The following is a 288,358-nucleotide window of genomic DNA, read 5'->3' as shown; positions in this document are numbered from 1 at the left end:
GGAGTGCTCATTTTACTGCTAAACCTCAGGAGCCCTTGCGTGCTTCCATACTGTCACCTGGGACTCTGCCACCCCCACGTGGACAGCCTGCAGTAGCTCCTGGAGGGTGAGACCACCTGAAGGAGAGCTCCGTTGCCCGAACTGGGGCTCAAGGTATGTGAGAGCGCCCATCCTCCTACAGCCCTGTGAGTGAGGCCAGCAAAACACAGGAAAACCACCAGGATGAGCCCAGTCTCAGTCATTCACCTGCAGACTCAAGAGCTAAATAAATGGTTGTTGCTATTTTAAGCCACGGCAGTTGGGTAGGGTTGTTTTGCAAACACAGGTTGTTAAGAGTATTTTTAAAGGTTGGTTAAGAGGATAGAAGAGGCTTACATTGTATCTTCTCCAGTTCCCAGAAAGAGCTAATTCTATACTAATAAATTAGTAATTAGTCAATTTAAAGCTGATCCTATATAATAAAAGGCTAATATGCAAATCGACCGAATGACAGATTGACCGGTTGTTATAATGCACACTGACCACCAGGGGGCAGACGCTTAATGCAGGAGCTGCCCCCTGGTGGTCAGTGCGCTCCCACAGGGGGAGTGCCACTCAGCCAGAAGCTGGCTCATGGCTAAGAGCCTAGCAGTGGTGGTGGGAGCCTCTCCTGCCTCCATGGCAGTGCTAAGGATGTCCAACTGCCACAGGAAGTGGGCCTAAGCCATCAGCCGGACATCCTCTGAGGGCTCCCGGACTACAAGAGGGTGCAGGCTGGGCTGAGGGACCCTCCCCGCCTCCCTGAGTGCATGAGTTTCATGCACCAGGCCTCTGGTGTTAATTATAAAAGCAAATGAACTTAAGGCACCCTTTTTAAAATATATATATATATTTTATTGATTTTTTACAGAGAGGAAGGGAGAGGGATAGAGAGTTAGAAACATCGATCAGCCGCCTCCTAGTACATGCCCTTGTACATGCCCTTGACCAGAATTGAACCCGGGACCCTTTAGTCCACAGGCCGACACTCTATCCACTGAGCCAAACCGGTTAGGGCAAGGCACCCTTTTTTGAATTGTCCTCTTCTAAGCATGAGTCTTACTAGATGCTCATAAAAAGAGGGACATGGTGGTGAAATAATTTCAAACAAGGGTGCACACTATATTCTGCTATTGGAGCTTCACAACGGACATTAACACATAATGTCTCTAAGAAGTTGTTAATTCAATGACTTGAAACCTAGCAAATACTCAACAAGTGCTCAAGTACTCATCACCTTTATCATGCTCATCCTCATCCTTATTAATTTCTGGCTACATACTAAATCTGCAAGCTCAGGTCCTTGAGACCTTACACTAATTCATTTACCTCTCAGAGTCTTCCAGTTAGGCAACTGTTAATCTTAGTACAGATTAAAAAAATAATTTAAAAATAATCTCATAACGTTACTAAAACTTTTGATTCTTTACTTTGGGGTATTAACATATAAAAAAAAAGAATCTCAGAACCAAGATGGCGGCATAGGTTAACGCAGGAGTTTGCTGCTTTGAACAACTACTTCAAAAGTGAAACCAAAAAACGAAAGGGACATCACCCAGAACCACAGGAACGCTGGCTGAGTGGAAGTCCTACAACTAGGAGGAAAGAGAAACGCACACGGACACTCAGAGGAGGCGCAGTGCTGAAGTCAAATTCTGAGGTGCGGAGTGCGCGGAGTGCGCGGAGCGGGCTGGCGGCGGAGGGCGCGGTTGTTGTTTTCAATCGGGAGGGAGTCGCAGACTCTGAGCACCAGATCCGGGCAAGTCTTTAGGGACCCACACTCAAACGGGAGAAGCGGGACTGTCTGGTTCGGTCAGAGTGCAGCTTTCTCTCCGAGCTTTGCAGCGGGTGCTGGGACTCAGAGAGGCAGAGCCCCTGGGGACAGGACTGAGAGCCTCCATAACTGCTCTCTCCGGCCCACCCTGTTGATCCTGTGGGACCCGCCCCGCCCAAGCCCTGCACACAGGCATTTGCCGGATAGCCTCAGGCAAAGGCTAGATTAGCACCTCCCTAGAGGACAGAAGTTCTCTCACTGCTGACACAGCTGATTCTCATAGCCACTTGGCCTGGAGGTCAAACCCTCCCTGGAATTAGCTACAACAATCAAGATTTAACTATAAGACTGCGAACAAAGACCACTAGGGGGTGCACCTAGGAAGCATAACAAAATGCGGAGACAAAGAAACAGGACAAAATTGTCAAAGGAAGAAATAGAGTTCAGAACCACACTTTTAAGGTCTCTCAAGAACTGTTTAGAAGCTGCCGATAAACTTAATGAGATCTACACGAAAACTAATAAGACCCTCGATCTTATATTGGGGAACCAACTAGAAACTAAGCATACACGGACTGAAATAACGAATATTATACAGACGCCCGACAGCAGACCAGAGGAGCGCAAGAATCAAGTCAATGATTTGAAATGCGAGGAAGCAAAAAACATCCAACCGGAAAAGCAAAATGAAAAAAGAATCGAAAAATGCGAGGATAGTGTAAGGAGCCTCTGGGACAGCTTCAAGCGTACCAACATCAGAATTATAGGGGTGCCAGAAGATGAGAGAGACCAAGATATTGAAAACCTATTTGAAGAAATAATGACAGAAAACTTCCCCCACCTGGTGAAAGAAATGGACTTACAGGTCCAAGAAGCGCGGAGAACCCCAAACAAAAGGAATCCAAAGAGGACCACACCAAGGCACATCATCATTAAAATGCCAAGAGCAAAAGATAAAGAGAGAATCTTAAAAACAGCAAGAGAAAGAAACTCAGTTACCTACAAGGGAATACCCATACGACTGTCAGCTGATTTCTCAACAGAAACTTTGCAGGCCAGAAGGGAGTGGCAAGAAATATTCAAAGTGATGAATACCAAGAACCTACAACCAAGATTACTTTATCCAGCAAAGCTATCATTCAGAATTGAAGGTCAGATAAAGAGCTTCACAGATAAGGAAAAGCTAAAGGAGTTCATCACCACCAAACCAGGATTATATGAAATGCTGAAAGGTATCCTTTAAGAAGAGGAAGAGGAAGAAAAAGGTAAAGATACAAATTATGAACAACAAATATGCATCTATCAACAAGTGAATCTAAGAATCAAGTGAATAAATAATCTGATGAACAGAATGAACTGTTGATTATAATAGAATCAGGGACATAGAAAGGGAATGGACTGACTATTCTTGGGGGGGGGAAAGGGGTGTGGGAGATGTGGGAAGAGACTGGACAAAAATCGTGCACCTATGGATGATAGTGGGTGGGGAGTGAGGGCGGAGGGTGGGTTGGGAACTGGGAGGAGGGGAGTTATGGGGGGGGAAAAAAGAGGAACAAATGTAATAATCTGAACAATAAAGATTTAATTTAAAAAAAAAAAAATAAAAATAAAAAAAAGAATCTTTATCAGCATGGTACAAGTTATCTACACAACACCAATTTCTCAAAAGTGAGTTCTAAGTAAGTATATACAATTCCTATCAGTAGTCTATGCAGACAGAGTTTTGGGAAACACTATGGAATTCACTACCCTGAGGTGATGATGGCTCAATGGAAAATGTCACAGGTGAAATGTTCTTTGCTCCTTTAAAGACTGAGCAAGTAAAAGACAGAACAGCCCTAGCCAGTATGGCTCAGTGGACAGAGCGTCAGCCTACAGACTGAAGGGTCCCTGGTTGATTCCGGTCAAGGGCACATGCCCAGGTTGCAGGTTTGGCCCCCAGTAGGGGGCCTGCAGGAGGCAGTTGATCAGTGATTCTCTCTCATCAATGATGTTTCTAGCTCTCTCTCCCTTCCTCTCTGAAATCAATAAAAATATATTTTTAAAAAAAGATCAAAGTTAGTTATCTTACTTCCTACCGAAGAAATGCAGAACTCTGGGAAGTCCCCTAGAAAACCCGGCTGAGATGGATGATACTGACCTTGCACTGTAATAATGAATCCCCACAGGACAAAGAAAGGAGAGCCCTTTCTCAGGGTTCAACTTCATCTATAAAAGCAGTGACCTTCCCTGAAACACAGGATCACAAAAATAGCTTTTATCTCATGTCTCCTCATTAGCATTTCGCATCCATTGAATTCCTCCGTTTTGGCATTTGATTCTCATTGATTATTCAGGGTTTGTGTTTTTTTTCTGCTTTTTTATTTGGTAATCAATGGTTATAGGTCCATAAATTTTTATTTTATAGTCATTTTCCTACTTGCCTAAGCACTAAAAGCATTTGGTAGTCTTTACTGGTCAACAGAAAAAAGAAATGTCCCAGATTTTAGTGTTTACATGCTTCTCCTGCCTAAGTTTCAAGAGCTTGGAATGCAGCCAACAATAGATCTGGATAATAACAATTCAACCTATTTAGATATAATCTCCAATCAATACTAGTCATAGGGAATGCGGAACAAATTTATTCTACTCATTCCTCTCCAGCCTGATTCTAGCGAATATCTTTTCTTTCGCGTGGGCCGCCGTAAGAAAGGACCACAGACGGGGTGGCTTAAACAACAGGCATGTATTCCCTCGGTTCTGCCGGCTGGACGTGCCAACTGAAACTCTCGGCAGGGTTAGCGTCTCTGAGGCCTTGCTCCTCGACTTATAAATTATCGCCCTTTTTCTGTGCCTCCGTATGCTCTCCCCTCCGCACTGTCTGAACCTGAATGTCCTCTTCTCATAAGGACGCCGGCCACAGTGGAGTAAGACCTGCTTGAGTTACCTCTGTAACGGCCTCATCTTCAAATACGGTCACATCCGGAGGTGCTGGGGGTTAGGACTTGAATGTAAGTCAGCACATAACAGCTTCCTTCTTGGTCCTCCTCCTTAGCCATCTCCTGTGGCTGCTCTGTTCTCTCTCTCTCACACGGGGGGAATAAAGCTTGAGAACAATGCTAGGAGCACAGTAAGGACTCGGTGAGTATCAGCGGATACCAGCATAAGCCATCCATTACTACGTTCTGGGTCTGTGAAATGAGGGGAATGGTGCGATCATGGAGGGTGGAGGATGAACTGGGGGGATGACGCAAAGGCTGCTAAACACAAGTCTAGTCGAAAGCAGAGCGGTTAGGAGGACGGGTTCTAGAGTCCGATAAAAATGCAGCCCTGCCGCATGTAATCCAAGTACCGTTATTCATGCTTTCCCTCTTATATTCCTCATGAGGTCGTTGAAAGGATTAAATGAGATAATACAGGCGAGCACCATGGAGATCCTTGGCACACTGCAGTTACGGGACAACCAAGAGCTGTTACCACGGCTGCCCACCTTCAGGATGGGAAGAGCTTGCTGTAGTCCCATGTAACTCTCGCGTGTCCTTTATTTGGCCCAAGGCAGTTAATTTATTCAACCAAACACTGTACGTCTTATTGTCATTGAAAATGATTAGCCAAAGACAGAGCCCCTTTTTAGTTAGATAAGGGAAGGATGGATGACGCTACAAATACACTGTTTGCTGGGAGTTCCTAGGCTTAAGGCTCCGTCCTTAAGCTTTGTAGCCTATTTCTTAGGCCATGCACACAATTTCTGAAAGTCCAGCAAATAACCCTGCGAGGAAAAGCAATTGACCCAAGATTCACTCACAAAATAACAAATTAGTTCCTAAAAAATGTTTCCAAATAACTCCATATATTAGATAGCAGAAAAGCTTTTTATGAAATAATTTAGTTTTCAGAATGTTGTATCTATTGAAAAAATATATATATTTATAATTTTATTTTAAAAATATCTTAATGATTATATCCATGGTCAATTTAAATAATATGGATAATATACACTTTCTAAATATTACGAATTTTATTTTATAATAAAATTCCCTTTAAAAAGCATCTTGGATCTCCTTTATTCTGTTTTATGGTATAGAGGGACAAAAGGAAAAAAATATTTCTGAGCTATTATAAAGCTACTATTAAGAGAACCATCAAGCTTTAGCTGGTTTGGCTCAGTAGACAGAGCATCAGCCTGCAGACTGAAGGGTCCCAGGTTCAATTCTAGTCAAGGGGACATGCCTGGGCTGTGGGGTTCATCTCTAGTAGGTGGCATGCAGGAGGCAGCCAATCAATGATTCTCTCTCATCATTGATGTTTCTGTCTCTCTCTCCCTCTCCCTTCCTCTCTGAAATAAAATAAAATTTTATATATATATATATATATATATATATATATATATATATATATATATGTGTGTGTGTATATATACATATATTATTTTTATTTATTTATTTTTTTTTAAGAGTACCATCAAAATGAAGAGAAGGCCCTGGCTGATGTGACTCACTTGGTTGGAGTGCTGTCCTATGTACCAGAAGGTGCCAATTCAATTCCCAGGCAGGGCACATACCTGGCTTGTGGGTTTGACCCCCAAGTCGGGTGCATAAGGGAGGCAATCAATCAATGTCTCTCTTTCACATTGATGTTTCTCTCTCTCTCTTCCTTCCTCCCTCTCTCTCTAAAATCAATATAAATACATGGAGAGAAGTACACCTACATATATATGTTGGATGTTTTATTTGCCTCTAGATTTCTATACACTATAATGCCATTTGCTTTTACCTAACTTGTATTAAATTGAAATGATATTTATGATAAAGTAAAGCTCACTCTAAAGGCAATACAATAGTTCTCAGAAATGTGCAATCATTCCTTTTCATTGTGCTTGGACACCTTTAACAAGCTTCAATCTGCAGTTTACTCATCTCTTCACTAGTAGAGACTTTGGGGAATGAATGAAAATAATTGTGTATCTAATGAAAGAAAAAATGGGCAGGAGGTATTGAACTATCATGTTTTATTTACTCAGTTCAATTCACAATTCCCTTTACCAAATATTCTCTATACAAATGAGGGGGATTGGGATGCTTACCCAGCCAATTTACTATTAATTTCTTCTCAACTCTGCTTAGCGTAAGTAGAGATCTGTCATATATTATTCCACATCCTTAGCCGCCCAAGAACAACATACGAAGTATGCAGCCCAGCCGGTGGCTCAGTGGTTGAGTGTCAACATGTGAACAAGGAGGTCATCGTTCAATTCCTGGTCAGGGCACATGCCCAGGCTTCGGGCTCGATCCCTGGTGTAGGACATGCAGGAGGCAGCCAATCAATGATTCTTGCTCATTACTGATGTTTCTATCTCTCTCTCACTCTCCCTTCCTCTTTGAAAAAACAAATAAAAAAAATTGTTTTAAGTATACAATGAAAGGAATGGCTCCAAAGTTATATGTTCAAGTTATATCTCTATCAGAATCTTGGTTATTTCCATAAAATTTTGGTGTGTCTTTTCTGAAGGTAAACAGAAGTATGAACGGGCCCTTAAATCCAGGCTCTCTGTCATCATACCTATTTAAATGCATTTTACTGAATATAGCAATGTCAGCAGGTTATCTTGTAAAGGATACAATTATGCATTCTACTTACTGAATTATTAATGATATTTAATTTCTCCAACATTCACTTTTGACTTAAGGTTCATAAGCAGAAATGTATTTGCAAATTCACAAAAACGAAAATGGAAGAATTGGCCAACACTCTTCAATGTCTGTGTCCAACTACTGACCTACTCTCTAAGGGACTATTTCAAACCAAGTATGTTGTTCAGAAACTCTTTGGGAAATGAGTAGAGTAGCCTTGAGTTTTTAATCTGAGTAGCAAAGAAAAAACGGTGTTTTTAGGATACCAAAAAGCACAGCAAAGTCCTTTCAAGTGCAAACATCTACGTTTGTGACATGCCCTTGCCACCCCATCTCTCACTGGAAAGACTAATCCGAATTTTATGTCCTTGGCTCCAATGTATACCCCTCAAAGGAATAGTAGAGTGCTGTCTCCAGGTAGCCAAAGGCGACCCTTTCATTTCCAGCACTGGAGTTGGTTCAACTAAAGAAATAAAAAATAAGATGAGCACAGTTTTAAAAAGACAAATAATCTGACATACCAATAAACAATAGAACCACCTCTTGAAAATGTGGATTTTCCATACAAATCTTAGTGTTCGTGTGACTTTATTTAGCTTCTCTATTCCTCAAGTGTATGTGGGAAACATTTCTTCTGTTCACTAAGAGGGAAGTCACTAATTAAAGCCAAACAGGGGGGATTCATTGTAACATACAGGGGCTCAAAGAGTCAAAAGAAGAGAGAATAGTCCGGCCTCAGAAAGCTGGTACCGGGTCGCTTTGACCATTTCCCCGGAAGAGCCCAGACCACCCTGGCGAGCCCTAGCATAACAATACTGAGCTGCAGTCTCCTCGTGCCCTTGTGTGTCCCTCTTTAAAATTCATAGGAGAGCCCTGGCTGGTTTGGCTCAGTGGATAGAGCATTGGCCTGAAGGGTCCCAAGTTAGATTCTGGTCAAGGGCACATGCCCAGCTGCGGGCTCCATCTGCAGTAGGGGGCATACAGGAGGCAGCCGACCAATGAGTTTCATCATTGATGTTTCTATCTCTCTCTCTCTCCCTCTTCCTTCCTCTCTGAAATTAATAGAAATATTTTTTAAAATAATAAAGGAAAGAGAATCATATGAGAAGTTATTGCCCTTGCTCGGGCCATGAGGATAGCCCTGTGGTAAGGTCAGCGCTGAGGCGTGGGAACAGAAAGGAGGAAAGGGACAGAGAGGGGAATGACGTGTGTGCAGGACAGCACAGATGGTCTGGGAGGAGGCAGAGTGGTTCTTCCAAGGAAAGAGTTCAAGGGCACATGCCCGAGCTGCAGGCTGGAGCCCCAGTCTGCTTTCCCTGGAAGGGGAGAGGAGATGCTGGGTGGACCCCACTCCCTCACAAAAAAAGGGGAAAATGTAAGTAAACTACCCGCACGGTGACAAGAGCATTGCTAGTACAGTACTGAGTAAACACTAGCCCTAATGATACTCGGACATATTCTACATGATGAGTGGGCCTAGAACAAACCAAAGAAACTCAAGAATACATTTGATCTGGAAAATGTGCCCCTTTTTGCCCGCACCTCCAAATAGTCTTCTCAACATTTCCACCTTGATTTTCTTTTTTAAGTTTATGTTGTGATTCTTGAAAAACACTATCATTTTCTTCAACCCTAATTAGAAATGAGAGGCAAGGACTCCCTTCTGAGCTGGGTCAAAGGTCGATGGAAATGTGTTCAATGTCGTTTTGATCTTGGGCGCACACACTGCACAGAACCCTGCTGGCATCTCCCCACTGGCAGAGGTGACTCAGAGTTCACCCCCAAGTCAGTCAGCATTTTCCTGCTCGCGTCCTCCAGCCTCACCAAAGGCCCTGGTCGCGGGCGGGGGAGGGAGTATTACCTGGACATTTGCATTTTGACAAAAGTAAGAATCATGAGGAAAATCTGACCTTAGAATTCCAACAGCTCTTCTCCATGGACAGGATCTGACAGGTGAAGAGCGTGTCCCATCTGGGAGCCTAGGGACTTCCTAGGGGAAAAGACAGTGACATAGTCAAGACCCTGCCCTAATACAGGCCACTCTCCTTGGCCACAGGGCCACTGTGAGATTAGGATCCTCCCAAGTCATTCTGAGCTTTTACTCCACCAGCCCCTCTCTTCCTCATTCCCCGAGTTCCGCCGCTGCAAGACAGCACACGCGCACATTATTCAACTTCAATTCTGCTCCCAGACTGTTCTGGGTAATGCCTTTGTGTTTGCTCCCTGGTATTTTATTGTTTCCTTCCTTCCTTTTTTCCTTCTTTCCTTCCTTCCTTTTTTTTTTTAACTAGGCACAGAAAAAAACGCTATGTAAAACCCAGATTTAATTAGGATGCAGAGAGTGCACGGAAGTCACGTGAGGAGCCGAGATGTATAGTTTTGACAGGAGTCAGTCACTAACTAGCTGTGGGATGAGAACAAATCTCTTAAACTTTGGGAGCTTCCATCTTCTTCTTTCTACATCAGAAGATTGTTTACAACAACAATCTGCTCATGTGCCCTCCCCCCCGCCAGTCCCGTGCCAAGCAGTGCATCAGAATGCCCTGCATGGCCTGGGTGGCAGGGCGGTCCTTTAAAACGAGGCAAGTCCCTGTTACCTTGCCAAGGCCTATAAGGCCCCTCTGTCCTCTCCTCTGAAGGGCCCCTTCACTAGTCACCACCCTCGAGGTAACGGATGGCGTGTGTTGCTTTCTTCCAGGGCATTTGGGGCAGAGTCTTGGCTGGGAGCCAGGGGTCTGGACCATCTCAAAAGTCCCATCCAGCTCTGACACCAATTCTCAGTAGGTCTGAGGCGGCCTCATTCTTTTCATCTCTCAGGATAAATCAAGTCAGAGCACTCCAAGAGGAGACTGTGTGCCAGGGACACATAATTAGGCTACTGTACTGAGGGGTGTCGCTTCTAGAGGGGAAATGAATGATAAATAGTGCAGGACCGGAACAACCCCTTAAAACTGGTTTCTTCACATGGCTGTCTGCTCTTCTCTTTCTTCTCTCCTCTGTGGCCAATATAGTGGGAGCCCTCCTGCTTTGGGAAAGTGAAGTGGGACCAAGGAAAGGCACAAAAATGAAGTCAAGGGTTAGGCCTCTTTGTCAGTTCTTAACGAAATGGATTATTACACTGAACCCACGGGATAACACAGCTCAGAAGGGTGGGGGCCCAGCCAGGGACTAAAATTCAGGAGAATACAGGATTATGCATCTATCCGGCATGCATTTTCTGCATGCATTGTCTGGGTACCTAAGGAACCAACACGCCAACAGCTAAACTGTTGGATGTGTCAAGAATTGAGCATCCTAAATATTCTAAGAATACAACTTAAAAATGGAATGTGAGCTGGTCCTGATTTTTAACTGCCGGAATCATGACTGGTTAAAAGTGAAATATTTTTAAACCAGCCAGTGTAGCTCAGTGGTTGAGCATGAATCCATGAACCAACCAGGAGGTCACCAGTTTGATTCCTGGTCAGGGCACATGCCCTGGTTGCAGGCTGGATCCTCAGTAGGGGGAGTGCAGGAGGCAGCCGATTGATGTTTTTATCTCTATCCCTCTTCCTTCCTCTCTCTCTAAAAAAATCAATAAAATCATATTTTAAAAGAAAAAAGTAGGATTTCCTTTTGAGAAAGGGAACTTATTTGACATAAAATAGTTGAAGCTTTGCAAGTTGGTGAGACTCCAGATTTTAACCTTGGCACAAAACTAAGAACAGCAAAGTATTTAGTCCTTCCTTTTGGAAACAGACTTGATAATGTTAAGCCAAGGGTTTACCTTGTTTTTGTTATTTCTTTCCTTAATTGATTTTTATTTGAGTATGTGGTGTTGTCTTGTATCTGATAGTACAACAGGTACATGAGCACAGAAATTTCCATTTTTCCTCAGAGTAGCTTACACATTTCCAACATTTAAAGCCAAGTTATGATTCAGTAACAAAAACATATTTGAAAAAATCTATCTTTTTTTTCTATTCCCCAAAATGTCACGCTTTCCAGTGATTACGTGGTGCTCGCCAATAAATGATGCCTGGCCTCTGTACTGAAGACACTGGGATTAAAGTAAGGAAGGGACACTCACTATTCGTCCATTTCTCAGCGTGGAGGGAAGGATGCGGTAGGTGATAACTATGTCATGCACTGAGCAATTTGTGGACAAGAGATATTTGGTTACAATTTAATTCATCATTGTCCACATTAGAATGTATAAGTCTGACATTCAAAATCAACCGTCAGTGGTTGAAACCAAGCCATAAACATCTAGTAGTATATTCTGAAGCAAATTCTGCTGGTAGGTTCTTGAAGCAAAGGGCATTCGGCTGATCACAGCATTATTGTAAAATATACTGAATTTCACTAAAGCCTTTTTCTCTTAAATTCACTTTTGAGCTCAAACTAAGCAAGATAAATTGTATACCCACAGGTGGTTTGCTGGTAAAATTATTAGGGAATGAAAACTAGAGGTTCGCTTGCCGTAACCTCGGCAAGCTTGACCAGAGCTTCACTAGTCCTGACTCTGAAATTAGCTTTGCAGCGTGACATGTTGCTGCCACTCAGGACTGGCCCAGTACATCTCCTGTATGGACATTTGGACAGAAGAACAAGCAATTAGATCATCTCAGGTGGGTGTGTGATGCTCTTCTTAATTTGTTAAGGTTTTCAGCTACAAATAATGTTAAATAGTAGTTTATAAGTTGATCCCAAATTTTGATATCTTATAATACTCTATCTCATTTTGATGTAGAGGCAGTATTGCATCTATAGAGTGGTTATTAGGGAATTGGGTCAAATAAGAATTATCTGGAGATTTTTTAAAGCACACAAATACTCATACTCCTGATTCTACCCTCCATTCCAATTTTCCAACTCTCTCCACCCCAGTTATGTGCAATTTGAAAAAAATTGATCTGAAATTTTTGTTGCACAGTACCTTTCAATATCACAAATTACAGAGATTGCTGGGTGAGGCTTTATGCTGCCAACTTGGAGTTGAAATAACATGGAGTTTCTCACTCAGCAAAAATAACAGGAAAAGTAAATTTTTTTTGTCCCCAACTACAGATGAGAAGATTAGAGGATGCAGGGTATGAAAAGTCAGGATTGCTGTATTCCAGCAGCTAAGAAGAGTGGCTGCCCAAGCTGCCCATATCTTTACTTATCATACACATCCTTTAATAGAACTGGATTCTTTGTTTTTTGTGAAACAAATAGAGAGAGAGAGAGAGCACTTATTATATGAAGAACACTGCTAATTACTCTATTCCATTCCGAGGAGCTCCACAGGTAATGCTCGAATTGTTTTCATTAGTCATGTGAAGAAACCCAGTCATGGAGAGCTTGAGTGAGTTTTTTGTCCAAGTGCCCAGCACTGAGAGGCTGTGGAAATGGCCGGTCTCACCCAGGGCCTGGATTCTAAAGCACAGCACCACCCTTCCACCAGCAAACAGATGAATGAACAGGCCTGTCCCCACTGTCAGCGCCCACATTTTGAACATGTAGTTTTTCTGTGGTTAATTATTGTCCCAGGACCTCTCTCTCTCCTCCCTGCTGCTCCTCTGCCTCTACTTCTCTCCATCGCTACAGGATTTTACAACTTCCTCCATCTCCACGGTGTGCAAGATACCAAACAGGAAAACCAACTGGGATGATTCTGCAGTATAAAAGGTGCATCACACACACATATGGGACGCTTCGTTGAGTTTAAATTTCAGATAAACAATGGATACCATATTTGTTTTGTTTTGTTTTGTTTTTGCGAAACAAATATGCACCAAATACTGCATGGGCACACTTATCCTAAAAAATGATGTGTTGCTGACTGAATTTCCAGTTTAACTGAGTATTCTGTACTTTAACTGGCGATCCTAACCTAAATGTTTAGTGACGCTTTTAAAAATTTCAACCATGAAATTGCCTTTTGTCATAATTCTGGACGTGAAAAGAAAGGAATCATTTACCCACTCCGCAAGGGCTGAACATCCTATCCTATTTATTCGTAGCCCACACATTTAGCATAGATAGTTTATAGATATTTTGAACCAAAGCAATGGCTACCTTTAAAGTCTTCGCCCATATGTACATCAACATACCCATTTGGTAGCTAGAGATAGACACGTGAGCATAACAAATGTCAGGAAAACCCAGCGGTATATTCTTTTAAGATTAAAGACACTCTCCCTCATTCACTCAACGGTGTTTCATGATGCCTCTACCGTGTGGTGGGCTCTGTTAGGCACTAGGGATACAAAGAGAATCTCCCAGATCCATGGACGGCAAACTGCGGCTCGCGAGCCACATGCGGCTCTTTGGCCCCTTGAGTGTGGCTCTTCCTAACCTTAGCAGTACCCTAATTAAGTTAATAACAATGTACCTACCTATATAGTTTAAGTTTAAAAAATTTGGCTCTCAAAAGAAATTTCAATCGTTGTACTGTTGATATTTGGCTCTGTTGACTAATGAGTTTGCCGACCACTCATCTAGATTCTAGAAGAGTCTCAACTGGGCTGACTGGGCACTTCAAGTCTCTGCCACGTATCTGTTCCATGCCAGTAGCTACCTCAGGAATGTCCTCATGGAGATGAGAGAAACACAAGAAAGAGCAAGGCCTCTCGAGTTGTAGACTTAGAAGCACTACACTTGCACTTCTGCTTCTTTCTATTACCCAAAGCCAGGCACACGGTCAAGTCCAGAGACAGAGGATGAGGACACTTCGAAGTTAAATGCCCAAGGGTGTGGATGCAGAGAGGGTTAGAGATCATTCAACCCATCAGCAAGACCTATCAATTCTACCTTAGAAATACTTTCCACACCTGTCCACTACTCCTTCTATCTTATTGCTACCACCACTTCCGTTCACCGTGATCTCTCTTACCTATCACCACCTGACTGCTCTGTCCAAACCTTTCTTGTCCATTCCTTCTCAGACCATTCTCAATGCAGCAATGAGAATCAACTTAAAAAGAAAACCTGCTCTGACCGCTCATTTAATTAATTCTGCCAAATAGTTTCCTATTGTTCTCAGGATAAAGGTGAAAATCCTGACTAAGGCCTGAATTGTTTTCAATTGAGGGGTTATTTTAAAGCAAATAGGTAAACCTGGTGAAAGGGAGAAAGAGAGTGAAGAGGGAGTGTGAGAAAGAGAGGCTTTGTAATGACTTCATGTGAGGACAGCCTGGCACCACTGTCTCAAACCTCATCTCCTTCCATCCTTTCTCTCACTTTATGGTTGGAACACATCATAATTCCCCAGCTTGTACACTATTTCAAGCCTCTGGGGTCTTCCTTGGACTGCTCTGTGTCCAAGTAGAGAAGTAGAGTTCTTTATCCCTCCTTTTGGTACGGCTTGAAAACCCTCTGCCTTATGCCCTAAAAAAAAAAAAGAGAGAGAGGAGAAGAGTGTAGATTGGTTTGGCTCAGTGGATAGCGCGTCGGCCTACAGACTGAAGGGCCCCAGGTTTGATTCCAGTCAAGGGCAGAGGATGACTACTTTTTGGAGTTTAAAGTCTAGAACAGATAGACATTAATAACCTCACAAATACAAACTTCTCCAAATAGTTTTTTTATAAATGCCCTGTTTATGGTGTTAACAGAAGCTAAGAGTCAGGGAAGGGTTCTTATTTGCGTTGCTGTCTTAGGTATGAGCCTGAGTTAACCAAATGAGCAGAGTAGGAAGAAGAATCCTCCTGGCAGTGGAAAAGCATATGCGGAACTCTGGGGGTTGAGGGAGCAAAGGACTTGAGAAACTGAAAGGCTACGAATCAGGCTGGAGTGTCCATAGCGCTGCCTTTGGGGGGAACCAGAACATGGTCAGGCACATCTTCAGCTAAGAAGGAGGGAGCTCCAACCATGGCTGGGGATGGAGAAGGGCAAGACTATTTGGAGGCCGCGTTACATGCAGGAGAAATGAAATCAGAGAAGGAGACGCTCAGAGGTGAGAAGCCGTCCTGGAACAGGAGGAGGCCAAGGAGAAAGGTGTTGAAGATTAGCTTGTAAATGAAGTGAGGGCATTAGAGACCTGCTTTTTTTGATGCCAGTTACAAAATCCAGGAGCTTAACAGGGTCCTGTGGGACCCTGTGGGATTAAACAAGCCTTTGAAAGGCCCATCATGAAGGAGAGGGGACAAGCAAATTCCTGCCAGTCCCATTGTCCTGTATAATGAAAGCACCGGCTTTTCCTCCTCCACCCCAGAGCCTGAAGGCCACATTGGCTAGTTCGTCAACACATGACTACTTCTATGGCAATGAAGAGAATGACGAGCTCCGTTCCCATTTTCATGAAGTTTATGGAGAAGTGGGAGAGACTCTCAATGAAATAATCACAAATGTGATCAGTGTGATGAATAAATGGTCCAGTTAGCTATATTTCTGATAGTCTGAGAAGTCAGTGGTTGGTGGTGGTTGCCTTGGGGACATTTAAAATAAGACCTAAAGAATGAGAGAGGACTAGGTGGTGAATAGTGGTTGGTAGGGTGGGCTAGGACGATTGAATGTGGGAAATAATGTGCACAGAGCCTGTGATGGGAGATACTATAAACAGTACAAGGAATGGACATAGGGTGTGTGTGGCTACAGAGAAGAGGTCCATTGAGAGAATAAACCAAACAGATCACCAAGGTTTGGACTATGTGGGGTTTTCAGCCATGGTCCAGTGAGTCACTCTCTCCCAAGGGAAACAGGTGAATATAAAGAGATTTACACCAGAAAATGGCAACAGCTGAACATTTTAATTCTCTTGGGTGCTGTATCTCGGAGGAGCACAGGGCAGGAATTCTTGTTCCAACCAGAGTCTGGGTCTCACTTTGAGGGAAAGTACCCAATAGCTATGAGAAGAAAGAAAGTACACAGGTGACAAACTAACCTAGCTATGTGACTCTGAGCAAGTCATGGCCCCCTTCAGAACCCCACCTCCTCCTCTAGCCACCAAGAATTTGGGCCCAACACTTTGTAAGAATGTGTTGAATCTTTGGAGAGAAATAGACTCACTTTCCAGCCATGAGCTTTGTCTAGAGGGGAGCTATGATTTTTCCCCTATAAAAGGTCTCTTGAAATACAAGAACCTCATTTAAAAGTGAGATCTTGCTGTAGATGGATATGTTCCAGCATTAGATGAGAAGGGGAATAAAACCACATCCATTTAGAACCTGACAGAGGACCAGGGAGAAGAAAACCCTCTTGGTCTAAGACAGGACTAAATTGGGTTCTGTTTCAAGTTGCCATTGAGTTTCTGAGTTCTTTAGAAGGAAGATAAAACAACCTAAAAAAAGAATGATGTGTATAACGGATTAATTTCCAGAGCATTCACAGGTGCCATTTATGTTGAAAGTCTTCCTTCCTGAATTGTGTTCAATTTTCAATTGAGGGGTTATGTTAAAGCAAATAGATAAACATGGTTTTTGAGCCTGAGTCTGAGATACGACTGTTAGATTGGCTTTTTGGAGAAGAAACTTAAGAGGATGAGGTCAGAGGAATGGGATGGAAAACATACACACGGTGCAACCTCTTCACTAAGTTAGGCAACCCGCTCTCTGGAAAAGGACTATTAAGCCAAGACAGTCTTCAAGACCGAGGCCGACCAGAGATGCCTTTTAGTCCACAGGGAGTTCTCCTGTGATTCTTTCAGAGTTTGAGAAGGCTTCTCAGGAGCTAGGCACACATCACCTCATTCCCTGTCTCTTCTCCCCCATATTGGAAACATGGAAAAAATGACATATTCTCCTTTTCTCTCTCCTCATGTAGGGATTTCACAAGTGAACTACAGGGGCCTGTAGAGTTCTTTCTCTCAGTGGTCAACAAGAGGCAAATGTGAGGGCTTCAACCTCAACAAGTGGTTTGAGTTGAATCTCCCAGAAAAAAGAAGGTGATTGAAACCTTCTACTTTAGGCCCTAAAAAAGGAGAGGAGAAGAGTGCAGATTGGTTTGGCTCAGTGGTAGAGCTTCGGGCTGGGGATTGAAGGACCTGAGGTTCGAATGCAGCCGAGAGAGAGAGAGAGAGAGAGAGAGAGAGAGAGAGAGAGAGAGAGAGAGGAGGGGGAGCGCCGCTGGGGAGGAGGGGGAAAAGGAGGCGCAAAGGAGGTGCTGGTCTCCGCTGGATGAGCTCCTCAGGTCTCAAGGCTGGAAATGTCATGTGGAAGCCAACGTGTCCGAATTTATGTCTCCGGCCTGGAACTCCCACATGACCTCTGGGCTTGTTCATCTGACCCCTGCTTGACATCTTCCATCTTCACTTGGATGTTTAATCGACATTTTAAAACTTATCGTGTGTGTGTGAGTGTGTGTGAGTGTGTGTGTGTGTGAGTGTGAGTGTGAGTGTGAGTGTGCGCGCGCGCGTGTGTGTGTGTGAGTGTGTGTGAGTGTGTGTGAGTGAGTGTGAGTGTGTCTGTGTGTGAGTGTGAGTGTGTGTGTGAGTGTGAGAGTGTGTGTGTGAGTGTGAGTGTGTGTGTGAGTGTGTGTGTGTGAGAGTGTGAGAGTGTGTGTGTGAGTGTGTGAATGTGTGTGTGAGTGTGTGAGTGTGAGTGTGAGTGTGTGTGAGTGTGTGAGTGTGAGTGTGAGTGTGTGTGAGTGAGTGTGAGTGTGTGTGTGTGTGAGTGTGAGTGTGTGTGTGTGAGTGTGAGGGTGTGTGTGTGTGTGTGAGAGTGTGAGAGTGTGAGTGTGAGAGTGTGTGTGTGAGTGTGTGAATGTGTGTGTGAGTGTGTGAGTGTGAGTGTGAGTGTGTGTGTGTGAGTGTGTGAGTGTGAGTGTGTGTGTGTGTGAGTGTGTGAGTGTGAGAGTGTGTGTGTGTGTGTGTGTGTGTGTGTGTGTGTGTCCCTTGGGAGAGATGAGCAGCAAGGTGACACGCCCGCCAGCTGCAGAGCCACATCAGGTCCCTGCAGGGAGGCTGGGTGTTTCTCACAGGCTTCCTGATGGCTCTGCTCTTTGTGAAGTTGAGCCACAAGGAAATAAACGAGCAACACGTCCCAAGGATAAGGCACCTACTGTGGGAGAAGATGGCATCGCTAGTGCAGTGCTGTCATATGACAAGTCCTGAGGATCTGAGCCAATGAGCATCACTACGGACTCCTGGGTAGATAGACACGGGGAAAGGACACAGAGTCTAGGACTGTGCCTGCGGCGATGAGGAACTGGGTAAGAATGATCACTGCTCTTCTTTTTACACGCATTGTGCATGAGAGACACTTCAACATTCTTCAGATGCAGTAACTCTAATTATTATAAGAACTCTAAGAATAGTCAATATACTAGGTACTAAGGAGGTATTACGGTGGATTTAAAGTCAATGCAATCATCCAATTTTATAGACAAATAAGCTAAGTCACAAAGAGGTTAAACAACTTGCCCTGGATCAGACTTCTTTGTATCTATGCAATACATGCACATTAAGATTGCTTGACCCCTGTTTTCAGAAATGTCGAATGCAGAAAACAAAGGTCAGTTACCTGGACGCCTCCGGGTTTTTGGAAAGGAGCGGGTTTTTGGAAGGGAGCGGGTTTTTGGAGGGGAGCAGGCCAGCTTAGGAGTACCCTAATTAAGTTAATAACAATGTACCTACCTATATAGTTTAAGTTTAAAAAATTTGGCTCTCAAAAGAAATTTTAATCGTTGTACTGTTGATATTTGGCTCTGTTGACTAATGAGTTTTCCGACCACTGTCCCAGATTAATGAAAGCTAAAGCAAAGAGAGAAAAGATTAGCTAATCTACAGGACAATTTCCAATCCTCTCATCTTTATTTATTTTACACACCCTTTAATAGAACTTGATTCTTTGGTTTTTGTGAAACAAATATGCCTTAGCAGGTTGTTTGGGAGAACACATGATTAATTTTCTTGTTGGCCTCTGCTAGAGTCACGCAGATGTTGGACTATTAACCACTCACTGCCTGTTAGGGGAGTTTGGAGTGAAGTTAGCAAGCAAGCTTTTCCTAGTCTTTACTTCATTGCACACAGACCTGAGCCATAGAGTGGGTATAGCAAGATTTTGACTTCTCCACAGCCAGAGATCACTTATTATAACAAATAATACTTAAAGTTTGGTTATCACTAGATAGACTGATAATCTTAACAATGAGAAAATTCATGATTTGAAAACATCTGTTAGAAAAAAAATATAGCAGTGTTTTGTAAGGAATCGTCTTATTAGCAACTTTATGTTTACAAAATAGCTAGAATTTTCTATTAAAAAACAAAAAAAGACAAAAGTAGTTTTAAATATAACCCACTTATTATTTTCCTGGGAAGCACTAAGTGTAATAAGGTCTGTAACTCGGATTTCTACTTCTAGTTTATGGCACATTTGTGCAACATCACTCTATGAAAACCGAATCCTTCTTGATTGCCTGGAACATCTCTGGTTAATTAAAGAACAAAAGCTCCTAACAGCTGCTTTTCATGGAGTTCAAGAAGCACCTATCAGATTCTCTGGAGCAGCCAAAGCTCCTGAGGCGATGGCCTGAAATGCGGAGGGAAGTTAGTGTCCACAGGGGAAGCTCGGACGGAGCTGTCCAGCACCACGCACAGCGCTTGGCACGTGGGATAAGACTGGGCAATGGGTCCTGAGTGAACAGTGTGACTCCGTGAGAGGGCTCATGGATACGCGTCAGCCGTGGATAAACGGAAATGCCACAGGAGGGAAAAAGCGGGGCGAGGTGTGCTCAGAATATCTATGAGAACGGACCAAGATTCGCCATTTGGGGCCTGGAAGATCTGGACCCACAATCTGTACCCAGTGGAAGATCTGTACCCAGGAGGAAAGAAAAAACCTTTCGAAGGACACAGAATGCTCTGTTGCCGTCCTGAGATCTCTCACAATTAATCTTCTACCCTCATTTTTTAAATATTTTTATTGACTTCAGAAAGGGAGGGAGAGGGAGAGAGAGAGAGAGAAAGAGAGAAATATCAACAATGAGAGATAATCATTGACCGGCTGCCCCCTGCACGCCCCCTACTGGGGATTGAGCCTGAAACCCGGGCATGTGCCCTGACCAAGAATTGAACCATGACCTCTTGGTTCATATGTGGACGCTCAACCACTGAGCCACGCTGGCCAGGCCACCCTCATTTTCTAACAAATTAGCAACTCTACTTCTGGTTATTTATCAAAACACACACAAAACAACACAAAACCTAACACTAAAATGAGAAGACATATACATCCATATGTTTATTGCAGCATTATTTCACTGAATATTAATAGATTATTTGCATACTTTGATCAATATTTAATCAATATTTCCCATTATTTGTCATGTCTTTATCTCACAATAATTTTAAAGCTGGTTGTAAAAACAATTCCATTTTTCAATATAATAAATGGAGGTACAGAAAACAGAAATGAGACTACAACATATATGTCAGGCACAACTCTTGACATCTAAATATATCTTATAGTTTAATACAGCAACCAAGAAAGTTAGGAATTAAATCCACTTTCAGTGTGAAGAAACTTAGTTCCCAAAACACTATATAACTTCCCCAAGTAACACAATGAGAAATTGCATTTGGGAATGATTAAAAAATCACAACCCAAATTAAATGACTCACTGCAGTTCCAAGCTGGGCAGGTACTGTTTTGTTTTGGGTTTTCTTGTTGTTTGTTTTGTTCGGCATCTACTCTTCACCAGGCACTTACCTTACATTTCTGACTCCCAAACCCTGTGAAAGCAAATCTGAGGAATACGTCATGAATCAATTCACTTAACGAAAGCGCCATGGGAGTACACATCTGGGAGAAGGCCCAATATTTTGAGGTCAAAGGCCGGACCCTTTCCAGGGTCTTTGACGTTGGGATTTCAGTTCTGCACCATTGCTAAGTGACAGAGGGTAGGGAGGCTCCAAAGAGGGCGATAAAACTGAAGGACATCAAACTGCTTATTCCTTCACACCCGACGCTGCTGAGCCCCTTGCGGATGTGTATAGGTCTGCCCTCCCTCCTTGTAGGAACTTCTCTCTAGGTAAATGCATTTCCTTGATTGAACCCAGTACTCTGCTTATCCCATTTCTTCCTCTTACCTGCCAGAGCAAGGAAGAAAAACATCTTCTCTTCCCATCCCTCTGTGAGCATGGCCGGGAGTTCGGGCCAATGGGGAGCAGGTGATTAAGAGCAAGGCAGGTGGGCCTATGGTCCGGCCATTTGGATAATGACTCACTGCCCCTTCAGGAGGGATCGACCAAACCAATTTCATAGGAACCGTTGCCCTTTGCCACTTCTGTCTGGCTGGGGTCAGTCAATTCCAATGAAATCGTTTCAGTTCATCTTCCCCGCGTAGCCTGTAGCCTGTAGCCTGCGTGGTTGCCTGATGTGGGTTTTGCCAGGGCCACCCCTGGAGTTTTCAGAGGGGCTGGGCTGTCAAGCCAAACTGCCTGAAGCAGCTTGCCGGGCAGGGTTCCTGGAGGCAGAGGTGAACCTGGGAATGGATTTCCACTTCCTCAGCCAGCATTCCGGCCTCGCTCCCTGCCTTTTTCTCTAATAAGATCGTTTTTTAGCTAATTACTGGATTAGAAAAACCTGAGACGGAGTGAAACCCTGCCTGATGGCAACAAGGTCAAAGGGCGAGAACAGGATGCACTTGTGGGCTGATCGTCCTGAAGGACGCAGTCTTCCTGGAAAGCCTGCTCTTCCCCAGCAATAGGCCTGCGGAGCGATCGCCGCAGAGATTAAAGGCTTCAGAGGCGCACACAGAACAATCATCAGATCAGACTGTGAAGGCGTGAGACAGATAAACCCAAGGAGAAAGCTTCGGGGAAGCCGATAAGCATCCTCGGAGGGAAAATGTCAGCGAAGCGATTTCATTCTGGAGGCGTTTATTTATTTTTTTCCTCTGGAAGAGGGAAGACACAGATAGGAACAGACAATGCCTGTTCACCCTAAAAAGATAGAGGAGCCCTGGCTGGTTTGGTTCAGTGGATAGAGCGTCGGCCTGCGGACTGAAGGGTCCCAGGTTCGATTCCGGTCAGGGGCATGTACCTTGGTTGAGGGCACATCCCCAGTAGGGAGTGTGCAGGAGGCAGCTGGTCGATGTTTCTAACTCTCTATCCCTCTCCCTTCCTCTCTGTAAAAAATCAATAAAACATATTTTAAAAAAAGAGAGAGGAGCCCCATCGAAGGTCCCACGGACTCTGGCCCCTGGGAATGTGGGGCTCACTTGACATCTAACCCTGTGCCCAGGGAGCCAGCTCTGATCTCACTGAAAAAGTGGGGGGGAGAAGCACCCATCAGTCAGACAGGAAGGAACTGAAAGCACAAGCACATTGGAAGTGAGGGGCAGGCGGGGGAAAGCTCGGGTCCAAAGCTGGGCTGTGTGAGCAGCAGAGGGAGCGCTGGTCTCCAGAGCGCCTCGCCCAGGTCCAGGAGGGCCCAGGGTTAAGGAGAAGGCGAAGCTAAGCTTTCTGCTCAGTGTCCCCCTGAGGCGGAGCCGCCCTGCGCTGGGCCTCCCGGCAACTCCCCTCCCGCGAGCCGCCTGGCCTGCGTGGGGAAGACAGAATGATTCCCGATGTGGATAAAGGTTGGCTTTCTGCCTCGACCTCAACACTTGCTTTCAAAGCTGCTCAGAGTCACTGATGTGATTTTTTAACAGCATTATTGAGATGTAAGTTATATCTCATGAAACTCACCCATAATCTGGCGATTCAGTGATGGCTGGTAAGTTAGGGCTGTGGCGCCATCGCCCCCATATTCTCTCTCTGTCTTTGGCCTTCTGCAGGTTGAACCATCTGCCCAGGCGTGTTTTATTCGGTATTTATCTTGCTTGATCTTCTCCAAGGCTCCTGGATTTGTGGTTTCCTCTCTGCCCTTAATATTAAAAAGTTCTCGGCTATGATGCCTTCAGATATTTCTCCCACTCCCCCCTCTCCTTCTTCAGACCTTCCGATCATGCCTCTGGCACTCCTGTTGCAAACGTCCGGTCTTGCATGTCCTGCTTCGGTTTTGCGTTTTTTGTTTGCCCTTTTCTTTCCTCTTTGCATGTCAGTTTAGAAAGTTTCTGCTGACCTCCCTTCAAGCTCACTGGTTCTGTTCTCGGCTGTGGCAGGTTTATTGATGAGCCCTGGGAGGCCTCAGTCCTGCTGCTATGTTATGTATTTCTAGAATTCCTTTTTGACTCTTCCTTAAAGTTTCCATCTCTTCCATTACCCATTGGTTCATTCATACTGTCTTCTTTTCCCCATTACAGACTTTCACATGTTGATAGTAGTTATTATAAATTTCCTATCTAGGAATTGCAACATGTGTCATATTTCAGTCTGATTCTGGTTGCCTTGTCTCTTCAGATTCTTTTTTTGTTTTGGGTTGTTTTTGTTTGTTTGTTTGTTTGTTTTTTGCCTTTTGATATGCCTTGTCCTATTTTTTGTTTTAAAGCAAGGCCTGTTGTTTTGGGTAATACAAGTTGGAGATAAATAGGCCTCCAGTATGAGGATTTATGGCAACTGACGGTAATATAGGCTATGTCTAATGTTTGCTGTAGTAATAATTCCAGAGGCTTCAAATTCCTGTCCTGTCCCTGCATTTGTCCCAACCTCTTACCTTTGGGCTTCCCTGAGTCCTCCTTCTCCAAAGGAGTGTGTGCCTTGCAGCTCTTGTTGGTTGCCATCCACATTACAGTACTGGCGTGAGGGAGGGAAAAGATTCCGTAGTCTTATGAGTAAACCTCAGACTTTTAGTGACCCTTTACCTCGGTGCTGTGATCTTCCCAAGTATTTCTTCAGCTCTATGGCTTCCTTCCCCGTCTCCTGTTGCCTTTTCCAGCACACCTGCCTTTAGTATGGGCCAAGTCTTGGCCATGGCTGTTTTTCCCTGTTAGCAAGAAGGAAGGCGAGAGGGGGCTGGTGTGGGGGAATGAGCGTTTCCCAGCAGGAGTAATCTCCTCTGGATCATCAGCCTTTCTTCTGGAGAAGGTTCTGGACATATTTCACAGTGATGACTGTACTAGTCCGCTCCGGCTGCTGTAACGAAACACCAAGCCTGGGTGGCTTCCACCATAGAGATTGTAGCTCACAGCTCTGGCGGCTGCGAGGCCCCAAATCCACGCCCGCAGGCCCAGTTCCCCAGGGAGTGCCCCTTCCCGCCTTGCGGCTGGCCGCCTTCCTGTTGAGTCCTCAGGTGGCAGAGAGAGGGGAAGCTCCCCGGTGTCTCCCATAAGGGCACTCATCCCGTCAGGGCGCCTCACTCCTCACGCGTCTAAACCCAATCACTTCCCAAACGCTGAGGCTGAAACATAAATTGGGGTGGGAACAATTTACAGCAGTTACTGAGCCCCTCCTCCTGTCAGAAACAGGAGGCCATGTTCTCAGATCCTTACCAGGGCAAAGAACTCTTAAAAACTGACGGACGAAGGATCAAGATCCTCATAGAACACTCTGGAAAAAGCTGTAAATACATCTCCCCCCCACCCACCCCCCCACACACACAGTCCTGAGGCATATGGGAAAACATTCTAATTAAACCATAAGGATCTATGCAGATTAAAACCATACCAAATGCAATGTACAATCTGGGACTGGAACCTGGAACAGAGAAGACCTCGCTGGTGGGAGAAATGGTGAGGTTTGCAAAGGTCTGTACGTAATAGTATTTTCCAATGTTAGTTTCTGGCTTTGATAATAGAGCTATGGAAGATGGTAAATTTAGGGGCTACTAGGTAAAGGATATACAAGACAGGAACTCCCTGTAGTATTTTTGAAATATTTCAGTAAGCCTAAAATCATTTCTAAAAAAAAATTATATATATATGTGTGTATATACACACACACACACACACACACACACACACACACATATATATATATATATATATATATATATATATATATATATATATGGGCACAACATTTTTGATAACACTATTAAAATCAGGAGGAAATGACAATCATAAGATATAGTCTAGTGGTAACATCTGAGGGGGACAGACAAGAAACTGGTTGGGGAGGAGACTGTGTTCATGTTAATGTTACTGTTCTTTGAACCGGTATAAATACATACGTGTTCATTATTACATGATTATACCTTTTATGTATTGGATAGTTTTTAGAACAAATGCAATATACTTAATACATTAAAATATGTGAAATTCTAGTAGAAACACAGTTTACATTAGAAACTGGCTTTTTATAGCAATTTTATTGCATTGCATTCAATCAGAATACTCTGGGAAAGGCCCTTTGAAGTTACAACTTAAAGTGCTAGGTTTGCGTACACCTCCACCTGTAGGTCCCTAATGTGAGCTGGCTTGCGTTTGAGGATAGTAGCACCTTGCTAATAATGCGGTTTAGTTCTGAGTGTGTCATCGATGGAGAAAGGGGGGCAGTTGGAATATGTGCCTTTGGGTATAATTTGAAGAAGAGCAAGTGGAAGAGAGCACGGATTGGCACATATTGAGAAAAATCCCCCTGCGGAGAGTCCCAGGGTACCCAATTAAGATAAAATTAAATCATGTAAATATTGATCCAGTGAAATTTTCCAGGGGAAACTCTTACTATCAGTCAGATTTCTTTACATCCAATAACAAGGCGCTGTAGAAAAGCCAGAAACGTTAAACAGATGTGTTCTCACTGAGGGGACAGCAATGATAGGCAACACATGTTACCATATTGTTATTACTTGCAATGGTTATTGGCTTGTAGTTTTGCTTATTAAGAACAATTACATTTAAAATGTCAGATTCTTTTCCTGGTGTTTAACACTAGCATAGTTAAAGCGCTACCCTCATGGAGCCAACAGTTTTGCTTGAATAAGAGGCATACAATATAGGCAATTTACACAGAGCTAAAGGCATTCAATGTGCCGTGAGGACTATAATGGCATGTGGGCTGTGGATGTCCTTAGAAAGTGTCTATTAGTGATTTCATTGTTCAAAGGAATCAGTTGTACTTTTATTACTGATTGAAATCACTTTCTGTTGTAGGAAAATATGTATTTCATCCCGCAAGTGTGTTTGAATGAATGCAAGCCTGAATTTCCTTAGTAAGATTTTTTTCCTTAAGGATGTCATTTCCAAAAGCAAAAATCTGCATGAAAAATTTTGCAATAAAGCAAACTCGAAAAATGATTCCTCTGCATGCAAGGTACAGGCAGCAATCAATCTGCTTAACATTGTCTTCATTGTAGGTGATTATTCTACGTTGTTAGCCGCCATCTGATGTGTCTGATCTTCACAGTAGCTATTTATTCAAGTCTGCCAACATGTCCGTAAGCATTCAGATCCAGCAAAGTGGTCACCTTTCCAGGTCACAGTGACCATGGATGCTGACCCTTGACCAAAACGCTTCTGGAGTTGCTTCTTAGGAATTGCTCTGAGTTTACAGCAATTCAGGAAAATCCTCAATAGTGAATTTTAACCCCTTGACAATGCATTCAATTTTTGAAAAGGAAGTTATATGGAGTTCGGTGTAGTGAATAAAATGGGCAATGAATCTGGTTAATAGAATTCTGGGCTAAAAATGAGGCATAATTACAAGTGACTGCTAGTGCTCCAAAGACATAGCAAAAGGATTGCGCACAAATGGGACCTTCCTTAAAATGAGCATATGAAGTTCCAAAGAACCTATTTTTCAGAACAATATTCACTTTTCTGCCTTCGTTATGGGATTGCAGTGCAGCACTGGGCCCAGCTGGGGCTGCAGTGTAACACTGGGGACTGTCTGGAACTACAGTGTGACACGGAGCACTGGCTGGGGCTACAGTGTGACACTGGGCACTGGCTAGGGCTACAGTGTAACACTGGGCACTGGCTGGGGCTGCAGTGCAGCACTGGGCACTGGCTGGGGCTACAGTGTAACACTGGGCACTGGCTGGGGCTTCAGTGCAGCACTGGGCACTGGCTAAGGCTGCAGTGTGACACTGGGTACTGGCTGGGGCTTCAGTGCAGCACTGGGCACTGGCTGGGGCTGCAGTGTAACACTGGGCACTGGCTGGGGCTGCAGTGTGACACTGGGCACTGGCTGGTGCTACAGTGCAGCACTGGCTGGGGCTACAGGGTAACACTGGGCACTGGCTGGGGCTTCAGTGCAGCACTGAGCACTGGCTGGGGCTACAGGGTAACACTGGGCACTGGCTGGGGCTGCAGTGTGACACTGAGCACTGGCTGGGGCTGCAGTGCAGCATTGGGGACCGGCTGGGGCTACAGTGTGACACTGAGCACTGGCTGGGGCTACAGTGTAACACTGGGCACTGGCTGGGGCTGCAGTGCAGCACTGGGCACTGGCTGGGGCTGCAGTCCTGGATGCTGGAGGGGAGGAGCAGATTCTAGGACAAGCCTTTCTGTCCCTGCTGGGCTGGGCCTCTTCCCTACAAGTCACTCCAGCACCATCTCCATGGACTACCCCGCAGGTCCCATCTCTTCTGGACGCGGTGCAGCGGAGAACATGGAGCTGCCCTCCCTCCCTCCCTCCACGGAGCCGCTGTCTAGAGGGAAGCTAGAAATCAGGGCTGTTTCAGACAATGAGGGTCACCATCTCCCCACACCTATCGATTCATCGAAGTTTGATTGAAGTGAAATGGAAAGCAGGTTCACTGCAGGAGGACACGCCGCTGAGACTGGGGAGCGAGCGAGACACCGTCACCCAGAGAAGCTCACCGCAGGCCTCAGCTTCCTGAGCGAACTTCCTCTTCTCTCCTCACTGCCCCTGCCCTCTCCCGCTCCCCCTTGTCCTGCCCCTGCCCTCTCCCGCTCCCCCCTGTCCTGCCCCTGCCCCTCCATCCCCGGCCCCTCTCCCCCTGTCCTACCCGCTGCCCCTCCATCCCCAGGCCCCTCTCCCCCTGTCCTGCCCCTGCCCCTCCATCCCCGGCCCCTCTCCCCCTGTCCTACCCGCTGCCCCTCCATCCCCGGCCCCTCTCCCCCTGTCCTGCCTGCTGCCCCTCCATCCCCGGCCCCTCTCCCCCTGTCCTACCCGCTGCCCCTCCATCCCCAGGCCCCTCTCCCCCTGTCCTGCCCCTGCCCCTCCATCCCCGGCCCCTCTCCCCCTGTCCTGCCTGCTGCCCCTCCATCCCGGGCCCCTCTCCCCCTATCCTACCCGCTGCCCCTCCATCCCCAGGCCCCTCTCCCCCTGTCCTGCCCCTGCCCCTCCATCCCCAGGCCCCTCTCCCCCTGTCCTGCCCCTCCATCCCCAGGCCCCTCTCCCCCTGTCCTGCCTGCTGCCCCTCCATCCCGGGCCCCTCTCCCCCTATCCTACCCGCTGCCCCTCCATCCCCAGGCCCCTCTCCCCCTGTCCTGCCCCTGCCCCTCCATCCCCGGCCCCTCTCCCCCTGTCCTGCCTGCTGCCCCTCCATCCCGGGCCCCTCTCCCCCTATCCTACCCGCTGCCCCTCCATCCCCAGGCCCCTCTCCCCCTGTCCTGCCCCTCCATCCCCAGGCCCCTCTCCCCCTGTCCTGCCCCTCCATCCCCAGGCCCCTCTCCCCCTGTCCTGCCTGCTGCCCCTCCATCCCGGGCCCCTCTCCCCCTATCCTACCCGCTGCCCCTCCATCCCCAGGCCCCTCTCCCCCTGTCCTGCCCCTGCCCCTCCATCCCCAGGCCCCTCTCCCCCTGTCCTGCCCCTCCATCCCCGGCCCCTCTCCCCCTGTCCTGCCCCTCCATCCCGGGCCCCTCTCCCCCTGTCCTGCCCCTGCCCCTCCATCCCCGGCCCCTCTCCCCCTGTCCTACCCGCTGCCCCTCCATCCCCAGGCCCCTCTCCCCCTGTCCTGCCCCTGCCCCTCCATCCCCGGCCCCTCTCCCCCTGTCCTGCCCCTGCCCCTCCATCCCCGGCCCCTCTCCCCCTGTCCTGCCTGCTGCCCCTCCATCCCTGGCCCCTCTCCCCCTGTCCTGCCCCTGCCCCTCCATCCCCGGCCCCTCTCCCCCTGTCCTGCCCCTGCCCCTCCATCCCGGGCCCCTCTCCCCCTGTCCTGCCCTGCCTCTCCATCCCCAGGCCCCTCTCCCCCTGTCCTGCCCCTCCATCCCCGGCCCCTCTCCCCCTGTCCTGCCTGCTGCCCCTCCATCCCGGGCCCCTCTCCCCCTGTCCTGCCCCTGCCCCTCCATCCCGGGCCCCTCTCCCCCTGTCCTGCCCCTGCCCCTCCATCCCCAGGCCCCTCTCCCCCTGTCCTGCCTGTTGCCCCTCCATCCCTGGCCCCTCTCCCCCTGTCCTGCCTGCTGCCCCTCCATCCCTGGCCCCCCTCCCCCTGTCCTACCTGCTGCCCCTCCATCCCTGGGCCCTTCTCACCCTGCCCTGCCTACTGAGGGCAAGGGCAGCTGTAATCAGTCAGACCCTGACTGATTCTCTCCCTCTCCTCCTCACTCTTTGCTAAGGTAACAACAAGGCTGGTTTCTCTCTATTAGCCTTTCCTCTTCTTCCTCCTTACTTTCCAGGCTCACAGTCAAGAGCTTAGGCGCAGGCATAGAATCCCAGCCTCACTCCTGAGTAGCCTCATGACCCAGCTCCAGACCTGGTAAGAGGATTGAATGGGTGTGTGCAGAAAGCCTGGAGCTGGTGCTAGGCCAGGGCAGGCTCTCACTGAATGCTGGTCAGCATTGTCATTAACTCTTTCATTTCACTGTGCTGGGCGCACACAGCTTCCCTGTGCCCCCAGCCCTGCGCAGTCCCCTCCCTGCAGGTACTCAAGGCCCTCCCCCTTTGGCTGGCACTCAGGCCTGTGGGGAGGAGGGCTGAGAAATGCCTGTCACCTTCCAAGACTTTTATCTGGAACAGCCTTTATCTCTCTCCTGTGGGGATTCCCCGGGCGGGCGCTTTGTCCTCTATTTCAGAGCTGATTTTGCCTCCCTTTTGTGCTACATTTGCTTCTATAGGGGGGTAGAGTTGCCCTATTTACCAGAGTAGCTGTCACCATGGTAACTTGGTATTTTGATACAGGCATGAGACAATTCTGAAGGAAAAATGGGCCCCTTATTTTTCAACTTTGGCGTGTAGATGTATGGGAATCAAAATACTTGCCCAGCGCTATAGAGCTGGTTCAAATGTCAAAGCAAAGAAACAAGTGTTGTGGGTATTTTAAATAAGGATTGGGCAACCCCAGCACGCTATCCATTGAACAGAACATTCTCACAATTAATTTCTGGCAGGCAGCGTGGCATATACTTCGGTGAACTCATTCTCTGAATGAAAAAATTGGTACCCATGGTCAAACAAAGAGTGGCTGTGTTCACCCAAATTGCAAAAGGAATTGTGGAAATGTCAGTTGGAGTTTCCAGGATATTTTGATTGTTTATTGAGAGAGAACAAGACCGAGAATGGGAAAGCCGGCCTGTCCTTAATGGTCCGAGGAACACGGTGGCTGTGTGTACCGCTCATGCCATGTATGGAAGGAGGGGAGGGCTGGCCTTGATGACTGAATGCCTACTGTGTTCCAGGCTCCCTACTATGGCTGCTACAGGAGGTGAATGCTCTGTCACTCATGCCTTTGGCCCTCTTCCCTTGGTGAGGAAACAGATAACCACAGTACAACGCGGTGCGTCACGTTAGCTCTGTAAAGAGACCTACAGCATGCTGTCAGAAAAGACAAGCAGAGGAGGAGGCCTCATCGAGATGAATTTTGAACTAGATTTTGAAGGGTGGCCGCCTGGCGAAGTGAGAGGAAACAGACTTCGTCTCGGTTAGATGCTCGTGACACTGCTCTAGAGTCTCTCTCCAGAACATGAGCTTCCTTTGTGCCTCCCACCAGATGGGGCAGCCATAACCTCCACCTGGCACAGGCCCATCTCCTAGGTGTTCCTAAGGCCATGCTTGCAGACAGACCGCTGTGAAGTCCCGTGCTGAACTGGTTTAGTTCGCCCAGGGGCCACCATTTTTCTCTTCTTGCTCATTTTGTTTCATCCCTCTGAAATCTCCCTGTTCACCATAGCTCCTCCTCTATCCGCCATGGCTGCCCCTCTTCCCAGCTCCCCCTCTATCCGCCATGGCTGCCCCCTCTTCCCAGCTCCCCCTCTATCCGCCCCCATGGCTGCCCCCTCTTCCCAGCTCCCCCTCTATCCCCCAGGGCTGCCCCCTCTTCCCAACTCCCCCTCTATCCGCCCCCATGGCTGCCCCCTCTTCCCAGCTCCCCCTCTATCCGCCATGGCTGCCCCCTCTTCCCAGCTCCCCCTCTATCCGCCCCCATGGCTGCCCCCTCTTCCCAGCTCCCCCTCTATCCCCCAGGGCTGCCCCCTCTTCCCAGCTCCCCCTCTATCCGCCCCCATGGCTGCCCCCTCTTCCCAGCTCCCCCTCTATCCGCCCCCATGGCTGCCCCCTCTTCCCAGCTCCCCCTCTATCCGCCCCCATGGCTGCCCCCTCTTCCCAGCTCCCCCTCTATCCGCCCCCATGGCTGCCCCCTCTTCCCAGCTCCCCCTCTATCCGCCCCCATGGCTGCCCCCTCTTCCCAGCTCCCCCTCTATCCGCCATGGCTGCCCCCTCTTCCCAGCTCCCCCTCTATCCGCCCCCATGGCTGCCCCCTCTTCCCAGCTCCCCCTCTATCCGCCCCCATGGCTGCCCCCTCTTCCCAGCTCCCCCTCTATCCGCCCCCATGGCTGCCCCCTCTTCCCAGCTCCCCCTCTATCCGCCATGGCTGCTCCCTCTTCCCAGCTCCTCCTCTATCCGCCATGGCTGCCCCCTCTTCCCAGCTCCTCCTCTATCCGCCATGGCTGCTCCCTCTTCCCAGCTCCTCCTCTATCCGCCATGGCTGCCCCCTCTTCCCAGCTCCCCCTCTATCCGCCATGGCTGCCCCCTCTTCCCAGCTCCCCCTCTATCCGCCCCCATGGCTGCCCCCTCTTCCCAGCTCCCCCTCTATCCGCCCCCATGGCTGCTCCCTCTTCCCAGCTCCCCCTCTATCCCCCATGGCTGCCCCCTCTTCCCAGCTCCCCCTCTATCCGCCCCCATGGCTGCCCCCTCTTCCCAGCTCCCCCTCTATCCCCCATGGCTGCCCCCTCTTCCCAGCTCCTCCTCTATCCGCCCCCATGGCTGCCCCCTCTTCCCAGCTCCCCCTCTATCCGCCATGGCTGCCCCCTCTTCCCAGCTCCCCCTCTATCCGCCATGGCTGCCCCCTCTTCCCAGCTCCCCCTCTATCCGCCATGGCTGCTCCCTCTTCCCAGCTCCCCCTCTATCCGCCATGGCTGCTCCCTCTTCCCAACCTTTGTATGTCCTCCTCTTCTATTTTTGTGAAAGAATCTTCTTTAAGTGCTTGCTTGGTAGAATTCACAGGTGAAGGCATCTAGAGAGGATATGTTCCATGAAGGAATGATTTCAATCACGAATTCCATTTCCTTAATTGATAAAGGGGCAGTGCTTTTCTCGTTCATCTTGTGTCAGTTTTTATAAGTAAGGTTTTCAAATCATTTGCCTCTTTCATCCAAATTGTCAAGTATGATTCATAAAATGTATCGCAGGGTTCTCTTCTTATCCTTTTATGTTTGCAAAATCTGTATTGGTATTACCGTCATACTGATTAATTTTATGTGTCACTTGGCTGGGCCACAGGTACCCAGAAATTTGGTCCAGCATTGCTAGTATTCTGGGTGTTTCTGTAAGACTGTTTTGGATGAGGTTAGAACTAAAATTAATGTACTCTGAGTACAGCAGATTGGACTTCATAATGTCAGTGCGACCACAGCCAATTGGTTGAAGGCCTAAAGAGAATAGTACTAGCTCCCCCAGAGCAAGAGAGAATTCTCCAGAAGATGACCTTAGGACTTTACCTGCAGCACCAGCTCTTCTTCCCTCTACAGCAGGTGGCCTTTGGACAAGATGTGGAACAGGGACGCCCCTGCTCTTCAGCCTGCTGGCCCACCCTGCAGACTTCGTACTGGCCAATCCTGGCAAATATCCCCTCACCTACATCACAGCAGTGAGCTTTCATTTTGTACATTTGCCTGTCACTGATACTTAGCGAGAGGTATAGGGCATGCTGAGGCCAAGTGCTGCTTGTGGGGGAGATTTTAGGAAAGTCTCAGGCATGAGCCAAGGCAGCCCATTCGTACGGAAAAATCTACTGGAAACAGCGTGGGTGGGCTCCCAATTGAATGGGATCTCAGGGAACCACCTGAATAGTGATGGCCAGGTTGATGGAAACTCAGACATGCCAGCTCTGTGGGGAAGGGCTTAGAAAAAAAAAACACCAATGGCCTTGGCCAGCTTTTCTGTCTTGAAGAATGGCCCCTCCCCTCCTCTGCCCCGAGTCCTCACCCTGATGCCAAACAATCCAGTTCCTCCTGGTATGTCCCTGGTTCCCTTAGAGCTACTGCCCCAGCGCTGGCGCTCAGAGAGAGCCAGTCTAACTAATTAATTCTGTGTGCAGGCCCTTTAAGAGGAACACCTGGGACTCCAGCAGTCCTCTGTTTCACTCAATCTCAATCCCCATGGGTTTTTAGTAGTACAGCCAGAAGTTATGGGGACTTCTCTCCTTGGCATTGGAACCCTGGGCTGTGGGGGCCGGGTGTGGGGCGGGGACCCCTCACGCCTCAGGGGGGACCTCTGAAGCCGAGATCCCCCCCCCCATTTTGAGCCACGCTCCAAGGGTGTGGGACCAGCCCGTTGTGTTTTGCTCCTCCACCGATCTCCACGTGGCTTCTTCTATGTAACCTTAGTTGCATGATTTCTGTTCAACCAGCTTTTAGGTGGTTGAATTAAAATTATTTTGAATTAAAATTATTTTCTGGGGAAAAGTTACTCTCATTCACCTATGAATTTTTGGAAACTTTAATTTCTGTTTTTATTATATTTTTGAAGATTATAGCCCAGGGGTGGGCAAACTTTTTGACTCGAGGGCCACAATGGGTTCTTAAACTGGACCGGAGGGCTGGAACAAAAGCATGGATGGAGTGTTTGTGTGAACTAATATAAATTCAAAGTAAACATCATTACATAAAAGGGTACGGTCTTTTTTTTTTTTAGTTTTATTCATTTCAAACGGGCCGGATCTGGCCCGCGGGCCGTAGTTTGCCCACGGCTGTTATAGACCATGCAATAAATATTTTGACTTCTGAATTCAAGAGTGGTGGTTTGTTCATGTTTATATTTAAAACAAATAAAGTGATCCAATGAGACAAGGTAAGTAGATTGGTTGATACCTCACACAAATGACTGAAACCTCATGTAACTAGAAAATTCAAAGAAATGGAATGGCTTGTTCCGTAAACACTAAGTAATGGAGGCACACTTATATTTTAATATCTTCAACATTCCTTAAAGGCTACTTATTATGTATATGTGTGATGATCAATCATTGCTAAGTTCATTATTTGATGGGGCAACATGGTTTAGAAATCATTACAAACAGAAATCCTAACCTTTGGAACTGGGGATTGAGAAAGATACAGAGAGCGTTAAAAGATGCTATCAATTCTTAGAATTTTGCTTCAGGAAATTACATTTCAGCGGCTCACGTATTGTTATTTTTATAAACAAAAAGAAATGGTTATTGCTGGTGTAATTATGGGATGCACTTCAGAGACAGATTGTTACAGGGGGAAGAAGGCACTACATCAATCAGAACTTTAGCACCGGGCCAATTTGACATGTTGTTTCAAGAGCACCTAGGGGCCTGGCGCCTTCCCGCGCGTGAGGAACTTCCATTGCTGCTCAGAATGTTTTCTCACTGAGGCATCTCAGCGAAGGAAGCCATCTTCCTTTGATTGGTTGCCATCTCCATGCTTCGGAGCGGGTGCCAGCTCTTTGAAGAGTGAAGTGAAAGTACTGGCTACGTGTGTACTGACTCTCTTCATAACAAGATGGCGAGCTGCTCAAGAGGATTCATTACTGAGGCTTCCGGTCCAGAGGGCAGAGGCGGTAGATGCGGTCCTCACGTCTTCCCACAACCACGTCAAAATTACAGCTACACTGCAGAACAACCATCATTCAGAACCACCTAAAAGCTGGTTGAACAGAAATCATGCAACTAAGGTTACATAGAAGAAGCCACGTGGAGATCGGTGGAGGAGCAAAACACAACGGGCTGGTCCCACACCCTTGGAGCGTGGCTCAAAATCTGGTGTGGGGGAGGTTATCTCGGCTGCAGAGGTCCCCCCTGAGGCGTGAGGGGTCCCCGCCCCACACCCGGCCCCCACAGCCCAGGGTTCCAATGCCAAGGAGAGAAGTCCCCATAACTTCTGGCTGTACTACTAAAAACCCATGGGGATTGAGATTGAATTAAAATTATTGGCTCTCTCTGTAAATAACTGGGTAATTTAGAGTTTAGTAATCTTATTTTAAGTGGTGACGATAAAAATGCAACTAGGAAGTTGGCTCTGGCTTCCTTAGCGAACAGAATAAGTCTTCGCTGAATCATCGATCCCCCTTTATACGTATTCATACCCTTGCTGGAGCCTGAAAACTCAGAGGTACAAAGCAAAGGCCTTTCAAGGCTTCTGAGACGCGATTGGGAAACAGGGTAAAGGCCATGCCCTTTGGCAATGTGCTGTCTTCGAGTCTCTTCTTCTCATTGCCCGTGCTATCTCCATGCAGTGCCTCTGTCTCCAGGTCGGCACCAGCTCCTCCCCCCGCTCCCCCTCCCCGCTCCCCCCCTCCCCCGCTCCCCAAAGAACCAGAATCAAATTCATGTTTCATTTTAATCTGCTTATTCTAAGAAATCAGTGCAACCGACCCAGTGAAGAGGGACGCGTGTGTGTTTAGGCGAACTGTCCACAGCACAGATAGCTGTACCTCTTTAAATAGCGGATTTAGCTGCGGGTTGTTGGATAAGAGAAGCCACGTTTACTGGCCACACTTTCAGTGTCTCTGTGATCGGTGATGGATATTATGCACAGAAAGAAACTGCTTCAGGGACATTTATTTTTCCTTTGGTTAGAAATTCTTAGGCCGAACTCTTTGGGGATTACAAGCCAGTGAGCCCTCCTTCTATCTCCTGGATACCTCCTGGTTACCAGTTATATTTCTTAGGACTTTTGGGGTTTAGGTTAAAGAAAATCATTTTAAATGAGTCAAGCTGAGGACAGGCGTTCTGGTTCCGGGTCTGTTTTGGAGCCACAGGCGGAAGTGGGGACGGTGCTAAAGAATGTGTGAGAGGTGCCAGCCGGCCTGGCTCAGTGGCTGAGCATCGACCTAGGAACCAGGAGGTAACCGTTCCATTCCCGGGCAGGGCACAGGCCCGGGTTGTGGGCTGGATCCCAGTGCTGGGCGTGCAGGAGGCGGCCGATCAGTGATCTCTCTCATTGATGTTCCTATCTCTCCCTCTCCCTTCCTCTCTGAAATCAGCACAAATGTGTTAAGAAAAGAAAGCATGTGTGAGAGGAGGCCCTGGCCTCCTGCCCCGGGGCCCTGCTCCCCCTCCCTGTCGCTGTGCGGTTGCGGGTTAGCGCCCAGTGCAAGCAGTTCCCTCCGTTTCCCAATGTGCCTGTGCCAGTGGCGGCTGTGAATGAGCCCACGTGTACATTCTCCTCATTGAGAAGTGGGCAAGGTGGCCCCGAAGGCTTGCTTGCAGTGAATGACGTGTTTTTGGAGGCCAACTGGCATGAGCCCCTCCATTCTGGTCTGAGACTGAACGGTGCACCAACACAGCTGCCCTGCAATAAAGCCCCACCAGGCGGAGGGCTGTGAGGGCAACAAAAGGTGCTGGATGTTAACCCTCAAATTACTCATGGGGAGTTCTGACTTTCGAGGGGGGTCGATCATTAAACTATGAGGCCCACGGATATTTCATATTTATCAGTGGCCAATCAGGTACCATTCACATCAATCTCGAGCTTTATTTAAGGGAAAGCTAGAACTGGCTGTTGTTTGCAAACATGCCTACTGAGTCCTGCTCTCATTGTCCAGAGATATTAACACTATTGGCCCCTTTGGAATCATATTTTATAGCAAATTACGTAATATAGTTCCTCTTTTTCTCTTTTAGAAATACATAGCTCTAGATGGTACTATTGCTATAAATGCAAGCACATAAATTCATATGTGGTTGTAGCCCTAAAATATTAATTGTCAATGCTGACACTTCTCTGATGTAATGTGGCTCATGCTCATTCGCTCGAAAGACAGGGATGATAAATTAATTGTTGAGATCATGGTGTTGAGGACGCCAAGGTCAAAGGTGCAAGCTCTGTGTGGGCCCGGATTTTTGTAGAGAGAAAATGAAAAGCCCGCATCGTAAACCTCATCTATTTTTCTTATTAACAAAACCTTTAAATGGGAAAGCAACAGGTGACAATGTTAAAGAAACTTCTTACACAAAAATGCATTTTCTTCTGTATCTAATATCAATTTTATATAAAGGGAGTATTAATGTTTAATCAAAAATATATCTTTGTCAGGAGTAAATCCAGCAAATTCAGATCCTCTGGCCTTTATGGAAATAGATCCTCTAAACCTTTAATTTTTAATCTAAAACATGGGCAAATGCATTGTGAACTAATAATTGTTTAATCATTACTGTGACCCAAATATATCATTATATAGATTTCTGAAATCTATAGCATTTCCTGAACATTATAATTTTGATACAATAACTGTTTATCTAATTGGATTTTCTTAATTTCAGTTCTTAAGTTGGAGAAAAAGAGAGGGAGAGAGAAATATATATTCTTAGAAGCAAAGGTCTGTCTGGGGGTCCAGCACAGTGCCCTCCGCTTTGAGAATTCTAGTCAATGTTGGATGCCCAGAGTCACCAGGTTTTGAAGCTGGGTGGTGGCTCGAAAGCAAGCTGGAAGCGTCTGGGATTTACCCAGCATGGCATGCGCATCAGTGCACATTTATCAGAAACTTGCAGGTATTCTTAACAAAGCCTTTCAAAACTCTGGTAAGAGCCCTAGCCGGTTGCTCAGTGGATAGAGTGTCAGCCTGGGAACTGAAAGGTCCCAGGTTCAATTCCGGCCAAGGGCACATGCCTGGGTTATGGGATCAATCCCCAGTGGGGACTTGCAGGAGGCAGCCAATCCATGATTCTCTCTCATCATGGATGTTTCTATCTCTCTCTCCCTCTTCCTTCCTCTCTGAAATCAATAAAAATACATTTAAATTCTGGTGAGAATTTACCAGAACTGTTCACTTCATGGCCACCCTGCATTCGCCGGTGCCCATAGCTGCAGGGAGCTTTGATTGGAGAGTTCGGCCTGTTTGGCATCCATGTGAGAGTTGCATTGAGATCAAGTAAATGAAAGAGAAAGCGGATATTGTCAGCTACTATGCACAACTATTCCTCACACAATTATGAAAGGCTGGGACAATGGCCTTTGCCCTTTCATTTTAATAAACACAAGGTAAGATACAATATACCCCAAAGATTGTGGTTCCTCTCTACAGACCATGTCAGACACCATCCACCAGGTCCGCTAACACACAAGCACACGCAGTGTCAGGTCTGCCCACTTCCATCCAAGCCAGGTCTGCTTTCGGCTGCCGTCTCGGTCTCCGGCCATTAAGCAGCCAGGGGCTGCGGCAGGGGCCTGCCATCGCCTCTGCCATGACTCTGAGCACAGCCTGAGTGCCACTGGTGCTTCGATGTACAGATTTCCTTTCAAGCAAGGGAAGGCTCCATTACCGCGACGGGAAGACATAGGTTTCTTTCCTGCCGGGAGTGGTCTGTTGTCAGTTTGAAACTGTTGGGTTTTCTTTCAGGGCCCTTTGCAGTTAGCGTGATATCGCTTTCTCACCCTACAAACCAGTTGTTTTCTAACCCAGCATCTCCCTTAAAGGGCCACACCACCATTTCCATAACGCAGTTATCACATCAGACATAATCACATGGAGTGCTGAGCCATCTATTAACATTAAAATAGTCACACAGATGTGCATTCTTTGCCTATTGACCACAGGACTATATGAGAACCATTTTATTTTATTCTAATGCAATTGACTTAATTTCCATATTTATCCTATATAATAAAAGCCCAGCAACCGAAAGGCGGAACGACCAGAATGACCGGTTGACCAGTCGCTATGATGCGCACTGACCACCAGGGAGCAGATGCTCAACACAGAAGCTGCCCCCTGGTGGTCAGTGTGCTCCCACAGAGGGAGCGCCGCTTGGCTGAATGGGATGAGTGGTGCTCCCACAGCGGCCGATCCCCACATGTCCCGCCCCCCAACAGTGCAGGAATCTGTGCACGGGGCCTCTAGTTGAGATATAATTGACATATAACTACTGTGAAAGTTTCTTACACCACTAGCTTTGTCTCTTAAGCATAAAAAACATTTTTTAAAATTCCTATTTAAAGTATTAAATTTAACATAACCCATTCAAGGAGCCCTCCCTAGGACCTGAACTCTTTGATTTATCTGGATGACTGTATCATCCTGCTGTACTAGAAATCCAACCATAATATTGGCAGAAAAGAGATCACCCAGGGAAGGTCAGGTATTTTTAGTTTTATGGTTTTAATTTCACTTCTCCTTGACCACGGAAAGCTGAGCTGGAGTTACAGACTCAGTTCATAGGCTCATTCATAATGAACAACTGCTGTGATAATCACCAGCCAAGGTTAAAAGATCAAAATTAATATTTATATACATTTATGTGACACAAAAACCTCTCAGATACCTATCCCTTTTGCCTCTCAGAGTAGTCTTTTAAATTAAATCCATGACACTCATTAGTATGCCCAGCGTACAGGAGGGTGCCAATGCTGACACGGTGTGGCTCATACGTGGGCACGGCATTCGTCACTGGCAATGAATTCTGGGATAGTAATGCAGGACCTCCAGCCCCTAAAACCTTCTCCTTTCACTAAACTACACAGCATTCCTGCTTCCAGGAACCTGGCTACCTACCAACTCCTTCTAATAAGTAGAACAAACTATCCCTCACTCATGCTTGCATAAATTACATATTTTTCTTTCCTATCTCCTTTATCTTTTTATTCTGTCTGGCCTGGAAAAAAGCTTGAGATCGGAAGCTGATATTAAATTTACTAAAAGTAATAAAACAGTCTTGGCCTCGTCCGTAATTTCTCAGACCCTTTATTTCTTGGGCTCCCTCTCTTGCTCATTCGGTTTTACACTAGGACCTGCTGAGTTTCCCTCCATTCTCCTCCACACCCCCAGAGCAAGCACGCAGGCCCTTCCACCTGGGAGCTAGTTGCAGGGAGTCATCAAAAGAACTGCACCTTTAGGTAACTCCTGGGTTTGAGTGTCCTTAAGATCTCCATTACTTATATTTCAATCTGCCATTTCCCTTTGTACCAACATTACTGTTGAAACTTTATTATTTCCGCAAAACATTGGAAACATACAGTATGACAAAAAAAAACAAAGCAAAATCTCCAAACGTTCCTATGTTTTTTAGGGAGAAAATGGAGGGGGTGGCTTATATAACAGTGCAAATAAATTGAAAATGAATATCAAATGCCCCTGCTATTAATCTTTTCCCCGAAGCTATTTAATCATATTTTTTCTCGTCTTTACCTCTATTCTCTTCTGCACCCCTCCCTCCCGCGCCACACCTGTGTCCGTGCATTTCCAATACGGTATTCTTTACTCACCCTGGTTTCTGTACTCAGTTTCAATAATGAGAAGCTGTCTTCCTGAACAAAGCTTTCCCTGTAAGAGGAATTCTCATACCCGGGGGTTTAATGTTGTGTTCCCTGCAGCACTGAGTAAAATGTTGTTTCCAAAATTAAAAAAAAAAAAAAAAATCATGAGCACTGGCTATGGTGTGCCTCTCGGAACCCTCTTGAGAACTGAAGGGTGTGCTTCCCCAGTTGCTGAGGGACCTGTTGGCAGACAGCCCCCTGACAGTCCCCTTGCACATTGCCTCCCATGAAGGGGTCCCCTCGCCCAAGATCAAACCCTTTCTAGGGTGGCATGTGTCCAAGGACTGGTCTACACGGGCTATATAGATGCGGCCCCCTCGCCTCCATGTGACAAGAGCCAGCAGGGCCAGCTGAGCTCTTCCTTGAAACTGCATGGCAGCCGCCCTCTCCTTCAGCCTGATCCGGCTTCTTCCACTTTTCCTCCCTAAGCGTGGGCTCCAACCGCCCTCCCCATGCCTGTTCCGTGTGCCAAGCATCTTGCATCTGCTTCCATGGGAACCCTTCCTGGGACATGGTCTCAGTGTCCTCCATGTGACTCCCTGCGTCCTCCGTCACTCAGGATCCCAACAGGGCCTTAGGCAAAGCCTCACTGGTCTTTGCGCGGGTGACTCTCCATCCCGGGGTCACTGCTCAGACTGTGGCCTTGGGGATCCTGGGGTGGGAGCTAGGCATCAGTCTTGTTTTATTTTATTTATTTTTTATTGATTTCAGAGAGGAAGGGAGAGGGAGAAAGAGATAGAAACATCCATGATGAGAGAGAATCATCAATCGGCTGCCTCCTGCACGCCCCACCCTGGGAATCGAGCCCCCCACCAGGGCCTGTGCCCTGACCAGGAATCAAACCAGGACCTCCTGGTTCACAGGTCACTGCTCAACCACTGAGCCATGCCGGCCAGGCAGGCATCAGTATTTTTAAAGACCCCCAGGGATTCTAATGTGTAAGTAAGTTTGGAAAACACTGGCCCATGGCTCCACCACCCTTTATCAAGTCTCTCTACCTCCCTGGCCGTATTTCCTTATTAAAAGAACACCTGCTATCTCTTTGATATTCTGGTGTTTGATTTGGGGACTAGTTGTATTTACCTGAGTAGCCATGCTCTTTCCCACCCTGAGACTAATGAGGGACTTCGGTCTCCTCACGCAGATGACAGCTCCCCATGCCTCAGGACCTCCAGGATTTATTTCTGTATCGCATTTCTTCCTTGAGAACTAGGGTGTCATGTTTGAATTGTGGTTTGAAAAGGGAAGAGTCACTTAACGTAGAAACAAGAAAAGACAGTACCTGTTCAAGGACAAGAAATTGTTTGGTCACGTCATTTATTTTACATTTAAAAAATTTTTAAAAAATTGATTTCAGAGAGAAGGAGAGAGAAATAGAAACATCCAACATGAGAGAGAATTATTAATGATTGGCTGCCTCCTGCACACCTCCTACCGGGGATTGAGCTTGCAACCCTTTGACTCTACATGAAGAAGTCATAGTTACAACAAATTATTTGAGAAAATAAAAATCAAGAAAACAAGGAAAAGGACAAGCGAATAGCGCTGTCTTCCTCTTGTTTCTGGGCTCGGTCATCAGGACCAGGAGAGAGATGTGTTTGAGGCTTCGGTCTAAGCAGTAACTGTTTGATGACAAACGTGCCATTCCGTTTTCCAACTTATCAATTGACTATTTGAAACCTAACATCCAGACAGCCCGTACAGCGTATAAAATGTCCTCATGTCAGTTAACTCATTTACAGTCTTCAGTTGTGCTGAGTGATTTAATAAACTGGGTGATAGTGGCACTAAGTTCCTGTAAAGAATGTAATCATAATTAACAAAAAGCAATCTGATATATTTGCGTCTCCGCCCTGTACATCCTGCTATGAAAGTTTAATGTTCCATGGTGACCTAATTTTGGAAAGACTCCGATGCGTGCAGTCAAAGGCTTTCAGAGGAATGGGGCTATTAAGAAGGGAAATGTTAGAAGGCGGGTTTAGAATGAGGTGAGCCGACCGAAAATGGATGATTCCCCTCACAGAGCTGAGGGATGAAGTCTGCCTTTTTTCACGCCCACATCCACAGGGAAGGTCTCCGCAGCAATCAGGTTTGATCTCTCTGGGATCTATCATTTCCAGGCGGCTCCGTCAAGCTTTAGGCTGCCCGTAGTTCTGACTTTCCGGGGTACACTTGGATGTTCTTGCGGAGGTGACTTAAGGGGGCCACGTGGACAGGAGCCGAAGCATTCTGGCCGTCGGGGCCACGTGGACAGGAGCCACGTGGACAGGAGCCACGTGGACAGGAGCCACGTGGACAGGAGCCACGTGGACAGGAGCTGAAGCATTCTGGCCATTGGGGCCTGGAATCTCACGCTATTTTACTGCAGTAAGCCGGACCATGAGGCCTCAGTACCATGTATGAAACACATTTAATCCTGCTTGCAGGCCTGGCTGGAGTTTAAAACAGAGAGTGCAGAAAATGAACACTAAGATTCTCTTCAACTTAAAGAGATACAGTCTCCTATCAAGGTAGGTGTACCCCATGAAAGGGCCAAAAGCACAGGTATTCTAGAATGTAAATTCCTATGCAAGTCCCGATGAAACCTGGTCAATCATCTTTGAAAAGGTAAGGCGCACACTGACACAGTGAAAAGGTTGTTTCAGCCCTAGCCGGTTTGACTCAGTGGATAGAGCGTCAGCCTGTGGACTGAAGGGTCCCAGGTTTGATTCCAGTCAAGGGCACATGCCTGGGTTGCAGCTCCATCCCTAGCGGGGGGTGTGCAGGAAGCAGCCGATCGGTGAGTCTCTCTCATCATTGATGTTTCTGTCTCTCTCTCTCCCTTCCTCTCGGAAGTCAATACAAATATTTTAAAAAATAAAGTTGAGAGCGAAAACAATTTTTTTCTTTTCTCAAGTACAGGGATACGTCGTCTTATTGCGCTTCACTTTATCGCGGTCCACAGGGGTTACTTTTTTTTTTTTTTTTTTTTACAAATTGAAGGCAAGATCTTCAACCAGCAAAAGACTGTGACTTGCTTATTGCGACAGATGCTTTATGTACGGTGGCCTGGACCCAGACCTGCAATCCCGCCCAGATCAGCCCGTGTCAGAGGACAGGGGAGGGAGGGAAATAGGTCCGCGCCTCACTCACTAGCCCCCATCCAGGGTGTGCTGAGCGTGCCCATCCCAGGCACTGTCCTCACACAGCCCTGTCCCTCCCCTGCCTCACAGACAAGGGCACCCCAGCACCAGAGGCATGTGCCAGGGCCTGCCCCGCGAGAGCAGAAGCAGGATGTGCATGTGGGAAGATCATGCCTCTCTGTGCCTGCCGCCTCCTGGGACAGTCCCGGGGAAAGGCGTTTGTCCCCCAGGCACCCGCGGTCGGTGCAAGCTCCGCGGCCACAGGCCGGCCATGTGGGGTCAAGCAGCAGAATGAGACTCATCTTCCCCAGCGGAGAAGACAGGAGTGCCCCAGCAGCCCGAACCGCCCCCAGAGCCTGGGCATGTTACCTCGATCTCCACAATGGCTCAGCTCACAACTCGCCAGTGAACCGGTGTGGCCAGCGAGGCAGGCGGCCGGGCGCAGTGGAAAGAGGCTGCAGATGCTGAGCGCGGGTGCTCCGCCGGTGCCAGGCCTGGGCCGCAGGGCGAGGCAGGAGGGGGCTGGATGCGCCGGGCGGTGTGGGCGAGGGGGGGGGAGGGGGCTTAGTGACCACGGGAAACCACTGCCCGGCGCGGGGCTCAGGGGTAGAGCATCGGCCGATGAACCAGGAGGTCGCGGTTCCGTTCCTGATGGGGGCACATGCCGGGGCTGCGGGCTCCATCCTGGAGCCTCTGATTTCCTCCCCGCCCCCCCCCCCCCGCCCATGAATCTCACTGAAGTGCCCGGTGTATCATAGGGAATGTAGGTTTCCTTGTAAAATATTTGATTTATTTTTTAAATGACGGTTGAAATAACTTACAATTTTAACTTAGGCCTAAGTTACTTAGACTTGACTGTCTTGACATCCCATAATGGCAGCCCTACCTGGCACAGCCTAAGAAGAATGCCAGTGGGCGATGGAGCCCCTTGCCCTCCTCCCTCAGCCCCTGGCTCTCACCCTGCGCCCGACAGAGCCCCGGGAGCTCAGAGCCAGAGAGCCAAGCCGGCTAAGTCCTGGCTCAGCCGCCCACTGGTGAGTGTCGGTGGACTGGCCACGGCACTCCTGCTACGCCCCGCCAGCTAACGGGCCTGGGGAAATAAAGTGACCTTCACGCCTTCCTACACACTTCCCAGCTCACAGGCTCTGATGGTAGGGCGGCCTCGTTACCCAGAGCGCCCAGGTGGCTCCCACACAGCCCAGCACCGCGTGCCCGCCGGGACCCACCCAGCAGCTGTCCGATGCTTCTTGATCTTACCACCGTGGACGTGTGGGAAAGGGATGTCTATTGGAAATGACAAGCAGTGATGACACAGGGCACTTCCCTCTACAGATTAAATGAGCTAATATGCCAAGTGAGCAGAGCAGTGTCTGTGCACAGAAAACTCCGTATGATTGAAATCTATCCATGTTGAATGTGTGTGTGTAGGGGATAGGGGGGTCTGGGGGGAGGAGGGTTACTTGAACCCAGTGACAGTTTGAGTTCAATACAGTCTATACGGCCATGGTTTCTCCAAACACAGAAGTCAACTTCAGCTGAGAGTTCATTTGGGGCCTGGGGTCAGTGTGTATCAGTTCAAAGCGCAGAGGTCCTGGAGCTGCGGTGAGAGCTGAGGAGAAGGTGCGAAAAGCCTGGGGCCACGGGAAGAACTTCCTCTCAGTCAGTGGTTGCTGATGCCTTTATTGATACTTAAAAGGTCAAGATGTGCCGGGGTCCAGCCCCAGCGGGCCAGGGGCTCCCAAAGGTGAAGAATGATTACACGGAGACAGTGTTCATAGCTCTCTAGCTCTCTTTAGTCTCCGTGGATCTTCCTGTGCCTGGCTGCGGGCACAGAGAGAGATCCCCGCAAACTGAGCCTTTATTTTTATAGTCAGAGGTAAACAGGTAGTGGTTACCAAAGTTACACTGTGCTTGTGAGTTTCACTTGTTTTTGTTCTTGTTCTTGCTGCACTTCCCTCAACCCATTAGCTTCCCAGATAAGATCTAGGGAGTGTCATAAGGTTAAGCCTAATTATGCTAAGGGGACGGGCCCTCTAAGCTGGGACATGTTTGTGACTTTGCCAACAGGTCAGTCCGAGGCTTAACCGTATATCGGCTCCCCGCAAAGATGCAGTTAAAACAGGAAGATTTAAAAAAAAAAATCTAATGAAAGAAAAACTTTATTAAAATACAGTCTCAAGTACCCCCAAATCTAGAAACCATTAAACTAAATCAGGAAATATTCTCAGCCAATCCAGTCCTAGTTCTGCTCTGATCCCAAATGTTAGTTAGTACAATAAATGTCTTAAATATATACAATCAAAAACTCTATTAGAGTAAAACCCAGCAAACTCTAAAATTGTACAATGCAAACAATCTTTCCCACAAAATAGAAACTGATAAATAAACTGTTACTGATAAGTGTTTATGTGTTAACCTACAAGATAAAGGCATTCTTGAACTCGAGGTTACTTATGCAAAGTGTGCTACTGGCAGAGAAAGGTCAAGAAACAAATTACTGTAGAAGCTGCCTGGCATCACTTAGTAATTAAATTCACCAGGCATCCCTCCTAAACATATAAGGACTTTTAAAAATTATTCTTGTGGTTGACACATTCAAACTTAAGAACTGAACAAATGAATCCACTATAATAAATACACATTAGAGTAATAAAATAGCCCCGAATATCTGTCTACCACCATGCCTCTGCCTGTTTCAAGATATATCTATTCCACCTCTCCTCACCCTCTAAGAGTAGAAACTTAAAATAATCAGTATCATAATTCTTTTTTTTTAAATTTTAAAAATTGGTTTCAGAGAGGAAGGAAGATGAAGAGAGAGAGAGAAACATTAATGATGAGAATCATTGATTGGCTGCCTCCTGCAGGCCCCACACTAGGGATTGAGCCCTGACTGGGAATTGAACCATGGCCTCCTGGTTAGGTCAAAGCTCAACTACTGAGCCACGCTAGTCAGGCCAGATCATAATTCTTATGTGGACTTACATTTTGTTAAAACGTTCATAAAGGGTAAATATATTCTCAGACTTTGAGTTGTGCCTACAGTCAGCACAATCATTTGTTGTAAGAGGAAGGAAATCCAAATTCGTTTAACTCTACAAATAATCTCCCCCAAACTCATGTCAGCTGCTGCGGCCTCATCTCTTTCTATCCACTGAGCTCTGGCTAGACTGGCACCTGAGCTTTTATTGTCAACTTTCCAGATGCGCCAAGGACTACTCCCAGAGCTCCTCACAGCCATGGGAAAACTGGACTTGCTGCAGCAGGAAAAGAGGGAAGAACGGTTTTGCTGCTTTCCCCCTCAAAATGCCTCACTGATGTTTTCCCGGGAAGCATGGGTTTTGTTGCTTCCTTCTTGTAGTAATATAACAGGGATTTCATATTTGTACAATCTATCATCTCATACATCACAAAAAGTGACCGTTCTAGACGGTATGAATCTTTGAGGTCGTCCAGTTTCTCCTCTGACTATAAAAATGATACATTTATGATCCCAACGAGGAAGAACTGCAGTGAGTTCTAGACGGACAACTGCCAAGCTACGAGGGGAAGATGGGAGAGCAGAGACCTGCCTTCACCTGCCGGTGGCCTGGCCATGCCTCGGAGGAAGCTAACACCGCATATCCTCGCACCCCCGGTGCAGAGGTCACCTCTAGAAATCGTGATGGAGGCAAATGACCGCAAGGACAGTGGGCGGCAAACGCCAAGTCCTCATCCGGGCTGCTGTTTCGGCCGATCCCGTGTCATCCTGCTTTTTTGAAAATGACAGAGAAATAAAAAGAGCAGACTTACACGCTCTTCACCAAGGTGTAAAAAGCAAATTCACTTTCAAAATCCTTAACAATAAAGCGAGGGGCCAAGCTGCATCAGGCAAATGCTACCCTCCTCTCCTCACCCCCCCAAAATAGTAAGACAGGTATTGCTGCATAAATAGGACTGTCAGACACAGTGGAATTTAGAGCGCAAAGCACTGAGAGTTGGCGAGCAAGGTACTTCCCATCGACAACGGCGACAACCCACACGGGAGGACAGCACCGTTCTCAGCATGTGCTGCCGTGGCCTGCAAGTCCACAAACCCACCAGCTGCCGGGAAATGTCCGTAAACCTCGCACAGACACCGGTCCATCAAAAACAAGTAAAACACTAGCTAGTTCAAAAAGCAACAGGCTTAGAAAAATGTGAGCCCTCTCATCAAGGGAATACATCTGCTAGATCAGCGATTTCCAACCTTCCCCGGCTCACGGCATAAACTACACTTTTACTAAAATTCTGAAGCACACCCCAAAATATGCTTTCTACCCCATCTGACAGAAAGGGTATGCTTTTGATTCATTCACACCGGATGGCTATGTTGTGTTGGCTGTGGTCATTTTTCATTTGGAAATCGAAGGAAAAAGAGGTCATTGCTCCAACAAGTAGTCAGGGATTGCATGTTTTAAAAATTCTTGCAGCTCACCAGTCGAAAATCACTGCGCTAGATCAATAAACCACAAAGCTAGTTGTTTTAATAGAACAACAGACACTTTAAACTACTCAGCTGAAGGAAAAAAAAGTAAAAGGAGAAAAGGAACCAATTTCCAAGCGAAATAAAGAGCTAAATAAATGTAAAAGAATAAAAGAACAGAAAACACAGGTTTTTAAAATACTGAATGCTACTTTCTATGAACGCATTTTTTAAAAAGCTAGATCAAAGAGACAATTTTTTTAAGATGTAAAATGTGAAAGTTGGAAAAAACAACCACAATGGCTTTTACACTAATTCCTACTAGGGAAAAACATATCCCACAATAGTAAAATTATGGAATTCCAACAATTTTCATGATTAGATAATCCACTTTATATAAACAATTCCAGAGCAAGCGAAAAACATCAGTCTTCCTAATTCTTTGAGGACAGCATAAGTCTCAGGCTAAAACTGAGCAAGAATAGTGGGGGGGGGGGGGGGGAACAAACGGAAAAGGGAATGAAGATCACATAAGATTTTAAATTCCTATGTAAAACAGCAGCAAATCAAATACACCAGATGCCCATTAAAATAACATAATGACCACGGATGGTTTATTACAAAAAGTTTTATTTAATATTAGGAAATCTAATTGCAAAATTCACTATATTAGTGGGTTAATATATTATCATCTCTGTAGATGAAGGAATTTTATAAAATGCAACATCAAATCTCAAAGTAAGCAACAAATACCATGAAAACATCTATACCTACATTAAATATTATATAAATGATGAAATGTACAAAACCTTTATAAGATGGCCCAAAACAATACCATTCTTATGATCCACATGAGGGATGCGATGATAGGTGAAACCATAAACTTTTCACAACTCAATACCATTTCCAATAAAATTTGTTATGGAACTTGAAAAAAATGTTCCTAAAATGCATGCACAAAATAAAATTTTGAAAATGAATACAGCAAATGTAATGAAAGAACAGTGGGTTGAATGGTTTGTCAGAACTGATATTCAAATATAACAATCTAGTATTGTGCAGGAATTAAATAAAAATAATCAATGGAACAGAATAAATGATCTAGAAACAAATATTTATATGGGAACTGCTCCTATGACTAATGTTGCATTTCAGGTGATTGGGTTAAGTTTGGACTTTTTAAACAAGTGGTCTTTGGTGAATAGACCATGTATCTGGAAATTTTTATGAGTTAGATTTCTACCGGATACAAACAATTTCCAAGCGAATTAAAGAGCTAAGTAAATGTAAAATAATAAAAGAACAGAAAACAATATAGGATAATTAGCTTATAAGTTGGAGCTGGGAAGATCTAAAAAATCTAGAGTTGAAAATACTGACAGAGAAACCCTCTTCAAACAAAAATTTCAGTGAGACCAAAACACCATAGATGAATTTACAGGATTAGTGAATGACCAAGGGGAAAAATGCATATAACAAGTTCTTACTAATTAATTGGAAAAAACAAGTAATTCAATAGGGAAATTAAAAGACAATTTAAAGAAACACAAATAGCTAATAAACAAGAAAAAAATCACCAATCCATCCCATTAGCGATCAGGAAAGCCGTAATTAGCATGAGGTAGCTTTTGTTGTCCATCTTATTGGCAAAACGTTTAAACCCGTGCAAGGTCCAAGCCTGTGCAGGAGGAGGGTCAATGGATTTTTGTGTCGTGCTGATAGGAGTGTCAATCGGTGCGGTCTTTAACTAGCGCACTTTGGCCATATTTCATCAACATTCAAAATGCATCTACATCTATCCTGGAGAAGGACCCATTGCACCGAGACCCAGCACTGTGTGATGCGTTTTATTGGCAATGTTGCGGAAGAGGTCCCCGTGACTGGGGACGACCTGGCAAGACATGGCTCTGGATGGGACCCATAAACCACACTCAGAAATAGTTTCCAAGGTTTTAGTTTGCCACATCGTTACGTTCACTTCACAGAGGACTTGAAACTAGTACCGTGGCCTGAGTCACAGGCTCCCTGGTGAGATTGTCTTACATTCTGTGGTTTCTGTTTTGAGCTGCACACAATCCTCTTGCCAAGGCAGGAAGCTGCGGGCTTCTAGAAAGCCCCATCTTATTTGAGCGAAAGGGCACTTTGGGAAGGAACAAGGAGACACTATAATTTCAGCCATATTTAATTCACTTCTCTCCATTCTTTAACCTAGCGAGCCCATCTCCACCATCTCATTGAGAGAAATATCCCCAGGCCAAGACACAGATGTGAACTGTCCCATTGTTTCACGTGGTGAAAAAAAATGTGAAACTACTTAAAAAAATGGTTAAATTAACTATGTTCATATTAAAGAATACTACATAGCAATTAAAAATGATATATACATATTTATACTAATATGGAAAAATATCCAAGACACATGCTTAGTGAAAAGGGCAAGTTACAGAAAATATATCACATGCAATCCCATTTTCATGAAAACATAGTCTTTATAGGAATCTATAGATATAAAAGCCCAGTGCCTGGAACGGTAGAATGACTGACCGGAACAGCGGGAACTACTGGTCACTACGACGCGCACTGCGGCGGCCAAGCGGCCGGATCTGGCCCAGTTGGCCACCCCCCCAACCACCCATGGCCCCTCCCCCCACCCCCTCCCTCAATAGGCCTCCATCTCCAGCCAGGCCAAGGGACCCCACCCGTGAACAAATTCATGCATGGGGCCTCTAGTGTGGGAATAAAAATGCTTATTAAAAAAATTAGAAATTACACATCAGACGGCTAACAACAATTCCTCCAATAGCAGGGCAGGACCTTTCAATTTTTACTGGTTCCTGTTTTGTTTTTTTGAAAAGTGTTTTCACAAGGAAATAGATTTATGTATTACTTCTGCAAATAATGGTAAGTTTTGAAAAATAATGTTTACATTTACTGATTTTATATAGAATGATTATTATTAATGCTCAAAGTTTATGCATATATGAGATGTAGTCTGTGACGGCACAGTAACTATCAGAAAATTATGAGAAGACTGTTTCCTAAGGGAGGAAAATTTTAAATATTGCAAAATTTGAAATAAAAATCTGTAATAGTGTCATCAGTAAATAAATAAAATAAAAATACAGCTCAGTTTTCATTTGGGTGTACAGCAACACAGAGGCACCGTCTAAGAATACATTTAGGAAAGACTATTTCAATTAGTAAATTTAGTAAGTTTCATTATGGAAATTCCCAGAGGCAAGCTCTGGCATTTAATTATTACAAAAATAACACAAAAGGACTGGAGTTCATTAGAGGAGGTATACTATATAGATGTTTCTCAGACTGTACAGCAGAATCATATATGGTATAATAAGGATCATGAAGCAAATAGAAAGATACAGTGAGAATTCCTTCATCTCTTAAAATTCACTATGAATCACAGTAACATACAGAAACCATTTCACAATAGTTAGTAAGATCATTTCCATTTTCTTTCTGTGACTATATCAGGCTAATACTATATTGTACACTTGAAATTTTCTTAGCAAGTAAATCTTAAGTGTTGTCAGCACACAACCACACCCAAACAGCCACACAAAGATAACTATGTGAGGTGATGCATGTCTTAACTTGATTGTGGAAATTATTTTATAATGTACACATACATCAAATCATCACATTGCACACAAACACATGCTACATATATATGAATACACACACACACACACACACTTTTATATGTCAATTATACCTCAATAAAACTGGAAAAAAAATGGTCATGTTGTTGCAGAAGACCAAGAAAAACCAAGCAACGCCCAGAGAAATGGAGCTACACCATTTATTCACCAGTGGGCCCAGAGGGAGACGTCTCCCAAACTTCTGAGCAAAAACATGGAGGAAGCTTTCCCTATGTATATCCTTCTACCCCTTTGTCTCCCAAATAAGGGTTTTTCCGGACCTTCCGTTAGATGACTAGCCTACAAGGTCAGACAGCCAAGTTTATCTTCCCTATTATTCAAGCAGCTAGAAAGCCAAGTTAATTTACAGAACAAGGGCCCGTCTAAAAAGCAGAGAACTTCAAACAGTAGTTTGACAAAACAGGGGTCACTGTGCTTTAGGGTGAGCGTACAGTTTGGTTCTTCTTCTCTAGGAAGGCTCTACATGTTGGGAATCAGCCTTCTCACCGTCAACGAATGGAAGTCCGTCAGACCCACGTCCATTTCCCTCAGTGCATGCACCGTGGCCCCAGTGAACTGCGCAGAATTCCAGGTCTGCAGGCCAGTCCCGTCCCTGTTCACCGCGGTTTTCCTTTTGCGGTTGCACGAAGGAGAGAGGCCCGTCCGAGTCAGTGGAACCATGAGCCGGAGCAGAAGGGAATTAAAGCGCAGGTGACAGGAGGGACTGCACAAGCTCTGCCGTTACGGACGGACTGTGGACCCGCCAGGCCCGTCTGCTCCTGCATCCCTCGGTGCTCGTCTCCTGTGGGAACGGGAAGATCCACATGGACCTCCTGCTGCTCCGGGCCTGGCTGCCCGCTAAGGGTTCAAGGGTGAAAAGCGCAAGAACAAACAAATACCAACCTTTGTACTGTTGTTCTCAACGCCCCTCCAGGACTTAGGACTTTTGTATCATTCAAAGCAGCTCGAGTGGAAAAAAAAAGTTCAAACCAGGCACCAGATCCAAAATTAGCATTTTATTCAGAACGCTGGGGTGTTCATGTGTATTCTGGTACACAATACAGAGGCGAAGCTGTTGTCAGAAGTCTCTCCAGTTTGAAAGCTTTTCCCCCCATTTTTTTTTTTCTTCTTAAAAACACACACTTAGCAGTGCCGCCCGTGCCAGGCCACCCCTTTCCTTTCTTCTTCTTTTTTTTTTTTTTGGTACAAATTATGTAAAACATTTGTGCTAAGAACGTTTCTCCCTCCCCAAACAAAAACGAACAAAAAAATTAAAAAAAATTAAAAAATTAAAAATTGAGTATTCTAACTACAGCTCAACAATCGAATCAAATGTCACTTTGTTTGTAAATACTTTACCATAACGAAAGATATAAACATGCAAAAACCTGAATCCATTGTCCAAATAATACATACACATGTTCTGCAGTTTCTCCACTTCTCCATAGACTATGCCGATAAAACATTATGTACACATACCATTTTTACAGTGAAGTGAAAAAAAACAACACAGTAAATTAAAAAAAAAAAGTGTACATGGATTAAGACCCAATGTGTCTAACATTCTAGTTTATGAAAAAATTCAAATGGTGCTACAAATTGGTGATATGAAAACTCCCTTTATCTGCAACCAGCTGCATAAGTTTTAAGATTTTAGTGGAAAAAAAAAATCTAAAGTCTAAAACTAGAAGTAATGTACATTTTCCCAACCTCATGGTCTCATCCCCCAAGATCATAAAAATTGCTCCATGAGTTTTTGTTTGCTTGTTTCCTTCGCAATTTTAATAAAAGCAAATGCAATGTAACCAAAGCGTGCTGAAGCGTATCATGGTTTAACTTACTGCTCCCACCACAAAATAGTTTGTCTTTTACTTCTCATTTCAGAAATCAGTACCATTAAAGCCTTAAACATAAAACTAATTCCAATCTGAAAAAGGTACAAAAAGGCACATAAAATCCCAGTGCTTCTGTACTGTAAAATTCAAGTGTAACTGAGCTCCGTGTTCCTCCAAACAGCATCGGACACTGATATTCCCTCGGAGCCCACATGGGTTTGCAGCCTGTGCCCACGCCTCCAGCAAGCACGGTGCTAGTCGACTACACGTGAAAGCCTAGCTTCTGAATGCTTTTTGGGAATATCAGTTGAAATGGTCTGCACTTGTCCGGTTACCAAGTTCACCCTGAAGTTCAGTCGTCGCCGCCCCCGTACATGTCCGCCAGCTTCTTGAAGCGGGGCCCCCAGTCGTTCAGGTAGTCATAGTCCTGCTCGCCCCCGCTGCTGGACGAGTTGAGCGAGCTCAGGGACCCGGCGGTGGAGCCGCTGCCTTCGTAGTCAAAGACCAAGAGGGAGTCGTAGGGCGGGGCCGTGGGGTCATTGTCCGCAGCTTTCAGGCCCTGGGGTTTGGGAGGAGAGAGAAGGGACAAGGAGGGGGTTACGACGGGCAAATCCACATGCAGGACCTCCGGGCTCCAGGGGACCCAGGGCTTGTCTGCCATGTCCACCTGCGGACCAAGACCTTTCCAACCCTGGACACCGGCCGGGGTTGTCACAATGTCTCAAAATTAAACGCGCTAAGCGAAATAAGCCAGGAAGAGAAGGGGGAGGATCCCAGGATGGCACTCAGTTGTTGAATCTAAAGAACAAAACAAGCCCTAACCGGCTGGCTCAGTGGATAGAGCCTCGGCCCGCGAACCGAAGGGTCCCAGGTTCGATTCCGGTCAAGGATTCCGGCCAAGGGCATGTACCTCGGTTGTGGGCACATCCCCAGTAGGGGGTGTGCAGGAGGCAGCTGATCGATGTTGCTAACTCTCTATTGCTCTCCCTTCCTCTCTGCAAAAAATCAATAAAATATATTTTTTAAAAAAAGAAAACAAGCCAATGAACAAAATATATCCAGAGACACAGAACCATGCAACAGACTGAGGAATCTCAGAGGGAAGGGAGTGTAGGTAGGTGGGTGGGAAGAGATCAACCGAAGAACTTGTCTGCCTATATGCATAACCCATGGACACAGACAATGAAGGGTGATGCAGGCCGGGGGGGGGGGGGGGGCAGGCTAGCGTCAATGGGAGAAAAAAAGGGCATCTGTATCACCTCCACAATAAAGATATATTTTAAAAAATTAGGCAAAAACTAACTTCTGTTGCTCCTCCATCAAGAAAGAACCCCTAGGGAGTCAGGTCAGCAAAGCCGAGACATACAACGGGAGGTGGTTAACTGGAGAAAGTGCAGGCAAAAGTCATCAGGATGCTGACCAAAAAAAAAAAGAAAAAAGAAAAAAAACTCAGACTAGCACCGAGAACTAGGAGTTCCGGGAGGAAGTGGCATTGCATTTGACCTGGAAGGATATCAAAGGAAGAATGAAGACGAGGCCCGACAGGATTATAATATAAGGCAACTCCCCCATTAAGCCATTTGTGACCTTACCAAAGCGTGAAGTGTGAGATTAACTGATACACTGTGATCAGGTATTATTATCTTTTAAGGATACAGTGACTTTAACAAACTACTTCAACCCATAAAAAATACGGTGAGATGGCATTTTCTTCATCTTATTTATAGAATAAACTACATGGTAATTCTGTGAAGACTGGGAACCACAAGCTATCATTTTTCTCCAAATTCATGACTTCTTTCCTCGGTGATTCAGGAGGCCCTCCCCGCAGGCGGAGCCCCTGTCACAGACCACAGGCCTCTGAGCGGAGCCAGGGTCACTTCCCCACCGACCGCAGGCTCGGCTGGGGGCTGGTGTTGGCCAATGAGTGTGGGCAGCTGTGTAGAGCAGATTCTATATATTTTTTATATATTCTCACTGGAGGACATATTTCCGTTGATTTTTTCTTTTTTTTAGAGAGAGAAAAAGGGGGAGGGGAAGAGCGAGAGAAACATCAATGTGACAGAGAAATGTTAATCTGTTGCCTCCGCATGCGCCCCAACCTTTCCTATCCTGCCCTGGACACTCTAACCACTGAGCCACACCCGCCAGGTCTAGGGACGCTCTTCAGCGTTCCAGCTAACTCGTCTCCACTAGGCTCCTCTCCTTCCTCCTCAGCCAGGAGGATGGCCTGCGTGAAGTTTCCCTTTTGCCTCCTGGGATGCAGGAGACATCAGGGCCTGGGCCACTGTGGGCCTGCAGTTACCATGTGATTTGAGAAAGGAGTAAGCCTTTGTTATTCTAAGTCCACGACACTTTAAAGTTGTGAGCTATTGTAGCCTTAGATAGTAGTAGCCAAAAAATGCATCTCTATTATTTTTTTTCTATTTTTTTACATCTTTATTATTTTTGGACTTGTTTATTCAAATCAAGACACATTTCTTCTTTTTTTAAGTATATGTGTATTGATTTTAGAGAGGAAGGGAGAGGGAGAGAGGGATAGAAACATTAATGATGAGAGAGACCCATTGATCGGCTGGCTGCCTCCTGCATGCCCTACACTGAGGATCGAGCCCTCAACCTGGGCACGTGCCCTGGCCGGGAATCGAACCCTGACCTGGTTCATAGGTGGATGCTCAACCGCTGAGGCTGGCTGGGCTGAACTACCTGCTCCCCGTAGTCCCAGGTGCCTCTGTGAGATTAAGAGCTGAGGCTGGGGCTGAGGTCTTGCTGAGTGAGTGCCTATCTGCTCTGACCCTGTGCTGTGCCTTCACAGGGACCACACAAACGCACATTCCTCAGCGCAGGAGCCAGCGGGAGGGAGGCCCGAGGACAGAGGTCGGCTGGGTCCCTCCCTCTGTCTCCTGTCACCTCCTCCCTGGCAACAGCACACGCCTCTCTCACTGGTCTCCTGCTCCCCGGACTGTCCCTGCTTCTACGGGCTTCTCTCTCAGATGTTAGTGATGTCCCTCTCCCTGGCCCAACCCTCTGATTGCTCTCCATCACCTATGGCCGTTTTTACCAGAGAGAGGAGGGTTTCCCTGGGGACATGGACGATGACTTTTAATTAGTGCATGAGCCCTTAAAATAATTCCCCTTAATAAAAAATTAAGTCAAAACCGATTAAAAAGTTTAAGTAACCAACAGAGTTCGCCGACATGGGGAAAACTGGAAGTCCTTCCTCAAAGGCCTGATGTCTGCGGGACCCGGAGGGTAAGGTCTCCAGAGGGGCCTTCAGTGACCCAGACTGGCCACCACCTTGTCTGCCTGGGGAATGCTCTGCTCCGCTCCGGCGACCACAGCTGACTTCGTCACCCACCCCTCACACCCACACGCCCTGTGCTTCTGTGCCTCATGCTGTGGGCTTGCTCGTCGTCGTCTCCTGGCAGCTGAAATGTGAGTCCCTTTGCTTGAAATATTTTTTCATCTGATTAATATCCATCCTCCCATTCACCCATCCATCCTTTGAAGCCCGTTAAAATGTCTGCCACTTCTGTATGGCCGACCCTCCTCCCCCCCATGACTGGGAGTCACTCCCAGGGTCTCTTTTGTCCCCCGAGCTTCTCCTGCCACCTGTCGGTTGTACTTGACGGCACCCCTTCTCCGCAGCGGCTGTCTGCATTCACCCCAGGACCTGCCCCAGAGCCCGGCGTCCAGCGGGCGCCAGGAGGGAACTGGAGCCGCTGTCCTGGGCGTATTCATCTCAGCGCCCTGTGCATATGTGTCCTCGCTCCTTCCAGCGCGAGGGCGGCGGTGTAAATGCGCATGTGGACCTGAGGGTACACCACGCTCACAATACGCGGGATTCTGCGATTAGCGACACCAGCAGCACTAAGGCCCTTTCTGGGAATTCCACTTTACTTAAAGAGATTTTTTTAAAAAGGAGAGGTTTGTATGTGTTCTGTTTATAAGGGGAAGACAGTAGAAAGGTAATTTGCAACGATAATGATATAATGCTGAGAATCACGAAGAGAATTTCTTATTGGACAGGCACTATGCCAAGCGCTTTTATGATGATTACCTCATTTAAGACTCACTGCCGTCTTAAAAGGAAGCTCTATCATTAGCCTCATTTTCTACGAAGCAGACTGGGCATCCAACAGGTTTCGCCAAGGATCCTGACAAGGTAACAGAGCTATTAGGTGAGGCAACTGGGTTTGAACCCGAACGCCCGACTCCTGTAAGAGTGGGCAGAGATATTTTAAAGAGAATGGATTGGAATTAATCCGTAGGGACAAAAGCAAGTTTTCAACTTCCATAGTTTTAAGCAAGTTATTCTAGAAGCACCTTCCATATGTTTTTAAATGATAACGATCAAACGTCGGTCTTTTCACAGAAGGACGCCCCGGTTTTTGTACGTCTGAGATAAAGAAACACACGGGATTAGTAGAATCATTGAAGGTATGCTAATACCTGCGGTTGGGCTGAGATTAAATAAATGTGTTTCAACTTATCAGCCTCTGAAGGTCATGTTTAAAAACTTCAAAATGGAATGAAATGCTGTTGCTGAAATTAAAAATTGTGTGATTTGTTTTCCTCTTCCTACCAGACGGGAAATGTTACCGTTTTTGAGAGTTGAGGCAACATTCATTCATCATATAAACAAACAAACAAACAATAGAATGTCCTCATGAGTTTACCTACTCCTCACATCTATAAACACCCCAATTCTAATCACCACTGCATTGTTCTTCCTTTGGGACACTGGGTGCTATGCTGAATCAAACAGACCCGGAGATACAGAAAGCTGTTGACATCTCAAATGTATTTCTAACTTGTGCTCCAGCTCTTCCTAGCTACCGTCAGCTACTGGAAACCGTGGCCTGGATTTATCTGTCTGTCTGGCTACAGGAAGATACCAAGCACGTCTTGACAAGCGTCCCCGACGGAAGGATCTATGCGGTGTGTTGGTGTGTTGGAATGTTATTTCTGACTTAGGCCTTTGGACAGTTTCATACTCTGATTTTCCCACAGAACCGACTGTCACCTCCCTGGACCCTCTATTGCAGGGGTTCTCAACCTGTGGGTCGCGACCCCTTTGGGGGTCGAACGACCCTTTCACAGGGGTTGCCTAAGACCATCGGAAAACACATATATAATTATATATTGTTTTTGTGATTAATCACTATGCTTTCATTATGTTCCATTTGTAACAATGAAAATACATCCTGCATATCAGATATTTACATGACGATTCATAACAGTAGCAACATTGCAGTGATGAAGTAGCCATGAAAATAATTTTATGGTTGGGGGTCACCACAACACGAGGAGCTGTATGAAAGGGTCGTGGCGTTAGGAAGGTTGAGAACCACTGCTCTATTGCGTTGTCCTGAGACTGTCACCTCCTTAGACTTTCTTCCTGGTCAAAGGTAGGCCTTTTCTGGGTTGATATTCTTCGGTTCCCCTTTCTCTTGCACATTTTCTATCTTATAATCATATTCAATGTCTTCGCTTCAGTAGTCATTTGGGGAGTGAGCCTTTCAACCATCGACGTACTCAGCAAACCCATGTGGCCCAAGACCAGGCCCTTCCCGACCCAGGGATGTGCACACCCCCCCGCCCCCCGGACCGAGGGGGGCTCCGAGGGAGGCAGAGGGAACCTCGTGCCAGGAGTCCTAGAGGAGAGGGGTCCTGAGTGGGGTGGAGGCCCCTGAACGCCCCCTAGCCAGCCCGCAGAGCAAGCCCCTGGGAAGCGAGGGCAGACTTGTAGACGGAGGAGTTGCCGGTTCTCCGGGCTGTGGCTTCCATCTACGTTCCCGTCACTTCTACCGCAAATCAGCCTGCCACCTCTTGGCAGGCGCCAGCACATATGCTCAGAAAGCAGCATGCATTTTAGAAACGGACAGTAAGAAAAACGTGTAAAGACAGATACATATTCTAAATGTGTTTCAAAGCATTTTTTTTCCCCCTCAAACAGTAAGTGCATCTAAAAGCCTAAGGTGGACCGCGCAGTAAATGTAATATACGCCTATGTCCAGGACGCCCAGGAAATGATCTTATCGGCTCCAGACTGCAGGTGGCACATGCCTGGAACGCAGTCCCCTCTGTAACACACCAGGACCCGCCCTGGTCTTGGAGATACTGAGTGGGACGGGGCGGCTGCAGACCCAGTCCTGCCGTACAGTCACAGTCAGTATCCGTATGTGTCGCTCCTGCACTCACAATAAAAACTCAAAAGGAGGACGGCAGCCTAACGACAGACATGATCGAATGAAGCAGCATACGTCATGCTAATTCCAGACGGAAGTAAGAAACGTCGCCGAACTCCTGGTCAGTAATGACCTGCAAGAACGCCGGAAGAATTCCGACAGTGGAAATCGTATCTGTCATATTCAACAGAGAATCGGCTGCCTCTTACAGGCGCTCTTAAAACTCCTCAACCAGACAAGCATTTAGATCACTTCCGTAAGATTTAATTTAGCTGCTCTTCCTACTGACCTCATTGGATGCAACTCTCTGGTCACGGGGAGGCACTGGATTCTCATCATTTGTGGATTTAAAGGGTGCAGAGTGGGGAAAATGAAAGTGAACTATTGTTACATTCATCAGTGCTAACAGATGAAATGAGAACACGCTTTTTAAAATTGTTAAGTCTATTGCTTATCATCTCAGGAAACAGCCTATACCGATACTATACAGGGTGTCCCCAAAATGTCCACGCTGTCACGGCAGAGCCCGACCGTGAAAGTGAAGTGTATGTTAGTCAGCACTGCCCTTATAATGAATTACTCAGAGTGCCTGCACATGTTTCTCTGGGACACCCTATGGGTGACGGCATTTCCAAGGCGGGATGTTAACTGATCAATCCCTTTGGGGCTGATCAAAGCACCGCCATCTATTTTCCGTTCCTGCAGACGCATTTGCTAACCCACACAGATAAACTGCAGAAAAACAAGCGTGAACCACATCGCTGCTTCCCAAGCGATCGGTAGTCTCCCTGGAACCAACCATTAGCATAAAGCAAACGCTCTTATAGAGAGAGGGAGCGTCCGTACCTCGTTGATGAAATCCCCGATGTCCCCGGGGTGCGGGGCCGCGGAGCGCACGGGGTACTGGGGCTCGGCGTGAATGGGCCTCTCGTCCAGCCGCCGGATGCCCACGGGCTTGGTGGCGTCGGGCTCCACGGTGTCGGGCTGCTGCAGCTGGCTCAGGTCGTAGTCCTGCGGAGACAAGGCCAAGGCCGGGGAGATGCGTGAGGATGGCCACAGACGGCGTGTGTGTGTGTGTGTGTGTGTGTGTGTGTGTGTGTGGAAACACGTCCCCAGGAGGCAGGGGCGTGAGTGCGTGTAACACAGCGGCAGCGTGGCCGCCGGGGACTCCTGTGATGATGAGCTATTTCCCTCCCACCCTCTGCGTTTCGCATCCCCCAGCCTGTGCTCCATCTGTCCCCCTGGCGCCCCTCGTCAGTTCCCCACGGGAAAGGGTGACACAAGGCCCCGCTACAAACTCACGGGGAAATACAGTTGCCCCAAAGCAGCAAAGGCGATAGCGAAACAGTGATGAGCTCAGGACACACTGCCCTCAAACAGGTCACCTTCGCACATTGAATGTTTTCAGTTGGAGGAATTTTTTAAAATGACAGAAACATGAAGGTCCTGTGGCCTTCTCCCCTTGCCCCCGATTTCCCTGGAAACAGGAGTTTCCCTAAAACTCCCACATGGAGGGTCCCCTGCTGGGACCAGGAGGAGGGAGGACATGCTTTTATCCCCAGGGAATTCAGTCACAGATCTTCTGAGTCGCTTCTCCCCGTTTATCTTCCCAGTCGATTCCCACCACTTACTCCAGACAGCCCAGCCCCTCTGCCTTGTCTAAAAGCTTCCCACTCTGCTCACGCCTCTGGGTTCTCATTCCCTGTGCAGTCTCCCAGGTCCGGGCAAAAAATGTCACCACTGTGTGTAGGCTGGTCTTCTGCTCATCTTCCTTCGCTCGTTTAACCTTCAGACCCGGCCAAGGACCCTAAGAGGGTGGAGGGAAACTTTTTTCTCTATTGTGATGCTTATAAAAATGGTTGTAAACCGATGCAGGTATGGTCCCTTTTCCTTAAAGGAGGGTATGAGGTCCTGCTGGTTTCAAGGCCAGGCTTTATTTCTCCGGCCCTTCCTGGTCTGGAGTCCGCAGGCTCTGGTTTGTGGGCCCGTCTGACCCATTTCCTGTTTTTCTAAGACTGGCTTTTCTATCGTTAAAGGGCCCTTTAACACAACACCAACAACACAGAAGCATACGCCTCAGAGACTATACAGTATGTGGCCTGCAGCCCTTACTGCACGCGCGTCCCGGACAAGGGCTGCCACCTCTGGCCCCCGTGGGATCTCAGAAAGCGGCCTGACCCTGGACCCCTTGGGGACAGGCCAGCCCAGCTGGTGGGGATGCTCTGGGCAGGACTGGCCCTCAGCGCCGCGTCCAGCTTTCACACCCACCAGTGGGGCCCGAGTGTCAAGAAACTGACTATTCTGTGAACATGCATCAGGATCGCAGGTGTGGGCAGATGCTCCGTAGATTTAAAACCCCCAAGTTCTAGCGCCATAACGGGCCACATCCCCAGCTGAACGGGAATCTCCAAATGAATGCTGATATTTACGTTTCTGATGCTCTTTATCACGCAGGCTTCGTCTCTGTCGACAACCAAGTGAACCGAGCCGCCTGCAGCTGCGGACAGTGGCGTGGATTTATTCAAGGCTTGGGTATTTGCCCCGTCCTGGGGCTGCCTAGGCACTTTATGTGTGTTTGCTCATTTAACGCCCTGAACAGCGCGGTTAAGCTATATTGTTTCCACTCGAGAGTCCAGGAGGCTGAGTCTCAAGCAGCCCAAGTGACTGATCCCAGGTCCCAGAGCCACTGAGACTCAGAGACAGACAGACGGACTCCATAGGGATCAGACCTCAAAGCCACATCCCTTGCCTGGCTGCGAGGCGGGGCATCTCTGCACCCGGAGGGGGTGTGTGGAGGGACAGGAGCGTGAGGAATGACTGGAATCACACCAGGGATGCCAGGAGAAAGGTCACAGGCATTCAGACCCTCCAGTGCCAGGCACCCCACCAGCCCCTTGATAAGTGCTGCTCACCAACACCTTGTAACAAACCCATCAAGAGTGTTTTATCAGCGTCTTTTTTTTTAGAGGAAGAGGCAGACCAGAGGGGTTGAGTAACTTGCCCAAGGTCACACAGCAAGTCCGCGATCAGGATGGGAATCAAAGCCAGATGTGCCTGACTTCCAAACGCTAACCTCAAACTTCACTCTGTCGCCTGGGCCCACTGCCCTGCACAGCAGCTTCCCAGAGCCTCAGCCGAGCTAACCTAACAGGGGGAGGAGCGAGGAGAGGCCACCCCAGAGGAGAGCATGGGCCATAGGGGAGGGGCGGCAGGTGCAGGGAGTAGGACAGGCTAGCCCGCATGTGAACTTGATAGATGAAAAAACGCAGGCTCAGAGGGGGGAAACCGGCTTTGGCTTTGAACCCTGAGCAATACGTGGGCTGGTAGGAAGGAGAATCCGCAGCACAAGCGAAGGCATGGGGTGCTGTCTTCTCTTGTCCGGACAGAGGACCTCATGTCACCCATACAGGACCTGAGTGAAAACATCCTGATCTTACACCCACGGGCTCCACTGAAACTTCTGCAGAATTCGTGAGTTATTTATAGACTATCTCAAAGGCATACAATGGCATAGATGCGAAAGCCTTTGTTATGGTAAAATATTGTACAAATCACAGAGCGACTGACTTGGAGAGCGGTGAACGCTCAGACCTCAGGAAGCAGGTGTTCCCGGGGGACCGCGAATCGCATAACCACCCCGTGTAGCAGGGGGGTGAACGGTGCATCCCGTGCCGTCTGATGACCACCAAAGCTTTTGTAAAAAGGGGGAACAGGCCAGAGGGATAACGAGGAGAGCTAGTAAGTATTTTTATGCTGAGGACTAAAATGCCTTATGATGAGCCGGAGTAACAGGACACTAAGGCACTGAGCCTTAGGTGTAAGCAGGTCTTTTCCCCGGGGGTGGACTCCTGGCAAGTCTGCAGTCATGACCTGGCCATTCAGGTGAGCACAGACCCTGCCGTGGCGACCGGAGGGCACACAAGCACGTGGGCTCTGCGAGGCACATCGCACCTGGAAGACCCTGTCTCCCTCGATCCTCAGAGAGCTCCCTCTACAAAGGTCACAGGCACAAATGCACTGTGATTGGTCAGCCGTGTTTTACAACTTTTCTAGTCAGCTGCCAACATTTCATCCGAAAATAGGAAGATCTGGCAAAACAGAGCTTGAACCCTGACGTGACGCGTTACAGCTGATGGCAGCTGCCTCCTGCGGCCACGGACAGCGCCTCCACGGCCACCTGGCCTGCGAGTGCGTACACCACGCAACGCGCTCATCTGCAGGCTGTGTCTCTCCCCCCGAGCCTCTTCCTCTTCCTCCGACTTTACGACCCAGAGAGCAGACACAGGCTTAGAAAGCTCTGTAGTCCCGCCCAGTCTTTTCCACCATCGCCACGTCAGAGTCCTAGAAAGGGTTCATTTATTATTTTATTCTTTTTTCCCCCAAAGATATATTTTTGATTTCAGAGAGGAAGGGGGGAGAGATAAAAACATCCATGATGAGAAAGAATCATTGATCAGCTGCCTCCTATACACCCCCTGCTGGGGATCGAGCCTGCGACCTGGGCCTGTGCCCTGACTGGGAATCAACCATGACCTCCTGGTTCATAGGTTGATGCTCAACCACTGAGCCACACTAGCCGGGCCTTCTTTGTTTCCTTAAATCTTTATTGTTGAAAGGGTTCACTGAGAAATGTGTTGAATAAAGTCTCCGACACATTTCATGCCCGGAGTTCAGAAGAGCAGCCTAATTCAAGAAATGCCTCTGGGGTCACATGGTCCGCCATGGCCAAGCGCACAGTGGGGAGGGCTGGAGAGACCCTGGGTGCCATGGTGAGTTCACCGTAATGACCGAGGTGTGTCCCGCTCCTCAGTTACCCTGGCATCTGCAGGAAGCTGGAAACTGGGTTAAAACATACGTTTCTCTATGATGAGAAAGATTTCACTCACTTGTGGAATCTAATGAACCAAATAAACTGATGCACAAAAACAGACCTACAGACATGGAAGCATGAACAGACTACTGAACCTCAGAGGGAAGGCTGGGGAGGGTGGGTGGGAAGAGATCAACCAATGAACGTGACTGCACATATGCATGACCCATGGACACAGACAATGGGGTGGTGAGGCGGGGGTGGGGGGAACAAGTGGGGGGGGGACGAGAGCGGGCTGGAAGAGGTCAATGGGGGGAAAATGGGGACCTATGTAAAACTTTCAACAAGAAAAAATTTTAAAAAAGTTTCTCTAATGGTTTCTCCTTGTCTATGGCAAATACAGGATATAAAAATCTGCTGGTGGTGGGAGGCGGGTGGGGTGTGCTCAGGGTGCAGAAATGGGCTTGCTGTGTGCTCGATGGCAGAGGTCCTGACCCAGGGTCCCATTTTAAGCCTTTGATAAGGGGTCGCTCTATGCAAACCTAAATTACACAGCTTTACCAGCCTGCGCCGCTTTCCTCACACAAATTACAACACGTAGGATGAGAATTAGAAAGAGAATTACAGACTTCAGAACATGCGCCAGATCTCTGGCTTCCTGGCCTTCCTTCTGAAGATTATAAAGAAGAAACCACCAACCAGAAACCTTTTTTTTTTTTGGTCCCTAAAACTCTCGGGAGAAAGTAGAGCTGGAAAATTCTCCTGCGTTCACCTTCACGACGTGAACTTCCCAAAGAAATGCACTAATTTTCACACAACGGCCAAGGGAAGCCTTGTTCTAATGTTTGGAACATGTGCCATTTGCACCGGCCACTGGAGACAGGCATGGGAGAGGGTTTGTAAAAGATTCGCGTTGCAAGTAGCGAGAAACACCTTTCCTCCCACCTCTGATCGAAAATGTCTGAAGGATGATACCGTTTCGGGCGAGTTATGAAGAAGTTAGCAGCTAAGACTCTGGCCCCGGCTGTTCCTGTACCTGCCACCGCCTTGCAGTGATTTATGACTGGCTCAGGAAAATGACACCACGAGTCTAGCTGCAGGCATCTGGCTACGTTAGATAAGATATAAAATAAAATGCTGCAATGGCAGAAACTGAAATTCCGGAATCCCGGGCAAAACTTTCAGAACGCTGCACTGTGGGTAAATCTATGGAACTGTGCGGCGAAGTCTGCTCCAGAGAGGCGGTGGAAACTCATTTATGGCTCCACAGGGGTTCGGGGGTGCCTCCCGGTGCCCGATGCCATTTTCAGCGCCGAGAGCGAAGGAAGGAACCGCGTGTGTTTCCCATGGCACCCGCCGCCCTGCAGGAGCTACGCCAGGGACCCTCGGTGCCCCTCGGACACGGCCACCCTGAGCAGCACGGTCCCAACTGCACAGCCCACTTCCATGCGGCCGTTTCCAGTCAATGCCACCAATGTGCCCTCTTCCCTCTAACTTTCTCAGTAACAGATTTTCCTTCTCTAGCCCCTTCACTGCAAGAACACCGTACAGCATACATACGACATACAAAATATGTGCTAGCCCATCTTTTACATTAACCACAAGGCGTCCGGCCCACAGTAGACTATCAGGGGTTAAGTGCCGGGAGAGGAAAAGGTTATGGCAGATTTTCCACTCTGCAGGGGGATGGGCGTCCCTCACCATCCCCTCCCCACCCAACCCCCCGCGTGGTTCATGGGTCAATGGTGCTCCAAGCACAAATTCCTTCCAAGTGGGTGTTGTTCCATGTCATTGATTCCAGCAGCTCTGAGAGGCTAATGACTGGCCCCGGGTCCCGGGCTCAGGGAAGCGGTGTGGAAAGAGGAGACAGACCAGAGAAGCAAAAAACATGAAAAAAAACAAACACAAAAGCTGCTTCTTGTAGCCAAGGCTGTTGAGTAGTGCACCCACTAGTTTGCTGAGGGAGGAAATGGGAGGCCTTTAGTGCCAGAAGGGGAGTTAGAGGGGAGACCACGCTCACTGGGCCCAGCACGCTGGTCAGTGGGTGAAACAAACCCCACTGCTTTTTAGTTGGGAAGATCTCCACCCCCCCCCCCCCCGCCCCCCGGAGGGCAGGGAGAGGGCATGCAGAGCTCCTGGTCCCTCTTGGGCCTCGGTGGTGGGAGCCAGAGCTGAAACGCATCTGCTGGCCAGCTCTGCTGCCTCGGGCCAGGGCTGGGACAAGGGGCGCTTTTTCTGTGATTGCAGCAAAGGCAAACGGCTTTATAATTCGCATTCGGATAAGGGAAACCTGTTTCCTGTCTCCAGACAAGTGGGAAGAAATGAAAGCACGGATATGACAGTAAATGCACAACATTCTGAAGCGAAAGACAGTTCGTTACCTGGGGAAAAGCTGACTACGGCACAAGCAAGAAACCCTGCAGACACAGAAAGGAAGGGGAGGCTGGGAAGAGCATATCATCTCCCCCTCCATCGCTCCTGGCATGGAAATAATTGAATAAAACAGTGATAAGATGTCAACACACGATCACAGGACTGCTGACAAGTAATGCAAAAACCCCTGTGAGCTTTTATGTAAATTACATTCCCACCCGACTTCCTTCCCCCGAGAAACACAGTTAGGATGGTGACGACCTGCACAGGTGAAATGAGGTGAAAAACTAGACTCTATGGGTTAGGAAAGCCCCCCAAACCAAAGGTTTGCTGAAAACAGTTCTGGTTTGAAGAGTAAACCTACTAGAGGTAAGACAACTGGGACTGCGTATACAGATGAAGGTTTTGCACACGGCGTGTTGGTGTCGGGGGGTGGGCAGTTTCTCACAGCCTGCAGGGACACTGGCCGAGTCCCCATTGGACACAGGCCTTGTTTCTGCTCCCACAACTCCGTTTTTAAGGCTGCCCTATCCGTCACAGGGGAAACATTTTCAGAATCAGGGATGAGCTGCGGGTTCATTCTTTGGTGCAAAATTATGGCTCGGCTTCAGAAATTGGCACTGTTGAAAGGTTATTACAACTTACTTCCGACCGTACAATTCTGACATGTTCTCTTGGAAAGATGCAATTCAATTCAATTTCATGCAACAGATACTTTCTGAAGAGTCTCTTGCGTCATGGATCTGGTTACTGACCTCATAGAGCTTTTCGTCTAATGTTTTTTACAAGGACACACCGAAGATTATTATGCTGAGTGAAATAAGCCAGTCAGAGAAAGACAAGTATCACAGGATCTCACTTCCATGTGGAATCTAATCAACAAAATAATGGATGAACTAAATAGATCCAGAGGTACAGAAGCATGGAACAGATTGACGGGTCCCTAGCTGGGGAGGGAAAGGGGGACGGGAAGAGATTAACCAAAGATCTTACATGCATAGCCCATGGACACAGACAATAGTGCGGTGAAGGCCTTGGGGGGGGGGCAATGGGGGGAAAAGGAGGGACATCTGTAATGTTCTCAATGATAAAGATAAAAATAATGAAAACAAAATAACGAATAAACTCTGACAAAGGCTATGGAGGGTGGAGGGCTGAGGAGCTGTGAGGCTCTGCTGAAGGAGTGGGGGTGGGGCTGGAGCAAAGGGCTTCAGAAGGATGCTCTTCCTGAAACCTGACCCGTAGCCAAAGCTTGTCCTGCAGTTAGGAGAGCCCTGTAAGGATGAGCCCATTTCTTAGACTCTTCCCCGGCGACAAACACGTAGCCTTCTAGTTGCACCTTCAGTTCCACATTCTCTCCCCAAGTTCCCCGTCCGCCTCAGCAGAAACTGAAACATCACCCTGCAGACAAGGCCGGTCCTTCCATGGTAGCATGACCTGTCACTCTATCTTGGAGGAAACCTACAAATAAGTGATAAGGAAGTGGCAATGTCTGTTTGGAAATATGGTGACCGAGCATCAAAATCCTTCACTAGGGTTGTGTCACATCTTAACACCTTACTTGGAATTTCCTAAAAAGTTATCTACACTAATAAAAAAGATGCAAATTGACCGTACCTTTGCAATGCCCACTAGCCAATCAGGAGTGAGTACGCAAATTAACCCAACAAAGCTGGCCGGTTAATTTGCATACGCAGGCGCCGAGTGGCTGGGGGCGGGGCGCAGGCATTTCGCACACCCCAGCCGCTCTGGGCCTCTGGGCAGCGTGGGAAGGCGGAAAGGCAGGTCCCGGCCAGAGCAAAGGCTGTGCCGGCAGCCAGGGAAAGGATGGCCCATTCTTGCACGAATCTTTGTGCATTGGGCCTCTAGAGAGAGAGAGTGTGTGTGTGTGTGTGTGTGTGTGTGTGTGTATTTGTGTTTTCTATAAATTCTCAAATAAACTCAACACAGAAAAGAAAGCAGTGTGGTGATTCACATCTGAACTCGGAGCACTTTAACTCAAACCCGGCTCCACCACACCACACTGGGTGACCTTGGGCAGATGACTGACTGAAATCTCCTGTGCTGACCTCCAGAGGATGCAACCTTTGGAGAAAAATGGCAACTGAACCCGCGAATGGAGTAAGTCCGCAGCAAGGCTCGGCACACTTCTCCTATGTCCAATACAACCCTGTTCATCAAACCAGGCGGCTGGTGGACTTGGCCAAGTGGCAGAACTCTGGCACTTTTTTTTCGCTCCCCCCAACCCAACTTACTGCTAACATACTTGGCATTCAAATCTCTATTACTTCATTCCTGGAATACTGATTCGTCCCTATTCTTCTAACTCTGAACGTAGTAAACATAGGATGCGTCAGGAGGAATAAGTATTTAAATGATAAAGTACTGTGCTCATGCACATGAAGTGACAGGGAGAGGCAATGAGGAGCCATGTGCCCATTCAATGCACTGAATGCAGAGCAGGGCACAGGAAGGGGAATGCTCAGAATCTACGCTGTCTCAGGCCCCAAGGTGCCCCTGGCCCTGTGTTGTGAGAACAAAGGAGATGACCACGTGCTAACCCAACCCCTGGCGGCCCTGGCCTCCTGTGCAGTCACTGTCCCTCCTTCAGTAGCTAACAGGGACTCCTGTTTGCAGGTGGGGGTGGAAAGAGGAGTAACCTGGGGACATAATTAACAAACAGTGTGCTTCGGCCAACAATTCGACTGTGGAAGTGGCCTCCACCGAGACACCCAGCTTCAGCCACCTGCCAGCCAGTCTGCTGACACAGCAGAATGATTCTGTAAAACAATTATTTCAGAGAATCAAATATGGTGACACTGCGCAGCTCTGTTCTCTGCTGAGGAGGAGAGACCGGGGGCCTGGCTGCTCACAGTGGGGCAGGCAGTCCACAGTTGACCCCAGGCCGAGTGACCTTGAGTCAGGGAGTGGCGGATGGGCCTCAAGGATTTTCTGTTATCTGCACCCCCTCCCTCTGTCTCGGCATCCAGCCTGGATGTCAGGTTTTAGTTCCAGCTGCCCAGATTGTATGCCTGGCTCTTTTAATAAAATAACTTGGCTGCTCAGACCGCTCCTCCAGATTTTAGCGCTAGGAATGTCTAAATGTGCTCCCTTTTGCAAACCGCCTTTAACCAATTAACTGGGTCTTACCCTTTACTTGTTCTTAAGCCAGATTGTTAGTGGTCATCTAACCAGCTGTGGCCCAGCCCTGCCTGCCTGCGCCAGGCCAGCAAGACCGAGGGAAACACGCCCCCTGACCCCGGGCCAGGGCAGCAGAGCGCGGCCTCTCCGGTCAGGCGGGCCTGGTGTGAAAACGGAACTAATCGCAGTACCTGCTGCACAGGCTGCTGGGAAGATGGTGAGAGACACGCAGACTCGGAATGCGGCCCCATGCCTGGCACAGAGCACGTCATGGATGCCAGCGCTGATGAATGTGGCCACCGTTTCCTGAAGACTTGAGGCCTCTCAGAGTGAAAGGGAAGCTGTCAGGGTGTGCTGGTTCCATTGAGCCTCTGCACAAACATGCAAACTCAGAGATCCAGGGGGAGGGCCCAACGCACACAGGGGCTGGAGTGCCTGCCAGGGGCAAGCCGGCCCACATGCCATGTCCTGGGCCCACGGCTGCTAAGAGAGAATATCTTCAAAAAAACCTAATAAAAAGCAGGAACCCTATTCTGCTGCTGAAAAGCTCCATGCTCCCTGCTGCCCAGAAACAGGCTTCTCACAGGGAGCCTGTCCATTTATAGAAACTAGAACCCAGTCCATTTCCCAAAACTGCCCTTCCCGGGACTGACCACCACTCTAACATTTACAGCAATAATGTCCTACTTAGAAGACAGAGAAGCATTTGGAATAAATTCACTTTGAAAGTAAGAATATTAGTCCTAACCGGTTTGGCTCAGTGGATAGAGCGTCGGCCTGCGGACTGAAGGGTCCCAGGTTCGATTACGGTCAAGGGCATGTACCTTGGTTGCGGGCACATCCCCAGTAGGGGGTGTGCAGGAGGCAGCTGATCGATGTTTCTCTCTCTCATTGATGTTTCTAACTCTCTATACTTCTCCCTTCCTCTCTGTAAAAAATAAAGTATATTAAAAAAAAGAATGTATAAGATAGTAAAACCTTTAAAAAAAAGAAAGTAAGAATATTAAATAAACGTGTGTGTGTTTCCTTTGGGAAAAATGATAAATAATAAAATCTACGAAACTTTGAAAAAACTCTTGACGCATTCAGTTGGCAAATTTATCCCGAGAGATAGATTGGAAAACTCCCGCCGGAAAAGAGCACGGAAGGGGCCCAGGACAGACAAACAGGCCGAGTAGCACAGGGAGTCAGCAAGCCCACCCGCAGCCTCACACTCACAGCCGCGGCTTCGGGTCGATGCCGCCGCCAGGCCATGGAGAGGGGGTGTCTTCTTGGTAAACGCTGGGCACCAGGGAGGGAGGAAACGAAAAAGAGCCCGGGCCCGCCTCCTGCCCAGCGAATCCTCCTTCACGGCAGCACAGATGCCGCAGGGACACAGGGCTCCGAGACGAACATGAGGAGGCTTACGTGAATGAAAACAAAGGAACCGGCAAGCCTTTTCCAGGAGAAAGAAGACCCACAACGCTTTGCTGCCTGGAAGGATGTGAGAGGAAGGAGGAAGGAATCCCGCAGCTCGGGGAAGGGCCCACGGTCTGCCGTGGGAAGGAGGAAGCCTGCATCGGGTCAGAACCAGGCCCGGGACGCTCAGGAGGATGCTGCCGCGGGCGGTGCTGGTTCTGACCCAAGTTCAGGAAGTGGCCACGGAGATGGAGGTGAGAGAGTGGATTTCATGAGGCAGAACCCTGGAGTAGCATTACTGCCTGCGTATTTCCTCCTGCGACTATGGGGCAAACACTGGAATGCATAAAAGACCCGTTATGTAATTTTGTCTCCATTTCCTATCACGAGAACTGCAAGTAGAAATCGTAACAGAGGATCAGAAATAGATCTTTAATCGAGACTAAAATGCCATCAAAGAACCAAAAGCTACAAGAAGACACCACAGGAAGATGAGTACTAAATAAAGAAATTAGCCACAGCGAACAATATAAAGAAACATTCCAGAAAAATCGTCAAACTATCAGGAAAGTGGGCAGAAAGCAGCCTATTCACGCCCAAGAGTTTATCTTGGAGCGAAGAAAACCTCAGAGGTCAGGAAGAGAAGAGGCTGAGGGTTTATGATGATAATTTGACTAAATCGTTGCCACAGATACGTTTTACCATCTGATCTCAAGCATCAATCTAAGTGCATAAAGTCAATGAAGGAAGGAAGTCTTTCCTAAAATAACTGCAACCATCAACCTTCATTAAACAATTTCCTAAAGGGATGGAGTGGGGGAGGGAAGGACCCAGATCAGGTGACATCAGGTGCCCTGGTCCAGATGAGCGGAGGCTGAGAAACCTTGTGTTCTTGCCCCCCAGCCTCCAGTTCTATGCAGCACCCAGTTATGACCGGTGCCCTTCCACTTAGTACTATTTTCTTAAAATATATTTTTACTGATTTCAGAGAAGAAGGGAAAGGGAGAGAGAGAGATAGAAACATCAATGATGAGAGATTCATTGATCAGGCTGCCTCCTGCACGCCCCCTACTGGAGACCGAGTCCTCAACCCGGGCATGTGCTCTGGCCAGGAATGGAATTGTTGACCTCCTGGTCAACCCTCAACCACTGAGCCACGCCGGCTGGCACTTATTCCTATTTTCACAGAAGCTTCATTGAGTTGGGTGTAAGTTTATGCGGAGAAAATTACGAAGAATGACACGAAACATAAAATACCAGTGGAAGATTTATGAAATAATGTGATTGACGTAGTTTTTGCTAACCTTGAACATGGCTCAGCAAAGTGAAAGGCTAGATTAATCAAGGAGGATGCCAAACATGTATTTGAATATCCAAAGGCAGTTCTAAGCAAGAAACTCCGGGTACAGTCACAGGGCCACTTTAATTAGTCAGTATCCACAGCAGCTCTACACACAGGCCAGGCCTCCGACAGACCCTAAACCCTCTTCTAAAGGAGAAAGAGGCGCGGAGTGTGGGCCGGGCCGGGCAGCGGGACATGAGCCGGGCTGGTGGGGCCGGGCCACACCCTGGCCACCCCTCCCTGCAACCTGCCACACACGCACCATGGAGCACGCCCACCGGAGGCCAACGATTAAATGCGGCGGTGGGAGTGCACCTGCTTCATGAAACAGAAAGTGATTATTTATTTCCTCAGAGAAGTACAGAAGGGAAGAGACAATATGTCCATGGAAATTTGCTTTTATTCAAGCTCACGGTCCTATCTCGAATGCCTACATGTGCGCCTAAGTCAGAGCACATCTCAATTTACCGATAATCCAAGACCAAGAATTCTGGGCTCTTGTTTCTGACTATGCCCTTGATAGACGCATTAGTAAGTGAGCAGGACATAGTTATCAGGTGCATCTGATAAGCATGATTTCTCGCAGACTGCATTCATGTCACCCAGGTCACTTTCAGAAGCACCACCTCCGAGTAGTCAGTTTCCGCTGTCACACAGGACAGGCCTGGGATGGAGGCCTGCATCTACCACTTCCCGGTTGTGTGAGTTCACAGAATTCAAACAGCCTTCGGCTCTGTTCTCTACCACGGGAATGGGGACACCCACACGCAACATCACAGGTTTTAAAATAGCACAAGATTTAGGGGATAACATTTAATGCACGCAGAGGGATGCCTGGTATGGAGAACAGACCCCGTAAACGTTAGCTAGTAGGATATCTAAAGTGCCGCCTCCGAGCAGACGGAGTTCTGTGTTGTGCCTGCTGGTCACTCTCGTCCTTCAACAAGAACACTCTTCCCTGTGTGCACAGCGCTGCAGGCGCTCACGTGACGTTACAGCCAGATGGGAACTTCAACGTTTATTGAGCAACAGTAAGCTAGGTACCATTCAGACACGACGGACATAAAGATGAACTGGACAATGTCTCCAACTTCAAATATTTCTCAAGAATATAAGGCTCTTGAGGGGAGACATCTGTGGGCTCTGCCCCCCTCTGTGTCCCCAATGATTGTAATGGCACCTGGAATGTCGAATTTGCTTGGAAAATATGTGTAAAATGAACAGTCTAGTGCTTTCTCTTCTATATTTATATATGTATATACAGATACACACACACACACACACACACACACGGTGTCCCCAGAAATGTATACACACTTTAACAGCCAACAGCTCAATTTTGAAAATCAAATGCATTTTAATAAACACTGCTTTTATAATTACTCACAGTGTATGTATTCATTTTTGGGACACCCTATAAATATCTAAACCCCAAAATAAGAAACTACTTTTACTTAATATTTTGAATATCCAATGAAGAAAAACTATCAATAAAATTACTTTATTAGTACAAATATAACTAGAATCGGGCTGCAACCCAGGCTTCTTAAAACAATGTTAATGATTTTCTTGCGAAATAAATATGACACTGGACACTTTGAAAAAGAACTCCAGAAGCATGCATGCAGCACGTGTAGGGAAAGTTCACCGAGTGGTTAATAATGTGACAACAGAAACATCCGGTGCCATTACCTCACCGCATGCCTTACCATTTGTCCTATTATTTAGAACAGCGGTTCTCAACCTGTGGGTCGCGACCCCTTTGGGGGGGTCGAACGACCCTTTCACAGGGGTCACCTAAGACCATCGGAAAACACATCTATAATTACATACTGTTTTTGTGATTAATCACTATGCTTTCATTATGTTCAATGTGTAACAATGAAAATACATTGTGCATATCAGACATTTACATGATGATTCATAACAGTAGCAACGTTACAGTGATGAAGTAGCCACGAACCTAATTTTATGGTTGGGGGTCACCACAACATGAGGAACTGTATGTATTAAAGGGTCTCAGCCTTAGGAAGGTTGAGAACCACTGATTTAGAGCACACGATCATCGACTTTCATTTCAAAGATTGAGGATAGGGCTTACCTGGTCTTCTTCGCCTCCGCCCTCCTCGTCGTACTTCAGGATATTATCTCTGACGTCATCCTCTGGGTCAATCAGGAGCTGCTTGGCCTGGCGCTCCTTGTCCCGGCGCTTCATCCACACCACGAACATCAGGACGAGGACTGACGGGGGGAGAAGAGGGAAAGGCGGAACACCGTCATGTCTGACACTCCGTCCACCAGCCAGTCTGCCACCCGCGACGGACACTTCTGTGCATGGAAAGCTTGCAATACGCCGTCTTCTTTACGGGCTTTTTCTGGCCTCACATTAGGAGACAAGGTCAAAGCAGGAAGGACCCTGCCTCTGGGTTCAGAGTGTGAAGACCTGGGTCCCACACCCGGTGCCCCGTGAACTCACGGGGCGAATGCCTGTGCTCAGTCCCATGGCCTAGGCCTGGGGCCGATGACCACTGCCATCTTTTACTTTGGCTTCCTGGAGGACACTAATCTTAATAAAATGATGTGTGCCCGGCCGGCGTGGCTCAGTGGTTGAGCGTCGCCTTATGAACCAGGAGGTCACAGTTCGATTCCTAGTCAGGGCACATGCCCAAGGTTGCTGGCTCGATCCCCAGTGTGGGATGTGCAGGAGGCAGCTGATCAATAATTCTCTCTCATCATTGATGCTTCTATCTCTCTCTCCCTCTCCCTTTTTCTCTGACATCAATAAAAATGTATTTTAAAATAAAAAATAAAGTGGTTTGCAAACTCGAAAACAGTGCAGAGCAGAAAGTTAGACTGTCACTTGTTATTTAACATTCAAGGTGCCGGTCACTACACTCCCCACACCCCAGAGAAGTGCTTGCCACGTGGACCTGGGGCAGCAGTCGGACCTCAAGGGGGTCCAAAGGCTGGTGCTTTCTTACTGGGCCACAGGTCTCAGCGAGGGAGGCGAGGGCATCGGCCTGGCACGGAAATAACCTTAGGCTTTCCCCCGTCACACTCTGGGCCAGGCTTAGACGCACCCATTGGCCAGGGGGCTGGTGTTAAAATCAGCCCTGACTCATTTCCTCCCCATGCTCTCGTCACTTCTTCCCGCCACGATCCAGCACAGCCAAGTCTTTCTCGAAGAGGCCGGCGTATACCCCACGCTGCGGCCGAAATCGCCACGCACCCCTCAGTGACATCTAGGAATGCGTTCTCTCTCTCAAATCGGGAGATGGGCTCACGCCCGAGCGGAAGATTGAATGGCCCCTATCTGAGCACATCTTTACTATTGCCCATGAAGGTGAAGAGCCTCCCTCTAAAGCCAGACGCATGACCTCCTCTGCCAGTTCCAGGGCTGACTCCAGCGAGTGGGTGGCGAGGAGAGCACGCAGGTTCCCAACTGCAGGCAAACGAGCCTCCACCAGGAGGTGAGAACCGCTCAGGCTCCTACGGTAACTGTGCAGAATACAGGGACAGGGTTCTAGACGACCAGGACCTTGCAGACGGCGAAACGTACAGAAACGGCCAACATTTTCAAGAAAGCGATTGGTGCACAGCATCGTCCCACAATCCACGACGACCTGCTGCCACGCGACAAGAATGCGCGGGCCCAGGCACGTCATCCCTCCCTTTAACCTGCAAGCGCAGAGGTGGTTCCCAAAGTCCTTTCCAGGGGTTCATTCCTTGCGCTCCGCTGAACCAAGGATTGGGAAGTACCTTAAAAGGAGCTATAGCACTTAACCTGGACGTGCTCTAAAGACAGAGAACTCCCTGAGCTGTGTCATCACGTCTGTCATCAAACGTGCCACCCGAAGTACGATTTCTCACTATTTTACGAGGCCCTTCAGAAAGAAAGCCCTTTATCCCCGCAGGGCCAGAGCAGGCTGCTGACTGCGTCATACCAAGGAAAGGAAAGCAATATACTTATTTCCCTAAATCACCAAGTGCCGGCCATAAATTCACACTCAAATCATAAGGTAAGTGCTCGAACTAAGGACTAACATTTTTCTATATAAAAAAAGGAGTCTGCCACAGCTCTCAAGCATTGGCATCAGAAAACGGCAACAGCCTGGCCGGCGTGGCTCAGTGGTTGAGCGTCGACCTATGAACCAGGAGGTCCCGGTTCAATTCCTGGTCAGGGCACAGGCCCGGGTTGTGGGCTCGATCCCCAGTAGGGGGCGTGCAGGAGGCAGCCGATCAATGATTCTCTCTCATCACTGATGCTTCTATCTCCCTCGCCCTCTCCTTTTCTCTCTGAAATCAATGAAAATATATTTAAAAAGAAGAAAGAAACGGCAGCAGGGCCTGGAAGAGGCGCCCTAGCTGGACTGGCCGCCAACACGCCAGAGCCGGACGGAGCCGGGGTGCCTCTCCTTGCAGAGGGGCCTGGCTGTCCGCGCTGTGACCGCAGAGAAAACGCTCGGGGTGGGCGGGAGCCGTGAGGCTCCTTGGAGAGGCAACATCAACATGTCACTTCGCTCAACATCCTAGAAGCCAAAAGAGCTAAAATGAGAATCTGGGAGCCAAGCGAGTCCTCACTGAGCAGGATGATGATGCAGAGCAGGATGGCGACGATGGCCCCAGTGCCCAGCCCGGCGCCCACGATGCGGTCCACGTCCGTGCAGTCGCCGTTGGAGTCGCACTGGCACACCTTCACGCGGAGCACGGAGCTGTTCGACTTGGGAGGGTTCCCCGAGTCGGTGATGATGATGGGGACGTCGTAGATCCCCGCCTCAAGGAATTTTATCTTCAGATTAAGCTGAGCGAAATCACCTGCGTTAAACAAATGCCGAGGGAGAGTGACTACCTGAGACGATGATGACAGACGCCTAACATCTTCCAGAAGGTCCGTCCTCCCTGATGGTTAGAGCAGCGGTTCTCAACCTGTGGGCCGCGACCCCTTTGGGGGTCGAACGACCCTTTCACCGAGGTCGCCTAAGACCATCGGAAAACACATCTATAATCACATATTGTTTTTGTGATTCATCACTATGCTTCAATTATGTTCAATTTGTAACAATGACATTGGGGGTCACCACCACATGAGGGACTGTATTAAAGGGTCGCGGCATTAGTAAGGTTGAGAACCACAGGTACAGAGGCAGCAGATCACAGCATGCTGCACGGGGAAGGCTTGCTGGCTTGAAGGGCTTTGCTGTCTTAAGCTTGCAGTCACTTTAAATATTTATAATATTTAATGAGGAGATTATAAAGCACCTAACATGACCTTATCGTACCAGGTCTCCAACTCTCTCCAGTGCACGTGCATTCGAACAATTAACCGGTTCTTACCATTGAGCCGCGTGATGGTCCAGTTCCTCTTAATGTTCACGGGAGACAGAGGCAGATCAAAAGCAAAGGGCCCGGCGTTGGGGTCAATGTCATAGTCCAGGGCCGTGATGTTGATGGCGTTGGGGGCCGGCGTCTCGCACGTCTCCGCCTCCTGAGGCAGCACTTGCGGGGCGTTGTCGTTGATGTCCAGCAGGTAGATCTGCAGCGTGCCCGTCCCGCTCATGGGCGGGATTCCTTAAAGAAAGGCACGCACACACCGATGCCAAGCAGTTCCGTCAACACCAGGTTCACAGAGGTCCCTTTCATCTTATACATTAAAAACGCGCTATCTGTTCACCTCAACTGTTTAAAATCTAGCAAAAACCCAAGAAAGAAAGACTATACAAAAGGTTCTAAAACCAATACACTAAAGCTCACATACTCAATTAGCCCAATGAATGCACCAAATTAAGTTTCCTAGCTCATGGCAGGCTAGAGGAAGAGAATGAGAAAGAGGAAAAATGCCAAAGACAGACAGACAGACGGATGGCAGCAGAAACATGCAGAGACCACCCCAGAAACCACGGTGTCCGGGCCAGGGAGGGCGGACTCCACCTGCAGTGACAAGGTGTCGACGGGCAGCAGGGCAGAAACCCCACAGGGCAGAAACCACGTGAGGCCACCAGGGAGGGTGTGGACATCACGAAGCACCCGGGGTGTGTCACAAATACCCCCGTGGAAATGGAACGCGGAGGTGGGGCCTGAGAGTTTTCTAGACAATTGGGTTTCGTAGAAAACCCCACGTCCTGAGCACACATTCATGATGCGCTCTCCTCTCTCTGACAACATGCAGGACGACATGGTGACTGGACTTAAGTACGTACCATTGTCGGAAGCAAGGAAGGTGGCGTTGTATATGTTGTTCTTCACGTGGGGGGATTCTCTGTCCAGCACGGCAATTGTCGTTATCTGCCCGTTCACAGGATCTATCCTTAGCCAGTTGGCAGGATCGGACAATTTTGTGTATCTACAAAAGGAAAGGGCAACACATTCAATTATTTTTATACATGAAACTGAGGGGGGGGGGAAAGTGTATTTTGCTGGGTTAGTTCCAAATGCAACCAGCTAATCAGCTTGCATTTTGCAGGCAATGGCTGGAAAGCCATGGTTAACACGGGAAGTGTTTCTGAGACAGTGGCTCCGGAGGCCTGGAAAGGCTGTCTCCGGGCAGGCAGGCAGGAAACAGCAGGTGTAGGTATCCGAGCGGAACATCAAGGAGCTCGGTCTCTGTACTGTGGGCTCTGGTGGGACTGATGATCTCATTTTAACCTCCTAGTTCAGAACTACACTCCTCAAGGGAAGTGCCGCAGCCTGAGTCTGTAGGCAGCAGACCATCTCCACCAGCACCTGACCATCTGAAATTCCTTCTCTTTTAGGGGGAGTGTGGCGGGGTGGGGGGGGGGGGAGTTTCTTAAGCTCAGAGGACCAATATACAAATTGCAAAAAATACCCTACACATTTCGAGATATAAAAAGTTGTAGGATTCAATACAGCAATGGCTTAGCTATGTATGCTGATTCTCAATGTATAGCGAGATGGAGACCACACACAGTTATCTGTTAGCAGCAGTTCCACAAGAAGTTAAGTAAAATAGGAGCTGATTTAAAAAATTATTGTCGCCAGCAATGAATGGCTGTGTGGGTGTGCTCGGCCCACCATCACTGGCCTCACCATGAAGGACACACCTGTTGCTGCTGAAGTTGGGAATCTCTACAGCAGTGGTTCTCAACCTTGGCTACACATGAGAATCACCTGGGAATCCTTTTAAAATCCTGATCTCTGGGCTTCATCCTCTGGAAATTCTGTTTCTTTGTTACTAATGCTGTGGCCTCACCCCATCACAAAGAAACAGAATTTCCGGAGGATGAGGCCCAGAAATCAGGATTTTAAAAAAGATTCCCGGGTGATTCTAATGTGCAGCCAAGGTTGAGAACCACTGCTCTCCAGATACATGGTGTAAGTCCTACACATACTGTCCAGGTGAAGGATGGAAACAATGAGTTTCCTCCCTGATGTATGGAGGAGAGACAAATGTTATGAGCTTCCGAGTGTCACCCGTTTGCTTACAGTGGCAGCTTTCTGTGATTTTGGAATGAAAGCACCAGCTAAACTATTAGTAAACTAGAGGCCCAAGGTGCAAAATTCATGCAAGGGGCTCGGCCTTCACAGCCCCAGCTTCATCCAGAAGCTCATCCAGAAGGACATCTGGAAGGTCGTTCGGCTGCCCAGTCTAATTAGCATATTATGCTTTTATTATTATAGACTAGAGGCCCGGTGCATGAAATTCAGGCACAGGAGTGGTCCCTCAGCCCGGCCTGCACCCTCTCCAATCTGGGACCCTTCAGGGGATGTCCGACTGCCCACAGGGATCGGGCCTAAACCGGCAGTCAGATCTCTCTCTCGCAATCTGGGACCGCTGGCTCCTAACCACTCACCTGCCTGCCTGCCTGATCACCCCTAACTACCTCTGCCTGCCGGCCTGATGCCCCTAACTGCTCCCCTGACGGCCTGATAGCCCCTAATTGCCTCTGCCTGTCGACCTGATAGCCCCTAACCTCCTCTGCCTGCCAGCCTCATCTCCCCCTAACTGCTCCCCTGCCTGCCTGATCGCCCCCTAACTACTCCCCTGCCGGCCTGATTGCTCCTAACTGCCTCTGCCTCGGTCCCCGCCCCTGCCACCGTGGCTTTGTCCAAAAGATGTCCGAAGATGTCTGGTCTAATTAGCATATTACCCTTTTATTAGTATAGATCAGTGATGGCAAACCTATGACACACGTGTCAGAGGTGACACGCAAACTCATTTTTTTGGTTGATTTTTGTTAAATGGCATTTAAATATATAAAATAAATATCAAAAATATAAGTCTTTGTGTTACTATGGTTGCAAATATCAAAAAATTTCTATATGTGACACGGCACCAGAGTTAAGTTAGGGTTTTTCAAAATGCTGACACACCGAGCTCAAAAGGTTTGCCATCACTGGTCTAGGTATTTTAAAAAGGAAAGGAACAAGAGAACATTTTCTTCCAATAAGACTGGAATTGATCCATTCTTATGTTTCCAATGCACTGTATTCACCAATCTACTGAGAAAACTTCATCGCAGAATTAAAAATACTCTTGTAATGAGTCGTTGTGGTTCCAGGGGAAATTTCTGACTCAAGTGACCCCTTTTACGCAGAGCCCAGCACACACTGGAAATGGTAAGAACAGCGTCAATGGCGTCGGGTACCTAATGCTCTGCTGCATGTACCGATCCGGGTCCTGAGCGGTAAACGTTGTCAGCATGGTCCCGGCATGAAGGCCTTCTTCTTGGCGAATGATCTTGGGATTTGGGACAAAATAAGGGTTTTCATTCACATCAATGACGGTCACGGACACGGTTGCTGTCGACTGAGGTGGGTGCTGAATGCCCTTGGCTAATGGCACTTGATTTTCCGCAGCAACAGTGAGGACAAACATCCTGTTTGTCTCAAAGTCGATTGGCTAGGAGGAAAAAAAAAAGGGGGAAACCATGATTTGGTGGGAAATAATAAATTCATTCTGTAGTGTATCCTTCTATCAATGCCTTTCCCCAAACATTCCTTTTTCATTCGCTCTGCTGCAGCTGCTTCTCGGATTTCTGGTAAACATGCGTTCGCATGGCCAGTGATGGAAACAGTGTTCACCATTTAGCTGAGATGTTTGTAAGTCTTGGGTCCTTCAAAGATTGATGGTCCCAAAATAACACACGTTACTAGTGTAATGACTGAATTATTCAGCTACATCTAAAGACTTGATTATTTTTAAAAACAGTACGGTTGCTCAAAAATACTCTGTACACAGATCACCTGAGATGGTCCGGGTTGTCCTCAAACTCTGGTGGAAAGACTGTCTGTCCCTCTGCAGGGAGCTTTGTCTGGTTTGCGATAAAGAAAAATCAACCGTACCCAGAAAATTTTCATTTTTCATGAAGCTAAACTCGCTCCATTGGGAAGTTCAATCGTACTCTGATATATACATTTTAAAGTATATGCACATTTACACTTAAAAAATTATAACGCTTATAAGCAGAAAAGTGTTTTTTGGTTTTCTTTTTCTTGCTTAGCAAACAAAAACTCTGGTTGTTTTCCAGGAGAATTGTGGGTATTTTCCTGATCTGTGAAAACCCAAATCTCAGAACAGCACTCTAGAGAGAGGCAATGCCCACGTAACCCTCTGTGTAAATATTAACTTCCGGAGCTCCGTGAACCCTCCTGCCAACAGGAAAGTCGCCAGGAGTCCAGGGACCAGCCTGGACTTCGATTCCTACTTCTGACCACCTGCCAGTGGGGCGCAGGCAGGCAGACATCTCTCTCGCCCGGCTGCAGGGCAACATGGACAGAGTTAGGGAGCTTCGTGCTCCTCTAAGAATGGTCCAGGGCGAAGCTGGAGTGAAGACCAGCGTATTAGCACGAACCGCACCCGCTTCTCAGGGTGGACCGCCTCCAACTCTTCACAAACACAGCTTTTCTGAACTCCCCATTCAACCTCCAGTTCTCAACGAGGGTAAGCAAGACAGCAGAGAAGCCAGCGAGACAGAGAGAATTCCTCTGAGCGATTTCCTGAGCCGCGTGGAACACCCCTGGCCTGACACGCCCTGGGGCTCCGGCTCGCACAGTGTGAGCGCTCCCGGGCATGGCGCTTCCTTACCCCTCAGAACGGCGCTGGGGCCCCGGTGGGTGCTGGTACCGTTCCCACTTTCTGCTTGGAGTCTGAGGCTTGCAGGTAAGAACTCGCCATGGTCACACCTCACCCAGGGCAGAACTGGGGCCAGAACGCAGACAGTTACATTCTGGGCCCGTGCTGGGGATCACTACCGTGTGATCACAGACGTCCAGCCCCAGCTCCTGGGGGAAACGCCCGTTCTGCTCGCACAGGGGAAACCCCTGGCGGCTGACACGCCACCGGGACGGCCAACGCTGGGGCTTTCCTTACACGTCAGGAGTCGTGGGCTAGGAGGCCGGAGCTGCTCGCTTCTCCGGGTGGGCACATGGAAGACGTTCCACTTCAAGAGCTTTTGCATTGATTGGCGCTGCCTGGTTATGACACTTGGAGTTAATATCCCTTTACCTCCAGCACCTGGGATTTTTTTTTTGGGGGGGGGGGGCAGCCAATTATAGATCAGAAGAACCAATTTCTTCGAGCCTTGAAAACAGCATTTAAAAACGGCAACGCAACTTCAAAACCTTTCGAAAGCGTGAGCCTCTTCTTGCCGGCTCACCCCACTTTACTTCTGTGGTATTTCCTGGCTTGTCCCCTGAGCCTGGACCTAGTAGCACCTGGAGGCATGAGAACAGGGTGTGGGGCCCCGTTCCTCATCGCCGCCCACGGGACCCAAACTTCGGGCCGCCACATGTCACTCTCGCAGCCACACTCGCGGCAACACGGCTGGGGCGGTCCTGCCTCCGGATGAACACCGCCCACTCATTTAAGAACAACCAGGCTCCAGAGATGATGTGACAAAACCTACTCTGGCCTCAACAACAACTACAAAACAACATGCGGCCCCTCCAAGCGCATCCATCCCAGCCTTAGCGATGCTGGAAGGGAAGGCACAAGACTGAGTAACAAACGGGGATCCTGGCCACCGGAGCGGCCGTGGGCCCGCGGCCCGAGCTCCCCGCTCACCTTCACCACGGTGACCAGGCCGTCGTTGCTGTTGGGGTCGGTCTGAATGGCGAAGCGGCCGGTGGGGTCCCCGCCGCTGATTCTGTACACGGCGTTCCAGGACGGCGTGTGCGGCTGGTCCTTGTCGGTCACGGTCAGGTTGGCGACGATGACATCCACCCTGTTCTCGGGGACTTCGCCATAGAACTGCCGGGAAGACAGGCTCAGTGAGAGGAGCGGAGGGGCCAGGCCGGACAGCGTGTCTCCGGGACCACAGTCAGACCGGCTGTGAGGACCACCATCCTGACCGCCGGGCCCATCCGATCTCTATCATCCCCACTCAACGTGACACAGGCAATCACAACACCTACGTCCGACTTTAAAAATAACAGGATGTGAGCCAGCAGTCAGTTTTATTTTCTGAGGGACATCACAGTTTCATGAATATTAAAATGAGCACCCATTGGGTGTTGGGGTGATGGGCAGGAACTGGGAGGACAGGATGAGTCTGAGGGACCCACTTTTCCACTAGAGACGACCACTAATGCGGATGAAGTCGTAAACATCGGTCATGTCACCCGTGTACCTGAACACATGCGTAAGTGTTTTGCTTTAACAGCACAGTTTTTGGGGGGAGCGTGCCTCCGAGGCAGCATATTTTAACAACCTAATCAGCGGACTCAGCGACCAAAAGAGAAAAAGTGACTTTGGTGCCACATTGGAAACCTGGTTCAGGGGCAGGAAATGTTGGAGTCAGTAGCCAGTCTACAATGAGGCTGAGCAAGTCCCACCTCTACAAACACTCGTGTCACTCAAGATGCCGCCTCCCAGGGGCGCCCGCGGGGCCCAGAGTCTGTGAAGCACTTACAGACATGGCCGTGAACTCGGGGGGGTTGTCGTTGACGTCGGTCACCGTGATGACGGCCGTGGCCGTGTTGGAGAGGCCGTAGGTGGGGCTGCCTTCCGTGTCGGTGGCCTGGATGATTAACGTGTACTGGTGCACTTTCTAAAAGGAGACAGAGGTCACATAAATAAAACCAGCTCTTCAAGAAGACACGACAGTTGTTCTGTAAATGGCTCTTCACGCCGCACGACTAGCACCGCATCATTCATTCCGAGGAACACACCGAGAGGCCCCGATGGAGTCGCTTTAACTGGCCAAGCGCAGGTCTGGTCTCTGTCCGGAGAGACTGAACCGTGCGTTTCACCTCTGCTCGTGGGAAGGGGTATTGAACTCACAGCTAAGCAGACACCGCCAGCCGGGCTCTGCCTTCCCTTCTCCTCGGAACTTCTCAACGTCCAAGTGCACTGTGATTGGCCCTCAAGTCCACGGGTCTCATTTATTTCATCACATGTTAATTTCTACCCAGTTTAGGGGACTAGAGACAATAAAGACTCTTGAGAGGGAGAAGAAAACCTATGTAATTCACAAAGTATATACGTGTTCCTTTTATATATTACTAGAGGCCCGGTGCATGAAATTCACGCACAGGAGGGGGGGGGTCCCTCAGCCCGGCCTGCACCCTCTCCAATCTGGGACCCCTTGGGGGATGTCCGACTGCCAGTTTAAATTGGCAGTCGGACATCCCTCCCGCAATCCGGAAACGCTGGCTCCTAACCGCTTGCCTGCTTGCCTGATTGCCCCAACCCCTCTGCCTGCCTGCCTGATCGCCCCTAACTGCTGCCTGCTGGCCTGATTGCCCCTAACCGCCTATGCCTTGGCCTCGCCACTGTGGCTTTGTCCAGAAGGATGTCCAGAAGACATCCAGTCTATCCGGTCTAATTAGCATATTACCCTTTTATTAGTATAGATATTTTTATTTAGGTGGGATTGCTGAGTCAAAAAGTAGGCATATCAATAAATTTGACACATACTTACAAACTGGCCACTGAAATATTACCCTCATCAACTGTGTTCAAACCAACTCCTCAACCCCTTGCCAAACTGGGATATTTTCCATCTTTAATGGAAAATATGATGAATCTGATGAATCAACAACGGTACCTCATTTTACTGAGCAAGTTGATCCTACGTACATTCACAATCACTACATATGCTTACATGTTTGTGGGCATGTTTTCTTGTATGTATTCATTCTATTATAACAGGGTTGATGCAATATTTTCTCCTATTCCAATTCATACTTGTTATTCTCAACTATAGGGTGTCCCCCCAAAAATGTATACACACACTTTGAATAATTATAAAGGCAGTCATGTAATTGGTGAGGTGTTAAGTTTACTTAATCGATAATACCTCACTATAATGCTTATGCAAGCTAAGATATTTCTCAATATTTAATAATTATTAATTGAATGTATTTTAATAACTTAACAATGATTACAATAAATTACATTTTCAAAACTCAGCTATCAGTTATTTAAGCGTGCATACATTTCTTGGGAATACTTTGTATAGAGAATGATTACATTCTTAAATGAAGGCAAAACCTAATTAAAGGATTTTTGTTTATATTCTTAGTCCTGGAACACAGTAGGTATCTCATATATGTATACTTGACATGTTTCTCTTTGGACATAATACTCATTGTGCCCAGAGACCTACAGCGGATATGACTACATTTACACACAGGCGATTATTATCAAATGGGCATCGCTGCTTTCAAATTCTGCTGGAATTTGTAGAGGGCAGCCCAACTCAGCTGTGTTGACCGGAGAGAAAATGCAGAGCTTGTCTGAGAAGTCTGTAGCACTAGCTGGCAAATTCACATTAGGAAAATCTAACCCAAACGAGTATCTCAAATCATGGGAAATCTCTGTGGAAATTGGCGCAGATAAAAATATAGGCTGTTTTCATAAATGTTGAGACATTCTGCACAACAGAACTCACTTCTTCAAACCCAAATAAACCGCCACTGCAAAGTGCAGCTCTCCCTGATTCTAAATATAACCCACAGTATGAATGGCCACACTTGGGGGTGTCTGGAGCGTGGCCAGGACAGCACACCCTGCAGCTTCCGATTCAGCTGTGAGTGGGAAGGGCAGGGAATAGCGAAGAGCAGGAGGGCAAGCCAACCTCACACATGCACCTCTAAGTCTCTGTCTACCCAAATGTCATTCGCTAACAGTTATTTCAGTTTCTATTTTGTCTTCCTAAAAAATAAAAATCGTACTTTCTAAAATTAAAAAAAGAAAGGGATAGTGCTGGTTGAGCCATTTTAAGTTTTAACTCATAACACCTCCCATAATGCTGATGCAAGCGAGGATTCTCAATGACTCCCTTTCCCAATCAAGAGCACCCTTCCAGCATGATGCTTCATGGTTAGGAGAGACGTCTGTAGGTGCTCAGGTCAGCCTCCCCGCCAGAAAGAGTGAAAACAGAAATTCCATGTTAGCTCTGTTTGCAGAAACTGATGAACATTTAAAAAAAATATTTTTTTAAATGGAGCTTTTATTTTTTTTTAAAAAAAAAAGATAAACTGACACAGATATTATATGGAGACACAGTTCTTTGTTACTGTCTACTCTACAAAGATCTTTAAAATTACATACGCATGTTATATGCAATTACCCATGTAGCTGAAACAATGGGATCAGGAGCTAAGACTTGGAACTTCCTATTGCTTCAAGGGAGTCTTGAAATCTCTGAGTTATAAAAGGACACTGTTATTTCTAAAACACAGTGTCTCTTCAAACCAAGAAATGGCTTGGAAAACAATGTCACCCCCCATTTCAGACGCCTGGCTGGGAAAATGCTCTTTCATTCGGTAAGGAAGGCACTACTGGGTGTGTTCCAACACCCACGCTGCTCAGAGCGCCTGGCCTGACTCGGTCACTGGGCGTCTGGCCCTGTTTGACTGACATTTCGATGCCCTAAGGGTCTGACTTCCCACTCTCAGAGTCCCCCCCTGACCGAGGGGACTCTGCTTAGAAACTCTTCCTGTATGCTGAGCGAAATCAGCCAGCCAGAGAAAGACAACTATCACAGGATCTCACATATGTGGGATCTAATGAACAAAATGAACTGACAAGCAAAACAGATCCAGAGACAGGGAAGCATGGAACAGACCATCAAATCTCAGAGGGGGTGGGTGAGACGAGATTAACCAAAGAACTTATCCATAATAATAAAAGCATAATATGCTAATTAGACTGGACATCCTTCCAGAAGACCTTCCGGACAAAGCCGGGGCTGTGAGGGAAGCCCGGGTCCCTGGAGCCAGAGGAAGCCGGTGCCGGCAGCCGGGGGGAAGGAAGGGCTGCTCCTGCACGGATTTCGTGCACCGGGCCTCTAGCATGCAGAGATGCATAACCCATGGACAAGGCAAGAGTGCTGCGATGAAGGCCTGGGAGGGAGCGGGAGTGGGGAGAAGGGGCTCAATGGTGAGGAAAAAGGGGGGCATCTGGAACACTTTTAACAATAAATTAAAAAACAACAACACACATTTCCTCCCTCCCCATTCTAGAAGGGATGAGCTCATGCACCTGCCGGCCATCCTGCCTTCTCTGTCTTACCTACCTTGCCAAGGCTAGCACCGCTCACCTGCTGACCCCACACCTTGAGCTTTTTGCGTTTGTTTTCAAATGCTTATCGTGATTCCAGGCCACTGCACGTAGGCCCCTGCATTCGGCGTTTCTTTCTGCCTAAACTGGTGGTTCTCAGCTGACACGATTCTGTCCTCCCCACCCCCGTCCAGGGGACCTCCTGGGACATTTCTGATGATCAAAACTAAGGGGTGTTACTGACATTTAATGGATAGGCAGTCTAGAGCAGTGATGGCGAACCTTTTGAGCTCGGCGTGTCAGCATTTTGAAAAACCCTAACTTAACTCTGGTAACGTGTCACATATAGAAATTTTTTGATATTTGCAACCATAGTAAAACAAAGACTTATATTTTGATATTTATTTTATATATTTAAATGCCATTCAACAAAGAAAAATCAACCAAAAAAATGAGTTCGCGTGTCACCTCTGACACGCGTGTCATAGGTTCGCCATCACTGGTCTAGAGAGGCTGCTAAACATCCCGGGCCCCTAACGAAGATCTAGCCAGCCTGTATGTCAACAGGGCCAAGGGTGAGAAACCCTGGCCCAGCACAGCACACCCTTGCCTTCACTCTGAGCCTGACCGAAAGGAAGCTTAAGTCACCTCAGGGATGATGTCTGAAGTCCTTGGCTACTCGGACACACCTCTGTCATTACTTCCGTTTCTCTGGCTGTCAGCACCACAGGCCTGCCCTCCTGCTGCACACACACACTCACTCCTTCCTGGGCCCTCGCTTTGTCAGTGTGTGTCCTTGGCTTACACCATGCCCCACAGAGCACTCCCAGCGGTACATATACTTTTTATTTCTTTTTCAAATTACAGTGCAGTTGATATACAATATCACATTAGTTTTAGGTGTACAACTAAGTGATCTGACGTTTGTATACTTTACCAAGTGATCACCGTGGTAAGTCTAGTAACCGTACGAAGTTGTTACAATACTATTGGCTATATGTTCCGTATGCTGTACATCACCTCCCTGTGACTTCCTTAGTTCATACCTGGAAGTGTGTACGTCTCATTCCCCGTCACCTGTTTTGTCCACTACCCTGTCCGCCTCCCCCGTCGGCTAACGGGGGCTCCAGGGTCAAGGTCAGAGGGCCTGGACCACCAGGTTCAAGAGCGGCATTCCCGGCCCCCGAAACGTGCCTTCTCTTCTGCCTCCAAGATAATGGTCTCCTTGCCTTTACATGCTGGGCCCTCAATGCACCTCCATATTCAGTCCCCAAGTTCCTCTCACGTGACCCTAACATGCCTCGGGCCCCCCAATTGTGGCTGTGGAGCCGCATTTCACCATCAGGGATGATCCAGGGGTGTAGGTCAGGAGGGAACCGGGGTTTGCAGGAAGGAGCCTGGAGAGCAGGAGACTGAGCCCACGGCAGACTGAAGACACTCCTTGGAAAAGGAGGACGAGGCTGGGAATACAGGAAGTAGAATTCCCCCTTTGCCAGGAGAGAAATGTGTAAGGAGGAGAGTAACGGGGCTCGGCCAGCAGATGCCAGGGCGATGCAGGGCGGCCTGGGGACCCCCCATACTCACTGGCACACCCTGAAGGCTGCCTGCTTCGCGTGGCATAACCCTCGTAACCCTCCCAGGCGGGAGGCCGGTCATTATCCCCATGTACAGATGTGGGAGCGAAGGGTTCGGGTTCAGACATTCAAGGTCAAATCCACGCAGAGCCAGGATTCGAACCCAGGGAAGCGGAGGGGGAGTCCTCAGTGGTCGGGAGACAGGCGCAAGGAGGGGGGTGGAGGAGAGGAGGAAATGCCAGGATCAGCACCCCAAGGGATGCGGGGAGTCAGGTGGAGATGAAGCCCTGAGCCCTGGGGTGTGGGGGGCAGAGCCTTAGGTCGACAAAACCTGGAGACTTCGTGCCTTTAAACCTGGAGATTCAAGGGAAATGGAAAGCGGACCCTTCCTATTCCATGGCCAGAAGTTCCATCCCTTCAAGGTGCCATCATCTCCTGGGAGAATGACAGAAATGACTTCTAATGAAAAGGGAACGGCGAGTTCTCATAGAAATAAAAGAGGCGCGAGGCCCGCAGAGCAATTCCTTCCCGGCTTCAGGCAGAACTGCCATGAACCGAGAGAGACACGTTTTTCCTCCGTTCAACGGCTTTTGGAAAATGAAGGCTTTCCATAATTTTCCTTCCTAACACGTGGTGTGTTTGATAATCCTGCTGTCAAGAAGCTACTGCTCATACCGTCTAACCCAGGGTCCCACGGTCCCCGCCCATTTCCGCCTGCGTTTCAGGGGGTCGGGCACGGCTGTGTCTGTCCGCTGGAGGCAGACTCACCCCATCACGGTCTGGCTTCAGAGCTTCGTCCTCTAAACTGAACTCAGAAGCTCTGCTCTTTCCATGCGGCTGGTCTGCTTCAGCAAGACTAAGCTCACTTCTCTACGCCTCCCTCTTTCTGGCCTCGGCACAGCCAGGCTCCAGGTGACAGGGACACTGTTGTACGGAGATAGGAGGAAGCTGTGTCTGTGCCGCACAAGGGACGTGTGAATGAAGGAGAAATACTGGGGTTGGGAGGCGAGTGACACATACTTAGTATGTGAACCAACTGGCCCTCAAGAGAGAATATAAAAATATACCGTATTCTCATATAAAATACAGCATTTGTGACATGTAAGAATAGTATTTCATGCCCAGCTGAAGCTGACATGGCTCAGTGGTTGAGCATCTACCTATGAACCAGGAGGTCCTGGTTCGATTCCCCGTCAGGGCACATGTCCAGGTTTCGGGCTCCATCCCAGTGTGGGGGGTGAAGGAGGCAGCCGATCAGTGATTCTCACTCATCTTTGATGTTTCTATCTCTCTCTCCCTCTCTCTCTGAAATCAATAAAAACATATTTTTAAAAAACAGAGTATCCTATCTAATAAAAGAGAAAAATGGTAATTGGCGTACGATGATACCCTTTTCATTGGCTAATCAGGGCTATATGCAAATTAACTGCCAACTAAGATTGGCAGTTAACTGCCAACAAGATGGTGGTTAATTTGCATATGTAGGCACAATGCAGGGAGGCGAAAGGGAAAGCAGGAAGAAGCCCCCTGCCACTGACAGTGATCAGAAACCCAGCGGGGAGCTAAGAGCTGGGGGGCCATGATCGGAGAATCAGGCGCCTTTGCCACCCTGGCCAGTGATAGCAGGAAGTAGGGGTGGAGCCAGCGATGGGAGCTGGGCACGGTCGAAGCTGGCAGTCCCGGGAGCTAGGGGTCCCTTGCCTGGGCCTAAAGCGAAGTCCACGATCGCGGGGCCGCTGCAGCTGCGGGTCCCCGCTGCCCGAGCCGGACGCCTCAGCCAGAGGCATTAGGCCTGGGCAGGAGCAGAGCCTGCAACCGTGGGGAGCTGGGGGTCCCCTGCCCAGGCCTGACACCTCTGCCAGAGGCCTCAGGCCTGGTCAAGGGGCCGATCCGGTGATTGGTGATCGGAGGGTGATGAGGGTCAACTCCTCTGGCCGAGGCATCAGGCCTGGGTGGGGGGCGGAGCCGGGGATTGGGGGGATATGATGGTCCCCTTGCCCAGGCCTGAAGCCTGGGTCAGAGGCGTCAGGCTTGGGCGGGGGGGTGGAGCCAGTGATCAGAGGGAGATGGGGGTCCCCTGCCCAGGCATGATTCCTGGGCCAGAGGCCTCAGGCCTGGGTGGGTGCCAGAGCCAGTGATTGGGGGGAGATGGGGGTCCCCTGTCCAAGCCTGACACCTCTGGCGGAGGCGTCAGGCCTGGGCAAGGGGCCGATCAGGCAATCAGAGGGTGATGGGGGGCTACGCCTCTGTCAGAGGCGTCAGGCCTGGGCAAGGGGCCGATCCTGCGATTGGAGGGTGATGGGGGTCAACGCCTGAGGGCTCCCAGTATGTGAGAGGGGGCAGGCTGGGCTGAGGGACACTCCCCCCCCCCCCACACACACCCAGTGCACGAATTTCGTGCACCGGGCCCCTAGTTTAATATAATAATGGAAAAGGTGAGAAGACATCCATGTTGTGCATATCCTAAACTAAAAGGACTATTGCAAAAACTAAATTTCAACAATCTCTAACATAAAATATTCCTAGAACAAAAAGAATCGACACCCGGAAGTTAATAGGTACAATGAAATAAAAACATACACCTAATTCCCAAGTAAGACTCTGAGCTCAGTTGTGAATAAAGCAATCTTGATTGGCTCATATTACTTTATTAAAATGCTTCTAGTACTACCTTTCGTATACAATTAATCGCAATAGTCAAGTTTTCTTTGGTCCAATTCAGATGAATGCCGCTAAGGCAAATAAAGTACCATAAAAACCAACTCCTAAAATCCTTGTCCGATATTTACTATGGCAGCTGTAATGTTTCCTTCTGATGTACAGAACATGAGGTCTCACCATTATAAACGCTGGCTTGGCCAGAAATCCACAAAACATGGATCCTTATAAGTCGGCACTTGGATAGTTCACACATACGATGATTACTGATGGTCAGGAATGACCTTGAGAATTTCTTAAGAACAGAATAAAGAAAAGATGTAACAGATTCATTAGGGCTGGAGATTTCAGAAAAGAACAGAAGTAGGGCTTAGACTGGAACGTGAAGAAAGAGTGTTCAAGGTGGAGAAGGTAAAGGTATTCCTGGTGGCAGGAAGCCTGCCGGGAGCCGGTCCATCCTTGCTGTTTCAAGGGACCTGGCATATATGGCATACGGTTCTTAATATGTTTGCTCACCTTCTTGGCGCTGTGTTTTAACCAAGGTCACCTCTCCGAGAAAGGTTGAATCCCCAGGTAAGGATTTTCCCCTGAAGTTAGGGAGGGAATAAAACCTCTTAACTAAGTGCCAGGCGGGTAATTAATCATTTTAACTACAAACAATCATGCTTAAGCTACATAATCTTTACTCCCTGGAATGGAGATAAGAAATGCCCTAACCTTAGGATTGGAATCAACTGGTATAAATACAGATGCAACAAGACAGCAAGAGACAGAAGAACACAGAACTTAGAACACAGAACTTAGAAGACAGAACTCAGGAGACAGAATTCAGAAGACAGAACCTACGCGGAACCTGGAGATGGAGGAGCTTCGATGGAGAGAACATGGCAAGGGATCCTGGACTGAACCTGACTGCAGAGGTTGGCAAGAGAGCCTGACTAGAACCTGGTGACAGAACCTGGCTGGAGATCTCAGACAGAACCTGGCTGGAGATCCTAAGCAGAACCTCTCTGGAGATCAAGACCCGAACTTGGCTGGAGATCCGGGCTAGAGATCCTGGCTAGGCTGCTGATCAACTGAACGCTGTCTCCCTGTCATTCCTTCTTCGCCAACTCCGTCTACGCCTTTGGGAACCCCTGGACCTGCTGGGGTGGGACCCCGGCAGAAGCCCATGAAGAGAAACGCAGAGGTGTGTGGAGCGCAGTGGGTCGGGGTCTGTCGCAGTGAGCGACCGTCTGCAATGACCCCAAATAGCCATCCCGCCACGATATTCCAAAACCGCCGACTGCTCTGCCTCTTCAACAAAACATGAGGCACAACAGTGCTTCCCTCCGTTTACAACTTGAAAGGCTGGTCAGCAGAATGAGGGCAGCTACCCGTGTTCACACCTGTTACATAAAGTACCCTCCGAGCCCAGGGTTCCAGTGCTAACACGGGAGATACTATCCCCTGTCCTGCACCAGGCTCTCCGCAGAGGCGGCCAAAGCCTGACCACACGCATGTCATCTGTAGCCTCTTGAACGTGTGATGCTCATCCTTCTCTTAACTGTCGACACACGTGATCGGGGCGTGGTTTTTAGTTTAATTCCTCACAAAAACCAACCACAAGGCCAGACCAAGAAAATGCCGACGATTTTAAAAATTAGGTGCCAGAGGTGTCCAATTCCACTTGTTCAAAACAAACGTTTAACCCCCAGAGGCATCTCATTAACTTAGTCGATCACCACACTGAGTATTACACAGACTAACCATGTCCGACTAGAAGGATTCCTCCTGTGGACATATATCATTTAACCAACTGGAAGTTGTGCAGAAGAGAAGCATCCCCGCTTTCTAGCTGCCCTGGCCCGAGCACGAAGGACCTCCCTATGGATTCGACGCTACAGACTCAGACACGTGGTCCACTTTACCAAAGGTGGGACATCATGGTGCAAAGTCGAATGAAATTTTCCCGTTTTCTCTCTCCTATCAGCTTTCCCCGAAGCTACCTTCCTTTCCCCCCAAAAGCATTAGGGCTGAAAGAAAACGCCACTCCAAGAGCTTTCTGAGTGGGAATAAACCATGAGTAACGCTGTGGGTGTGTTGTTACCCGGAGATGAACCGCGTGTCACACTGGGCACCTGTAAGGTTAAAAATGAACTGAAAGACAGCTGTGGTCGGCTTACTTCGCGATCGAGTCCGGCTGCCACGGTGATGATGTCCCCGGTCTCATTGTTGATGGTGAACATGTTGGGCGAGGGGGTGCTGGGGGCCTGGGACAGGATTCTGTACCTCAGCATCCCGTTCTGGGTGTTGGGATCATCCGCGTCGATGGCCGTGACCGTCATCACATATGTTCCTGGACACAGCACACACGGAAAGTGAACGGTCGGCCTTCACCTCAGCGTCTCCCAAGCAGCAGGCATGTTTGCCCCTGCGTTCAATCGCAATTCCACTTTTCCAAAGCAGGCATGTAATCACATAGACTTGATTAAAAACACTATTAATAAGAGTACTCACTTCATATCATTATTATTATTTTAAATAGTTTTATTGATTTCAGAGAGGAAGGGAGGGAGAAGCAGAGAGAGAGAGAGACGTCAATGATGAGAGAGAATCATTGATTGGCTGCCTCCTACACACCCCCAACTGGGGATTGAGCCGCAACCCAGGCATGTGCCCTGACCAGGAATCCAACCGTGACCTCCTGGTTCATAGGTTGATGCTCAACCACCGAGTCACGCCAGCCAGGCCACAAAGAGTACTCACTTTAAAAAATATAAACCGTGGTTTCATTACTTGGAAGAAAAATTATAAAACATTTATACATTTATAAAGAATCGATTTTCCCATAACTTTGAAGTCAAATTCACTGTAGATTAAGTAAATGATCACTTCAGACTTTCCTTTATAAAGAAGGCAGCTAACACGTGAGGCGGATGCCATTAGCCACATGTACTGCGGCCACCGGTTCCTTCCCTCTGACCCATTTTCTTGTTATGCAGTCGCATCGGGAATGAGATGCTGAGAGCAAGCTTCCCATGGCCTCAGTCACTTGGGAAAGCGAGCTGGTGCCTAATGGTGAACGCTCCATTGGCCGGGCCATCATGGACCCCTCCATGCATTACTGTTTGGGTAACTGCACAGGGGTTGGCATTGCGGCTCATTATTTCCTTGGAGATTAAAGGAACGCTGCAACAACCTCAAGGGACTTTGAAGTGTCAAATATTAGACATTTTGAAGGGAAATGTACAAAGCACTAGGATCAAATAAGTCCAAACCAGCTGGAGGAAAGGTAATGGGTAAGTAGAGAGAGCAGCGGGAGACTTGAGAGTCTCCCACTCCAAGAGCTATGGTGGCAGCGTCACCCAGCCCCTCTCCGCGTTTGGGCTTACCACATCAGCTGGTCCCAGGAACACCAAGTACATTTTATTATTATTATTATTATTATTATTATTATTATTTTAATATATTTTTATTGATTTCAGAGAGGAAGGGAGAGGGAGAGAGAGAGAAACATCAACGATGAGAGAGAATCATGGATCGGCTGCCTCCTGCATTCCCCCCACTGGGGATCGAGCCCACAACCCGGGCATGTGCCCTGATTGGCAATCAAGCTGTGACCTGCTGGTTCATAGGTCAATGCTCAACCACCAGGCCACGCCGACCCGGCCCAAGTCCCTTTTGGACTCTCCAACTGCCCCCTGGCTGCTGCTGTGGCTAATACGATACGCTCTGTACTTCCTGGGCCAAGGCCCTGGGTGCTGGTGCCCACTTTCTAGCTGCCCTGGCCCGAGCATGAAGGATCCCCCTATGGATTCGACACTATAGACTCAGACACGTGGTCCACTTTATCAAAGGTGGGAAAATCCTAGTGCAAAGTAGAATGACATTTTCCCGTTTTCTCTCTCCTATCAGCTTTCCCCGAAGCTACCTTCCTTTCCCCCAAAAGCACTAGGGCCCCGAGGCGCCCGTTCCCTGGCCTCTCCGCGGTGCCGGGCTCTGCAGCTCCCCGCAGCGACCTCCCAGTGACCCGCGCGCACTCACCCGGCTTCGAGCCCTCGGGCACCGTCCCGTTCCAGACCTGGTGCAGGAACTCCGGGCGGTTGTCATTCATGTCGATGACGTTGATGACGATGTCGATGGGGTTCTCCACTTGGTTCCCGTTGATGTCCACCGCGTGGGCCCGCAGCTGCAAAAGCCATCAGAACACGGGGCTAGTGGGCAGGCTCACGTCGCGAGTGAGCAGATAAAATTCACCCTCACCAGGCCACCCACCAGCACCCAGGCACCCAGCAGCAAGAGAACAGAAGCGACTCTTCCAGCAACACCTGTCAGCAGAGCTCCACCCAGCCAGCATTGATACAGCGGCCCCAGGCCCACAGTGACGCTCCGCCAGGCACTGTGCCCCCAGTTTTATGGATTTGACTCATTTAATCCAAATTCAAAAGACGGAGGAAGAAGGGACCAGCATTTGGAAGAGAAAAATTGAGTCCCAGAAAGCCCGAGTCACGCTGCTGTGTGCACTGGCAGAGCCCGCGTTCAAGGCCAGTAACATTCCGCGCCCAAATCGCTTCGCTAAATCATCCTGATGATTCAGGGGAATTAAAAAGCTGCTCCTGGCACAGAGCACTCACACCGACCAAGGGGGCAGGAGGGAACCCGGGAAGAATTGTGTGCAGAGGGAACTTTCACACGAGGTTTGGTTTTTATAACTGCAAAAGGCACTCAGAAAGCTTGAAGTACATGAATACATAACAGTTGTTCTCTCAAGCTCAAGTCCTTCGTTCTGTAGGTGTTCTAGAGATTTTTTCTTTTCTTTTTTTCTTTTTAAACAAATATCATCACTCAGCTACTCTTGGAAGAATATCTTCAAAATCTTTTCCCCTGGCACACAGAGACCCATTTCCTTCTTTGCACCAGCCCTGTAGCATCCGATGGAATTGTTTATTTTTAACGGGAATACGTCCATAATTCTCCCACTAAGGATGATGCTGGCAGCTGCTTTCTGTGGAATATGCTTCACCAAGTTAAAGAAGCACCAGCACACCCTTTCTGATTAGCGGTTACTTAATACATGAAACAACCATCCACCAATAGGTGTCAAAATTATGTTACACTCATTCAACAAAATAATTTGGAGCAATCAAAATTTGTTATTTAAATCACGCATGTCAAACTCAAGGCTGGCGGGCCCAATACAAGTTTGACATGCTTGATTTAAGTAAGTAATTTTTTTAAAATATATATTTTTATTGATTTCAGAGAGGACGGGAGAGAGAGAGAGAAACATCAATGATGAGAGAGAATCATTGATCAGCTGCCTCTTGCACAGCCCCTACTGGGGATCAAGCCTGCAACCCAAGCATGTACCCTTGACCGGATTGGAATTGAACCCGGGACCCTTCAGTCCACAGGCTGATGCTCTATCCACTGAGAAAAACCAGCTAGGGCAAATAAATAATTTTTACTGACATGAAAATATGTTAAATCTTATGATAGCAAAGTGGCAAAGGCTAGTTTCCGAGAATGGTTCTAATTTCGAAAGACAACATTTATGAATTTATCCACAGCAAAATATCTTATAGGATAGCATCAATGTGTTTAAAATAAGTTAGTTTTACAAACTGGGATTACAAATTGTTTTCACTTTCTTATTAATACTGTATTATTTGAAAAGTTTTATTTCTATGTTATTTGAAAAGTTTTTGCAACATGCACGTATTCCTCTAAAAAATAGTAATTTGTTAAAAGTTTTAGTTGTTCATGTGGAAATTAAAGAAGTAACAAAGATCAATTTAGACTTCTATATTTAAACTCATGAAAAAATTGCTGAAATCTTGTTCCAGGAAAATGTACAAGTATGACCAGAAAAAAACAGAAAACAGAAACAAGTTCCTGGAACTCACATTTTCATATTAGGTAATTCTTGCATCTTAAAACACTTACCCCAGCGTTATTTCTAAGTTGGGAATATCAGTTTCAAATATATACAGGATGGGGCAAAAGTAGGTTTACAATTGTTTGGATGGAAAAGAACTCAACAATTAATAAATCACTAGAGGCCTGGCGCATGGAATTTGTGCATGGGGGGGGGGTGTCCCTCAGTCCAAGCCTGCACCCTCTCCAATCTGGGACCCCTCTCACAATCCAGGACTGCTGGCTCCCAACTGATCACCCCCAACTGCCCTTCTTGCAGGCCTGGTCCCTCCCAACGGTCCTCCCCTGCCGGCCTGATCACCCACAACTGCCCTCCCCTGCCAGCCATCTTGTGGCCATCTTGTGTCTTGGAGTGATGGTCAATTTGCATATTACTCTTTTATTAGATAGGATAATACAAGAATGAATTATGGGTTGCGCGTACTCATGACTGTACGCCTTCTTTTGCCCCATCCTGCATGTATTCAAAAATATGAACATATCACCATATGCAAAAGGCAGTTATAACTCAGTAAGAAAATAAAAAGCACAGAACAATAAAGAACAAGAATTAACCTAAGAAACATAATTAGTTACAACATCTAAGAAAAGATTGCTCATCCTGGCCGACTGGTGAAACCCAGTGTTCGCATGGTTATGAGGAAAGGAGAGATCTCCATTCCCAGGAGGATCAACACGGCCACCTCCCTGCAGGGAGCACTGCCAACAGACGACAGAACAAAAGCGCGCGATCCACGTTCTAGGCCTCTGTTTGGCGGCAATAACGGCGCCAGAGGAACAAAGTGCAAGCGCCAAGCGCAGACGTCTGTCAGTAAGAACCTGTTTTAAAACGGCAGGCTGTATGTTCAAGGCATCCTGTCCAGCTGTTAAAAACGTTGTGGCCTCTCCACATTGCCACGCACGGTGTTGACCCGTGGGCACACCTGTTCTCAGAAGGCCTTGGCCACGGATCTGGAAGCAGGCATCCGCGAGTACAGGGTCACGCAATTTGGGGCGATTCCGCTCCCTTCTTCCGTACCACCTGCTCTTTGACCAGGAGTTTTCATCCACTCCATGAAGATAACACCATGATGAAAGGACATGGAAGAGGCTCCAAGCACATTTCCCATCTTAGAATTCTCGGAAGCAAAGCTTTAAGATGGATATGAGCCTGGCCGACGTGTCTCAGTGGCTGAGTGTGGACCTATGAACCAGGAGGTCTCGGTTCGATTCCCAGGCAGGGCACATGCCCGGGTTGTGAGCTCAATCCCTAGTGTGGGACATGCAGGAGTCAGCTGATCAGTGATTCTCTCTCATCATTGATGTCTCTCTCTCTCTAACTCTACCTTCCTCTCTGAAGTCAACACAAATATATACATGCTAGAGGCCCAGTGCACAAAATTCGTGCACTTGTGGGGGGGACCTTCAGCCCAGCCTGCACCCCCTCACTTAGGCCCGCTCCCTGCCTAAGCCACCACTGCTATGCTCACCAGCCATGAGCCTGGCTTCTAGCTGAGTGGCGCTCCCCCTGTGGGAGCGCACTGACCACCAGGGGGCAGCTCCTGCATTGAGCATCTGCCCCCTGGTGGTCAGCACACGACATAGCAACCAGATGTTTTGCTGTTCGGTCGATTTGTATATTAGCCTTTTATTATATAGGAGGATTTTTAAATGATATGAGAGGCGCAGGTCACCCTCAGCACACACAGAGAAGACTTTATACATAGGATATCAGCATAAATCTTACATGAAAGCGGGCTATCTGCTCTCGATCCAGGGGCTTGGTCACGGACAGCTGCCCGGAGATGGGGTTGATAATGAAGATGCCAGTCGGAGGCTGGTCAGCGCCGGGCCCAGTGACGCTGTACCGCAGGGAGAGGTTTTTATCTCTATCGGACCGGATCTGAGGGCCAAGAAGACAATCATATTAGAGGTGAGACCACGTGAGCTCATTACCTGAGACATGGCTGCCACACCTCATGCCCTTTTGCAGTTACAAACCTACACCATCGCCTCCCAGAAAACCAGGCACTGCTCCCAGGCCTGTCCCTCGTCCTGCTTTCTTGGCAACAGGCTTCAAAAAGAGATGCCCTTCCCCCTATCACCCCAAAGACGGGGACGATGTTAACATCTAACAGCACGCTCCCTGGAGGCAGCGCCAAACGTCAACATGAGGGAGCGGCGGCTTTTCAGCAGCATCGGACTCTACCCTGGGACTCTGCAGGTTAGAGTATCACCCAAACGACAACTTCATGGGAAAACACGGTTTCCTTCTGGCCTCCGTTAGGGTAAGAGGCCATCGTTTAGAGCGTGAAAAGCCTCGCTGGGGAGCGCTAGGATTACGGTGGAGCCTACCAATGAGATTTCCATATCCTTCTCAGGTGGCACTTTCACACGCAAACTCCCTATTGACAACAAATCATACGCGTGATTTTAAAATATATTTCCATACTCTCCAGAACTATACTCATGGGCTCACTTCCTTCTCCAAAGACCACGACTCCCAGGAAAAGGAAGCTTATATCTGAGTCACCGTGGCTGAGGCTACAGAAAGGGCAGGAGCGCAGGCCTGCGGGCGGTGACAGTAAGAGACACGCGGGCATTAGGTACATATGCTTGACCCCAAAACAGAATCTAGTTACCTTCTTAAAGGAAAGGCACAATTATTTTCTCTCTTTCCTCATTAAAGTAGAAAAATAAGGAACACCTTTACTTAGGGTTATGTCATTCGCTGTTCAACTGAATTGTAATGTGCAATACAATAGCACATACAACCCAGAAAGTGACTTATTAAAAAACACAGCTCTCAGTAGGTAGGTACTGGAATGCTAAATCAATCATCTACAGAAACACTTATTTTCTCAAAAATGAAAACACAACGACTTTCTCTTATTTTCCTTTTGTGATAAACAACAGGTTGCTAATTTGGCTGGACACACAGAACTGTCTATAATTTCCAGCCCCCCGCCCTTCCCCCGCATCTCATGGTATGCATTTAGCGGAACTAACAAAACGGACTCCTCAGAGGTGAAAGCCTGTATTTTTGCACGCCCCTGGGATTCTGTTAATGGTATCAGAGGTCATTTTTTTCCTTTTAAAAACCCTCCAATGCACTCAGTGCTGGCATTTTTAGCAACCATCGCCCCTTTATTTTTCCTTTGGCCCCAACGCTCTCTGTAGGGGGCAAAGACCATGGTGGGGAGGGCAGCTCGGTCAGGGAGGCTGAGGTGCGTGTGCTTCATGGCAGAGGGGGTGATGGTGCGAATGGCGTTGGAGTCAGTCGGGGCTTCTGTCTGCACACATTGAACAAACCTTTCCCTACAGGGAGCTCCCCCTACAGACCACCCTCCGAGGTGACAGCCAAAATGAGAAGAGGCTCCGGACAACGTAAGACATCGCATCTATAGAAAATATTTTTAGCAGATGTGCGCCCGAAACTCCACCTGTGAAAAACAGACCAAAGCCCTCCTCACCCACACCTGCCCAGCCACCGAGACAGGGAGAACCGCGCCACCCACCCGGACGAGCTCCTGCGGGAACGGGCCTCGCGAGTTCTCGGGCAGGTTGATCGGAGGGATGACCCAGTCTCTCTTCTGCCTCTGCAGGCGTCCATCGCTCCGGGCCGGCGGGCGTGGGAACACTATTTCTTCAATTTCTTGTGGCCCCTTTGCATTGAAACACAAGAAGACATCCCTGAGTACCAGGAGAAACACTTCCTGAAAGTTCATCAGTGTCAGGGGTACCTGGAAGCGCAGGCATCACAGTTCATTACCAACAAGAATAGAAGTCCGGCCCTGACCAGTCTGGCTCAGTGGATAGAGCGTTGGCCTGTGGACTGAAGGGTCCCAGGTTCGATTCTGGTCAAGGGCATGTACCTTGGTTGCGGGAACATCCCCAGTGGGGGGTGTGCAGGAGGCAGCTGATCGATGTTTCTGACTCTCTATCCCTCTCCCTTCCTCTCTGTAAAAAAATCAATAAAATATATATATATAAAAAAAAGAAGTCTGGAGAGGCCCTTTCCTCGCCTCCCTATGAACATAAGAAGCCCTGGTTCACGTGGCTCTGCTAGTTGGGGGTCATTCTGTGCACCGAGGGGTTGCTGGTTCGATTCCAGGAGGAGCACATGTCCTGGCTGCGGGCTCCATCCCCAGCAGGGAGCGTGCAGGAGGCAGCCGGTCAATGTCTCACTCTCACATCGATGTTTCTCCCTCTCTCTCTCTCTCTCTCTCTAACTCAATTTTAAAATCTTTAAAAAGTAATAATAAAGAGCACTATAAAATTTTCAGGCTAAACCAGCCATGGGCAAACTACGGCCCGCGGGCCGGATCCGGCCCGTTTGAAATGAATAAAACTAAAAAAAAAAAAAAAAGACCGTACCCTTTTATGTAATGATGTTTACTTTGAATTTATATTAGTTCACACAAACACTCCATCCATGCTTTTGTTCCAGCCCTCCGGTCCAGTTTAAGAACCCATTGTGGCCCTCGAGTCAAAAAGTTTGCCCACCGCTGGGCTAAACTGTTCATTGGAAAACTGAATTCCAAACAATTTGTTATGTGACTGAGCTGTGTAAACTATCTGCAATTTCTACAAACCACCTTAGATAGCAGTTAATATGGAGGCAAATGTACAAGATCCTTTTATATATTTCTCATTAGTTTAAACCGCAGCTCAGGTAATGCGCTACTGTACATTAAATTTAGATCTTGATGTGCGACAATATAATTTGAATTCCGAGAGAGTTTTAATTCGTACTGCTAAGGAATGTCTCAGATATTTATGACCCTATTAAATCGCACAGGATTAATGCTGTAATTATTCTAAACCTATGTCAGCCGGGATGGATGCTGCAACTGGCCCACTTTGCACACGGGGCATTAATCTCTGCGGATGCCAGCGTTTTCCTCTGTTTCTCCGTATTTCTGTGGCCACAGTGCCCATTAGCCCTTGCGGCTCCAGTGGCAATATCCAAGCTGGTTTGCTGGGACACTTCGCACCACCAACAATAAAAGCAACCTTTCACTCGATTCGTTACAGTTGCTCACTTTCTATTACCCTAACGGCATGGTTCCCCTCCAACAGTTAATCGTTTCACCGATTACGCTCCTCCACATAATGAAAGCCGGACGCTGGCCTCAAAGAAAAATGATACATATTTTCCCTCCGATATATTTATTCGTATTTGATTACTGGTGGGCATATCGCATTTACCATTAAATACCAGAAATGAATGTGTGTCCTCTTATCTTTCTCGATACCATAAATACAGAAAATGTAAGAGTCACAGTTTACAAAATCATAAACCAGAATATATGACTGTGGAATCCCCTCAGATTGGTCTCCAATTAACTCAAACAAGTAGAATATTCAAATGAAGAATGGAATCATAACTGTACTGAGGAAATTATTGTATCTTATTTACATTTCTTAACATGGGGACTTATCCAAAGTAAGTGCTCGATACATTTTTGTCGAATTGGATCGGCCTGTCCTCTGTTGGAAATGAATCTTACTTACTGTATCTTGGCTTATAGCAGCTTCCACCAGAGAGAACCAGATTATTCCTAAGGGTCATGTTGGTGGATACATAATTCCCACTCCCAATTTGATGATCAGGGGACAAGACAACCCCCATTGACCTGCCAGAAGCACTTCCCCGTCACTACCGTAAATCCGGACTCGCACCTCAGACATTCGGCTGGTGAAACCTTGCAAGGGATTGTTTCTTTTGGGGTTCATATTTAAGAGCGTGTAAAGCTTCTAATAAATTTAAAACAAAGGACTACTTCTAATATCAGTTATAAATCTCAAAGTGTAAACAAACCTTTCCAATACGAGTTCTGGTTGCTCAAAACACATTTTGCCCACATATCTTATAAGATTGAAGACACAACAAAATACAATTGGAGGGACTGAAAAGCTGATGAAAATTCAAACACCGGGCATCCACCCACGGGTGTGAGGCAAAGGGTGCGTGTGGCTCCAAGTGCACAAGCTGACGGGAGCTGCGGTGCCCTACCTGCGCGGCAGCCCCCGGCGAGGCGGGCTGCAGGCTCAGGCTCACGGCCACCTGCCACTTCTCCTGCGTCTCCCGGTCGTGGGCGTAGACCAGGAAGCGGGCGCGCTCGGAGGACAGGGGGAAGCTCCGGACCGCGTACACCACGCCGTCCTCGTCCACCTTGAAGTCTGCCGGCTCGCTGCTTTCATACTGCACTCTTCTCTTCCCATCGCAGCTGCTGAACTTCACTGTAACAGAGGACGCACACGTTACACTCCCAACACAGAGACAGCCAGCGCCATAATCTGCATCCTGCTCAGGCTGAAGGACACAGTACAGTTCGCGTGGGAGACAAAAGGCGCGTTTTCACCTCCTGCAAGGAATCGTCACAGTAGAGAACATCAGACTGTGGCTCTGAGTCGTGCCCCAGCGTCTCCTTGTGGCACAGCCTTTGCCTCTCCTTCCACTCCCCTGGGCCCTCAGACCCACCTGCTTTCCCCATGCCCCTCGCTGACATTGCCTACCACTTCCCAGCAAACTCCTACACATCCTTCAGAACCCGGCTGCAAAGGCACCGAAGGCAGAACCAACCCCTTGCTCTCCGTGTCCCGGCAGCCACCTGAACTCCACTGCCACCGTCTCCTAGCCTGACACTCCCCGGGAGAGGTGCTTCTGAGTACATGTTCTCAGCTACCTAGCATTCCCTGCATATCTCCTGGAACTCAGGAATTAATACCTAATTTCTGAATGAATGCTACATTGATTAAAGGTGAATGCCCACTCTACTCTAGAATGACAAAACCTGAGATAATTAAAAGGTGAATAATTTGCAATTTCTAGTCTTCATGGCACTTGTCATAGTTCCTTAAAGCAGGACGAATTTTACACATTTTCAAACAAATGAAAATAAAAGTGTATTTCAAAATAAATGTTAATTAGAAACATCTATGTCTTAAGAGTGGAACAACAAAAAAGCCTTCAGTATCTTCATTATCTCTCTCTCACATGTAATGATTTAAAGAGAAGAAGTGTTTTCTTAAAAACAATCTCTATCACTTATGTCTCATCAGATAACAAAATTTAAGCCGCGTACTTACAAATGTAGAACTAGACATGTGTAAGTCGGAATGAAATTTTAAAATAATAAAAGTATTCTTTAAGAAACATCATTTGCTTTGAAATCATTAATCATTCTCTCTGAAGAAAAATTACAGGGGAATAGCATGAGGGATCAAAGAAAAAGCAATTTTTTTCCAGTTGTGTAAACATGTGAGATTATGTCCTGACCGTAATTCCACAGGATGCATTTTGGAGGGCACCAACAGGCACACGTTACAAAATAGAATCCTATACACCGTTTGCCTCTTTCAAGGATCTAAGTAAATTTATGAATATCCCCATCCCACATGCGCACTGATGACAGTTCTTTCGTTTCTATTAGTATAAATTCAATGAGATGTGCTCAAGAGCACACATAACAAGCCTGTTTATTTCCCTCCATAACCATAAAGTCCTTGCTAACAGTAATAAAATACTTCACTGGATATATTATTTTCCACATAATCCCATATATTTCATCTTTCAAACAATTCAAAATAAAAAGTTGTATCTCACACTAAGCTATTATACCTCACACTAAATTATGTTAAACCGTCGTTTTTTTGTCTTTGGAAGAGAAGTGTCCCCGAAGATACTTCATTACCCAACTCACATGACCTGCGATTTGAAAGTGAAAAATGGGACTCCTTTCTCTAGAACAATGCCATCTACTGCTTATTTTTTATGTCCGACGACAAAATGAAAAGAAGTATTGTTTGGGAGGACCCTGCTGAGCCATCAAAATGAAAAACTTTTATCATCTCTTTGTATAAAAAGTACCTTTCGTATCACACACGGTATTCACGATGCTGAAGAACGTGTCATCTGGAGCAGAAATACGACACGTTCTCCTGCACTTCCCCACTCGGGCACGAATCCTCCCCGACTCGCACCGGGGTGAGGGGCGAGGGGTCTGCACCCTGGCTGGTCTCCTCCCTGCTGCAGGCCACTGCCGGCCACTCCATGATTTCCTCCCGCCCGCTGACCCGCTGTATCACTGTAAGTAAACCCTTTACCCAGTATGCAACGCTCTCTCAATTACTGTGCCCTTGGTCACTGGTTTAACTTGCAGCATCGTCTAAAACATGTTCGGCCCCGTCACAGATTTCTCGGTCACTTCCCGCCCCACTGTGGCCCACACCCACGGGCATCACCTTGTCTGAAAGCCCCACTCCATTCTCCATGCCCAGCCCCTACCCCCCACCCCATTCTCCATGCCCAGCCCCTACCCCCCCAACTCCATTCTCCATGCCCAGCCCCTACCCCCCCACCCCATTCTCCATGCCACAGCTCCAGAGCCAGGCCTGCAGGCCACAGTGCAGGTACCATCCATTGGATGTCCCTCAGAAGTCAGCAGCCTACGCCCTCACCTGAAGAGGTGCTGCACCTTTCGTTTTACTTTTAATTTGTTTTTACATTTCTTGTCCATGGAAACACAAAACTGCAGGGGCTTCAAATCATTTGGCTTTGTGCTAGGTTGCTGGTAGTGAAAGAAAAAGGAGTATTTGATGAAAGCCAGGCACTGAACAAGACACTTAGCTCATCTGCTTGAACCTCAACTATGGCCTCCTGAACTGGGGCTCGTTACTTCCATTCCACGGAACAGGAGAAAGAAAGCTCAGAGACCCTCCTGTGCCCTTGGCTAGATGACTCCCCGTCTTCTTCCTCCTCCAAAAGCCTGAAGGAATCGACATACACACGTCTTAAGTTATTGAGAAATAAATAAACAATGAAGGTAAATGCTTGTGAAGAGGATGAAGCCACATTCGATCTTGGAAAATGCTACCGTCAATAGCATCTTCAAAAGGAATTCTTCACTGAATGTCCTACGGGGCAGGCGGCTGGAGCCGATGGCTGGCACGCATTCGGCAAGCAAAGGAAGATTCTCGCTCGCTGTGGCTGGGCCTGACTGTCCTGTTACTCTGGTACTCAGCTGCCCACTTGGATTCAGGTGTCAGAGTGACGCAGGAGAAAACGAAGGGGCCTTAGAAAACGCGTCAGCCAAGAAAATGTGCCCTTTCCTACACGGACCATCGCGCATCCCCTGAGCGAGAGGGGGCTGAGCTCAAGGGGGGCCGCACTGGCGAGAGCCCTTTGGAGGAAGCTGCATACAAGTCGGTGATTTAGAGACAATTACTCGTTCTATCGCCCCCATGCGACCTAACCTATAACCAATATGAACTGGTTCAATACATAGGCTATTAAATCATTCCGTGCTTTTAAAACAAATGCTCATTCTCCTTTGCTCTAAGGTTAAAACAAAATAAGCAACATTCTGGGCATTACTCAGCTTTACAGAAACGTTTCATATGATATAATTCCCTTTGTACACACACTCAGTGGAATCAACACCATTAATGACAATGAGTCCATTGCCAACTGGCCAGGTTTTCCTCGGTGAAAACTCAGATCTAACTTCTTGGGGTTGCGAAGTGAGGCATGTACAGGGCCTGGCTCACAGTGACATGTTTAATCAATGACAGCCTCGTTTCACTGTTTTCCAGTCGCAAGTTAAAATACTAATTTCAACGGGCGATATGGACGGAGTCCTGTTCCCCCAAACCCACAGGTTGATGTATTAACTCCCAGCACCTTAGAACATGACTGGAATGAGGACATGTCTTTTGAAGTGGTAGTTAAGGTTAAATGAGCTCATATGAGTGGGGCCTCATCCAAACTGACCGGTGTCCTGATAAGAAGAGGACATTTGGGCACAGATACTCGTGTCCATGGAGGAAAGACCTGGAAGGACACAGCAGCAGGTGGCCATGTGCAGGTCAAGGAGAAGGGTCTTCAGAGAAACCGAACCTGCTGGCCCTCGGTCCTGCACTTCCAGCCTCCGGAGCTGTGAGAAAGGAGGTTTCTGTGTTTAAGCCACCAGTCCGTATTATTTGAGGACAGCCCTGACAAACGCATACAATGGGTAACCCCCAGAACATCCATGACGAGAAAGAATCATGGATCAGCTGCCTCCTGCACGCCCCTCACTGGGGATCAAGCCCTCAACCCGGGCGTGTGCCCTGACCAGGAATCAAACCGTGACCCCCTGCTTCATGGGTCAACGCTCAACCACTGAGCCATGCCAGCCGAGCTCATCCTATTTTAACATGTGCTTTTTGAAGAAAAGTTGATAATACATAAAAAAAAATAATTAAAGTGCACTCTTAGCAGTGAAACTATTTTGTAGGATAGTCGGTGGATAAGTGACATTATGCATTTGTCAGAACTCACGGACCTGTACAACCCAGAGTGCATCCTGCTGTCACCTGTGGACTTCAGTTAATAATGTACCCTATTGGTTGTAACAGGTGCACCCCACTCATGCACACGCAAGATGTTCATACAGATACCCCCCACTCAAAGCAGAAACTCTAGACTTCATTAACATAAGAGAAAAGGAAATTTCCTTATACGACTAAAAAAAAGTCTTGATCCATCAGATTATTATTTAACTAGAGGCCCAGTGCACGAATTCATGCACGGGTGGGGTCCCTCGGCCTGGTGATCGAGGCTGTCTCGCTCACTCCGGGTAGTGGGGAGAGAACGTGGGAGGTTGGCCGGCCAAGGGGAGGGATCGTGGGAGGTTGGCTGGCTGCAGGAGGTTGGCTGTGGGAGCGCAATGACCAGTCGTTCAGTCGACTGGTCGTTAACGGTCACTTAGGCTTCTATATATATATAGATTATTATTTAAACTACTCTATATAGAATTAAATGGGTGGTTTTTTTGGGCTAAAAACATCATAATATTAAACAGGAAATTTATTATTACAGTTATTGCATAGTTTACATAATATGTAGTTATTGTGTTAACATGATTAATACAAAATTAAACATCAGGGAAGTACCTTTTACTGTTAAAGCAATATTTCAAGTTAATGTTAACCATAAAACCATAATATCCTTATAAAATATTCACAGAAAACCACGGATCTAACATATTAAATGCATTAGCAGTTTACATAAACCATATGAATAAAAAGGTGCAAATATTAACATATGGTTTACAATTTTTGCTCAAGTAAAACATCACGTCATATTTAGAAACTGTTGTAAGAAACACTGCAAAATATTTTTATTCCTACGCATGCCTCTGCCTTTTTGCATTGTCTTCCCACACTCAACGCAGGTTATGCCGCGTATTTTACGCGTTGCCAGTTCGTTGGTAAACTGTCTCATCATAAAGATGCCGCCGCGCGCTAGCACCTGGCTATTGCGGCCACCGGGCCCCTCCCTGGCCTTCTCTCGGGCATGCTCACGCGTGTGGCCACACTCTGGAATGTGAAGGCTGAGTCACCAGCAGTTCCCGTTTTTCTCTCCTTCCCAGACACTGAGAAAGGCCCCCGTCTCGTCTCCCTAGATCAGGGGTGGGCAAACTTTTTGACTCGAGGGCCACAATGGGTTCTCAAACTGGACCGGAGGGCCGGAACAAAAGCATGGATGGAGTGTTTGTGTGAACTAATATAAATTCAAAGTAAACATCATTACATAAAAGGGTACGGTCTTTTTTTTTTTTTTTTTTTTTTTAGTTTTATTCATTTCAAACGGGCCGTATCCGGCCCGCGGGCCGTAGTTTGCCCACGGCTGGCCTAGATCTTAGGCCAGACCACGTGCTTTGCTTTGGTCATGACGACCTGGGGGCTGAAGTGACACACGCCACTTCCCAGCAGAAGCACTGAAGAGTCCAGACCCTCTTTCTCCGCAGGGGCAGCCATGAGAGAACATGTGAAACGGGGATGACACGAGAGGGAACGCCTGAGCCCTGGCTGGTGTTGCTCAGTGGAGAGAGCGTTGGCCTGTGGACAAAAGGTCCCGCATTCGATTCCGGTCAAGGGCACATACTTTGGTTGCAGGCTCCTCCCTGGCTCAGGCCCTGGTCAGGGCGTGTGCAGGAGGCAACCAATCGGTAAGTGTCTCTCACACCAATGTTCTGTCTTTCCCTCTCCCTTCCACTCTCTCTAAAAGTCAATGGAAACATATCCTCGGGTGAAAATGAACAACAAGAAGATGGAACAGCTGGGATGAGGGAGCATCACCACCCGCCCCCCCCCCCCCGCCCCCGCTCCCATGGAGAGTTGCCCCGGAGGGTCGCCTGCTGCCCAATGGGCTCCGCGTGAGGAAGTGGGTCCTGTGCTGAGCCCAGAAGACGGACGGTGCCTGTGAGTGCAGCGCGTCCCAGCCCAGCATGTCTGCCAAGACCCAGCTCGAGCGAGGGGCCTAACCCCTTTCAGTCCAGCCAAATTAGCATAAAGTTTCTATGAAATAAATACAACGGAATCAAACTTACTGTAGATTAAATTCATAAAACAAAAAATATTTCTCATTCATAAAAGCCTTGGTACATCCCCACCAAAAGAAAATTAAAAAAAAAATTCTTTATTGATTAAGGTATTACATATGTGTCCTTACTGCCCCCACCTCCCACCCCCCCAACTCATGCCCTCACCCCCCTGTTGTCCGTGTCCATTGGTTAGGCTTCTATGCATGCATACAAGTCTTTTGGTTAATCTCTCCCGCTCACCCCCACCCTCCCCTACCTCCCCTCTGAGGTTTGACAGTCTAATCGATGCTTCTCTGTCTCTGGATCTGTTTTTGTTCATCAGTTTCTGTTGATCATTATATTCCATAAATGAGTGAGATCATGTGATATTTATCTTTCACTGACTGGCTTATTTCGCTTAGCATAATGCTCTCCAGGTCCATCCATGCTGTTGCAAATGGTAAGAGTTCCTTCCTTTTTACAGCAGTATGGTATCCCACTGGGTAGATGTACCACAGTTTTCTAATCCACTCATCTGCTGATGGGCACTTAGGCTGTTTCCAGATCTTAGCTATTGTAAATCGTGCTGCTATGAACATAGGGGTGCATATATCCTTTCTGACTGGTGTTTCTAGTTTCTTGGGATATATCCCCAGAAGTGGGATCACAGGGTCAAATGGGAGTTCCATTTTAGTTTTTTGAGGAAACTCCATACTATTCTCCACATGAGTTCTATTAGAGAATCTGTTATTTCACTTCCTTTCCAAAACGTCATGTGAGATTTAACTAACACCTGTATACAAGTTGCCACAAATAAAAAGACAGGAGTGAAGATCTATGATACTTGTCTTTGATATGAAATTGAAAAATATAAAAACAAGCCGTGGAGATGATCAAAAAGAATGACCATGACATCAAAACTATGAAGTTTAGACTTTCAATAGTCCCATGATGCTGTGCATACAGTTCTCTATATTATACGATTGAAAAAGCAATGAATGAGCACATTCTCCCTTTATGCCTTTTAATAACTCACAGAGACTGTAAGTTGCCGTTTCCTTCTTTGATATTCTTCCTCCAGGCATCTCTGTGCCATGAAAGACAACAGAAATGGTTTCCTCCGACAGAATCCAGCTAGGAAGATACAGAATGCTCAGTGCCCGGGCAGAATTGGTCTCCTTGCAGAATGTGCTCATGAACAAACTGCACTGCAGGGCCACCGCCTCTGACTGAATGACTGGCTGGGCACAGGGTGCATGGAAACTTCCCAACAGGACGGTCATTATCCTCTGAAAGTTGATGCAAGTTAGTCAGCCCTATCCTTCAGACTATTCATCTCAATTAAACAATAAAAAGGACCCTAATTTACAATTTTTGTGAGAGATGTTAATTTTTAAAGAGTTTTTGTAATAAACTTCACTGAAACCAGAAATCAAAGAGTAGTTGTAGTAAACTTTACTGAAAACAGAAATTCTTAACTGGAGTTTGCAAAAACACCACTAGAAAGGGAAAAATAAGCCTTGTACCTAAATCAATTCAGCAATGTGGCCTCGAAAGGTGCCACAGAGACCGGAAAGAATAAATGCCCCCCTAAAAGACAGATGTTTCATTATAAGACGCGGGCACACCAGGGTGAAAATCACGTGCTATGTTTTATGGAACTTGAATTGAGGGGCTACACAGAATACAGTGCTCACTAAGCAGACTAGCCCTACTGGTATGACATGGTATCCCAATAACTGAGATTCAAGTCCGCTGAACTCTTGCACTATCACATCCAAAACCATTTGCTGATTGTCAAGTTACAAAACAAACCGTTAAGATTTTCTCCTAAACACTTAGAGCAACTTAAGAAATATTAATTTCTTTGTGCACACTATTAGGAGAAAAAGATCATGTTCATATACAAAGAAATAATATATATAAAACAGCTCTTGAAAATTTGCCATAATAACATATAACTTATAGTTTAAAAGCTGAATTCCCAATTCTTACTGCCTATTACCCAAAAGATACATCAGTTCACTACCTCCTGGAAATCACAAATGGCGAAGTTGGACGTTCTACAGACAGCAAACTATAAAAATATATAGTAAAAGCAATACCAGACCCTACAATATTACACACATTATTTCTAAAGGTTATGGGTTCTGAACATTAGCAACATGTGCATTAAGTATTTAATATATGTGAGATTCCATAAAAATTTCATCCACGTGACTAGTTATTTCATAAAGCCAATGAAGTTACTCAAAGCAATTATATAAATGCCCTAAGTTACCAACACAATTCAAGCACTAAAGAGCAATTCACATGTTCTAATAGTGTAAGTTCCATTCATGCATTATTACTGGATAAATATCACTGAGTAACCTGGAAAACCACACTGTCTCCCAGCCCATCTTTTTATTATTGTCTCAGTCCACCGTTTTAGGCGTGATTGCATAAGCCCGACACAGCTGTTCCCGTAGCATGAGCGTACTCTGCCAACAGCCTAGACAGACAGTATGTCTTAGATCCAGTTCAACTCGCTCTGATCTGCCACACGAAGCCACACGGAAAAGAGGGCAATTGATCTGACACATCATTCAAAAGTGGGCTGTGATTTTAATGCACTAACATCCCAGTGATCCAGAGCTATTGACAGGTCACGCGTTGGATTTCACACAGCGTGTAAGCCGTAAGCTGAGTAACGCTCTCGAACGCCACTGCGTTCCGATGTTATACTTCATGCTTCCTACATCGGCACGGCGTCCAGGGCTGCCGTCCTTCCAAATGCTTCCCTGGGTGTCAAACAAACGAAAACCCAAAAGTCCTCTTCGAAAGGTCCCCTCCCACCATCCCAGCCCCAGACGGTGGGTGTCACCGCTGTGAACACAGCGCCAGCAGTTGGCATAGCTCAGCGGTTCTCAACCTGTGGGTCGCGACCCCTTTGGCCGTCAAATGACCCTTTCACAGGGGTCGCCTAAGACCATCCTGCATGTCAGATATTTACATGACGATTCATCACAGTGGCAACATGACAGTTATGAAGTAGCCACGAAAATAATTTTATGGTTGGGTCACAACATGAGGAGCTGTGCTTAAAGGGCCAGAAGGTTGAAAACCACTGGCCTAGCTGGTCACAACCCCGTGACCACGGACAGTCATCAGCCTCCCCCTCATTAGTGGGCTGGCATTTCCTCTTGGAGAAACGATTCCGCTTCTCGGTCGCCATTCTCCTCAATTACATGGAAGCGGATGGGACTAATTGTGACGTGGCCGTGGCCTGCGCGCTGCTGGCCGTGGCTTCAGCGGGAAACCTCTCAGGGGCTTGAGGGCTCTGCCGGGGGCATGGCTCTCCTCCCTTCCCTGCCTGGCGGCACTGATGGCCGCCCTCAGGTACCCTCGGGGAGGGTCAAGGTGGCTTTAAATTTTACAGAGATAAAGATTTCGCCCATTTAATTTGCCCCATTAAATACGCCAGGCTGTATTAAAGCGTCTTTATTACATTAACCACGCTGATGTGAAGGCAAGTGGCCTGGGAACATACTATCTGCTTTCACCTCAGCTTTTCCCAAAGTCTGCATTGGCTGCAATAACCGAGTTAGGCTAAGCCAATGCCCTCACTCTGTTCTGGTAAGCAGATCAGCAGTATGCCCTCCAGCCTAAAAGCCTCCACATGTGCTCCTGTCTGAGAAGAACACATTGAAAACTCCATTTTCAAAAGTCGACTTGGAGTGGACCTTTGACTTCCAGAGGCTTAAAAATGAAATAAAACTTCAGATGTAAGTAATTGACACGATGCCAGAAAAAAACACACATCTAGATGGGAATGATAAAATAGTTATGAAATGTGAAGTTTTCGCCTAAAAAACTATATATATATATATATATATATATATATATATATATATATATATATATATATATTTTTTTTTTTTTTTTTTCTAAAAAAAGAGGGATATAGCCTGGCCAAGTGGCTCAGTTGGCTGGGCATCGTCCTGAGCATCGAAGGGTTACCAGTTCGATTCCAGGTCAGGGCACATACAGAAGGTAACCGATCGATGTTCCAATGTTACTCTCTCACATTGATGTTCCTCTCTCTCTCTCCTCTGTCCCTTCCCCTCTCTAAGCATGTCATCAGGTAAGGATTTAAAAAATAATAATAAAATAAAAAAGGAGAAATATAAGAACCAAAAACAGACAGAAATACAGGTATGCAGGCTAGCATGGCGTGGCACAATGGGTCCACGTTTTTTAAGCATCTACCACACCACCTTGTTCCAAATACACAGCAACGACAATGAAACTAGAGAGTTAAACCAAAACAACATCCTGTCTCAAAAATTAGGTGAATACCCAGAAATGGAATTAATGTAAGCTGCTACCTGGATAGAAAGCAAGCAGGGACAACTGCAAGTTCAATTTGCAAAGGAGAGAGGCTTGAAGGTGAGTGGAAGTGGGCACAGCATGCCGGTGCCACCTGATACCATGCGATGCGGCTGGGGCCTGGGCGGGTCTGGGCAAGGGCAGGCTGAGAGAGGAAAACCAAACCCCGCTCCCGAGGAGCCTGCAACCCCCAAACTGCCGCACATCCAGAAACTGGCTACCAAGGACAGCCGACAAAATCAACCGCCGGAACCTAACGGACTCCACACGAAACTGATTTCATGGGACCTTCTGGGCCCCCTGACCCGACGGCCAGCTCCTCCGTCTGAGATGCTTCGTGGTTCAGTCCAGGACCTTCCCTTCTCGACATTCTCACCCCATGGATCGCAGCCAGCCCACAGGTTTTCAAAGCCACAGGCAGCACGAGGACTGGTGGCTGTGTATGTTCCAGTCGGGATGGTTCCCCTGAGATGTTGAGCTCCACATCCAGCAGCCCGCTGCTTCCTCCACGGGCAGCTCACGCGGAGCCGGTGCCAGAGCCAAGCTGTGCACTCCCGCCCCAGCAAACGCCCCGGGAAACAGGGCAGCCCAACTGCTCAGGCTACGCGTCCACGGGTCGATCTTGACTCCTGTCTCGTTGCAAATGTAATCCATTTGAAAGTCGTGCCAGCTCTACTTTCCAAATATGTCCCCAAAAGGGCCATTTCTCATCACCTCTACCGCTACCTTCTAATCACCAGCCATTATCTGCGCTGAATCACGTCTGGGGCGGCTAAGTGGCCGATCATTCCCACTCGTCATGACACCTGTGGTGGCCTTCTAACACATCAATCAGATCCGGCTAAACAGAATCCTTAACGGAGAACACAATCCTTCACAAAGCCCCGCTGGGAGCCCCCTGCTCCTTGCCTCCCCGTCCTACCCCCTACCCCCGCTTCCAACCGCCACCCGCCCACCCCCCGCCGGCTGCTGCCTCCACACAGGGCAGCTGACCTGTGACCCCTCCAACAGGTCAAATTAATTCCTGCTGCGGGTCCTCTTCTGTATATTTGAAAGATTACACAAGGCATGATGGAGGAGAGGAAAAATCAAAAGAGTAGAAGCAGCAAAAAAAAAAACAAAACCCTGGAAAACCAGCAAGTAATTCGATCAACTGTCCGGGAAAAAGATAGTTAGGTTCGTTTTGGTCTTTTATAGGCTTTGTGCCAATTTAGGTTATCTTTCCTTAATGTTTCTCCGCCCCCCCCCCCCCCAACACACACGCTCTCCTCTGCTTCCCCCACCCACGTGGCCTCCAACACCACTGGGATTAGAACACTTGCAGGAGGAACACACACGTTCCAACCAGATCCCCAGCAGTAATGGGCAGGGCCAGCAGCAGCAGCACAGTGTGGGCCAGGGCACACTCATGCCCACACCGAGTCCCTTCAGAACTGGGCACGAGTGAGAACTAACAAGGAAACCTGTGCGCTCAGCCTCTCAACCTCCGATGGTGACCTTGCTTCAGTGAGTGGGGACAGGATGCCTTCCTCTAAGGAAAGAAAGAAGTTGGGTATTGTGCCCACTTTCTCAGAGCCAACAGCACATGTAAATAATATCACTAACTTGTTTTCTATGTATGTGTGGGCACCTATGTATCTACGTATAAAAGGTTAGTGTTTAGCACAATGCTCTGAACGGAGTAAGTAGTCAAATCTTACTCTCACTAGAGGCCCGGTGCACGAATTCATGCACAGGTGGGGTCCCTCTGGCTGGCCTGCAGGGATGGGGTTGAAACGCGTAGTCCAATACCACCTGCAGCTCCCACCTGCTGCTCCCGCTCATCCCGCCCCACTATGCCTGCTGTGGGCTCGCGCCCAATCAGTCCTGATCGGGAAAGGCTCGTGCTGCCGCAGCAGCGCTCACCAGGCACGAGCCCTGTGTCTGGCACCCTCCAAGGGGAGTGGCCTGCGGGATCAGGCTAAAACCGGCTCTCTGACATCCCGAGGGGTCCCAGATCGCAAGAGGGCGCAGGCCAGGCTGAGGGACCCCACTGGTGCACTATCCTACCAGGGCAGGACCACGGATGGGCTCCAGGGTGTGTCCGGCCCATCTTGCTCAGTCCCGATTGGCCGGACCCCAGCAGCAAGCTAACCTACTGGCAGGAGCATCTGCCCCCTGGTGGTCAGTGCACATTATAGCGAGTGCTTGAGCAGCCTTAGCATATCATTAGCATATTACGCTTTGATTGGTTGTTCGGTTGTTCCGCGTTTGGTCTATTTGCATATTACCGTCTTATTCTATAGGATGACTGCTGTTTCTGGGTAAGGAGTTCAGAATGCTTGTGATGTCCTCATTTGGACATCATCATGGGGTGGGGACCCTTCTTTCTGCCAAGGGCCATTGGGATATCTATGACATAATTCATGGGCCATGGAAAATTATTAGTTTAAAAACGAGCCTGCGGTATTTGGTTAAACATTTCATTAACTCACCCCTAACGCCATGGCAGGACCAGACCCAGTGATTTCCCGGGCCTTATACGACCCTCAGGCTGCACGTTCCCCACCCCTAACCTACAATGATCCGAATACTTTCATGGACTTTTTTGTTGTTCGTACAGCAGTTCCCCACCTCTACACAGAGGGAAACTAAAGACCACAGGTGTAAATTACCTTGTCACACTGAGAGGACCTGGCCTTGCCGACTGGAGTTCTTGGGGTCATCTCACAGGGCACCCACCACATTTCAGGGCCAAGGGATGCTTCCACTTCTGGTCAAAACGAAAATTAACCAACTGGTTCCTAGTCTGCCGTTTAAGGTGCAGGCAGAGCTGGGTGCAGCAAGGTCCCCGATCTCTAGAGCTTACATTCAGCAGGAAAGGCCTGCAGTTACTAACAGTAAAGTTAAACCACACATAACAATATGGACAAAACCAAAGCTCCTGACATTCATATTTGAGGGGAGGAAAGCAATCAATGAGAATGTGATGGACGCGGCAGCTTGGGATCTGAGCACAGAAGCATCGCAGGACTCAACAGGCTGCGTGGGGGGCGGGGAAGTCACGGGCTTCGCCAGTTACGGGCCAGAGCCCGGCAGTGACCTTGCTTCACAGAGGCAGCCGTGTTTCTGTCAAGAGCGGGGCTGCCCGGCAGTGTGGCTCAGTGGTTGAGCATCAACCTATGAACCAGGAGGTCACGGTTTGATTCTCAGTCAGGGCACAGGCCTGGTTGTGGGCTTGATCCTCAGTGTGGGACGTGCAGGAGGCAGCCGATCCATGATTCTCTCATCCCTGATGTTTCTCTCTCCCTCCCTCTCTGAAATCAATAAAAATCAATAAATTTAAATTAATAAGAGCGGTGCCTGGACCAGCTCAACTGCCCCCTGCTCCACGCCTTTGGTAAGGATGAGCATTTGTGAAGGACTGTTTCCGAGGGGTAGTTTGTCTGGCTCGGTGCGCTGAGGACAGACTATCTCTGTGGGGAGGGATTTTTATGGGCGGAAGTCTCCTCCGGGGAAGGCAGTCTGCAGGTAACTGAAATCCCTGAGGCTGGAAGAGGAGGTGCCAGCAGAGGCACCAACTGAAGATCTAGTCACTGATGCACACGGGCGGGCTCACAGAGGTGAGGGAAGCGTGTGTGTGATACGCGTGTCTGACAGCAGGGTGATGTGTTAAATGTAAATGCCCTACGGTCTTTATGAAAAAGCTCAGCATTTCCCCTTTCCTGGGCCCCTGGGTTAGACCGGTTAATATGAGAAAGACCATCCGTGGCACTTTTAAAACACGGGGATTATTCAAAAATACACAATCTAATATGCAAGATGTGATTATAAAGAAACGGGATTGATTCCACAAATCACACAGAGGAATCAGATTCATTACATAACGAGCACGTCCTGTATAAATTGCAGCCCCACCAACAGGGGCACTGGGTCTGCACTTCCATTCGGAGTACAGTACAGCAGCAACGTCCCCACCTAATGAGATGAATTATTAATAAAGCTAAAAGACACTAAATAAAAACCCTGCTTTGTACAAAGGCCAACTCTAATCTCATGTATTTTATAAGTAATCTTCAATAAAACACTATAATTTTAAACCCTATTGAACCATACTCTCAACTAGTCTGACATAGCATCCTTTTCTTTGAACAGAAAGAAATGGCATTGATAATGGGATTTTTTATCATTTAAAAAATTATCTTTTTATTATAAAGTATATTTTATTGATTTTTTTTTACAGAGAGAAAGGGAGAGAGATGGAGAGTCAGAAACATCGATGAGAGAGAAACATCAATCAGCTGCCTCCTACACACCCCTTACTGGGGATGTGCCCGCAACCAAGGCACATGCCCTTAACTGGAATCGAACTCAGGACCCTTCAGTCCGCAGGTCGATGCTCTTATCCACTGAGCCAAACCGGTCAGGGCTAAAAAATTATCTTTATTGTTAAAAGTATTATAGATATCCCTTTTTCCTCCATTGACCTCCTCCACTCCATTCCCACCCCCTCCCCAGGCCTTCACCCCACTGTCTGTGTCCATGGGTTATGCATATATGCATATAAATTCTTTGGTGGATCTCCTCCCCCTGCCTCCCTACCCTCTGAGATTCCACCATCTGTTCCATGCTTCTATGTCTCTGGATCTATTTTGTTCATCAGTTTGTTTTGTTCATTAGATTCCACATGTGAGTGAGATCATGTGATACTTGTCTTTCTCTGACTGGCTTATTTCGCTCAGCATCACACTCTCCAGGTCCCTCCACGCTGTCTCAAAGGATAAGAGATCCTCTTTTTCACTGCTGCATAGTATTCCATTGTGTAGATGTACCACAGCTTTTGTTTCCACTCGTCTACTGATGGGCACGTGGGCTGTTTCCAGGTCTTAGCTATGGTGAATTGTGCTGCTATGAGCATAGGGGTGCATGCATTCTCTCTGATTGGTGTTTCTGGTTTCTTAGGATACATTCCTAGAAGTGGAGTCGCTAGGTCAGATGGCAGTTCCATTTTTAATTTTTGAGGCAATTGCACAGCGTTCCATAGTGGCTGCACCAGTCTGCATGCCCATCGGCAGTGCACTAGGGTTCCCTTTCCTCCACGTGCTCTCCAGCACTTGTCATTTGCTGATTTGTTGGTAGCAGCCATTTTTCTTTTGTTAAAATCATAAAAGTAAAATAAAATAAACAGTGGACTACCGCCAGCAAACCCAGGCCTGCTACGCTGCCACCACACGGAACCGCTCTAAGCGGCCGTGGTCTCCATCCCCTCGGCGGGAGTGTGGGGCTCTCACCCGATGGCTGCTGACAACTTGGCGGCACTAAAAACACGCACACGGGCGTCTGACCCCCCGTCGGAACAGGTCCCGGCGCCCGTCACCGCAGACCCGACACCGCTCTCAGGATGGCTGCTGTGTCTTTTTTTCTTGCTGTTGGGCAGGCTGTAAGGGGAAGCCAACGGCTCCTCTGGGGCCTAAAGCAAAGGGGAACTGCGACAGGAATAAAACTATTCTCAATGGATGTTCCCCAGCGTTTAAAAGCAACACAACCCAAAGCCAAGGTGAAGCCCAAACATCACACTCCACGGAATTATCTGGGAAAGGGCAGCCATGCGCTGCCAGGGAAACCACCGCAGCCATTCAGGGGCCTCTTCGTTAGAGGAGCAGCCTCGTTGGCATTAATCCACCGCGACCGTCACCTCGGTGCCCGTCTCCTGCTGAGGTGTCATCACAAGAAGCCAGAAGCCAGGTGATGCTGTTTGACACAGAACGCTTCCGACAACAGACCAGTCGCCTCCTTTCCATGAAACAGAGTTCAGTCTTCCATCACCACGTTTTCATGAGTATAAATCCTTGAAGACCAAACGATACCAGTACTTTGTTTCAAATTGTGTGTGTTGTGCCCTTTGAAAATAATGAATGTCAATGAGAATAGGTAAAAAAAAAAAAAAAAAAATCCTCTTTAGAACAGTTCTTTGGAACTACGTAGTAAGGACTACAACACAGGTGTAACTTTGGAGAATAAAGACAGGCATTCGAGATGACCAAGGACACAACCCATGGTTTCTCTGAATTTACAATGTTGGTGGGATAAATGCTCCTCGAGAAAGATAAACCTACAAAAGCCCTTGGAAGTTATATGACAGAAAACCCATCTGACTCTACCCTGGGTTTAATTTATGACGGGTTTAAGTTAATTCTTACAGGACATATTTTAAAGTTTCTAATAAACTAAACTCAGGATTTGTGATACAGCAGAAATTCTCTATTCAGGTCTTAACATAATAGCCATATATAAGCATTCTATTCCAAGTTTTGGCTTTTAATAACCAGAGCATTCTTTCTCTCTGGTTCAAAGTCATTTTTCTGAGCAGCCTGTTTTATATGCACACACTACCTTTTGATAATTACTTCATGGATTACTGTGCAGACTTTAACACAAGCAACTTTGTTGAATACCTTATTGTTTTTCCAGGCGGTTTCAAATCCCTTGATGTTTGGCAAATTTTTGCAAACCTAATGAGGTTAACCTTCATTTTTCAGACTTGGAGAATTACTTTATGTTAACACAGACCCCTTAATTAACGATAACTCATTGTCAAGGACTTTTAAACTTGACTTCCCTTTTGGCAAAGTCTTCTGAGTTCAAGGTAGATCCTAAAATAAAAAGTATGTGAAACTTTCTTAAACACTTTACGGCAATTAAATACACATTAATCGTGCATAAAGTAAATTAGATTTATTAAACTATAGGCACCAGAACTAAAATTTAAAGGAACATTAATAATGTTTTTCATTTTTAAAAGTTCCCTTTCATAGATACATGCTATGCTGGCTTTTTCTCTGTTCTATGCCTAAGCATATATGGCTTAGTACAAGATAGGAACTGAGAGAGGAACAGGAAATATAAAAGGGAATTGGGCAAGTTTTCCACCATCAAGAAACACACAGTCTCTCTACATTTCTCCAGCAAATTCTGTGAACTATGGTAACGTTACGATCAGCACAGTGGGGATTAGAGAAATGAGGCCAAGAAATTAAAAAGCTGAAGTTGACCTTTAAGAACAAGATTAAAGAGAGTATGACAAAAAAAGTATGAAGTTGGCTACAACAAATACTTGCTACGTAGGATTTTAATTTACCTCCAGTTTGTAGGAAAACATGTCTACCCTACAGAGAAAGGACCACATGTAACTTGCTGAAAGTTCCACCAGCTGGATTAGAAAACAAACGGGTACCTTGTTTTGAAATACAAATGTGCAATCTCAGAATGCACCCCTAAGAAGGCAAAGGGGAAATCCGGTTTTAAAACACTCCTTCCTTGACATCCCCTCCCCCCCCCAACCCCCCAGAATATCTTTGTACAGTTTTGTGATGAGGTTTCCCTTTTATTTTTTGAATCTTTATTGTTGAAAGTATGACATAGATCCTTCTTTTCCCCCCATTAACCTCTTCCAGCCCTCTCCTGTCCCCCGCCCCACAGGCCCTGGCCACCCCACTGTTATTGCCCATGGGTTATGCATCTATGCAGACAAGTTCATTACATCCGACTCGCTGACCCCTTTCAGGTCCTGCCCCGCCTCGGCCCACGCAGGCCTCCCTGAGCTGCTCTCCTTCCGCCCGCTGGACACACACCCACCCGAGAACCAACGCGCGGGGGTGACAGGGCACTGCTGGTGAGCCCAGATCTCCCTTTCCATACTGCAAGATGCCTGGTCTGTCTTGGTTTTTTCAACGAAAACTTCCCCTCCATCGCCGGCTACTTAGCAATCGGTGAAGGTAAAACTCCAGGAGCTCTCCCACTCCCTCCAAAGAAGAGACTGGGATGAAAAGTCAGTCATGCTTGTGCCTGTGTGCCCAGCAGCACTGGGAGCCCAGCAGCACTGGGAGTGCCCAGCAGCACTGGGAGCCAGCAGCGCTGGGAGCGCCCAGCAGCTGATGAAGATGGGGGAGGCATGGCTGCTTTCAGACCCTAAATTGGGTCTGAATCCAAGATGAAATCGCCAAAGGAATGTGCCTGAGGATACTTGTTAAAATACAAAGCAGCTTTACAAAGGAATGCTCCTCCTCAAAGGAGAGATGCTAAGTGCCCACCAGCCTGAGAACCATTGTGCTAATGGGCAGATGCAGCTTCCTAAAGAGTGCTTTTCCCTGGAGTCCTGTAGATGTTCAACAACCAGGAGGCTGCGGGAGGTTTCACATAGGTCTTCCCCCTGGAGGTGGAACTGCGTTCAGCTATGGCCTGTCAGAGGTGTCCTCTTGTTCTGGAACCGCCTGCCCCTGCCCCCCCTTCAACAATTAACTCCCAGTTCATTCTGCCTGCTAAGAAGTTTAGTGCCCTGGGACAGACGTGAGAAAGCCATAGAGCAGTGGTTCTCAACCTTGGCTGCACATTAGAATCACCTGGGAATCTTTGTAAAATCCTGATTTCTGGGTCTCATCCTCCGGCAATTCTGTTTCTTTATTATGGGGTGGGGCCACAACCTGGGCATATGCCCTGACTGGGTATGGAACCGGTGACCTCTTGGTTCCTGGGTCAGTGCTCAGCCACTGAGCTGTACCCAGCTGGGCGACAGAATACTTTAATTTTAATATATTTTGATTTTTACAGAGAGGAAGGGAGAGGGATAGAGAGTTAGAAACATTGATGAGAGATAAACATCAATCAGCTGCCTCTTGCACACCCCCCACTGGTGATGTGCCCGCAACCAAGGTGCATGCCCTTGACCGGAATCGAACCTGGGACCCTTCAGTCCGCAGGCCGACACTCTATCCACTGAGCCAAACCGGCCAGGGCGACAGACTACTTTTTGACAACTGCTGACTAATTCAGCATTACGGAAGCATATGCATTGTGCACCTTCTGACCGCATGACCCCGGGCGAGGTGTAGAAGACTCATAAACTACCAAACAGCCCTTCCCTGGAGTTGCTCCCAGTCTCATTACAGAGACAGAAACACAGATCACTTGCCTAACCGAGGCGATAGCAACGAGGTGGAGTCTTCGGGGAGAAAGCCATGTCCCACCTAGAATCTCCGCGGAGATGATGCTGTTCAGCGGTCTCACTGACAGACAACATCTGAGACCCGTCTCGTGCGCAGACATCTCTCCCAAAAGATGGGAAACAGACACGGGTGCCAGCCCTCGTCCCATTCTCCTCCTTGTTGAATCCATTCGTTTCTTTACTCGTGGACCTTCGGTGACTTGTTTTGCTTTTCCTCTGCACCATATTCTAACCGGCTCGTGCCTCTTTCACACGTAAAAGTCACAGAACAACAATCCTTAAGCTCAAATGCTGGTGCAAATGATCGCCAAGGAAATAACAGGTGTGTGCCTACTGAATGCAAAACACGTTCAGCTTCTGTAACTCCTGTGCAGATGTGGCAATTCCCTGTGAGCTTAGAAATCTCGGGAAGCAGCAGTGATAACTGAGCAACGAACACCCTATCTCCGGTGTAACAGAGAGGGCCGTGGCCTCTGTGAGCCCCCCTTCAGGCTTCTGGTCCCCTCCTTAGGGCTCTGGAGATGGATGCCCTGGGAGTAATGCCATTCGGGGTCCCTCTTGTCTCCCCTTGCCACAGCCACTGAGGACGGTCTCCGGTGAGCATGTAGCCTACACTCCCGGCCTCTTGCCTGAGTCCACATTTCTGACACACGATGCCCGGATGTCAGGAGTTTGAGGCCTGACTTGCCCTGTTTGCCAGGCTGCATCCCTGAAGGGCTCCCCCCGGTCCGCCCGGGACTGAGGGGCGGGCTGAGACTCCAGTGACCGCACAGACATGACCACTGGGTCCTCACAGCTCACTCCGGCTGAGTCAGCAGCCACTCATTTCCACCCGGTAAATGCACCGATCCTGATGGCTCAGGGGGGTGGGGGGGGAGGAAGCCCCCTGCCCTGGGTCCCCCGGCTGCGGCAGGCAGCACCCTGCCATCGTTAGGGACCAAATGAAGGGCATGCGTGACGGGTGCCTCGCTCACAGGGAGTCGACGGCCTGTGAGAAGCCCCTGCTGTCCGCCCCGCCTGCACCGCCCCGCTTCAGTCCACGCGCTCTTTCACGGCAAGTTCTCACTACGGATCTGTAAGTGTGACCCTTCTCCGCGTCTGCTCGTTACAGGCAGAGGCAATGCCCAGAAACGTAGTCTCCTGTGACTACGAAACAGAATCACAGCGAAACCCTCAACACAAACCAAGCAGAGTGAAGGTCCGTCAGCATAGATGGTTCCAGAAGGGAGAGGCGCAGACGCCCAGCCATGAGCCAGCGCCTCCTTCGCCGGATCTGTGATGCTTTCCCACTGGCCCTGCGGAGGGGCCCCGCAAGCCACAGGAGGGCACCCCTTTGGGACTCGCCGAACCCCAATGAAAGTTGAAACCCGTTTTGGTTCCTGGACTACCTGCCCAGGGTGCTGCTGAGGAAGGGGAACCGTGGTCGCAGTAGGCGCCAATGACGCGCGGGGGAAGGTGACTGGCTCTGCGCACAGGGCGCTGGAGTGAACGTCCCAGCACGTGTGGGGCCCGCGGAGCCTCGCGGCTGCTTAGCTTTATGGCCGAGACCCTGCTCGGAGCAAAGGAACCATCTCCGCATGACTGTCTGTCTGATCCAGGTGACAACGGGCCGCCCGATAGCGCGACAGCACTTTCCGGGTGACAACCGCCTTCCCACAGGCAGAGGGCGGAGGATGGTTCCGATCGGGCCGGGTCCACCGCGCAGCCCAATAGTGAGCTCCCTCCCCAGCGGTGAAGTTCTGAGATGAGCGGCGCATGTTCGTTTTCTCGGGCTCATAAAAACCGCGTTCCTACCATCCACTTGCAACACCAAAACTCTCAGCTTTGCCTCCCGTCAACCGAAGTGTCAGGAACAAAATTATCCGCAAGTAGCAAGACTGGCAACCGCCTGAACGCGATCAGATGAGATGCAAAAAGCAGAGAAACTCATCAAGTGGGAGCTGAGCAGAGTGCAGCTGGGCTTCGATGTGGGTGTCCGCAAACCTCACTGCCGTGGTCAGTACCGCCCCGCGTGGTGGGAGCAGAGTAAATAGGAACGCCAAGACGGGGAGCTCCCGCCCCGCCCTGCACACACGCCCAGCGAGCGGCAGACCAACCACCCCACGCCTCTGGTTCATTGTCCCCAGATCAAGAGATCTTTGGTCCATTGACTCCGCGATTATGCCAGACACACAACACACTCCGTCTCATGCACCCTCAGAGCAGCTCTCCACGGTAGATGTGACTTCAGAGCAGGAGATAAAGGGCCGGGGTCAAGGTCACACGGCGGTGGCACCGGTGTTTGAACGTGGCTGTGGGATTCCAAAGATTTTGGTTACGGGAGGGAAGCCGGTGGTGAGCACTAGTGGAGAGTAAATACATGAGCCACAAATTAACATCTTTATGAATGAAAGCAGCTTTCCCTTCGGAACTGTAACTAGATCATACATTTATAAAATAATAAAATCTCTGTCATGTGTTCCACTCCTGAAACTCTCTTTTAATTGGCCTGTGTATAAATGTGGTTTTCCGCAGTGAAAAGCTGTCCATTCTACTTAAAATAAGATATCCTTCGACACTCGGGATTCATAAGTATTTTTCACTTTTCTAAAAAAAAAAAAAATAATCAGAATGCAGTTAATTTCTCACTGGAATCACACATCAAGTTTGCTATGAAGTAAGAACAATGGATTTGCACTGAATGCTTTCTCCTTTAGTCAAAGCCTGAAGCGGACCTCAGACTCCCCAGGCAATGGGAAAAAATGGACAGTCAGCAGGAGTCCGCATGTTTTCAGTAGCTAAGTGTCCATGACAACAGGGAAACATGCCGCAGCCTCCCCAGCAACCCTGCTAGCAGGCTCACAGAAATTAAGGAAGAATTAGCCGGAGACCAATCTACCTCTTTGACCCATTTCTAACAGACGGCTCATTCGGGAGAGAATTACGAAGCATGACGAAGCGAGGGCCCGCCTCCCCGTCACTCTGTACCTGTCTCTGAACCGAGCCGGTGCCTGTGCCACCTGCTACCTGTCTGGCATGTCACTACAAGCCGACACTTCACACCTTTTATTGTAATTCACTAGAGGCTCGGTGCACGAAATTCGTGCACGGGTGTGGTCCCTAGGCCTGGCTGGCGATCGAAGCAGGAACGTCTGGCGTGGAAGGGCAGGTCCCAGCTGACCTCTGGGCTCTGGGCAGCACCTGGGCCCTGGGCGACCCCCTCGGCCTGAGTCATCGGGCCCCTGCCCAGCTCCCTCAGTGCCTGGGAGTCGGGAGGCAGCCCCACCCCCTGTCTCTGGTCACCATCTGAGGGGCGATCGGGCTCCGCTATCACCTGCCTTGGTCTGGCGCCACCTGCCCACCTGCTCCACCATCCCGGCACAGTCCTGCTCTTATCAGGGCCCAATGGAGCCAGCAGTGTCTCCACTGCTGCCCGCTGCCATCACCACATCGCCAATGACCGCCATATTCCACGCCGCCCCCTGATGGTCAGTGCACATCATAGCGAGCGGTCAAACTCTCTGTCAAGGGGACAATTTGCATATTAGGTTTTCATTATATAGGATTATCAGTTTATAAAGTTCCCAATAATGGTAAGAATGAATGAAATAAATTTATTTTCTAAAAATAAATACATAAAAGTATACCATTCCATCAAAATGTTTCCAATTTTCTCAATAACATGACATTTGATTTTACCTACATATAATTTTCAGCTCCACTGAGGTACAATTGGCAAATAAAATGTTAAGCTATTAAAATGTACACTGTGATGATTTGGTATACAAACACATTGTGAAATGATTCCCCCATTAGTTCATTAACACCACTCTCACCATATATATGTAAATATATACACACACAAATACATATATATATAATTTTTGTGAGAACATTTAAGTTCTACCATCTTTATAAATTTCAGTTATACAATATAGTTATCAACTATAGTCACCATGATACACAGGAAAATCTCAGGCTTTATTCATCTCATAGCTGAAAGTTTTAATATAGTTTATTGATTCAAGAAATTAATTAACACCCATAATTTATTTTCGCTTTCTGCAGTTTCCCTTAAGTTGTGCTATGCCCTTTGCAGTGAGAACTGAGAAACAGCAATGTACCAGAAGGGCTGGTAGGTCTGAAAAACTAAGAAAGCACTGCTAAGAAAGCACTTTTTATTAACAATATATGTGCTTTCACATTTTACTCACAGATTTCATTATTAATATTTTTTTCTGTATGTGTGAAGGAGACTTAAAATTTTGAACATTAGAACAATTGATTTCTCTTTACTCATAGATAAGTTTTTCTGCATTGATGTATGTATGTATGTATGTGTTTTAAATCCTCACCCTAAGATATGCTTTCCATTGATTTGAGAGTGAGAGGAAGGGAGGGAAAGAAAGAGAGACGAATACTGGTTGCATCCCACATGTGACCCAACTAGGGATCAAACCCGCAACCTGGGTATAATAACCTGGGTATGTAGCCTGACTGGGAATCAAACCCACAACCCTTTGGTGCATGAGATGACATTTCAACCAAATGAGCCGCACTGGCCAGAGCACTCCTCTGCTTTTCTAGGACCCAGTAATATATCCTAGAATGACTGAAATCATGCTCTATTATCTTGCCTTAAGCATGTTCTAAGTGAGAGGTTCTTTGGTAATTCCTTGAGTAACCTGCCTCAGGTGACGCCTAAGATGATCTGTTTGATCCTTAAATCCACTCTTTACAGGATGGTGTTATAGCTCTGGTATCACTGATGGTCTGACATCACACTCCCTGAGCACTGAACACACGTAAACTCTGGTAAATTCTATTCCATGTTGAAAACAAGGAGACAATCACCTCCCGGTAACATGTCTAATAACATCATTCATTCATTCAGCAATTACTTACCAAGCACCTGCCATGTGCCAGGCACTGATGAGCCTGAGGAACACAGTAATAAACAAACAAAAATACACACACACACACACACACACACACACACACACACACACACACACAGAAACCACGTCAGGAAAATTAAGAAAACACTTGCATTGATTAACCAAGTTATTGCAGAAAATTCAGGTTTAAAAGCAGTTTACCCTTCTGTTTGAAGCCTGTGAAATGAGGAAATGCTTGTCATTTCCCAAACAGACGACGGATCAGAACACACAGTCACCACCACGAGTCGCTTCTCGCAGGAACCCCGTCCCGGCAAAGGGCCCAGGCACCCGCTCCTCCCCCCCGGGGTGCGACGTGTGGAGCCCTGAGAGCAGGCTGGACCTGCAGGGGCTGACGCAGACTCCTGACTTCTAAGGGCACTTAAGTTCTTCAGTGGTTGATACCACCGAGTTTTCATTACATCGCATTTCACTTCACACTTTGTGGCTATTCTTCCTGAGATAAATATCCCACCAGTACTATTCTCCTAATGATCATTAAAATATCACTGCACGGCAAGTGAGCAAATAAAGATAAAAGAGATGACTATCCTACACCCTTGCACAAGAGGCCAGAAGGAGAGGGAGAAGCCGTGTTTACCAGGGAATGATCTGGGAGGACAGGACTACCCTACCCTCACTCCCCCCGCCACCCCATCCATGGCTGGACCACTCATTTCTTTCTCGGCCTCTTGGACTTCTGAACGGAGACAGGAAACGACAGGGACCTGCTGACAGGGTGTTGATGGTCATCTGTGCCCTGGAAGGGAAGTTCCACAGCAGCTCCACTCCTTGGCTGGTGGCCTCTCACCTGGCTTCTCAGACAGTTTTGTGATATTCTTCTAATAGAGCACCCCCTTTGCTTACATTCATTCTGTTACTCGCATCCACAAGAACATTCAATCGCATCTCCTCCCACTAGTCCACTCTGTGGGCTCCATTTGAAGTCATTTCCTTTTTCTCTCATCATCCTGTTAAAACGTTCAACATTTCCTACTGCCAATAAGATAAAAACCAAATCTACCAACGTCCCACTCTTCACTTTATGGCACCCCGGGTTCAGTACACACATGTGGCCTGTTCCCACCTCCGTATCTGTTTCCCGTTCTTCCTAAATCACCCCTGAACGGGATCATGGAAGAGACCGCGAACATGACTGCAGTGATGCGTCTGGCTTCCAATGCTAGGCCTGCCGATTATGAGATGTGGAAGCTTCTACAATGTCCTTACCTCTCTAAGCCTCGGGTACTCTTTAATAAAGTGAAGATGAAAATACCTTGTTACTAGAGTCATATTAAAGATTTTAAAAGACTATACATATAGAATCACCTGGCACAGGCTCTAGCACACTGAATGTTTTCAATAAAGGAGGCCCGTCTTTATTTCATAACTTAAATCTGCATCTCTCATCCAAAATCCTTGCCTCGGATGCAGAGTCACAGATTTAAGTGCCTGTGGGTCTTTCCATGCAGAAAAACCTCAAATGCAACCCGTCCCAGAGGAAGGTCCACACCCGCACTGCTCATTCCTCCCAACCTGGACTGTCCCATATCCCTAGACCTTGAGGAATGGCGCCACCATCCACCAGGCACCCAGCCTCCAGCGAGACAATCTGAGACTCCCTTCCCCACCCGCTGGTTCCCTCGCCGGGCAGACTTTACCTCCTTCACTTCTCTGGGACCCGTCCTCCTGTCTCTCCCAGCACCCGATCCTCTGCACCTCTTTCCAGGACTCAAGCTTCCTAGTGCCTTCGTTATGCTACCCAATTCACCCTCCGGACAGAAACAAGTACGTCCTTCTAAAACTCAAAGCTGCCCAGCACGTGTGGCTCGGTGGTGGAGCGTCAACCTTTGAGCCAGAACTTCATGGATCCATTCCAGGTCAGGGCACATGCCCGGTTGCAGGCTTGATTCCCAGTAGGGGGCGTGCAGGAGGCAGCCGATCAATGATTCTCATCATTGATGTTTCTATCCTTCTCTCCCTCTCCCTTTCTCTCTCTGAAATCAATTAAAAAAACAAAGACCAAAAGTATATTTATTTAAAAAAAACTGAGGAGGAAGCCTGCTGTGGTGAAGAGAGTAGAGGATCTGGGTTCTCATTTTCTAAAAAATAAAAATAAATAAAACTTTAAGCTGCTCCAGTTTAAACCTATGACTAGTCTCCACTGATTAGAGAATACAGATGCACTCTCCGGCTGCTACACAAGCCCTTGACCATGGGCCGTGGCCTACAGTCAGTCCTCTCATCACACCTGTTAGCGACTCCACTCCACTCACACCCAGTCCAGACTCAGCACAGCCGACGCTTCCGACTGCCTCTGCCTGTGGTGCCTCTGAGTGGAACGCCCTTAATCCCGCCCCCTGGCAAGTGACCACGCATCTTTCCAGGCCACTTCCCTCAGGAAAAACCTGGCAGGTAGAGCCCGCCCCCGCCCAAGTGTGCTCCAAGGACAACCCTTAAGAACTCCATCACTTCCAGCATCCATGCACGTATGTAACAGGCTTGTCCATATTCCATGTATGTAACATGCTGTGCCCATACTTCCCCAAACGGAAGGGTATAGCGAGGCCTTTTTCCTTTCAGGGCTCTGGTGCCCAGCTCAGGCCTGGCACATAACAAGCCCTAGTCAATGCTGGCTTGAGGAAAGAAGGCAACAGAGACAGTGGAAGGAATTTAAATCTGAATTTCAAGAATGAAAAGCACTGTTCGGCGTATGTTTTGCAGTCTGCAGACATCCAGTGTCTCACCAGACCCACAACAATACAGAATGCGATATCCGTCCATAATGACTTCCACTAATTAAGAGAGCATCCCATCACAGCTACTCAGACACCCTACTTAAGGTCATTAAGAATGGGATAGCCCTGACCGGTTTGGCTCAGTGGATAGAGCATCGCCCTGGGACCAGGGCCCCAGGTTCGATTCCGGTCAAGGGCATGTACCTTGGTTGTGGGCACATGCCAGTAAGGGGTGTGCAGGAGGCAGCTGATCGATGTTTCTAACTCTCTATCCCTCTCCCTTCCTTTCTGTAAAAAATCAATAAAATACATTTTTTTAAAAAAAGAATGGGATAAAGCCGACACACTGTCCCAAAGTGTCCAGCCAAGTGTTTGTCGTGAGGTGGCTACTGCCCATTCAACAATTGGAGCGACTCAGATATGCCTTACAGTCTAAGTCAGGGGTGGGCAAACTTTTTGACTCGAGGGCCACAATGGGTTCTTAAACTGGACCGGAGGCCGGAACAAAAGCATGGATGGAGTGTTTGTGTGAACTGATATAAATTCAAAGTGAACATCATGACATAAAAGGGTACGGTCTTTTTTTTTTTAGTTTTATTCATTTCAAACGGGCCGGATCCGGCCCGCGGGCCGCAGTTTGCCCACGGCTGGTCTAACTTCAACACAGAGCACTACTAGGCAACAACGGGTTGATGCTATCCAGCAATCGGAGGCCATCTCCTGCATTATGAGGAAAGTTAGGAAACTTTAATAAATCTGCACGGAACTCCCTCAACAGGGAATGGAACTTTTAGAAGAAACCTGGGAAAGATAAAAACTCACTTTGAGAATCTGTTTAATAGCTGATTAAAACAGGTAACGATTTCTTTAAAACATGCCGATAGCTATGCCATAGCAAAACGTGAAGAATGTGTGCAAAGATGTGATCAGAAACCAAAATAATAATGTTTGACATAAAGTGGGTCGGAGGGGAAGGTATGTAAACATAACTCATAATTTAGGGGAGACCTCACATTGCCAATCAGATTAAGTTGTAAAATAAGACCCGGCATGAGGAAGTGCTCTGCAGCCTACAGGGTGCGTCTCGGACAACAGGGCTTCTAGGGAGTGTTGTCACAGACCAGATGAAATTGATGGGATTTAGCTATCCACCTTCAACCTAATCAGTACAAAAAAAAAAAAAAAGAAAGAAAGAAAAAAGAAAAGAAAAGCTAAAGAAAATGAGTGGCTAGGTCAATAAAACTTGCAGATGTGCTACCCATTCTCATGTGCATAACGTTTTTTAAGAACTTGTTTGGGCTTCCCAATGAACCTCACCGACAGCAAAACTCCCACCGGTGCGTGTACCATTTCTTCTGTTCAGTGGAGCCGTGAATGAGAGCGCAGGGAGACAGGGCTGATTAAGCACCTCTCTTCAGGCAGCCCAGGGCAGGTGCACAGTGCTACCTTTGCAACATCTAACTACGAGTGTCAAGAACTATGCGTCACTGATGTGCGAGGAACCAGGGGATGGCTCTGGCGGTGGTTCCCAGAGGGACTCCTTTTCCCTTCCCATCTCCCGCGGGCCGTGATCGGCATGCTCCCTCCAGGCAGCTCCCACACAAATGCCAGGGCTCTCACAGGGGCGGGTTCCCAGCTGGAGGAGCAGCCCAGTGACACAGAAGCACTGAGGGACTTACATGCCTGGGAGCTGGCTGGGGGCCAGGAGGCACCGAGATGCTCATCAAGGCTAGACATCCATCAGAGAACGCCGTGGGCCCGCAGCCATGGCTGAGCACGAAGACGCATCAAACCGGACTCTCCATTCTTCAGCGCCAGACGTCTTCAGACCAGGGGTCAGCTCGGCCTACCAGGCACTCCGCCCACAGACTGCGCATATATGGCTACCCTCTTATTTAATTTTAAAAAAATCTTTGTTGAAAGTATTACGTATTTCCCCCTTTTCCCCACTGGCCCCTTCCAGCCACCCCCACCCTCTGCCCCAGGCCTTCACCACCCTATGGTCTGTGTCCATGGGTGATGCATACATGCAGACAAGTTCTGTGGCTGATCTCTTCCCCCTCCCCCATCCCCCATGCCTTCCCTGGATACCCTTTTAAAATAGAGGAGACACTGGCCTCAGAAGCCAGGCTAGATTTTCGTTCAGTAAGTGTCAGGAACAAAAACAACTTCTCATCCAATTATTCATGTTCTCGTCGAAGAAGACTGACACGCACAGATCTTTTCCATAGAAAGACTAAAGTCTTGGTAAGTTTGAATGGTGATATATTTTACCTTTATTTAGTGTTTGATGCTAAAAAACAAAGATGAAAGGGGAGCAGAGCGGAAGTAAAATTCCCCATCACATGTCTGCATCGCCTGTCTGCTGGTCCCTTGGGATACGGGCAGAGATTGGATGATGTTAACGGAACACATGGCAACAGCCCCGCAGCCGCGCAGCTCGCACAGGGATGAATGATGGCGCTGGTCGTTACGATGAGTAACTGCACGTGCTGTGCGACGTGGACCAAACGCCCAGAGCAGGCGGAGTGGGTGCCTAGACAGCCACGCGGAGCTCTGGGCATTTCTCCAAGACCACGGCGCTGCCCGCGGCTGTCCCAGGCTGACGGAGGCGTTGCCAGTAACTGGATCGGAAGCAAGACCACCATGAAGCGAATCTGAATGTCAGCAAAGGGCGCTGAGGCCCAGGTGATGGGCAGCCTCTCGGCTTCAGAGGCGGCAGCCTCCGCAGCGAAGACGACAAGCTCTCAGACCATGTTAAAGCAGACACGGCCAAGCATGGAGCAGCAGCCTGCCCCCAACACCGGGGTTAGATTTTCATCATGGCAGCTGGCACAGCCCTCCCTGCCCACTTCTGTATGGAAAAGGGAGGGAGGAGGGAGGGAAGGAGGAAGGAGGGAAGGAAAAGACCACAGTATCCGCATGCAAGCAGGAGGACAAAGGTCTGTCTACTTGCTGGTCTCCAGCATAAATCTCCAGGAGCCACAAACTCCTTTTTTTAAATAAATATTTTCATTGATTTCAGAGAGAAAGGGAAAGGAAGAGAGAGAGAGAGAGAGAAGCATCCATGATGAGAATCATTGATCGGCTGCCTCCTGCACGCCCCACACTGGGGATGGAACCTGCAACCCAGGCCTGTGCCCTGACCAGGAATCGAACCCTGACCTCCTGGTTTATAGGTCAATGCTCAACCACTGAGCCACGCCGGCTGGCCACCACTTCCATTTTAGCCTATTTCATTCCCTGAGCCCATCAGATACTGCCACTCATTGTGCATTCGGGGGAACACACAGAACTATTTTACATTCTGGTGGTGCCCATCCCATAGGGAGAGCTTTCCACCCGAGGCTGCTGGCCGATCTGCCTGGGATCCCGCGGAGGGAGGAGGAAAAGTTGAAAAAAATAAGCACTGAGTGGCACCTCCAACCAGCAGCGCGACTGAGGCCCCAGCCAGCCCTGCGCTGAGCACGAGGCCCCGCCCCGAACCACAGCGGCCCCGCCCCGGACCACAGCGGCCCCGCCCCGAACCACAGCGGCCCCGCCCCGAACCACAGCGGCCCCGCCCCGAACCACAGCGGCCCCGCCCCGAACCACAGCGGCCCCGCCCCGTCCCGGCACCTGCCACAGCCACGCGCTCGGAACTGTCCTGCGAGACAAACTCCAGGCAGACACCAGGTGACCAGGCAGGTGCGCTCCCTGGTGGCGCTGAGGGCGGAGTGAGGCCGAATAGGGCGGGTTGACAAAACCAGCAGAAAACACCCTCCCTGGACTGGGTTCCCAAAGCTACCGAGAAGCCCGCCGGGCTTTCACGTGTGTATACGCACCTGTTCCAGGCGGGGGACAGCCCTGCACTGGCCTGAGGGTCCGCGTGAGCCTCTGGACTAACTCACCACCACACAGCGCCCATGAGGAGGCCACAGCCATGTTCAATGTCAAAAAACAGGCAAGCAGCCCGGCCGGCACGGCTCAGTGTTGGAGCATGGACCTAGGAACCAGGAGGTCAGGGTTCGATTCCGGTCAAGGGCACATGCCCAGGGTGCGGGCTCGATCCCCAGTGTGGGGCGTGCAGGAGGCAGCCGATCCATGATTCTCTCTCATCATTGATGTTTCCCTCTCTCTCTCTCTCACTCTCTCTCTCTCTCCCCCCCTTCCTCTCTGAATTCAATAAAAATATATTAAAAATAAACAAACAAACAAAAATAAGCAACCAGAACAAAGCACCTTCTTGGCCACATCCTGCGGAGGGGTTACTGCTGGGAGAAACCCTCACTATCACATAACCTGGATGCAATTAATCGTCATTACGACGAGAATCCTTTTAAGAGTTTGAGTCATTACACAGCCTGACTTCACTACCTTCTCCCTCCGCCTCTGGGAAGGATATATGTCCCCAGGCCCTCGATGTTGGATTTGGAAACGCCTCTTGCTTTGGCCCTCTGGCCACCGGTACACGTGACCCAAACAAATGCTTGCAACGTGCTTGCCTCGGGAGCACTGGCCCGCCGTGTTGGAGGATGCCCTCGCCACGCGGGGAATGGGTCCCACTGAAGGGAAAGGGGTGGGGAGACACGGTCCACACCTAAGCTCAACCCGCAGCTCGTCTCCAAGCGCAGCCCGGGGCGGCGGAGCCCGGCCCAGCCCACAGGTGCAGGCGCAGGCGCAGGGAGGAGGAGCGGGGTTGACGCCCCAGCAGGATGTTGGCCATAGCCAGCTGGGATCTGAGTCATGGTGACATGGTCACTGTGTCACCGTAAAGAGCGCAGTGAGAAGCCGCACATATTAAATAACATAGAGGGTAACATGAAAACATGTCCTTCTTGCCGATGGAAGACAATAGAGTTGTAAGCTGTAGCAAAACTGGGCCTTCTTAATTTACCCCCTCCAAGCGCTCCGCACCCACATAACTAGCTGTTCCTGTTTAGTAAATACTCCGCCTCAGCATCTCGGACACTGAACAGCCGCTTTCTATTCCTCCGATCCTTAAAACACTTCCCCTGGTGTAACTACATCCCCCTCCCCGATAAGGAGATCAAGACTCACCCAGGTTAAGCAGCTCAGGCCAGGAGCTAGCAGGCTGCACCCCAGGGTTCAGGGAGGGGCCTCCTGGACGCTGGCCATAGTTCACCAGCCTCCCCCTCCTCCTTAAAAATAGCTCAAGACAGAACAAGCCAACCCCACGGTGGAGACAGACTGTCTCTCTCACGTTTGTTGCTCTGCGGGGACCCATCTGGCGTGGAAACAGCTCCCCGCTCCCACCCCAGATGGTCCACTCGACAAGGAGAGGCCCTGGGGACGCGCGCTCTCCTCTCACACAGAGAGGCTCGGCCTCGGACCGGGAGGAGGCCCAGGCGGGTCCGCTCAAGAGGATGCTTAACACACGTTCATCTCTTTGCATCTGTGGTCATGACGTTCGTCAGTCTGGAAAGGGACTATGCAAAGGAACCACCAGAAGTTAAAAAAAATACACCCAGCCAGGTGTCTTTCCTAATTAACACTGAAAACACTAACTTCTCTCAAACAGTTTTCCTCCCCAATTCTACATCTTAAGCATGTTATTCTAAACACTGACAACTATGAGCGTTTTTCTATAAATGCTTTTCTTTAATTTTTTTTTTTATTTCAGAGAGGAAGGGAGAGGGAGGGAGGGATAGAAACAGCAATGATGAGAGAGTATCACTGGTAGGACCCTGGGGAGCGAGCCTGCAACCCGGGCACATGCCCTGACCGGGAATCGAACCGTGACCTCCGGGCTATCAATGCTTTTCTCGAAGTAGCTCTCAAAGCACAGTGATGCCGCGATGAAGCCCTTGTGAGCGTTATGTCATGCTCAGCATTTCTGTTGCGCAGACGGTCTTTTATCAGACGTTCTAATGTCCTACCTGCTTCACTGCAGTGGAAACTGAAGTGTCGCTAACTGAGGGCAAAGATCTTTCACAACTGAAGCTGTGGGAGACCTGGGTATCATGAATCGTAGTAACAATGACCTTGGGAAGACACCAAAAGCCCTAAAAAAATAACCCCTGCATCATTCACAGGATGATGCTATCCCCACGGTCAGTAACAGGGGCCTGGCTTCTCCAAACGGCAGCGCAGCCTCCGAGTGCAGTGCACAGAGTAAAGGAAGGGGACAGATCCGATGTCCCAATCATTCCAACGCCTGCAAGAGTGCATGGCTTTGCCGGGGTCCAGCCCCAGCGGGTCCAGGGGTTCCCCAAAGGTGTGGACGGATTCGGCGAAGAAGGAAGGGCACAAAGAGTTCGATACTGCGTCGTCTACCTTTGATAATGAGAGTGGCCACTAGGGAGGGATAGGGTGGTACAATCTTCCTAGGAGTGACAGGTAAATGTATCCATTCTAATGGTCCTTCCTGCCACAAGCATCCTGTAGGAGTATATTTAGTGGCTAGAATAATTAAGGCCCAAGATTTGGAATAATCTAGATACTGTAGTTGCTGTTTATTGATGGCCTGTTCTATTTTTGCTATAGCCTTTTCTCCTTCTACAGTTAATTGTCGGGGAGACTTAGGGTTAGAATCTCCCTTTAAAATGTCAAATAGAGGTGTCAAGTCAAGAGTGGTTATTTTTAGATATGGCCTGACCCAGTTGATATCACCTAATAGTTTCTGATAATCATTCAATGTGTTTAAATGATCTTTTCTTAATTGTAGAGGCTGATGGGTGATAGTAGAGGTATGTAATATTCTGCCTAAGTATGAAAAAGAAGGTTCAGTCTGAATCTTTTCTGGGGCTATTTTTAGACCATGTTCTTCTAAAGCAAGGATGGTCTGAGTAAGAATTTCCTGTAAAGTAGCCCTATCTTTATGAGCTAGTAAAATATCATCCATATAATGAATAAGATATAGATCTGAAAATTTCTTTCTAATAACTTGCAATGCCTGATCTACAAACTTTTGACATAATGTAGGACTATTTTTCATCCCTTGTGGGAGAACCTTCCATTGGTATCTCTGATAAGGCTGTTTAAAGTTTTCTGATGGTATGCTGAATGCGAATCTTTGACAATCAGCTGGGTGAAGAGGTATAGTGAAAAAACAATCCTGTAAGTCAATAACAACAACACAATACTCCTGTGGAATTGCCACAGGGGAGGGCAATCCAGGTTGTAAGGAACCCATATCTTCCATGGTGGCATTTATGGCTCTTAGATCTTGCAAAAGTCTCCACTTGCCTGATTTCTTTCTTATTACAAATATGGGTGTGTTCCAGGGACTATTTGATGGCTCTATATGTCCCTCTGCTAATTGCTGATCAATTAATTGTCGGGCTGCTGATATTTTCTCAGATGTTAAGGGCCATTGCTCAACCCATACTGGTTGTGACGATTTCCAGACTATGGGATCAGCAGTCCTAAGGGCAATGGCCCCAATTACAGATCCTGTCGAGGAGTGTGAGGTATTACTTTCCTTTCCTAATCCCTTTCCTGGATTAAATCTCGTGTCTAGCATCTGTGATGTTACTCTATCACTGGGGCTATATAATACAACTCCCATTTGAGACAAGATATCTCTTCCCCATAATGTAAAGGGGATAGTCGTAATTACATAGGGACAGAATGTTCCTGAATGTTGATCTTCATCAGCCCAAGTTAGAATCTGAGAACTCTTTTTTACATTAGATGCCTTGCCTAGTCCTACTAGGGAAGTGGAGGTGGTGTGCGTGGGCCATGAAGAGGGCCAATCCTTCTCTGCTATGCAGGAAACATCTGCTCCTGTATCCAATAGACCTTCAATTGGTTTTCCCTGAATTTGTAAAATTTTTGTAGGTCTAGTAGCATGGATTTCTTGTATCCAAAATGCTGCATCGCTAGATCCAAAGCCTCCGGCCCCTCTAGCTTCCTGGGTAACAGCTGTCCCTATTTTATGTATTGGTAACAGGATTAATTGGGCAATTCTCTGGTTGGGCTGAATCTGTATAGTTGTGGTGGGTGGAGAAAGTAAAATCTGTATTTCTCCTGTGTAGTCTGCATCAACAACTCCTGGGATGACTAAGATCCCCTGTAAGGAGGTGGAGCTCCGCCCTAATATTAAACCTACAGTTCCCTCAGGCAGCGGCCCAGACACTCCTGTAGGAATGGCTGCTACTGGCGAGTCTGGGGTTAGTATTGCATGGGTGGTTGAGTGGAGGTCCAATCCTGCACTGCCTGGGGTTGCCCTGAAGAGGTCACTGACTGATCGAAATTTGCAAAGGGGTTGAAGGTTGATGCCCCTATTATTGCAGGGGCCTGGGGCTGGCCCCTTCTCAAGTTTCCCAATTGAGGTGATGGGATATAACCTCCTTGGGAGCTATTTGTAGAGTTTAAAGGCCGACCATTTTTATGGTATTTTGATCTACATTCCTTTGCCCAATGGAATCCTTTCTGACATCGGGGACAAATGGTTTTTGGAGGATTAATATTATTCCCTAATGTATTTCCAGGCTGTCGAGGAGCTTGCCATCTGGCCTGAGTATTATTATTATTTTTATTTGGGCATTCTCTGCTAAAGTGCCCAGATAAGCCACAAGAGTAGCAGTTCATATTTCTTTTATTACCTATATTATTGCTGGCTTGTCCTATAGCCTGTACATATTGAGGGTATGTCTCCCCTTTGAGAGCTGCAGCTATAGCTACACCCTGTATAAATGCTGGACTTACATCAGCACACTGTTTTATAAAATCATTTATAGTTCCTGTTCTGCGAATCGGCCTTAATAAAGCCTGACAGGTATTATTAGCATTTTCAAAAGCCAGTTGTTTGATTAGGATATCGGCTGCCTCTTTGTTATTGATTACTCTCTTGACTGCCTGCATGAGGCGAGAAAGGAAATCCTGATATGGTTCCTCGACCTTCTGTTTAACCTCTGTAAGGGTGGTTGTTTTTCCTGCTGTACACGGTAGGGATTTCCAGGCACTTACTGCACAACTGGTTACTTTGGTAAGTGCCTCTGTGGGCATATTCATTTGCTCCTCAGCCGTGTTAAAATCACCTTCTCCTAATATCATGTCTAGGGTTATTCCTTTTCTGGTTTTTCCGCTAGTGGCTACAGCTTTCTTAGCAAGATCATCATATTCAGTTTTCCATAATAAGTAATCGCCTCCTGAGAGACAGGATTTACAAACCTGTGACCAATCATAAGGAGTCATCCATTTACTGGCTAGGGTTTCTACCAAGGTTTGTGTGTAAGGAGCTAGAGGTCCATATTCAGAGCAGGCCAATTTTAATTCTTTAAGTACTTTGTAAGGTATAGGCTCCAAGGTGGGGTTTCTATTCCCACCAGACTCATTCTCATATGTAACTGGGAAGCAGAGTGAGAATTCAAGATCTCCATTAGCTTCAGCTTCTCTTATCGCCCTTTGAAATTTAGACATGGAGCTCCTAGGAGCCACAGGACCTGGTTTAGGCTTCCTTTCTAATTTGGGGAGCCTGTTTTGAATGGGAGGGCCACTCTCCTCTCTACTGACTGGAAAGGACCAATGGTCATGTTTATGATATTTATTCTCCTCCCGATCAGTAGGCATAGCTAAATTGCTTTTAGATTGAGCTGAAGACAATGATGATGTATCCTCTCTGCGTGGAGCCGAGGGACTATTTAAATTTTGAGAAAGTTCAACCGTTTTTGCCTCTGGTGCCAAGGTGTCACAGATTGATTCCCAGAGGGAAAAGAAACATGGCAGGACCTCGTCAGATTCATGGTGTTTCTTTAATTGCTTTCCTACTTCAACCCAAGTTTTTAAATTAACAGTTCCATCCTCTGGAAGCCATTGACATACTTCTTCTATAAAACTTTCTGTCTCACTGGGAGTAACCTTAACTCCAATTCTGCTAGTAAGCATATGCGTTAAAAGATTAATACAAAGTCTTTTTTCTTTAGACTCAGTATGACCCATCCTGTCAATCTAAGTTTTGTACTAACTACCCGCTTACCCTACTTATCCTCTATAGGGGGGGTCTGAAGCACCCTACGGTGCAGTCCTATCCGTCCCAAGTACAGGGGGACTTACCTAAGGGAACCCTGTTCGGGCGCCAGATGCCGGGGTCCAGCCCCAGCGGGTCCAGGGGTTCCCCAAAGGTGTGGACGGATTCGGCGAAGAAGGAATGACACGGAGACAGCGTTCAGTTGATCAGCAGCCTAGCCAGGATCTCCAGCCAAGTTCTGGTCTTGATCTCCAGAGAGGCTCTGCTGTTTATTGTCTTGTTACATCCGTATTTATACCAGTTGATTTTAATCCTGTCAATTTCTATTACAAAGGTTAGGGTGTTTCTTATCTCCATTCCAGGGAGTAAAGATTATGTAGCTTAAGCATGATTGTTTGTAGTGATTAACTACCCGCCTGGCACTTAGTTAAGGAGTTTCATCCCCTCCCTGACTTCAGGGAAAAATTCCTACCTGGGGAAACAACCTTTCTAGGAGAGGCATCCCCTCCCTGACTTCAGGGAAAAATTCCTACCTGGGGAAACAACCTTTCTCAGAGAGGTGACCTTGGTTAAAACACACAGCGCTAAGGGGAGCAAACATATTAAGAACAGTATGCTATATACGCCAGGTCCCTTGAAACAGCAAGGATGGACCGGCTCCCGGCATGGCTTCTAAAACTTAGGAGACGTAGAGCCAAACATTCTTAGTAAAACAAACGAATTTGCCCTAACCGGTTTGGCTCAGTGGATAGAGCATCGATCTGCGGACTGAAAGGTCCCAGGTTCGATTCCGGTCAAGGGCATGTACCTGGGTTGCGGGCACATCCCCAGTAGGGAGTGTGCAGGAGGCAGCTGATCAATGTGTCTCTCTCATCGATGTTTCTAACTCTCTCTCCCTCTCTCCTCCCCTCTGTAAACAAATCAATAAATATATTAAAAAAAAAAACAAAAACGAATTTATCCCTCTGCTGCAAAAGAATCACATTCAAAATGCTTCCTAGTAACTGCAGGACTGGCCTGCTCTTGACATAGGGTTTTCCTCCGTTTCTCAGCACATGCTGTGAAAACGCCTCTTGGTCTACAGAACAGCGAACTGTATGGATCAACGGCCAGAATGTGGTAAATACTTAGTTATTTTTCTATGACATCACTATGTAACCACGTTTTTCTATTGACATCACTACGTAAGCACGTTTTCCTATGACATCACTATGTAACAATAATGATGTCATGGCATCCATTTTTACTGGGGTAATTGCAAAAAAGAGTAATACAATAAACTCCCACGGATCATCCAGATAGGACAATCATCAGAACTTGCTACACGCGTTTCACCTGTCCCTTCTGTTGTCACTGCTTAGGTATTTTAAGGAAAAGCCCTGACCCCACTGGTATATATGCCTAGAGCATCAATCACTATGCCGTTATAGCCCTAACACAGTTAATGGTAGCTGTTTGCATCGTGGAATAAGTAGTCTATCGAGTGCAAAGCAAGCTTGTTTTCCAACATAACATCTTTTACAAGGAACATTACTCCTATTCCTCAGCACCACAATACTTTTCCAAAAAGGAAAAAATGAAGAAATGAAAAAGTAATTAGAGTCATAATTTGCATTTTCAATTTATTACACATGGAAAGTAATTTGTATAAGAGACATAAAAAGAGAAGACATGATAGCAATATCTGTATCAAACTTGTAATTAAACAGATAAGGAAGAGAAATCATTATTTGAATTTCAGTTTATGTTTAGGCCATAACAATAGCAAATGAAAATTAAAATTAATTTTCTCAGACTTCATTGTCATTGAAAAGCAGAGAGAAGAGAACTCTAAAACACCTCCTTTCTTAAACAAAAAGCTAACATCATGTTTAATGGTTTGCTTCTCTACAAGGTCTTATCTTACACTTCTTTGGAAAGGCGGAGAAATTTCAAAGACTGCGGGGAGTGTTTTGGAGTTATTAGATAATGCTCTAGCTGCAGTGTTGCTGGTGCATCCAAAAGAAGGGGAAAAACAAAGAAAAACACCAAAAGGCAAGGAGAGCCGCACGGCGAAGACCCGGCAGAGCCGGAGGGCTGACCGCCAGGCCGAGCGGGCGCTTATTTAGCTGCACCTCCCTCCACTGCGATGACTTCGCTGACACTGTATGGAGAGCTCGCTCCACAGCCCTTTCTAGGCTCACGCCCCTTCCTTTTTACAGCTGCGAGGCGCTTGCTTCTGCAGACGGATCTACCCCCATCTATTCAACCAGAACCAACGCACAGTCATCCGGCTTGTTCCTGTGTTTAAATGTTACAAACACCTCCAAGTGGAACAGCCTTGTCTTTTGAGATAAACTTCTGAGATGCTATTTTTCTAGCCATGTATCTCCTGCCTTTTAAAACTTAAAAAGTGGCTAAAATCCTGTCAAAAGAACAAGAATATCAGGCAGGAGGACAGAGTACTGGCAGCGGTTCGTGCACTTGTCTGCTCAACGAAAGGACCTACCAACTCTTCTAGGAGAAAATATGCAACTGAACTAACGGACCGCAATTCATAATCCAACAGAGTCGACTTGAGTCACAGGAGGCCCTCAGCTATGTGTGCCTTCGGGACTTCTGTGAGCTACTGTGGATGAAAACTCTCACATTCCTAAGCCGGCTTTTAATTCGAAGACTATTTTTAAAACAGCTCCTCACACTGTAAAACAAGCACTCTACATCAGGCGCCTGAGCTAATGTTCATAGTCACCACGCTCCCATGAAATCGGGCAGCTGCAGATAGGAAAACTTTCCAAAGTTTAATGGTGTAACATTTACACAATGGTATGAAACATCGCAGATTGTTAAACGCAGTTTCATAAAAGCCTCCTAGGCTCCCAATTGTTAAAAACTATAACTTAATGTTTAAAAAGCAGTAACTTAAAAATCAGCTACTTAAATGTTATATTTAAGTAGCAGTGTCTGGCCCTCTTAAGTCTTTTTATGATGATTTTTAAAAAAAGGACAAAGCTTTGTAAAATTATATTTATTTCATCAAAAAGTTTTGGGGGAAAAAATCGCACCACAAAATTATTATAGGGCAACAGCAATGTTTATACTACTTTCCTTGTGCTTTCCATCTCAGCCATTTTATTAAACATGTCATTACTATTAGCGCCACTATTTGGTGTGGGGTTTTTTTTGTTGTTTTTTTAAAAAGGTGGGTAAGAGCTGTAGCCGGTTTGGCTCATGGATAGAGCGTCGGCCTGCGGACTGAAAGGTCCCAGGTTCGATTCCGGTCAAGGGCATGTACCTTGGTTGCGGGCACATACCCAGTGCGGGGTGTGCAGAAGGCAGCTGATCGATGTTTCTCTCTCATCGATGTTTCTAACTCTCTATTCCTCTCCCTTCCTCTCTGTAAAAAATCAATAAAATATATTTTTTTTTAAAAAAAGGTGGGTAAGGGAGTCCACATCTAACCACTGGGGAGACAGTGCACTGAGAAGGGCCGAGGACTACCCCACTGTTGGAGGGGATGGAGGAGCAGGGGAAAATGAGGCATTCCAGCAAGTTCCCTGTGGTGGCACACGCCACAGCTAGAGCAGGGCTCTCCCCAGCGTCCTGAGCAGAAAGCCTCACCAACACCCTCACAGAACCTCCCACGGGGGCTCCTCCTCACCCACATGGAAGCTACACTCGGCAGGAGGCCCGCGGCTCCGGGAGGCCGAGCTGAGGCCTGGACCCAGTGATGAGCCGCCGCGGCGTCCACTGAGACACACTCACGGCTGGACGGGCCTGACAGCCCGACCGTGTCCACGTCAACCTTCACAGCGTTCACGCCCCAGGTCCCTGGGATTGGTAGACAGAAGTAACCTCTTCCGGGCGCCCACACATGCCACTGGCAGCCTTTCCCACACTTCCTTCCTAAAGGTGCTTCATATTATCGCTGGCGTCCATCCACAGGCCACAATCTCCAAAAAGCACTAACAGCGCAGCATACTGCATCTAACCGGCCCCCTTATTCTATCCTTGGATCGACGCGGGCAAAGGAAAAAGCCCTATACTATTTACTGCCTGCCTGAGAGGCGCTAACGGCCAAGACAAGTTAAAGTCTACGCCGTCCCTCATTTGCTTCTCCAGGCGTGTCGAGATGAGAAACATCTGGAAATCTCGTAAAGCTATGAATTCCTCAGAGTGGGGGTGGGGGGGAGATTTTTCTCTCTCCTCTCTCAAAAGGAACCCCGACTCTAAATATGGCATTTGTAGGGAAGGGCTCCCTGGAAATTAGGACAGTTTTCCCCACCCTTGTCTTTCACTGGCTCCCTACTCATTTTGCTATGAAGCACCATCAGAGGGTGTGCGGATATACCAGAGTGTGATGTAAAAGGAAATGGAAAGGTGCCAAAATTAGAGAGGTAGATAAATGATACATACATACATACATAGATGATAGATAGATAGATAGGTAGATAGATAGATAATATATGATCAATAGATGATAGATGATAGATAGATAGATAGATAGATAGATAAATGGGAAGACTAAAATAGAGACAGGGATGAATGTAGCTGGCCACCTCCCTCAGTTTCCAGGTGATTTGAAGGGGGAAAAAGGCAAATGAATGTGGTGTCCAAACCAGAAGTACTCAGAAACCTGAAGCCCCATTTACCAACAGTAGGAAATAGACAGTGAACATGTCCTCAAAATGAGAAAGTAAACCGCACAAATCCCAGAGCCTGGAGAGGTTCGGTGTCTCCTCTGCGATCTCTTCACGCTGTCCACCTGCCTTCCCCTCCCCTCCCCTCCCAGGACGCCCTGAAACAACTCCCCTAACCCTACCCCTACCCCTCGGGGCCGGGAAGCGAGGGGCCTCACACGTTCAGCTTCCCTCGCTCCGTGGCCAGCCGCCCTGTCCGGCTCCCAACTCCCTCAGCGTGTCTTGTCCAAGAACCATGAATTCTCAGGCCCCTCCTCCCCAGCAGCTGGCCAAGAGCGTTGCAAATGACCTTGTACTACAGTCCCAATGCTACGCTCAGTGGATACTACAAGCTGTACACAACAGTGACCACCCCAGTTTGTAGCACTTCACCACTCGGAGATCCCTCTTACACAGAAAACTCTTGGGAGGGAGCCGAGCCAGAAACTCAGTCAGCCGGGCGTTTATCTCCTGTTGGCACGGCACTGTTCAGAGGTGACGAGATCAAGCCAAGATCGAAGCCTGGATCCCAACTCTCTCGGGCTTCCCAGCCGAGGGTCTACACAACAGGACGCCCACAATCCAGGAGGCAGGTTGGGTGCGGTGGCCCCACACACTTCAGTGAGGGAAGATGTCGCACTGAAAGGCACTTGGGTTCTATGTCAAGAGGCGTCCATTCCAGAGCAGACGCAGCAGAGGGACTGTCAGAGGACAGCTATTTTCAACTGTACACGCTTCCGTGTCCTAATACGGAAGAGGGTCACTGCGCCGCATTCTCAGACACTGGCTCAGCGCTAAGAATGCGGGCTCCACTGATAATTCAGTCATCGCCAGCCTCCAGGGAGATCCACGGCCGCTCGCCACAGAATTGGTTCTTTGTTTTCCCAGGGCGCTGACCTTATAAGAAACACTGCACCGACCTCTTCTCCATGGTCCACTGTCGTCGTCACCATCATCATCATCACCACCACCATCCTGCCCAATCCTCCAATATTAAACTCTGCAGAAGGTCCTAAGCAAGGCTGGCCTGGAAGACCTCAGCATCCCCGGGGTGAGGAGGTGATGAATGCCCCGCATCCATTTCTCGTAGGCAACGCAAGACTTACATGCGAGGGGTCTGAAGGAGATCACAAATTACACTTCAGTCTCCTTAGGCTCCGCTGAGATGTGTGCCCCATCTGAGGAAAAGGCATTCACTCGGTGGCCCTCCAGCTACAGCGGGGGTGGTGATAAAGCTGTGGCTACAGCCGCCCCCCTCCACATTTGCTCCTCAAATACTGGAGAGCTTGCTATGTTTCAGGATTTGCAACATAAACTATTAGGAGAATTAAGTTTAGAACATATTTTTACTCTCCAAACCCTCATATCCCTTTAGCCACAACTCCCTCTGTTAACAACCACTTGAAAAGTACTTAATTGCTGCCTTTAAAATAATTATTTTTAAACTCAAAATATGTGTCTGACAACTATAGCTCAACTGGATTGAACTGGACGGCATAGATCAGCTGCACAGAAAAAAAGGAAAGACGTCGCCACGGCAGACATTTACTGAACATAAAGTCATCTTATCTTCAAACCTTATTACCTGCAAACTTCAAAATTGCAGCTATTTCATCTAGAGAACACCACGTTTACACTACTGAGGTGGCACTGGGTTTCCTCAGAGCATTTTTGGATGCTGAGGTTGCCACCTTGCGAGCAGGAGTTCGAACACCGACAATTCTCACAATAAGTGCTGAGAGCAACGCGTGGAATTATATGGGCAGCCTCCTTCTCCAAGACCCCTTCCACTTTTCAAAGGCAAAACTCTCCTTTTCCTGCTCACTGTCAGACAGAGAAGGGTGTAATTAAAACTGTTTTACTGATTCTCTTTTCAGTTTAGGCGCCACTGAAAAGCTGGTACTGCTCGACTATCTGAATAATTATTTATATGATAGTCACCATGTGCCTGAATTATACAAAGGGTAAGTTTTACCATTGAACCACACGGAAAAAATGTTGATCCTTAAGTCACAAAAATGTTGACTGTTGGAATCTGAAATTCACAATCTGAGCACATTCAGCTTTCAGAAGAACACTCAATTCTTGCAGCATTAATATATATGCTCCTCCAATATAAAAGCACTAGCAAGTCCCATAAAATATAAACGCCAAAAATAAGTCTCAAGTAATACCTGAAATAAAAGTCCTAAAATAAGAACATTATAGAAATTTAGTTATATACTTGGATATTTCTCCTCATAAACCAAAACTATAAAAACTGTAGGGGCAAACAGACTCTGCAAATGTACTAACAAATACACTGCATGGATGTACAGACTTCCTGGCAATGGTAATAACCAAACATTTACTTTTAAAAATTCACAGAGAGCAAATACTTGCATACACATATTGGTTATGCAATGTGTATTTTTGTGTTTTGGTTCTGTTTTTTCTCTCTAGTGACACTAATTTCTGACCCCTTTATTAAGATATAATTCACATATCATACAACTCATCCATTCAAAGTATGTAATTCAATGGCGTTTAGTATATCCACAGAGTTGTAAACCTATTTTCACAATTAAGTTTAGAACATATTTTTACTCTCCAAAACCCTCACATCCCTTTAGCCATCATACCACCTTTACTAGCCCCATCCCACCTGCCTACCACCCAACCCTAAGCATCCACTAATCTATTTCCTATCTGTGCTGAGTTATCTATGCTTGACATTTCATATAAAAGGAATCAGACAATATGTGGGCCTTTGACTAGCTTCTTTCACTTAGAACGTTTAACTTCTCTCTTTCCAATTTTATTTCTTTTTCTTGTCCAACTGCTGTGGCTAGGACTTCTAATACTATTTCGAATAAAAGTGGTGAAAGCAGGCATCCTTGTTCCTTATATTAAGGAAAACGATTTAGCTTTTCCCCATTGAGTGCGATGTTACCTGTGAGCTTGTCATATATGGCTTTTATTATGTGGAGGTCTGTTCCCTCTATTCCCACCTTGCTGAGAGTTTTTATCATAAATGTAAGCTGGACTTAGTCAAATGCTTTTAATGCATTTATTGAGATAATATGATATTTATAATGCGTTTTGTTTATATGGTCTATCATGTTAATTGATTTGCAGATATTGAACCAACCTTGCATCCCAGGAATAAATCCCAGTTGGTCATGGTGTATGATTTTTTTAATATATTGCTGGATTTAATTTGCTAACCTTTTGTTGAGGATTTTTGCATCTATGTTCAGCAGGGATACTGGCCTCTTTTCTTTTTTTGTAATGTCTTCCTCTGATTTTGAAATCAGGGTAATGCTTGGTTTTACTTTCTTGACTAAAGACATCCATCCTATCAAGCTCTATAAAGCATCCTCTCACCAAAGAAAATTAATTTACTTTCTTTTCAAAATTAGGTTCAAAGTACTAAACGTGCCCTAACTGGTTTGGCTCAGTGGATAGAGCGTCGGCCTGCAGACTGAAGGGTCCCAGGTTCAATTCCGGTCAAGGGCATGTACCTTGGTTGTGAGCACATACCCAGTAAGGAGTGTGCAGGAGGCAGCTGAATCGATGTTTCTCTCTCATTGATGTTTCTAACTCTCTATCCATCTCCTTTCCTTTCTGTAAAAAAAAAAAAAATCAATAAAATATATTTTAAGAAAAAAGTACTAAATTTCCCTGGAAATCAAGTGGCACTACTATTCCTAAGCAAGGCCCACCACCTTATAAGGGCCTCGATTTTCTCAATTATGAAACGAAAAATTATCTAATTATGGTAAAATAAAAATTATTACTGAGTTTCAAGTTTTAAGAATCTAGATATTGAGGCTCAAAATGCAGTGGAAAGAATTATCCCAAAACAATAATAATGCTGATTAGAACCCAACATTAGTCCAGTGACACTAGTCTAAAGCCACTCTACATGTCGGGAGAGAGAGAGAGAGAGAGAGAGAGAGAGAGAGAGAGAGAGAGAGAGAAATAAAATGAATGTTCTGATTCACTTGTCCCTCCCTCCGATCTCGGCCAAGGATTTGATTGGCACTATCCATCGAGAAACAGGGCAAAGGAGCCCGGTGGTGTAGTCCCTCCAAGCCAGCCCCCTGGGCAGAGGAGATCGTGAGGGACAAGAAGACCCTGGTCCCCAAGCATTCCTAACAGCATTTCAGATTCCGTAAGCGAAGAGTAAACGAGGAAATAAAAATACCAGAGCTGCCCGAGGCAAGTTCTGAACATCGTCAGCGTGCGAAATGCTTATTTATAAACACAGAGAATGCTCCGGGGCGTCCAAATGATAAGGGGTCAGGATGCGTTTGTGGAGACCCAAGTGTGTGAAATTAACAAATGCGCACACACAGGCCCTTGCAATGCCACTATCAAAACCACTCTGACTGCCCCGAGAGGGAACACACAGATAACTGGTCCTCACCAGCACAAAACTTATCAACGAATTAAAAATAAACTGACCTTGCTCACAGAGCAGATAACGCAGACCCTGGGCTTAAAAAGGGAGGTGTTAACAGCCTGGCCGGAGCAGCTGCGTGAAGCCCGGTGGTAAGGGTATGACCCTGAGGTTCAGACATTACGATGGTGGCATTAGCGACGACCAACCGGGACCAGCAGCGTGAAGGCAGCTCGGTCTTAGGGAGGCTGGCAAGCCCGGCCGCCTGCTAACCAGGAGCGGAGGCCGAGGACCAAGTCACGGTGACCACGGCCCCAGGCTGGTCCGCCAACTAGCGGCGACTTCCACAAAACCCGAGCGGCGCTGTGCCGTGGAAAAGCTATTCCATCGGAAACCGTGTAAGAACTCGCCTCACATCAGCAGAGGCTAAGTCACTTCCCCGCCACAGACTAAGCCGTCTCCCTTCTTCCTCTCCTGCTGGGGCCGAGAATGAAAAGCGCAGCATCGGCACGTGCTGCATGGAGGCCTGTCCCGATCCTCCCGCGATTCCGGGACTAAGACTGACAAGCGACTGAGGCATTCCTACTTACCAGATGCGGGAGCGCCATCGTGACGATTTACGGTCATCTGGACACCTCCCTTATTTGGGGAGATGCACTTATTTCAGCAAAAATATGTGTACATAGCTTTAGAGCAGTGGTTCTCCACCTTCTGGCCCTTTACATACAGTTCCGCATGTGGTGACCCAACCATAAAATTATCTTCGTTGCTACTTCATAACTGTCATGTTGCTACTGCTATGAATCGTCATGTAAATAAATATCTGATATGCAGGACGGTCTTAGGTGACCCCTGTGAAAGGGTCGTTCGACCGCCAAAGGGGTCGCGACCCACAGGTTGAGAACCGCTGCTTTAGAGGATAGTATTTTATATATAGATAGAGAGAGAGAGAGAGAGAGAGAGAGGGGTTGATTTCAGAGAGGAAGGGAGAGGAAGAGAGAATCGATTGGCTGCCTCCTGCACGCCCGCTGCTGGAGATAGAGCCCGCAACTTGGGTATGTGCTCTTGAGCGGAATCGAACCTGGGACCCTTCAGTCCGCAGGCTGACGCTCTATTCACTGAGCCACACCGGCCAGGGCGAGGATAGTATTTCGATTTTGGTAACAGTGTGATGGTAACCTTTGCTTGTCCAGTTTATCTGGAACGTCCAAGCTTCTTCAGTATGTTCTGAGGCAACAACCTGGGAAGTTCTATGTGATTAGGACATTAAGTGGAAAAAGTCTCCATTCTGTTCTGAACCTCTACCACCACTCCCACTCTCTACTGAATTTCCTTCTCCCCACAGGAACTACCCTCCTCTCTTTGGCGCTCTTTCTGTAACAGTAACCTCTCCCCGCCCCTCACTTTCTTTTCACTCTAAGATTCAAGTGTGACCATCACCTCACTTTGCAGCCACCTCCCAGGGCACCTGGGCCTTTATTTGGTGGGTTCCTGCCTGCACGCCTCTCTGACATCGTGGATAACAGACAGCTCACCCGCGACGACCAATTCCCAGTCCCCGGGCTCTCACAAGCTTGGCTGCCACCTGCGTGTCGGAATCCACAGAGGGATGACCTGTCTGCCAGAACGGGAGGACGGTGGCCTCCACCGTGTCTCCATGGGGGTGGAATCGCCACCACCCAGAGCCTGCGCTCATTCGTGCTGACCGTCCACACCGCCGGGGCACGCCGCAGGAAAGCTGCCGGCCTCCATCCCAACGTGAACCCCCGCCAGGTCCTGCTTTTCGGGGAGCTTCAATGAAACTGTGTTCCAAGCAGCCCCCCGGGACAGAACACAGAAAAGGGAAGTTTTACCTTAAAGGGTCCCAGTGCATTGACAGCCACCAGGAGCCCAAAAGGCAGGCAGGACAGGGGACTAGGAAACAAGGCCACCAAGCAGACAGCTAACCCACCCCATCTGCATGGAATCAGAGATGGGGCAGCGGCGTGAGCATTAGGGGCATGGCTTTGAGTCAGGAAGGAACCTGCAGGCAAAGAAATTTTATTATAGATAAACATATATACTAGAGGCCTGGTGCATGAGGCCTGCGGGGATCGCCTGCTGCGGGAGTGCCACTCATCCCAGTCAGCCGAGTGGCGCTCACACTGTGGGAACGCACTTTTCACCAGGGGTCAGCTCCTGCGTTGAGTGTCTGCCCCCTAGTGGTCAGTGCACGTCATAGCAACTGGTCGACTGGTCGTTCTGGTCGTTCCACTGTTCGGTCATTGGGCTTTTATATATATAGGTGTGTATACGTATACACACACACACACACATATGTATCCACCCTTCTCTGTATAAGGCGCCTTGCCAAGAGTCAAGGTTGCACAGGAAGCACAGTACGTGCAGCTACTGCTCAGCCCTCTTACAAGCACAGCTACAACGTGCACATTTATAATTTATGCCGTGCTTTCAGGGTTATCTCATCGAGTCATGTTACACCCAGTGGGGCAGGGACAATTACCGCATTTAATGGCTAAGGCTGGGGAGCGTGGGGCTTCAGAGTGGAGTGGGGCCGAGAGGTGCCCGGATTTCACGGAGTCCAGGCCCCGTGTGCACCCCCCATGCAGAGGGGTTTCAGTCCAACAGCCCTGAGGAGCCGGGTGGAGCGCAGCCAGCAGAGTGTGCAGCCCCATCACAAAGTGGGCCCCTCGCCGGGGCAGACACCCTCTGCAAAATGAGACCTGCTGGACTTTCCGGATGCAGCGGGAGCCTCTGGAAGACCCAGGAGCTGACAGCTAGAACGCAGGACGCCTGGTCCCAGGTCTCTCGGAGCCGAGGGCCCAGCTGGACACGCAGTGGAAACGAGTAATTCAACATCGTAAGGTCCCTGTGTCAGGGGAGACCTCGCAGGTAAAGAGGGCGAACATCAGGAAACGGCGCAAAGCACACCGCACCGCTAATCGCCAGCGATCCATTAGCGGCAGCATTTGAATTAAATTACAACTAGATTTGAGTTATTTATTATTCATGAGACGCTCTGTGTTTCAATTATTTTTTCTCTCCTCCACATCAGCCCACCCATCTTAAAGCCTCCAGCGTTCATTTGATTTCCCGCCAATAATTTGAAGCTAATGATTTGTGTCTCGGTTGTGTCTGCGTGGAGCTCCTCTGATAATTTGGGGAGAAAATGATGTGATGTGATGTGCCGCCCCCGCACACCCCCTCCTTGGCTCAGGCAGTGGCCTCGAGTGGGGGCAGGGCCTTAGCCTTGCTCACAGATTTAGGAAACAGGAAGACAGCAATCCAGACCTGAACAGACCTGTCAAACTCATTTTCTTTCAGGGTTTTCTGCCAATCTGTGCTCGCTCCCCCCTCCCTCGCTCTCTCTCTTCTCTCCTTCCTTCAAGAGGAAGTATGTGGGGAAGTGTCCTCTGCATCTCCCAGCCGGGGAGCAAAGCTGCAGGTGTCAGGCAAGGCCAGCCCTGCCCCTGGAGGATGAAGCAGGAAGTGAGGGGCCCGTGTGAGTGAGCAGGAGCGGAGACTCGGGCACATCTGTCCAGAAGTCACCCCATCCTCTGGCTTCACAGAGGGCAGCTGGCCGAGAGCCGCTGGGCCCCTCTCCTCCTCCACCCTCATCTTCCAAGCAGGGAGAGCACTAACCCTTTTCATCGCTAAATAATTCACTATCCACTGGCATTCTGACAAGCCGGCGTCCACTTTCTTCAGCAGCAACCAACCCAAGCAACTCTGTGTCTAAGCTACTCAAGATGAACTTGTCACTTCAATATTCCACCGGAGCCTGCGGCCCTGTCCATTGCCTCGAAGGAGCTCCCGTCAGCCTTCTCCTCGCCTTCTCCCTCCTCCCAGCCTACGGGGGCTCCTCCTCCCCAGCAGGGGCTACACCATTAGCCGAAGGATGGCAGCAATGCTGCCGACAGCAGGCCCGCTTCCATGGGAACGATGGCCCGTTTATGGGACTTTTTCATCCTATAATTCCTCTCCTAAGATCCTAGAGATTCAGTGGACATTACGGACGATGATATTGCTGCCGACAGGGCCACCGATGGCTGCTGACTGCAGACAGCTGGTCTAAAAAGCAGCAGGCAGCACTTGACACTGAGTCCCCTGTTCCCTCTGCCTCGAACCCGTGCCCCATAACCCAGCTCTGGCTCCACACTCCCACCTGCTCCTCACCCAGGTTGGAGCTTCTTCCTCACCAGGCTCTTTCTGTCCTCTCTCTCTCGCAAGCCTGGCTGATTCTCCTTTCAATGCCACTCTGAGCCTTTGGCCTGCCCAAGCTAGTGACCCGCCTGTCCCCAGCGCTAGCTTCATGTGACCGCTGTCCCAGTGCCGCCGCTGCCTTCTGCCGCGTCTGCACGCACCTGGCTCCCTTCCCTTTCCCGTGCCCCCTCCCGACCTGACCAAGGTCCGCTCGACCTTGAAGACACTGCCCAGCCAGCTCTCTCTGTCCTCACCGCAGTTTGGGACCAGGCACTTGTTGGCTGTCTGTGTGATCACCAGTCCCACCAGGTCAGGGACTTGGCCCCTGCAGTTAACCATCCTATCCCTCCAGGACTTGGCCAGTAACCGATACAGGGTTCCGAGTAGTCAACCTACAAGATTATATGCAAATGAGATGAGAAATAAAGCAAACCAACCATTTCCCATGAAACTTTAACGTGTCACACAGGGAGACTCTCTGAAGTTTAGGATGCATTTACCGCTGTAATGTATTATCCTTCAAATAATAGTAGCAGGTTTAAAAACTTTAAGTAATTGTTCATACCCAAAGCAATGATTTCTGCTCTGTGCAAAGAAGTATTTGAACACAGGAGTAAGAATCCACCAATGACCAAAAGCATATGATCTCTAGCTGGCTTTGTGGGTTACAAATAGGCTTATGTGTGCATGTGTTTACCGATACACACACACACACACACACACGTACGCATATGCTCACACATACACTCACCTCGAGTCCTATTACTGTCTGAGCTATCAGTCTACGAATTGTCAGTAATCTCACATCCATTATATAGACTGTGGCACAGAATGTTTTTCTTTTCCAAAAAAACAGTCATAATATAGATGCATATGAGCCAGAGGGCACTGCAAGAACAGCAATGAGACTCATTACGCCCCTGATCGGGATTACGTTTCCTGGAGTGCTCCAGTGTAAACGGAGCTTCTCCCCAGCGGCCCTGCTATAAATGGAATATTTGCATTGATAGATGCGCCACAAAATTTGTTGACCAAAACTGTTTGCCATGTAGAGAACTTCATTTCGCAAGGCACTTATTTCGCCCCCTTCGCCGGGCTCGCATACAGTAGATACCACGGAGCCCTTTACAAAGCTTAATGGGCCCACTTTCTAAGAACATTATACATGGAAGAGCTCTTACTAGATTGTTTGTCTCTGAAAAACACAGACCAAGCTCCTGGAGCTCTAGGAAAGACACTATTTTAAATGCTGCTTTTAAATCTGCCTTTCACAACCAGTCTTTACATGTTTACGTCTTTTAAGGTGGGAAGTAACTTTCTAAAAGGGTGACCTTGAGCCTCCTCAGCTGACCAAAGGCAGGTGATAGCTTCCCTCTGCTGAGAGTTCTGGGAAGAGTACAATATATGGGGAGCATTGGTCTGGTACCCTGGCGGGTGCACCTTACATGTTTATAGAGTTATTTTCTAGAAATAAAGCTACTGCTAAGGGTATTATTGGCTCTGGAATGAGAGCACCTGGGTTCAAAATCAGTGTGGTGGTCTACTAGTCACGTGACCTCGGGAGTCATTTACTTAATACGCCCAAGGTCAGCATTCTTGTCTGGAACAGAGGAATCACAAGACCTCCTCGGTCATGGGGTGGATGCAAGATTCGACCAGGGGTGGGCAAACTTTTTGACTCGAGGGCCACAATGGGTTCTTAAACTGGACCAGAGGGCCGGAACAAAAGCATGGATGGAGTGTTTGTGTGAACTACTATAAATTCAAAGTAAACATCATTACATAAAAGGGTACGGTCTTTTTTTTTCAATAGTTTTATTCATTTCAAACGGGGCCGGATCCGGCCCGCGGGCCGTAGTTTGCCCACGGCTGGATGAGACAGTGCACCTAGAGAGCCTAGCACTGCACCTGACCGTAAAGTATCTTCTTATTTCCTCTGCATTAATTTTTTTTAAATCCTTATCAGAAGATATGTTTTTGTTGATTTATTTTCTTTTTCTTTTTTCTTTTTTTTTAGAGCAAGAGAGAGAGAGAGAAACATCGATTGGTTGCCTCCCATTCGTGCCCCACTGGGGACTGGGCCTGCAACCTAAGCATGAGCCCTGCCCGGGAATCAAAGCTGAGATCTAAACCTGTGGATTGGTGTACAAGACGAGGCTCCAATCAACCAGGCCCCTTGGCCAGGGCTCCACTGTAGTTACTTCATTAGTATGTTGAGAGAGGAGGAGACCGAGCAATGGCCAGGAAATTCTGGGAGACTACACATCCTCTACAGGAATTTTAAAAATGGACTTTTGGTTTCATTCACATGGTAATCTTTGAAGTTCATAAGAGTACTTCATGCACACGTGTGCCCACATGTGCAAAGAGATGTAAAGCCGTGGTAAAAGGTGGACTTTTTATGTACATGGCACTGTCCTGCCAAGCAAAGGTCTAATGAGGCCGTACCATGCTCTATGAAGTTTTGTTTATGTTGTGTGTTTTTTAAATATTTTTATTGATTTCAGAGAGGAAGGTAGAGGGAGAGACAGACAGAAACACCAATGAGAGAGAGAATCATTGACTGGCTGCCTCCCGCACACCCAGCACTGGGATGGTGCCTGCATCCCGGGTATGTGCCCTGACTAGGAATCGAAACTGTGACCTCCTGGTTCATAGGTGGATGCTCACGATGGCCGGGCTGGATGGAGTTTGGAAATCATTTAAATAAGGACAGCGGTGAGGAAAGTTGGCTGTCATACGACACATGACTGTATAAGCACAACACAGACCCCCTAGCGTAACACAGACACATTTTGTACCACGTTAGTTTCAATAAAACATCATCATCTATGACACTGAAATAACACTCTTCATTCCAAGTTAATGTTTTTGTTTTAGTGTTTTGGCATGTGTTTAAAGTTTTTTTGATTTTACCATTAACAGGAGACATGTATTATATGACAGGTTTAACTAGCTTTATATTTTGCACATTTATAACTAACACAATATGACTTAAATAGTTACTGAAAGAAGCCATTTTTTTTATTCCTCAAGCTTGAGAAACACTGTAGGGAATGCATTGATTAGTTCAGCAGATCTCTCACATTATACCCAAACTTCTTTGCCAATCTCTGGTCAATGAAAAAGCAAAGAATTGTGAAAAGTTAAATGAGATGCTATGTGAGAAGAGCTCCATGTAGTGTCCTCCAGCGCCTTCAGGACAGGCCTGCTGTTCTCATTGTCATCGCTACTGTGATCACACATCATCATCACCTACGGCGGTATCTACTCATCTCCATTTGGGTGTTCTCGGCATCAAACAGCCCTACTGGAAAATAAATGTTAGTTTTACATATCCTATTTTGGATCATTATTGTTTCCTGCTACACTGGCCACACTGCTGTTATAAAAACAAGTGGATGAACACCATACCACTCTGCTTGTTTATAATAGCGACGTCATAATCTTTGGTATTAACAGTAAATGAATGAATTACATCAGTGACATACGGAATCTCCAAAATCAAAACAAAAAGGTATAAAGGAAGATGTTATCAAATCAAAAATTAAAACAAGATTTAAAGAAGTCCTTTAATAGAGGACTTTACCAGTAGTATGAACATCCAAAAATGCCTGCTTATGGTAGACTAACGCATTCTCCAGTGCCATCTGAAAAGTTGGAAAGGTCATTATTTTCAACTCCCTCCGAAAATCAACAGAAAAATAAGAGAAATTGCAAACATGTATCCTGTTCCAAAGCAAAGGAACAGTGGTTTTCACTAACATTTATCCTCCCCGTAAAGTGGAACCTCTGCAAAAGTCTGCACCCCAAATCCAACCTGTGGCCGCTGCAAGGGAGAGCTTGGTTGTCAAGTTCAAGACGGATTAGGTTGTGTTCAGAGAACACGGAAGTTGGACTAAGCTTTGTACAAGGAGACGTCCAGGCCATACCACAGTCTCACTCCTTGAAAACTGTCCTTGCCTAAGGACACACCGCATTCCTTCTGCATTTGCACTGGGCGTGAAAACAGTTTGCATGGAACGTTGGAATGTGCTTTCCAAGATCCATTCGGCGCCCCAGGTCTCTCCAGGCTCTCTGAAAGGAGTCTCCAGAGCTAAAGAGAACTTTCCGGACCAGCCCGTGAGGCTCCTGGTCTTGGGCCAACACTACACTTATTTAATGCATACGAGGAGAGTAAGATGGAGATTCCTAACATTTGTTTCATGAATGCCTTGGAAAGAAGAGGGGCAGGGCACGTGGACAGTGGGGAAGGGAGCGCTTGGGGGAAGAAGCTGAGGAAAGACAGCGGCAGGCAGCAGAGGCCACTGTTGGTGACAGGGACACTGGGATCAGGGGCGGGAAGGGTGCTGTCTGGCCTTCAGCACAGCTTCCTTCCTGATGTCACCTGCCCGCCCGCCTCCTGCACCTCCTCTCTCACACCCAGTTCCCGGGCCACGCAAATTCCTCCTCCCTAACAGCATGTTCTTCCAAGCACCAGGCCTCCTTCCGCCTGGACTACCTTTCTCCAGCTGCAAGCTCCTATTCCTCTCTCAGGACCCTAGGAAAACTCTCCACATGTCAAAAACTTCCTATTTCCCCCCCAGCCCCCGCCACCGCCCCAAGTTTAATCCCTGTCCTTTGTGTACCCAAAGCTCACTGCTCACTCTTCTCCCAAGCATGCTACTTCCCACCAGGCTGCCCAATCCAACCTGGCCACTCTGAATGGGACTTTTCCCTGGTGCTGATGGCACCATTCCTCTGCGCACGAACGAGAGAGGAGAACCCACTGAACTGCAATTAGCTGCTTACCTGGTCACTAACGGACTTTCAGTTCCTTACACTGGCAGGAATGCTTTTATTTATTTATTTTTAATTTTTATGTTTTTTGGCAACTGGCAACTTAGTAAGTGCGCTCAACCATTTTTTAAAAATAGTCTAACGTTTAGCTATCTAAATTGTCTAAGATTCCTTCTTATGCTTAGCTTAATTTATCAAGATAAAGCTGTAGTAAAAAATCGATTCTCCTCCACATCATCAACCAGAGATGGGGACAGGCAGTCTTCTCTGTCCTTGCTGTAGATTATAAACACCGCTGCTCTCCATTCATCCCTTCTACTCCTTTCTTTCATTTCTCCACTGATTCTTAAAATATGGCAACGGGTCCAGAAAATAACGTTTTCCGGCAGAGACACGGCGGAGGAGCAGATGACGCCCATCTCGCGGGGCTGAGTCCTGCCCATCTCCCCATCTCCGAGTCCCGCCGAGTGTCTCTGGGTTCCTCCCATGACCGGTGACCCACAGCTGTGCACCAGGCTGCTTCGTAAGAGATCACAGCCTTACGTTCCATAGCGCCCGTGACCGGCTTTCCCCTCCCCTCTGCAGGATCAACTTACGTACACAGGAAAGAAAGAAAATAATGACGCTCTGGTCGATAATTTAAAGCAGCGAAGACTCCCAGTCCAGGCCGGAGGTCAGATGCCAGGACCTTGAGGAGGTGAGCGCTGTCCCGCAGGACCCAGTCCTGAAGCGAGAGCCCTGCACCCCTCCATCCCTGCGGCAGCAGCTTTCGTTCTAAAGGGGCAGTCACTTTACAGAGTGAATGCCTTTCCAGGGAAAAGGTGTCGCAGGGTCACAGGGAGTTAACTGATTTTTACAAACTGGCCCATTAACTTATAAGCAATAAAACGAAAACATTGGCAAAGGGAAACACGAGGTCGGAAATATCTCTCCCTCCACCCAACTGCAACTCTCTGGAATGACATTGCCCGGGGTCTGGCCCAGGGCCCCCGGGGAGCCTGCAGGGACCAGGGGCGGGTTCCTCAGGAAGAGGCCGCAAGGCTGATGCTCAAAAGAGAGAGAGAATATCCGGGGAATTAATTTACCAGAAGGGGCCGGAAAGACGAGCCTGAGGGCGAGTCATAACCCAAAACAGCACTTGCCCTAAGTCCAAAGAGAAATGAGCAATGACCACGGAAGGTCATACCCTGAGCGCGAACACATGGGAGGCCTCGGGGATACTCTGAGACCGGGAGGGGCACGGCGCTCAGAAATCTCCAGCTCTTACTGAATCCAGCCGCTTTGGCAGCTCCCGTTCCCATCCAAGCGAAGTGAGAATCCTCCAGAAGCTCTGCTAAACAGTGTGCCGTTCTAACTATTTGATTTCTGCTCTAAAGACAGACGCCTGGCTTTCTCAATTTTAAAGTTGTTAGGAGATATCCCAAAAATGTAATCATTATGGCTTCCAATAACTAAGGCAGCATAGACAACAGAGAAAGACAATACTTTAAAAATCTGATACCTTGGATTATTAAAAAATGAAACAAATTATAATAAACTGTGATAGAGTTTCTTTTGTTCATACGTGCCTTACAGCTTATCCGTGAATCGTGCCCAGGCTAACATTTAACCCAATGACTAGCCTAATTTAATATATGATGCCGTAAGTTGGGAAAGGTGCAACTCTCTTTCACTCAATCAGCTAATATTAGTGAGCACCTAGGAGACTCCACACCTCGCAATAATACAAGGAAACGTTTAACAAGACCCCAAAGGTCATGGGTCGTCCCTACTGGAGATTCCCGGGAATGCAGACTTCCTGTGAGCCCGGCCCCCCCTCACCTCCTCGCTCCTGGGAAGGGCCGCTGCCCACGGAGCAGCTTTCTGGGGTGAGCGATGAGGCTCCGGGCTCTGGCCACCCCACTGGGAACAGCTGCTGCAGGCGTGGCCTCAGGTGAGGGGACAGCGTGACTCCCAGGCACCCAGGAAATCACTCCCACGCAGCCACATCATCCTGGACCAGGCCCCGGTGCTAGTTAGTCTAGGCCGGTGGTCGGCAAACCGCGGCTCGCGAGCCACATGCGGCTCTTTGGCCCCTTGAGTGTGGCTCTTCCACAAAATGCCGGCTCTTCCACAAAATACCGACTTCTGCGCATGGGCCACGAAGTTTCAATTGCACTGTATGTGTGCGCCCCACGTGGTATTGGAAGAGCCACACTCAAGGGGCCAAAGAGCCGCGGTTTGCCGACCACGGGTCTAGGCAGCACAATCTCTCCTCGTCTGGGTGCTGGGTTCTAACAGCAGAGTGCGTAACTGTCCGGTGCAGGTGCGTTAGTGACACTCCCAGCTGTATTTTATTCTTCCAGGACCCCGTCTTCCACCTGAAGCACCTTGTCAAGTCCTCGTCTAAATAGCCATCAACTCACAGAGCCGTTTAAAATACGTATTTTTCAAGAAGCAAATAACTTTTATGCAGATATTAAAAGCCACTTTCGGGAAAATATTTTCAAATTATAAGGAATCTCTCACAAAAATGAGCTCTATTTAAATTTTTTTTTTTTTTTTACAAATGAGTCGTAATATTTTATCTGTTTTAAAAGTTGCAATAGTATACATCTTTGTTTTCAGACCATCCTACAAAAGCCAATCTTCGCCAGCAAATGCATCCAATACACCCCGACTGTATTACTCGCCAGTCCTGGTAACGATGCTTCATGGGTGTAGGGAGGACAATACCATCGGCTCCAGGGCTGCTCATATGCCCGCCCTGAATAATGAGTCCACTGCATTTAGAAAAGTAGTTCTTGCCCGGCTGGTGTGGCTCAGTGGTTGAGCACCAACCTATGAACCAGGATTGCCAGTCAGGGCACATGCCTGGGTTGTGGCAGCTCCTGTGTTGAGCATCTGCCCCCTAGTGGTCAGTGTGCGCCACTCTGCGGTTTGGTCGATTTGCCTATTGGGCTTTTATTCTACAGGATGATAACATGGCGGCTCACACATATTGTTTCATGGCCACACAGCTGTTCCTTAAAGGGTAGTTTTCTTCATTGTACACTTAAGCTCCAGTTTCTTGAACCTAATGAAAGGACACTTTTTGAAATGTTTCATTATTTGGGACACAAAAAGAAAAGGTAAAATACAACCAATCCCCAACAAGGAGAGAGAACATCATGTCGCGTCTTAAGGAGAACGGTCCCGGCGGAGGCTGGGCTGCACCCACTCCAAGGTTCCTCCCCGCCACCCTGCCCCGGGCTGTGACCACAGGAGCAGGGCTTGTTGTTCTTCCCCTCACACTGACCTCAACCAAAGGGGTCTAACAATACTCTCTGATCCGCCTGAAAGCAAGTACCAACTGATGCGCACGGAGCAGAAAAGAATGCTGATGTGAAATCTCCTGCCCCTGGCCTTGCGAGGGGCGCGGGCCTGGTAAAACATGTTTGCGGCTGTTGATCTGTTTGCACAGTCATCCCCTCAATTAGCTCCTGGAGTCACAGAGAGCATAACAGAGTAGCTAAGGATAACGTCCCCCCGGAAACTCATTTCCAGCGTCAGGACCGCGAGCACGGCGGCCGCTCGCCTACATTCCCTAGTTCATTGTCCCTGCCCACCTGTGCTGGGCACTAATGAAGAGACAAGCAGCCGAAGGGTGCAGGGCACACAGAAGACTGGGAATTTGCAAAGGAAGGGCTCTGTTCCCCCCGAAACCTGGGGAGTCTAAGTCTGAGCACAAGTACCGTTATACCAGGAGGAGCTGGGCCACACTGACCTAAGTTGAAAACAGCAAGGGGAAAAAAAATACTGTTTTGCAAATCTTTCCAACACAATTTAAAAGACCATGAATTATTAAGAGCTTAAAAAAAAAAAAAAAAAAAAAGACCTTGCCCTGACCGGTTTGGCTCAGTGGATAGAGTGTCGGCCTGCGGACTGAAAGGTCCCAGGTTCGATCCCGGTCAAGGGCATGTACCTTGGTTGCGGGCACATCCCCAGTTGGGGTTGTGCAGGAGGCAGCTGATTGATGTTTCTCTCTCTAATGGATGTTTCTAACTCTCTATCCCGCTCCCTTCCTCTCTGTAAAAAGTCAATGAAATATATATATTTTTAAAAAAAGACCTTGAAGTTCATTTTATGGCGGAGGAAACGAAGACCCAAGAGGTAAGTGACCTGGACACGTGACAAGGCTGGTTAGTTGCTGAATCACCACTAAAACCCAGATTTTACTTGCTCCCAGGCCAAGGTTCACTCACCAACCCCACACCCTGATTGCAACACGCGGTCTCATTCTTAAACGGTGTCACACATTCTACAGCGGGTTGAACATATGCACACACAGCGAAATGACCTGAACTGTGCTTTTCTTTGAGGCAAACGGGCACAGGCCTAGATGCCACGGAGTCGGGGTTGGCGAGCCCTGGACAGTCAGTATTTGGAGCCACAGCAGGTTGGCTCTGTGATCAACACCTCCCCACGCGAAGGTGCGCGTTTCAGTTTTCGTTTCGCTAGTTCTCCATCTGCCTTGCAGAGTCCGGCAGAGCAGTCCTGCAGGGCTCAGTGCTGTCGCCAGCGCGGCTCCCGCCCCATCCGAAGCCTGCCCCCGTAGCCAGTAAGCAAATGAGCCATGAAGATTTTTGTCTGACAAATTCACACGGCCACATAGCAACAGTACATGACTTAGTGCTAGCAACCAACGTAAATAAGCCCTATGTACTCCTTCCTCTGTATACCTATTCGCCTCTGAGCTCTCCCGAATATCACTCCAAGGCAGTGCCTACACCTCTGCGTCTACCTGAGCACTAACGAGCCATCCCCAAGGCAAAAGCCGATCCGTCACCCAGAATTCCAAGGACACATGGGGCAGGCTCTGCAAAATGAGTTACTGAGCTCAAACACAAGAGGGAAGGCGTTTTCTTGGTTGAGTTGTTATTGTTTCTTTGTTGGTTTGTCGTTTGTTTTTAATATTTTTTTTTTTTATTGATTTCACAGAGGAAAGGAGAGGGAGAGAGAGATAGGAACACCAATGATGAGACAGAATCATGGATCAGCTGCCTCTTGCATGCCCCACAACGGGGTTCAAGACCACAACCCACGCATGTGCCCTGACCAGGAATGGAACCATGACCTCCTGGTTCACAGGGTGACACTCAACCACTGAACCACACTGACTGTGCTGTTGTGTGTGTGTTTTTATTTTTGTGAGTTTTTTTTTTACTGGAAGACTCAAGAGTACCAAACAGTAATAATCAGCATCACCAACATTTCAGGAGTTGCTTTCTGTGTCTTCCTCCATGGTCGAGTATCTGAGACATGGCCAGAGACTCTCCCTGTTTACCCACATGGCAAAGAAAGCCAAGTTCAACACATCCACAGAGAAGGAAGGGTATTGAGAAGCAATGGGGGCAGTGCAAACGCAAACACATACACACACACACCACACACACTCACCCCATCATGGTCAACATACCTAAGCCCAGGGCAACCCTTACTAAGCTCACTGACCAGCTAAACAATGATTTGTTCCCTTTGGCCTGATTCTTCAACCTCACTCACCCAGCCAAACCTCAACACTTGGATCAGCAACAAAGCACTATCTCTCATCCAGATGCAGAAAGTTTAGTTTCTGGACAAAACTCTTGCCACCACGCATCTCCTCCCATGCATTTCTCGAGTCCTAACTGGGCATCCAGTAGCCATTATTTCTTACTAGAGGGCCGATGCACAAAATCCGTGCAAGGGGCTCGGTCCTCGCAGCCTCAGCTTCGTCCAGAAGGTCATCCGGCTGTCCGGTCTAATTAGCATATTATGCTTTTATTGTTCTTGTCCTATTACCTCTCCTTCTTCCATTCCCTCCAAGACTGTACGGAGCCTTCACTAGGCTCATCTCCCGGGAACACATCTCGCTTAGAAAAACGGAGGCCATCGGCCATGGTCGAAATTCAATTCCCCGCTCATCTGCCAACAAACCTATACATATACCCACACCCATTCCTGGCCCCAGGACTCCAGCTGGAAGTCTGCTTCCTGCCTGTGGCTAGCTTTCCAACTGCGATCGTGTCTTCCACCCCGACTTTACCTGGAGGCATAGGTGGACCCCCTTCCTTTCTCTTATTCTCTCTTTACACTTTCCTTACACAGCCATCAACTTGTTCAAAAATGCTCTCCCCCCACCCACACACACACCCCCCTAGTCTCATCTTAATGTACTTCTCAGCTCTACTTGGCTGTCACCCTCCTCAACCTCCACACACAACTCAAACATGGAGATGCCCCCCCCCCCCCACAACCCCCACATGGAAAGACCAGCCAGGGCCCCACCTGGCAACCAAGGCACTGCATTCTACTTTCCTGCCCTGCGTCGCTGCACAGGCCTGACTTTCCATCTCACATTCCTACATTTCCACAGGCCTCTTTCTTAATTCCTAGGACATCACCCGTCCACATGTCCTGGCTCTTCTCACTCACCTGGTAAGACTTCATCCAGGGCCGCAGGGTACCATCCACGAAGAGCGCGCTGCTGTGGCCTCTGGATCTGATCTGTGAGCCAGGCGCAGCTGCCTCTTCAGAAACCCGTGTTCAACGATCAGCGTGACCCTGACTGGTGTCACGTGTGGGCATCTCAACATCGAACTGCTGAGGGGACTTTCTCTAAGTCGGGTCTTGTCCTGGATCCCTTTCCCCAGCACTGAGGGCGGAGTCAACCTCAAGTTCCTAGCGGCTGGCGCTGTGTCTGGGACCTCATAGGTGCTTAATGCGCTGAATGAATGAACTGACTACTCGTGGCTAACGTCACAGGACGGTACAGGCCATCGGACACAGAGTATAAACTCCTGCTGCAAGCATGTTCTCAAAGAGGAACAAGAAACGTTACGGACCCACAGGTACCGTTCACCCCTGTGTTATAAATGTACTTTAGAAACTAATGGCTTTTAGTGACCAGACTACAGGACCGTGAGGCCACGTTAATTTCGGTCTAACACGGGAGAAGTCCGGCTTTCGGATAAGGCTAAATTTACTCTGGAACAACCTCGTTTGCAATTGAGAAGTTGATGCAATTAAGAAAATGTGTTCATACGTTTCTAAAGATGGGATTAAGGAGGTCTTTTCTTAGCCTAATGAGGTCCCTTTCCAGCTCCAGAATTACCCTGAAGTCCTTTCCAACATTACACTTCCGTAATTCTTCAGTACTGTTATGCTTAAACAAGCCCTCTCCTTCTGTTTAACTGTAAGTCTCCTGGTCGAACTTTGCCGATTTCCTTAATGTCTCAAGACCATATTGTTTTTAGGGGAAAGGCCACTTACTCCTCTCTCAGCCACTCGTGGGGCTCCCGCGGCGAACAGGCTGTGTACCCAACAAACAGCTTCAGAGCGGAACCAGGAAGAGAAAAGAGGAGCACATTTCCTGGGCCAGCCCCCCATCCCCTCCAAGTCAGGGCCCTCCGGGCCTGTGGAGACCTTGACCTCGGTTCTCCATGCTATATGAACCCCGACAATGACAAATGCATGTTTCTGCTTTTTGCTCCTACACAAGCCAGGCCGCGGCTCGCCTCCCTTGAATGGCTCCTTGTATTCCTCCCTTTCCCAGCCCATGTGCTCATCTCATTAGAATTTCTGTATCCTCTGGTCTTGAGGAGTTCCTTCACCTTCATTTGTATCAGACAAAAGATGGCAATTTACGCCTAATTAACGGAACTGAGTCATAATGAGCACTTTTCTCTTAGATGGCATTTCAATGTCCAAAATAACCAGGGACATTGGCTTCGCCTCCTGCTCCGGCTTGAGGTTTGGGAGCACAATGCTCTCTTTCAGGCCCGCTCTGCGCAGTCCAGTCCGAGGCGGGAGGTGATCCACACTGCGAGCCGCTCTGGCTGCGATGCCCAGGGTGACGGAACGCACGCGGGCACTTCGCAGAGTTGCTGCCAGGCAGCTCTGCTGAAACAGTCAGGCTGACCCTGGCATCCTTTTCCTGTCTCTGCCTTAGACTTTGAAATGATGTCTTTTACCAGCTGATGAATGCGAGAGCATTCTGGATGAGATCCATTTCCTTGCAAAAGATACAAAAGACAGGAGGAAGGAGGCGGCTGCTGCAGGGCGCACACAGGCTGCGCATCGGCGTGCCCAGGAGCACGGACAAGCACAGGGCCCATGCCCACCCCAAGGAGGGACAGAGGGACAGAGAGGGAGGGAACAAGCCTGCCTGGAGGAGGCGGAGACACATGTCCCAAAGGCAGGAGTAACCGGGTGAAGGTCCTAAAGGCACCTTCTCACTTTCTCACGCGCCGGGGTATTTTAGGGTGCCCTCTCCACAGGCCCGCAGGCCAACACCAACAAACCCCAGTCTGAGCATCGCATCGCGGCGTCCCTCCCGCCCACAAGGACGCCGTGGCGCCACACTGGGTTTCACTCCCCGGACTCTCTTCACCCGATCTTTTCACTGCATCGGGTGAAGAAGAAGAACCACCCATCTCTCTACAGGTCAAATTCCGCGACACCCAAACCCACATTCCTTTCACCTAATATTTTAAGAGTGTGGCACAACCACTTCACCATCACCGTCTTCCGCCGAAATGCCTATTCGCCTCGGCTCCAATCTTCAAAACAAAAAGAAAACAAGACAAAAAACAATGCTGACCAGACTCTCCTCGCGGGAGCCCTGGGACCAGGAAATTATAGCTGTTTCACAGAAGGACAGTCTGGGCTGCAGATGACTCAAATTTCATTGTTTCTCCCTCCTCCTCGCTCTCCCCCTCCAGCCCCCTCCCCCAGAGAGGGTAGCAGGGAAACGTTATAAACACAAGAGCTTCAATAGATACACTTGATCTGCCAAAACGCAAAGATGACGCTCTGTCAAAAACATTAAACCAGACAGTAAGCCAGAGAGCATTACATACAACTTGATTAATTGGGTTCCGTGGGTAGGAAGCAACTAATTTATAATATAAAATTGACAAAAATGGGTTAAAGAAATAAAAGACAGCTTCATATCAGATTATAGTGTTTTGTTCTTATTTCCTTTTTTGGTGTAGGAGATAGACCGGTACTCAAAAAACTAAACTAGTTTTTTTTTTTTTTAAGCATAAAATAAAAATCACTAGAAGAACTTTCCAAGCGACTGTCCTTGCACAAGGTGACTGGGGATCTGGTGTCAGGGAGCAGACACACCTAAGTGTTTGCAAGTTCATCTGTAAATCCGACACTTGAACCACGTTTTTCTAAACTAAACTGAAAATCATGGGAAGGTCTGTCTCCCAGCCAGTTCAGGGAATCCATTCTAGCCCTGAGCCGTGAATTCATGGCACGGGAGACCTCGCAAGGCCGCCTTCCAGCTCCTGACCTTGAAGGCACACAGGCCCTGAGAGTGATGGGGGCGGGGGTGTCCTGGGGGAGTCTACCCAGAAGGTCTGGTGAGCAGGGTCCCTCCCAAAGCAGGCAGGTGGGGGGGGCGGGCGAAGGTCTCCAGCACCAACAGCGCCCCCGGTGGTGGGAAGGGCTGCCTGCAGGACTGGGGAGGTGTGCTCCCTGCAAGGGAGTGTTTCTAAACTGGGGACTGTCTGCGCTTCAGCAGAAGATAACAGTGACGGGCGGCGGGAGTGAGGCAGGAGGGGAAGCAGATGCTGTGGGCCCCGGAGAGGCTGCCAGGCAGGGACTAGGTGCAAACCCGAGGAAGCCAGAGCCAACCTGAAAACATTACACACAGACTGCTGAGAGGGGCAGACGCAGGAGGCAGGGACCAGCCAGAACCGCAAGAATGTGAATCATGCTCTGTTCTCACGGCTGCTCTGCTGGTTAGAGAAGGCACACGGGGCCTGGGCGATCACCTGGAGAGGCACAGGTCCCCCCCCCCCCATCGGGAGCGGCCTGTTCTCCTGGGACCCTAACCACCTCCTGGCAGAAACCAGCGCCACCGGCCTTTGCGTACCCGCAGGGCCTGCCTCTGCAAATCTCTAGGCCTGTGCACTGTCCATTTGGCCTGCCTTCTGCAGACGTCCCCAGGTGACCTTTGACCCCCCACCCGAGATAAGCAGCCGGCTTATGGGGGGGGGGGGTGCAGAGCAGCCTTTCGTGGCTGACCTGCCGCCGGCAGGACTGGCATAAACGCTCCTGTGTGATCCCCCCTGTCTCTGCGTCACTGGCTCAAGCAGTGACAGGCACAGACCCCGACTGTCCGCTCACATTCCCATCCTTGTGTGTCACTCACAGGACAGCCATGCTGAAAGGGCCTGTAAACTCATGAAAACCTACACGCCTATGACTGTTTCCTTCCCTTGTTCTTTCTCAAAACGGAACATAACCTAGAACAGAAAAGGGAAAGGAGCATGGTCACCGGTGGCAAGCACGTCCCCTTCCCTCCCCACTCCCCACTCACTTCACACGGGCTGACAATGGAGACCCGCGAGAGACGCGCTGCACAAAAGCCAAAGATGAGGCAGACGCCTTTCACTCAAAGGACAGGACGCCAGGTGAGGACACCGTGAACGAATATCTTTCTGGAAAAAGGGTTTTAGGATCTAAAATAAAGGAGTCAGAACACAGTGAAAGTCCTTTCAGGCAAAAACTGCCACAGAAAATCAAAAGCGATATTTAGTCATAACTTAGAAAGTATGACCAATTGCATACATGTCTTTACAATTGTATCATCTTCACATTTTAATTATTCTTACAGTCAATAGCATTTCCTAGATGTTAAGGAATAATTTAAAATAGTTATTGTGTTTCTCTCTCTGTATAGAGAAGTATTTAGTTTGTCACCATCTTTTTCCCCAAAAGGTTGCATATAAACTGGTAGTCTCTAGAATCTTATTTTAAATGTTCTCAAATTATTTAAATACCTAAAAACAACTTCAATTTTGTTCAAGCCCAATAATATTATCTAAAGAAAATGGTTATATCTAATTTATCAATTTCACATTTGGTTGTAGTATATCCATAACTTCTTTTAAAGACGATTCGAGGGCATATTTAAAAGGAAAAAGAGCCGAAACCGGTTTGGCTCAGTGGATAGAGCGTCGGCCTGTGGACTGAAAGGTCCCAGGTTTGATTCCGGTCAAGGGCATGTACCTGGGTTGCGGGCACATCCCCAGTGGGAGATGTGCAGGAGGCAGCTGATCGATGTTTCTCTCTCATCGATGTTTCTAACTCTCTATCTCTCTCTCCCTTCCTCTCTGTAAAAAATCAATAAAATATATTTAAAAAATAAATAAAAAAAATAAAAGGAAAAAGAAAGGAGGAGGAGGAAGAGGCGGAGGAGGAAGAGGAGGAGGAGGAGGAGCCTGGCCAGTGTGGCTCAGTGGTTGAGCATCTTCGACCCATGAACCAAGAGGTCACCAGTTCCATTCTTGGTCATGGCACATGCCCAGGTTGTGGGCTCATTCCCCAGTAGGGGTGTGCAAGAGGCAGCTAATCGATGTTTCTATCTCTCTATCCTCTCCCTTAATCTCTCTGTAAAATCAATAAAAACCTATTAAAAGAAGGAGGAGGACAAGAGAGATTGGAGGAAGTAAGGTTACGATTTGAAAATATGATCGGTACTCTTACCAGGACTTATTCCAAGAGATCCCGTCAGAAACGAGTATTTAGTGGGCACCTACCCCCTGAAAGTATATGAAAGGTGCCAGGAATGCAGCTGGAAACAACGCAGAGCCAATTCCCATCGAACGGAGCGCTCCACGCTTCAGAAAACCTTCAATACCCTCCATAAAGTGTGCTCTTAAAAACCCTCTGATTATGTCATTTTAGTAAATCTTTGGGGTCTCAGGGATGAGAAACCAAAGTGTAGTGAGCACGCTTCAAAACCCCACTGAATGCCGTAGGTATCAGGGTCTTGGAGATCAGTTAGTCTGGCCATTCCTTGCCTTTCTGAATATAAGTACTCATTTTTCATTTGTAAACAAAACAACTGCACAGAACCAGAGCCCTGAAGACTCTCCCCCACATATTAGTAATAGTTCTTTTGAGCAGGAGTTGACTAACTTACTGCACTTTGCTAGAACCACTTCGATTTCAGCACGCTTGTAAATATCTGCATGTTACACTCATCTCAACCTCTAAAAGGACTTGAAGAACAGTGGCAAATGTGTGCTCCGACCGACTTACGCCTTTATGTAGTGGACACTGTTCTGAGTCCCTATACAGGAAAGACCCCAAAAGCTCCTCCATTTCTTTCATGTCACTCATCGCTGACCAACTAAAGGCCAGAAATGACCAACCATCTTCCCAGGCTTGTCCGACTGGCTGGCAATAGAGTCGCCCTGACAACGCTGAAGCCGACTGGTTTCTACCCAAGTAGCTTCTACAAACACCTCCTGAGGTGCTGCCCCCCACCTTCTCCAAACGCCACCTTCTCCTTCACCTGCAAAATCCAAAAGGCAGCCCTGTGCCTGCAAGTCAGAGTGCCTTCCACTGTATTCCAGCAAACGCTGGGCAACGCTACAAATGCCTTTCTCCTTCCAATCTCATGGTAGGTAAGAATTTAATGAAGGCTAAAATATAACTTTAGGGCAAAAGAGAATTTTTCTTTTATTGTGCCGTAGAACGTTGTATCTATCATGGCCTAAAAATACCCAGAAGCCTGTACAATATTTCTAATGCGGCATGGATCTATCTGGTTTGGGGAAGAAAAAATAGAAGGCCCTTCATACCTTCCACTCTGCCTGCAACTCTAACACTGAGATAATGGCCATATAGCCTTAGATTTCTATATTCAATAGCGGGAGCCTCGCAAGGGGACTGAAAAAGCATCTGTCTCTACAAGCTAATACCCAGTATGTTCGTCCTTTGGGCAGATTGCATTGATTTTACATTTAATTGTATAGAGGCTGATGTTCTCACATTTTCTGGGACAAAGCTGTGTAAATGAAAGCATCTAGAGATACTCCGATAGGACGCCAAAAGGAGAAATAAACCGACGCGCGGTGGTTTCTGTAATGCCTACATGATTTCAAAGCGTTTTCTTCTTTTCCTCCTAGAAATGAACGTGAGGCTCCTAAAACCAACTTCAGAGCAAAGGTGATAGATTTGTGCTCCCTTCTCTTTCCCTCATTTCCCCCCAATGTTCTTAAATTACTGTGAGAAACTGAAAGAAAGTGAAAACCCCCTCCTGACACTGAAATGCTTTCCACCTACTCTGTGAGTAATCGGGCGTCATCCCCGCTAGTTCCGCTGGCCAGTACACTCCCCCATTGTCTGGTGAGCAGTCCACAGTTTTTCCATATGTTTCTGTAACGTGGTAGGGGAAGAGGCTCATTAAAAAACCTCATTAATTTCTCTCACCATCTAAGAAGGCAAAACAATATTTTGATGGGAATGAAGTGATTAATCCCAATGATTAACTCAAATTATTTTTCAAAATACAGGTTTCCTGAAGCTTCAGAGAAAAATGCACTTTAAAGAAAACCTACTGAGTGCTGCCATTGGACAATTAATAAATAAAATATCAATGATTCCAGGCTACCCTCCAAGGGATTCTGAGGACGAGACATTCATGAAAACTGCGTTTCCAAAGAAAAATGATAAATGATAGATTTTCATTTCATTAACTGAGCTACTTTTGATCACTCTTTAAACAAGGCCCCTGTAGTATCTGCCCGGGCTGCTGTGACATAGCACCGTGGACTGGGCGGCTGAAACAACAGAAACGTATTTTCTGAAAGTTCTGGAGACTGGAGTCTGAGGTCCAGGTGTTGGCAAGGTCATTTCTTCTGAGGCCTCGCTCCTGGGCTGGTAGCGATGGCCTGTCTTCTCCGGCCCCTCACAGGCCTCCCCTGGGCATGTCTGTGCCCTTCTGGCCTTACTCAGGTCATACTGGACGAGGACGCACCCTGACGATCACATGTTGACTTAATGTCCTCAGTGAAGACCCTCTCTCCAAATTGTTTGAGGTGCTGGGGGTTAGGACTTCAACATATGAATTTTGAGGGGATAAATTTAGCCCACAACACCCCACTAACAAAAAAATTAACATTTCACTTCCAAGCGGCTCTACAATGTCCAATTCTCCCAGCCAATGCCGTTTCTGTACCTTCAAGGTCGAGGAAAGGAGACTGACTTTCCCACAGAGACATCAGCGCCCAGGATGCCAAACCAACAACACTTAGTGCGCCGTGGTCTGAATCTTTAGCTTTTTCTTTTTTTTATTAAGGGCTACTTTTGAGTATAAATTCTAACTTATTATAAAATAAAACGTAAGTCAGAGGAACAGTTGGGACACGTAAATGTTGGTCATCACCACTGGGAAATCCCATGCAATTCAACTGCATCAATCCAGTCATCAAAATTCCTGGAAGGCCCTATTTCAAGAAACAGCAATAAAATATCGATCAGAAGAGAAAAAAACAACAAAAAGGCATGAACATTCTAATAGCTTCACAGAAAATAAGCAGTTGAAAATCGTAATATAGAATATTGTTTTGACAGAGGCTGTATGCTTGAAGAAACCACAGCAAGACAAAATTCACACTCAGTGGCTGTATCAAGTCACAGTTTAGCCTCAGGTGACCCTATCCTTTTAAATACATGCACATTGCACACTCATGTAAAAATTGTTTTTAATGCCATAGAATGAACAAAATTACAGGAGAAAGACAGAGTATATACATCTTCACATCTATCCCCCTTAACAATGAAGGAAGAGACCCATTAAAAATAAAATGTCTTGACAACTCGGTAGGATCAGTCAGGACTGAAGCCGAGGCCCTCTGTTTAAGCCATCTCCTTACATCTACGTTGTGTAATAAACTTGAGTGTTTTTGATATCACTGAGAAAATCACAAATGGAGGTGACACTGAGCTGTCACTTGTGTCATTCTGAAATACTTGTTCCAAAGGATAATGACAACGGCCTTGTTTGCCATCTCATAAGTCACCACACTCTAGCAGGCACTAAGTCAAAGTCTGGCGCGATGGTCCTCCTTCTTCCTGTTCAAGAGCACCTTTGAGAATACAGCTGATGATGCTAGGAACACTCTTCTTGAGAAAAACAAACATACTTGCAAACTTTGGCATTTCAGGGAAATCCAAGTCCTGTAAGGTCCTCAGGAATTCAAACCTCTGACTCAGATAACAAAGCCCAGTGGGAAGGTGCTAAGCAGAGTTTCTTGCCCCTGCACCCTCATCTGAATTGAAAGAGTTTCCCTGTAATGAAGTAGTAAGATAAGAGCTCTAAGTTTGTAGAATTCAATGACTAGATAACAGGGTTTCAAAGGTATCTTCCCTCCCCTTTGCACCATTCTAATCCCACGTGGACACTGTGTTGGCTTGTCTGGTGTGATTAAGATAAATATGTCTTATCTTTTAAAGTCTAAGCTAAGTATAAAAGAAAGCACTGCATTGTTCTCACAAACAATGAAACACTTGGCCATACAGGTCAGATAAAACATTGTCAAAAAACACCACTACGTGCCAGCCAGTCGCACGGTTAACACAATCGCCTTGACATGGTTGAGTTCATCCCTTTACAATTAAACATTGTACGTACTGCAAACTCAAACTCGAAGCTCAGCAGTGATTTACACACGTCTCTGTCACAAAGCTGGGGACCACAGCTGAACCCCAAAAAGTAAACGCCACTCTCTCTTTCTACAAAGCAAAGGACATACAGATACATACGTAGCCCGGTTCCCAGATCCACGAAGCGTTTTTGGAGCTGCAGAGAGGAAGGGACCTGGGACACAGTGTGAGCACAGGCTGCCCGCAAGGCCCACTGCACACACTAGCATAGTCCCATGTTAGCGAATCCAAATGATGCTTGCCTCACACTCAGAACTCAGGCTCAGATGTGCAAGAGGAACAGAAAGCTCTTCATCGTATTTATTAAGAAAGACTGGAGGCCGGATGCATGAAATTCGTGCAGGAGTGGGCCCTCCTTCCCCCAGCCGCCGGCACCGGCTTCCCTCCGGCTCCCGGGACCCTGGCTTCGCCCGGAAGGACATCTGGTCTAATTAGCATATCATGCTTTTATTTTTATAGATGTCCTTCCACATTTTAAAACATTTTCTTTTCGAAGGAAGGCCTCAGCCTGCCTGGGGGAAGTCAGACCTGCCTTGAAGTTCAGTGTCTTCAACTGTCCAAAGGAGTTTAAACTAGATGATTTCTAAGGTCTCTGCCAGCTCTACACTTAACATCGTTAACGAATGAGGGTGGGGCTTTATAGCTGGCCGCGCCAATTTAACTAAAAATCTATCAAGTCTGGGAAAATAGCCTTTAAAAAGTTTATAACGTGTTATCCTGTATTTTCCCCAATCATTCCTGATCACTGCTGCTTTAATAAGGTGTCTCAACTCACATATTTTCGTGCTTAAAGGCCATTCTATGCTCTAAAATCAGACTTCACACTCTGTCAATTACCTGGGGACCCAGGGCCCCCTCCCCTTCCCGCAACCCCGTAAAAGGAGCTGGCCAGCCTTCAGGGAACGGGCTTTTCCATCACTACACACTCCATGCCCAATAAAGCTCAGCACAGCACTCAGCCAGCCAGTGAACGCTGGCTGGATGGATACACAGACTTCAGAGACGGCAGTGCCATGTGCTAGGCAGGAGGAATTAAAAATCCTAGTCTGGCTATAGGTTCCCTCCTTGGGAAGCGTCCTGAGCAGGAACATAGGCAAGTAAGAAAGAATTACCAGGTCATGTGACGAAGGTGCACATTAATGTCTATATGTGAGGTACAGTGACAACACAGAAGGGCGATGAATGCATTGATGTGAAGCATAAGAAGTATCACTGTGAGTCAATGGATGCATTCCAACATGAGAAAGTCAAGTATGCATTTCTGTGCTGGCCCTGCTCCTGTCACAGGTCATTATGAGAGTGGTTCAGACATGTTTTCTATTCCTTAAAGTGCTTGGATCCAAGTAAGAGCCATTAACATGAAGTGCTATTCCCTCTATACTAGTAGGTCTTTAAAGGTTCATGTTAAAGGTTTTCAATTTTACACACATCAATACCTATTTAACTTGGAAGAACTCCATAAAGTATGAAATGACCTTAACTGTGGCCAAGAAAAGGCTCTCTTAGGCAAGTCTTCGGGTAAAAAATGGTAAACAATGATTTTTACACAAGGCAAAATTCCAATAGCAAATACCATTAGGAAAAGACAGATCCTTGCTGGTAATCAAAGATATATACATTAAGGCAACCAGGATTCTTTTTTTTATTGTTTTTAATACATATAACACACAATTATGGGGTAACCACTGTTTTTGGAAAGCAACCTGAAATTCACAACAGAAGCAGTAAAGCAGTTCCAAGGAATCCCATCCTAGGAATATATGCTCTAAAAATAGCCCACAAGACATGGAAAAGGCAGGAGCGTTAAGCTGCTCCTTTGGCAAGATCCGTATTAATCGAAAAGCGGAACAGAATAAGCGATGGTCAAATTACGGGAGAATGCTAACACATTAAAAGATATCGGCACAATCTAATATGGTATATTCAATAATATATGATCGCAAAGGCACTGCAGAAACAAAACCAAATACGTGTTATGAGAAACGTACAAACTACAAAATGCCATGCGCACTTTGCACATAAGAGTTAAATAGCATACATCAACATTTGCCCTCTGGTAGCCGCAATGCTTACCATAAATGATAAGCTAGACACGCTCCATGCTCGAGAAAGACCATATGCAAAGTTAAAAATGTGCCCATGCAGTACAAGTACGCCAAGGCCTAGCAGTAGCTGCTTTTCCCATGAGCCTAAGTCATCTCTCCCTGTCTAGCGCACAGGCCGCCTCTTTCGGCTGCCAGTTCTCACAGCAGAAAGTAGCATTTGGTCCGCCCTCTGCATTGCCAGCGCTTCCTGTTTAGATTTCTCCAGAGGCTCCCATCAGGGTCTTCTCTGTGGCGGAGAGTCGCACAGGCCTGCTCCGGCTGGCTGCGTGGAAGGGAACGGTACAGGATGGCACCCACCCACTTCTGCACCTGCCTCTTCAGGGAGGAGGTGTGTGGCTGGCGTTCCCTGGGGCTGGCTCCCTGAACCAAAGCCAGAGAAGAGAAACCAGCAGGGCTGGGAATGGAGGTGGGCAGTCTCGGTCAGTGATGGCGAACCTTTTGAGCTCAGCGTGTCAGCATTTTGAAAAACCCTAACTTAACTCTGGTGCCGTGTCACATATAGAAATTTTTTGATATTTGTAACCATAGTAAAACAAAGACTTATATTTTTGATATTTATCTTCTATATTTAAATGCCATTTAACAAAGAAAAATCAACCAAAAAAATGAGTTCGCGTGTCACCTCTGACACGCGTGTCATAGGTTCGCCATCACTGGGCTAGGTTCTCCTCTGCGCTAGTGGGTGACGATATTGAGAAAAAAATGCAGTCTTGTCCTTAAAAAAGAAAACAGAACTCACAACAACATGTTCAAACCATTCCCCAGCTTTTTCAATAAAAGAGAGGGGCTGGAATACAACACCCTAATAACTTCTGCAAGCGCACTGTTATCTGATCTGCAATTCTCCCCTAATATCTAAAGCGCACTCCCCTGCAATGCAACACAGGGCCGCAAATTACTACAAATAGCCACAGAAATAAGAGATAAAAACCACCTCTAACTTTCTTACATTCCTCTAAAGGTTTTCAAAATTGCATAAGAATGGATCGGTTTTTTGTTAGTTTCCTTTTATCCAGAAAAGAACACAGAAAAGATCACAGAAGAACTTGCAAACAGCAAGTCTCAATTTGCATATCCTGTGTTCCAAGAATTTCATTTGCACAAAACTTATCCTAAGGAAATAATCAGGGATGTGATAAAGATTAAGCTACAAGGATGTTTATTCCAGAACTGCATGTCACAGCAGAACGCCGGGTGGGCGCTAGTCAGTGCTCTATAAAAGGATTTGGATTAAATAAACTGACAGCCCATTCGTACGCTGCGCTACAGAGAATTAAAAAGGGATTGAGGAATACTGAATCCCACAGGAAAATACTCACAATATACCATTAAGAAGAAACGCACGAACGTACAAAGACCTCAATTTTTAAAAAACTAAAGCTGGTTCTCGTTACCCATGGCTGTTATGTTCTATAAAGTCACTTCAAACACCGATTTAGCGAAAACACGGAACTACTGCTCCTAGGAGAGCACAGGTAGGGTTTAAGCCTCTGGTCATAACATTTTTATCAACTGGTCAACATACAACCCTGTCTTAGGTGCGTTTCTGTGTAAAGACAGCTTATTAAAGGTATACAGTCCACTCATGAACACTGAACACACAGCCAGCACAAGCCTGAACAAAGCTTATCAACCACACACATTCTCTCCCAAAATAAACCGTTATCTATTCGCATTTTCTACAGCAAACGTACCGACTTCTTGGTTAGAGGAAGAAAACGATTCCCAGCAAAACCCCTGAAGTTGTGGTGCAGCCATCATAGCTTAAGAATGACTTGTACTGTTAAACATTGTGTTATATGATGAGTTATTTGAAATTAACCATGTCCCTTTAACATCGGTAGGTCTACTCTGCAGGAACTAAAAGGAATGCAGGTCAAGAAAACATGATAATTCTATGGTGAAAATATCAGATTAAGAGATAATAAAAGTATTACAGAACATATGATTCATTGTCAAAATATTCATGCTGTATCTCATTTTTTAAATATTTGTAGTTATTCTATGAGGTTGCTATTAGCTGTAGGATTTTATTTTTTACATTAATTACAATATAAAAATTCATTATTCTACAGTATAAATAAAGGCATCACTAGAAAGCTTATTAAAGTCAGAACCAAACCAAAACCAAAACGAATTAGGGTGAAGAAAAGATAAATATTAAATATAAATTAAGTAAGGACAAAATTAAATATAAATATTAAACACCACCTCGATAAGAAAAAGAGGCCATGGAAATATAGGGAGAAATTGAGAGGAGGTCTGATATTAAAGGAAGCAAATAGCAAGTAAGAAGTCCGATTTCAGGGAAGAAAAAGTTTAGGACCTTTTCAGTATTTCTGAGCCCATTCAAAGGTAGGAATAACCTTCAGGTGGCCCATACTGTGAACACAGGGGTTAAAGAATACCATGTTTCAAACAAACATCTGTAAAGTTAGTGATGTTTAAGCAGCAAAAACAGAAGTATTTCCAGATTTACAAAATGGAAACTTGGCGATTCTTCAAGTTTTGTGATGAACATTCATTCATTTCTTTATCCATATGCCAGCAACCACCCATCCATCCATCGTCACTGAGCACGGGCGCTGGGAAAGTCTCCCCCCCCCCCAACCCTGTTACCGACCCCACGCGTGACGGTTCATTTCACGTCCACGTTACTGAGACAGGGGCCCCGGCAGTTGGTCCGTCGCTGCTCTGGGAGTCCCCGTGAGGGGGTGTCTGGCTGAGCCGGCCATGTAAACAGGCAGCCAAGTGAGAGACGGCTCTCTCTCCTGAGAGTGGGCCTCACCTCATCAGGTGAAGCCTGAACAGAACAAACCAGCTGGCCCCTGCCCAGGAAGAGAGAAGCCTCCTGCCTGGCCGCCCTCCGACCAGGAAATCAACTCTTCCTGCCCTCGGATTTCAACGGAACGATTTCCCTGGGTTGTGAGTCCCGGGGCCCTGGGGCCGGAACTGCACCTTCAGCTCCTGGGTGCCCAGCTGCCAACTCCGCCTGCAGAGCACTGGCGCCGACTCCTTAAATACTCCGTGTGCGTGTGCATGTGTGTGTGTGTGTGTGTGTGTCCACCCTCCATCTCTGGTTCTCTGGACACCCTCACCCACTGACCACACCTGACCGACCGCGGGGCACATGAGCGAGCGAGCAGGGCCTGGCCTGAGGCCCTCACACCTGGCCTGCACAGATCCCTGTGGATTCAGGCCCGTGGGGCAGGGTTTTCAACCAGGAGACCCTCCAGTGTCACTCACACACACATCCCCAACGCTGCAGGGGCTTTTCCATGAAACCGGAAGATTTCCGTTGTCACTTAGAGAACTGCACTCATCAGCATCTCTACCGCGAGGGCAGCTGCGCCCGTCTGCCCCCAGCAGGACGCCCGGACCCGGGCACAGGACACCAATGCTGCGGGGAGGGGCCCACGGGAATTCAGGGGACACATCTTCCAGAAAGGGACGTCCTTTCAAAGTATGTTTTATTATTTCAGAGAGGAAGAGAGAGGGAGACAGAAACATCAAAGGTGAGAGAGGATCACAGATCGGCGGCCTCCTGCACACCCCGCAGTGGGGATCAAGGCCGAAACCTGGGCATTTTCTCTGACCGGGAATCGAACGGTGACCGCCTATCGAACGGTGACCTCTTATCGAACGGTGACCTCCTGGTTCATAGGTCAATGCTCAACCGCTGAGCCACGCCGGCTGGACTCAAAAAGGGGAATTTTGAAAAATGTGTTAACAAGTATTAGTGTTATATGACATATGTCCCAGGACATATCTGATCCAACACATACATTCAAAGACCCCGTCTACTGCGATGATTCTGGACAGTAGAACATATCTTACCTCCGGCACAGCTACCGCTATGACTACAATTAATGTTAACAGTTTCCATCACTTCCCAGCCACATGGTATCTAGCACTAACCTTAGTAGTTTGCTTCCTACTTGAGCTTTATTTCAGATCCAAACTCCTGCCCCAGGGTTTCCAGGGCTCCCCGTGCTGCCCAGTTTTAACGACACACAGACTCGCCTCCCTCGCATCGTCATGTGACCCCTGTCGTTACTTACATGCTCCCCCACCCCAAGGTCACACAACTTAACTGTCCTCCAGCCCTAACGGAGGTCGCGGTAACGTCCCTGCCTTTCAGAGCCATCTGCACCTGTGTGCATTTTTCCCCCTTTTTTTGTGCCTGCCTTTCTTTAACGGGCCCTAGCAACGTCTATTTCTCCAAAAGCCACCTGGAGGCGTGATGGGAACCACACCTGCGATTTATAAACAAATACACCCGAACACATGTGGGAATTTAATCGCACCCATTTTAATACCTTTGTGCAACTTAATTTGAGTAAAATGTCATGGTTGCCAGAAATGGATGTTCTTGGGGATTCAGCGTTTTCAAAAGAAAAATAATGGACTTAGGTTCAAAGAATGAACTTTTCTGGAATCCAGGAAACTTAATTGTGTAGCTTGAAGCACCCAATAGATGACAAAAATCCCCACCTACACATGAAAGGGCTTCTAATTTCCTTGATTGCTTACCAAGGAGAAAGGATTCCAAACACACAGGAGTAACAGAATGGCCTCACCCTGTGAGGACCGCCTACTGTGGCCACAATGCGTATCCCGGGAGCCAAGCTCAGCCGCCTGGGCCTGTTTCGGTGTTCCTCTGCCCTCCTCAGGGTTCCTGTGGGCCTGCCCGCTTCTCCAGGGCGCAGGAGGGGCCTGGAATGAGCAGTGTGACCCCGAACGTGTCCCGTTCTGTCCCCCAGGCCTCTGCAGGAAATGCCGCCGTCAGCTCACCGCTCCCCAGGCTGAACCCCCTGCTAGAGGCCTGGGGCTCGGGTCCCGGAAGATGGAGCAGAGCCTAGCGGCTCCTCTCTCGCTCTGTTAGGTTTTCCATCAGCTCAGGAATCATGCGTGCATTTCAGCAGCAGGAAACGTTACTGATGTTTTACTTTATTAAATGGAGAGATGAAATCCCAAGTGTTTGGAATTGACTGCAAAATGCCTAGCAAATTAAGACGTGAAAAATGGCCAGCACAGCCTTGGTCTGCAGACCCGTTTCTTGAAACGTTCGCTCTGTTCTGTTCCGTGTGTCCCCTGCACCGCTCTCCCTGCTCCCGGCTCTGTGAACTCTGCAGGACCAGGGCCCGGGTCCACCCGAGGGTCTGATGATGACCACGGCGGCTGGTCCCTCGGGGAAGAGCAATTGCAGAGCAGAGCATTTCATTTTTCACGGAATATGCAGAGCATCCCCTTACCTGTTTAAGTCCAGAGTGTAGGCACTTCATGCAAATTAAATACAGACCATTTCAAACCTCTCTGGTAGTTTCGAGTGAATGAGTCACTAGAGGCCCCATTTATTTGGCTAATTTGTGGGCCAAGTGGCGAGGGGTGGGGAAATGGCCCCAAATTCCGTACCTGAGAAACTGAAATGGGAATTCGAAGGACCATGAAGTGTAAAGATCGGTCATCAGTATAGAGTGGGCAGTGCCAAATGCCTAAGAAGTCCTAACACTGCCATGGAAACTGACTTCTTTCATGATCTGAAAACCAGAGTATGGATCTGAAGTCAGAGGAAACACGTAACACATGCAGCAGAGCTGATGATCATCATTAAAGCGTTATTTTCCCAGAAAGAACGCCCCGTTTCCGCCAGTTGCCTAATGGTAGGGACTGGTAGGAAGCGGGTACTCCGTCAGTGGCCATTTTAGAGATAAATGAAGGGATAGAAGTGTCTGCAGACGAACTAACTTTTCTTATCAAATACTATTTAAAATGCAGTTTTTAAAGATGTGTACTTTGGGTTCTATAATATGAAAACAGGCTGCGCACTGAATACCAATGGCCGGGAGAACGCGGAGTGGCACTTTTCCTGGCAAACCCTCCCAGCTGTGGCCAGCGGCACGGCGTCCCTGCCGCTCCCAGGAAACAGTCCGTTCCGCTGGGGCACAGGTTCCGGCCACTTCCACTGGTTTACAGCGGAGGAAGACTACACCTGATGTTATTAAGTTCCCGTTGGTGCCAATACTATGACTGTGACGATAGTTCCCATCTGATTAAAAGGTTCCCAAAACATCTGCTTGGGAAGAAACGAACTAAAACAAAATGAACTAAAAGCGCACAGGTACTGGTTCCAGCCCGCAAAACTTGGTTACATGAAATTTGAGATTATAACTGCTGGCATCTTGAAATCCACGGTCATTTACAGGTATTTAATTTTCATCTTTCGACAAATATTTTTTTTTAAAAATAAAGTGATCCAAGAATTTAAGCCAAGTGTTTGATACTGTACCCCTATTCCTTTCCATTTTCTTATGGGAGGGTTATTAAGGAGCAACAGTCCTACTAAAACTGGGTCATGAGAATAAGTAAAATTATCCTCATCCAAGTAAAATTAATCTCCTTCTTGTAATTAACATGTTGAATTAAAGGTTCTTTAATAGGAAAAAAAATTAACTACCTGTACAGATATGCATGCAAAAGCCAATTCCCGGTGGTGAAGTGCACTTAACAGAAAGTTCAGTCCCTTGCAGCTTCACACCAGGATTTTTTGAAAAGTTATACTGCATCTATTGGAGGGAATGTTCCGTGGTAAAAATGCCTGACCTGGCCCTAACCGGTCTGGCTCAGTGGATAGAGCGTCGGCCTGCGGACTGAAGGGTCCTGGGTTCGATTCCAGTCAGGGGCATGTACCTTGGTTGTGGGCACATCCCCAGTGGGGAGTGTGCAGGAGGCAGTTGATGTTTCTAACTCTCTATCCCTCTCCCTTCCTCTATTAACAAATCAATAAAATATTTTTTTTTAAAAGTAAATTGCTTAAAAAAAAAAAATGCTTGACCTGGAGCCCAGAGTCCAGGGTTAGGACCCTTCCCACCCTGCTCTGCAGACGTGTGTCCTTGGGCGTGTCATTGACTCACTCTGGGCCTCCGCCCCCTCTCCTCCCACTGCAACCTGAGAAGGTTGTGGTTGAGAGCTCAGAGTTCTCTCCTGTGCTAATACCTGCAAAACTGGGAGAGAAAGTTCATAAATATTCCACCATCTTCCTTTCACCAAAATGTTACTTCCAAATATAGATAACCTTTCATGACACAAAGCAAATGTTATGACAAGGTACTTTCCAATTAATGCAAATTTCCAAGGGACTATTTAAAACAATTCAAAAATAGAGACGACTCTATCAAGATGTTGTGATCTGGGATATTTCGGATCACCACATGGAGATCGCACGCCAATCAAAGAAATCTGAATGAAGGAATTACTGAGCATGAATTTCAGAAAGTTCTGGAATACTTTCAAATTCCTTCTATTTTTTTTCAAAATGAGCTTTGTACAAGAAGAGAGTGAAGTCTTAATTAAACAGAACCCATCAATAAGATACATTTAAAGTTTAAAATTATTTTTTTCTCCGAGAGGAAAAGTTCAGTCTGACAACAGAAGAAATTTATATCAGTTATTCAATAAACCGTATCAGCTTTTCAATCGGCCTTTTTTGCTGTCCTCTCACTTCAGGGACATGGCCTGTGTCACAGAACTAGTTCTTAAGATAAAAGTTCAAATTTAGAAAAGTATTCACCCAGGTCAATGCACAGTCCTTAAATAAAAATGTAATCACATTCATTAATGGTGTTATAACAGTGAAAGTGTCCTAATACATTTTATAAAGATGTTTACAATTAAAGCTTGAATATAAATGGCTTCCTGGTTAACCCTACATAAGTTAATTATGCAGAAAAAAACCCCACTCCACTATATGTGGATTAATAAATTGTGGATTTATTTTAAAAGCATGAACTAGAAGTTGTAATAAGATAAAAAGTGAGTAGAATACATCCTCTTTAGTAGTATCCTCATGGCATTACTTCACGCACAGGCCTCAGTCACACATCCCCTGCTCTGAGGAGGTGAATGTGAGATTCTTGAAAATCTTCTTTCCTGCCAGCTGTCAGTTACATCAGCATCTGTGGGTAGGGAGGTGTTACATGCCTATTATGGGCATCAACTTACCAGGGTTTGGGTGTTTTTCCTCCTAGCCAGGTGGCTTTGAACTTATTTTTTCGTCTGAGAAAGGTATAACTGTATAGATAGGGATGTTTAAATAATCATGTACATATAACTGGTTCATAGCGAGACAGCCCACAAGATGATGACGCATCTGCTTCTGAAAGGCAGCGCATCTGTCCCATTTCACAGCCTTGCTTCCGGCTTGATCGAGCTACTCTTTTCAAAACTTGTTGCTACATGAACGGCATATCCGTATTGTAGAAAACCGAACTCAAGTCCTTAACTTACAATGTTGATTTAGCGTCTCTAATGGTATTCATTGCATCATGGGCAGCAGCCTGAGAGTCTCTTCCTATAGTATATCTAGTTGCACAAGTGTTCAGTTAAAGTTACTTTGGATAAGAGTGCAAAAATCAAAATTATGTACAAAGAGGCAACCCAATACAGCACTGACTAGAAAACACACACACACACACACACACACAACTAAGCCTTCATCACCAATCCCAAGATGTTTCCTTAGATGATAAAAAAAAAACTTGAAAATAGTAAAATTGAAAAAACCCACAAGTGTGACAGTTAAAAGTAGGCATAAGGCCCAGTGGTTGAGCAGCAACCTATGAACCAGGAAGTCATGGTTGGATTCCTGGTCAGGGCACAGGCCCGGGTTGTGGGCTTGATCCCCAGCGTGGGGCGTGCAGGAGGCAGCCGATCCATGATTCTCTCTCATCATGGATGCTTCTATCTCTCCCTCTCCCTTCCTCTCTGAAATCAATAAAAATCCATATTTTTTTTAAAAAGCAGGCACAAGTAGAATGTACTGCTTAATACATTTATTGTAGCAATGCCTCAAAAAAACTAGCACCATGCTGACTAGAAAATCAGAGTCCGTCAACAGTATACCATCTGGAGCAAGACGCCTACTAAAACGCACCTAAAGTACAACGCCCCATGCTCAATGCTTACAGACAGGGTGTTTACAATGTTGAAAAATTAGTTGATGGTCAGTGTGATGATCAAGTCTGAAATGGGAGTATGCGTATCAACACAGAAACCATGGGATCTGTGACATTGCAGCATGGGAGACTGCAGGATCCCTGAGACCTAAGGACTTAAAAGGACACAACACTAAATAAGAGAAAACCCTACGCAAAACAAAGCCAGACAAAACTGGAACTGAACAGATCACTTCATGGGACTATACTGTGTATGGCCTCACACTCATGAAACATGGGCATAAACCTCGCACTTACAAGCAGGACCCGTTCCTCTAATACTTAAGGGTCACACGTCAGCATATCAGAGTTTCCTCGATGGGCGAAAAAGCATCAATAAAACACAGAGAATGACGGGAAAGACTGCGGAAGGTCAGAAAGGCAGCTGTCTAAAGAAGCCTGCTTCTCCCTGGGTGGAGGGGCGGGAAAGGTTGGGTGCATTTTAATTAGCCAGCCTGCAAAAGCAAGAGGAAACAAATCAGGTGGAGATGACTAATTATCACTCCGCAGCCTCTCTAACACTCCGCAGTCTGGCAAAAGGGGAAGAAGGGAGGGGAGGGGGACAAACGACAAAAGGAAAATAAGAAAAACACCCTCTCCCGCCAGGCCCTGAAAAACAGCATACAACCAAGGCTTCCTCCCGCACCCTGCAACACAGGCTGCTCCCTGTATCTGCTGAGAACTCCTGTTTACAGCACAGGTCTGCCCTCTGCTACACATTAAACCCAATTATCCCGCGCTAGTGTCCATGATAAAACCTGGGAGGAGGAGGAGGCAGTCATCTCCCTGCTCTTCTTCCCCCTCCACTGACAGCCCACAGGTCTCAGGACAGAAAACCCTCCCTTACTTATCCAATTAACACACAGGTGTTGAGAGGGCAGGGACACCCCTGGAAAGATCAATGGCTTCATCTTCCTTGGGCCCAGCTTTTGAGACAACTTCCCAAATCTGAAAGGGTGCTGAAAACCCTCACTGGCGTATTTGATCCGTAACTTTTTAAAACTACGATGGGAAATGGAACCCTGTCGTTAAAAGCCTCATTAACTCTTTCTGGACGGAATTCACGGGCATTGGCGCATCCAGTCCTCACTGAAGGACAAACTGCACATACTCAGAGAAACAGATCTGCCTGCTGGGAGAGCGGAGAGATGAAATGCAATCACGTGCCCTTGAGCCCCGGCCGGCCAAGGCTGACTCGCCCCAGCTGATGGGAGCTCAGCTCTTGCTCAGGCAGCTGCTCAAAGACACACTTGTGTCCCTGTAACAGTCCCGCGCGGCCCCTGTCCAGTGAGGCCTCTCAGGAAATCGAGTTCATTCTACGTCGAGATGCATGTGTGCATGCCGGATACATACAGACCTGAATCACAAATTTACACACTCTAGGTTATTCTAAGGCAGTGGTTCTCAACCTTGGCTGCACATGAGAGTCACCTGGGAATCTTTGTAAAATCCTGATTTCTGGGCCTCATCCTCCGGAAATCCTGTTTCTTTGTCATGGGGTGGGGCCACCACATCAGTAACAAAGAAACAGAATTTCCAGAGGCTGAGGCCCAGAAATCAGGATTTTACAAAGATTCCCAGATGATTCTCATGTGCAGCCAAGGTTGAGAACCACTGCTCTAAGGTAATATTTTGCATTAGGTAGAAGATTTATCAGAAGGGTTTTAACTAACCATTTTTCTACTGATGTGAACTCCTGCTTTGCAAACACATTAGTGACACTTATTTTTAAACTAGAGGCCCGGTGCACGAATTCATGCACCAGTGGGGTCCCGCAGCATGGCCTGCAGGATCTGGACGAAACCAGCTCTCCGACATCCCCCAAGGGGTCCTGGACTTCGAGAGGGCACAGGCCAGGTCAAGGGACCCCACCGGTGCACGATCGGGGCCGAGGAGGGATGCAGGAGTTTGGCCAGCCAGGGAGGGAGGAACTGCAGAAGGGCTCCAGGGTGTGTCCGGCCCATCTCTGCCAGTCCTGATCAGCTGGACCCCAGCAGCAAGCTAACCTACCGGTTGGAGCATCTACCCCCTGGTGGTCAGTGCACGTCATAGTGAGTGGTCGAGTGGCCTTAGCATATCATTAGCATATTATGCTTTGATTGGTTGAACAGCTGACCAGATAGATGACTGGATACTTAGCATATTAGGGCTTTTATTATATAGGATATATTTTTATTGATCTCGGAGAGGAAGGGAGAGAGAGAGAGAAACATCAATGATGAGAGGGAATCATTGATCAGTTGCCTCCTGCACGCCCCACACTGGGGACCAAGCCCATGAGGCCTGCAACTTGGGCATGTGCCCTGACCGGGAATTGAGCCATGACCTCCCAGTTCATAGGTCGATGCTCCACCACTGAGCCAACGCTGGCCTGGCTAGAGGCACTTTTAATAAAACAAGGCCACCAGGAGAAGATAATTACTTTCCCCAAATGCGTGACTTTAAACTAGAAGCAGGAGTAACTTCTAAACACATGAGTTTCCCTCCTTTTCCTGGAGCCTGTAGAATTCCATTTACCTGACCAGTCAAGACACGCAGAATAATGAAGCCCGCATCCAGTCATCCCTCAACAGGCTCTGTCGGTGCTGAACATTAAACAACACTGTGGCCGCGCGACAGCCCTTCTCCAGCGCTGGAAGTACGGTTAATCGTATTAAACCGGCATCTGAACCACGGCCCGATGCAATGGGAGAATCATTAGACTGCTAATGGCACAAACACTGTATCTACAAACTCCTACTTTGGGAGCTAAAGGGAAGCAGAAGAGAAAGTTCATTTTTGAAATGCCAGTAAAAATGAAGAAAATTGTACATAGAAATCAGAGTCCGATGCAGCCAAATAAATACATGGAGCCAAATACATACGTTCTGCATGGACTGGCCTGTGGCCCTCACAGACCTTTTCTTCACATTTTTAACTCTGTTGGGCCAGAAAACAAGGTGTGATAATTTACCGAGAACTGACAAGTAACTAAGGGGAACACCCTCTCGCCCTGGGTGGGGGAACCCCATGTTCCTACAGGCTTAGAGGGACAGAGCTGCGCTTCCCTCCGTACACAGGTCGCGAAGGATCTAAGGAGCAGGATGAAAACAAAGGGGGACCCTTCGGCCATGTCGCCTCCTGGGCACCAGAACAATGAGCAGAGCCATGTGAGGGCAGCGCAGCCGACGGTCACCTACATAAGACACTGGGCTATCGTTCTCAAAAACCGGGATTTCTCACTGCAAACTCCACGGTCACTCAAGACAGAGCCCAGTCTTAGCTTCCGGTGATCTCGCCGATGGCTGTGTCCAGATCTCTCTGACTCGTCCCCACGGCTCTGGAACATCAAACCCTGGAAACCAATCCTCCCTGTGGGCCCACCAGGTCAGGAAGCACACTCTCCCACGGTTTAGGGAATTATGGGCCCTGATTCTTGGGGTTATGAATTCCTCTCCCACGTGCCCAGCTTCCAAAACGCGGGGGAACAAATGCGACTTCCTCCCTTTCTGAGCGATGGGGCAGGAACGTACACGCCGCGCTGCCGGGGAAAATCACTCCCGACAGAAGGAACAGCCATGGGTACAAGCACGGGCCACGGGGCCTCCTTTCCTGAGGTCAGAGGCGAAAGGCCATGGGCCCGGCCGCTGAGGAGTGCATTGCCTCTCTGGGCTATGAGCTGGGAGTTGCCCGTGTTCACATATGCAATGAGAACGCGCTCACACTGCACTCAGGAGACACGGGACCTCTGCTGTTATCTCCATGGGTGCTCTGTCCTCGGGTTCATCCACCTGGCTTTAGTTTCAGCCAAAAACTAACGAAATGCTTCCCTATGGGAGACCTCCTATCAGCCACAGTCTTTCTCGGCACCAATTAGTTCTTGAAAACAAACCTTTGCCTTTGTCCCCAGCCCTGAAACAATGGATCTGTTCTGACCCACTGAGCCACTGTGGGAGTCACCCGGAGGACAAGGGTGATGCAGCCCTCCCCCAGCATCCTCCAGGAGGGGTTCCTGGACCCCAGCTGATACCAAGATCAAGGATGCTCCAGTCTCTTCTAGAAAACGGCGTGGAATCGGCATGTGACATGCGCACCTCCTCCGGTCCACTTAAACCTCCTCTAGGTTACGCATGAAACTCAACACCAAGTGCTACGGTAAGAGCTGTCACTCTGTACAGGGTATGGAATGATACCAAGAGAAAGGTCTGCACATGCTCAGCACCGACAGCCATCCTAGACCCATCCACGGTACCATCAGCAGTAAGACAGCATTTAAAAATGCGTTCCGCCTGTGGTTAGTTGCTTCCGCGGGTGTAGAACCCACGGACACGAGGGCTACCCGCATGTGCTGTCCAGGAGCTACAGGCAGGCTTGCGTAGGCACCACTGAAACAAAGGCCAGAGAGAGGCTGGCCCACCGTGGCCAAGGGCATCCAGACACGTAGGAAAAGCTGGCCGTGGAACCCAAAGCCTGACCCTCCAAACTGCGGCTTCTCTCCACCAGGCCCGGCCCCAGGGCCCTCACAGAAGCACGGGCGTCCGTCCTCTGACCTCTGCTCAGCACCTAACAGATTCGCTTCAGCATTCAGTCTGCATGGATGTCACACCCATGCATCACTGTCCGTCCCTGGAGAGCAGGAGGCAGCCTCGGTCTACCTCCAGCTCCTCAGCAGCACGACGTGGGCCCGTATGGAGCTGAGCTGGTGGGGGACGGAGGGGAAATGAGAGGGTGGGAACGAGAGCACCCACTCCGCTGATGGGCGGTCGGGGCAGGCAGAGCTCCTCGCTCAGGGTTGTCAGGGGAAGAGAGTTCTTATCAACTTTCCCATCCACCCCAGCTGACCTCCAGCAGCTCCCTGGCCTACTTGCAGGCCCTGGAAGCAGAGCAGGCCTTCTATTAGCAACCTCAGCGCCTTAGTCAGGCCTCCTGGGGCCGCCCTGACCTACGCGGGGACACACCACGCTGGTGACCACTCCCGCAGGTGGACAAGGGTCCCTCGCCCCGCCCAGCCGTGACTCTCACAGCCCCCCTTTCTCCCTGCACTTTGGATGTTACTCACAGGAAATTGGAAACAGAAGTGGCTTTGGAAAAGGTTGGAGAAAGAAGGGTTTGAGCGAATAACACTATCCACCTTCCAGAAGGGCGAACTGCGCCATGGTCTCTATGGGCTGAGACACCTTAGGCATCAGCGCCTGGGACCTAGCATCTCAAAGGAAGGGGCCCGGCAGAGAGCGGGCGGTGGGCAGCGAGCGGGCGGTGGGCAGAGAGCGGGCAGTGGGCAGAGAGCGGGCAGTGGGCAGAGAGCGGGCGGTGTTCGGGGAAGTGAAGACACCGAACTCCCAGTGTCCTGATCTGCCAGAAGCTGTCTGCGTGAGGAACGGGAGATGCGGGCGGGCAGAACCCTGAGCGTGATGTCAGAGACTGGAATCTGGGGTGCGGCCCTCAGCAGGGAGACTTACAAAAGGGCGCTGGGCTTCTGGAAACCCGGTGACCCACCTGCACCGGGAAAGCAGGGAGCTGGAGAGAGGGGACCGCTTTTCCAAGAGCAAACGACAAGAACAGAGTGTGAACAGCTTAAAGGCTTTTACAGCGACTACTTAAAAAATCCGCTAGCCAAGTGCCTACTTCGGTTCAGTATTGGCTGTCCTGGCCTCTGCCGTGCACACGTCTCTTTGTATCTGCAAACCTAGCAGGACAGGCTGACCTGCGCCGCTGAGGGTGACAGGCCGGCGCCTGCCCAGTGGCCGCTGAGAGCAGATATATTTAGCCTTGAGACGCGCGCTATCAGTCCGCCCACTGGAAGCATTTGGGGTTTCGTCATCCGCAGATACAGCCTGAATCAGGACTGTGTCACCCCCGGACAGCCCGGCTAATCTCTCCCACGGTGCGTGCGAGACGCTCTGTCTCCGAGCTGGCTTATTAGTTCACGTTTCAGCTCCCGGTCACAGACACATCCGATGAACCACAGTGAAGCCTTCCGACTCCCTGTGCACACTGACCTCACCTGGGCTGGGGAGGTCCAGGCCTGGCATGAGGAATGCCACACCCGGGTCCTAATGAGCAGAAACGCATTCATTCCCTGCTGCCCTCAGCAGAGAGGACAGGAATGGCCAATGAGCAGGCCAGACTCAAACGCCTCTGGAGGAGGCACCCAGGCGATAGATTCAGCAGAAGGCTGTGAAGTTCATGCAGGATTTCACTAAAGCTTCACATGCTCCTAAAGTAATGACAGGCAGGTTTGGGGAGACAGTAAGTTTCTTAAGATTACACTGTAGTGCTCACCTGGTCATCGTTTAATATCCGGTCACGTTCATTTCCCTAAAGCACGTGACCTCTTAAAATGTCCTCTAATTGGTAACCCAAGATTTATTTTAAAAGATTTAAAAAAAACAACAACTTCCTGCAGATCCCCACACATATTCAAAAAGTAGCACATTTACAAATGCAAATGAGCACATCAACAACAGGAACTCAAACCTGCAGATCAAAGCCACACTCCAAGACCCCTTATCTCAGCAGCTGGCCAGCAAACAAGGCAGGGCCATTAGGACAGGGTCCACTGACTCTGAAGGATGAAGTCAGCTCACAGTGACAACACAGGGCAGGAAATCCAGGCAGCCATATTCATAGAATAAAAAAACAAAATCCATACATTCATCATTTCTTGCTAAAATTTAAGAATACTAGAGGGCTGGGTAAAAGACCAGGGAAGTAGTCACAGACTATGAAGACAGCAAATGTTACTTCAACACTCTCTGTATTTATCAGGCCTTGAGTAAAACACTGAATCTGGGTGCTGGGGTGCAAATAAACTACATCAATTCTATAGCAGCATCGCCCCATGGAAATGTTATGTGAGCTGCGTGGGCAACTTTAAAGTTTCTGGTAGCCTTTTTTTTTTTTTTTTAATTTTTAATAGTAAACGTTATTTAACCCAACATATTCAAAACATTATCATCTTAACATGTAAGAGATCATTTATCTTCAAAATCCAGGGTCACCACATTACAAATGCTGGATAGCCATGGGTGACCGCTTGGCTAGCATTCTGAACAGAACATTTAAACGCATGCTTCGTTTTCATCGTGTGCGATGCGGAATTGTGAGAATACTATGACAAGCCAAGGGAAGGGGGACAAGAGATGGAAAAAGGGGCACATGTTCACCAACGATGTGGCACAAACATATCCCCTGCGCCTGAGAAGGGGTGGGGCAGAGGTATTAGGCACACGTGACATGAGAATGATTTATGTGTGGACGTTATAAAGACCTCATAGCTACTGGGACTGACTTTTCTACTGTAGGCATTCAGACAGTTACTCCAACTCAGAATACTGAGTAAAATGAACATGATTTTTAAAAATACTATAGAATTTGCTCTGAAAAAGGACAGAAACGATGAAATGCTACTGCCAGACATTCCTTCGAGTTGTTCATACTGACTCCTAGTGTATATAAAGTTACCTCCATACAAGACTAATTTATACAAAACCCAAGAAGGCATAATGAACATATGCTTTTTCCTTTAAAAAAAAAAAAAAACTAAAGGAAGTACCTTTAAAAGACTGTAAAGGAAGAGCAGTCATTTGGAAAGAAATCAAACTTCGTAGTATCTAGTAATGTCATCCTCCACGCCAGCAATTAAGATGTTAGGTAGAGCGAGAGATATTTCAGGCCGGATCCTAAAATATTTCCCATTTACTCCAGGCCTCGATGCAGACACTGTTAATTATTCTTTCCACTGATTCTCCAACATACAATTAGTGCCGAAGCCATGTGTTCAATAAGAAAAAACAAAATAAGTGATTACATACTTCGTATCTGGATTACTTATGTTTCTATTTGAATTCATTTCTCAATTTCCCTGACAAGTGATGAGCAATAAAATAGGCTTCGGTGTCCCGGAAACTGTGTTCCCCTCCTGCGCTCCTTTAACGTCACCGGCATGCAGCTGTCAAGCATGGCTTTTAATGATGACTCACATCAAGCTGCAGGGCCAGGCTGACACGATCTACAGCTGGTGTCGGGGAAACCTTGAGGCTCCCAGTCGGGAGAGGTTCCAGAGACGGGGCTCTGGGCGCTGAGGTCCGGAGTCTGTTATTAATATGCCGTGACCTGAGCGCACTGCAGTCGTCGGCTCAATTTGTCCATCTTCTAAAGATATAAATGTCACACTCTACATCTAAACCACAGACTTCTTTTATAATGGAAAACAAATATTTGAAAAAATATCCTACAAGGAACAGTATGAAGGTTTAGTTTCTGTTTTGTTTTTTCAGAGCTCCCATGGTTCTCATCCATTTTCTTGCCCAACCCCCCTGAGGGATACGACAAACCCTAAGAATTATGGGGCTCCTGGGTGGTGATGTCCGCTCTCCCCTCCACACACACACACACACACACACACACACACACACACACACTCTCACACTGGAGAACGGACCGTGTCTGTTAACATTCACCGAGTCCGTGGCCTGGGAGCGCCGGAGCGTCCAGCCTTTACCTGAAGCCCGGAACCAAGGCCACATCCTGGAAAGAGCTGGGGTCACGCAGAGTGCTGGCCCCCGGGGGGGCGTGAGGCGGAGATATTTTATCAAAGACATTCCTGACCAAGCTCGCTCTCCCACAAGGGGCCACCATGATCCCACCCACAAGAATGCCTGTGGGAATGTTAGGGGATACGGAATTTATGGAATGGGCGCGGAAGAGACGGTTGGACACGCTGAGGTTTCAGGAAACGCCTTTATTCAAAGCAGCGCCGCTTTGTAAGTTGGAGGATTTAGGTCAGGGGTCCTCAAACTTTTTAAACAGGGGGCCAGTTCACTGTCCCTCAGACCGCTGGAGGGCCGGACTATAGCTTAAAAAAAGAAACTATGAACGAATTCCTATGCACACTGCACATATCTTATTTTGAAGTAAAAAAACAAAACGGGAACAAATACAATATTTGTATCTGCATGTGGCCCGCGGGCCGTAGTTTGAGGACCCCTGATTTAGGTAAATCGCTCTTGCAGGACCAGAGGGTTAGGGAAGGGCAGTGACTCCGCAGTGTGCACTAGGGACACTGATTAACTCAGGTCCAGAGTCCGGCTGCTCGTCTCCTGCCTTCTTCCACAAACGGCCATAATTATCGGCTGGCAAGAGAGGGCAGGGGGAAGCACGGTACTGGGACAAATTCAGATGGCTACCCCCCAAAATGTCTACGCTCCCCATCAGGAAGAGAGCATGAGTCGTGGTTCCTGGCCTGTCCCCCAGACCCTCCCAAGCGGAAGATGCAGGCCTGTCTCCGCAGGAGTCACCATGCCCCTCCGGGAAGAGGAGATCAAAGCGGCCACCCTCTCAGGACTCGCCAACACGGGCCCAGGTTCCCTGGGGACCTTTCCCGGGAATTCCCCGACATCAGGGCTCCTGGCTGCCAAATCCTGAGGATCAACCTGCAGCCCCATGAGAGCCACCGCAGAAGGCACCAGAGCCACGGACTGGCCCACGTTGCCAGCCGACGCAGAATATCCCAAAGCCACGTAACTGCTAACAGATCCCTCCCACTGACGCCGCCACGCCGAGGGGGACTGGAACTTCTACAATGCCTGTGACAGAACACCTGGGGTCTCTGAACCCCACTTCGCCTTCCTCGGTCCGGTCTGCAACTGCCAAACCCGAGTCCAGAAAACCCGGAAACTCCACCCAGCTCCGAAAACGTGCCTGCGGAGCTGCTGTGAGGCCAGCTGTTTCGCACACGGCGTCCTTCCCTGAGAAGGCGTGTTCTTCACTCCAGTGCCCTCGGTGTGCCATGGTGACAGTCATGGCTTATTCAGTGCCGTGGCTCTCAGCTGTGGGGGGAGTCCGCCTCCAGGGAATATCGGGCAATCTTCAAAGAGATTTTGGTTGTCACAACCCGGGCAGCTAGTGGGCAAAGGGATGTTGCTAAACTCTGTTCAATGCCCAGGACAGCCACACACATCAAAGATGATCTGGTCCAAATGCCGATGACACCAAGGTGGAGAAACCCGCCATCAAGCCCCCACTAAGCGATGCTTTGAAATTTTACTTAATTTTTAACCCAAATGGCCCAGAGTTGCTAGGCTGAAAACAATGATTTGTTAGGAAGTGGCCACTGGTTAATAACAATAAGGATTAGAATAAAACAAAAATATTTGGGCTACATAACTTTGGAACCTGAGCACCTATAAAGATGAAGGTGATAATTAATGATACGTTCGCGTAATGGCATCATGTTTTAAATGTTACTCGCTGGTTTAGCTTATTTTCTGCTCTAACTCTACATATTATTTTGAACGCCCCTTAACCAACCATTTTGGGTCTCACTATGAAGATGTAACTTGGTACAACGTAGTTTCTCCAGGAAATATCTATTCCAGTGGAAGCGCGTTCCTTATCACAGTGAGAGTTTAAGTGGAGGGTGGACGACCATTCATGAGCCTATTTTAGAAAGAATTCCCTAAAGGTCAGAGGATTCAAAGAGATGATACCAGCGGTTGGTGACCTTGAAGCTTTTCAGAGAAAACCAATCAATGACCAAGACTACATGCCTCACACTTCTCCAAACCACCTTTCTGTTTATTAATAGCGTTCACGCTCTTCCTCCGTTTGTCTTTGATCCCGAACACAGAACCAGTGGAACACAACAGACGCTCAACATCTGAATGACTCCAAGTATGAGCTCCTGACTCCATGAACCAAATCCAACCTCACTGGCCCTGGCCATTTTGGCTCAGTGTATAGAGCAGGGGTGGGCAAACTTTTTGACTCGAGGGCCACAATGGGTTCTTAAACTGGACCGGAGGGCTGGAACAAAAGCATGGATGGAGTGTTTGTGTGAACTAATATAAATTCAAAGTAAACATCATTACATAAAAGGGTACGGTCTTTTTTTTTTTTTTAGTTTCATTCATTTCAAATGGGCCGGATCCGGCCCGCGGGCCGTAATTTGCCCACGGCTAGTATAGAGCATCAACCTGTGGACTAAAGGGTCCCAGGTTCAATTCTGATCAAGGGCACATGCCCAGGTTGCGGGCTCCATGCCCAGTGGGGAGTGTGCAGGAGGCAGCTAATCAATGATTCTCTCTCATCATTGATGTTTCCATCTCTCTCTCCCTCTCCCTTCCTCTCTGAAATTAATAAAAAATATATTAAAAATAAAACTCACTGAAGGCAACAGAATTACCGGAAAGAATGAACACAGCACAGTCTAAAGAAATAGCTGCGTCTTTATGTAATAAGTACCCATCTTAGGAATGAAGAGGGAAGAATCCGTTTTTCATCTTTTTTAAAACAAGATTACTCAAATGTGAGCGGGGTAGGGTTCATCAAGCAGCTGCAGTTCCCTGTGTGCCCACCTGTGGGTTCTGGACTCCTCCTCCCCTACAAACTACAGTGCATTTGAAACAAATCTCTGAACTTTCAAAGTTTGAAAAGTGGCTTGTTTCTCTTCCACCTTTTTGTCACACCGGTATTTAACAGTCCCTTCAAATTACGATGGATTGCTACTACCAAAGGAGAAGCAACCCCCTGCAAGAGAAATCCATTCACCTACTGGTAACAGCTCGTGTTCTAAGTGAGGTCAAGTGACACCCGCAATCCCACCCTCAGATGGAGCAAACGGACTCCGTTTGGCCAGACATGTGGCCCAAGGGCTGAAGGAAAAATACACAACAGGGACAAATGCCCACAACCAGCAGCTCAGGGCCTCCCTGTCCAGGCTGGCCACCTCGCAACCGCAGAGAATACACAACCTGGAGGGCCGCCCACCGGCTCACACCAACAGCCTCACGCGTGAGCGGGTCCCAGGAGGTTCACGGAAGCGCCCCTGGAACACAAAAGGAAGAGGCCGAGTGCTGTGTCAGCCCGGGCCCAGGGCTTAACATCACGGCGACATAAACTGTGCTCACGCGGCGCTGAAACTCCCAAGGAAGCCTGAAGGAAGGATGAATGACACAGTGTGGGCACAAGTCCTGTTTTTGTAGAACATGGCTTTAAAAAACACTGTTCTATGTTTGTGCTATTTTTAAGGTAAAAGTGACCAGAAAAATGATAATCACAGACCTGAGAGAAACCTCAGGAATCACATGGAGCAAGGCCTATAGTTTACGGACAAGAACCGGTCACACGGCGATGCTACAGGCCTGGGAGCTTCCACTGAAGTTAGGAGACGAGCTGAGCTGAAACCCAAGCTCCCTGGCTCTGGGCCTGTTTTCTTCCCAGTAGGTTGGTCAGGACGCCTGTCCCCGAAATAATCCGCCCAATCTTGGGGAAATTTCTAAGAGCTCTCGTCTACCCAACCCCACGAGCTCTGACTTAATTTGTCCAAAAAAAAAAAAAAAAGAGCAAAGCAGCAAAAAATAGTGCTGCTGTATCTCCATCTTTATTTAAATCTTATCTGTCCTCCTGCCAAGTCTAGGGAAACACAGACTTCTCCCTTTTCTGTTTTTCTCCCTTGAGGTTTTCCCCCAATAGTACGATCCTATTTATGGCATGAAATGGAAACTTTCAAGAGGTGCCTATATGGTATCAATAGTCCTATATCTCCATGTTAAAGGGCAGACAGCAGTTCGAGGTTGAAAGAAGAGTAAGAAATGGAAGGACAGGCATGCAATAGGAAAACAATGAGTTAGGAACAGATGCCGGCCGTGCCGCAACTGGACTGTGGCATCTTCTGTGACATACGACATTTAGTAGCATCAACACTGGTCCTCACTCTTGCCACGTGATCAAAGAAAAACTAATAATCAACCCATTCCAAAAGAAGACTGTTAGAAAGAACAAGTTCCAAGCTCTCATTTTTTAAAAATATATTTTATTGATTTTTTACAGAGAGGAAGGGAGAGACATAGAGAGTTAGAAACATCGATGAGAGAGAAACATCGATCAGCTGCCTCCTGCACATCTACTGGGGATGTGCCCGCAACCCAGGTACATGCCCTTAACCGGAATCAAACCTGGGACCTTTCAGTCCGCAGGCCGACGCTCTATCACTGCGCCAAACCGGTTTCGGCCCAAGCTCTCATTAAAGCAAATTCAAAGACAAAGGCTAGGGGAGCCGGTGTTCTTTGCTGCTGGTCTGTAACACAGTGCATCTGAGGTTCGATGAGTGCGGTGTGTGTGTGCGTGTGTGTGTGTGTGTGTGTGTGTGTGTGTGTGTGCGCTTGTACACTGACATCGGGTTGTGGGCAATATGAAGGTCATACCAGGTTTTGCTGTGTCTGGGATTTTAAGGCTAAAACCCAATCGGCGCACCTAACGGAGGCTTAGCCTGTATCCTTTAATGGTTATTGATGTATTCCACTACTCTGTATTAAAGCCAGCCTTTTATTTCTTAAGATCAGTTATTCTATAAAGTCCAGAAGTTATAGTCTGATTAAACAGGGAAATTTAAATCTGAGTTAAGAAAGGATTATTTCTTCCATTACTAGTGAAAAGTTACTACTCTTAGCTAAAGTACTAGCCGAAAGAATATTCTGTTATGTTAAAAAATAACATTCCAAATCATGAAAAAGCACTAATTAAATAGACATAGTTATTTTCCTTGTTCCCTGACATGGCCGACTGACTACAGTGGGGCAACTTCCTAACCCATTAGAAAATTCAAAACCAGAAAAAAAAAAAATCCAAGGAAAATGAAGAAGAACCTGAACCTTCGAACGTTTTTCTCACATTAGCAACCAGGTAAATGGGAGGAAGAGGCTTGGGGGCGATTTCTCTGGCGACTGTCACCAGGTGCAGCCACTTCATCAAGACCAGCTCCTCACAGGGATGCGCACACAACTGTAAAAAATGACTGACGCTGGAGGCTGTCGGAGTCATGTCCTATTTCATGCAGTGCCTCAAACAGGACCCTCACTTACGAAAGTGCAACACAGACTTAAAGTGAATGAATAAATAGAACGACACTGAAGAAGTGGTCAGACGCTGACCACCCTGAGCTAAGAAACAAATGCATTTCCATCAGTAATTAAATGCCATCTACTACACAACCACATTCCTCAGAGACTCAAGGTCTGGAATTTGAGATCATCAGCTCAGTCAATGGGAGGAATGTCTTCTGCATGATTTATAAAGCATTCAATACTGCCTTAATATTGAGCATACTGCGTGGTTACTCAGTATGATCTATAGTAATGCACACACAGAAAATGACATGTCTGCCCTTTAGGCACACCGACTCCACGGTGCCCCGGGATGGACCCTACGACCCAATACTCATCCTCACTGCTTCCAAAGTCACAGAACCTGAGCTGGGCCCAGTGCAGCTCAAAGTGGAGTTCATTTCCTGCCTTCCTTCAGGTCGCGGTGCCTCATAACAGACCTCCGGCCAAGGGGATGCCATGGCTGCTGATATGTGCAACCTCCAGGTCATGCCTCTAAAAAGCAGCATGCCTGCCCAGGGTGGCTAAGTTGGTTGGAGATCATCTCCTACACCAAAGGTGGTGGGTTCCACTCCTGGTCAGGGCACAGAGCCAAGTTGTGGGTGTGCTCCCCAGTTGGGGCACCTGCAGAAGGCAACCGATCAGTCTTTCTTTCTCACATTGATGTTTCTCTCTCCCTTCCTCTCAAAACAAAAACAAAAACAAAACACCAATTGAAAACATGAAAAATTTAAAAAGGTGCATTCTCTGCCTTTTAGCTGCTTAGACTGTGGACTTGACTGTTAGCGATCTTGGACTTCAAATGAAGACAACCGTCTAGGGCGGCAAAAAAATAGCCAAGAGGAAGCCAAACCCTCTGAGGGGCTCCATGGAGCAAGGCGCCCCGCCTCCCCTGACGGCCGCCTTCTGAAGGGTTCCCTCCCAGAGGAATAAACTTCCCTCTGAAGTTTTATTTCCCGCCACAGCATTTGCGTATTACCTAATTCATAGACCAAGGGAACACAACACGGCGTTTGAATTATCCCTACGTACTTCGGCTAAACTATTTCACACTCTCACAACTAGAACAGCAGACACAGACACGCAGACACCTGCAGTGTGCCTGTGCGCGGTCCCAGTCATTTGTATGTGACACATCATGGGGATATGCCCACCGTCTTTCTTAACCTCCTTCTCCCCCCTGCATGTGTCTGCACTGGACGCTTTAAAGTATGACTAGTTGAGGATTTAAGCAAAGAAATGCCAGAATATTCAATAATAGAAAACAAACAGATTGTGATACCTAAGTTGTATAGATCACTTTGTTTTCTCCCAAGTTCTGCTGTTACAGGGTTATAGATAATAAAACAAATATATGGCTATTTATAACCAAAATTGATATTTCACCCAACAGTACATGGCTAGACAGTCTGTGTGTATGTCGAAAACAAATATGACCATAATAAAGAAGACAGATGAGCAGTAATATAAGAGATAGATATAAAAGGCATGATTTATGCCCGGCTCAGACAGAAAACCTATGGCACTTCATCGACCCCATCCATCCTGCCCTAAATCGTAAACCTAAGCATGAAAGGACAGTCGTGAAAAAACACAGAGACACAATATGCTGGACATCCTAGACAGCGGTCTCTCGGATGACCAAGAAGTCGTCATTTTTATTGCCTTTGATAACCACTTCCCGATTAGAAAATTCAATTGTTTGGCAAGGGGTTCAGTCCTTCCCAAGAGAAACCCCCTTGGGCCACAGGCGTTAACTGTGACTCGAGGAACCCGCCGGCACCCAGGCACTCGGAGCCCTTCAGCTCCGAGGCTCCTTATGAATCAGGGCCAAACAGAGGCACCAGGAAACCACGGAGAAACACGCATGTTGTTCCGGGCACTTTCCCAGAAGTATCCAGCCCTGAGGACGCGTTTTACCCAATAACCAGCTTTCTATCAACTAAAACCACCACAAGAAACCCTTAGCCTTTGGTTCCTAAGGGGTGAAAGGTCAACAGGAAACACCTAAATAAACTAAACTGCCCAGCACATCATTACGGGTGGCATGTGAAAACAGGGGAATGTTTTCTTAAAGAAACACATTTTTATCCTAACCGCTCGCTCTATTTGAACTGCTCTCCAGGGCCTCTGAGGCCGCCCACTCCTGAATGCAGCCCTGTCATTAGGCCTCGCTGCTCTTGGCCTCCACACAGAGTTTTGGCTCCCTGGCCATGCCTCACTCTGGACACTCTCTCTGTCCTTAGCGAACGTTAGGCCGATTCCCCCTCGCACCTCCTTCAGCTCCCCATCCGGGTCCCACAGTTCAGTCCTCAGCATGTTTTATCTTCTCCCCATCCTGGCTCCAGAACACCCACTCTAAATGCATTAGCGCCCCAAACCTTTCCCCAGATCTAGGCCCACGCCGCGGCTGGCGATGTCCTCCCCTTACCCTGGTTCTCTCTCCGACGTTCGGCACCCTTTCTCCTCTTTCATTCACCCAGCAGGACCCTACTGAGCATCACCTGTGTGTGGGGGACTAGAGTTACCAAGAAAAGCAAGGTCGCCGTCGCGCCGCCAAATAAGGCCACACTCATTAGTGTCCGAGCCATAAAGCTTTCACGGGGGGCAGGGGAGCATCTGTCTGGGGCCCGGCACAAGGCCAGGGCGCTTGACCTGGGCGTTGTAAATAAATCACAAGCAGAGAACGTGGCTGGGGAGAGTGGGAAGGGGGAGCGGAGGGTCAGAGCGACGTGAGCACAGGGGTACAGCTGGGGTGTGCGGACCTGCGCCCACTTCCTGGGCAAAGCAAGAACTACAGGTTCAGAGGAGGAGGATGTGTCTCGTTCACGCTTGAAATTTGGTATTGCTGCTTATTCCAGTCAGTGGGGCCAGCAACCTTCTAGTTGCTTACACTCACGTCTCAAAAGTCTGGGGCTCCCTTCCATCCCGGGAGCCCCATGCCCAACAAATGCCCAGCAGGGAGTCCCAGGTGGGCCCAGCTACTTCATGCTCAGATTTTTTTAAAATATATTTGTATTGATTTCAGAGAGGAGGGAGAGGGGGAGAGAGAAACATCAATGATGACAGCATTATTGATGGGCTGCCTCCTGCACACCCCACACTGGGGATTGAGCCCACAAATTGGGCCTGTGCCCTGACTGGGAATCCAACCAGGACCTCCTGGTTTTGTAGGTCGATGCTCAACCACTGAACCACACCAGCTGGCTCCATGCTCATAATGTAGCACGGAGCTCAAGGGCCATGTCTCCCCGAAGCCTTGTCCAGCCTCCCCCACAGGCAGGAAACCACCCCTTCGAGGACCCCTCACGCCTCCACTGTCCGCACGGAGCTCCACAGTCCATCTGAGGAAACGCCGGCAGAAAACAAACTCGTCTCTTCGCACCTGCCCTGCGGCACCTGCACCACCAGGTGCTCCGAGGGCTGCCTCCCCCTGCGCAGGGCTTTCCTTCCCTCCTCATCTTCCCGGGACTCGGACCCCCGAGAGGACGTGAACCCCCTCATGGTGCTCTCTTAGCAAAGTCAACACAAATTCCGCTAGCTAAGCGGTGCGGTTCCTTCTTTAATTAACGGGCTCCATAGAAGGAAGGGCGCCTAGGCCATCCGCAAAATCCCTTCCGAGCCCCAAATTCTAGTCACCCACCTTATACACTATGGTTACCTACAAACTGCTAGTATTAAGATTTCTAATGCAACACTGAGGAATAAACTGCTTTAAATCAACGCCTTAGCAGGCATCCCTCCACACTCCACAATGCACCCCTTTCAGTCTCACCCAAGAGTAGAAGCACTGACGAAACTTAGTAAAACATAAACTAGAACAGTGGTCAGCAAACGCATTAGTCAACAGAGCCAAATATCAACAGTACAACGATTGAAATTTCTTTTGAGAGCCAAATTTTTTAAATTTAAACTATATAGGTAGGTACATTGTTATTAATTAGGGTACTCCTCAGGCTTAGGAAGAGCCACACTCAAGGGGCCAAAGAGCCGCATGTGGCTCGCGAGCCGCAGTTTGCCGACCACAGAACCAGAAAATGGAAATTCTCCAACAGGCCTCAATTAACTGTCTTATATTAAAAATAAGTAATTTCTAATAAGTAGGTCCACCTTTATTGAGATAAGACTTTCCAGCAAAAACAATCTTAGGACAATGCTAGGTCACCATGCAAGTTTGTAATCTGTAGGCCTCAGGCTGCCCACCCAGACGCGTGTGTTAGAAGTCGGATACGCGGAACACTCGAAAACACGACTCCCAACACATCAGTATCTTTAAAGTTAAGATGAGAGCCAACCCTGATCGCAGCGGAACAGCCCGGAAGGAACGCACACAGCTCCGGGCCTGGTGGGGCCCCGCTGCAGAGCGGTGACTATGGAACTGCCAGCTGCCTCCCAAGGCCGAGCCCGTCCATCGCCTCTTCCCAGGCTAACCCGCGGGCACGTTTTCATCATAAGATGAAGGATTCTATTAAAACCACGAACACAGCACCTGTCTTGTGGGGTGAGGTCAGACGCTCACTCGCTGACGCAGCATGTTGCCAGCACCCGTTTTTCTTTCTTGGCTCCTGAGCACCTTTCTCCTTCCTCTCCCCGCATCACAGGGACCTGCCTGGGGAAGGGCCCTGGGAGGGATTGTGCGGAGCCTGTGTGGATGCGGCTCCCGGGCACTGCTCTATCCTCAACGAGAAGAAACAAAACCCTCCAACATAATTTTGATTGAGCTTCCAAACCGAAAAACAGACACCCGCCCGGCCCGGCCTTGACGCGTGGAGGGAACTGGAACGCGGACTTCATTACACGGTATTGATCCGCTAAAGAAAGGTTCTGGGTGTATCGATCGGCGCGGGCTGGCCCCTCACGGTGCGCCCGACGTGAAGGCCGGTGCAGGGAAGGACGAACAGAAAGCACTTCTGTTCTGGCGGCCACAGAGCAGCGCCTCCCGCGAGGTCCTGGATGAATGTGATGGACAAGAGGCAGCATCCGGTCAGAGAGCGGCCGGGAGATCAAACTGCGTTCTGCAAAGGACGCAACAAGTCCAAGGCGAAATGATTTCTGCAAGAGGAATACTTCCTTTGCATATTTCTAAGCAGAAAGGCAATTTCATTTCCTTCAGAGCTGTTCCCGGAAACCCCCAGATGCGTCTGGCGTAATTTTTTTAACCCCAAAGATGCGGCAGCCTCCCCCTCCCACCGCTTCCCTGGAAACATCCCTGTGCAGCGATGCATGCTGGGAGGGGCACAGCCAAGGTTAATTTTCAGGTTCATTTAAACATCTGCTCGTGTTCATTTGGAAGGACATGATTTTCTTTCGTCAAACTCAATTTTCATTCAAAATAAGCCCGGCTGTGCTGTGCGCTGATCTGATTAGCACACAACAGCGCTGCCAACAGGCACCGCAGGCTCCGTTCTCAGGGAGACACCCACACGCCTCCATCCCGGCTTACAGAACACGGAGCAAGCCCGTGTCACCAAAGGCTGCGCGTGCTCACACGTGCACGCAGAAGTCCTCGGCTTTAACACGGGCAAGAGGAAACACAGGCTGCTTTTCTAAACAACAGCCGAGGGGCTATTTCCAAAACGCCTTTCCACCCTCTCTCCCACAGAGAAAGGGGTAGGTGCTCTGCCCGTGGCTCCTCCACCATTCCTCCGGCAACAGCATTACTCAGCACTCCAGAGAGAGGACGGCGGTGACTCAGCATTAAACTGCTGCCTTCATCTCTCCAGCATTTCAAGTCCTCTCACAGTGATTAAAACGGGACTCACTGAAAGCTATAAAGTAATGGGTTGTCGTCTGGGGGGTAGGGGGCGAAATCCAGCCCGGATATCGAGCTCAAACTTGAATGCAATCCAAATCCTGCTTTGGCCCCTGCAGGGTGGTGGTGCAAGGCCTCAGGCACCTTCTATGTCTTTCCGTGTTCAGTGGGCTGGTTATGAAGTTTTAAGATAATTATTTGAAAGCAATAACACATACAAATATGACTATATAATAAGACCTTTAAAAAATCAAAATGAGTAATTTCTTTAAAATATAGTAGTCTATAATCCAATCTTAGAAAGGTGGCATATAGCCTGTAAAAATATATATATATATATATATATATATAGAGAGAGAGAGAGAGAGAGAGAGAGAGAGAGAGAGAGAGAGAGAGAGAATTTTCTATTTACTAGCTGAGAGCTTGTGCAAACTCCCAAACTTTAACTTTTCTGAATGTGTTTACTCAATTCCTTTAAAATACAGAGTGCCCCACGGGAAAAAAAAAATGTATACACACTTTAACAGCTGCTAGCTCAATTTTGAAAACTAAATGTGTCTTAATAAACACTGCCTTTATGATTATTCAAATGTGTGTATACATTTTTGGGACACCCTATATATATAAAATCTATCCCTACTGACTATTATGATAATGGAGCAAACACATCTATAGCCCCTAACCTAGTATCTGGAACTCAAGCAAATTTGGTACACTCCCATAAACACAAAATACAGTCACAGGTTCCTAATCTCTCACCTATAAATAATGTACCTTGGAGAAAAATCTTAACAGTGAATAAATCTCTCAATTTTCTGATCTGTTAAATAAAGAGAATGAGTGAATGATACCCATCATTGATTTTTTTTTCTTTTTTCTTTTTTAGGGAAGGAAGGGGGGTGGGAAAGGCACAGGTGTGCTCAAGAGAGAGCCACCTGATTTTATTTTTAATTTTTTAATGTATCTTATTGATTTCAAAGAGGAAGGGAGAGGGAGAAAGAGAAAACATCAATGATGAGAGAGAATCATATATAGGCTGCCTCCTGCACGCCCCTCACTGGGGATTGAGCCTGCAGCCCAGGCATGTGCCCTGACCAGGAATCCAACCATGACCTCCTGGTTCATAGGTCGATGCTCAACCACTGAGCCACACTGGCTAGACTTCATCGTTGACTTTAAACATTGAGTGTGCTGTGCTTGACAAAAGATGTAAAAAAGGCACAGGCCATCCTGGCAGAACTGGCAGGCTAGTAAGGAAAACAACTTCCTAGAATGGAGAGGAAGGAACCAGCAGGTTCCGGAGAGACACAGCAGCAGAGACGGCGGTATGGCACCGTGATGCAGTGGTGCGGCCAGCACCCATCAATAGCAGCTCTGCAGGACCAGCTCCGCCAGGGCGATGGGCCGAGACCGGCAGAGGCACCCCCGGAACCAGCTCCGCGACCCTGAGGCTGGGCCAGGCAGCCAGGCCCCCTCCTTCCGGCACCTGCAGGCCCACGCCGGGTGCTGAGGCGGAAGAGACAGTGTCTGCCTTGGGTAAAGATTTCCAGCAGCAGCACAGAAGGGAGTTTGGAGAGAAACTGTGTTATAAAGAAGAAAAAGGGTCAGTATTGCTTTACTTATTAAATCTTCTGTAAAAAAAAAGAAAGAAAAAAAAGAATGACTGTCAAGTTACCCAACCCACCAGCCTGATGCGGGAGAAATAACACTAAAATCCATAGGGCTTCTCCCAGCTCCTGGGGGAGCAGTTATGGATTCCGCTGATGGATTCAACTTCCGAGTGGCTTGGGAATTTATAAGCTTCCCCTAATAACAGTAACTTTAAATTCCGGTAGCCATAGTGACAGGTTATTCTAGTTCTATCAGAAATTTGGGAAGCAGCCATCAGTGCCAGGCCCGGAGGCACAGAGAAAAGCCTTTCTTCATAGTGAGCAGCGGTCAGACCAATTCACCCATTCAAAATGCAGGTGGGATTTCATTTAGCATTGCTGAAATAGCAGCCATTCCACATTTTACTAAGGAGAATAATCTATTCACAGAGCACCGAGGCTGATTACAACACAGCGATGTACGGCACGCCAAAAAAAAACAAAAACCATAACCTGATCACACACACACACCATACACAATTACGTCAGAAAAAAAGTGGGGTGTTTTACAGTTAGAATTGCCCTCATGTTACCCTAAGTTATTCCAGTGCAAGTACAATTAGAAAATTCTTTCGTAAAAGAACGAAAATGGGTGACATTTCCTCTTTCATTCTATACACACGTATGAACCCCGCTAATTGCCAGTTCACACACTACCAAGCCCCTGCGCTCAGGCACCGAAGTGCACAGGTGATGCGGCCAAGGATGATGGGGGTCAAAGATCGGGCAGCGTTAAACATTACCTATTAGCATCCAAGCCTAGAACACTCAGGGACACAGATTTAGGCATCGAACGGAAGGATAAAGAAGTGACCCAAGACCAGTTGGCTGCCATCCTGAGGTACCTCCAACGTTCCCAGGACACGTGACTAAGAAACCTAAGAAAGTCTGGTCAGGGTGCCACTAACAACTAAACCGAGTTGATGGTAACCCATTATCACACTCCTGGTGGGGGCCTGGAGGTTTGGGGGAGGGGGATGGGAGAGGTCAGTGGGGGAAGAAGGGGACATATGTAATACTTCCCACAATAAAGATTATTTAAAAAATAAAAATATATAAAACTGACGTTCACAAAAATATTCTATCACCAATTATGGGTCGGTCTTTATAACCAAAGGTAAAATCAAAGCGAAGGAAGAAGCCACACCAGGATATGTAATGAGGTTCTGAAAACCTTTTCAAAGTGCCATTAAACCGCATAACCTTATCATGTCGGTAATTTCACAGACTGTGCATCAAGAGCTCTGTGTGGACAACACTGTAAGTGTGTGCCCAAAATGTCAGATGAAGGTGGGCTTAGGTCTCACGTATTTCACCTCCCTCCGAAGTCTGACTGCGAAGCTGTGACGGCCAAGGTCTCCCTTCAGCAAGCTTCAGCAGATCCCTGACTGAAGCAGCAAAGTGAGGCTGGCTGGAGCACGAACCCCGTTACCAATGCGCCCGACTCCCGCAGAAGGATGCAGAGCATGATGAACTGAAGGGGCTTTGCCAGCGGTTCCGGCAGATTCACCAGCGGCACCAACCAGAGCCTGTGGAGACGCTGTTGGGCCTCTACCTGAACTAAACGTGCGCCCGTTTCCAATGCGACCAACGACGGGCAGGTCACACCCACAATCTCCGACGACACAGAGCCTTTATATATTAGTTTCAGATGCACCCGAATTCAGTCGGAGCAATTAGGCGTCATACAGCCTGTGACCTCTGTCCCTTGGGATTGCCATTATGTGACTTGGTTAACAGCCTCTCCATTGGAAATTAAAATATGCCTTTCAAAACATCATTGCGTCCAAAGCTGACATATCTCCAATACTATGTTATTTTTCTCTGGAAAAAGTTTACTTTCATTAGTTTAATATTTTTACATCACAGCTATAAAAAACTGTAAACTCATATAAAACATAACTACCCGCACATAAAAATCTATCTACAACTAAAGCAAAAATGCTTGAATTGTGGCGATTCTCAATAGATGTTTGAAAGAAATCAAGCCTTGATGTCTTTGGTTGACCTAAACCAAAGAGAAAATATCAAGACTTTATTTTTCTTAATGAAAGTTCAGCTTATAATTTGCAAAAGAGATGAATCTGTTGGACGCTAGTCCTGCCCACAACTTAAAAACACACCAATTAACGTACAAAAAGTGGATGACGACTCTACATGTCAGTAACCACAACTGGTACCCCTTCCCTATTACCCATTTTCAGAACGTGGAGAACTGCATGAGAAAAGCGTTCCTAGGTCAAAGCAGAACGTCCGAAATAACGAAGCGTTGAGCAGTGTCACTGCCCTGCTACTCCCTGGGCAGAAAAATGAACTTCTCTCTTCCTGTGGAAAACAGATGTGCAATCACAGCGCTCAGACCTGTGGGAGGACTGAGGCCTGCAGGTGCCAATTCACGAAAAACACCAACCCCTTCGTCTCTAACACAGAGTGTTCCCTGGAGAACCATCAGCAGCACGTGATCCTCTCGGAACGGCACTCACACTACAGTGACCGTGAGCGTGGGCAGGCCCTGGCCGGCCACCGGAGCCCGTTTCTGCCGGAGACCAGACAGAATGCTTCGGAGATGCGGGCGGAGGGCTCCCTCCACCCCAGGAAACAGTGCCCCGCTTTCCCAGTGCAGGTGCCAGCAGCTTACTCATGTGACATGGGGTGGGCAACGAGTACCCCACGGCCAAGGGCAAGCGCGTGGTCTGGTGAGGTATGTGTGTGATGTGCACAGGGGCATCCAGGCCCATGATGTGAAAGGTGTTTCTGACCAGGTTTCCAGTCCTAACAACGTGGAAACGGCTGCTCTCAGGGGCACGGATGGACCCTCATCCCAACAGGACGTCTGCACAGCAACCTCCGCGCCCACCTGGAGGCTGAGGCAGACGTCGCTGCCAGGGCCGTGAGAAAGCGGCCTCTTCTGGGCGCCGGGGGAGAGGATCTGTCCCTCCCGATGCCGGAAACCGGGAAACCGACCACGGTGCTCCCTCCTCCAGGCACAGGGAGCTGCCCTGCTGCCAGGACTTCCCCAGGTGGGGTCAGCGTTGAGAGCACCAACCCCTCCTGGAACGACCTTGAGAGCACCCAGTGAGGGCGAAAATACGACACACGTGTCAGAGGTGACATGCGAACTCATTTTTTTTGGTTGATTTTTCTTAGTTAAATGGCATTTAAATAAATAAAATAAATATCAAAAATATAAATCTTTGTTTTACTACAGTTGCAAAGATCAAAAAATTTCTCTATGTGACACGGCACCAGAGTTAAGTTAGGGTTTTTCAAAATGCTGACACGCCGAGCTCAAAAGGTTCGCCATCACTGGAGAGCACCACCCCTCCTGGAATGACCTTGAGAGCACCACCCCTCCTGGAACGACCTTGAGAGCACCAGCCCCTCCTGGAATGACCTTGAGAGCACCAGCCCCTCCTGGAATGACCTTGAGAGCACCAACGCCTCCTGGAACGACCTTGAGAGCACCACCCCTCCTGGAACTCGGTCTAGAATCCTGAGCGATTCCATTTCCGGGGGGGGCGAGCCTCCTGTGACCCACATTTGATGAGCTCCCTTCAAGAGTGAATTAAAAATGCAGAATCAGACGCGTCGATGAGCGCACACACTCATCCATTTAATGCGAGCTCTTTCTTGTTTAAAACAGCTCCTCAGACCATTTCCTCAGCTAACCAGATCTATAACCAAAACTTCGTTTCAAAAACCTAAAAAAGCCAATGTCATTTTCCATCAGTAAGGACCACATAATTTGTTGACAGAATGACCTACACCAAAACGCCCAAAGTAGATATTCCGAGTTCTACAGTATTTGAAAGTGGTAATTTCCTTTTAAGGTTCTTCTGCCATATTCACAAATCCAGAATTATGAAATATATCGTATTTTTTTAAAAAAATACTAACATTTGTTTTCTGCTAGGAATTGCTCTAGACCAGTGGTTCTCAACCTTCCTCATGCCGCAGCCCTTTAATACAGTTCCTCATGTTGTGGTGACCCCCAACCATAAAATTATTTTCGTTGCTATTTCATCACTGTAATGTTGCTAGTTATGAATCGTCATGTAAATATGATATGCAGGATGTATTTTCATTGTTTCAAATTGAACATAATTAAAGCATAGTGATTAATCACAAAAACAATATGTAATTATATATGTCTTTTCCAATGGTCTTAGGCGACCCCTGTGAAAGGGTCGTTCTACCCAAAGGGATCGCGACCCACAGGTTGAGAACCGCTGCTCTAGACAGTACCGGTGGCTCAGCAAAATTCCTATGTTGCGGCCTATTCCCTCAGATGAGGGTTTTGGAGGGAAGGGCGTTAGGAGGTTTGTGGTTCTGAGGATAAAGACACAATGATGGAATTAGATTCTTTAAGAAAGAAAAAAAGCAGCCCTGTGAGCCCCCTTGCCCCTCCGCCCTGTGAGGACACAGTGGGCAGACCACTGTCGCCGAATCGGCCGGGGTCTGGATCTTGGACTTCCCAGCCTCCAGGACCAGGACCGTGAGAAATAAACTCCTGTTGCTGACAAGTAATCCACTCTGTGAGTTTCTGCCGTGGCAGCCAAAATGGGCTAAGACAGAAGAACTACAGAAAGAAGCTTCCCGGATAGTCAATTTTCTGTCCATTTTTAAGAGTCTAACTTTCTAAATAACTTCTGCTTCACTACTCAGCAAGGAAAGAGGCCACAGAAGTAAAGATCAGCACAGCAAAGCCCCACGCGTGCACACTGTGGGTTCCGCACGGCACCCCTCACCTCGCGGCCAGGCGCCTTACAGGACTTGACCAGAATCCTCACGCAGCCTGTCGATCACTGCCGTGCGATTTCCCGCTAAGATCTGACCTGGAAAAGGCCCTAAATGTTTCTTCCTCTCCTCTCTATCTCACAATATAGCCTCCAAGAAGATCAAAATAGTTTGATATACATTTGGAAAAAATGGTCCATCTAAAAAATAGGAAGAAAAAAAAAGAGGATAAACTAAAGAAGAAATTGTTCCCAAAGCAGTTTTTTTGTTTGTTTTCTTTTCTTTTCTTTTCTTTTGTGGCCTGCAAGAATGTGACCTAACAGCTTAAATTTTCCTTTTACCCAAATACTTTCTACCAATTTCACAAGCTAGCATCCCATTTCCACATTCTCCATTACTACTTCACTTTTTAAAAAATGTCCATACTATTCCCTGCAAAAGATGACACAGTACTCTATTTCCCAGGAAATCTCCAAACTTTTGTTCATATTCATTCACTAACCTATCAACTAGGGTTAAGGCCAGGATCTGCCAGGCACTGTGCTGGGCACGGGGGTACGAGGAGAGCCGAGGGCCACCTTGGGGCCACAGCAGGAAAGACCCCTGACCAAAGCAACACCCTTCATCTCTGCCTGATGCTTCCCCTCTCTGGCCATAACCACGTAAAGGCGCTTCTTACTCACCGACGGCAAACGCCTGAGCTCCCCTCCTCACCGAGGCCTTCAGTGAGCTCACCAGCAGGCAGGATGCAAGCCATGCCCGTCGGGAACGCTCCCCGTCCACTGTCCACTGCCCTCCACAGCTGACGGCGCTCATCAGCCAACAGGCCTGGGAGCTCAGGGTGGGAAAGCTGGCGATTCTGTTAATTCAGCCGTATAGTACTCGCGTGGAGGGTCAGGTTTCTGCCTGAAGTGGATGCCCGACAGGAACTCCTGAGCACCCGTGCTTCTTTACTGCCATCGAGGGAGAGAAACGCAGGGGGGGCGGGGAAGGGCAGGAGGTGAAGGGCCTGGGGATGGAGGGGGTAAAAGACGTAACAGATTTGCAAGGGACTCTCTCCCCCTACCTTTGACCCCCCTGGTCCAGAGGGTTCCACCGCAGTCACAGGAATAGGAGCGTGATACTTTAGGCCAGTGGTCGGCAAACTCATTAGTCAACAGAGCCAAATACCAACAGTACAACGATTGAAATTTCTTTTGGGAGCCACATTTTTTAAACTTAAACTAGATAGGTAGGTACACTGTTATTAACTTAATGAGGGTACTCCTAAGGCTTAGGAAGAGCCACACTCAAGGGGCCAAAGAGCCGCATGTGGCTCACAAGCCACAGTTTGCCGACCACTGCTTGAGGGACCAGAGGCGGCCTACCTCCTAAAGCGAGGGCTGCGAACAGTAAAGAAGGTACTCAAACAGCAACTGAGGGACGGACCTCAGGGGAGGCCGCCAAGATGATGTCCCCACGCAACTGATGTACACAAAACATTACTCACCTGCTGTTTACAGCCTCTAACACCGCTTCATCCATGCTGTCCTCTCCGGAAGCCGTAATGGCCTAATTCTCCTTCCCACCTGCGATGATCCCCACCTCATCAGCCAACTGGGTCCCTCACTCTGGCACTCCAGGATCTTGGGGGTGTATCCGCCAACAAAACCTTCCCCCCGTGTCAATCTGGTCACACACGCACACACATACACACACACACCTCTCTCTCTCTCTGTCTCTCCTCCTTCTCTACCCAAACTGCCATTCTCCACCGTGTCTTCTCCAATGACTGGTCCCTGCTGGGTCCAGGCCTCGTGCACCTGAGCACGCAGGTGCACCCCATGGAGACCTCGCTGGGGGTTCGGACAAGGGCAGGAGGGGAAAGCCCTGCAGACCTGGGTTCCACTCCTCATGCCACCACTGGCTACGGGTCTACGTGGAGAAAGCACTTGAAAACTCTGAGTTTCTTTCTGGTAACACAGGAGGAGCACTTTTGCTGAGCCATTTCAAGCGTTAAAGATAAATTCTACTTAGAACCTGGCGCATGTGAGTCACTGATAAATGTAAAAGTCTATTCTCATTACGGATCCATGAGATCTCGTTGGTGTGCAGTGCCCGTGGCTCCCTGGTGCTCTTATGCTAGCTCTTCCCTGACGTCGGGAATGCTGGGCAACAGGAGGACCCGTGGCTGTCCCTGAGCCCGACTAGCTGGTGGCCGTCGCTGGCAAATCCGAGCGGCTGCTCCCTGAGGGCCACGTCTGCCGGCTGCCATCCTCTCCAGGGGTTCATTTCTGTCTCTGGAGAAGCAAACCTGCATGGCTTACGGGGCGCTGGGCAGATGGGGGTGGTGCAAACAACCTGCTCCCCAAGGCGACAGCGAGGAGAACAGAACTAAGAGTTTCCGAGATCCTATCCTGGCTCAAGAAGGTGGAACAGGACCAAGGAACAGGAGAATTCTGGGAGTACTCACCAGCACCCCCAGGACACAAAGTCCATGCTCATTCGGGGGGGGGGGATAAACGTGTACCTCGACTGGCAACGTGGACTTTAAAAGCCCAGGGAAGCAAGCGAGTCCTAGCATGAAGGCAAGAGAGGGCGGGTGGGCGGGTCAGGCGGCGGAAGGTGCAGGGATTCTCCATCAGAAGGGCCTTTCTGAGGCGCCGACCTCAGGGCTGGAGAAAGGACTCCGTACAATGGACAGAACTCAGAAGACAGCGTCCACTCCACGTCCAGCCACTTACTGACCTTCTGATTCGCTCGGAGGCACCCGCCTCTGGGAACTCAGTTTCATGATGTGATAAGAGCAAGGCTCACCCCCCGACCTGACCCAGACTTCGGGCAGCTAGAATAAAAATGTAATGCATTTATAAATAACCGCCCTGCGCGCCCAAGGCAAGACATTCCTCACTCCTTTCCAAGCAGCACTGCTGAAATGCCCACACTGTGAGCACCAGCCCTAGCAAGAGCCAGCAAAACCCAGGAGGATTCTGTTCTTAATTGCCTGGTGTATTTCAATGGCTGCCTGAAAAATAACACATTATAATAATTATTTGAGATGGGTTAAACCACTACACCTCTGAGAAGGAAGACTGATCCGGGTGGAGAATGCGTGCTGTCTACTCATCTGTTAATCAGTAGTGGAGTGGCGATACCACACTGTGGCTTTATCAATCTGAGCAGATAAAGTGCGATTGCCTCAGAAGGGACCGTTTCCCCACAACGGAAAGGCAACGAGATGCTTGAATAAGTGTCCTCTGCATGCACAGAATAGACAACAAGCCCACAAAAGACACCACGGCAGATCGCTGAGCGAACTGAAGGAACCAGGACACGTGCGCACCGTGGGAGAACGAGCAGGACAGGAGTTTCAGGAGCATAGGCCCCCGTTAACCCTGTGTAGCAGCACTTCCAACAGCCAGAGCCTCCGAGGAGGCCGGCTCTGCAAGGAGTGATCTCCTCCTCCCGGGGGAGGCACTGGCAGGGGCTGGAGAGCCATCTGTCCAGGAGGCTCCAGCAAGGAAGACACTGCTGACATCACCAGGGCCCCCCCAGGGGTTCATTTCTGTCCTGGCCGCCATTCCTGCCAAACCAACCTTCTGCTGACATGAAGTCATCGGGCGGAGAGGAAGGATTCCCAACCCCCAGAGGAGTGACTCAGCCAACGTGCGAAGAGCGGTTCCCACACGCAGGGCCACAGAGCAGCTGTGCAGCTTGTCATGCAAGCCGGCCTCCGAGTCCCACGTGAGCTCGTTTCTCCAGGCGACTCCACGCCACTGTCCCAGCCATGACCGGTCTCTCCGGCCGTCGCCTCTCCCCAGCCCACGGGGTTCTTTTCATCATCATGCAGACACGTCACTCCCATCTTTAAAAAACACCCTCGGTGGACCCCACTTCCCCTGCCCAATAGTGAATAGTGCTGCTATGAACGTGTGTATCCCCAATTTCCTTCTTTTAAAGAAAAATCCAGTCTCTATCCAGCGTCCCTCCTCCCCGACTGTTGAATACACCCCATCAAAGACACCAGTCACCTCCACGTTGCACAATCAATGGAGACGCCTCAGTCCCCATCTGAGCCTGCGCCTCAGTAGCATTTGGCTCAGGCGGTCCCTCCCGCTTTGAAACACGCCCTCTCTTGCCTTCGAAGACACCACACCCTCTGACTTGTCTCCTACCTCCCTCGTCGCTCTTTCTCCTCCTTCCATCCGCCCTCCATCCGGGTTTCCTAACAGTGGAGAGCTCAAGGGCTCGATGTGAAACCATTTCTTTTCTTTCTTCAGTTTTCTCCTCCTCACATGTGACCACCTAGTGGTTTCACCTGGGTCATGACTTTACTGTTTGTACACCTGGTACTGCCCGCTCTGCAGCCAAAACCACTCCACTGGACCCCACGCCCATGTTCTGGTGTCTCCTTGACATCTGATACTCATCTCTGCAGATCCGAACCACGATTCTGATATTCCCCATCACAGTCACTGTCACCTTCCCGGTGGCCAGACCGAGTACCATGGAGCCATCCTGACGCCTCTTTGCCATACCATCTACCCAACCCATCGCATCTCGTTGCTCAAGTTTCAAGACATAAAGTTGTACTTCTACCTCATGCCACATGGATTCTTAGATATGACATCGAAAGAAAAAGCAGTAAGAGAAAAAAAATAGATAAACTGGATTGCATCAACTTCTGTGGATACACAGACATCAAGAAGTGAAAAGACAGCTTAGAGCAGTGGTTCTCAACCTTCTGGCCCTTTAAATACAGTTCCTCATGTGGTGACCCAACCATAAAATTATTTCCGTTGCTACTTCATCACTGTCATGTTGCTACTGTGATGAATCGTCATGTAAATATCTGATGTGCAGGATGGCCTTAGGCGATCCCCGTGAAAGGGTCGTTCGACCACCAAAGGGGTCGCGACCCACAGGTTGAGAACCGCTGACTTAGAGAATGGAAAATATATCTGACAAAGGTCTAGTACAGGGGTCCTCAAACTTTTTAAACAGGGGGCCAGTTCACTGTCCCTCAGACAGTTGGAGGGTTCGGACTATAGTTTAAAAAAAACTATGAACAAATTCCTATGCACACTGCACAGATCTTATTTTGAAGTAAAAAAACAAAATGGGAACAAATACAATATTTGTATTTGCATGTGGCCTGCGGGCCGTAGTTTGAGGACACCTGGTCTAGTATCTAGTATCAATACATAAAGAACTCTTACAACTCAAAAACAAAGACAATCCAATATTAAAAGGGGCAAAAGGCTCAACAGACACTTCCTCAAAGAAGATGTGCAAATGAGACACATGATGGGAGACTCAATGTCATTCATCATAATTCATTAGGAAAACGCCAATCAAAACCATTTCACACCCATAGGATGTCTGCAATCAAAATAAATGAAAGGTAACAAGTTTCAGTGAGGACGTGGAGAAACTGGAACCCTTGTACATTGCTAACTGGAATATACAATGGTTCAAATGCTCTGGCAGTTCTCCAGAAAGTTACACACAGAATTCATCTACGGCCAGTCAATTGTACTCCCAGGCACATACCCAAAGGAACTGAAAACAGGGACTCAAAAAAGTACATGTCTACACACATTCATAGCAGCACTATTCACAACAGCCAAACGGTGAAGACATCCCAAATGTCCATCAACTAATGAATGGGCAATCAAATAGTTTACAAACTGTAAACTATATGCATATAACCAGGAGGTCACGGTTCGATTTCTGGTCAGGGCACATGCCCAGTTGAGGGCTTGATCCCCAGTGTGGTGCGTGCAGGAGGCAGTTGACCCATGTTCTCTGTCATCATTGATGTTTCTCTCTCCCTCTCCCTTCCTCTCTGACATCAATGAAAATATATTTTAAAAAATATTTCTGGACTGTCACTGAAGATACCACACGACAGCTCCCTCCAAGCATGTAAATGCCCATGACACTCCATCAGTCGGCAAACGAATCTAAATCAAATTCCATCTGATTGGAAATAATCACCATGTGCTGCCCAGCGCTGGAGCCCGAAGTTCCCGAGAATACTCGTGGTAATTGCACGTTGCTATTTACGTGCCCGAGTCGGCGGCGTGTGCTGGGAGCCATCTGAGCGCAGGCCGCAGGCAGAGCCCAGGAACATCACTCCCCACGTGCGTCCACGCTGCCCGCCCCTCCTCCCCGCCTCCCCGTGGGGCAGGCGCTCCAGTGTCAGGTGCACCGCCGGCCACGGGATGGAAATGGATGATTGCAGGTATTTTATTTTCAACTAAAGTGCCGCCACAAGAGATTTTTCCAGCTCAGTGGACTGTGAGTTAAACCATCAAGGGCTAAATATGCTTTTGCACAGCCCTACATGACTCTGCTTGTAAACAGGCACAAAATACTAATGGCGACAATAACGGAAAGTTACTTTCATGATGGGGGTGCGCCTGGTAGTCACCAACTCTCCAATGTGTCCGGTAACACGCCGCCAGGGTGCTGAGTGGGGAAGGAGGACCAGCTCTGAGATGAACTTGTCCCAAGACCCCCGTTAGGCGAGCATCCATCAGCCCCCACCCTGCCCTGCGTTCTACCATCATGGGTTTTCATCATCACCATCATCAGAAAAAAATTAGGACACCTGGGTTCTAACTCCAGCTCTGCAGCTAAGGGTCTAACGAGCTGAAAAACCTGCAATCTCTCCGAGCTACAATGGGCTTACGGAAAAACGAGGGGCTTGGCAGGAAGTGCTTACAAATGATCCTACTTATAAAGGCAAACACAGGAAAATACCACGGGATAAGAAAGGAATGCTTTTCACCTGAGGGGAAACAGGAAAATGAAAAACCTTGTAAGTGAGATGGAAATGAGGATTAGAAAAGAACTAACGGACTTCAGCCCTGTAAAGACGAGGCCTACAAAAATGCCAAGGAAAACGCTGCCATACTCCACGTGCCTGTTGGCCCAGTAACTCTACTTTTGAACACAAGCCCCCAGAGAAAATATCCCTCAAGGAAAATCAAAGTCCGCCACCAAAAAGGCTGCACAGCAGCGTGACATGCAAGAGAGGCGCACTGCACGCAGCCTGTCAGGACACACGCACGGGCGCCGCGGGGCGAGGCCTGGCTGTGCTGACAACACGGAACAAAGGCCCCCCGCTCCCCCCCCCCCCCTCCGGCCCATGTTTAAATGCCGAGTGGCTTTCCGAGGCGAGGAAATCGCCAACAGGACAGAACGGGAAACGTAAAGGTTCATCGCCAGATGCACTTGCCCTCCTCAGGATTTTACCAAAAAACATACTGATGCAAACCTACAGAGCACCTGGTTTACGGTCCATCCTTTCTACAATAGTCATTCCAGCGGCAAAACATAAAAGGGGGTGGGGGTGGGGAGAAGGGGGCGCTTTCCAAGCTGGAGTCCAGCCCTTACATCTCTTCTATGCACCTGTTCTAACACAACTAATACCCCTTATGTCTCCATCATCTCATGCGGAATGGTTTTCAGGCACCTTCACGGAGATTGCTACCGAACCGTCTGTAAGACAGGCCGCATCCGTGGCACCTACAGACCAAAATGTTACACTTCCGTGCGAGGCCTAGTGTGCCGGGATGTGCCCTATGAAAGCACGTCATACGTATCGCTGGACCACTCTCCTCCACGCCCCGACCGTCATCAATGGGAAACTAAAGGGAACGTCAACAGTTATAGGTGATAACTTCAACGTAACTCTTGACTCTCAAGTCAACCTTAATAGGGTAGGACTTGCCGTGAGGCAAATGCCTTGGGGACTGTTGCATATTTCTTAGGGACAATGGCCTCTTTCCTCAAACACTGCAAGTCCCCAAACCATGGCTAAGTGCTCCCTCTGGCTGGCCCAGCAGAAGACCCCTGGCAGCTTTAGGGTGTGAGGTAAATGGACTGCTGCCGGCCACAGAATTCACGCACAGTCACGGCATGGCATTTGGGTCCAGTGGATAGATGCACCTTCGATGACCATCCCACTGAAAAACAACCCTAAGACACAAAAGGCAAAAATCTAGAATTCTTCTAAGTAACGATTCTCCAAAAAAAAAAAAAAAAACTTAGCCTGTGACAACTCTTGTAAAAAGGAATGTCATGTATCACAAAAGTCTGTTTTCTTCCTCCCAAAAAGAATTTCTTTCTATGAATCAACATTTTGAAGTTTCTGTTTTAAGCTCTAAGATGCTGGTATCCTTTAACATATTCCATGAATGAAACAGAAAGAAAATAATGTGTCATGAGAGGAACAGGTTTTTTTTTAAAAAAAAAAAAAAAAAGCTAAAAAATAAAAATGGTAAGAACTGGGTCCCATGATTTAAGGAAATTCTCCCAGAGACGACCACACTCACTTCTCTTGGTGACGACTACAGCAGAGTGTCAAAAGCATTTCCAATCTCCCGCATTCGGAACTCAGGGAACCTTCCAAGGGTACAGATTACACTAAACAGACACTGGCAAGCAGCTATACCCACTCCTACTGTCACCAGCATTATCGGAGAATTAGAAAGCAGGCTTTCGTTTTTGCACCTGTTTAACATGCCAATGCATTTCATCTTAAATCAATGGTTTCTACTGACAGACCATATGTTTATTTGCAACCAATAAATTCAAGCTCTTAGGAAAGAGATTAGGAGGAATTATTCATTTGAAAATGAATCTAAAAAATAAATTGCCAAAATGCAACATAGCCCACGTCAGTGACATTTTTTTATCCATCTCAATGATTCTATGAAATCGAATCTATTTTTTTTCAGCATTCAAATAACATTTAAGGGTCACATGGGTCCTCGGATGCCACATAATAATTTTAGAGATTTAAAGGAAATGACGTATGTGCAGAAAAACTCCAAGACTCACATTAAGCTCAACCAAATCTACACACTTTGATTAGAATTAAACCTCTATCTTGTTAACCATTACCCATCAGATGAGATAGCAATACAATATTGAAACAGGCTGATCTAATATTTACTCATTAAAATACCATGTAATGAGGCAGGGATGAGATGTCTTTTTTTAAAAAAAAAAAAAATCGACTTCAGAAAGATCACATAGGTGTGAGCAAATCACAATTATAGAATACAAATGAAAATAAAATGACAAGCTGCAGCAAAGAATGTGAGTAGCTAAGAGCCATTTACATTTCCAAGTTCTCTGTCTAGGGCAGTGGTTCTCAACCTCGGCTGCACATGAGAATCACCTGGGAATCTTTTTAAAATCCTGATTTCTGGGGCTCATCCTCCGGACATTCTGTTTGTGATGGGGTGGGGCTACAACATTAGTAACAAAGAAACAGAATTTCCGGAGGATGGGGCCCAGAAATCAGAATTTTAAAACAGATTCCCAGGTGGTTCTAATGTGCAGCCAACATTGAGAACCGCTGGGCTATTCTTAGGTCCTGTCCCACTAAGGTTCTTCAGGGCTGCAGACGCTTCACTTCCATCAGGGCTGGGTGGTGGAGTCCCGTGTAAATTAATCAGTTGAGGTTGCACGGATCTTTCTAAAAGCAGCTCTCCAAAACACCCTCAGAGATAGGCACGAGAGTCTGGGAATTAGAATCTAAATGCAACTTACTAATCAATGCTTCTTGCTTCCACATCTCAATGACATTCTGTGCAATGATAAATCAGCCCATGAAAATTCAACCAACCGATCTTTTATTTGATTTCAATTAGCGGTAAAAGCGGGGGGGGGGGCGAGTTTCAATTTTGCCTCTGACGCTCACCTCTTCTCTCAGGTTTTGTCCACACTGGCACGAGCTTTCATACGATAACCGTACACGAACTCGATCCGTCTTTCAGCAGGAGAGGAGTCTATATCTGACATCCACATATGCAACAACCAAATTAGCTGCCGCGTAATGTCTATAAACAATGTCATAACGAAAGTACGCGTTTCATGCTCCCGCCTCAGACTTTACCTGCTAAAGCTGCTCGTTATGCTAAATATTACAGTCTGACATGTTTTTCCAAAGAGAATAGCACAGTAATTTCTGTAATATATAACTGTAAGTGGATTGTTGCTGTAAATAACTTTTAAAACCATTTCGAATCAGACGGTTGGTTAAGTATTCTCCTTCAAAATAAGGAAAGTATGTGCAGAAACAGTAAAGATTAGTCGTGTCATGGCTTCCACCGTGACTCAAAAATGGAAAGGAAGTTTTCACGGGATCGCGAGCCTGCCAACGCCGCATGAGGGACCCGCACTCGAGGTCCCTGCACGCTCACGGGGCGACCGAGCGGTTCCCCCTTGCTAGCAGGAGAGCCGATGCGCGCCTTTTGGGGTCAAGGGCACAGGCACTGTACGGACAAAGAGGGGGAGACTGTACCATTGAGAAGAGGCTGTCCTTCGTGCACGTCCTGGGACAAGACCGCGCTGTACACGTCCTCGGGAAAGCCCGTCTTGCACGTGGCGGCCTCCCTGGCCCCTGCCGATGCCTGCAACACAGAAAAGAGCGTGTCCAGCGCTGCGCCTCCTCCACGGCCCGCGGCCCGCGCCTCCTCCCAGCGGTCGCGCACCAACACCCCCTGGGCCCCGGTGGCGACCCCTGGGATGTGGAGGAGCAGGGTGAGCTTTTAGACAGCCGGCGTGAAAGAAACAAACCCCACTCCTCTCGCCCAGTAACATGTAAATAAACCCATCCCCGCTTCTCCTCCCCATGACCTGCTCCTGTGGCTGAAGAACCAGCAGGGACCTGCCGGGGGTTGGTGGGGATTGGGGCGCCCAGCAGTGTGCGGATCCCACTCCAGCATCACACCTTCACTTTTCAAGAAAAGGGCACACATCCCAGTGTGTCGCACCAGCACAGCCAGGTTTGGGGGGCCTGAGAGGGGCGGTGTAGGATGGAGGAAAGACAGAGAAGAAAGCTGGGTGGGACGCTCCTCTCTGATGGAGAGCTGGCGACAGCACCACAGCCTGCAACCTGAGTCTTTATTTTATAGCTGATTCCACGCGGCACAGTAAGGGCGTGGTTACAATGGTCTGGTGAGTTTCGAATCCACTCAATTACAGGCACCTGATCCAGCTTTGTTTACTTGCTGCACCTCCCATAGGCCATATACTCAGCCAGGTGGGACCACAGGTTTGGACCATAAGGTCAAGCTCACAACCATAGCCTTTGGCCATCATTGTGCTGGGACTTGCACGTGGGACTTGCACGTGGCTTTGCCACGAGAGGATCGTGCCCTCTCGTTAGTCCGAGGCTTGAACCTGTGCAAACGCTGTAGCCGCTCTCCACATCCAAGCACACGGCCTTCTATATCCTCATCTCACTCTCTGGGGACGTCTGTGTCACTATTTACTCCGATAATTAAAAAACAAAACGGCAATATGTACATTCACTGCAGGATAGAGTGTATTTTGTACAAAGTAAAAGCAACCTATCCAAATTGTGTGCGTGCATGTGTGTGTGTGTGTTTCAAGGGTAGGATACAGCCGGCGTGGCTCAGTGGTTGAGCGTGGACCTATGAACCAGGAGGTCAGGGTTCAGCTCCAGGTCAGGGACATGCACAGGTTGCGGGCTTCAACACTGATTGCGTGCAGGAGGCAGCCGATCGATGACTCTCATCACTGATGCTTCTCTCTCTCTCCCCCTCTCCCTTCCTCTCTGAAAAAAGTATTTTTTAAAGATAAGCATATATATAAATGAACACAAGTACGTTTCATTTCTAGACTTCAATCTGGAACGTGAGCCCTGGCCACCTCCCTCTGTCACCTGCACAGGCAACTCCCTCGGGCTGAAAAGTCCACCACGCTGTGCCCTCCACCCAGCCTCCCGCTGTCCGCCGCCCCCTCCAGCCCCGCACATCCTCACAGGAGGCTGGTCCTCAGACAAGGCCCAGCATCTGCATGAGTTACGGAAGTCCCCCCACTGAGGAGGGCCCAGCACGGGGGGGAGGGGGGGGCGTGCAGGCAGGCTGAGGAGGGATGGCAGGGGCAGGGGGCATCAGGCGCATGGGCACTGCTGAGAGTGGGAGGCCAGGAAGGAGACAGGGTGCGCAGTGATGTATCGGTGACTCTGGGGAGTGTCTGGCACTACTGGCTGCTGAAGCTGCGAGAGGGGAGCTACCGGCTGCTAGTGGCTAGAGCTCAGGATGGCTCCCAACCATCCCCCAATGCCTAAGATGTCCCCCTCCCCCCAGTGAATTGCCCACCTCAAATGTCAGTAGCTCAAGGGAGACACCCAAGAAAAAGGGGTGTCCTCCCGCCCTTTGACCCCTCCAGCAGTGGGAAGCTCACCTTCTCTTCAAACAGCTCCCCACACTCTTATCAGAACACCCTCCCTTCCAGAAAGCACAGCCCCAGCATCAACTCCCCGCTCTCTGGGCGGAGAGGACACCCTGGAAGTTAGATTGTGAGAGAGAACCCGCCCCTCTACAAGCTCCCCCAGCACGAGGATGAGACCGAGTCACGTGCGTCCTCTTAGCGTCTGAGGTCAGCAGTGTGTTCTGGAAAGGGCCAGACAGTGACTATGTGAGGCTTTGCAGGCCATCGGCTTTCTGCTGAAACCCTGCGACTGCTGATGTCGTCAGGAAGTCACAGACAATCGGAACTCCTGGCACAGGGCACTGCTCATTCTAATAAAACTTTACGGACACTGAGCTCGGAATCTCACTTCATTCCGAGTGTCAGAGCACATTTTCTTCTTCTTTTGACTCTTTTTAAAAGCATGTGAGCATTTAAAACGGTGGAAAACACGCTTGGCCAGACAAAAGCAGGCATCGGGGCCGTGGCTTTCAGACCCTGACGAGTGAGTGTGTTCAGTTTTACAGAACAGGAAGCGATCCACCTTTTACAAATGAGCGAAGAGGCTCTCACTTCGAGGTGAAACCCCAAGCCTTCCCGTCGGGGAGGAGGGGGAGGCAAGATCCCAACCGTAGAGTCTTCCCAAGGACAACCAATAATCACACTTCTTTCAAGGAACATTGACCGAGTTGTCCATTTGCCACCGGAAACAGAACAAGCCACCACCCTGCCCTTAAGAAGTTCAAGGCTTAACGTGGGAACAAAGTAAAGAGCTGAGTGACTGCAATAGCCAGTGTAGACTGGGAAGTAAAGATATGCAGAGGGTATGGGGCCTGGGAGTAGCTGGCAGTGGGGGAGTAGCTGGCAGTGGGGGAGTAGCTGGCATTGGGGGAGTAGCCGGCAGTGGGGGAGTAGCCGGCATGGGGGTGGTGGGAAGCCATCCAGGCAGCCGCTGCCTGAGCTGGAACGAGGCAGCGAGAGACAGGGAGAGACAGCGTCCCGCCTGGGGAATGACAATGAGCACAGTGTCCCTGGAGACCAAAGAGCCAGGCAGAAAGTCAAAAGTTGAGGCTGGAGAGTTAGATGGGGTGAGGTCCTAGACGGGGGGCCTGGGGTTGTCCTGTTGGCTTGGGGGAGCCAGGCACAGATTTTAAGCAGAAGCGGGTGGTCTTTCATAGAGAATTCTCTGAGGCTTCATGGGAAATGTGGGGGGAGGGGGAGGAGGTTGACGGGGGACAAGTGACAGCTGGGAGACAAGTCAGGGCACAGACTCGAGTCAGGCAGGGGCTGCTGCAATGAAAAGGGGGCCGACCGTATCAGCACGCAGACAGTTAAGGACAGGGCTCCCCGAGGAAGGAGGCTGGGGGTGGGGGAAGAAATGGGGCCTCCCCACGTTTCAGCTCAGTGACCCTGGACGTGGGCGGCACAGACTAAGAAAGATAATCCAAAAGGAGGACAGTCAGGAACTAAGTGCACAGGCAGCAGAAAGACGGACCGCAGACCTGCCGTGGAATCGGCGCCACAGCTGGAGCCCACGCAGGCTCCTCCCTAAGGACGACAAGTTTGCCAGGAGCAGGAAGAAGCGGGAAGGGCGGTCATTGCGCGAGGCGTGCAGCGCGGACGAAGCCCTGCTGATTCACGTTGGGTCGTGGTCAACCCCGATCGCTACACCAGGCAACTGCTAGGCCACGGCTTCCAGTCTCTTTGCTGCTGCTGTAGGGCTCCAGGGAAGGACAATTCACATTTAACCCTACAAGACTGGCTCTCAATAAATGAATAATTCCATCTGGATGTAGTCATTCCTCCTGACTTCCTGTATCAAGAAGACCTAATGGGACACCCCAGTGTCTTCATAAAGATGCTACTCAGATAGGAAAGACAGAGCATGACTGGTACCCCGGCACTGCTCCGGACAGCGGGGGTGGGGAGCATCGGCCCGCGGGCCATTAAGGCGCAAAAAATCCTTTGTTCTGGCCCTGCCAAAGCCTTAGGGGTGAGTTCATTGCATGTTTGACCACCGATAGCGGCTAGTTTCTAAGCTGATAATTCAGTACAGCCCACGAATGAGGTTATAAATAGCCAAGTGGCCCTTGGCAGAAAGAAGGCTCCCGCCCCCGCTCTGCAGGGACTCGGGAGCCAAAGGCAGGCTCCGAAGGGCAGGCATGGGGAGTCTGGAATGCGGACTTTCCACACGCAGACCACCTACGACCTGAGTTTGAACCCCACCCGTCGCTGACTGGCTGTGACCTCAGAGAAGTCCCGTCCCCGTGTGCACGGAGCGTGTAAGCACAGCACCCGCTCACGGCAGCGTGAGGAGTGGATGAGGTCAGGGAGCGAGGCACCAGGACAGACTGGCACAGGGCTATGCAGGGCCTTAGCTGTTAGCAACAGTGGGATTCATGCTTTTATGACCTGAATCTAACTCGCAGTATATTTGTCCTACAGCCCATTTATTTTTACTTTTTAAATTTTTTATAGTATTTTATTTTTATTGTTGAAAGTATTATAAATGTCCCCTTCCCCCCCCATTGGCCTCCTCTAGCCCCCCGTCCCCCCCAACCCCAGGCCTTCACCCCCCTATTGTCTGTGCCCATGGGTTATGCATACTTGCACACAATTCTCTCCCCCCACCACCCCCTCCACCGGGCGCCTTCCCTCTGAGATCCCACAGCCTGTTCCATGCTTCTGTGTCTCTGGATCTATTTTGCTCATCAGTTTATTCTGTTCGTTAGATTCCACATGAGTGAGGTCATTTAGCGCCCGAACTGGCTCAGCGGAGCAGGTAATCTGGGCTCTCTTGTCTAAAACACAGATTCCTAGATCCCAGCGCAAGATTCACTAAATAGAGTCTCCAGAGATGTGGGTGGGTCAGTATATTTAACAAGAGCCACACACTCAGCCCATACCTCCACCTCTGGAAGCTTTCTGAGCTCCAGGCGCAGCACATCTACCTCCCGCCTCGTCTGCAGGCCTCACAGCTCAGCGACAACAAAAAGGAACCCAGAAGCCGTTACTCCCGGCTCCCAGGAGCCAAAACACACGGCCTCCTAGTCGCTGTGTGCAGTGGACACTGAAACCTCAAGCCCTCCTTCAGCTTGGTTAGCAGGAGAGCTCGGTCCGGTGGGCATGGGGCTCTCTGGTGTGAAACCCCCCCTTGGTTTGTAGCTGGGACCCAGCACACCGGCCCTGGGGTGATGCCCCTTCTCAGGGTCCCGGGAGGCAGAGGCCCAGCTGCCCAGCCCCGCCGCCCCCACCGTCAGCTCCCCCACCATCAGCTCCCCCACCATCAGCTCCCCCACCATCAGCTCCCCCACCGTCAGCTCCCCCACCATCCGCTCCCCCACCATCCGCTCCCCCACCGTCAGCTCCCCCACCATCAGCTCCCCCACCATCAGCTCCCCCACCATCAGCTCCCCCACCATCCGCTCCCCCACCATCAGCTCCCCCACCGTCAGCACCCCCACCATCCGCTCCCCCACCATCAGCTCCCCCACCATCAGCTCCCCCACCATCAGCTCCCCCACCATCCGCTCCCCCACCATCAGCTCCCGGTCTGAGTTTCCATTCCCTCTGACAAGCATTCGCTCCGCTCCTCCGGCCGCAGCGACCTTGTCTGGGACAGGAGGGTCACAGGAGCGAGGCGGCGCCTGCCTGTTCGCATCAGTCCACCGGCTCCCACTCTGAACTCGGGGTGACGTGGCCTTTGTTCTGGTTAACACGTCCCCCAGTCGCCCCGCTGAGCTTTAAAGCCCTGGGCCCACCGCGTTTTTAGGTCCCTGTGGTCATGAGCCCTTTTCCCGCCGCCCTGACCACAGGCTCTGCTTCCCCATCTCCCCCAGCTCACCCCTACCTCCTGGCTCTGAAATGCTCCCCAAAGCCCCACTGGGCTCCTCAGTCCCCACACCTCTCGTCTCCTTCCTCATCCGGAGCAGCTGAGGGTCCCGCTAAGAATTCCGCACCCGAAGGCGGCCCAAACCCCACAGAACCTTTCCTTTCGGCCCTGAAGGCCGCCGGCTCCCACCTGGGCTCTGCGGGTTCCATCAACTCTAACTTCACCAACAGGGTGTTTCCCCCGAGTACCCCACCCGGCCTTTCCCTCCCGGGCACTGGTGTGGCTAGAGAAAAAGCCCAAGTGGGACCTTAGAGCACCGGTTCTCAACCTGTGGGTCGCGACCCCTTTGGCGGTCGAACGACCCTTTCACAGGGGCCGCCTAAGACCATCCTGCATATCAGATATTTACATGACGGTTCATCACAGTAGCAACATGACAGTGATGAAGTAGCAACAAAAATAATTTTATGGTTGGGTCACAACATGAGGAACTGTATTAAAGGGCCAGAAGGTGGAGAACCGCTGGCGTAGAGGGAAATGCCTTCCCTGCTGGAGCCCCTTCCCACGTGGAAGGAACTCCGCCCACTCCCACCCCCACCTCTTCCCACCCCCATCACTCAGCCGCACCCTGCACCGTGGCTCCCCACGCCAGGCCTGGTCCCTGCAGAGGATCCAAAAGCGGGAAACGACTCTCACACTGACATCACGTGCCTTCTCGCTCTCATCCTCTCAGGGTGTGAAGTGCCATTTCCAGAGGCGGCGTGATGTGCGACGCCCTCACACACATGGTAAACACAGCCGCAGACGCGGGGAAGCAACTGCCTTCCTCTATTGCAGGGATGGCGAGCCTCTGAGCTCGGCGTGTCAGCATTTTGAAAAACCCTAACTGAACTCTGGTGCCGTGTCACATATAGAAATTGTTTGATATTTGCAACCATAGTACAGCAAAGACTTATATATATATATTATATATTTAAATGCCATTTAACAATGAAAAATCAACCAAAAAAATGAGTTCACGTGTCACCCCTGACACGCGTGTCATAGGTTCGCCATCACTGCATTGAGCTGGCCATGAGGAGATGTGCGAAAACCGACAAGCACTATTTTCTTCTTCCCACTAACTTCACTTTCCTGTTGTGGACAATGCAGCCAATTGCTCATACACACCGGGATGTGTCACATAGGTACCTGGTCTAATCGTTTTAAGCGAATCCCATGTTCTATACCTTTATCGGTGTGATGTCTAGTGTGCTACACCCTGACAGACAGCACCCACATTACAGGAGCTCACTGGGGGCTCAGTAATGTCTAACGGCGTCTGAGGGTGCACACACCCAGCCGCTGGGACGTGCAGCCCACAGAGCAGAGCCTAGACTGAACTCATCTCAGGGGGACTCCCAGCGGACGGCCCCACCGGCCCCTCCGCCTGGGAGTCGCAGGCCCACAGGAAGCAAGCCGGTGGCCTCCCTGTCCACGCGGGAGCTCACAGGTCATGTCCGGGGTTCCCTTTAGCAACCGGTAAAAGCCGCGCCCTCCAGCCCGGCCTTGATCCGAACCTGGAGGGTCTTTGCCTTTTCTGAATGTTGACCTTCCTGGCTTATGTTTCACTCGATCCAGACCTGGGTCCCATCAGAGACGCTGGCATCCTGGGGCCGCCTCCAGGGACCATGGGGAACGAGAAGGAGTCCCACGCTGGGGAAGGAAACACCCAGGGCGGCCCGGGGCTGCGGGCAGGGAGAAGGGGCTTGCGTGGGCCTGGGCGGCCTGGGACCGGCTGGCTCGCAGCCTCGAACGGGCAGCGTGGCTGGGTTCAGAGTCGGCAGGTGGCTCAGCAGCAAGAGGCTGTGCCGCCTCGGCCACAGGGGGTTCCGATCTCCATGTGTGACCGCAACTGACGGCGGCGGCTGTTCTCCAGGGAGGAGGCTGTGTGAGAGGCGGGGCCTGGAGCAGACCCCGCACCCCAGGGAAGGCGACAGGCCTAGGGCCTCAGAAGAGGCAGGGCTCACCGGGACCTCAGCCGCAGGTCCGAGGCAGGTCAGCGCTTCTGGAGGGACCACGGGCCCCCGGCCTGAATCAGCAGAGACCCTAAGGCCAGGAAACGGGGTTATTTCCACCTCTATTGCCCAGAGACTAATGAACAGAACAATATTTGCTATTTTTTAATATTTTTTAAAATATATTTTTATTGATTTCAGAGAGGAAGAGAGAGAGAAACATCAATGATGAGAGAGAATCATTGATCGGCTGCCTCCTGCACGCCCCACACTGGGGGTGGAGCCCTGACTGGGAATCGAACCGTGACCTCCTGGCTCACAGGCTGACGCTCAACCACTGAGTCACACCGGCCGGGCAGTATTTGCTGTTTTTAAGTGACAGTGAGATGCTGCCACTGACGGGCAAGACTCAGAAATGCCCCGCCGCGGTGGCAAGCCCGCCTTCTGGGGGTGCCTTCCTTTCTCATCGGCAGATTCACTGTCTTTAAGTCCTCGTCTCCCCTTTGAACTCTGTGTTTAGTTCAAAGGTCACGGATCAGCGCAGGAGGCCTGGCCCGATTAGCTTTTGGGAAAGGTTAAACCGGGCGGGGCCATCCCCCTCACCCGCTGCCGGCTCTCTGCCTGGTCTTTGGGGCCCTTCGGGACCCCCTCCGGGGCACAGGTTCGCCTGGGATCACTCTTCCCCGGTCGGGACTGGCGTGTGTTCTAACGCTGGGGGCCCCACTGTCCCCCTACCCCCCACACTGCCCTCCTGGCCCCACTGCCCTCCTGGCCGCACTGCCCTCCTGGCCCCACTGCCCTCCTGGCCCCACTGCCCTCCTGGCCCCACTGCTGTCCCGGCTCAACTGCCCTCCTGGCCCCACTGCCCTCCTGGCCGCACTGCTGTCCCGGCTCAACTGCCCTCCTGGCCCCACTGCTGTCCCAGCTCAACTGCTCTCCTGGCCCCACTGCCCTCCTGGCCCCACTGCCCTCCTGGCCCCACTGCCCTCCTGGCCCCCACTGCCGCCCGGGCCCCACTGCTGTCCCGGCTCAACTGCCCTCCCAGCTCTACACCGTCCTCCAGGCCCGAGGTCGGAGCGCCCTGTGAACAGTAAGGCTCCCCATCTTCTAGGAGCTCAGGAGGTTGGGAGCAAGAATGTCCTGACAGCAGCCCTCCCCCTCCCCCAGGGCCATCCCTGTGCTGGCCGAGCACACACCCAATGGTAAGAATGGACACTCAACATCTCCTCCAAAACCTGGGACGAGCCTTATTCTCCCTGCCTGCAGGCAGAGGGCGCTACACTAGCAATGCCACCCCGACCTGTTGGGCTCTCCCCCAGTTGGATGAAATGCCTGGGCCTCTGGAGTCCAGCCCCACCCCCTCACCCCTCCCACCCTCCCACCCTCCCCCTCCCCACCCCAGCAGCCCCTACCCACTCCCCACCCCGGGGGCCAGCCTGCCATGCAGTGCCAATAGCATTAAGTCCTGGGGGATGTGCAGAGGCAGGACCCGCGGGCGGAGGCGGCCCTCATGGGCTGTGCTGGGTGCGGTGGGGGGATGGGTTCTGAGACCTGACCAGTTCCAGCACATTCTCCAAGCCTGTCTTTATCAGTCATAAAGATTGTATTTGGGTTCCCTATCTCTTGCTGTCTTATTTGTTCAGGACGTAGATGGATAAGAAGCACCATTTATTAGGTCCCTTCAAAGACACTAAACTACCTCTCAAGGACTCAACGTTTCTGAATACTTACGGCCAAGGCCAAGAGATCAAACAAGAAGCCAAATAAACGCTTGTGCTGCCAGTGGCGCCACAGGCCACTAGATGGACGCGAAGGGCCTGGCAGCGACAGCCAGCTTCTCCGGCCCTTGGGGAGCCCATGGCTTCTGGGGCCCTTGGGGAGCCCATGGCTTCTCGGGCCCTTGGGGAGCCCATGGCTTCTGGGGCGCTTGGGGAGCCCATGGCTTCTGGGGCCCTTGGGGAGCCCATGGCTGGGCGCAGTCCCATGAGCCTCGGGGAACGGGCTGACTACACTCTGGGCCAAGCTGAGATCAGGAGAAACAGGGCGACTCACAGAACCAGCAACTCCTCGTCCGCTCCCCGCTCCTCTTCACGCCAGCACCCAGGGGCAGCAGGACGGAAACCGCCCGCTTCCATGGCGGCCTGGCCTGCCCTGCGTGGGCTCAATCTGGGAGAGTCCCCACTCCTAAGGCCAAAGTTCGCTCCCTGACACTGGGGTCCCTCCGGTCCTCATTCCAAAGTCCAAGTCCTCAGAGCTGAGGAGACAGACTAATCTCCCTGCTTCCCACCCTTCCGCCACCCCCTGGGGCGTGCCTGTGGGCGAATGGTTTACAACAGGCTTTGTCCAGGCCTCAGTACAATGGATGCGGAGAAAACCCTCCCGCCCTCCCTCCCCGCCCTCCAGGGATGTGAGGATTACCCGAGACAATGCCTGTGAAGTGCTGGCCTCCACACAGTAAGGCCAGGCAAACATTAGCTTTCACCAAAGGAGCCCCTTCCCAGAAGGCTCACCTTCCTGGGAGACACCCCACACAAGCCAAGGCTGAGAAACCTTCCCCAAAGGGAATGGGAAACTAACAGCCAGGCCAAGCCGCAGGCCGGGGTTCGGGGTACCTCCAGGAAGAAGGAAAGGCCCACACCGACCGCCACGTGGGGTGCGGGACAAGAAGAGATGCACAGTCCGTGGACTCGGGCAATGGGGTGGGGAGTGGGCAGGGGCTGGGAGGAGGGGGAAGAGGGAGAAAATGGGAAATATCTGTAATGGTGTCAACAATAAAAACATATTTAAAAAATAATAAAATCAAAACCATCTCCACCTCATTAGTAACCAGGGGGATGCAAGTGGAAACTAAAAGGAGATAGCAAAACGCAGCCCACTAGATTGTGAAAGACGTTCAAGTTTGACTCTAACACGTACATGAAAATGATGAGAAGAGAAAAACACGTAGAGTTTGGAACACGGGCTCGCATGACCAGCCGGTACAGATGAGCACGCATGCGGCTGGCAGCCCCGCGAGTCTACGAGTCCACTCCGTGGTGTGCAGTTCGGAGAGGACCCGCATCCCATCTCCTCTACACACACACCCAGATAAAAACATATATGTATACGCAGAGGTGGCAAAATCACTTTTAGAAAGCAGGGAATAACTGTTAGAAAAACAAACATAGCGGTACCTCTAGATCAGTGGTTCCCAACCTTTCTTTGGCCATGCCCCCCTCCCCCCAAGCACCTCTAACATCTTGATCCCCCCTTCCCGCCCCCCCGTGACATATAATTCTTAATATTCAAAAAGTGAGCTCCTGTTCACGTGGAGGAAGCCTAAAAGGCCATGAACTTGGTTTAAACAAGCTTCCAAAGAACATGGCATCCACGAAAGACAAAAATAAAAGAATGAAAGGACAGCTGAAGTCCTGAGGAAGACATCACTGAGAAATTGTTAAAACATAATAACAATATGAAGTGATATGAAAAAAATAGCAAATAAAGTTTCAAAACATGTAATAGAGAACTGAAATGCGTAAATATGTCACAATCTATATTTACATGCTGTACAGGAGGCCCCGAGGACCGTAAGACGTGCACTCCCGCTGGGCTAGAGGGAGGGGATGGGAACAGCACTCTGGAGACTCCCAAGGCCCTGGCACTCTTCTGTGTCTTAACAAGGCTGGTAGTTACGCTGACATATTTTATAGACTTTATTGCTGAAGCTGTGAAAATACATGCTTTATATACTCCTCGACATGTACAATATTTTGCAATAGAAAACGTGTGTGTGTGTGTTTTTATGGTTGAACTTCATACATATACAAGATAGAACCGATGGCAATCCGGCTTTAAAACTGTTTTACCTGCATTTAAATAAATGTCAAACCTAGAACCCAAGCTCTGCCGTCGGCTGCTGGCACCCGAATGCTTTGTCACTTACTGAGATCACTTCCGGCACTGGGGCTTAGCCCATCTGTGCTTGGGTGTTCTCATATGTAAAATGAATATGGTTGTGGGGGTGTGTTTTTTCCCAAATTAAATGAGTTAATACATGTAAAGTACTTAAAACAGTAAAGACCGAATGAGAGGAAGGGAGAGAGAGAAACACTGGTGTGAAAAAGAAACATTGATCAGCTGCCTCCCGGACACACCCTGAGTTAGACCTGCCACCTAGGAGGAATCGAACGTGCAACCTTTTGGTGTCCAGGGAGATTCTCAACTGAGCCAGCTGGCCAGGGCAGCCCATTCGATCTTCAGAACAATCTTACCAATGGACACTGAGGGCTAGCAAGGTCAAATGCGTTGTCCAAATTCCACCACAACCAAGTGTCAGAAGATCCATTCCTGACCCTTGTGCTACACTGCCTCTCTCAGCCGCTAACCCAGGAAAACTGGAGAGAGAAAAAGAATGAAACCTAAAAATCTACGGAAATATCATACTTGATAAAAAAAAAAACCACTTTAGTTCAGAAAAATAGAAACTATATTGATAAATGATAGTTGCTCACATGTTATTATATGTTGTGTTATGTATATAAAATCAGGGATGGGTATACATAAAGCAAGACCATATAAATACAATGTGATATAACATGAGGTTTAAGAAGACTGCATTTGGAGAAGAATGGTTTCAATTTACAACTTGGCTCACCTACCACAAAATAGTATTCCAGAAACTTACATAGATAGATAGATAGATAGATAGATAGATAGATATAGATAGATACAGATATAGATATAGATATAGATATAGATAGATATAGATATATATATAGCCTGATGCATGAAAATTCATGCATTTGGGGGGACGTCCCTCAGCCCGGCCTGCACCCTCTTGCAGTCCAGGACTCCTCAGGGGATGTCCACCTGCCGGCTTAGGTCTGCTCCCTGGGGGGATCGGGCCTAAGCTGACAGTCAGACATCCCTCGGGCAGCCTGGGAACCCTCCGGGGATGTCCGACTAATGGCTTAGACCCACTCCCTGTGGGGAACAACGGGCCTAAGCCATTAGTTGGACATCCTTAGTGCTGCTGCAGAAGCAGGAGAGGCTCCCGCCACTGCTGCTGCGCTGGCCAGCCATGAGCTGGCTTCTGGCTGAGAGGAGCTCCCCCTGTGGAAGTGCACTGACCACCAGGGGCCAGCTCCTGCATTGAGTGTCTGCCCCCCTGGTGGTCAGTGCACATCATAGCAACCAGTCATTCCACTGTTAGGGTCAATTTGCATATTACCCTTTTATTATATAGGATATATATGTGTGTGTGTGTGTGTATATGTGTATGTATATATATGACCTGTGAGTGTGTGTGCCGGGGTCCAACCCCAGCAGGTCCAGGGGTTCCCCAAAGGTGTGGACGGAGTCGGCAAAGAAGGAATGACACGGAGACAGCATTCAGTTGATCAGCAGCCTAGCCAGGATCTCTAGCCCGGATCTCCAGCCAAGTTCTGGTCTGGATCTCCAGCGAGGTTCTGTAGCCATGTTCCCTCACTAGGTTCTCCAGCCAGGTTCGGTCACCAAGTTCTAGTCAGGTTCTCTTGCCATGTTCTATAGTCAGGTTCAGCCCAGGATCTATTGCCATGTTCTCTCCAGCGAAGTTCTTCTGTCTCCAGGCTCCGTGTAGGTTCTGTCTTCTGAATTCTGTCTCCTGAGTTCTGTGTTCTGAGTTCTGTGTTCTAAATTCTGTGTCTCTCTGTCTGGTTACATCTGTATTTATACCAGTTGATTCAATCCTATCAATCTCTATTACAAAGGTTAGGGCGTTTCTTATCTCCATTCCAGGGAGTAAAGATTATGCAGCTTAAGCATGATTGTTTATAGTTAAAGTGATTAATTACCCACCTGGCACTTAGTTAAAAGGTTTTATTCCCTCCCTAACTTCAGGGGAAAATCCCTACCTGGGGAAACAACCTTTCTCGGAGAGGTGACCTTGGTTAAAACACAGTGCCAAGAAGGTGAGCAAACATATTAAGAACAGTATTCCATATATGCCAGGTCCCTTGAAACAGCAAGGATGGACCGGCTCCCGGCATGTGTGTATAAACATTTGTTTATCTTAATTATGAAGAATCAAGGCTTGGGAAAATAAGGATTCCGAATTCTGACAATATCCATTACTTATGCAAATACTAAAAAAGTAGCCCCACCGTTTTTTCAAAATGCTAATAATTTTAGGCCAGAAAATGTTAGAAGTGGTTTGCAGATAATCCATTTTTATCTACATTTAAATATACCACTACCCCCCTCCCCCTTTTAAACATAGCTGTATTGAGACTGCCTCAAATAAAGGTAAGACCGTAACCCAAATCATGGAATAATTCGGTTTTATTTACGAGGAACTTAATTATAAATCAGCTCATAAATTAAATCGATGGTTATGATATTCTCCCCAAATGTTCCTAGTTATCTGTCAAACAGAAGAGACAGAACTGTAAATAAACTGTAGTGGGGAAAACACAAACACTATGTAAACGATCACTTGTCTGGTAGAAAAACTATGTGTAGGGATGAAACACAAGTAAATACAAATTATATAGCAATGAGCTAAGGCCAGACAATGTGTACAACCTTTTTAAATACTGTAAAAGCAGGCCCACATGTGTAAGAACATCAATAAATGAGGGCTGCCTTGAAGCAACAAATCCTTGGTGGGCCATTACTTCTGGAATTTAATCCCCTCGACCTCATCATTATGCAAAAAATCCTCCACCTAGAATCCAGATCTACTCAGCAAGCATTATAAATGGAGAGGAAAGGCCTCTAGGAAAAGATCTTGGAACAAGTATGCACGCAGCATTCTTCATGGCAACCTTTCATATACTTAAAAAATCTACACAGCCTGGCATGTATGGTTCAGTTGGCTGGGCATCATTCCTTGCACCAAAAGGTTGTTGGTTCGATTCCCGGTCAGGGCACACGCCCAGGTTGAGGGTAGGAGGCAAGGAGGAGGCAGCCAATGGATGTTCTGCTCTCTCATTGATGCTTCTATCTTTTTTCTCTCTCCCCCTCTTTCTAAAAATCAATGAACTGTTGAAAAAGGTATTTTCAAAAAGTTAAAAATCTACACAAACACAAAAGAAGGTCAACTGTACCCAAAGATGCACTGAACAGCTGGGGAAACGGGCAGTTTGGGGAAGTATAACCCCTCCATGTAACCTTTTTTTAATTAAAAATAAAGCTGTGTAAGGCCTCATTAAGAAGTGGGTCACTACTAAGTTCAGAGAAGTCATTAAGAAGCACCACTTGAGATTAGAATCTGTTAACACTCAAACCGCCTGCTTGAAGACTTCAAGTCAAAAAAGACATTTAGTTCTTTGCCTCCATCTTCCTTCTCCTAAAGAGAGGCTAGAACTTACTGAATTCCAAATATGTTTGGCTTTTGACTGGAGCCATATTGCCAAATTACCAGAATTACAGGAAAAGATGTCTGAGTTGGAAAACCCACAAAAGGCATTTCGTGGCTGGGCACCATAAACATGCAAGTGACCTTGAGCTGCAATGGAACTGATGATCCATTCTTTTAATGTTCTTTTTAAATTTTTTTTTCAACTTCCTTAACTTCCCAGATCTTCCTCTAGTGTCACTGAGTCTTTCCTAACTTTGTGACTAACAAAATAGATGGCACAAGGGTATGGGCGATTTTACAAATCAAGTGGAAGATGATGCCAGACACAAAAGGTAGCTTCGTGTAGTGTATGCCTTCATAAATATGTCCCAAAACAAGCAAGCGGTCTATTCCAGTGGTCCGCAAACCAAGGCTCGCGAGCCACATGCGGCTCTTTGGCCCCTTGAGTGTGGCCCTTCCACAAAATACCACGTGCGGGCGCGCACGTACAGTGCGATTGAAACTTCGTGGCCCATACGCAGAAGTCGGTTTTCGGAAAGGAGATGGACGAAACAAGTACACAAGACAAGTGTGGGTGGGGGAGTTAGAAGGGGTCGACCTCAGCGAATGTACCTCAGTCAGATTGAGGACGTTTTTAGCAAAGGCCAGCTTAGGAGCACCCTGATTAAGTTAATAACAATGTACCTACCTATAGAGTTTAAGTTGAAAAAATGTGGCTCTCAAAAGAAATTCCAGTCGTTGTACTGTTGATATTTGGCTCTGTTGACTAATGAGTTTGCTGACCACGGGTCTAAGCTATTAGAAATCAAGTCAAGAATTACCCCAGGAGGATGACATCTGGAAGAGGCTAACCCTGGGTGCCTGTAGTGCTGTGACCCACCCGTGGCTGATTCAACTGTATGTGCCACTGGGGACCACTCAGCAGGCTACCCCTCTAGGTGCACTTTCCTGTATGCAACCGATGCTTCCATCAACTCTGTGCCACCGCGTGCGTGATGTGTGTGAAATGTAAACCGTGAATCCCTGCCCTGTACCATGGAAGGAGGGCATGAGAACCCCATCTTGGAGACGTGGGCACCTGGAAGGTTCTACAGGGGGTGGTGCCAAAGGCGGTGCAAGAGGCTAATATTTCGGCTGCACAAAGCATTTTTCATTTTCCCCTGAGCCAGAAAGCCATGGAGAATGAACTTCAGACTCCAAACCATTGTGTTAACCAGTTAAGACAACAAAAGCAAAAATGTAAATAAGTGGCCATAGTCTCCAGTTTGTTCAAGATTTATGTTAAGCGGAAGTGGGTTGTATCCCCTGTAAACTTAATAAAATTAATGTTTTTTCAGTCATTTATTTCAGAAGTCACTGAAAAACTGCCCAATCAAGTAAGAGGCATACTGCTGGAGATCAGAGTCCAGCCAAGTGTATCCACCCGCCAACAACTGGTTGAGTTACAAACAAAATAGTTCGAGGTTTTCTCAACAGCAAGCAAATAAATCAGGGACTGCACTGAGTCACTCACAAAACACTCCCAGGAACCTGTTTGTAGCAGGCCCTTTTGAGGTCTGGACACATATTTTAAAAGCTGCCAAATGATTTCTTTTGTGGAAGAAAAAGTGATTTAAACTATTAATGGAAAAGGTGCCATTAAACCTTAAAACATTTCAAAACCTAGTGATAGAATCTCTTGAATTTCTTTTCACACAAAAGAATGTGGAAAAAAGATTGTTGTGTGTTTTTTCTTTTAATATGCATAGCCTTGAGAGTTCCTGTAGGCTGCTGGGAAGTATTTTAAGTTCCAGGATTCACACAAAAGAATTACTTTTTGAGCACTTATCAGTCTATTATTTGATGATCAAGACAATTGGAAGAACATTATAAAACTGACTCTGAATCATTTCCGTAAGATATTTTTTCCTTCTTTCGCTAAGAGAACATATTTTTTTAAAAAAAAGTGAAAATCCTAACCAACCATTAAATGTTAGTTTCACATTCCAAAATAAACATTAATATTTAAGGTCAAGATGAAATAGAGAATGTAACTCAAAGGCCAACTACTGTAGCCCTGGCTGGTGTGGCTCTGTGGTTAGAGTGCCGGCCCTGGCCCCAGAAGGTCTAGGGTTCACTTCCTGGTCAAGAGCACATACTTGGGTTGCAGGTTCCATTCCTGGCCCCAGCCGGGAGGCAACCGATGGATGTGTCTCACATCAATGTTTCTCGCTCTCTCTCTCCCCTTTCACTCTCTCTAAAAATCAGTTGGAAAAAAAAAATATCCTTGGGTGAGGATTTAAAAAAAGTTAACTACTTTAAACTTTTTATCAGGTCAGTAGAGATAAAGTTTAACTATGTCCCCTAAGTGTCATATTCAAGGGGTGCAAGCCTGGGAGAGAAAAAAGCCATGTGCTCTACAGTGAGGTTCCCCTCCACCATGACAGGGGGTGTTTTCCTCTGGATTCTCACAACATTCAAAATGCCTTGCATTCCAGTTTCATCACTTCTAAATGCAATAAAGCCACCTATCTCTGAGTTACAGAAATAACTGAGATAACTCCCTGAAACTATGTTAGGGTTGTTTAATTAAAATGTATTTAATTAATTAGTACCAAACCTTCACTTTAAGGTTTAGTGCTAGGGGGTTTGCAGGCCGGCCACGCCTCCGCTTTGTCAGGAAGGACGTCCGGAAGACGTCCAGTCTAATTAGCATATTGCCCTTTTATTAGTATGGATATTTGAAGAGGTAGCAGCAAATACCTCACGTTTCCATGGTTGGCCCTGGTATATGTGCTCTTCAGAGTTGTGAACTAATGACAATTACTACGAATAAAATCAAGTGTGAAATGTCTTCGAAGTGCACATGTGCAAAAGAAAGAAGAGAACGCTGAAAGGGCAATGCCAGACCCCTGACTGAACGCAGCAGAGCAAAAGGGCTGCATTTCACGCAGCAGAAGGAAAGCTGGGTGAGATAAAATTTTAACTTAATAATGAAAAAAGTCATTTACGTCATTTCACATTTCCAGTTCCAGGAACTTGTGTAGACCAGGGGTCCTCAAACTACGGCCCACGGGCCACATGCAAATACAAATATTGTATTTGTTCCCATTTTGTTTTTTTACTTCAAAGTAATATATGTGCAGTGTGCATAGGAATTTGTTCATAGTTTTTTTTTTAAACTATAGTCCGGCCCTCCAAAGGTCGGAGGAACAGTGAACTGGCCCCCTGTTTAAAAAGTTTGAGGACCCCGGGTGTAGACCATGCCCCTTTAGTTAACCTTTTTTGTTACTATTTCCTGAATCCACTAACACATTAAATAATACATGGAAATTGAGATAGAGGGGGAATCTGGGTTTAAATATTTTAAATTATGACTGTGAAGTAACTTTATCTTTAAATTAACACAGAAACCAATATTAAAACTACAATATATAGTTGTACACTATGGCCAAGTAAGATTTTAAAATTAACACCAAACAAATATTAAAATTACAATATACAGAACTATATAAGTGCACTGTTACTCCAGTATTTATTTTATTATAGGCAGGTTTATTTTGGAAAAGAAGACCTAAGAACAGATCGTGGATGGAGCACCTCTCCAGGTCCCTCTGTTATGAATGCCATATCTTATTTATAACAGCACCTCCGATTCAATAGCTCAAGCTGCTTTAAAGGCACTGCCGCTTGGGAAAAACCCACATTACATGCTTTACTTCATGCGGGCAACAGCAGACCAGAACACACTACACTCACGTTCTTCTGTGTCTCAATTGTAGACACTAGCAAGATCCCTTTAAACTATACTTTCACGACCAGAAGAGAGGAGAAATATTCCATCAGCCAAGAGAATGCCAGAAATATCACAATGGTTTAACCAACTGGTATAATCTCTCCGGCACAGAAAACTCAGCTCCGCGTGGTCATTCCCGATACAACATGGAAACGTATCTATTATTTAACTATCCACTAATTTAGCCAATCTTCCTTGGGACCTACTTATACCTCAGCTTTCTATAGGTTGTTCTCAACCCAACTCCAGAATGTTCTAGCGTTAGTTCAGGTCATCCCCATCTTATTTCTACGTCGCGTGACTTTCTGTTCTTCAGCATTGCAGCTTCTATCTGTGGCCTTTGTCCAGTTTCCCTTCATTCAGAAGCCCTGAAATCCCACTGATCATTTTGACTGTCCTTCCTTGTAGCTGTTCTAGGTCCATGCCAAAAGCACTGGGTGGTTTCATAATCCTTTTCTTGACCTGGAACTAGAACTGAAATGTTCTATGTCACACAGGAAGGGTCTGAAATCTGACTGCACGTTACCAGAATTTATTAAATTGGTGCTAGTGATAGGTTTTCAGAAATCAACTAACCCAATCTTTTCTAATTATTTAAAAAAAAAAGGCTTCAATGCATATCCTTATATAGGTACACACAATATGTGTACATTGTGAAAACAGACATATCTGTAGAAAAATAGCCAGAGGAGGACTTGCTAGATCTGAGGGCTATCCTAGTATTGTTAACGCGGACCCACACCACTGAATTGGGTGATACTCATGAAGGCTCGGGGCTCTCAAACATTCAAGTACAAAATTAACAAAATGAATAATTTTTCTTCGTACTGTTACACTTCCCTGCCTTTAATACTAACTGGCCCCGATCTGCAAAAAGTTTATCTTTAGTAGTCAAAGCAGTACAGCCAATGAGAAAAATTACGTTTAAAAGTCAAGCATATAAAAGATACGGAGAATGTCTAACCTATCAGATATGATGTATTAATAGCCCTACAATCATTCTTCTATCACTGTGGGTGCCTGAAAATCCTTGCCCTTCAAGTTAAAAACTGAAGTCATTCCGCAGTCTCTACAAAGGAGGCGTAGTTGGGATGTTTTTAAAAAGCTGCAAGAATCACAGAACTGAAAAGTCCCTTAGAGATCAACAAATCCACCCAGGCCCAAGATTTTTACTACTGAGAAAAAAGATGCCATGGCCGTTGAAGGGAGCAAACCACATCTGGACCCGATCAGCACCCCAGACATCCTGCCCTTGACACTTGACCCTACGAGCTCGTGCCCTTGGCCCTCTGTAGGAGCAGAGCATTTGCCCAAACCACCTTTGATGACACACACACATTAACTACTTCACGTCAAACGGAGATACATGTTAGAGACACATATGTAGACAGCAGTCCTCAGCATGCGTGTCGTGTGTTTATATATGCAACCCATAAAAATGGGTGGGGCTCCGCACATAGAGTTGGAAGCTCAGACAAGTGCACTGAGTACTAAAAAGAGTAACAAGAAATGAAAACTCAGCAGTATTTACGCGTAACCTCGATTTTCTTTTAAAAATTGCATTATAGCCGAAACCGGTTTGGCTCAGTGGATAGAGCGTCGGCCTGTGGACTGAAAGGTCCCAGGTTCGATTCTGGTCAAGGGCATGTACCTGGGTTGCGGGCACATCCCCCAGTAGGGGGTGTGCAGGAGGCAGCTGATCGATGTTTCTCTCTCTCATCGATGTTTCTGGCTCTCTATCTCTCTCCCTTCCTCTCTGTAAAAAATCAATAAAATATATTTTAAAAAAAAATTGCATTATAACATCAATCATAATCTGTATGTCCAATTCTTTCCAAATTCCATTTAGCTCCTACATTCACCTTCCTCCACCTACTTTAAACCCATCACTTTACATATGTAGAAGATATAGCTCTTAATAAAACAGTTACCTGCCAGGCATGAATAGAGTTGTTTAATTAAAATGTATCTACAGTTAGTAAAATACACAAAGATTAGTATCTACTCAAATTCACTGACATAATTTGCTGAAAAAAATAAGACAAATATAAGTTTTAGTAGAAAAAAAAAAACAGAAATGTAAGGCATAATGGTTTGTTGGTACAAACTGTGTTTCAATTATAGTTCTTAACCTAACTTGAAAGTACTTAGGTTCTAGAAGGTTCTATCATATTAAAGGCAGATCCAAATTCTAAATCTATCACATTTTTTAAATAGTTGACAGAATTCGCCACAAGTCTGTGCAATGCTTAAACTTGATTACTTTTTGTATTTGAGCCAACATAACAAATCTGAATAATGTTAACTTGGGCAAAATGAAAGTTTATACACAGACACTTCATTTCTTAAATAACAGCTCTGATTTTTTTTTTTTTTTAAATCACTCTTCTAACTTGATACTATCCCTTGGAAAACAGGATGGGGATATGAGTTACTAAGAATTTTTTAAAAGGCATCTTAAAGCAAGATTAACTGTTGCTTTAATCTTGACATTTCCCGATTAATAACCCTAAAGCTTAACGAGGCACAACAGACTTAAGAATTGAAGATTTTTAATGAAAAAGGATATTACGGACAGTTTGGTGCAGCACACTGTCACCAAAGTAACCTGTTCCAGGAAGACTTCGGTCTCTCCATGGAAAAAAGTGCGAACCACCTAAAAAGAACTTCCTCTTAAAGCCTCAGTCCCATGTTCAGAAGGTCACAGCAGACTTTAGTACAGGAACGGAAGTCAGAGTACACTCTGTAAATAAATTCTGAATTTGCAATTGAGGCCTAACAAATTTTTAATATAAACTTTACATTATATTTTAAATATACCTATAAAAATATCTTAGGGTACACAAATTATTATGTCCCAAATCACACCTAGTCTGTCTGCAATGCACTATCTAGGAGTGATCACCACAGGACACAAGATAAGAAAAGGGCAAAGATATGCATAACTTTGTCTAATAAGCAGAATGAACTGTGAACACCAACTATTCTCCTTACCTTCTCGAGAACTTATAACAAAGACACACGAAAATCAAACAAACACGAACACATACATATTTTATACTTCAAATGATGACTGCATTCTAGATTTTCCACATCCTAAAAAAAAAATTTATATACGATTCATGTGTTGAATATTAATCTCTTCAAAGTCTCTACCTAAGTCCATGAAAATCACACATGGTTAACGCATCCCTTTTCGTATGTCCTCACCTAGGGCTGAAGGCCGGACCCGTGTGATAAGACTATGATTCTAGAATATCTATGGACGTCAAGGTGATGTCCTTGATGCATCGGAACACATACAAGTTATTTAGATTAGAACAGCAGAGCTATGCCATTAAAATGTGAACTAGAAAAACAAAACAGGTTTCTAACCTAACAACTGCTTGGTAGGTAGTGAAAGTAAAATTGATTGTTCCCCCTGATGATAAATCTGTTCATGGATTTGAAAGTCACTTGTATAATTTTTTTAAAAAGCTTTGGTAAGTGAAGTCTCATGCTCAAATTTTACTTTTTTTTTTTTAATATAACGGACATACTAATACCTCAAGTTAAAGTCAAAAAGAGAAATTTTAAATACGTAAATCTAGGTAACAGAACGACAAAACTCCAAAAAAAATCTCAAAGTGAAAAAAAAAAGTGTTCAGAATAAAAAAGGTACACTTCCGTTAAAAATTAAAGGTATAAAGTCCTTTCTGAATCTTCAATTATTCTTATTTAACTGTTCTGAAAAAATAAGGTTGCCCTGGATCTACACTAATGACCGACTCATTCTCTTTTATAAAACTCTTGGCTCCTTAGTCTGGCCTGGGGAAAAAAAAAAAGACTTAATAGCAGCTGACTGCAGAGGGGCCATTTCACCTTGCAGACCGATCTCTGTTCTTTGGGGGTGTAAAGCCGGCCATCAGCACAAAGTCCTGCCTAATCTCAGTGGTACAGCCCACATGGCGCACACAACCCTAAAACTCAAGTCGCAGGGACTGCCTGCTTCCCCTCCCCATGACCTTGCAAATCACTCCCTGCCAGGGCTGGACCTGCACCCAGGAATTACAAGGCCGCCAACCAACTTGATGACAAAGTTGTAATTCCCCGTTAACTCGGTCTAAGAAACTGAAAAGATCAGCATAATAGCTGACATTTATAAACGGGACTTTTAAAAAATACTCAAGGAAAAAGGTAGATGACCTGCAAAAGTCACACCTGACTTCAAGGTTTAGTGACCAAAAGAGGAGGTGAAACTGTAGGGGTCCCAGCCCAGTCCCCTGGGATCAGTGGCCAGGGACCTTCTCCTCCAGCCCTGACTTCGCTGCAGGGCATTCAATTAAAACTTACTTTCCGACCAGAAAGTTAGGAGCATGTACCACCTACTGCTGGCTCACACTCTGAGGATATATTATGGTCAAAAATAATACTTCTAGAAATAAGATTTTTTTGATCTGCGGCGTCTCCTTTGTTAAATAACAAAGAGAGAAAATATCTGATGTGCCCGGGATTCATGAGTTTACCCTGCCTTCCCCTTCACTTCAAACACTTGAGGTGGCACTTTCTTCCTCCTTCCCCTTCGGCCTAACCTCTTTAATGAACCCCGTTTTAAAGAAAAAAGCGGCAGCGAAGGGACAGGAGGTGAGAGGAGGCAGGGTGTGCGCCTGAGGATAAAGGGCGGCTTTACAACAGGAGGCACTTTTGTTAGCAAGTGACTGGCGGGCCTCCTCCCCCAGTTAAAAGAGATCCCATCCACTCCCCAAAACGGCAGAGGCTAAAAATGTCCAGAGAACAGTCCTGAAACCCCAGATCCGGAGAGAGGCCAGTGGGGGGAGGGGAGGGAGAGAGAGGGAGAGAGAGGGAGAGAGAGGGAGAGAGAGGGAGAGAGAGAGAGAGAGAGAGAGAGAGAGAGAGAGAGAGAGAGCGAGAGCAAAGAACAAAAGCAGAAACCCAAGGAGAAAGGAAAGATGGGACCCGGGCGGCCAGAGACCATGGGAGGGGGAGCCAGCCTGCCGGTGGGAGAGAAGATGGGGGGGGGGGGGACCGCGCGGCCCTGCAGGCCCGGCCGCTCTGCGCGCACCATGGACAGGGCTCGGCGGCCGCGGCCCGCACCCCTCCAGGGGGCGGTGGGAGGAAGTGCGAGGGCCCGGGCGTCGGCCCGTCCCGCCCGGCGCCCGCAGCCCCCTCCCCGGGCCGCAGCGAGCCAGGCCCCGACCCGTGAAAACCACGAGGGGGTGATCCGCACCCTCCGTCCCGGCCCGGCCGCCCCGACACAGCCACACTCCCGAGCCGCGCGGCACTTTTCGGCGCGGCCACCGGCGGCCCCCCTGCAGCGGGCGGGGCTCCGGGTCCCTCTGGCGGATCCCCCGAGACCCTCGACCGCAGGGAGGGCCGACCCGACCCTCCGCAGCAGCCGGTCCAGAAACGCACCGCGCGCGGGGACGGGCTCGGACCCCGCCCGGCCCCCACCAAACGCAGGGGTCGCGGCGGCGCGCGGCGTCTGCTCCCGGGACGGGCCGGCCGGTGGCCCGGGCACCCTCCAGCGGACGCGGCGGGGAAGTTGGGCGGGCGGCCGGGCTGGACCCGGAGCAGGTGCCTCCTGCGGCGGAGAGCCCTCCTCTGCCGACTCCCAGGAAGGCCGGCGGGCACCTCCCGGAGCGCAAAGTGCCAGGTGCCGGCGAAGGCGCCCCCGGGCGCACGTGGGGCAGGGGCGCGGGCCCGGGAGGGAATCCTCGCCGAGTAACGGGACTTGCCGCGCAGGCGGGACAGGGGCGCGGGCCGGGCGAGGTTCCCAGGCGCTGAGCCGCACGGACTCCCGGAGGCCAAGGGGCGAGGCTGCTCCTCCCAGGGGGACCCACAGCACATGGTGGGCCGAGAGCAGCCGATGGGGAGGCGACTCCGGGCCGGGCGAAGACAATAGGGCAGCGGCGCCCACGGGCACCCGAGGCGCGGGGCCAGGGTGCGGTGGGTGGAGGCAAGTCCCGTAACTCAGACACCCGAGCGAGCACGGCTCCTGCAAACTCGAGACCCATCCCGGCAGAAGCAAACACGCAGCGAAGGGGGCAAGTGGAATCGAGGGCCACCTTCCCTCGCCCTCCCGCCGCCGGGGCAGACCCCGCGAGCGCGCGCAGCCCTGAAGGAGCCGCGAAGGGGGCCCGCGATCGCCTCTCCGGGACGCGCCGGGAGAGGCGCAGGGACCGGCCGCCCCGACCCCGCACCCGCACCCGCCGGAGCCTCGGGTCCGCGCCGCTCCCGGCCGCGCGGGGCCGCACCTTCCTCCCGGGTGCGCAGCCGGCCCGCAGCGGCGCGGGGAACAAAGGGACCCGGCCGCCCGCCCCGCCCGCCCGCAGGCCCGCCCGTACCTGGAGCAGGGCCGCCAGCAGCGGCAGCAGGGTCCGCGGCGCTCCCACGATCCGGCACATGGAGGCGGAGAGGGGCCGAGCGAGGAGCCGGAGGCGGCGGCGGCGGCAGCACCGGCGGCGGCGGAGAGAAGGCTCCAGGCAGTGGCCACCCCTTCCCTCTCCTCCCACCCCACCCCCTGCGCGCCGCGCTCCCCGCCAATGGAGAGCGAGCTGGTGACAAATAGCGGGCCGCGCAGTCCGCGGGACTCGCACCAGGAGTCATAAAACAGACCCCGGGACCGGGGCGGGGGGCAGGGCGGAGGCGGGGGCGGGGGGGGCGGGGGCGGGCGGGGGCCGGGGGGCGGCGCGAGGGGGTGCGCGGCGGCCGAGGGGGCAGCGGGCGGCTCAGCCGGGCCGAGCGCAGCGGCCGCCGGAGGGATGCAGGCGGCGGGCACCGCGCCGGGGAGGATGCGGAGGGGGAAGTGGAGCAGCGGCTCCGCAGCGCGGTCTCGGCTCGTGTTTTTGTTTTGTTTGTCGCCTCCGGTCCCCGCTTCTGGGCCGCTCGCCACGACAAAGACGCCGGGGACAGCGCCGCGGGGAGGGCGCTCGGTGCCTCGCGCGCGGCACCCACCACGGGCGGCAGTCCCGCCGCCGCCGCCCCGCGGCCCTCTCCTCCCCGGTGCCCGGCGAGCGGGGGGCGGATGGCGCACCGCGCGGAGGGGAAGCCGGGCGCCGGCGTCACCGCTGCCGCCGGGGATCCGTCCCGCGAAGCTGCCGCCGCGGCCGAACCTGCTGCCTGCGCGCCGGCGCCCGCCCGCGGTCCTCGCCCCGCGCCGCTCCCCGCGCGCCCCGCCCCGCCCCGCCGCCGCCCGCGCACTGCGCTCGGCCTCCGCGAGCGCCCCCCGCGCCCCGCGCCCAACTCGCCGCCGCCGCTCCCGCCGCCGGTGCGCGGCCGCTCCGCTCGCAGCCTCCGCCGCCGCCCGCCCCGCCTCCTCCCCCGCCGCCTCCCGCCCGCGTCGCGGCCAATCGCAGGCCACCGAGCGGCGCGGTAGCTGCCGGATCCGCGGCCGCCGCCCGCCCCCGCCCGCGAGCGCCCCGGTTTTGCTGCAGCCCGCGGGGGGCCGCCGGGGGAGGCCGGGGTGCGCGGCGCGCCGCCGGCAGGTGGAGGGGCTGCGGCCAGAACTTGCGCAGGAACTTGATGGGCGCCGGGGCCCTCCCGGGGCCGCGAGGGGGTCGGTTGGGGGGGGAGGGGCTGGGGGTGCCCAGGGTAGCCGAGCGCACGCTGCTTCTCTTCCCTTTCTGTTGGTCATTCTTTGCAGACCGACTCTTTTTCGGGGCCGGGACATAAATTATTTTTTCGGGGCCGGGACGTAGATTATTTTTCTGAGCCGGGCAGACACCGCACCTAGCGGAGCAGGGGGAGCCCGCGCTGGCCGTGGTGGTGCGGGGGGCGCTGGCTCCGCTACCAGCCACCTGCGGTGGGCAGGGCGGGGGCGCGGGGCGCTGCAGCCTCCCGCCCTCGGAGGCTTTGAGTCCCCGCTCCGTGTGCGGTTCCCTCTGAGAGGCGGGTGCGTGGTATTTTCTGGGCAGCCTCCCGTTTTGTATTTCCACTCTCCGCGGCTGGGTTCCTCTGTCTTAGCAAACAGTTTCAGGGATTTGACCTCCTCCCTGCACCACCCCCAACAACAATGAAAAAAAGGAAAATCCCCGCGCGATCAGCCAGGACGGCCTGAGCTTGGGATGATCTAAAAGATAACATGACGGGTGCGCAGTCCGCCCCGCAAAGGATTTGCCCTCCTCTCTAAGGCAGGACCTCGGAGCGGAGCAGGGGTGAGAGACTTGAAGCGTTTAGGTAACAGACTTTGTGGGAAGGAGGGAAGAGGGGAGGAGTTGATTTGGGTGAGGTGATAATTTTTTTTCCCCCAGAACCCCTTTTTTCAAGTTTTATAGGTAAATAAGAATACCGGTTTTATCTAAGTATTTCAGCACTTTGTAGGTTGCTGAACTCCGTTGCAGTTTAGGAACAACTCTCTTGGTTTCTGTGACTGAAACACTGACATGATTTGAATTTGAGTTTCAGGAGGATATCGATCATTTCAGAGCTTGATGAATCTCTAAAAATCAAGTACTAATTTCTTTGACGTCGGTGATGCAGCTTTTAATAATATACTATTACTGGTGAGGCTTTCACCTGTTTCATTCCCATGGGGAAGCGTATGCAATTTAATTAAAACATAATATTGCAGGCCATTTCTTAATGAAACTCAAAAAAAATTTTTTTTTTCCTGGCTTTTCTTCTCAAAAGAATGAGGAAGGTCATGTTAATTAAATTGAAAGACCAAAGGTTCGGCTTGTTCTTTCTCTTTCTCTTCCTTCTTGGCTAGACATTATTGTCACACTGTTGCTAATCCGCATAAAATTTCTCCTGGCAATGGGATATGTATAAATGCCATTTCCAAGGAGCCACGTAGTGATAAAACGTCCCCTTGCAAAATGGGGGTGATGTTTGTTCACCACAGAGGAGGGTTTATAGGTCCCCTCTTCCTGCTAAGAGTTCAGCTGTGACCCTGGAGGACCTGGGCCTTCCCATCCCCCCCACTCCCAGCATAGCTACTGCTGATATTCATTGCCACCCTGATTAATGTAAAGGTGGAGCAGCTGGCTGCCAGCAGGAGTAACTAGGACTTGTTAGTATTAGGCTTGGAGCTTTTGAACATCATGCCCATAATACATAAACTCCTATAACTTCAGAATCTGCTCTGGAATGCCCACCGCTCAACTAATTCTCTGGTTCCAATAGGGGTTTTGTTTTTTATCAAATAAGTAAGCACCTGGTTGTTTGTTTGTTTGTTTGTTTGGTCCAACTTGCATGCCTCTCACTCTTGGGTGGTTGTGCATTGCCTTGGAATCTTGCCTGTGTTTAACCTTATCACATGGTCAGCCAGACTTTGCTCACCAGCCTGTTATCAGCAAAAGGGACAGCCTAGTCCAGTGGTCGGTGAACTGCGGCTAGGCAAACCGCAGCTCATGAGCCACATGCGGCTCTTTGGCCCCTTCAGTGTGGCTCTTCCACAAAATACCGGCTCTTCCACAAAATACCGACTATTGCGCATGGGCCATGAAGTTTCAATCGCACTGTACGTGTGCTCCCGCACATGGTATTTTGTGGAAGAGCCACACTGAAGGGGCCAAAGAGCCGCATGTGGCTCTCGAGCCGCGGTTTGCCGACCACGGGCCTAGTCTAAAGTCATATCGATGGAGCCTGGGTGCGTTCATCTGATGTTAATGAAGTAGTTTGGTGCTGACCTGGGCACCCAACGCGTTTACCTCCCTGGCACCACACTCCGGGTCATCCCATGAGGCCCTTCATTTCTTTGGGCAGAAGGTGAGCACAGGCAGGGTTCAGCCTCTGCTCAAAGCATCCCCAGCCTGAAGAGGAGCGTCCCATCAGCTGGCAGAGCGCCAGGGCCGGGCAGTGGCCCAGAGAAACAGGCAGGTGGAGGGAGGAGCCAGGAAGACAGCAAAACGGTAGGCACTAAGGCTGGACGCACCCTCTGAACTCAGTCTCATTCCTTGCTTTCTGAGCTGCGGGCCGCTGCTGTTTGAGGACTTGAGCTCAGCACATAAACATGTGCGCCAAGCACCGTGGGCAGCCTGAGGGAGGGACGTCTCCTGCACACAGGGCCGATTTCCTGTGTGGGTCATGGCATGGCGATTCCTTCCTACACGCGTTTCCAAGTAAAGTCAGGCTAACTTCCTGTTGTGGTGAATGTTCTGGAACGGGAGATGCTAACTGTGCAAACACATCAGATGAGTGTTTGCATAAAAGGGTCCTCACTTGGGAAGCAAGCCTGTCTGGAGCAGAACCACGTGCCGCCCCCCCCCCCCCCCCCCAGCCCAACACACAGCTCCCAGGCAGGGACCTCACTTGTCTTCGCTCTGACACCGACCAACTGGTAAGTGTCCTTCCCAAATGTTGAAGGAAGCCCCTCTCCCACTCTGCCTCCTTCTCTCCCAACCTCCAGGACAAGCTAGGAGGCCCGCCTTCCCTTAGGGAGTGTCCCCCATGTTGCAAGTGTTGCCCAGTTAGCTTTGCTGTATTAAACCTCAGGGTCCCTGGGCAATGTCCCTTTCTCAGAGGGAGGAAATTTTCTAAGCGAGACCTAAAGATGGCCTATCCCGTGGTCGGCAAACTGCGGCTCGCAAGCCACATGGGGCTCTTTGGCCCCTTGAGCGTGGCTCTTCCTAAGCCTTAGGAGTACCCTAATTAAGTTAATAACAATGTACCTACCTATGTAGTTTAAGTTTAAAAAATTTGGCTCTCGAAAGAAATTTCAATCGCTGTACTGTTGCTATTTGGCTCTGCTGACTAATGAGTTTGCCGACCACTGGCCTATGCAACTCCATCCTTTAATGAGAGCACTTCGACTTACAGAGGTATGCAGGGCTACCAGCAGGCAAGTTGGGGCCCCCAAGGCTTTCTGCCTCGGCTCTACCTGTCTCTTTAAGTGAGTCTAGAGAGTCCCTTGTACCTTGAGATCATTCAACTACAGTTGACTCGAACAACCCAAGTTGCAACTGCATAGGTGTTCTTACACATGGACTTTTCCAATAAATGCAGTCAGGTGGTCCTTCCTGTCCACGGTCTGTGCATCTGTGAATCCAACCAGCTGCGGGTTGGAAACAATATGTTTGCATTCCAAAGCACACCTCCCCAACCGGGGATTCCCTGCGGGGTGGAAAGACCATTTGGGTCTGTGGTCTGAGGGGTCACGCCCCTGACCCCTGTCTGTGCCCTGAGAGAGAGATTTAAGGGAAAGAAAAAGAAAATTTAATGACGAGGATCTGCCCACTGTTTCTCTCAGGTATTCTGTTCTTCAAAGGACAGTACATCCCCCCCTTATCTTTCGGGAATACTATGCAAGACCCCCAGGACTGAAAACTTGGTACAAACCCTATATGTTTTTCCTATACACACATACGTGTGGTAAAGTGAGGTTTATAACTTAGGCACAGTAAGAGGTTAACAGTAACTAATAATAAGCTAGAGCAGTTATAACGATTTACTGTAAGAAAAGTTATATGCGTGTGGCCCCTCTCTCTCTGATAACCCATCTAGCTAATGCCCATGTACAGCTCCAATATGCTCAGAAGTCAGGTCTCAGGCAGGACAGAGAGGGGGGGCCCTTAAGATTTCATCACGCTCCTCAGTGCCCGTCACAATTTAAATGCATAAATCGTTTATTTCTGGAATTTTCCAATTAATATTTCTGGGCCACGGTTGACCACAGGTCACTGAACCTAAGCTGATGGGGGCGACTGCATGCGTGTGAGATTGGAGACGGAGCTGGACGCGGTCCTCACGTGCCTTTCTCAGCGTGAGCACCTCGCCCTGCCCAGGGTGAGTCTGGCATTTCAAGACCCGTCTCTTCGGTCCAAGCTGCTGGTAAACACAAGCCAGCCAGCCTCTGGTTCTCCGCCAGAGAAGCCGTGGCCAGTCCCAGCACGGGGAGGAAAACCTGGCCTTTTCAGATCCGCTCTTGTTTGGAGATGTTACTCACCTCTTCCTTTCATTTTCTTCTAGTGTTTGAAAAATCAAACTCAACGTTTTCATGGGAAATATAATTAACTTGAAGTACATGTGGTCAAGTATGAATCAAGTGTGTTTCTGGACGTTTCTAATGGTCTTTTTTCTTGTCTGCAGAATATTGTGGGAAATGTGCCAGTGTTGCTTAAGAGAGCCTGATGGACACAGCAGACTACAGAAGGGGCTCGGCACTTTATTTCCATGTGTGTGAAATACTAGAGGCCCGGTGCACGAAATTTGTGCAAGCTTCATCTGGAAGCTTGCAGCAGCAGCTTCATCTGGAAGGTCGAACGGAAGGACATCCGGTCTAGTTAGGATATTGCACTTTTATTATTATAGATGCTTATTTCCATTGAGGATTTGGAGCAAAACACGCAGGGTGGTAATGCTGAGTAAATACTTTACAGACCGACACAAGTAATAAACATTTGGTGGCTCTAGAAGATGCATGAAAACAAATCTGAGAAAAGTATTCATTGGAAACAAGCAATTCCGTTTCAATGCTTGAACTCACACAGGAAAACATCCATTTTTGGAATTCTTCATGAATCATAGCATGGCATGGCTATAGCTCCTCTTACTGAGAGTCTTTCTCCTGTGAACCGTTGCCCAAACCACGTGTGAGTGTGTGTTCGCAGAGGCCAGTTTTCATCTTGATTTCATGACTCCAGCTCCAAGACCAGCTGCGCCAGAGAAAGTAAGAAGCCTATGAGATTCGGGAAGTCTCCCGTCTGCGCCGGCGCATGGGCGTTTAGAGGGTGACAGCACTTTGGATGACTTAAAAGTCAGGAGGCCTGTTTCTCAAGATACATGTATCTTCAGAAAGTAAAGCAAATCATACTACAGCCTTTGGTCATGTTTGGTTGTGCCAGACTTTTACCTGCATGTCCTTTTAAAGCAGAGATCACCCAGCCAGCATGACTCAGTGATTGAGCGTCGACCTACGAACCAGGAGGTCAAGGTCGATTCCTGGCCAGGGCACATGCCCGGGTTGCAGGCTCCATTCCAGTAGGAGGCGTGCAGGAGGCAGCTGATCAATGACTCTCTCTCGCCATTGATGTTTCTATCTCTCTCTCCCTTCCTCTCTGAAATCAATAAAAATATGTTTTAACATAAAATAAAAGCAAAGACCTGCCTTCTGGATAGTTCTGAAATACAAAGGTCAGTATTTGGAGGAGAGTAAAACGGGTGTAGTATCCAAACCAATATGGCTTGTGCCTTTTCCTCCAGTAGAACTTGAGGCCGTTGATGAGGTATTTCTCAGCCTCAGGAAACCAGCGCTCCCTGCCCAGCTCTGTGGTGCCTGAATAATCTTAACCACGCCACATAATTTCTTTACATGTTTCCTCACAATAGAACAGAATGAATTCCACTTTCCTCACAGGAATGCTAAGATGACTAAGAAGATAATGTTGGTGAAGCCTAGCCCATTCTTTAGAGAGAAATTTGAGAGGAATATATGGAATGCTTTAAGGCTGTGGGTTCAGTTCTCGCAAGAGGCATCACTAGTTGGCTCCTAAAATTAAGTCACGTTTCAATGTTGTGGCACAACCAGAAGAGCCGCTCAGTGTCATTACATTTTCTCCTGGTTTGTTTTTTCACTTCTACACAAATTTTTTTTAAGTAAATAAGACTCACAAGTAGTCTTTTTAAAAAAATTTTAAATTAATTTTAGAAAGAGCAAGGGAGGGAGGGAGGGAGAGAGAGAAACATCAACTTGTTGTTCCAAGTACTGATACATTCATTGGTTGCTTCTTGTATGTGCCCTGACCAGAGATTGAACCCACAACCTTGGCGCATCAGGATGAAACTCTAAGCAATGGAGGTATCCGGCCAGGGCCTAGCCAGAATATTTTAAAATAATGTATTTATCTTTCCATTGAAAGGCAGCACCTGCTTATGCCTAGATGTCTGAGAGAATGATGTCCAGTTGAATGGCTGCCATAAGCGCCAGCATTATTTATAAATCGCTCGTGGACACAGCCCGAGTTCCTGTCCAACAGTGGACGTATAAAAGGCAACGCGAGACCCATTTAGTGCAGACTCTGTGAGGCGGCCCCTCGATTCACTCTTCACGTGGCTCCTGAGAGCTGTGTGGCGACCACAGTGGGCATTAGCTCTGGGAGGCCTATTTTTTGAGTCACCCTTGAGAAAGGTTGGCAGGAGATGAGAATAGTCTCACCTCTGAAGTTGTTCTGGCAGCCAATAATGAACATGGATTTGCATTCTAAAATTAAGCTGTGCAAGCCATCTGAAATTTCCACCTCTGTGGCTCTCGGGACAAAGGGGTCTCCCATTGAGGAGAGAGAACTCCAGGGAGCCTGGTCATGAGGACGATGAGGGAGGGGACGGGCAGAGGGAGGGACAGACGAACACAACTGGACACCAGGCGAAGGGAAGGACTAACGCACCTGAGGTGTGTGCTCCCTGGAGAGAGAAGGGACTCCTGATGTAGATAGAAAGTGGATTATGGGCAGACTACAGGATGGGGGCAAGGTCATACTCCTAGTAATCCTATATAATAAAAGCCTAATAGGCAAATTGACTGAACGGTTGGTCGGTCACTGTGACACACACTGACCACCAGGGGGCAGACACTCAACACAGGTGCTGCCCCCAGCCCACAGGCCCCAGGCCGGCCAAGGTGGGTGCCAGCGGGAGCCCCCCACCCCCCTGATTGCCATGCCAGTCGCCCTGCAGATCGGCCCTGATCGCCAGCCAGGCTAGGGACCCTACCCATGCATGAATTTCATGCCTCGGGCCTCTAGTTGCTCCATAAGTATCTGCTCAGTGTCAGGAGTGAGTCATGCCAGAAAAAAAACCCAACAGAAATAAACAGGACATGGAATTTGGACCAGACCGTGGGGACGACAGCCTCTCAGCCTCCAGAACAGATAGGAAGGTTCGCACAGCAAGGCCACTGATAAGTGGGGGTCCATCGAGGGCAGTGCAGTCTGTCTCCTCCCAGATGCTCGCGCATCTTGTGAGGAGAGCAAGTCATGGCTGACAGGGAGGAAGTCTCCCTCCGAGGTGCCTGCTGGTGGGGGTGTGCTGTGATCCTCAGTTCTCGAAATGTTTCCTCAACTAATGTGAAACACCTGCTTGTACCTCAAAATTCCCTTCTTCAATTACTTTTGTGAAGGTGAAAATGATGTAAAAACGGTTCTTTCTAGTTCATAGCCTTTTTTTTAAGTCAAAAATAGGTACTATCCATATGTTAATGAGAGTCTATGCTTTAGCTGATAGATGCATCTGCTGATTTCTGTATTCTTTATTTTTTTCTTATTTTCTGGAACTCCTGTGTTTTGTGGGGGGGTTTGGATGTAGGACTTCCCAGATTGATTAGTAATTTTCTTATCCCTCTCATTCACCCCCCTTCTTTCTCGCTCTCTTTTAAGTACATTTTTTGAGAAATTTCTTTAGCTTCAGTGTCCAGCCTTTCTGTTGATCATTTGGCCTTTTTTTTTTTTTCCTTTTTCTTTTTCAAGAGCTTTTGGTTGTTCTTTGCTGGTTTCTTTTGCAGAAACTTGCTCATTTCATGGAGGTGAGACTTTCTCTTCTCTCGTTATATATAAACTAGCCTTCTAAGAGTGCCGCCACCAATCTTTGGATTCCCCTCTTAGCTTGTTCTTCTAGAGGCTGAGATGGGGGACGGTTGCCCCTGCCCACAGTGGTACTTGGACTGGGGTGGCGAACAGGTACAGTGAGCTCTGTAGAGCCCAGTGTCTGATGGGAGGCCCCCTCCTTCAAGGTCTGCGGAAATGCAGTGTGATTGCTCCGCCCCTTCCCCCGGAGACTAAACAGAGACCCCACAAATAACAAACCCAGTTTTAGTCATCAGTCCTAATTGCTCATCGTAACCTCCCTAATACAACCAACAGGGGGAGCCCTACACCAAGTTAAAGAAGTCCCTAAGCACCCAACAAAAGTAATGGGGAGGGGGGAGGGTCCCTGGGATCATCACCCACAAGCTCACCCTCCAGTAGACATCTCCAAAACCAAACCAAACCAAACCAAGAGGGTGTCTTGACCTCCGGGTTCCTCCTGCTGCAAACAGAAGCCCCGGAGGTCCACAGGGACAGCATGGAGCCCTTTCAGTTCCTGCCTCCAGACCACTGGGCAGCGGTGGGGCGGGGCCTAGGGACCCCACCTGGGCTCAGGCTGGCGAACCCACCTTGAGCATCAGAAATTGTTCCCGGCACCCCAATTTTCCCCTTGGGTCCAAGGCCTGCACGCTCTGGCCCACAGCCATGCAGGAGGAGGACTTTTCAGTGCAGGAAGCAAATAGTCTAACAGTGACTTGGCCAATATGGAGTCGAGGAGCTAATGATTCTCTGATGACCCCACCCCCTTAGGGGGCAAAACCACAAGTTCCAAGGAAAGCATCCCCCCTGCTTAGAACCTCCAGCTTCCCTCCCAGTGAAATGGGTAGGCTGCCACCTCATTCACAACACATGTCAACATATGGGAGGGTGAGACCTTGGAGAGCTCAAGATGACAGTCAAAATGCAAGCCCAATGCGGACCGTCTTCTTTCACCCCCAGCTCCATGGAGGCGGGGCAGGGGACGGGAGCAGCTCTGCACAGCTGGGCTGGGAGAGCTGGGAGGGCAAGAAGCCATGGGGCGGCCCCGCTGGCAGAGGGTAGCCATGGAGGGCAGGGGCAGCGCCCTGCAGCGAGATTCTGTGCTCCATGTGCCTGGCAGAGCGGGCGCTGTGGAGATAAGGAGGTCACAGGGTTTCTGCCTAAGGAACGCAGGGGCCTTGCATCTGAATGCGCAGGGAATTCTTCCGTTTGGTCAGCAGCGCCAAGACCCAGCTAAAACCGGGAAGACCTTATGACTTGATTCAATTCAGTTTTAAGTCCTAGCTCTACAAATCAACTGTCTCTACCCGCCCCCCCCCCCCCTCCACACACACACACACACACACACTCACTCTAGACCTAGCCTTTCTCCTGGATAATCAATAAGCCTCGAGGTACACTTTTTTCTTGATTTTTTTGTTTGTTTTTAAGAATCAAAAAATCAATTCCGTTGCTTGCATGCTGTACGCTTTTAAGAAATTCCTTTGCATTCCCCTATACATCATGCAGTTCAGGTTATGGAAAACATCTCATATCTCTTATATCAATATAGCAAAGTCACATTACTGTCATATTTAAAGTAAAAACAACGCATTTGCTATTTTCAATTTCTCAAAGTTATTGTTTGAAAAATTTTGCATTTAAAAATTCTTCACTCTCTCTGAGTAAAAAAATGTGGTCTTCCAAAAATTGTGCATTTGTATTAAACAACCGATATCAAAATTAGCATTTTCCCCAGAAATCAAACCCTTAAATCTTCATGGCAAATTTTGAACATAAAAATATTTTGGATCCTCCGTCGCCATTTTCCCAGCTTCTATTTTCCTTTAAAAATCTTTGCCTTGGACCACAGTCTTCTTCACTAAACATTTCTTTAACTTTGTCCTCCTTTGATTCAAACCTCATAGCTAATATAATCTCTTAGCTCTCTGGAACTGACCCTAAAAACCCTGTTCTTATTCTGAATCGGTTTACGGTCTGGTGAAAGCAGGCAAGCAGGCAAAGCAAAGTAGGGAGGAAGGAGGTGGGAGAGAAAAGCAAAAAACGCTGAGTTATCAGCATCCTGACTTTCTCTGCGCTTTATTTCGCTTTATTTCAGTGTCTGATCCTAAAGGGTGTGGTGTGGGCCTGCTTTTTAGGAGGTGCCATTCGACATGCTCATCATTTAGGACCAGCTCTTCAAGCCTTTAAAGAATTATTATCTAGTTTTATGTTGCAGAGCTTTCATTTCAGAAATGGTATTCCATTTGAACTTAAAACTTGTGAAAATCGTCAAGCTGACAGCTCAGAAAAGGGAAGTCATCCAATTAGTCCGAAAAACAAATGTTCCTGTGGCGTCTGTCACCCCAGAACACCCATAGGCCTCAGACAAACACGTCGGGTTAAGAGGAAACCTGCGTCTGGGAAGGAGGAGCCTCGCCCTCAGAGGGACAGAGGGTGGGAACTGGTGGGAAGAGTGGTCCTTAGGACGTTTCCACGCTGCATCGCCTTCGGCAGCAGAAGGTATATTCGCATCCGAAACGTGCCTCCGGGCAGGGTCCCCTTTCAGAATTCACAGCTGTGCCCTGGGGCCCGTTCAGAATGTCAGTATTCATGTGGTGCCCACCAGGACTGTGTTGTGTTCGCTATGACAGACCCACCCTGGCTCCTGGCCCGGGGTTTGGCACGAACATGAACGTGCCTGGAACAAAGGAGACTAAAGGACCAGTAAGGCCAGCGGAAACCTCTGGTAGGTTTCCAAGCTTTCCTCAGAGCTCTGTGCGGAGGACAGGGCCGGACTTGGCTGGTTATTTGTAATGGGACCTGTTGGTAATGGTAAGAGGGCGTTGGGCTGAAGTTTTAAAATACTGTGCATGGCCCACTTAACGGATTTAACAATGAGTTCAACAATCTTGTCTCAGTTATCCAGTTCAATGCAACAATCAAACATTGACACTAAACATTATTTTTTAAAATTTCTGCATTGAAGGAAAACAATACACAACATGTAAAAATTGTACATATTCTTAATTGATAAAATAAAGACCTAATTTATCTATATATATATCTATATCCATCTATCTATATCTATCTATATACTAGAGGTCTGGTGCATGAAATTCGTTCAAGGGCCTTGGCCCCGGCCCCCACCCGCTGCCACCATGCCTGGGGGCCTCTGCCACCTCTGCCACGGCCACGGCGCCCACCTGCTGTGGCTTTGTACAGAGGGAAGGATGTACGGAAGGACATCCGGTCTAATTAGCATATTACCCTTTTATTCATATATATATATATATATATATATATATATATATATAGAGAGAGAGAGAGAGAGAGAGAGAGAGAGAGAGAGAGAGGAGAGAGAGAGATAATTACTTGGAGTCGTCTCCTGACCGAGGAACACTGTGTGACTTTAATCTGTGGCACCCAACTCATACTCTTAAGCCCAGGCATTTTCAGCCTTCACTGCGTTATGTAAGTCACAACACCTACTGGCAGCAGTGGGTGCTGCACCCTAGTTCCACAAGACACTGACGCCCTTGGCGTCTAAGGTAATACTTTCCAATGCAAGCTCATCATAGGAGTCCACGTTACACGTGACCCAGGAAGCTGTATCTTGGAGCATGACTACCCATTTAGAAAGACTGAATTATGCTGGGCTGGGCTAGCAAACACTCCCCCACACTCCGTGGCTGACACTAAGAGAGGTTTAATTCTCGTCCCCACTACAGGTCTATGGGAGATTTTTAAGTGATGAAAAGTGTGAAGATTCAATTCCACCCCCAACCCCACCATTAATTACTAGCAATTAATTTGGTAATAATTAATATGTAAAATATTTGGCCTTTCTCTATGGCCTTTATAACTCTCAAAAATATTATAATGTTCTTCATATGTGAAATGTGTGTTTATTAAAATAGGACCTTGGGATTTTACATTTTCGTTGCAACAATGAGTAAGATTTTTTAATATAATTTTATTTCCACATTTGCAGTTGCCTGCATACGAGCAGGCTATTGTTTTCACATTTCTCTCTTCTAGTAAAATAATTGTATTCATTTTCCATGGGATGTAATTTTGGATTTTCTTTCAATAAGTCACTATTCTCTCTTTCTCATATTAATATCTCTTCCCTCTGTGTCATGTTTTCTAACATTGACCAAAGCCTTCTCACAAGGACGTTACCCATCATTATTTCCCCTCCTCCTACATGTAATACCAGTCTAACCTGGGGTTTAAGCGTTAGAAAAGCATGATAATGACTACGTATTTTTAAATCACATTTATGGTCTATTCTTTTTTCAAGGTGTTTTTTAATAAATTGTAACCATTGAATTTTTCAATGCCTTGCTAAAAATTATGGTAATTATGATTTTCTTAATTGAGCTAATAATGGAATGTATGATAATAAATTATGTAATTTATTGACTTTTTTGCATTCCTGAAATAAATCCTACTTCATGATTTTTTAATGTGGTGTCAGGTTCTATTTCTAAGATTTATTTGTGATTTTAAAAATTATATTTACTATGAGAAATGCTGATTTTTTTTTCTTCTTTTAATATTTTGGCAGAATTTGGTATTTTATTTCTAAAAGTAGCGTTATACTTTTTATCACTTATAATTTTATTTAATATTTGCTAATAATGTTATTAGACATTTGCTTTTATTCTATTTTTAAATATTTGAATATATTTCCTTTCTATTAATTAATTTTATAACCTAGTTTCTCCTTTATTGTAAATTGATCTTATTTTATTTTGCTAAAATTTTAGTTTGCTTGCATTCCTCATTATACATAGAAAATATTTATACTTATGCATTCACCTTCATATATAACTTGCTTTAACATTTGTCTATATTACTTTTTAATCTCTTTGATGCAGTAGTTATTTAGAAAAGTGTCCTTTCGAATCTACGTGGATGAACTTTGTTTTTGGTAACAGAAATATTTCCATTTGTCATTGCATGGGTATCAGTGATTATGGTGAAAACATTTGGTTTCCTTAGATTACTTACTTTGCTTTGGGTCTGGTATCCATTTTTTCCCCATGCTTCTTGCAAATTTTGCATGAAGAAAGTTACCGTCATGCCAGTCACTGGGAAAGGTTGAGATTTTGCCCTGCGTGATCCCTCGCCAGCTAGCTTCCACTGTTGAGTGCCTGTTGGAATGTTGGGAGAAGACAGGCAATTTGGGCCAGAGAGAACAGACTTCATTACTCACCGCAATCGCAAGGGCTACAGGGTCATCGCTTTTGTGTCGGTTCCCAGGGAGCGATTGCTGCAAGAGGAGGTGAGGAGGGCGGGCTGACCCCTCTAATCACAGTGCCTGTTTACAGCAGAAGCGTCCGGAGCTTAGGGAACTTTACATGTGAAGCGATGGGCTATGAGCATGCCTGTCCCTTGTTCCAGAGGGAGACTGTGTCGCTTCCAAGACTCTAAGCCAGCCAGCTCTTTGCTTAGGTGGAGACTTGCTCTCTCTTCCAAGGTTGCTTTCTATAAAAAAACATCCTGGGAAAGATGGTCCGGAACAAAGGAATCTACTGCTTCTGCTCTTATGATACGAAGAAATGCAAGACGCCCACGGACGATGACCTCCCATCGGGGGCGTAGAGAATAAATGTTCATATAGAGAGATATAAACCAATTCTATCTTGTCCAAACTCCTTACAATTGGTGTTTTTTAATAGATCAATATAGACATTGGCATACAAATAGAAATATTTGTTATAGCTACTCATTCGTCTGACTCTATCAGAGAGCGTTGATGTTTAACAGAATAGGCGGTTAGATAGATAGCTAGTTCTTCCTAGAGTTGTGTGTTTAAAATGTAATTTGCTATGTTTTTAATATTTTTGTTTTATGTGTTTTAAGCTCTTCGGCTTTAGGTAGTTCGTAGCATCTCTCTTCCTGTTTGTAATTTATTTTTGATATAAAACAGCCCTTTTTAGTCCCATTTGTGTGATTTCCCACCTCTGCTGTAATTATTGTTTCATTATTTAGGTCTCTCATAAAGCATTTAGATCTCTCTTAAAATCGCAGGGTTATTTTTTTATTCAATAAAGACATATTTGCCCTTTAATAGGGGAGTTTAAACTCCACTCATTAGTTTCGCTGGCCTGACAGATAATGTTGCTGCCTGGTTTCTGTTTGCTCACATTTGGCCTCTGTTCTGCAGCCTGTTTCGCTTACTTTTATCTCCTCAACGGTTTTAGAAGGCCGATGTCCTGTGTTTAGTTCTGCGAGTGGTTATCGCATCATTATTAAGAGATATTCCCAACTATTTGTTTATTAATCAAAATAGCAATGCAGGGACTCTTATTAATTGTGCTTCCTTTATCCATTTCTGTCCCTTCCCAGGCTTTAATAACTAACCTGGCCATGTAAAATGTGTCATTAATATACCTATACGTATTCTTCTTTTCAAGAAGTTGCATTTTAAGCCGTTGCATTTTTATTATCCTAACGAAGCCTTTTTTTCTTTTTCTTTCTTTAGTTTTCAGCCTTTTCTTTATTCCTTATTGAACTATTTGGCAACAGCTGTTGGAGCACTGTGGTCATCGGTCAAAGGCAAAGAGAAACATTCCCCGATTCCCCGGGTTCTTTGTGCTTTGCCATCAGGATGGAAGTGAGCCAGAATCCCAGGGGGTCTGGGCCGTGACCTGGAGAGCCAGTGGCTGCGGAGACATGAGGGAAGGAGGAGAAGGGCTCCCTCTGCAGGTGCCCAATTCACATGCTTCCAGGGGCTGAGCCACGATCCTGTCTCCTTTCCCTCATTTAAAGCTTCTATGCAGAGCGGGTACTGTTTCTAACCCTGCCTCATTCCCTCTTCCCTCTCTATCTACTTCCTCGCATGCCCCCACTACAGGCCTCAGACAACATAGCCTGAGTGAAGCATCCTTTTAAAAGCCACCCGAGTGCAGGAAAGCAATTGGCATCGCCTACTATTTTTTTTTTTTTATTGATTTTTTACAGAGAGGAAGGGAGAGGGATAGAGAGTTAGAAACATCTATGAGAGAGAAACATCCATCAGCTGCCTCCTGCACACCCCCTACTGGAGATTGAGCCCGCAGCAACCAAGGCAGCAACCAAGGTACATGCCTTTGACTGGAATCGAACCTGGGATCCCTCAGTCCGCAGGCCAATGCCCTATCCACTGAGCCAAACTGGTTAGGGCTCACCTACTCTTGCTGCCATCACAAAATACCACAGACCGGGGCTTACAGGATAGAAATGTAATGTTCTCAGTCCTGGGTTCTGGTGAAAGCTCTCTTCTTGGCTTGCCCATGGTCGCTTGCTGTGCGCTCATGTGAACTTTTCCGTAGTGTGTGTGATGTGTGCGAGAGAGAGAGAGAGAGAGAGAGAGAGAGAGAGAGAGAGAAAGAGAGAGAGAGAGAGAGGCTCTCCCTGCTGTTATAAGGCCATCTATCTTATTGGATTGGGACCCTACCCTTATGGACTGCCATTACATTATTTCCCAAAAGTCCTATCTCCACATACAGTCCTATTGGGACATGACACGTGCATAATGCTGTATCCCTGGAGACCTCCGTTTAGGCTGCAGCTGGGCCTACAAGCCCTTCCACTTTTCCCTGAGTGGCTGCCCGCCTCCACCCTTCAATCCTAGTTTAAGGTCACCCCGGACAGACAGCCTGATGGACTCCGGGTGGGGCTGGAGCTCTCGGCTGGCTGCTCCTTCCTCTGGACGCGCTTCCTGGCCTGTCATGTTGGACTCCCTCCAGGGCCACCATAAGCCCTTCAAGTCCAAGGTTGATTTCTTACCTCCCCGAGATGCTTGGGGACGTGGGCAGGTCCAGCTGGGAGCAAGGCTGGGATCAGGGCTGGATGAAGGTCATCCCTGTCCCTAGGCCATCTCTGCGGACGGAGGCACCTGCCAGGAGGGAGGGCGTGGGACCTGCAGGCGCGGGGACCCAGCCCTGGGCGACCAGCTCTGATCTGGTGACCCACTCCCAGGACTTCTCAGGCCGCGGGCAGGGGGGCACACGCTGGTCCCGGACGATGACTGTCCAGGCCCCTTTCAGGAATGAACATCCTGTACATGAGTGGAAATTAGCCGCGAAGGGTGCTGGTCTGCCGCCGGGCACCTGGGCGATCCCGCCGCGGAGCCGAGCTGCCCGGAGGACATGCCCTGCACAGAGCAGCCACCATCAGGAGGACAAGCCCGCAGGCTCCTTGGGGAATAGAACCCATGTCCCCGCGCAGTCTTTCTGCGTAAAAGCTCCTGCCGTCAAGCAGGCCTGGGGACATGCGTGTTCTGTATAGGCCAGATGGGGATGGGCGACCCTTCCACTGAGCTAGGAAATAATATCATGCATTTTTATTCTAGTCCGATCAACAAGACTGCGGTGCCTTTGAAGACTACCAAGATGGGAGAGTGGTCACCCGCCTCCTCATTCCCGCCATTGCTTTGCCGGCTAGACGGACCCGCCAGGGGAGGGGGGGAGTCTGGGGATCAAATCTTTTAGCCAGAGGCTTTTCTCTTCTGCAGGGACACACTGTACCCAAACTCCATTCTCTTTTCTGGTTTTAAAAAATAAGGCCAGACCTTTGATCAACAGATTTTTTCACAAGATGTTAAACATTTGGGGGTGAAAGGAAATGTTCTTACATTCACTTAACAGAACTGCTCTTTTCGTTGGTGCTGCATAAATTTCTTTTTGAAGCCTGAGCTGCTTGCTAATTCCCCAATTAGAAGCTCGTGTCATTGCCACATCAGCACGGTCTTCTTTCCCTGCCCTGTCATGCCCTCCTCCAGCCTGGCTTCTGCAGCAACTGCCCCTCACCCTCCCAGGGTGCCAGCCCTTCCCCGGGTGCCCCAGTGCTGCCAGGAAGGGTGGCCATGGGGTGCTGGGGAGTCAGGAAGCTCCAGCAGCATGAACCCGTGACCCTCTGCACCCTCTCCCTCCTGAGCCTCCTCCCCTAACGGGCACAGCTCCAGTCCTGACACCCCGGGCGGAAAACACGGAGCTCCTGTCACCAGGGCGGCCAGGAAGGCTTTTCCTAAGGCAGGGCCCGGTGACTTGTTTATTTCACTGACGACTTAAACCTTAAATCGTCTTAACGTAAAGTCCCATCATCTTTTAAAAGTAGACTTTCATACTTTCATATTTCAATTTCAGTCTACTGCTATAAATATCTCATCTTAGTTTATTTTTCTAAGACTGATTACCCAAGAAAAAATAACTATCTTTAAGAAAGGGGAAGAGATATTTATCTACATTATAGAGAAATTAAAAAAAAAAACTATCAGTCTATAATTTCACAAATAAACCTCTCTATATAATATGATTTCTAATTAACATCTAATTAACTAATTCCATAGGTGTAGTTTTTTTTTGAAAAAAATAATTGATTTTTTTTTCTTTTTTTTAGAGAGAGAGAGGAAAGGTGAGGGAGAAAGAGAGAGAGAAACATTGATGTGAGCATACTATGCATCAGCTGCCTCCTGCACGCCCCCTACTGGGGATCGGCAATCCAGGCTCATGCCCTGGCCAGGAATCAACCAGCAATCTTTCAGGGTGGGAGAGGGTGCCCAACCAACTGAGCCACACGGGCCAAGGCTTGGTGCCTCTTTCACATTTACATAATTCTTTTCGTAGAACCTTTTCCGCGGAGATGACTTACTACATGAATGTGAAGGCCGTCGGGGCCCACGGCTGCTCTCAGTTCAGGCATCAGCTCAAGCCGGACAATGAAGAGGGTTTTGTTCTCACAAGAAGAGTTGGAATTGTGGTTTTGATTTTGCAAATAAAGAGCCCCAACTTCTTCAAAAGTTTTTACCACAGTATTAGTTATGTGATCCTCTTCTTTAATAACACACCTGACAAGTAATTTTGATAGTTTCCTACATAGAGGATTAAAAATAAAGATTTGGGAGAAACTAAGATGGCGGCATAGATAAACACCGGGAAATTGCCGCCTCCCACAACAATGGAAAAATACCGCAAAGGACAGAGCGGACATCATCTAGAACAACAGGAAGGCTGGCTGAGTGTAAATTCTACAACTAGAAGGAAAGAAAAGCACACTGAGAGCCAGAGGAGCTGCGGAGGTGAAGTGCAGAGGTTTGGCGGCTCGCGCGCCCGGAAAGGGGGTGGCACCTGAGGATGCGGCTGTCTTTTTGAATCACAAGCTCCCGACTGCTCTGAATTCCGGTTCCGGGAAGTCTCTGGGGACCCAGGACTCATGCGGGGAGAAGCTGGACTGTCGGGCAGCGGGCGAACTTGAGGGTGGCTTTCCCTCAGAGGTGCTTGCAGCAATTATCGGGTCACTGAGACCCGCGACTCCTTAGGGCTGGGCGGAGAATCCCTGAGACCCTGCCCCACCCAGGCTGTGGCAGAGGCTTTTGCATGTGAATGTACCTAACTGCAGCCGAGCCAGGCAGACCCGGAACTTCCAAGAGAAGGCCCAAGGCCCCCGCAGCGGCTTTCATTGCTTCACAGCTGAGCCTCTTCGTGGCTCCTGCTGTGTGGACTCAGGCAGAGGCTGAATTAACACCTCCTTAGATCCAGGAACCACTGTACCCAGTGGTCAGAGGGGGACCATCCAGATTGCAACTCCTCAGATCCATAAGGGACACACTCAGGGAGCAGACTCAGTGAGCACCAAAGCCCCACTGAAGCAAGTCTTGCCCCAGAAGGGTGTCTTCAGCACAGAAGTTCTCCCACTTCAGACACAGCTGATTCTCACAGCCGGTTGGCCTGGAGGTCAATTCCTCCCAGTGATCCTACAACAACCAAGGCACCAAGAGTGCACCAAGAGTGTCCACCTCAGGTAACTGGGGAGGCTGAGCCACTGGGCCCTACAGGACACCTGGCGCACAGGGCCACTCTATCAACACAGGGAAGCAGCCAAAATGCGGAGACAAAGAAACAGGTCACAATTGGCAGAAATGGAGGAAAGCAAACGACTGGATATAGAGTTCAAGGCCACGTTTATAAGGTTTTTCAAGAATTTTATGGAAACCGCCAATAAATTTAATGAATCCCTCAATAAGTATAGTGAGACCATGGAGGACATGAAAAAGGACCAACTAGAAATTAAGCATACACTGACTGAAATAAAGAATAATTTACAGAGATCCAACAGCAGACAAGAGGATCCCAAGAATCAAGTCAAAGATTTGAAATACAAAGAAACAAAAAATACCCAACCGAAAAAGAAAAAAGAAAAGAGATTCCAAAAATATGAAGATAGTGTAAGAAACCTCTGGGACAACTTCAAGCGTACCAACATCAGAATTATAGGGGTACCAGAAGGAGAGAGAGGGCAAGATATTGAAAACCTTTTTGAAGAAATAATGACAGAAAACTTCCCCTACCTGGTGAAAGAAATGGACTTACAAGTCCAGGAAGCGCAGAGAACCCCAAACAAAATGAATCCAAAGAGGACCACACCAAGACACATCATAATTAAAATGCCAAGAGCAAAAGATAAAGAGAGAATCTTAAAAGCAGCAAGAGAAAGACAGTCAGTTACCTACAAGGGAGTACCCATACGACTGTCAGCTGATTTCTCAACAGAAACCATGCAGGCCAGAAGAGAGTGGCAAGAAATATTCAAAGTGATGAATAGCAAGAACCTGCAACCAAGATTACTTTATCCAGCAAAGCTATCATTCAGAATAGAAGGTCAGATAAAGAGCTTCACGGATAAGAAAAAGCTAAAGGAGTTCATCACCACCAAACCAGCATTATATGAAATGCTGAAAGGTATTCTTTAAGAAGAGGAAGAAGAAAAAGGAACTCTTACCATTTGCCACAGCATGGATGGAACTGGAGAGCGGGTAAATACCACAGGATCTCACTCATTTGTGGAATATAATGAACAACATAAACTGATGAACAAGGGCTGATCCAGAGACAGAGAGGCATTGATTGGACTGTCGGGCCTTGGAGGGAGGGTAGGGGAGGGTGGGGGTAAAGGGGAAAGATCAACCAAAGGACTTACATGCAGGCATATAGGCCTAACCAATGGACATGGACAACGGGGGGTGAGGGCATGAGCGGGGGGGGGGGGGGGTAGAGGGTAACGTGGGGACAAGGACACATATGTAATATCTTAATCAATAAAAAATATATTAAAAAAAATAAAGATTTGGGTACAGGTACATTTTTCCCCCCTAAAGTGCTATAATAAAATAGAAAAATGTCTAGAGTATTTAGAAATGTTTTAAGCTATGAATGGCTGCTGCGGAAACATTTCCTTTATTGACAACTGGGTTGATTATAGCAGTTCTGTTATTGAACCCTTATTTGTTGCCTGTAAAAGTCACTGTGGATTAAAAAGGGACTCACAGCCCTAACTGGTTTGGCTCAGTGGATAGAGCATCGCCCTGAGGACTGAAAGGTCCCAGGTTCGATTCCAGTCAAGGGCATGTACCTTGGTTGCAGGCACATCCCCAGTAGGGGGTGTGCAGGAGGCAGCTGATCGATGTTTCTAACTCTCTATCCCTCTCTCTTCCTCTCTGTAAAAAATCAATAAAATATGTTTGTTTGTTTTTAAAAAGGGACTCACGTTAGCTTTCCATTGGTGTAGCATTTTACATCCTTAAGAAAAGGCTGGGCTCTTTTAAAATGCACGGGATTCACATACTCTAAAGGGTCGTTCTGTGACCTGAAATCCGGGCTGCTCTAATACTGATTTTAGCTTCCCTGATATGTTTTTGTCATGTTTTCCAAGCAGCCCTGTGAGAATCAGCACGGCCCAATGGCAATGCATGGGCTGCACAGTCTGCATGCGTGTTTCCTACGTGGCATTTATAGAGTGTCCGCTCGGCTCGGCCCCTAGCTCTCGGGGAGCCCAGAAGGCGGCTGTCCGCGCCCCTGGCAGCTAACAGGGACCCTTTCTCACCACTCATCCCGCCGGGCTGGCTGGAAAGCAGAACAAGTGGGTCTTTCTCCGCCCTGAACGGCTGCCAGGAGCGGGGTGAGGGAGAGGAAGAGGCTTCAGAGGAGCCACAGAGCAGCACAAAGCGAGCGAGGCCCCGCTGTGCGGCCAGGGTCCCTCCCAGGAGGCATGGCAGGCGGCGACACGTCATCGCCCGGAGTGCTCGGTCCCACCGGGGCCCGCGGTGGGAATGGGTTTGTCATCAGCGGAGCCCCGGGATTGTAGGCAGTCGACTGTGTCTGCCACGAGGAGGTTTTCACAGGCTATTCTAGCTCCCCCGTGACTCCACAGCACTGCACAGAGCAGTGACTGTGAAATACAGGAGAGGAGAAATGTAAAATAGGAACTGCAACCTTCTAGATCACATTTAATGAAAAAAACCTCTCGGCCAAAGATTACATTCTACAAGTGTGGTTATATAAATTGTGATTAGTTACTCTCAATTTAGATATGACTGCTTTATTGAATCCTAAGTGAGGGGATGCATTATTAATGAGGGCTCAGCCTTCCAGCCCCTCGAAATCCTGACAAATGAAATATATTTTGGGTCATACCGCAGCATTAGTACTAAAGTAAGTGGAGGGAAACTTGATTTTGCAAATGTCAATGGAAATACTTGAATGCGACCAAGAAAATGAAAAATTCAGATGAATTAAAAACGATGCCATTGAATACTTAATGTTACTGTTGTTGTTGAATTTCGGTAGAAAGAAATCCACACAAACTCTGATTCTTGACAATAAAGTGGACACTGTATTCTAAAGGGCCTGATGGGTCGTGGAGCAGCTGGTTCTGAGCCTTGGTCTGATATTTTAAGTGAGGACTTGTCTATAACTTATGTGAGAAAGGGAGCTATTGAAGGAACGGAAGGAGGAAAATGGTATGTTAAAAGGAGTATTTAATGAGAATTAGTTTGGTAGCAGAAAGCTTCCATGTGAAGTGATTGGCATGAGATCGGATACTTAGGAAACTATTGCAGTGTTCCTAATTCAGGTTTCAGGTCTGGTGTGAAAATGTCTTGAAATTTTAATGAATATGTTTGCTTTTCCACAAAGCCTTTAAAAATTAGTATGTGCTCTTGTATTTCTTCCACAACCTCACCCTTATACTGCAACTTCTTCTGTTTCGGAAGAGGAATCATAAATTGTCTTCAGGGAAATTAGGATTTGAAGGGAAGAATGGAGAGAACCAGTCAACGCTAAGGTTTTGTAATGTAAACCTGATTTGGAGACTTTTTATGGGCCCATAGAATGGCAAGTTAAGGTTTTTAATGACAAGAGTGGACATTACTAGCGAGAAAAAAATTATTTGTATGAAGAGCAGGGGTCCTTCCCCAAATGGTAAGTTTAGAAGTCTATATGGCTAACCAGGTGCTGGGTTGTGGTTTTTTTTTTTTTTTTTTGTCTCTCCCCCCACCCCCACCCCCAACAGAAGCACAGACAAACAAAACAAAACAAAACAACTTCCTGACTGTGGAGAAGAAGAGAGATTTTTAAGAAAGAGAGGGCGAGAACAGCAGAATACATTTGGGTTCAGAGGCCCGAGGCTTGGGCCTTCCGCCCTGCTCTCTGCTAAGACCAATCCCTGCTGAGTGAGGATGCTGAGACCCCAGGGACGTTGGGGGCCCTGATGCATTGGCCAGGCTCCAGGTAGAGTCGGGGGCCTCCACCCGTTAGAGAAGCTCTGTGTTGAGCACTGAACTGTTAGGCTATTAAGTAGAAATGGGGAGAGAAGAGCCTGCGAGTATCCCAGACTCTGGGCAGGCACAGGCGCAGCGAGGAGCCCCCGGGCGCTCTGCTCAGGCCAAGAGGATGCACATGACCAGGGAGCTGCCCCGCGAGCCCGGAGGACACCGCAGTCACGGGCGCAGCGGAGGTGGGTGCACAGGACCGAGCTCCAGCGATGCTCATGTGTCTCCCCGGAAGCTGAGGGGGGAGAGGCTGCTGCCCTTGGACAGGGCTTCTCCAAAGGGCGTGTGCCAGAGCCCCCCCCCCCCACCTGATGGCTGGAGGCCTGGCCCCGCCCCCAGAGCACCTCACTAGTAGGCCCATGCGAGTTGGACCAGGGTTTGCATGTCTGACAAGTGTTTGGTGTGCCATGCTGCTGGGTGAAGAAGTCCTTAGAAAAGCGCTATTCTAGGCCAAACCAGAGCTGGTGTGTGCACCCTCCACACACACACACACACACACACACACACACACACACACACACTCTCAGGATTTGGCCCCTGGAGGGAGTGAAAATAAAAAAATTAAAAAAGGAGACACATTCTGATAACCTAAGGAAATTATCCAAAAGAAAAGGAGTTTGCTTACCCCTGAGGGTACTCAGCAATCACCCATTGGAGAGAGTGGGCCTTGATTTCCACATGCAACTTCCCACCCTCAGAAGACATTGGGGCAGAAGGGCTAAATCCAGTTCCATTGTGGAGAAAGAAAAGAATCTACTCTTTGAACCCACCTAGGTTTTGTTACTGCGATAACGAGCGCCCGGTCTGCCAGCATACTCCTGAGGTTTCAATGCAAACTTAGGGGTCCCAGAGAGGACACGACCTGAAAGGATGCTTTGCTTTTTTGGTCCCAGTTCTGCTCTACATGATTTTGCTTCGGAACCTCCTAGAAGTAAGATGTTCCTGTAGCCCCGGTCACCGACCTCCAACTCGTCCCCTGGCCCCCGGAGAAGAGAGAGAATCGGCGCTGTGTCTGAGTGGACAGCCCCTGAGAGCCGATGGCAGGACTCCGTGTGCTCCCACAGGTCAGCGAGGCCGGGCTATGCAGAGCCTTTCTGACAGTCTATAGATCTGATTTTTCCTGACTTTGTACACAAACAACAATTAAACATATTTATGTATGTATGACTTTACTCACATGCTACCCAGTAGATGTTAATAAAAAGTTCCTGGTTCAACTAACACAGAACAAGAGCCATCAGCACCTACACCCGTCCATTCCAATGCTGATTTTTGCTAATGTTATTTTGTGGTTAGAAAAAAAAAAAGCTCAGAAAGAATGACATTTTGGATGATCACGGTGATATAAAAAATAGAATGATGTGTAGGAAACAATAACAAAAAGCAAGATAAATGTAACAAAATTTTTGAAAAATTTAGTTATATCTAGGAAATATGAAAACCATGCAACAGAATAAAGAAAAACGTTTGAATGGAAGCAACAAGCCCTTAATATATCAAGGAAGACATTTTTGTAGCTGTTTACAGTCAGTGGGATAAAGTCCTTGGCTGGAAAGGATGAATGAAAACCTTCCATGGCTCCATGTTCCCTCCTGCCTTCCGTAGGAAACCAAGCTGAAATATTTGTATTAGCAGTGAAATGGAACTGCTTAGTGATATTTGTCACAATTACTACCATTCCAAATATGCCTGGCTCTTTTGATAGTTTATAATCTTTAACATCGTCTGACATCATCTAGCGCTGTGCCTGGTCAGAGTCGGCACCAAATCCATGTTTGTTGAATTAATGAAAAAAATCCAGACGGCACATTTGAAAGTTTGTACCCAAAAGGCTCAACAGGCACACTAATGCTCTAAAGCGAGGAGCTAGAGAGCATGAAAACGGCAGTTAATTTCTGCTGCCAGGAGTCAGTTCATTATGGGAACTGGGGAAGATCATTCCAAATCCGGGTGCCTTGCCCACGTTCCTGATAATGAGCTCTCCCGCCTACTTCGCGGAAGCACCCCACATCATGACTTTGCTTTGAGTGTTTTGGAGGAAACATGAGCTATAGAATGCAATGTACATGGATGACAATGCTAGCCTTTGTGCTCGTAAACCAACACGCATGCCTTTATATGTTAGTGAAGCTTTATTGTTAACTGAATCCTAATATAACTGAATCCATAAGGAAACATTTAGATTATAATAAATTTCAAAAGCTTAGGTATTAAACATGGCCTGGCTGGGGGGCTCCATGGTTGAGCATCAACCCACGAACCAAGAGATCACTGGTTCAATTCCTGGTCAGGGCACATGCCCGGGTTGCAGACTTGATCCCCAGTAGAGGGGGTGTGCAGGAGGCATTCAATCCATGATTCTCTTTCATCATTGATGTTTCTCTCTCACTCTCTCCCTCTCCCTTCCTCTCTTTCTAAAGATCAATAACAATACTTTTTTTTTTTTAAAAAAAGGAACATCGTTCATGTAGTTAACAAACCTTTCTAAGAAGTTTAAGGTCATTTCCCAGTTCTTTATGTCCTTCCCAGATGCAGTTCTACTGCCAGCGGTGTGTCTGTCCCAAAGTCGGCATATTTTCCCCATCAGATAAAGAACAACCTTTGCTCCGAGTGCCTGTCCTGCAGCTCCCTCTCCACCTCTTGGATTCCTGAGTTGTTCTGAACAGAGATCTTCCCTCCTCCTCAAGGATCGTATCATATGAATACATTTTAAAATCCTCGGTCACGTGTAAAATATATATTAAATAGCTTTATATTGACTCTCACCACCCCTTTCACTCGTGTTCAGTGAGGCAAGTACTTACCTCCCCCAGCCTCCAAGTAAGCACTTAGCCATTTCCAGGCACCTTCCTTTCAGAATTAGGTAAAGACGTTCCAAGAGTCCCTCTTAATTACCAAAGTCTGAAATGAGAATGCCATACAAAACGTAACACTTTCACGCTCAACATGTCCCCTTCCCCCAGCTAGAACCTGTTGGTGAAGGAGGCCACGTCAGCATTTCCTGTCTTTCCAAGATCCTCCTCTCCTAGCGTTCTGACCTTGACCTGACCCACCTGGAATTGGATCAAGGGGCTGCTGGGAATTTCCTCCTCTGCCCTCCTCTGGCTCACCACTGCCGTTGGTGGGAACCTGGCAACGCTCACCTTCCGTACCAAGGCTGGCACTCTGGGCGGAGCAGTGTGAGGAGGAGGTGGGGGCCCACTTCCAAAGAACAGGAGTGGTGGTTTTAAGAGAATGTACCTGCGCCTGCTTGGATGTGACGGGACTTTGCCTCATGGCAACAGCTGTATGTGATAACCAAAGCAGACTGCCTGCTTAGGGGACAGAGCTGAGAGGACACATACTAGTAGGTCGCTCAGCATGTCAGCTTCCCCAGGGATCGTGCATCAGAGGGCGCAGCGTGTGTGGGCCAGCCCTCTTCCCTCTTGTCTTGGGAAACAGGAGATATGCGCTGCGTTTACCTGGTTCCCCTGAGCAGAGGAGGCGGCCTCCTGCTTCGTTCAGATGCTGGAGGTCGCAGACAATTGGCTTCGACACGGAAGGGGATCTGCTTGCCCTGTAACTGACGTGCTCAGAGCTGGAGGGCGCTCAGCCACCGACTGTTCTGATTCTCTGACAGGTCTGTCTGCCCTCTGCCGTGAAGTGGGCGTCAATGAAAGGACTAGCACCTACAGGACAAGCTTCCTCATTCATGGCCGCAGGAGAAAATACCTGCCTGGATCATTTTATGTATGTATGTATGTATGTATGTATGTATGTATGTATGTATTTATATAAATTGATTTCAGAGAGGAAGGGAGAGGGAGAGAAAGAAACATCAATGATGAGAGAATAATTGATCAGATGCCACCTGCACGCCCCCAACTGGGGATTAAGCCCGCAACCCGGGCATGTGCCCTTGACCGGAATTGAACCCGGGACCCTTCAGTCTGCAGGCCAACGCTCTACCCACTGAGCCAAACCGGCTAGGGCCTGACTGGATCATTGAAACCACGTGCCCACCCATCCTTGAAGGCTGTGTATGTTGCTGCAGGAACTATGCATTATCCTCATCGGTGAAGACTAGTTTGCGGTCAATTCCAACCAATACCCCAGGTGAACCTCATGGCTACTAACCAGCAGAGGGGAGAGGTGACTGCCTTGCCTGATAATTCCCGGTCATGGGGGACAGTCTGTTTTTTGTTTGTTTGTTTTTTAATAAAGTGAGGAACTGTGCCCTATAGAATCCTATCTTAGAGACTCAGGTTACCTCCTACTCAAGTCATCCCAGGTAACGGGTCTTTATTCCCACGTGCACCTGGCGGCGTGGAGCTCAGGGAAACTCACATCTGGGCTTGGACGCGGCTGCTTTTCTCCCTGGTTTGTGTTTCTTTGCTCCTTCCAAAAGCACCGATTCCATCAACATGTCATAAGGGATCCAAGATTCAGACTTCCGACAATACGTTATATCAGTGTTACTCATGCCTGCCAACTATTTAACGACTCTGACAAAATTCCTAAGCAATAGAATCTTTAGATAATTTTTTCCTGATGGTAGTTACTTTAATTTTAATACAAAACACTTCTTACAAAGGCTGTGGCTGTAGCTGGATGGAACCCTTACTTAGGCCATAGTTCCTATCAGTACAAGGGATCGACTTTGCTTGGTTTGGATTAATTTGGTTTTAAATAATTATCTGTTTTAAACAGGTACAAGAGGAATCCATGAGGCCTAGCATTGACCAGGATTTATGTAAAAACTAGAGGCCTGGTGAACGAATTTGTGCACAGGTGGGGTCCCTTGGGGTGGCCTGTGGGAGGGGGCCCCATCTCATGCCCCAAGCCTCACAGCCTTGCCTGGCACCTTGGCCTGGTGCTGCCCCTCACCTGCTCCACCATCCCACCTGCAGGGCGATCGATCCGGGCCAGGCCCCTGCCCAGCTCCCTCAGCGCCTGGGAGCAGGGCAGCGCCCCCTCCCCCCCCCCCTGCAACCACCACTGGTTGCCATCTGCAGGGCAATTGGCAAGGTGATCGGGCTCCTCCCTGCTCGCACCCACCTTGGCCTGGTGCCACCCGCTCACCTGTTCCACCATCCTGTCATGGTCCTGCTCTCATCAGGGCCCATTGGGGCCAGCAGTGCCTCCACTGCCGCCTGCTGCCAGTGCCTTGTTGCCGACGCCCACCATGTTCTGTGCCACCCCCTGGTGGTCAGCGCATGTCATAGCGAGCAGTCGAACTCCTGGTTGAATGACTGTCTGAGGGAACAGTTTGCATATTAGGCTTTTATTATATAAAGGCTAATATGCAAATTGTCCCCTCAACCGGGAGTTTGACCAGGGGGCAGCGTGGCCGGGCAACAGCCCATGGCCCCTCCCCCTGGCTGGCCCTGCCGCTGATCACCCTTGATGGGGACGGGCCGGCTGGACCCCACCAGTGCACGAATTTGTGCACTGGGCCTCTAGTAAAGGATATTTGCTATTCGATCGCTAAGCATTTATACTAAGAGTGTGCTGGGCCAGCTCAGCTAAGGGTTCGGTGAGCCTGAGGGGAGGGGTGATGAAGGATGTAGGAAAGACAAAGAGAATAAGCTGGGTCTAGGTGGATTTTCTGTGCTTGGCTGAGGCCAAAGGGAGAGACCCAGACAGCAAGCTGAGCCTTTATTTTATAGCCAGAGGTAAACAAGGTGGTGGTCAACATAGTTACAATGTTCTTGTGAGTTTCACTTGTTTTGGCAGCACTTGCTGCATCTCCCACAGCCCATTAGCTACCCAGATAAGATCTAGGGAGTGTCATAAGGTCAAGCCTAATTATGCTAAGAGGGCTGTGCCCTCTAAGCTGGGACTTGTTTGTGGCTTTGCCAACAGGTCAGTCCCAGGCTTAACCATATAGCCGCTCCCTACAAAGAGTAATAGAAGTTGAAACATATATTTAAGTTTCCAGAGAGCTGTTGTTTTTAATGATATAAAATATGGTGCTTGCACCTTGCTTTAATGATATAACTGAAAACAAGGAATTTCTGTAAAATAGTCAGGGCCCTTGTTCACTGAGACTGCAGTCACGAAATGACCCTCCTTTTCATAAAAGCATTTTCTTCGGGAGGGAAATTTGCTGGTTTAATGTTTTATGACGTCCCTGGATTTTGTTGTTCCGATTTTTCTAAACTTTTCTTATTCTTCAAACTGGCTGCAAGTCAATTTTACAGTATGTTTTACTTAAGAAACAACAACAACGACAAAAATAAGTCCACTCAAGCATTTTTTAAAAATATATTTTATTGATTTTTTACAGAGAGGAAGGGAGAGAGACAGAGAGCCAGAAACATCGATGAGAGAGAAACATCGATCAGCTGCCTCCTGCACATCTCCTACTGGGGATATGCCCGCAACCCAGGTACATGCCCTTGACCGGAATCAAACCTGGGACCCTTCAGTCTGCAGGCCGACGCTCTATCCACTGAGCCAAACCGGTTTTGGCCACTCAAGCATTTTAAAAATATATATTTTTATTGATTTCAGAGAGGAAGGGAGAGGGAGAGAGAGATAGAAACATCAGGAGAAACCAAGATGGCGGCATAGGTTAACGCCGGAGATTGCTGTCCTTGAACAACCACTTCAGAGATATAACTAAAGGACAGAACAGACAGCATCCAGAACCACAGGAAGGCTGGCTGAGTGGAAATTCTACAACTAGGAGGATAGAGAATATCATACCCAGACTCAGAGGAGGCGCAGTGCTAAAGTGAAATACTCAGGTGCGGAGTGCGAGCGCGGAGCGGGCTGGCGGCGGAGGGCGCGGTTGTTGTTTTCAATCGGGAGGGAGTTTCAGACTCTGAGCTCCAGATCCGGGTGAGTCTCTGGGGACCCAGACTCAAACGGGAGAAGCGGGACTGTCTGGCTTCGGTCGGAACTCGAAGGCAGCTTTCTCTCCAAGGTTTGCAGCCATTGCTGGGACTCTGAGAGGCAGAGCCCCTGGGGAAGGAACTGAGAGCAGCCATAACTGCTCGCTCCACTCGCCCTGTAGATCCCCGGGGACCCGCCCCACCCAAGCCCTGCGCAGAACCATTTGCCGGATAGCCTCAGGCAAACGCTAGATTAGCACCACCCTAGAGATCCAGCACAGAAGCCCTCCCACTGCAGACACAGCTGACTCTCATAGCCAGTTAGCCCGGAGGTCAAATCACCCCCGGTATTGCTGACATCAATCAAGGCTTAAAGGCAACAAGACTGTGCACAAAGACCACTTGGGGGTGTACCAAGAAAGCATAAAAAATGCGGAGACAAAGAAACAGGACAAAACTGTCAATGGAGGATATTGAGTTCAGAACCACACTTTTAAGGTCTCTCAAGAACTGTCTAGAAGCTGCCGATAAACTTAGTAAGGCCCTCAAAAAGACTGGTGAGACCGCCGATAAATGTAGTGAGATCCTCAAGAAATCTAATGAGACCCTCAATGTTGTGATAAAGAACCAACTAGAAATTAAGCATACACTGACTGAAATAAAGAATACTATAAAGAAACCCAACAGCAGACCAGAGGAGCGCAAGAATCAAGTCAAAGATTCGAAATGCGAAGAAGCAAAAAACACCCAACTGGAAAAGCAAAATGAAAAAAGAATCCGAAAATACGAAGATAGTGTAAGGAGCCTCTCGGACAGCTTCAAGCGTACCAACATCAGAATTATAGGGGGTGCCAGAAGATGAGAGAGAGCAAGATATTGAAAACCTATTTGAAGAAATCATGACAGAAAACTTCCCCCACCTGGTGAAAGAAATAGACCTACAGGTCCAGGAAGCGCAGAGAACCCCAAACAAAAGGAATCCAAAGAGGACCACACCAAGACACATCATAATTAAAATGCCAAGAGCAAAAGACAAAGAGAGAATCTTAAAAGCAGCAAGAGAAAGAAACTCAGTTACCTACAAGGGAATACCCATACGACTGTCAGCTGATTTCTCAACAGAAACTTTGCAGGCCAGAAGGGAATGGCAATAAATATTCAAAGTGATGAATACCAAGAACCTACAACCAAGATTACTTTACCCAGCAAAGCTATCATTCAGAACGGAAGGTCAGATAAAGAGCTTCACAGATAAGGAAAAGCTAAAGGAGTTCATCACCACCAAACCAGCATTATATGAAATGCCGAAAGGTATCCTTTAAGAAGAGGAAGAAGAAAAAGGTAAAGATAAAAATTATGAACAACAAATATGCATCTATCTACAAGTGAATCTAAGAATCAAGTGAATAAATAATCTGGTGATCATAATAGAATCAGGGACATAGAAAGGGAATGGACTGACTATTCTTGGGGGGGAAAGGGGTGTGGGAGATGCAAAAAGAGACTGGACAATAATCGTGCACCTATGGATGAGGACAGTGGGTGGGGAGTGAGGGCGGAGGGTGGGGTGGGAGCTGGGAGGATGGGGGGGAAAAAAGAGGAACAAATGTAATAATCTGAACAATAAAGATTCAATTTAAAAAAAAAGAAAAGAAAAGAAAAAAAAAAGAAACATCAATGATGAGAGACAATCATTGATTGGCTGCTTCCTGCATGCCCCCCACTGGAGATCGAGCCCACAACCTGTGACCTCCTGGTTCATAGGTCAACACTCAACCACTGAGCCATACCAGCCGGGCTCCCCAAAGATTTTTATTCTCTCTTCCTCCATTTCCTTTTTCACACCTGTTCCTTGGTATAACCAAGGATCAATTTCCTTGTTCGTTCAAAAACAGTACTTCCAAAAGTTCCTTAACTCTGGAGTGTGTTGTGCTTTTGTGGAAACTTTAGCAAAATGAAAGCCCCCAAACTTCGGATCTTTAGGTTAGAAATGTTACGGGAACATTTGGACTAACCTTCACCTAGCTCCATTACTGTTACCACTCAGCACGCTGCAATTCCCATGGGAGTCTCTAGTCTTAGCTTTTCAATGGTGCAGGGAGAACTGGCCCTTCAGCCCATATAAATAGTATTTCTGAGGAGTCCTAGTCCCTTAGGTAGTTTCTCTATTGGTTCCCCAAGGGATTTTGAGAGCTGTGGTTCCTTTCTCTAAACAACGTGAAATGATCCTAAAGCAAAACCAGAAATAGAGTGATGGACCAGTCTTCTAACCTCAGGAAGCAGCAGTTCTAGGACCAGGTCTAGATGCTGTGTCTCTATCAAGTTCCCCCAATAAGATGAGAAAGCCTGCATAGGTCTTCGGACTTGCCCTGGGGAAGGACTGCTATAGAGGACGGCATTTGATACTGAGAGTGCAATTGGACGCTAAATGGTCATTATTATCTCCTGATTAAAAGATCGGCATTCAGAGCACAGTGTCATGCTTGCCAACGTGACCGTGAAGTCGTCAGCATACCAACAGTCCAATTACAGTTGTCCTCATGTCTTCCTGATCAGAATCATGGCAATGTCAGAGGACGCGCCAGCACTGAGCTACATGCGAATGGAGCGGGGCGGTGGTAGTCTCCCACATTCGGGAACAGGGGAGTGGAGTGACTGTGGAAGGCTCCATGGCAGAATCATCGAAAACAACATTTTATGCGCCACACCTGTCCTAAGGGCCACACCTACACAGGAAAGAGCTCTAACTAGCAACACAAAGGCTAGAGAATTTCTTTCCTGTGCTCTGCTTTAGGCAGAAAGAGGCAAAGCACAATGAAATAAACCAATATCTGGTCAGTTCAGACGGAGACTTCAATACACTACAGCTTGTTACCTCCACAACAATTCATCCCGACCCCAAGGCACTGCAAAGTCATCAATCAGAAGAGAAATATTTCATTAGCATCAGTACACTGTATTTAGCAAGACTGTAAAGTAGGCTAACGTATTTTGAAAAGACGCTTTTCAGCTACTTAGGTTGAAAGAAAACAGGTTTTTCGATGTAACCCCTCAGTTATCCAGAGAAATTCTATTCATGAGAAGGTAACAGAGGTTCCCTAACCATGGGAATGACTGCTGCACTGGGTCCTACTGGGGTGTTTAATATCACCAACTGACACCATATACATGATGAAATAGAAAGAACACGCCCACGGGGGGCTCACCTTGAAGCATTCATTGTGGTGCCTCTGGGTCACATGGGGCTACAGAACAGCGCGTCAAATAGCCTACTCTGCAGCATTGCTGCTAATGCCAGGGGAAGGAGGCGTCATGAGAGGAAGCGGTAACCCCGGCCTCCCGGCGCCCTTGCAGAGAGAATACAGTGAATCACGCCCAACTGCCTCAACCCTGCATTTGTAGTTCCTGGCTTCGGTGGGCTCTGCCTTGTGGGGCGCGGTTATGGTGTTTTGGCCAAATTCAAGCCTCGGACTAATGAAAGGACAGGGTCCTCTCATTGCCACGTGCAAGTCCCAGCTGGAGGGCAGGGCCCTCCCAGCACAATCATAGCCAAGGGCTGTGGTTGTGAGCTCGAACCTATGGTCCGAACACGTGGCCCCACGTGCCTTGTGATAGAGTTCGGGTGCATGTAGTTAAGTGAGGTTGAAACTCACGAGAATGCTGTAAACAACGTGATCACGCCCCTACTTTGTCTCATGGCATCTGCTATAAAACAGAGACACGGCTTGTGGGCGCTGTCGTTGTCTCCTCATCAGGGAGGCAGCGTCCCACCGAGACCCAGCTATTATTCTCTTGTCTGTCTTTCCTTAATCCTTTCACACCCCCCCTCCCCCCCACCACTCGGGATCACCTTTGGCCGTAACAAATGGCGCCCGAACAGGGACTGAGTTCTAGGACCAGGGACTGAGTTCTGTGACCAGAGACTGAGTTATGAGGAACAGGGCCAGAGTTTGGGGGAATTTAAAAAGTGGTCAGGTGAAAGGAGGCTCCAAGGCACGTGCAGAGAGTAAGTTTAAAAAACAAAAGTAAGAAAATAAGAAGTTAAGCTTAAAAAGCAAAAGTAAGAAGGCCAAAAAAACAAAAATAAGGTAGGGAGCCGAAGTGTGGTAAAATTAGCTCGGTTTAAAACATGGGAATAATGCTTAATCAAAGCATTTTTAAAGTAAACATTTTAAAATTTCTAGGTAGAAATAAGCTGTAGCAGTAGAAATAAGCTGTAGAAATAGAGAAATAAGGAGAAATAAGTGGAATAAACGTTAGGAAATAAGTGGTAGAAAATAAGAGATCTCTTAGGTTTTGTTAAGCTAAAGATAGGTAAGATAGAAATAAGCTATAGAAATAGAGAAATAAGTAGAAATAAGTGGTAGAAATAAACAGTAGAAGTAGAGAAATAAGTGGTAGAAATAGAGACCTAAGCGGCAGGAAATAAGCTGTAGAAATAAGTGGAAATAAGTGGTAGAAATATAGAAATAAGCGGTAGAAATAAGCAGTAGAAATAGTAGAAATAAGTAGAAATAAGTGGTAGAAAATAAGCGGTAGAAATAGAAAATAAGTGGTGGAAAGTGAGCAGTAAGAAGCCAGCGGCAGGAAGTAAGAAAATAAGAAGTAAACAGGAAGATATAAAATAAGGTAGAAATCTCCTAGGTTTTGTTTAAGCCACTGTAAAGTAAAAGATGGCTGTGGTTGATGTTTAAGGAAGTAATTTTATTTTAGACCCTAGATTGTAAGCTCTTGCAGCAGTTGCATTGTTTCTAGGCTTTGGTTATCTTTGCTTGTGTGACCTAATAGCTCGCTGGGACTTTGGGTCTGTGTGAGACGCCAGACTCAGAGTGGGAAGTCTCCAGCTCTGCAGGACTGAGGGCTGCTCGTTTCCATGCAGCAGCGGATAAAGAAAGAGGCTGAGAAGGGACCGGACTTCCACCTGTGCGGACAGGGCTGATTTGACTGGGACTGGTGCGGATTCAGTGTCAGGGTCAACCGCCCAAACAGCCTGATCCAGGGGACTGGTTTTACATCAATGACATCTTTGCATCGGCGAGATACCGGCATGGAGTCAGCTGAAGAAGATGGCGACTGAGGCCAAGCAGATGCTAGAACAGCAAGTGGAAGCTATGCTAGCGTTGGTGAACTGTCAGTTTTCTGTAAAATCTTGCGGAGCTAAATCTAAGGACTCTGAGTAAGATATCCTGAAAACGTTAACATGTTTGTAGTTTGATTTTGCATTGGGATTGCTTTGTTATTAGCCAGAGTTTTGTTCTCTTGGTAACATTGCTGTTTATGGTTTTGTTAATAGAAGTTTGCTGTGGTATTTTGATTATGTTGAATAATTTGTTTAGAGTTTTTTGGATAATGTAAATAGGCGTGTTTAAAAACAAAAGCAAAGGGGGACTGCCTACCATTCCCCTTCATTGCTGGCCGGCAGCACTAATGAAAATCAGCTTAAGGCCTGAGCGTAGAACCACTTCCTGTGGGTTCCAGCTTCATCTAGGAACGCCTGCGTGGGGAGCATCCTCTGTCTGTCTCTGGGAGAGGATGGGGTTTTCAGTGCTGCCCAGCGCCTACCATCAGCAAAGATGATGCAGACCGAGACCCACAGCCATTCTCTCCCGATCTCCGCCCTCCCGCCTCCACCACCATTCATTTGTTCATTTCCCACCTCACTACCCCGTTGCCACATTCACCTCAGTGGTGCTCACTAGCACATAGGCCTGCAGACCCGTTTGCTCAGGACTCGTGGGTTTTGAATTACTGAATACCCCATCAGCTTCAGAAATGTTGTTCTTCATATCTGCCCAGGATTTCTGCAAAGGAATAAATATAACGTGATAGTTAATAAAATGGGTGTTTAAGCCACAGCGCTCCGTAAATAGCTAATCACCTTTGTAAGCCTAAATTATTTTCGCTGTTCATGAAACGCTTGCTTTAGTAAAGTTAGAATCACAGAGCCCTTCACATTCTACCTGGGCTTAAAGAGCAGCACAACACATTACACATACAAGGTGGTAAACATGTATTGGTTTCATGAAATGTAAAGCTTTGAAAATTTTTTTTCATTCTATGTAGCTGCAATCTTCCAACTTTAAAAATTCTCAACAGTTATATATTTTTAACACAGTCCTTAACAGTCCCTTTTTTTTTTTTTTTTACATAAATGCTCCACTTGCTCGCCGCCTGCACACACACACACACACACTGCTCTCAGCAGCGTGGGGAGCGCGCCCTGGGCCGCTCAGCCTCTGCGAGTCCCTGTCTGGGCCAACGTTGCCATCTCAGCTCTGCAGATGCGGTTTTCTCAGCCTCTTAGTTCTCTTCCCGAACTATTTAATGTTTTTTTCATGGCAACATTCAATGTTAGTTTAATGACTTTCTGTACGTAGTTGTGACATATATTCATTTAATGTTTTTAAAAAGAAAGGCTATAAAGCAAGAGTATGATCTTAGTCACTGGGCCAGTTCTTATAAATCGACTTAAAATCGCGTTTTCTGCCCAGCCAGTGTGGCTCAGTGGTTGGGTGTTGACCCATGAACCAGGAGGTCAAGGTTCATTCGATTCCTGGCAGGAGGCAGTCAATCGATGATTCTCTCTCTCTGAAATCAATAAAAATATCTTTTTAAAAAATAGCCTTTCCCTCTTCTAACTTCTTATTTTAATTGAAGTATCACTATCTTATCAAATATTAACTTATGTTTTCTAACTAAAATTTTTCTAGTTTTCAGAGAAATAGTATAACTCTAATATGTATATACACACATCTAGTACATATACGGTATATATAACCCTAATATATAAATAGGTACATACATTCATTCATAGACATTAAATCACATCTAAAAACTTTTAGATGTGCTGAGAAACCACAGTTTTAGGTCCCTAAATGACCATTATTCACACAAACACGACCAGTTCTCACACATAGCAAGGCCAATGCAATGTTACTGAAGTGATTGCTTCCCATACAAATTAAATGGAGAATTATCTTCAGAACTTGCTAAACATCCTCAGGTAAAAAATCATTTGTCTCCTTTGGATGTTGAAGCTACTTCAGCCTGAGTGATCCAAGTAATTTCTACCCTCTTCGTTCTACCATCCCTCGCCGACGGCCTCAGATGGTCATCAGCCTGCTCTGGTGGTCCCTGGAGAATGGCATCATGACATGTACTTAAGTGCAATAAACTTGACATTTGGAGGAATAAAGAAAATGGGGATGAATTAGTCTGAAAATGCAGCCTGGAGCTTAGCAGCCACGTGCCTACTAGCACGCAAAGGAAGTTTCTACCGTCAAAGAGAACACAGAATGGTACTTCGCCGTGCGCCCCAGTTCACAGGCATGGCCACCGGGGCACCCTTGTTCCCAAACACCCCGTTATCCTGGCCCAGGCAGGAGAGACCGAAGGCCCATCCACTAAACACGAAGTCCAAGGTCTCTGCAGGTGCAGCAGTGGCTTCTAGAAATCTACAAGCTCTAAGGAATAACTCCTGTACCTCCCCTGCCACCCCCAGGAAGGCATAGTGGGTAGGACCAGCACGGCGCTAAGAACTTTTCATTTTGGAGATGGAAGAGGGGAACACACAGAAGTCACTTTCTGGTCTAAGCGGTGGGGAGGTTCGTAGGTCAGAAATGGTGAAGACGTTGCCATGGCCGTGCAGAAATCTTTTTCTTTATTTAAAAAAAATCTTTACTGTTGAAAATATTACATAGGTCCTCCTTTCCCCCCCATTAACCTGGTACAGCCCACTCCTGTCCCCTCCCAGCCCCCAGGCCCTCACCACCCCATTGTCTGTGCCCAGGGGTTATGCATCTATGCAGACAAGTTCATTGTTTGAGCTCTCCCCCCCCCCCCCCCCCCCACACCTTCCCTCTGAGGTTCAACAGTCTGTTCATGCTTCTGTGTCTCTGGGTCTCTTTGTTCATCAGTTTATTTGGTTGAAAGTTTCTTCTTTAAACCCTGGATCTACTCTCTGGGAGAAGCCGCCTTGTCCATTGTCTCCGGTCGCACTTGGATTTGTCCCTTTAGATTTTTCGTACTAAGTTTTTGAGAGGATCGCATCGGTAAAGAACACACACCCAAGCGTTAGGACCCAATTTCCTGGCCCTAAAGCAGCGGTTCTCAGCCCTGGCTGCACATTAGAATCCCCTGGGCATCTTTTTAAAATCCTGATTTCTAGGCCTCACCTCATAACAAAGACACAGAATTTCCGGAGGATGAGGCCCAGAAATCAGGATTTTAAAAAGATGCCCAGGGGATTCTAATGTGCAGCCAAGGTTGAGAACCACTGCCCTACAGCGACCCTCAGGCCTCCCGCCCACTCTGTGCGGAAGCCGCTGTGGAAGCTTTCTGAAGGGACAAGGCACACCTGTTAGTGCCCACGTGTCCCCAATAGCCGACTTTCAGGCAATGCTGGGTGAAGAGCCAGCCCTCCAGGCGCCTTTGCTAGTTAATTTTGATGACTAACCACTAGGCTACTTGTTTTTCTCTTTTCCTGGGTTTTAAATTCACCAATAAAGAGTGATTCCCCCAATCCTAGGCCTTCCTTTGACCTCAATAAAAGCCGAACCCCAGGCCTGTGTGCCCCCCCTCCCATGCTGCCTGTAAGCAACACCCTATTGTTCTGATGGCTATAGCTGAAGGGTGTGATGCAATCAGTCCTGATAAGAAGCACGGGCCAGGCCAGGTGCCAGCACTTGTGTGGGGGAGGAGCTGCCTGCAGGGGGAGGGGGGGCACCGAGGTGCAGGTGCAGCTCCCAGGCTCCCGCCCCAGCATTGGGCCCCGGGCAGAGGCCAGCCGAGCAGGCCTTCCTCGCTGGGGGAGGCCCAGGACTCCGCCGCTGTGGGGGCAGGCCTTGCTCAGCTCCCTGGCGGGCAGCGTAGGGGTCCCGTGCACGCTGGTCCCTTTGCTGTGCCGCCTCCTCCAGGTGCAGAGCAGGCCCGTTGCTGCCCCACAACTGGACGCGCCTCAACCCGATGGGCTGCGTGGAAGCGGCTGGAACCGCAGGCCGGCGCTGTCTCCCTCCATCTGGGCGCCAGGCAGGCGGCTGTGGGGGTAAGTGGCGTCCAGGCCCCGGGGAGCCCAGGTCAGAGGGACCTCAGGGCGGGGTGGCGGCCGCGTTCTGATTAGGGGGGTGGTGGGTGGTGAGTGTTTGGGTGGGGTGGGGGGTGGTGGGGGCTGGAGTGGTGGGTGGTGGGTGGTGGGTGGTGGGTGGTGGGATGGGGTAGGGGGGTGGGGGGTGGGGTGGGGGGTGGGGGGTGGTGCCTGCTTCTAGTCCTCAGTACCTGTGGGCAATGACAATGTGAAGGTGCCCTTACGGGGTGCCGACGGTTCAGAGTCTAAGCAGAGGCCTGTGTGTGCTAATTGGAGTGCTACGTTGTAAGAAAATAGTGATTAGAGATAGTTTTCTTCTGGCAGCGCCTCGTAGGAAGCTTGACTGTGTTTCTTGTGAGCCTGCGTCCAACTCACAGTGCAGCGTGGCCCCGTCTGGCGGGGGGCAGGGGGGGCAGCCGGTGGCCCCGGTTCCAGGCAGGGCACGTGCCCAGGCGGCAGGTTCCATCCCGGGTGGGGAGGGAGGCGGCGGACTGGTGTTTCTTTCTCACATCATCTTTCTCCAAAAAATAAAAGAAAATTGAAAATATGTACACAGGACTCTTTCGAAAAGCCTTTAAGACTACCAAACGCCCCCTGTGGGTGCTGCAGGCGCTGGGGAAAGCCTGGGCCCAGACACAGCCATCACGGGAGGCTTTGC

The 288,358-nt window shown here is 48.1% G+C and overlaps 1 protein-coding gene across 1 annotated transcript; it reads right to left on the bottom strand.

Annotated features, from left to right (window-relative positions):
- Nucleotides 1-53,032: 53,032 nt before the first annotated feature.
- Nucleotides 53,033-248,206, bottom strand: CDH2 (cadherin 2). Its single transcript, XM_059707425.1, has 16 exons — nt 248,073-248,206; nt 222,885-222,993; nt 104,734-104,960; nt 102,233-102,379; nt 100,462-100,617; nt 96,843-96,987; nt 94,982-95,154; nt 84,989-85,126; nt 84,142-84,327; nt 81,725-81,978; nt 79,319-79,461; nt 78,456-78,689; nt 77,703-77,936; nt 75,223-75,362; nt 60,904-61,068; nt 53,033-54,425 (listed from the first exon to the last, which is right to left on the bottom strand). The coding sequence occupies exons 1-16, from the start codon at nt 248,130-248,132 to the stop codon at nt 54,219-54,221; spliced, it is 2,718 nt and encodes a 905-aa protein (XP_059563408.1). The 5' UTR covers nt 248,133-248,206; the 3' UTR covers nt 53,033-54,218.
- Between the last annotated feature and the right edge of the window lie 40,152 nt (nt 248,207-288,358).

The sequence above is a fragment of the Myotis daubentonii genome, chromosome 8 (assembly GCF_963259705.1).
Source record: "Myotis daubentonii chromosome 8, mMyoDau2.1, whole genome shotgun sequence".
NCBI lineage: Eukaryota > Metazoa > Chordata > Mammalia > Chiroptera > Vespertilionidae > Myotis > Myotis daubentonii.
The sequence above is the reverse complement of the archived record's forward strand: the minus strand, read 5'-3'. Positions and strand labels throughout refer to the sequence as shown.

Coding starts and splice junctions, on each gene's coding strand:
- CDH2 (XM_059707425.1), bottom strand. CDS start 248,132: ATGTGCCGGATCGTGGGAGCGCCGCGGACCCTGCTGCCGCTGCTGGCG. Junction 85,127..94,981: donor CAGCCGGACTCGATCGCGAA/GTAAGCCGACCA, acceptor GTCTCCTTTTAG/AAAGTGCACCAGTACACGTT. Junction 54,426..60,903: donor TCGGGGATTTCATCAACGAG/GTACGGACGCTC, acceptor CCCAAACCCCAG/GGCCTGAAAGCTGCGGACAA.